Source organism: Aulonocara sp. 'chitande type north' Nkhata Bay, linkage group LG5 (genome assembly GCF_057382095.1).
Source record: "Aulonocara sp. 'chitande type north' Nkhata Bay isolate Kocher_YH1m ecotype deep benthic linkage group LG5, A_spYH_male_GT1.1, whole genome shotgun sequence".
Lineage (NCBI taxonomy): Eukaryota > Metazoa > Chordata > Actinopteri > Cichliformes > Cichlidae > Aulonocara > Aulonocara sp. 'chitande type north' Nkhata Bay.
Window position 1 is genome coordinate 38,416,693 of NC_141348.1, and position 245,313 is coordinate 38,662,005.

Here is a 245,313-nt window from a genome sequence, read left to right on the forward strand (position 1 = left end):
GAGTATTGTTGCTCACCATGTCCATCTCTTTATGACTACAGTGTAGCATCATGTGATCCAGCAGGACAGCGCACCGCATCCCAAAACCTAAGTAATCTGAAATCAGTTTCTTGAATATAAAATTGAATTCACTGCACTCAAACAACCTTCACAGTCACCAGGATCTCAATTCAGTAGAGCACCTTTTGGATGGGGTGGAACATTGTGGAATACTGACATGCTATCATGAACCAAAATCTCTGAGAAATGTTTTCAGCACCTTGTTGAATCTGTGCCATGAAGAATTAAGACAGTTCTGAAGGCAAAGGGTGGTACTAACAAATTGTACACAATAAAGTGTCCATGAATGTGAATGAGTGAATCTTGTCATTATAATAGCTTGTATTGGAGATTTTCTTTAGTCAAAATAAACAGTTCCTGACAGCTGAACTCTCCTTGTGACCCACCTTGCCTCGCAGGATGGCTTTGATGGCTATACGGGCTATGAGGTAGGACCAGATGATATGCAGCACTTGGAGGACCAGAAGTAAAACGTTGAAGAGCCACCAGGACGGATATGGCCCGACTATGGCCCAGCTCTCAAACATAGTAGAGTTCAGGACCCTGTTTGAAGGAGGAGATAAACAGGCGTATGTGTGAAGACTGGCTATGTTATAGTCCCAGAAATAGACCTGAAAATAAGCTTAAGCAGCACTCTTTAAACGAGTCTTACTTTAACATACAGAGTGGAATCCCGACCTGCAAGCCAAAGGCAGCGATGCAAGCGAGTAACACAGATCTACGGTAATGTCACTTGAGTGGTCTGTGAGGTCATGTCTTCCTTTACATCCACTTGAGTGACAACAGGTTGTCAACAGACCCACCTCCCCAGCACAGGTATAGATTTCAGCCCAGGTAGCTGCAGCGGCAACACTAGCTTTATCACTCATCCACACCAAGACACTGAATATAGCTGCTCAGGTTACTTTTGCCAGTGATAGGTTCCCTATTGTCTGTAGGACTGTCTCTCTTTCTGGAAGTTGAGCTGCAACATCCAGGTCTCTGCCGAGGAATAGCAGGCATCCAAACATGTCCCTAAATGTAAACACCAGCACTGATCTCAGTGTTCTGGGCCAGAGGTAAAGCCAGTGAATCTTTAAGACGTCCTGAAAAAGGATTCATCTGATCTAGAACAGTGCTGCTACCTGTTTCAGATTATAATTTTATTTAAACAGGAGCACATGGCATTTTTTTCTTTATTCTTAGGTCAGCAGCAATACATTTAAGCACTGCAGATTAAGTGCAGGCTGCGTGTTTCTGAGTGACAGCTGTTAGATATGTCACAGCCAATCAGGTGACAACAGATTATGCTCTTCTTCTTCTTTGTTTTTTAAATTTAAGAGCTGTTTAACATAACCTTCCCAATGCACAACAGGTAGATGAAAAGAAAAAAGCTAAAATCTATAACCACCTATAGCTATTCATTCTGACACTGCTGGTGTACTTACCATATTGGATATATAACAAGCCGTGTGATAAAGAATGCCACGCTAAAGACGATGAAGAGGAAGTCACACAAGCGCTGATACTTGGCATAGTTTGTCATTTTGGCCGCCTGTTGAAACACACACACAAAAGCAAAGAGCACAAATAAAGCATTATAATACGTTTTGTTCTGTATCACAGCACAGATAAGAAGAAGTTACCAAAAACAGAAGTTGGTTCCAGTTCATCTCCATTGTTTAGAGACCCAACTGGCGATAAGCAAAAAGTCTGGTAAGCAATAAATATCCTTAAATCCGTTGGGCATCTGTCTTCGCCTTTAGACAATAATTCTGATGGCAAAAGAGCCAAACGGGACAGGCAAAAATAAATAAATAAATAAATAAATATCCTTTGGGAAAAAACCAAGGCTGCTCAATTACCAATGGCAGTTGTATCTTACTCCCTTTACCATAATAAGTTTCTACGTGTCCTGACCATTTCATCGTAATTCCTGCTGCGTGTCATATGTGCTTTCAATTGACAGGAGCTCGCAGCTCATCTAAAATATTGCAGTTTGCATTATAAATTACATAAATATGTACACAGCCATTTCAGCTCAGAGTATTTTGGTATATATTTTGCATATCTTTATTTTTATTTTATTTTTTTAGTCTGCTTAGTATAGTTCCTTGTAATTGTTTATATTGCTTTTAAATGATTTATTCTATTCATCTATTTTATATGTGCATTTTTTCTGTTTGGCATCTGCTGTGACAGCAAAGGAATTATTTCTTTGTACAGGAAAATATATTTTACTGTGTATATGACAATAAAACTTTTAAATTCTGCCAGGACAGTGAAACCAAATCAGCAGCAGGTGGCGATTTGAAGAGCTTCCAGGGAATTAACATGTACAGGATGCAAAACAGCAAAGAAAAAAAAATGCTTACTGACACCAGCGTGAGTAACTGACCTCTAGCAGGAAGTCAGAGGCGTCGTGGACGCACAGTACGAGGCTCCCCACTCGCGCCATGTTGTTGACGTAAGAAAAGCTGATCAGGCTGACTGTAGCGAGGTGATGGATGAACATGATCAGGAAGTCCTAAAAAATAAGTAAAGAAAATAGGAAAGTCAGAGCACTATACAGAGCACTGTATATGCTCTATGACTGTTCTCCTGTGATGTGCATCTGTGTGCCTACCACTTCCATACTGAACTGTCTCAACTACCTTTGAATTCATTTTGTGCCTGCAGTAATGCCACACTTTGGCTGAACTACAGTCCCTCTGGCAACCCTTGAACTTCAGCCAATACATTTATTAGGTCAGTATTTGAAGCTGTATTTCATGTCTGTAAGCAGACTAAGTACCATAAGTTTAAATGTTTGCAACAAAGGCAAAACACATGATTATGCCGCATGTAATGTCCTCATGAATCAGAAACATAGTAAACAAATGTAAACACTAAAGGGGCAAACAGTCAAGCCATTGAATGTGGACCTATTACGCCCCTTTCTAACGCCCTATTTTTACCCTTAAACTGTACTAGAATAGTTCTGCACAATTATTGCCTCAAAATATTTCTTGTTCTTTGCATAGCAGGTTAGCCAGGCTGAGATGACCATATTAAAGTTTTCCTCTCCCACAGACACAAAAATCTAGAGAGAAGAAAGTCAAAATAAACACTAAAAGCAACCCAAAAACCTCAGTCATATTTTATATACGATGGAAAAGAAGGGCAGGAATAACATTAAGCTGTGATCGCCTATGAAAAATAATAGCAAATAAACAACTAAATGTCACTGCGCTGACAACTAAAATGCTTCAGGATGTCTGGCAAATTAACAGAACATAAATCACTCTACTTTCAGAAAAGGCCAGTTTGTCCAAAAGCAGCCGTCCTGAAAAAAAAATGCAACTTAACGACAAATCATTTAATGCCAAAAGCAATCTCCAAGATAAACTTCATTTCAATCATAGAACCAGCAGGTAACTCTTGCAGTGGTTGGTGTCAAAGTATTTGTCTGTAAACTGAAATAGAAGTTTCCAGGCCGGAGAGAGAAAAAAAAAAAAGCTTTGACGTCCACCGTAGTTTCCCAATCAACATACTGGCAAATTCCAGGCCTGCTGGCATAATGTCGCCTGAACTGAGTAATCAGGTTTGGCATTAGTGACGGCAGATGTGTTTGGTGCAGACCAAAGACAGCTTTTAACAAGAAACCTAATACCAACTGTGATACTGACGGTTTGTGGCTGCTTTGTTTCCTGAGAAAGCAGGTAGCTTGCAGTCACTGATTAAACTTTAAATTGTGAATCACATCAAATCTCATTATATTTCAAAAAGATAATGAAATAACAAACACAACAGAAGTGGTGGTGGTCGTTGTAGGGACTGAACAATAAAACTGAGGGGTTTGAAATGTGGAAGACACACAAGAAAACCCACAAAAATTTTTGTTCAATAATTTAGAGTGTTCTAGTCAGTAATTTACTGACTAGAAACAAGACCCCAATAATCGGACAATTCCCTCTGAGCAAGCACTTGGCGACAGTGGGGAAGAAAAACTCCCTTTTAACGGGGAGAAACTTCCGGCAGAACCAGGCTCAGTGAGGGACGGTCATCTGCCGCAACCGGTCCAGGGGTGTTTAAAATGACTCGATTGGATGTTAAATAAATTGGCTTGTTTGAATTGTTTGTTGTTAGCCAATTTAAGAGTCACTTTGATGCCAGCTAGTCAATGTCAAATTGTTGTTTTTAAAGGGGAAACACCCGCGACTCTCTGCGGGTGATGGCTAACCTCCGACCTATTAATGAGAAGAACCTTCTGATGCGACCTGCTGGCGCCGCTGCCGACATCAGATGTTCTTTAAAGGTTTCGATGATTCTTTGCTCACCTACTTCATGGTCGAGATTAAAGAGAATCGTGACACACTCGGGGTCCTTATACTCTTTAAGGAGAGATTTGTAAATGACCTTGTGTAAGGTTCTGAAGGACTTCGAGGAGGGCTGAAAATCGATATGGTGGACATCAGCCCAGATTTTCTTCAACAAACGGTTTGTAATTTCAGAAACTGTGTCATCTGTATACAGAACGCGTGCCTTTTTGAAAGCACGCCTGACAAGTTCTTCCACACAGACTTCAACTGAAAGCTGCTTCTGAGCTTTGATTTCAGAAGACTCTGGCTCAAGTTTCTGTGTGGACACTACAAAGTGTTTCTTGAAGATGGAGATGAAAAGTTTGTCAACTGTTGGCTCTCCTAATTTCAATAGAGTTAAGGTGTGTTTTGGGTTGGAGAGCGCTTCCTTGCAAAAGTCTTTGAAAATGACCTTTGCAAGATCTTGTAGGGCCTTTGGTGATAAAGTCAAATCTGCTGTTTTTATTTCAGAGCAGATTTGATGTAAAAGGTGCTGGTGGAGGGAGTCTGATGGGCAGGCTGTGGATTTTTTTGCAGCCTGGGAAAGGACAGCCTGAAGGACCGCGCTTATGAGCCCTTTTCTCTCTGCTTCACCTCGAGGTGACGCAGAGGGTTTCTGCTCCTCAGAAGCCACGGCTGCTTTTTCAGCCTCTGAGGCTTCTGTGTTTGCCATTTGTGAAGGTTCCACAGACAGCGAGGACTCCAGATTTTTCTCTGGTTGTTCTGTCTGTGGGACCTGCTGATTGTCCTGCTGGCTGCCTGACTGGGTGCACGTACAGTGTGCAAATCTCCCTAACAACACCTGGATCAGTTCTTTTATGAAGCCTTCTCTGGCTCCGTGATCTGACTCCGGGCAGAGCTGCACCATCTGAGCAGCCATGTGAGACATTAGCTGGACAGTGCAGTCATCTGGGCGACCAGCCAGCATGGATCGCACCTGCGACATGTTTAGGTTATCAAAAAAGCCATCTACGAGGGTACCCACAGTGGCTGCGTTAATGTCATCTGAATACATTTTCGTGTTAGTGTTTTCTCTTACTTCGTGTGTCTGGTTCCGATGCATGGACTCAACTGAATGACAGTACCTGTAGCAGCACCCCTATTTATAGGTTTTCGAGGTCTTTGTAATGATGTGCGTCCTGTGTTACTTCGGTAGCACATATACTAAAATTGGAACGATACAGAGAAGATTAGCATGGCCCCTGCGCAAGGATGACACGCAAATTTGTGACGTGACAGTATTTAGTTGCTTTGAAGTATGCCTATAAGCCCCGCCCACTTCTAAAAAGAATGCCTAGCAACAGCGTCACACAAACGCACCGGCCCTAGCCGCGTGGATGTGAAACGCGGGGAGAGATCACGTGGAGCCTGCACGTCCACTGCTGTCACCGACACGGAATACTTTTAAAACCCTTCCGTTATAGTTTGTGCTGTCACCAGGCTGTCCGTGATGGCGGGTAAGCGACGGGAACGTAAATGTGCGTGTAGCTTCACTCGGCTAGCAGAGTGGTCACGTTAAAGCGAGCTATACGTGAAAGTTTTCAGCCGTGTGGATTTTTAAAATACTTTGTGATTGCTGTCATTCAGCGCAGCTGTTCAGCTCTTTGAAATGCAGATGAAAATAACGCGTTTTTCTCACGGTGGAGCTCACGTTTTTTTAAGCACAGCACCGGAAATGACTTCAGATACCCACGTGTGCCACTACATATATATTATTTATATGATTTGTTTCTGGTTTGTGAATTGAACTTAAGATCAGATGTGATGGAGTTGGAGATGGAGACACTTGTCGAAACCGGAAATGCTGAGACTCTCAAAGCCCTGTACGTATTTCCTGATATATTCTCTTATCTGCAGGTATCTAAAAAAGGCTCTCCCTTGAGCTTCAAAGTCTCTGTGCTGCTGCAACATGTTTTGCATTTAGATGGTACTGTAAGGTTGAAGTGCTTCGGTGGTGATAGTTTTGGAATATGTATCATTTGCGTCAGTTGGATTTGGTGACTGTACTGCAGAAGCTAAATGCCATACCAAATGTTCTTTTCCAGTATTACTGCTTAGTACTGCTTGACTACTAAAAAGAGACAAATGAGATGTTTTTGTACATTAACAGCTAAAAGTTGTCATTTTTCATAAATAAAATGGAAATGCGTATTTCATGTCTCAATGCGTTGCTTTGTGGTTTGTTTGTTTCCAAAAAATGAAGAAAAAAAGCAAGAAAACAGAGTTAATGGGGGAATAATGATCAGGGGTGAAGAACACAAGACTTGTATGTTCGCGGATGATGTTCTTCTTTTTATTACAAATCCTGAATCTAGTTTGTTCCAATTGATGACCTTACTAAAAGCCTACAATCACTACTCTGGCTATAAACTAAATATTCAAAAAACTCAATCCCTTACGTTCAATTATACACCTCGACCGGAAACTGTAAAGAAATTCAGCTTCAAATGGGACTCTACCACAATAAAATACTTGGGAGTAAACCTAATGAAAGACATGTCTCAACAAAGAGATCAAATCTGACCTAACTCGGTGGTCTCTCCTCCCATTGGATATGAGTAATAGAATAGAAATAATTAAAATGAACGTTCTGCCTCGAATCCTCTCTCTCTTCCAGTCACTACCCCAAAAACAATTTGACGAGTGGGACGGATGGATCTCACGGTTCATCTGGAACGGCAGACGACCGAGGGTCCAGTACAAAACGCTGCAACTAAAAAAAGAGAAGGGAGGGAGAGCTTTGCCGTGCTTACAAGATTACTACTACGCCGCACAACTGAAGCCCCTGGTAAACTGGTGCTCCCCAAACTATGAAGCTAAATGGAAAAATATGGAAATTACACAATTAGACTTCCCACTACAGTCACTTTTAGGAAATAAGAACCAAGCTGAAAAATTTTATAAAGATTTGAACCATTTGACCCGGTTCACCCTGAAACTATGGTTCAGGGTAGTGGGGAAACTACAAATAGAAAAACAGGCTAGGACCTTGAATTGGATAGCTTATGACCCGGAGTTTGTGCCTGCCAGGCTGGATGGGACCTTTAAACAGTGGTCTCTGAGAGGAATTACTTCTTTTTGTTCACTAGCAACAAATGGGGGATTCCAAAGCTATGAAACCATCTCAGATACATACGGACTGGCAAAGCATGACTTCTTTAGATACTTGCAGGTTAGAGACTATTACAACAAGACGTTACTACCACATGTCCATGCTGTTGATCCCTGCATACACTCCCATTAGGAGAAGAGCCCCCCCAGTCACAAAAACTGTGAAAACCTGGCCAGAAGGTGCATCACATCAGCTGCAGGACTGTTTTGAAAACACGGACTGGAGCGTGTTCGAACATCAGGACCTTGAAGAGCACACAACATCAGTGCTCTCATATATTAACTTCTGTGTCAACAGTGTCACTGTGGACAAACGTCTCCGGGTGTATTCCAACCAGAAACCCTGGATGACTAAAGAGGTCCAGGTCCTGCTGAAGCAACGTGACGCCGCTTTTAGATCCAGTGATGGTATGCAGTACAGTGCAGCCAGATCTCAGTTGAAAAGAGGCATCGCGACTAATGCTAAAGCAGAAAACATGCATCTGACAGTCAGGTCGTCTGGGCTTTAGCAGCAGACTGCAGGGGTTGAGAGACAGATGCACCGATAGTCTGTTAAACCTCAGTTAGCATTTGTGTGTCAGATACCATTAGCATACAGTGCTAACATCTCCTGCCTGTGGGACATTAAACTGTTATCGCAGATTGTTCTGACAGGCCCTAAAACCTTTAATCTGTAAAGTCCCTTTTACCTGTTTGGAAAATCCTTTAATGTAAATATTCACACAATATTTTTCTTACACAAAGCAAAAATAGAGCGAAGGATGAAAAAAATCTGGCGGTGAAGCAATCACCTGAGTAGAAGCAAATATGGTTAATTAAATTAACAGGTTAGGAAATTTGGAAGCTGCTTAATTAAAACACTTGCCAGGCATTTGTTGCATAGAAAGAAAAAAAAAAATTAAGACATTAAAGGAAAGCGCCAACAGCTGTAACAAACAACCTCTCATACGCTTCTGTGGAACTTCTATCCTTCTAACAGACTTAGGCCCGCTATAGCCTGCAATCACATGACAGTGGGCGCCCTGGTGCTGAAAATGCAAGGAATCCAGACTGAGCAGCATCGGCTTCACCCTTCCCCCTCCCAAAACAATATAACACATGTGACTGTAAGTCACATGTGTTATATTGTTTTTTGTTTTGGTTTTTCGGTTAATAAATCAAAGTCAAAATTAAGGTTTAATGTTATGTGCATAGATGTGAAAAACCCTGCATCACATACACACCCATTCTCATTTTCTCTGCCAAATAAGGAACAAAAGACTTATTGACCAATGTTTAACGGAAAGTTGCAGCTGTGGAGTATCTGTTGCGATTTGATCTAGCAAACACGTGATCAGTGTTCCCCTCACCTTCCTTTTAATGTCGGTAAACTGGGAGAACATGAGCGACCAGTAGAAGGCCAGTTCTGTCACATAGTAGTGATAAAGACCTGGAGTCATGGCCTAAGGGAAGAGAGAGAGAGAGAGAAAGCAGGAGGAAGGTTTGAATGACTTTCACTTATTTTAAAGTGCCGGTTTTAAAACTCTCCTAGAGACCGACACGCTGTCACCACTTGTTGGAGTGTTGCAAAACATCGCAGTGCACAACGTGATCTTTGCCTAGTGAATCAGAATGATGTCATAATGTTGCAATATTGCATGAGGCTGTGCTTTCCAGTGAACCGCTTCCTGCCAGTCATAGTGCAAACCAAAATTTTTGTATTTTGTCATTATTTCTTATCTTTCTTGTTTTGAGCTTACATATTCCACTTATTTATTCTTTTAACTTGTTCAGCTTCATTATTAATCGTTTTACTTACTGCTTCATGAAGGCTGTCTGTTAGGGGAGCATTACTTGGAAGTTCAGAAAAAGGTAACTCAATTTAATCAAAGCACTTTTGATGGGATCTGACTCAAAGTCAATATCTCAATGCAGATTTGCCTGATTAGACAGGTTGCGATAACAAACTTAAACCACATTTTCTGCACATTTTTTATTTTATCATAGTAACTTTACAACAGTGTTTCGGTTATTTTTATGAGAGTTAACTAAAAATTCTTCTCATATTAAAAACTACAATTCAATGCTAGATTTAGTTTATTAAAATAAATTTGGTGGTGACTGATAAATTGTGTTACAAACATGTGTGATAAAAGTACCTGAGAAGTAAAGCATAAAAAAAGTGTCACGCATTCAATTTCTTGTATTTGATGTTGTTCAATAAAAGCCTGACGCACATATGATATGATAAAAAGTGTATGACAAATGTCCTTCACTTTTCTTAAATGACAATCAACACATCAGTGCCTGTAAAACTTGTGAGGTTCATTCAGTACATTTAAAATATTTCAGAATTTTTTAAAAATCAGGCCAGCCAACAAGAACAGAAGATTATAGTATAGCATCCTTCCTGTTAAAAGGGAGTTTTTCCTTCCCACTGTTGCCAAAGTGCTTGCTCATAGGGGATCATATGATTGTTATTCTCTGTATGTATTATTGTAGGGTCTACCTTACAATATAAAGTGCCTTGAGGCGACTGTTGTTGTGATTTGGTGCTGTATAAATAAAACTGAATTGAACTGAATTACTATTAGCTTTAATCTCAGCATAATATAGGGCTATCAACAGGAAAGCAATGTCTGTGAGCTATAAATAGTAGTCAGGCTGGTTTTTATGACACATTATTGTGTACCGAAGATCAGGAAGTGAAGTAAGAACAAACAGATACTGATAATGCTTCTGCAGTGACAGTCGGACAGGGGAAAAAAAAAGTCAACATTAGCTACTTATCTGCACATGGCTTTCTGTGCATCAGTTTATTTAGTACAGCTTTTCACAGAACACTGAGTACAGTCCAATCACCAAGAAATCAATAGTTTATTCTTCATTTGGTTGCTTCAATTTGGGAATGACTGTTATGGTTAACACTGCTTGTTTAATGGACTTTAAGGAATTATTAGAGATACAACATACCTGGTAGGGGTAACCGTACCAACAATGCCGTGTATCCCACATCCAAGGGGACTAAAAATAAGTAAAGACAAAAGCACATTATTTAACCAAACATTGCCAATACCATTAAATACACCGACTTCTAACAAATATCAAATAACATTGGTAACAAAACTATTGTCACAGTATCAAAGCTTCATTTGTGGGTGCGCTCACCTGCCACAGAAACTGGAACCCATATGTAAATATACACAAATAAAATGTAAATCTCCACCTAGAAGTAGGAGAAGAAATTGACCATTTTAACCAAAAACCACAGAACAACAAGTGTAAAATAATGCTGAGAATTAGAGTGCATGGTCTCTACTCCTACTCCAGCGTAAACTAATCCAAGTCAAAACAAGAAAAAGACCTTGAAGGACCAGGCAAATAAAAAGATCTTATCAAATAACCACATTTAAAAAACAAACAAACAAACAAATAAACTACCGGGACATACGCACACCATCACACGTCATCAACACAAAAACAAATCCACAGTTTACTTGAGCCTGCAGAGAGGTTAAAGGTGAGCACAATAGGAGTTAACCTACATGCTCTCGCAGAACTTAGTGTGTGTACTGGGTTTGTCTTGGTTCCTGCGGTGTCTGAACCAACGCTGGACCTTTCGCACCTCCCAGTCCAGCTGCTTGGACAGGCCATCCAGATGGCGAGAGTCTGGATTCTGTCATGAGAACAAAGACAAAATAAATAAACTGGAAACCCGAGGGAAATAAAATATGCTTGGTTATTTTAGAAATCCAGCCTGTGTATTATTGCTTTGTTAATAAACAACAATTTGAGGTTAAAATTTTGAGACTTCTTATCAAACTGAGATCATATAAAGTTATTAGATATTTAAAAAGTTGTCAGAAGTTGTAAGACCTAGTAGGGAAAAGTTGCTATATGATCAGGTGGAGTTTAACTGCACCGATCGACAGTTCTGCACTGTCTGCCTGTGGTGTTATTTACAGAAAGGGAAACAAAAATGCTGGAGAAATATTTCCGCTTAACTGCATCTGATGACAGACAGGTATTGTATTGGCTTTGTTGAGTGTACAATAAAATTGTCACTATTGGAATTTACATCATGATAGCACATAATTTGCGAACATATGGTATAGAAAAAAAAAGCTGATCATTTTAACATGTTTTCCAACTACGCATGAAATAGTTACAACAGCAACCGTTTCTTTAATTCCAGGATTGGGCAATTAATTTTTCCAACAGGTTACAAGAGAAACTGCGACTATTGTGTAAGGGCCACAGCAATAAGGTTACAAAGAAATAAAAGTGATATAGATCAGAGTTACTTCTCAGCGTACCTACTAAATCGTATGTGCTTACTATAAGACCTTTTAAGTTCCAATCTCGAGTGCAAACATTCTTTCTTTTCGCATAAGCACTTATATCAAAACTACGACCTTTTCTTATTTTCATTTATTTGGGTGAAAATAACCAATTAGTGATGACAAAAAAAAAAAATGTAAGAATAAGAATAAAATTCTAACATAAGCACAGTCTAAACAGAGCTTTTAATGAATCAACACTAAATGAATAAACAGAGTAAAAGCTGATGTTTATGTCAGCAGTTTCTTTGGGCAGAATACCAGTAGCAATCACATGCGAGAAAAGAGGATTTTTCTGAAGTCTTTAACACACCCCACCACACAGAAATGCCATAAAACCAGGCAAACATGACTGTATTATGTCAGCCTTCGAGTTAAATCTTAATTCAGTGGATTTTGTGTCTCGAGGCACTTTTAATATTAACACAAGTGCCGTGTTCGTCTTGATTTGACAGATAACATGAATGAACTCAGGCATAATATCAAAGAGCACTGATGCTTGTGCACCAAAATGTTTAATAGAGTGAAATAAGTCATGCAAACCTTTGTGATGGATGTAAACACTTTTTCCAGCACTGCATTGGGCTGAGCTCTTCTTCCAGCACCCTGATGAATGTGGAGACTTCGGGCACAGGGACCGGCAATAAATCTGTGACAGCGATGAGAGATGGAAAGTCACTTTCTGTTGCTAAGGCATGCACACAAGCTATTTCAGATGAGACATACATGGCCAATTCTGGCAGGATTTTTAAGTATCTCTCAATCCTTTGTCAGGCAGCATCTTTCTTCGTGGTTTAATACGGAGAAACACAGTATGTAATCTGTGAAATTTGTACATTTTCTTTTTCAAGTAAGAGTTTCAGTCTAGAGTGTCTTTGTTGTAGACAGCAAGTTTGGCAAACATACAATGCACAGCAGTCAGGCATCGATTTATTTGGGTCAGCTTGTTTTCCCCACATACAGCTTCAGGTCCACGGTAGGTTTGAATATATTCAAAAATAATTTACAAACAAATTCTCTATTTAGCCCACGCAGACTCTGGGATGGGCATTCTGAGCCTGTGTGATCCCTGCCTGCAGATCTGTTCTGCATTATGACTCAACTGGCACTTTTAGCGAGGAAAGAAACCACAAATGTCTGTCTAAATGCTAAAGACATGCTGTGGCTCAACAGGCAAGGCAAACAGTTCACAGTGTCATATGCTGAGAGCAGGTTTAAATGTATTACTGCCTGTAATCACAAACAATTTCACAGGCCACTTGTTTTTTTATGCTGGCTGATTACTGTTCTGTGCAGGCTGTAATATGCAGATTATCCATTAGAGCGTGACAGATACATGCTGTAAGGTGATACCTACCTATGGTAGTATATTGGTATCAACCTACAGGTTTTATCATTTGTGCAGACATGCTCATCCTGCAAGTGTAACCAGGCCCCCAGCGGCCTGTTCTACTGTGGGAATTTTGTGGGTGCAGATGGGCTAAAGACAGGTCCGGTGATAGCAAACGAGGAGTGACAGAGAGTGATATGAGTGCGGTGAGCACCTCAGCAATCCGGAAACAAAGGCACCTGTAGGCAATTGATAATCATTCCACAAGTTACGCTACAAAACCCTGAGTTTTACTTCTGTTAGAGAGACCTTGATGTCTGAACGCTCTCTTTTTTAATCATCTTGGCTCAAGTTGTAAACAGTAAATGAGTTTGGACTTTTATAACCTGAACATTTTAACTGTTGCCATCTTGGTGGAGGGGTGGCCAGTGACTGAAACTACAAACTCATCACAAAAGTGTTTCCAGAGGTGAGAAGTCCTTTTTCCCCACAGCCTTCTATAGGAATGGAAGACTTTTTGCAGTGGCCTGCATCACCCCTGTGGTCCTCACTTTATTTTTCAGATCCTGAAGCTACGTCCCTTTTTTTTTTTTTTTTTTAAATACCGTCTATGTGGTAGACCAATCATTCATCTCTCAACCACGCTGCGCATGATTCGGTGCTTTCCCCACAGGAAACATCCTGCATTACTTTCTTATCCTGCTCCTCCTCTCTGTAGTGAGAGCTGTGCTTACTGCACTTCCATTGTTCTGACTTGTCACACAGTATGTGGTATGGCAGGTGGACAGTGCTACACTCACCTAGTGCAACTTTAAATCAACAGCTGCACAGTCTAGTAGCCGCAAAGGTCAAATTCTGATACTTGTCCAGATTGTGCAGCAGAAACAATGGCCTTAAACTATGTGTTTAAACTGTATTACTGACGAGCTTAAATCTAGACTGCTACAAATTACACCAGAACAATCCTGTGATTTGCAAACATGGATTTTCTTCTGTAATACAGAAAAAAGGAAGCAAAAAACATTCCACTGAAGACAATGTAGCAGTGAGTGTGTTGCCAGTGTCATTTCCTAAGCTGCTTCTTCTGGCCTACACGTAGTGATGTTACAAGCTTATGTAAGGAAGCTTCAGATTCAAATCTCTATGTACATAAGCATATTCATGTATTTATTGTACGAGAGCTGTGAGTCACTTCAGCCTGTTGTTAAGGAGACAATTAACGACTACAGCCGGTGCCCTAGTGTAGCTGCACAAAAACACAAGATACAGTTCATGCCAGTGGTATTCTGTAAATCATCACAGTGTCACAAAGTCTGAAATATCATGTCCCACAAACACAACTTTAAGATACTGCGGTTTGAGGTAAACTGCTGAACTTTCCTTCGAGTAAACTTAGAGTATTGAAGGAGGTTTGGAAAAAATGTAGTCAGTAAGCGATAAAAGAAAGTTTAAATATTTGTTTTGGTATAACTTTAATACTCTAGATTTATTTCACAAGACTCTGGTATTTTTTTTCCAGGAAGATATTGTATTACTAACCCTATAAACTGTGCACATGGAGCAAATGAGAAACATGAATAAAAGCTTAAACACGAGTCACATGCACTGATTTTCCAGAGCATCCCATTTTCTGGGGAGATGGTCACTGGGGAAGCAATCGCACATGATGCAGTAGTATTTAATATTAGCTCCAGAAGTTCTGGACACGACTGTGTCCTCCCACTGTTACTTTGGCAATGATTCTGTTACCCTATCAATGAGATTGACATTCTTGTCTTTAAAAATTAAAAAAAAATAAAAAAATTTATAAATAAAAATGAAACTGAGTGAATGGGGCTCAGAAACAGGTAAACTTGACAAATTTAAGCCAATTTCCTTCTTTTAGAAAATATTTTAAAAATGGGATCTATTACTTTTTCTCATTGTCTGTCAAATATTTCAAATAGATGGACATATTAAACATGGCCAAAATTTCAAATAAAGAGGTCAGCATATGTGCAAAGCCAAAAGCTCTAAAAGCTGTCACTTAGAAAGTTTTCTTCTACTGCTGGGTCTTTATGATGTCAGTGAGAGGGCATCTTAGATCATCTCACAGAACTGTTGCGTTTATGGGTGGCTGCCAATCAGAAAACAGCTGGCTTAAAGATGTGGTTTAGGTGGGTCTGAATGACTGTTTTTTTCCTAAAGAAAATGTGAGTTTGCCTGCTTTTATTTAACAAAATGTAACGTTTTTAAATTAATAAACTTGTGAGGTCGCCAGAAAAAGTTTTAGAGTAACTGCTTTAAAGGGAGGCAAGAAAGTTAACATGTTTTGTTTCAGACAGGATAACCTGAGGAACTGCTCTAAGATCAAGAGTAAGATATATAGGGATTATTTTGAACTTTTAATCATGCAAAGCTACCTCAAGAGAGTCTAAGAACAAAAATGTAGAGCAGGATAGTGGCATGCTAGGTAAATATAATCAGACACTTGCAATATCATTTGTTATTTATGTAAATAAAAATAACTGAGTTTATGCTGCTGTATATCACTGTTGATCGTTATGTTGCAGAGGTGTACAGACTTTCATGCATGCATACATCAATATGGGGTTAGGGTTACCCTAACCTCCTGCCCATTTGACCAATTAAGATCCAGGATTTATAATGCTTTATAATTCGATATGCACTCAGGTCTTATCTTTACTCTATCCAGTATGCAAGAAGGTTTAGGTTTGATAATATAGATCCGTTAAGATTAAAACATAAATCTCTGGTATACAAATAGGTTTTGTAAGTCCAAGTTTAGCAATAGCAAACCAGACTGAATTGCAGTAAAATCCTCTACATGTTTAAACTTCTATTGTGCTGGTGGTGTACAGAGTGGTGGGAAACTGCAATTCATCACAAAATAGCCTGAGTGCCTTTGTGTTGCTTTATGAGTAACGCAAAAGAGAGAAGAAAAAGTTCTCACAAATCTAAAAATCAATGTCTTTTGTCTAACATGAAACCACTCAAGCTTCTAGTCCTCCCTGTTTTTTTGTCTCCTTCCCCGTAAGAAAGACAATTACCTCTCAGTACTTTGTTCTCCTTGTGCTAAAAATCACAAGAGCAATGACAAGTATGCCGTTTCAAGGTAGCTTGGTTATATAACTTATACAACATCATACAAAGTAGACAGTGTATTTAACCCCTCTTCATAAAGTTCAAAGAAAATAAAGACATATTTTAGAGCCACATGTGGCTCTATAATAAAAATAAAAATAGGTGGTTTTAAATGTCATTTGAGTTTCGCTTCACAAACTGAACATAATACTGAGAGTGAACTGGAGTGGCATGATGACTGTAACATACTGGTGCAAAAGAAAAAAACTAAATCCAAAGTACACCTACTTCTGCAGAGAAGTTTGATAGAGGAGTTCCATGTGGCACGATGTTGTTAAACATTACTCAAGGCAGTCCATGTTTTACAGTGCACCGTGAGCATAAAACACTTTACAAGTAAAGGCAACATGCAAGGATCAGTGTTTGGCATTTTGATCAAATAAAAGCTCAGAGGTTGCACGGTGCTGAATGCGACAAAGTGTGCAGCTCTTAACTGACGCCAGAGTTAAGTGCCTACATTAGCTCTCTTGCAATCTCTATTAAATGGCTGCACACTCAAAACGCGAGTTGACGTGTCACAGACACAAGCAACAACCACAAGGTTGTTCTGGGCGCAACTGGTCCTTAAATTTATGATAAAGGAAAGCATGAATTAACAAATATTCATTCAAGTCTGAGCCTGCAGAGCTGGTCGTCAGACAACGGCAGTGGGAGAGGAAAGCAGCAACATGTGTAAGCTAACCTATTTATGTTAAATGTCAAAACATGCCTGTTTCTTCTCAGAAACTGACGACCTAACCAACACAAGGCCTGTTACCAGGAGACAGGCTTGGTGTGGTCTCTGTACTGAACAGCTGTGAAGGGAAGAGCACTGATCTACGTACCACCTTGACGCTGGTAAACCTTCCAGTGCCAGAGCGGAGGCTGAAGCACAGGCTAATTATAGCAGAGTATTCGACGCAATTGTGGCCTTCATTTGAATTGATTTTACAGCATGTGTTTTGAAACACAAATGACTTAACATGGAAGCATGACTCTGGGAAGAGACAAGGTTAGATTATGTAGTCAGGACATTGAACTCTCAACAAGGAGACGAACAGAGAATATAGAATAACAGAGTTTATGAGGACACAGACCAAAGGTACCGCAGCAGATTAGGAAACCAGGTTTGGCTAATTATTATCCTATATACATCTCAGGTTGTAGTTTTGACACTGTTAACAACTCATGACATGGCCTACAATGGCTTGCACACGCAAAACTGCCTGCCTGCTCACATCTAGAAAATAAGCTCCAGTGGCAAAACGATGATTACGATCGAACAAGAATGAACTGGTCCAGAACGGGGGTGGGGGGGCTGTTACTGGGTTAGTCAGAGTGAGGCACTGCCTGGAGGCAAAAGACAAATCCTGCAAATAATGTCATGAGTGAACCTAGCTTTTCGAGGACAAAGGCATATGCTTTGAAGACAGTAACAGTAGAAGGTGAAATGTAAGATTTTGATACGTTATCTAATCGTTAGAGGATGTTATCAAATAATATTGTCTGATAAAACAGTAGGACTTATACATGCTGGAACAAGAACGAGGTTTATTACCACAGATCCTGAGGGGTTTCTGATGCTAATCTATAAAGTGTTAAAAGAAAAAACAAAACACAATTTGTAGCTTAAGTTAGATCAGTTTTAAATTCTGAGATCTGAAATTAACTATGGCACCATGCTTTGTTCTAAGATCCACCTACACAGAGCTAAATTTGCTAAGACTTCCACCTATTATTTCCCTCTTTTGCATGGCAACAACAGCTAAGGTGATTGGGTTTATTAGTATTTTGAGCTATCCAGCGCATGCTGAAATAACAATCATAACGTAAGCCTACTGGCGTGTCGTTTTTTTGGTTGGATTAGGCTGAGTAACTCCTTGAAATGATAAGAAAAATTGAGCCTACTCTCCAACAGTGACATAAGTGTACTGAACCTGTGTGTGAACCATGTGTGAGTGCAGTGCTGTGCATGCGACAAGCTTTATTTCCTTTAGCAGAGTAGGAACTAAAGCTGTGATGTGCTTTTTTTCCCCTTCTGATTAATAAATGAATGAGACAGTCACGCAGTAAATGCTCTCTGATAACATCACCTTGCACGAGGCTGTCGGAGGACACCTTCTCATCAGAGAGGGCCTGAGTAGCAGCTTTGGCACCTGAGACAGGTGGCTCAGTGCCATGTGCTTCTTATCGAACAGCTCAGCAGCTCCCCTTCACCACCTCCAATATCTGATTGCTCCTTATTTACAGGCACTTGACTACGTCAAAATTTAACCAGCCAAAGTTGAACACTTTGTTTCGAGATGTCCCTCGAAGTGTAAAGTGTAAACTCACCCCTGAGTAGCAATAGTACTTACCTAATACTAACAGAAATAGCTCATATTATAATCGTCCGTCTGTCCTGGCTGTCCTGTTAAGAAGATTCCCTTCTTTCCTGTGTGTTTCTATATGTCATGTGCACCAGCAGAGGTGTAGTTCTTGGCGTCAGCATCTGTTTGTTGTTTGTTGTGACGCTACCTGCATTTTCCCCCAAAGAACCAAGGTTTAAGTTTTTCAAGAGAAAGTTTTACCCTTAAAATAATCTCTCTGCTAGGGGTAGCAGTACTGGTTTGAGTTACAGGAACTTGCATAATATTGTGTAGCATTGATACACATTGACTATTCAAAGTTTTTGCCTACACATATCAGGGCGAAGCAGCCCCAGAGCCTGGACGCTGGTGTTCATTTTTGCAAAGGCGATGTTCAGAGGGAATTTCAGACCGTCATGCTTTTGATGTCAGGGGACAGATTTGCTTAATCTTCCCGGGGCTTAGGCCTGCTGTAAAAACACATGGATGAACTCTTAACCTTGTGGAAATTTCTTGAGAAATACGGGTCCTTTAAATTACCTAAAGACAATCATCTGAATAAAACTTACAGAATGATACAATTAAAGTTTTTTGTTCAATCTTTTAAGATTATTTAAGGTTTTTTTATTTTATTTTGCGCATTATCCTTTAATATACAACGCTTGTCTTGTGGTTCTGTGTCACAAAAGAACTGGCACTGTTCATTTATTGAGCAAATAAAAGCAGCAGCATGTGCAACAGCTGACCAAAAGAAACTAGGGATGCATGACGTAGTGCAAGGTTCTGGACAAACACATCCAGAAACAATTGCCTGCTTTCAGCGCTTCCTGTGAACACCTGATATTTTGAGGTGGTTCATTATTGGTGCAAAACCAAAAACTGCACATATATTTAAGCCGGGGTGTTTAATTTGACTTTTGCAATTCAATTACAAATTTTACTTCGAATTATAACATAATTGGGATGAAAAGATTACTTTTGTGTAAAATAACAGAACAATCATGTTGAACGATTAATGTCTTTCCAAAGTAATTGTGATTATTGCTTTTATCATAATTGAGCAGACCTACATACACTATGAAAAAAAAACAAAAAAAACTTTGTGGCAAATTTCTGTTGTCCAAAGAGGTTAAAACTCCAGCATATTTGAACAACTTTTTTGTTCCATAAACCTTTTTTTTTAACAAAGCATCTATATACAAGTAATGTTTTACATAAAATAGGTTAATTATAGAGGTTAGCACATGTGCCTCAGACATGAAAGTTGCCCAGTTTCTGACTGGGAGGAGACACCAATCCAGCCTCAGGGGGTCACATGCTAGTACACCACTGGTCCCAAGCCCAGATAAATGGGAGGGTTGTGTCAGGAAGGGCATCTGGCACAAAAATCTGTGCCAAATCAAACATGCAGATCCATCTGCTGTGGTGACCCCCTGGGAAATAAGGGAGCACTCGAAAGTAACCTCTAGGATTAGAGCAGAAAAAGGACAAACAAGCAGTCATACATGTTCACATACATATGCAACACCGAGGCCAAACAGCTGTTCCATATACTGTGTACAAGCACTGTGAGCTTTATCCTCTTCTCCCTGCACAGTGAAAGTAGGAGAAGCGCTGCCAGAAACATGTTATCCCACACCGACCAGATAACTGTACAGTTTCTTTGTTCATTACTTCCTCAGAAATATCAAAGTACTAGATCACACCTGTGATATTTCTCCACAAGCTGACATCCTACATCTTCTACATTGAGAGAAACAGGATTTTTATTTTTTAAATGAAGAAATGAAATAACACAAGTGTTAAATAATCCTAGCTAATGAGTTTCTAAAACATGAATTTAGGGCTTTATCTGAGCTCAGCTTCATGCCATTTCACTGAAGCAATGCACTACGCACACCTCCACGACTGGTTTGTCAAGCTTGAAAAACTGATAAGCAGACAAAACCTTTCCCAACACATCGACTTCTAAACAAACCCTTCATCAAAACTTTCAATCAAACAACAAGTTGACATTTGTGAAACCGCCCTATCAGGTCAGTCCGTAGCACAGCTCAAAACTGACTCTGTGGTTTTCCTGTTATCACTCAGGTCTGTCAGCCATTGTGGCGGCAACTCAGGTGGGAAACCAGTGACTGATTCATTTTCTTTACAAGGTCTGGAAAGAGTTTTTCAAATTTAATCTTCAACATCCCCTCTATCGCTCATTTTCCAGACAGACAGGCTAAATCACACAGAAACGGTTGAAATTAAGGAACTGAGATCTTCTAAAGAGGTCGGTACATTTATGCCCCACCTGTAACAGCCAACACCTGCCATGGAAATGCCACATGCTATCTTTTAAAAAACAATAAATAAATCACAATTAAAGCAGTAAACCTGCACTTGAGGAAGAAGATCAGATATCTCAAGACAAGAATATCTCAACTATAAAAACAAATAATGAAACTCATTGTTGTGCAGTGACAGAGTCAAATGCCTTCAAGACATTTAGTTGTGTGGCAGGGCCTGCAGCTGGCTACTATCCAAAGGTACGAAACACTGCGTGTCCCTTCTTCAATTATGCAGAATGAACAAAAGCACAACCCAACCGTTTTACGGATGGCTCCTAATCATATACTATGTGACGAGAGGATGTGCCGGTTTGATATGAAGTAGCGGACTAGCAGTGCGATAGCTACATATTCTTCTTTACCCCCACAAGACAACTAAAAACGCACACTCTGATTACTAAACAAGCTTCACCTGAGATGTTATTTTTGACAAGGGAGTGTTCCGGCAAAATCACCATTAGTAAACTCCCCACCGTGTTAGCCTTCTTTGATCATGTTTAACCTTAAATTTGAAGTGAAAAAGGACAAGAAACTACAAAATAAAAATGCAGTTGAGACAGCAGTTTGGAGGCTGAGTCACTGACTATAACGAAATGGCTGTTTGGCGTGAGAAAAGTTGGGAACCCGTGATTTAAAGAGAGTGGTCCTCCCACTGCTAGCTTACACATCTTCCTGCTGATGGGCACAGCATCCGTTAAAATTAACTTTTGGAGATTCCCCCTCTCCCCCTTTTAAAGAAGAAATAACGCCATGAGCGGTAAATACGAACCTTTCAAAGAGTATCCTTACGACGAAAATTCCCAAAGCTAGCGGTAAGGCGGTAAACAAGTGTCCGGCTTTAGGATACTCCACCCCGGGAGCTGGGTTCTCCAGATCCGCCCAGGTTACGTTGTGAGGGAGCCAGAACCTCTCGTTCCAAAACCAGGCTGAAAGACCAGCCATATTTTCCCGCGTCCCTGTGCCCGCGCGGTTTGGAGCAAAGTATTTCTTGGCTCAAAGAAAAGATGTGTGAAACTTGTTGGATGCCTGCTCTGCCCCCCCACCGGGCTACTTCTGTATGCCGACTGCCACACTCAACTTTACCGCAAAAGTGATAAAATTACCGCAAAACTAGCTACGCTTCCGGTGGGGGGTTTTCAGAATAAGATTCATGACTACATAACGGTATAACATTTCACGTAAGAAAGCGTTAAAAATATCGTTCACTCATTTAAATTATTTGTCACTCGTCTTTTTTTCTTTTCTTTTTTTAATTAATATTTGACTAAGTTAGAATTGTGGCCATAATAATTTTGTTACTTCCTTGTATAGCTGGGGATTGCTAACTTTATATTTTTAAAGGCAAACTATGAAGCGATCCTCACATCTGAACATTAACTGTTTTCACTTATTAAATAGAAAGACAGACAGGAATTAAGACTGTCTTTTCATTAGTGACCTTTTTAATTTTGAGAGTTAAGAGTGGAGGTATGCTCTGGAGAGAAGAAAATCAAAGTTAGTAGAAGCAAGACAGAATACATGTGAAGCTTCAAGGAGCACAGGTAGTGAAGTATACTACACTTAATACATTAATGACACATTCTATGATTTATGGTTAGGAGAAGGTGACACTGACAAAAAGATGGGAGGTAACAGAGCTGAAAATGTTCACATTTTTGTTGGGAAATTAGAAATGAGTATATCAGAGGAACAGCTATGGTTAAAAGGTTTTGCAGATAATGCTAGAGAGATTAGGCTGAGATCGTTTGGACATGTGCAGAGGACGGATAGTGAATATAATGGAGAAAATATGTTGAAGATTAAGCTGCCAGATAGGAGGTTCGTGGATTCAGTGAAGGAGGATGTGCAGAGGCTTGGTGTGACAGAAGAGACAGGAATTACGATTTTTTTCCCCCTCCTCTCATTAGTGACATTTTAAATTTGCTGGCATAAACCACTCACTTAATTTCAAATGCAGGTTCCTGGATTTTATCTCTAACTTGACTCATATTGCTTGCCGAGCAGAATTGAGGAAGTGAAGCAAGTCCCTCCTCCCTCGCTGAAGGGATGGGCACATGTGTGTGAACGCATGGCATTCGTATCCTTTCACTTTAATTTCTAGAGCCTGACTTTAAGACGCACAGCTGCATATCAGAGTTGTGCTCATACAACTTGTGAGGTTTAACAGCTCCTTCTCAGGAATCCCTGTTTTTGGTTATCTCAACTGGTAGCGCCTCACGGATAGTTTAGAAAAAGCCACCAGATTAAGCGATGAGTTTGTGATTGATGCGATTGCTCTCCCAAGTGGTCAGTGGGTGTATTGCAACTATAAATTCTCAAGCAACTTTATGCAACATCTTAGCCAGAAATTCATTGTAAAACCCTCGTGTCTGTTTATTAAAATAAAACAAAATGTTAAAATGACACACATTTTTGGGATTTCCACTGCAGTACAATGGTATGGTATTGTCTTGTTCTGCAGAGTATGAGGTGGCTGTAGCCCCGTCTAATTATAGATGACCATTTGCTCCTTTGGAGAGAGTTATTATTAGATATCTCACAGGCCAGTTGACTCAATAACTATGCAAGGGATTTCAGCTAGGGAGTCCAGTTTTAAAGAAGTGCCTCATGATGTAACTTTACAGTCCACTCACATAAATGAGCGACACAGCTGAAAAACATTTAAAACCAAACATATTTCTGTGATCAAAAGGCTTGTATGGATAGGACTGTTGCTTCTGTGTGTTTAATTAGAAAACAGAAGTATGCAGATTTTCATTTCAAGGCCAGAGCAAACAGGCTGCCACTGACTAACAGGGACTGAAAATTGATGGGATATATTGGCATATGGAGATGGACATATGGCTTTGTTGCACCTCCAGGGATATTTGCGACTTAATTAAGTGGGGGAAATAACAAGGGCATTAATGACTGCACTGAATAAATTACAGAAAATTCAGGAATCTATTTGGAACAATGGAGCTATCACATATGGGGGCTGTGGCTGAAACCAGGACGTGGCCTTGGAGAAAGGTTGAGGCAGACGTGCTAGGAAATGGTAAAGGTGAAGAGTTTAGAGTGGCAGCCAGACTGAGCTCAGGTCAGATTACAGTGGGGCACTTCCTGAGTGTATGCGTGTGTCCTGCAGGCATGCACCACCACGTTCAAAAGAAAACATAAATAGGCACAAAAATAAAACAAGATCAATATTTTATTTCAAAATAGATTTTGTATTGTAAGCAGTTATATTTTAGGAAGCCCACATGATGAAACAGTGGGACAGGTTATGTTTTTTTCCCCCTTCAGTGCTTCACAAAACAAGGGCACTTTTACACAAGGTATTATGTAACATTTCATAACAGTCAGGTCATGGTTTGTGTGTCGTAAAGGAGAACAATTCAAATTCTCAAAACTTTTAAGACTTAAAAGATTTGTGCGGCAATCAGTAAAGACAGACATGGAAACCAAATGCATGCCTCTGTCAGTAACAACAGCAGGTCAACACATGTGGCTCAGGCAGGTGGAAGGCAAGTCTGCTCCACTTTTTCTATTCTCTGTTTGAGACTAAAACATGAGTCAGGACTACCTGTCCCCCTTTAATGTCCTTGGTGATAGTGTAATTGTAGTGTGAAAGTTTGTCCAAACTTCTATCCCGTCATCAGTCCCTCAAATGTGCTCCGGGTGGTTTTGCAAGCACTTGATGAACTCTGAGACTGGGTGGCCATTGAAGCAGATCTGATAAACGGCAGTGAAAAGAGGAAACCTGCAAGGGCAAATGGAGATTATTAAGGAAATAGTTCCACATTCACATTCTTGCCAGAGTTAGATGAAAAGACTGATATCAATCTCGTGTCTAGAGTAAATATGAAGCAGTAACTTTAAACAAACAAGCTCATTAGTGAGCTTCAGAGGTGCTGACATGTGAATTTGCTTATTTTTGGAAAGAGCCATTTATATTCATTAATCTAAAAGCTGGTGCCAGCAACTTCACTGTGTACTTGTTTGTATGGCACCACTTTCTTCTTGAGTATCCAACTCAAACATATGCCAAACAGGTAAGTATCACTCATTGCAAAAAGGTAAAATACAATACTGATAATAATAAAACACAAGAGAGACTTACTTCTCCACCATGTTTTTCTGTTTCAAGACCTGGTGGACCTCAGTTGCTGTTGCTGGGCCCTGAAGCTTCTGACCATTCAGCAGCTCGTTCTCCAACTGCTCGATGGTCTACAAGGAGAGACAACGAGCGCCACATTATTATCATTTTAATAACAAGAGAGGAAGACTGACATGGGAGAGACACGAGCTGTTTCGTACTTTGCCCGTTTTGGCAAATGCCTCTCCAATCTTTCGGTTGCGTCCACCATAGCAGGTTGTGATGAGGTCGGCGATGCCACAGCTCTCCAGGAAGGTGGCAGGTGAGACGGGGCAGTTAGTGCAGAAAACCTTGGCAAAGGAGATCATCTCCATCAGGCCGAGACGAATCACTGCTGCCTTGGTGTTGTCTCCAAATCCCAGGCCATCACAGAAGCCTGCTCCTACTGCCACGATGTTCTGCAGTGATGATGAAGTTATATATATGAATGTGAAGAATCTTTACTGTGTAGATATAGATGGAAGTGGACTTTTTTAACAAACACTGTCTTTTCTATACAGTAAATACACAGATTCATTTAGATTTAGCTCTGCTGCTTTGGATGCATATGCACAGTGCATATATCTATCTATCTATCTAGATAGATAGATAGATAGATAGATAGATAGATAGATAGATAGATAGATAGATAGATAGATAGATAGATAGATAGATAGATAGATAGATAGATAGATAGATAGATAGATAGATAGATAGATAGATAGATAGATAGATAGATAGATAGATAGATAGATAGATAGATAGATAGATAGATAGATAGATATGTTTAAACATTTAGCTTGGTGAGGATGAAACACCTTGAGTGCGCCACAGATCTCAACAACATCAGACTCCTCCACCACAGTCACGCGGAAGTTGGTGGTATGCATCAGCTCCTTCAGCAACAACCCATGTTCTTTGTCCTTGCACCCTGAAATTACACACAAATAATCTCAATCTGTTCCCATATTACGTTTAATAATATTATTTATCAAAGAAATAAACTCCATACCAATGGTTGTTTCACAGAACTTCTCATCAGCGACCTCATTGGCAATGTTTGCACCCATGAGGACTGTCATTGTGATGCCCAGTTTCCCTCGGATAACCTCTGAGATCAGCTTCAGACCTTCTGGACTGGCATCGACACCCTAAGGTAACCAGTTATGTTAAAATCCCCTCACTTATTTGTAAAATATTTCTCAGGCTTTAACGCACTGTGTTTTGAAAAAAAAAATCTTAGGATGATGTTACCTTGATAAGAGACATTCCTATCGCATCCTTTTTTATGTGATCTTTGATGGTGTCACACACTCGCACAATAAACTGGTGAGGGACCACGAAGATCAGGATGTCAGCTCCTTTCACAGACTCAGCCAAGTCTGGAACAGCCAGCTAATGAAAGAGAGAAGTCAGAGTAAGACCTGGGATCAGCAAAGGGATAAAACACGGTGTATATGCCATCTTCTGGACTCAATAAACAGTCCTAGAGGGAGAAAGAGTGCTGTCAGACTCACCACATTGGGAGGCAACTTGTGACCGGGCAGATATTTCACATTTTCATGGTCTGTGTTGATGATTTCTGTGAGCTTGCGACCGTTCACCGTCTCCTCAAACACCCACATGTTCACTGTGGTGTCAAACTTGTCATACTTGGCTGCATTGGCTCCCACAATCTTGGCAATGGCAGAGCCCCTGTGGACATGGTGACACAGGAAATCATTCTGCTGCCACAAATCTGGCTGGATGAATGTACCAGTTGCAAAAAACTGTTCTCAGTTTTCTTATGTGAAATGTAAAAAACAAATGTAAACAGATTTCTGTGCTCCCAGAGTGATTGAAGGAGAAAAGGTTGAACAAAAGGTTATTGACTATTTGGTTTAGCAGATACTTCTTTGATTTCAAGATGTTCAGATCTTCTTAGGTCAACTGTTGCTTATATCTGGAAGCTTAAACACTGAAACCACCTACACAAAGATCAGTTTTTAGGAATTACAGTAAAATCTCAGTGGCAAACTTAATATTGTCAGTCACTTAAAGACATAAAGAAACCCTCTCTCACTGGCAGATGGACCTCTATTAGTGTATAAAAGGTGAATGTATGTGTTTTAAATAGCTTTAAAATGCTCTTCTAGGCTAGAAAAAATCCAGGTGAAATATATATTTTAAAAAATAAACAAAACAACAACAACAAAAAACAAACAACATTAGAAGGACCTAATTCAATTTCATTTTATATATAAGCTCAGCATAACTGAAGTTAAGAGCTAGGAGAACTCCCTTTAATGATCATATTTCAGATGTCACAGTTGACCTTTTAGGCTACTATGAGATACTGGTCAGGGCCATACTTAGGTACTTCACTAAAACACAGCACCTTTCCTGCACTGCACCTTAGAGCTCAGAGGTTGTGTATTTTTTTGACCACATTCATTTTACATTAATATTTAGGTATTATTTAGGTTTAGGGCAAAGCTGAAATGCTTCCCATCTAACAGCTTTGCCTTTAAAATATAGGTAACCAGTTAATGCATCACTAATAATAAGTATGTATAGAAACAGTCGGGGTCCATTCTGCTGCATTTTGTAAAAACTTTGATACAAACCTATAAAAGCAGCCAACAAGTTTAATCGTAATATAGTATTACAGTATTAAATCTCCATTTGCACTATTTGCCTATTTGCACTACTATGCCTCCTTACTTGAATATTGTATATTGTATATTGCATAGCTTTTTTTTTTTTTTGTTATACGTAAAATTGTATTGTATTTATTTAAATTTTTACTTTTTAATTATTTTATTTGCATTTTTTAATCACTAGGGTTTGAGAGTAACGAAATTTCTATTCTCTGTATGTCCTGTACATGTGGCAGAATTGACAAATAAAGTTGACTTGAATTGACTACATACTGCTTCCACCACTAAAATGCCACACTGGCTGAGAGACAGCAATGCCCCATCAGTGCTGACTCAGCACTAATGTTGCAGAATAATGAAAAGGGAATCTTCAGTAAAGATTTTCTCAGGATATCAAAGGTCATCATATTCAAAGAAAAAAAGAATCCACTCTCCAGTCCTGCAAAACAGCAGGAAATTATGAATCATTTATCCACTCTCAGAGGCTAAAGTTGCCTCCTGGCCTCCAAGTTTACCAACTTTAGACCGCCTTCACAAAAGGTCCCACTGTGGGTGTAATCTTACAAACCCCCAAAAATAAAAATACCGATATGTTGATTGGAATTTACTTATTTATGCGCACCATCAACAGACCTCCACCCCACTTAACTCTAAACTGAAAGGATTCCTAAGGTGCACAACGTGATCTAAAGTCCTTTACTCACCAGTTACCAGAGCCAATCACACAGACCTTCTTCTTTGTTGCCATCATGTACTTGATTTTCAACTCTAAGCTGCAGCTGCTGCGAAGACACACTGAAGCCGGGGCGCACTGTATTTATACCGGACACACAGCTGAGGCGCAAGCACACCCTCTCCTGATGGTTGGTCTGCTCTGTTGCCTCACAGGAACAAACTTTTCCACACCGCGCAACAGGATAGTCGGACGGTTTTTTTTTTCCCAATTGAAAGCAGGCACTCACAAACTTAAGCATACAAGGAATTTTACCTAATCAATTTACACGATTCAATCAATAGAATCTGCGCATTTTAAACCGATTGGGCTCCAGACCAGCGGTCCCCAAACCCCGGGCCTCGGACCGGTACCGGTCCGTGAGTCGTTTGGTACCGGGCCGCGAGAGTTGAGGCTCAGGTGTGAAATGTATAGTTTTCAGGGTTTTTATCGGTTTTATCGTTTACTCGGCTTTCCTTGGTTTTCACGTGCGTTATGAATAAATCTTTTTTTTTCGGTACCGGTACTAGTTTTATTTTGTTGTATTTATCCGCGACACCTTAAAGGCCGGTCCGTGAAAATATTGTCGGGCATAAACCGGTCCGTGGCGCAAAAAAGGTTGGAGACCGCTGCTCCAGACAATCAAAGCTGCTGATTACATCGACTGACACAATCAGCAAACTTCTGTAATCCATTTAAAAATCAAAACTCAAACGTCGGTGAAGAAGCTAATCACATTTATGCTACTCAAGTATTTCTGTGCACTCTGGGATAGACTTTCTACAAAAAAAAAAGAAGCAGCAGCTTGAGTTTAGTTAATTTAGTTTGTATGGAGCCGAATCAGGAGCCACCCTATGACTCTAAGACTAAATTAAGAAAACCCCAATAATCAAATGAGCCCCTATGAGCAACCGCTTGGCGACAGTGGGAAGAAAGAAACCTCCATAAGAACCAGGCTCTGGGACTGAGTCCATTTGGGAATCAGGAGTAAAAGAAGAGAAAAAGTACAACACCAGTACGTTCTGGAAATACAACACTTATTTTAAAAGTATGCAACATTAAAACTAGGGTTGCCAAGTCCACTTCACATTTCATATTCAAGTCCTTACACTAAACAAATCCCCCTGTGCACTTTTCAGGCAGCTTCATTAGTTCACAAAGGATAAAGCAATGTCTTCATTATTAATGCAAAACAAAGGGGGGTGGGATGTTTTCTGTTTGAGGACCATTAATCATCTCAGGACCCCTTTAGACTGTTTTCTTAAATAGCCCTAGAGAGGGGTGTAAGCCCTGGCAGAGAAATCATTAAACTACCCAAGTGTACATTTGTTGAATACAGCTCAGCTTCCACCAGCTGCAAGCTAAATCCTCTCTATGCATCAGTATTAACAATATTAATGCACTACATGCCACAAAGGCACGCACTGACTCAGTGACGCGTTTCTTTCAGAGACCACAGGGAGACTTTGTGGAATATTTACTGGTTTGGTTTTGCATGATGATAAACTTTGTGGCTGAAATAACAAATTATACTGTGTGGTGTGTAATAGCAAGCTTTAAATGCAACCCGATGCTGATCCACACAGGAATATGAAACCACATGATAAGGGGGGGGGAATCACAGACAAAGAAGACATTCTACATAATCCTTTATTATAACATAAGAACATACAGAAAAATAGGTTTGGTCCATGAAAAAGTCTGCAGATTCACAATTCTACAGTCCCACCCCCCAGTGTTGTTTTACACCCCAGAGGTGCCCCGATGCTTGTTTCAAATCGTGTACCTGCCCAAACCTTTATTAGTGTATTCTTGGAATTCATTATTAAAATGCACATACGCAAACATTTTCAGCCAGGACACTCATTTTAACCTCATACAGGGAAACGACCATTAAACCCACAGAAACCAGGTCTTCAGTCAATGTGTGAAGAAGCTCCGGCTCCTCAAATCTGCTCCACCACATATGTTTTATGACTTCTCTGCTCAGAATTAAAATACACTAAACTAAAAACGCAGGCGTTTTAACTCTTCCCAACTTGCAGGCGACGTGAATCTGACTGCATGTCTCCCTGCAGAGCAGTGCTCCGTAAAGCGTCACTGCTGTCTTTACTTTGTTGCGGAGAGCTAAACCACTGGGCTTGGAGAGCGAGGGCCAATTAATAATATACTGGTTTGACTATCTGAGCATAGACAAAGACTTAAGAAAAAGATCAGCCAGGATAAGTAATACAGGTTTACTTCACATCCATCTTCAGTTTTTTCTGCTCAGTATTTACAAAACTTTAATGACTAGAGGTACTCATACTAGCTACTTCAATGATAATCTGTACTAGCTAACAAGACAAGTACGGATATAATACATATTTTTAAAACAAGGATCACTGATAGTAACAAAAAGGAGGAAAAATAAACGTCAAAACAAATGGCACCTTTAACAAATAAAAACGCTTTCCAACAACAATGTATAATCTGCTGTGATTGACTGAGCTTTAAAATGTCTCAAAAGACTGCCACAAACTGTGAAAAATAACCAATGGCAACTTAAAACAAGGTGACGTATGAACAGCCAATGTGTAGCAAAAAAGCCCAATTGATTACAAACACAATCACAATCAATATTTAACTAAACGGGCAAGCATCCGGGGGCCAGGCTTGGAGTTGAAAGTGTAAATTTACTTTCCAAAAACGGGAACAAAGAGCCACGCCAGACTCGACACATTCCGGCTGATTTAAGATTATTTTTTTGTTCCAGGGACAATACATTTAAAGTTGCGAGGTACAGTCTGACTTCTGCTTTTCATCTGTGTACAATCTACGTTTTTTGTGAGGACACAGTGTGTCAAAATGAAAGGAATGCTTCTAGCTAAGGCTAAGACATGAAAAAAAAATCAAACTTCAATTAAAGACACTTTTGCTCAAGAGCTCTCGGTGCGAGGAGGAGAAAAATCTGTCATTAAAAGAAAAAAGATAAAGCAGAAACCAAACTTGGGGGGGGGTGAAGATAAAGGAAAATTGACATCCTAGAAAATGCTGAGGCCATCTTTTATCTATCTCTCTCTCTATGTTTGTCAGTTTAAATGTCCCACGCACACACATTAGTTGTCTCCACCAGCAAAACATGTCTTCTCATTTCCTGCTGCATGTGACGACTTTCTTTAGGTGTTTCTGATGCCGAGCGCCTGCTCCAGCTCCTGCCGCCTCTGCTGGACCTAAAAGATGTTTTCACAGAGAGATGATTTAATCAGCAGAAGTCAGCATTAAAAAGCAGATAAAAAAAAATAACAGGGGTATGCATGGGCTCAAAGTGCATCCAATAGTGCTGGTAGATATTTAGCAAGTCACGAGTAAGATGTTCTTCATCGTAGATCAAAGTTTGCTAATAGTGACTGGAGCCAAGGGGGCTGAGGTGGGAAGTGATACTATATTAAATGTATTTAAATACTCTGGGAATATTATGAATAAGAGGAGTCATCTTACAGTCTACCATCCTGAGATAACATTAGCAGAGCAAACCTGGCTGAACTGAAAAAGCATCAAACACCGGACACACTGCTACTTTATAGATGCAGACAGATTGCCACCATCATGTCGTCAGTCTGAACTGTCTTTGACAATGAACAGAAGTCGAGCGGACTCAACTCAACTGGCTGCCAGCTGGTTGTACTCTGGTTATATCCCCATAGAGCAGGAAGGTTGCTGAGTGCAACTGTAATAAATAAATGTAGTGAAATGTGAATTTATGTTTATGAAGATGGCAACAAATATGAGATTTTCAACAATTTATCACAGTAACAGACTGAATGTAATTGCCATATCGGCCATATTCAATCACAGACTGATGGACTGAGTCTTATGGCGACATTTAAGGTAGTTTTAAGTAGGGCTGTTCGATATAACGATATATATCGGATGACGATATAAAAACGTCTATCGTTTCATTTTACGCTATCGTTTGTTTTGTGGTGTCACAAAATAAACTGTTTACGGCAATGTATTATTCATCGTTTTGATCGTCACTGTAGTGGCTATATTAATTTCTTAAGTTCTCTCTTTCTCTTATATTTTATATAACCACACTACGGACGGACAAGCGCTTGTTTTTATGCGTTGTGGTTACCAACAACGACGGTAACACCATCACGTGTCTGCTTGCTTATGTACCACATAAACCTTTCACAATAAAGCTCAAGATCCTGTTGAGACTTTTCAAAATAAACTAAATCATGTGAAAGAGCAGATTATTTACGGATGAGAAGTAAAAAAGAGCCGCCAGGTGCTAAAAAATAAACCTTAGACTCAAACGTTAGAACAGGCTGTTCCCCGCAGCACGCCGTGTAATAAATACTCACAAAGAAAACGGCGGCCGTTACAACTTATGTCTTAAAATGTATAGTTTCATGCATCGGTTAAAACACTCGACTCCAGGTACATGACGTCCAGCTGGAAAGACTTCCCGCAAGACGAGCTGCCCGAGATTCACAGAATTTACAGAAAATGTTACATTTTTGTGATTTATATCGTTAGCGGACGATAGAATTCTTATATCGGGTGGGATGATTTTGGGTCATATCGCACAGCCCTAGTTTTTAATGACGTTGGTAACTACTTTGCAGCAAAGAAAAAAAAAGCTGTGCGATATAAATTTTCTTATTAGATAAATACAGATAGCTTAATTTTGAGGTTAGGTGATAAATCACAATATGTGTTATTGAAATACTCAGCATATCGCAAAAGAACGTTAAAATCACAATAATATTGCATTGTGAGTGAAGTATTGTGATAATATAGCGTGGGGCGTCTGGTGATTCCCACTTCTATTGGCCTGTAACAACAATTTCAGAAAAGGCTCTAGAAATAGTGAAATGTTTTCCTTTAGCTCTTATAAAAATACAATTATGTATAAACTAAGAAAGCATTTAAGACATGATTGTTGACTTCTGTGCAAACCCAGATGGATCAGCCTAAATATGTTATCTAAAAACAAATATTACTGATGTCTATAACTTGATATGAAAACATTCTGCTGTGTATCTAAATAGAAAACTCCAAAATGACATCCTATCAGTTATTTACGTGGATGACTTGTTGCACCATGGCAGATTCCACTGAGACATTTTTGAAAACAATGATAAGCCGAGTACGACATATTGAAGTAATAAAAATTAATCATCTGAAAACCACAAACTTCTCTATAAAAGCTAAATTCCTTGGTACGATCTCTTTGCTAAAATAAAACAAAGAAGAAAAGAAAACTGAGTTACCTTGGAGTAGAAGTAACGGCAGACGGCCTCCTGAGCCCACGGCTGGTAGTAAAACTCTGCTCTTCGCTCCTCTTCTGGGTTTCCTACCACATCTGTCATGGTCTGTTAACAGAAAGAGATATTATTGTATCAACCTCCATCTAAACTAGTGCACCAGCTGATAAATTAAAGGGCACAGGGTCTCCGCAAGGCCAACTGGGGATTTGCTTTGAGAGCAGCTACTGAGCTTCAGACTGAATTTGTTCAATTTTACAGTGATCCGACTGAGCAAACACTGCAGGTGGGTGACAGCTGGTCAAGCAGTTAACCGGCTCGCTCACAGAAAGATGGGGGCGAGCATGCATGCAGTCAAACGTTATTAAATGTTTCACGCTCTATTTTGACTCTGCTACACCTGATTGAGCAGCATGGGGTTTGTGTGCATGATCTGAGGTTTCGAGCAATGCACGACGTAAACTCAAGTCAAAGGATCAAATACTGTTAAACTCTAATACCTCCAAATCTGTGGATTGCCAATTTACAAATATGGCACAGAGCACTTTATGACAAAAAAAATCATGCATGTCAAGTGGCTTTCATTTAATTATCTGGTCATCTGTTATTGTCTACTTGTGTGATATTTTGACCTCAGAAGGTGTCTTTTTTTCCCACCTTCTACTTCTGTTTGTTATTCCTGCCATTTCTTTTCTGTCTACAAATAACATGCCCATAATCTGCTTAAAGCTTTGCATTTAAATAAATTTTACAGGAAGTCGGGTCACTTATTTATTTTTACATAAATCTAATCACAAAACAGCCTAAGGAAAAGAAATGGACCCCTGTTCTACAACAGGAAAAAATAAAATGAAAGAAAAGAATCTGTTGCGTTATGTACAGTGTAGGCAGAAATAAAAATAGTGAAATCTGACTGTGGTGGAACAGAATGACAAAATCTGGTAGAGGAAAGCAATGAGTCACATCTTTCTACTTGTGATGCTGTGCATCTTTCTGCTGCGTTGCATTCTTATCTTTTTTAAGGTTGTCAGTGGAGAAACTGGTGCTGCTGCTCTGTCCTCTTTCTGATCCGTAAGGGGTTTATTTCTGAACGGCTGTGTGGTAAAAAGGATTACTCAGCACTTACTCATCTGAGCGAACCTCAACTCCACATTTAGATATAAACTTTAGGCGGTTCAAAATGTTTTTCTTATTCTTACACACATCCTACACAGCCAATCACAGTGATGTGTGTTGGGAGGAGGATTTGATGACATGGTACATCTACTGATGCCTGCTGTGACTAGAGATAATAAAAAAAGCTCAATGCTACTTTAAGATCCTCTCTTAAAGTAGCAGGACAGACACACTCACCTTGAGGTCTCTGCACTGGGACTGCAGCCAGTCATTGATAAAGCCCTGAGGATCCCTGGCAAAACTCAACATGAACTCCCTCTGGGTCTTCAGCTGGTTAATGGTCTCAATGGTTTCATGGATCTGAGAAGAATCAAGCACAAAACAGAAAGCCTGTCATGTTAAAAGACTTGATGTAGCTAACTAAATTAACAGGTGTTTAGTATTCCTCAGATCAAAACGATTACACCAGGGACATCCCTTTATAAATCTTTTATTGCACCATAAATTATACGAGCGGTTTTAAAACCTCTAATTACACTGATATATCTTTCCTATCATTTTCTCTGACACCTATGTAGGCAATAAAGTTACACACACACACACACACACACACACACACACACACACACACACACACACACACACACACACACACACACACACACACACACACACACACACACACACACACACACACACACACACAAAACGTGTCACAAAACAAAGGCGGACATCCATCCATCAATCTACACATGTATATGTATACATATACATGTGCGTATTCATAAGAGTCACCAGACTTGTGTATTTGATGCTGTTAACATATACAGCACACATATACATACATATATGCTTCAATATAATGCTAAACAACTTAACTTGGAATGAATGAATCAATTAAACAGGGTTAAAAAAAAATAACACTAATGTAGTCGACTAAACTAAAAGTAAGAAAACACTGAAAGTCCATATTAAGCACCTAAATCCTGAAATTACACTGTCTGTACAAATATAAGAGCCATTTCAAACCATATTCCTCGAAAATCAGATTGTATTGTGGTACTCTGGGCCACACAGAATATTGCACATTACACACACACACAATGACAGATTACTTTGCAGATAGTGGCTAATGCTCCTGTCAACAGGCAGAATGTGGTAATACATTTTTCCATTCGAGTGGTAATATGTTGTTTATAGAGCCTGCATACAGCCGTTCCTTTTCTAGATAAAAGAGTTGCAGATCTGTGCTGATTGGTGTGGCAGTTTTCTGTCCTCAAACCCAACATTTAAGAGGTTTACATTAATAAAATATGAATAATTTATTTAACTAACAAGTATTTCTGGTGCCAGCTAGTGAAGCCAGCTACTTTTAATCATCCAGTCACGAGCATCCCTAAAAAATATGGATATAACCTTGGCCTGTAATTAAAAGGTACTGTAGTCTCTAACCAGCAAAAGTGAACATGCACAGGGTAATCAAAGGGGAAATAGTTGCATCAGAGTGCACTCATCAACCGGCTCTCTTTTGGGGATTCAAGCCTCAGATCTCCATTATTTCTGCTATAAAAACAAGACCCCAGATGTGACCCTGGATTCCTTTTGGAATTTAAAAGAGACCAATTTGTCAGGATGGGGAGGTGAGTGACTGCAGGAGGGGGTCCTGAGAATCTCTGCCTTTAAAGTGAATCACAATTATCTCAGCTCATAGAAGACTTGCCTTACCTATGAGACCATTATTCTGTTCAATTTTTTCTTCCATGATACAAGGACCTATTTCCGCCTAAGCAGCACTCTTTCCGTGTATAAAAAACAAAAAACATAGACATTAAAATGTGTTTTATTATTCACTGGCTACAAAGCCTGGCTATGTCTTGGCATAGGGAAATATTTCGAAAAGTTTTATTTTGGAAAACCTTAACAGAGGTGCTGGGAAAAAATACGAGCCCCATCTCTGGTTTATAAGATTCTCAGGCTTTCAAAATGCACTACAAATAGTTCAACAAGGCTAAGCTACAGGCTTTTTCTAATATTAGGCCAGCAGGAACAGGATGTATAACAGCAATCCTCACCAAACCCAAAAGAAAGTAACAAAATGAAAGGCGTCTGTATCCTGTAAACAATCTCTGTTGTTAGATTGTTGAGTTGCTTTAGAACAAAGACTCCACAGAGGGACGTCTTTTTGCTGAATGGCTTTGTGCCTTATCAATGTGATTACAGCCATCCCAGTCAAGGTAACGGGCGCTAGCAGGAGGTCAAGAGGACCTGATCGACCTCAAAACGGAGTAAGAAGCCAGTAATACACAGGCAGCAATTTAAGGGAGCAAATATGTGTGAAATTGCCCTCAGCGGGTTCACAAAATTGGAGACAATCAAAATGATAGTTTCAATCAAAGATTGCTTGGCTGTCTGTCTGTCTGTCTGTCTGTCTGTCTGTGTGTGTGTGTGTGTGTGTATATGTATATATATATATATATATATATATATATATATATATATAAACAAGCACATTCCCAGTTGTTTTAATCTTTTTAAATTTGCAAGATCTGCACATTAGAAAAACCTGCTCACTGCTTAGAAAAAAAAAAAATCAAAGAAAAAGAAAAAAAACTTCGCACACTTCTTTTTGAGCGAGTACACTTTTTTCCCTTCACTACAGAGGGAGGTGATTTAGTAGTTAAGTGATCAAAAGGCCACACAAAACTCTAGGAAACAGGAAACACTACTCCCACTCTGAAAACACAGCCCTGTCTAAAACTACCAGTAACATCCATAAAAAGAACAGCGAGTGACTGCTGGGTGAGGTATGTACCTTGTTGTCCAGCCCTGCTATTTCCTGCTGGCTGGCTGTGGAGAGAAGGAAGGAGTTCATCTGGGTCTTCAACGTGTCGTCCACCTCCACATCAATGTCATAGCAGGCAGTCTTCTTTTGGTCATTAGGATCCACACTATCAAAACAATACAGTTTACTGTGTACAGTATGTTTTTGTTTTTTTACAGTATGTGATTAAATCACATTAGCAACAAGTGATTAAATTATTCAACAACAGCAGCAATCCAAACCTAAAAAGGGTTAAAATTCTCATAGACAGTCTCATAGCTTTTTGAGCATTTAGTGCTCGCTGCTAATTAAGACAAGAAAAATAACTAGAAGAGAAACAATAACTGAGTCAAAGCATGGATCAGTGGACAAAATTCATCAGAACACTTCAGTCCAACAAAAAAATTAGATTTTTTCCCCATTTACTGACATACTGATAATGATTTTTGTAGAATCAAAACATACCTGATCAGATGGTTGATGATGATGGGCTCTGGGGGCATGAGAAGTGCATGCAAGCGCTGTGGGATCTCAGAAAACTTCATTCGCTGAGTCTCAAAGATCTGCAAAATGAAAGTATGAAATAAAGAATGTTTAGATAAACATGACTTCACTACTCTGCAGCATCCAGCAGAATACACTGGTTTGTTCACGTTAAGAATATGCCTGACAACCACATTTAAATTGCGTTAGAGCTTGATAATGCTTATTATGCACCCTGAAATTCTATCAGTTCAGTAGGAATAAATCATTAACCTTATAAAATCCTATGTTTATGTTGGTAGAGCAGAAAAAGCACCAAGAGACTGGACAGTGACCCAGATGGAGAGAATGTCTCCATAAAAGGATAGATAGAGAGAGGGGAAGGCGAGCTGTTCAACATCCACAGCAGGATCCAGAAAAACTGTGACACTGGTTGCTCTTTCCAGCTACCAGCTAATGTTCATCACATTTAAGAAATGGAGTGGGCCGCCTTTTGGTGAAACTCAAGTAACAAAATGTACCACTTCGACATGTCCGATGTGTGAAAAAAGCAACTGCGCTCACCTGCTGCAAGTATTTGTCACAGTTGATGAACTCCCGCTCATGTGGGTCCTGGAGTTTGTGGGTCTTCACGTACTGCCACAGGGCCTGAATGATGACGGGTCTGGTCTGGGTGTGGATACCCAACATACGGGCCAGTCGGGGGTCCAGCTTGAACTGAGGGGGCTGTGCGGCACACAGAAAGACGAAAAGGTGAGTGAATTCATGAAGAAATGTTTCAAGATCACTCGCTGAGAACAGAGTCTGTTTACCTGGTAATCAAGCATGAGAAGGACGGTGCAACGAACACCCACATCACCTGGCCTCTTCACCTGGAAACCATCGGTCTCCTGGGTTGTCGCAGTCCTATGCCACTGAAGTGATACAAGCAGCATTTAAGGAACAAGTAATTAGTTAAGTCTCCAAGTTAATATTGTTCATTAATATCAGTTGATCTTATTTAAACGCACAGTATTATTCACAACTTCTGATGTTGGAGAAGCAAAACAAGAAAAATAACAAAGGATGCAGTGTCATGAAGTATTGTGAGATCACAGAAGTGGTCTACTTTAAGCGACTTATGCATAAACTATGGTCATGTCCAAGGAAATATATTATTGTGTTGTTTACATTACATTTAGTCACATATATTCACCCTAAATCAGTTCTAATTAAGTAGCTACCATTATCTACCATCAACCTAACTTCACTTCGGAGCAGTTAGTACACTTATACTCGTTGAAACTAAGAATATATTTATAATTCAGTCATTGGTTAGCTCTGTCATGTGTTTGTAACACTCAGTTTAACAGTGTGCTGATACCAGTATTTTAAAACTTATCAGTACAAAAATCTTCCATATTATACTTTAAATTACTCTAAGAACTATAAAAAGATATTCAACAAAAACATGATTAGAAAAGTAATGAACATTGATACTTTCAGATGTGATAAAAAAAACCATCTTACTTCCACAAGGTGATTATCTGGACCATATAGATCTTTGTCCAGCTCGATCACCAAGGACTTGAAGAATGAGGAGAACTTTCTTTTCTGTTTCGTGGCTTCATACTTTGACACGGCTGTCTGCAAACAAAATTAAATACCACGTTAAGTAAGCTGCCTGTGATATTAGGCTGAAATATTTTTAATGAAAAATTAAAGATAAAGAAATAACACTGAAGCTGTTTAACAGTCTTAGGTCAGTGTAACCGAACAAGACCATCATAATCTTAATAGTTTGATGGTAATTTTTTGACCCTACTGTGGAAAATAAAAACTACTTTTTACTTTATCCCAATACAGCAAACCAGCTAAGCCACACCTAACTGGGCAGCCACAAATAATTACTATAAACTGAACAAATTTGATAAGCTTACATCTTCCAGCAGACGCCCCTCGACACGTAGCTCCCATGATGCAACTGTGCCCTCTCCATCCTCAGCATCAGGCTTTGCTGGGTTGAAGGTGTTGGAGATAAAAATCCTTAGCTTTCTCTTTTGCTGAAAACAATAATAGAAAAGAAACTTTAAATTTGTGTCTCATCAGTTAATCAACACTGACTTTATAGCTACACTGAGTCTGGACCCATTATAGCCATTTTCTGGACTGCATTATTTTCTCCCTTCATACAAGTAAAATATGTATTTATATATAGAGATCTCTATAAATTGTCTATAAAAATATAATATAGTATAAAAACATATAAATATCTATAAATTATCGCTATAAATACTTCAGAGTACACACTGACATTAAACTGGACTCTGTTTAAAAGCACCACTGCTCCGTAGAGGAAGGACGAGGGCAGTCCCTTCTCTGAGGCGGCTGAGGTCTTTTAACATCTGTTGGACAATGCTCAGGATTTTCTACAAGTCTGTTGTGGCCAGTGTCATCCCCTATGCTGCTGCATGCTGGCACAGCAGGTTGAGGGTCACAGATGCCAACAGACTGAATAAAAGGAAAACTTGGGATGTAGCTGGACTCTCTAAAGGTTGTGTCGGAAAGGCGGATGTTGTCCAAGATAAGAACAACGCTGGACAATTTCTCCCACCCACTCCATGACGTGCTCACCTTGCTCCATCTAAAGCACAGTATACGCTGCAATAGTTGCACACCCTTAATATCACATCCTCTACAGAGCAAATTAAAGTTAATATGATAAGAAGGGCACTGCAATGTCAACCATATATATTTAATTTTGGGTAATGTGCTAGGATATTTATGATTAGAGCTATTTTGTTATATTTTGTAACTTTGTAATATTTTGAATGATTTAATTTACTTTACTTAGTTACTGTTTTTACTGTCTTGGAGCAACTGTGACCACATAATTTCCTCTGAAATTAATAAAGTATTCTGATTCTGATAGAGGTCCTTTGTAGAGCCCTTTTATGTCCTCTTCCTTTAAAGACACTGATTTAGAGGTGGCTTTCTTCAGATTAGCTGCTCCTCAAACGGTAGATTTTGGTGTGTGTGTGTCATATGCTCACATGTGAGGAACATAACAGGGATTATCAGAAGGATTAACAGTAGAGAAAACGTTGAAGCCAAGTATTTAGAGCAGACTGAAACCTTAGCCAAATCAAACATTAGCTCCATCTGCCTCGTCGGCCACTTGTGGATAAGGTTTGCTTTAATTTACACAAAATATGTGTGTTAACATCACAATATTCAGAAATCTTTTCATCAAGTGCTACAACAGTCAATAAAACCATTAGGCAGCGTCATCATCTGAACAAAAACAGTGTGGTGCAGAAGATCAAGGGAAAGTAAGCAGCAATCTGTAAAATGTAGACATTTGTTCTGACTAACCCTTCACTGACTGACATCACTCTTAAATGACCAGTTAAAGGTAACATGGAACACCTGTGATGAGCTTGACTGAAATATACCTTAATTGGCCTCTTGAGGGCCTCCTGAATGTCCAGCCTCTTGCGCATGATGGTCTGGTCCAGCTTCCTCTCAAAAGCCAGCAGATCCATGTAAGCCTGAGACTCTGGGACCAGTTCCCTGATCTAGGAGACAAAGGATACTAGTGACTACAGGTGTCTTTAGAATAATCTTTAATAATCACTTATTATTGGCCAGGACTGAGATCACAATTATTGAGTATTAGAACTCAAAATCATTTAAATAGACAGTGGATTCATTAAACTTGTAAAAAGAAAACTTTTTATTCAGGCAGATATCCTTGAACTTTAATGATAGTAAAAGAAAAGAAAAAATAGTGAGTGACAATATGTGCTGAAATCAAAAACAAGAATTTGTTTTAACCCTTGGAAGCATCAATCGTAATTGAAATTAAAATCTGTAACCTGTACTTCTTTTTCCATCTGTCAGTCTAAGAAAACCCAGTTTCTCAGTTGTTCATACTCTCCCTGATTCCAGTCTGAATGTGTACGTGTCCACAGGGTCTGTGAGCCACGGGTGACCACATATCTGCTGCCTGCTCTGCTAGCTTTACATGCTGGGTCTATTTCTGCTGAAAATGAATCTCAAGCTTGACAGATCAAGAGAAGGAGAGAGAAATCTCTCTTCAGAAAAACCAAGATATTGCAGCAGACATTTTACTATCACACCACTAACTACATTTAAATAAAGTGCAAGAATAGATCAAATACAACAGCCAGCCTTACTTCCATATGGTGTTCTCTTATGAATGCTACTCTGTTCAGCTGTAAAATATATATGAATAAATGAAAAGGATATCACAAGACTGCAACTTTAAATTATAATATCCTATGAGAAAACAATGTTGATGTGCGATTTAATATAAGATTAAAAGGATATAATAGAACTCTTTTCTTGACAAATTTATGATTGACATCCACACACTGGAGAACACCATGAGTGCCTAAAATTGGGGTTCAACGTAACTAATGACCTGATGGCCCAAGGCTCCAAAAAGAGTGTCTCAGGCAAGCTGACTTGCCAGCTCTTGGCCCATTTGAGTCAGCGACATGTCATCAATCATAGTTATGAGTTCACCTCAAAAGCAAACTGGCTGAAGTGAATCTTCACTAACAACTACTTTTCCCCCTGCAGTCAGTATATTCACATTAGTGGGATCATATGAGGTCAGTACTATAAATCAGTTATTCTTAGCAACTCTGAAAACCAGCAGAAATGCGAGGGCTTGACGGTGAGCGTTTCACTTGGATTTGTGACTTAAAACAGAAATGTGCTGATTATTAAATGTATCACATGATTCAGGATAAATGGTAAATGGAATGGCTCTTATACAGTGCTTTTCTACTCTGAGTACTCATAGCACTTCATACAACTTGCCTCATTCATATTTTCTATGCTTTTTCTACCTAAGTGCTTTCACACACATTCATCGATGAGCAACTTGAGGTTACAATCTTGCCCCAGGACATTTGACATGCAGAGATCGAACCACCAACCTTCCGATTAGTAGCTGACCTAGTCTACCTCCTGAACTACAACCTCCATTTTCATGATACAAGATAAGTAGATCATTTCTTTATCACAGCTGAAGTTTATGTCCACCCTGCAGCCTATTTTCACATTTCACACACAGGGAGATGAAAGACAGGGAGATCAGGTGGAGTGAGAGAAGAAATACTTCTAGAGTTAATAGCGATTTTGTTCATTACTGTCATCACAAAACCTTTGGAGGTCCCCATTTTGCATTGTACAGTGCTAAAATCTTTAGTAAATTGCCCAAGCACTTATAGTTAGCACTCTCTAAATCCCAGCATTTTAACCAGGGCACTTTAAAGACCAACTGTCCTTTGTTTGGAGCCACTTAAATTAAAGTTCACATGGACTGCCAGATGTAGCATAATCAAAGCTGGAATTAATGGATTGTTCATGCACTGTGGTTTGATTAATACTCACCCTCTGAGGTAGAATTTTATCAGCCATCTTCTTCTTCTTTGTGCTGTGAAAATAAATCATCGAAACAATAGGCGTTTGAGTGCAAGTCAGAGCAGTTTTGTGTGTCTTTACAAAAAGACAAGGAAGTCAGTCAAATTCTTCAGTCTGTGGGACACATTTTCCAGGTACCATGTTCATATACACTTGCACACATACAAAGACACAAAATAATAGTCCCCTAAAGAGAGGGCTGCAATAATTGTGATAAAAAAAAAGCATGCTGAGTAGGCAGCGAGTGGGGACTTACTGCTGGTTGCGGTTCTGTTGTTGCTGAACCTGCTGAATCTGTTGAGGAGCCGGCCTCTTACGAGACGGATCCATCACACCTGGCATGCCAGGACGGGACACGGGGCTGTTGCCGTATCCCGGAGGGCCCATAGCTGGTCCCTGAGGGGTCATGCGACTGGAAGGAGGCATGCCTGGTCTCTGCATAGAAAATAAGGCCATGATCACACAAAAAGGCCGTTGAAATTTGTAATTCTTTACATGTAGAACGTGTAGAAAAGATACATTTTGCAGATTTTAAACAAGACACCTTAGCCTTTATTTTAAGGTGTGTTAAGAAATAAATCTGTGGACCAACATGTCTTACAAGTTTTCTATGAATTGTCACAACAAGTATTTGAGGTAAAATTCCATTTTTCTTATGCTCAAGTGATCAGTTTCTGCAGCTACTATACTGGGAACTGATTGGTAATTCCTAATTTTGCCTTTTTGCCTCTCTCTCCTTATCTTTTCTTTCTTATTTCCATTATTTTTACACTAATGTATATGTGTATCTATATATATATGTGTGTGTGTATCTATCCGCACACACACGCACGCACGCACACACACACACACACACACACACACACACACACACACACACACACACACACACACACACACACACACACACACACACACACACTTTAATCCCCAAGCATAAATTCTGGGAGGTGGTTTGTGTAATAATGTATTTGACTTCAGACTGTGTTGGTATGAGGAAAGAACACAACTTGAAATAAACGATAAAAAAAAAAATCTTTTACTGCAGCCATCAAATGTGTATAAATTGTTCCTGAATAACTTACAAACAGCAATCCTCTCAAAGGTCCCCGATCGACACATAAATGCTCACAACAATCCAACACTTTCCTACCGACCTTGTGGTCCAACATGGCAAATTGTGCTTCAAGTGGCAATTTAACCCCATGACTATCTGTGACTATGTAGCCCTGGCCCCACCCATGCACACAAAAATTGAATGTTTGCAGCTACAGTGGCAGAGACGCAGTTCACGGGTGTAGCAATAAAACAACTCTGAGCCTTGCTTATTAAAAAAAGAGGGAAAAAAGGGGGGGAAAAAATCTGTTTCAGGTGAAAATAACATCTGAGCTGTTGTGTAGCTAATTCTCAAAAGTGAAAAGTGCACAAATTAGGATCAATGTTTGTGAAGACTTGAAGACAAAAGCACATCAAAGTTTTCTACCGTTCCATTTCAGTCCTTATTGATCCGAGAATACATTTGTAGTGTTTAAAATAAAATGCAAAACTGACACAGTGGGAAAACGTCAATGTAAATTTGCAAACAAAACATTTGCAGCACATCTGCTGATGTAAATATATTCTAGAAAATTACAAATCCCACAACACACAAAAAACTCAACACTACCACTCTGAGACACAGCCCACATACTTTTATATCTGATGCTTCATATTAGCAGTATCAGCAAATTTATGCATGCCTTTCATTAAAGTAAATAGACAAAAATCACCACAGTCAACTCACCAAACCATGTGCTAAGAACTCAAACAGGCGACTTCTTGTATTTGACTGCATGAATGCAGGCGAGAGCAGCAGATAAGTGACAAATCACTGATAGCAGCTTTTCCTCCAGCAGTCAGTCCAACAAATGTGACAGATGAAGGCAAAACACACTCTCTCTTCATCGCATGGTGAACAGTGAAAGAGAGGAAGAGTGAAGGACATTGACTTCTCAACAATACAGGCCAGATGAATGGGCTCTGCCTTTTCCACAGTGTGGTGTAGGCAGATTGGGGAAACATGCCGATCATTTAGTACTTTTTACACTATACATCAGCGCAACCTTGGCTTGCCTGAGAACAAGTGGAAATCTGCAGTATTCAGAGTATGAAGTCTCTTTTGACTATGGTGTGAAAGGCTGCCAAGGACGTTGGAAGGGAAAAAAATATGTGACAACCATTTACTGAGCTGTCTTTCTGGTTGGTAGTAGCTAAGAAGCAAACACTTCAGCTGTGGATCAGTGATAAATGACTCATCTTTATGTCTTGATTTTAATACAATTCTCTTATCTTAAGACACAACATATTAGCCGGAGATGACTCAATCCAATGCAATATCGGGGGAATAAACCCAGGACTACAGATCAGGATATGAAAATTTATACTCTGATACTAAATATGAATGCAAGAGCATACATGGGATAATAAGACCAAGAAACCAAAGAGTTCTGATCAAATATCATAGTAACGGAGCATGCACGCAGTATATTGCTGGAGCACACAATCAGCTTTAATGTCCATTCATTTGAAAACATTTAGGATCGGAAGTCCTGATTACTGAAAATGTTTGCTTCTTGGTCATTTTCTTGAGACCCCACTGTGCAGAACGACGTGTTGCAGGATGTGAAAGCAAATGAAAGATTTCCGTTTCTTCAGCCAAAGGGAGCTCACCTTTAAATCTCAGTAGTCACTCATGGACCTTGATTCTGTTACATAAGAACTAGAAGGAGAATTTGGCAGCATCTTCTGCCTTGCAGTTAAACTTCTGAAATGATCAGTATCTCCATATTAATATAGTGTGGGATTTCAAGATAGAAAATGAGCTGCTGTCATTTTAACTGCTTAAACATTTTTTCTTTCATTTTCTGTGCATCTGTGAGCTGTGCATCTCTATATGTATTAAAGGGAGGTTTTTAAAAATTATATTCCAGGGATTTCCACCCTCGACATACAGAAATATTCGGCAACCTAATCAACATCACCGTCTGGAGTTGAAACAAGTTGGTCTTTATCAAACTATTTTGTGGTTCAGAGTCAGGCAACTGTGAAGGTGCACTTTGCATTCACCTTCACAGTTCCCCATATTCATTCTTCTCCCATTACAGTCAGAGTCGGTCATATTAGCCTCAAAACTATTTTACAATATTTTAGGGAAAATTGCAATTATATTTACAACAATACAGGGGGAAAAAACAATGTTGTATTGGTGACTGTAGCTTGCAAGCAGCAACATTTAATAGTGCAAACAAAGTGAAGGACGTTTTCCAAGCTGCCGTCACTGATACCGCTGACTGACATAAGACAGGCTGGTAAATAAATTACAGTATTACCAAGGCAACCAGAGCCTGAAACATCCACTTTAGACCAAACGCAAGCAACACAGCAAATGTGGATGGGATTCTGGAAATGTTTAATCTGACAGGAAGTACACTAAAAATTGTGTTTTTTTTCTTCTCCCCGAGACCAAAACATCAAGTTTCCTAACTAATAGAATCAAATGAGTATGAGGACCCACCTATGCAAAAGTGATATAAATCAAAATATTATCACAATATCTTGAAATACACAAATCTTAAAGCAAACAAACAAGATAACTAGTGGCTGAGAGTGAATGCACCACGGTTTTATTGTGTATTCATTGTGACAATTTGTAGAAACTGCCTCCTTTGGACATCTGTTTAATGCTATCTATTTTACTGCATAATTACTCTGAGTATCTCTGCAATTTAGGGGATCATAGACTACTGTTAAATCATGTTTAATATGTGTGTATCACCAGCAGGTCCGTAAGTACATTTTCGACTATTTCGACAAGTGTTTGCGAGGCAACTTTCCCCTTTCTGAGACAGACAAACAACAAACCAGTTACTGTACATCCAGTTTGTTGATGCTATACTGGCAAATAAGATTACATTTACCAGTGCTGCTGGTGGACAATGTTAATGTGTTTTCAAATCAATTCTGCACTGTGTAAATGTTAATAGATAGTGTCAATTATTATATTTCAAATGTGAGAAACGACTGCAGATTAATCTTGTAATTATTATTATTATTAATTGTGACCAATCGACTAACCGCTGTAATCTGATTTGAAGATCAGAAAATATCAGCTTATAAGACTCAAAATTAACAACTAAACATCCTTCCAGCAGTTTAGATGTGTAGTGAGTTCATGCTGAGATCCCAGCGTTTCTTGGTACTTGGTGTACTTTGCGGCAGACCAGTGGGCTCACTAAACAGACTTTACAAGTTGTAAACACCAACTTCGACGAGACAAACTGCACCAGCTAAACACAGAGTGAAGTCTGCTACTGACTGGCACCTCTCCTTAATCATCGTTTCTGTATGTTGTAAATTTACATTGACACAAACTAATATTGATGCAGCCGATTCATTCAAAACTAGGCTCGACTTATAACAACTTCTGAGTTCAAACCGAGCCTGAACTTCACAAACTACAACTCCTAAAACTTAAGGGATGGTTTAATTGTTAGGTTTACCAACTACACGGTGCACATTTTGGGTCTTTTTGATAAGAAAACTGGTCGAAATACAGTTAACAGTTAGCAGGGTTAGCAGGCTAAGCTAACTGGATGCTGCGATTAGCTAGCTAACCTTAATGTTAGCGGGCGGGAGGGTTAGCAAATTCAAACAACAAACAAACTCTGATGGTCATCCTGAGCGACTGGTGAAATATTTCAAGTACATCACCAATTTTGAACCGGGCTGCTAGCTAGTATGAGCTGTGGCCTACGCTGGTGAAGGGGGTTAATGCTAGCCACTAGGGACAAAGCAAGCGGAGCGAGGCTTTGTTCTAGCGGACTCGCTAACGCGTCAGCAGCAAAGATAGAGCGATATCTTACCGGGTACCCAGGCCCGGGCATCGGTGAGCGGTACATGTGGTTCTGCGCGGCAGCTGATGGTCCCATTCTTCCAGAAGGTGTTCCTGGTCCCATGCCTGGTCCTGCACCCGGTACCGGTGGTCCAGGTCCCATTGCTCCACCACCACCCGTCGGTGCCGACTGAAACCCCCCTCTGGCCGCCATCTCCTCTCTGAATGTCGCCGCCGGTGTAGGCGCGGAGCTACCGCGAGAGCGAGAACGAGTGTTGGGATGGACGTCACAGGTTCAAGACGCCCCCCTCTGTTTGTTGGTGCTACTGCAGCAAAATTAGGGCTGGTGACGATGATGGCGGAATAGGTCCTCGTTAAACGTTCCAAAAGTGCAGTGAATATACTCCATTACAGGAAAAAGTTCTTTAAAAAATACTAGTTATGTAAAAGTTTCTAACTATAAACATAAACATGTGCTTAAGATATTAAGAGTACTCACTTCAGTTGTGCTATTACGCAAAATATAGTTTTTTTTAATGTTACATCTGTTAGAGTATAATTACTTAAAAAGCAGGATACGATTGACCAGGATATTAATGTTGTAGATGGATAGTTTTTTTTTTGCTACAACATGCTACAATTAATTGATATTTTAGTTAGGTAATGTGGTAATTCATTTTTAATTAACAAAGCCATGGGCAGTGCACAAAAGAGGTGAAGATGAGAGTGTAGCCAGGGTGGAGTGTGTGGAGACAAGTATCAGAGTGATTCGTGACAGAAGGATAGCAGCATGAGCCAATGGGAAAGCTTTTAAAATGGTATTAAGATTTGCTCTGATGTATGGTCTGGAGACTGTTGCAGTCACCGGGGTGGGCAAGTTTTTTAGAAATAAGGATTTAGGGTGGCTGTAGCTCAGGTAGCAGAGCAGGTCAGCCACTAATCAGAAGGTCGCTGGTTCGATCCCAGGTTGCCTCCTGGCTGCATGCCAAATATCCTTGGGCTGGTGGCGCCAGTGTCCAGCAGCCTCGCCTCTGTCAGTGCGCCCCAGGGCAGCTGTGGCTACAACGTAGCTTGCCAAATGCAGGCCATTTACCATTTTAGGAGAGACAGCTCAGGTTGAGACAAAGTTAGAGAGCCAAAGCTGTCATATGCAGTGGAAGGATAGTGGATAAATTGGACAAATAATGTTAAAGAAGGTGCTGCCAGGCACCTGTTCATCAAGGCCTTGGACTGTCTATGTGCACTCTGCCTGTTTTTTTGACCTCAGCAAGTTAATCTAGATTTTTGACTGACCTCTTTGTGTTTATCTTGTTAGCCTTCCTTGTGTTTTGCTTTGGTACTGACCGTACTAAGCTGCAAGTTTGTTTTACAGTCATGTAAAAGTGAAAGTTTTTACAGGTCTAAATACAGACATTAAAAACTAAATGCATCCTGTGACTCGATAGCTTTTAGATCTTTTTGCAGCAATAACTTAACAACATATTGTTGTGGAGAAAACTTGTCTTTAGAATTCTGCTTAAGTTCATTTAGACTTGCAGGCATTCTTTATGCACAGTTCCCACCACAGCATTTCAGTTGGATGTCTAAACTTCGACTAGCCTATTGCAGCAGCTTGAGTCTTTTCTTTTTCAGCCATTGTAGATTTGTTGGTGATCCAGTATCATTGTCCTTTTGGACAATGATTTCAACCAAACTTCAGCTGTTGAACAGATGACCTCACATCTGGCTCTAAAACACTTTGGTTCATGGTCGACTCAGTAACTCCAAGGCCCGTAAGTTTGTGCTTTGACGGTTGATGTGAGGTGTGTGAGCTGATACCCTGTGTTTGGTTTTTGCCAACGCAGTGTTGTGTATTATGGCCAGACAGCTCCACTTTGAACTTGTATGTCTAAAGGACATTGCTCCAGAAGTCATAATGCTTGCTCAGCCGCAAGTTTGCAATCCTAAGCCATGCTGCTATGTTTTTAGAGAGAAGAAGCGACTGTCTCCTTCCAGTCCTTCCAACCAAAATATAATTTTTCAGTCTTTATCTAGTTACACTGCCATGAAGTAGGAAATATCTGTTGAGTTTAATAAGTATCTCATGTTTTTGTGTTTTTTGAAATTTTCTAAGCACTGCACAATGTGATCTTTGGGTGACTTTGCTGGGATGTCCAATCCTGCGAAGATTGTGGGATAGTGTAAACACACACCTAAATGCTCCAGACCAGCAACCTGCCACAACCTCTGCTTTTATGGAGGTGCTCCCAATTGGTGATGATTTGTTGATTATCAATACCTGGCTGCCACTTACCTTTTTAATTCCTGGCTGCTAATATAATTTTAATGGAAACATTAAGCGTGTACTCATTTTTCACAGGAGTGCATAGACTCCTGTGAAAAATGTTCTTTTTCACAGAACTGTACCTGTCTGCCTCTGGCTCTGTAATTTGGCTCTATTTTTCTTTCACCGTAATTATCTCGAGTCCAAAGTGACACTTTTAAAAAAAATTTCCCCTCTAAATTAAAGTGCATATGAAATGATTGATAAATATAGGTGCTTGAAAAGATAAACCTTGTGTACCATTTTTGTACTTTGGCACTTGTTTAAAAGTAATTACTTTAACTTAATTTCACTGAACATGAAGGGAAATCACAGCCTTTTTTAAATTAAGAAAGGTTATAAATGAAATAAAACTAAATCCAAAAACATTATTGTGTTTGTGTGTTGCTCCCCCATTTTATTCTTTAATTAAACAAGTGCTAACTTGAAGTACGAAGCACAAGAAAAAATAGCATAAGTCAGTATCTGACAAGTAATCTTGAAATGAAAATGAAATGAAGATAATGAAACTGTTAATTAACTAAATTAACAGTGGAGCATTGGCACCTTTTATCATAATCTGATTGCATTTTCTTCTTTCAATCTTTGATAAATTATTGGCAATACGGGCTCAGTGACTATGAAAATTAGCCTTTTGCTTATCTCTCTTTTTTCAGAACTGTAATTAAAATTCATTGTCCCTCTAACCAAATGAATAAACTTAATTATATTCAGCGTCTGATATCTCTCCAGGCTGACTGGTGACTAAAAACCAGTTCTATGGATGCAATGTGCAGCAAACCAAAACAAACAACTCTGTCTGGGTTTGTAAAAGTTAAACAAAGGTTAACACTGTCTTGTTTGGTATGCCATCCAGTCAATCTGTCTGCCAGGGACTGCAAAATGGATTAAAACCAAACAAAACAGCATGTGAGGCCCTCGTAGAGAGACATTTGGAAGGAATATCCTGTCGTGACTGAGTGGTAGCCATTAAAAGGAAATGCTGGATGCTTTCAAAATAATGCAATAAGTAGTTTTTATTTATTAGTTAACGTCATCATTCATCATGCAAAGGGCAGTAGACTGCAATAAGAGAAGTACTTAGTGTGACCATCCAGGAATTTCAAAATGCTTTTCTATGATCTTGGAGAACTTGCTGATGTTCTTTGGTGGTCTCAAGACATATCAAGCTGATACTGCTGTGAAGTTGAAGATGGCTCTTTATCCTTTTGTCCATCATCCTACCAATTTCATTAAATGACTGACGCAAAAAATGAAACATTTCAAGATTTTAACATTTCCTTTTTTGTGCAGAATAACTAATGAAAAATCTAAAACTGTTTTGGTACATCATTACTGGCCTGGAAACAAATCAGTATGGACTATTAATCTTAAAATATTCAAGGACAAGACAGCAATAGTGTCCTTCACCACTGGGCCTCCCAAGTCTGACCTCAGAGTAGTTGACACAAGTGTCGTTGGCTCTGAAGCAGTGTAATGACAGTGGGCCTTTGGGTGAAGCAGGAAACATCTTGGGCTAGGCAGAAAAGAAAAATATGGCACATCACATCATGCCTTTAATGTGGGAGAAAAACAGATGTAATTTTAAGATATTTCTTAGGAAACTATTTTCAAATGTTTTTCAATGTCTTTTTTTGTGGACTAAATTCATCAGGCACAAATGAGTTAGAGTGGCTGGGTTTGAACCTCGGATAAAAGCATTGTGCTTTGAGTTTGTATGTTCTGAGGTCAGATTTTTCCTACCATCAAAAATAAATGAAATCTCTCAGAAATGTGCCCTTCACCAATGCTATTGGCCCTCTGTGACTTCCCACTGCTCTTAATATGGGGATCAATAAAGATGTTCTGAGTAACGTTGCCAAAAATGGCCTAAGAAATCCAAGACCAGAAACTCAGGTAGGTTAGATAAGTCTCTATAAAAAGGCCTTTATTTTACAAGGTTTAAGAGATTAAAAATACACCAATGTGTGCCAGCTTACACCTTGTTCAGGTGTAGAGATACAAAGATACAAATCTATCCATATCCTTTTTATGTGAGGGGTCTTTACACTTGACCTATTGAGTGTTAACTATAAGATTACAAATGAATAAAGGGTAAAAAGAGTGACGCATGTGGCGGTAATCACTAGGCTTGACTACAAAGTCTCTAAAAAATAAACAAACATAGCTAAAAAAAGTTGAACCCGCAGTCATGTTTGTTTGAATTTTCACTCTCGAACAGAGTTTAAAAAAATCCTGAAAAAACATCAGACACCACATTTTCTTTCATCGTAGGGTTTTATAAATTAGTAAATCGATTCCTTCCTTGTTTATTAGGTGATTAAATCACAACTGCAGAGACCTCATACTGGATGGTTTTTGAACTGAAACATGACATTCTTTGAATGCATTTTTTAGCATGTTTCATCAAAAGACATGGCCAGTATGAGGCTGCTGTACCTCTGAAGTGGTTTCTGTTTTGACAAGTAAACAACCAGTCAGAACCTTTAACGCACTGGATGTCAGCTGCTGAATCAAACACGTTCTTGTTTCCAGACTTTGATGTTATTGCACTTCCGCCCCAATTAGTATGGAGCTACAACAGTACAAAACATGGCAGCCCATCTGTTTGCATAGCCTGTCTGTGTTTGACTGGAGAGGAGTTGTGTGAGTGCAAACCAGAAAGGAGGGGGGATACATTATGATTTTTTTGGAACAAGGTGAAGAAAAATCCTCATTTATGGGACTCAGAAGCACCACATTGTGCTTCAAATATTCAAGGGGGTTTTACCTTCTGTGTGGGTAAGATAGCAGCTGATTAGGTTTATCCTTTAGAGGAGAGAGCAACTTTGATACCGAACAACAGAACAGGGGGTTAAACTTTTAACAGATGAATAGGCAAATCAGATGTACCGAGTCTGGAATCTTTGAGTGGTGAGAAACCTGACTGCATGGCAATTATTAATCCTCTTAACGAGCTGAATGTAAAGTGAAGCCCAGAGGAGCCGGCCGTGGCCTTATCTATGACAAACGGCTGAGCATCCTAATTGCACTGAGAGATCTGACAGGATAAATTTATACCAGAAACGTGACTCATCTGACGTGCAGGCAGGAGTGAGAGGATGAAACAAGTGGGAGTGCCAGCCCTTCTTTAAAAATTCATTTATTTCTGTACAGTATAGATCCAGAAATATAAAGCAGTTCACGGCACATGAATCATAAGTTCACAAGTGGCTGTATTTTAGGGCAATAAGGGTTAACTTTACCAGCAGCTTTCTGCAAATAAAGTATAATGCAATAAAATAGAAATACCCAAGCCAAGGTCACTTTTTTCATGCAATGCTGTTATTCTTTATATTTCTATTGGGCAGAAGTATTCAGAACATCTACCTTAATAAAAGTAATACAACAGAGTGCTAGAATACTATTCATACATGACGTCGAGGGAATTTACAGCCTTGGCAGAGGTATGTGGACTGCTTTTGTTGATTGAAATTATAATTTATTTCTCAAATACAATAAAACAGAAGTCTAAGGCAGTACGCAATTTAAGTACAAACCTGTGTATCATCATTTAATATAATATTTTAATAAGTGGACTTCTCCTTTTAGCCACTCGTGGTGAGTGGTTTCATAAGGTCTGTGCATAACATTTCACACTGTGAACAAGAAACCTGTGACAGTTTTACAGTGGTTAACACCATATCAGAGTAACAAAATTATCAAGTAAATAAATAGCTACGTATCAACAGTAACATTGTTCCTAGAATCTGCCAGAGCCAGTCACTATCTCTTCTTTTACCACTGGGAATACTTTGGACTTTAATTTCCACACCTGTTCCAAGTGTTCCTTCAACCTCTCCTACGTCATGCTTTGTCTTAGCTTGGATTGCCACATGAATCACAACTGCTGTCTTCTGTTCCCCCTCAACCAAAACTGTGTCTGGTTGGCTGGCCAGCAGCTGTCTGTCTGTCTGGAACATGAAATCCCAAAGGACCTTAGCCCTGTTGTTCTCAGCCACTTTCAAAGGTGTTTCCTACTGGGAATTGGGGACTTCTAATCCATGTGGCGCAGATGTTGCTGTACACTATTCCGGCTGCTCGGCTATGCCTCTCAGTAGGTGCTGTCCCAGCTTGAATCTTACATTCTGCTACTGTGTGTTGGATTGTCTGCCTGTCACTTAGGTCCTCTGAGCCTGGTGTTTCTTACAGCTTGATCTTGTACTGCCCCAGTCAGAGGATCTGTGCTGTCCTTTCGGTCACCTGTTTTCAGCCACTGTGTTTTTCTTAATGTAAGCCACTTGGTTTTCTAAGATATTTCCTTCCCCTCTTGCTCATCACCATCCGTCTTCAGCTGCCTAAGGCGCTCTGGTAGCAGTTCATCTTGGGGGGTCATCTTCCTGATGCATTTGTGAATGCTCCTTGTTTCATCCTGGATCATGGCTGTGATGCTTACTAATCCTCACACTCCCTTGCTTCATTGCTCACAAAGCTTTAGGGTGCTGGCCTTGGTCGGACCCCTGCTTTGTGAGGAGTTTTGTGTCTATCTCTCTCCTCAGGTGGCCATCTTATTATTGTGTACAAGCAGGATGAGTTTAGGACCCAGTGATTTTTAGTGTGTGTTTGTTTCATAAATGACAAAAGACAGCACGCCACATTGTGAAGCAGGAGTGTCATCTCCTTATTGATGGAGATGATAAGATGTGATAACGGGATTAAGCGGAAATTACCTCAGATTTAAAAAGATCTTGTGCGCGAGTGCATGTTCTGTGATATCAGAAGGCGAGATTAAACTGTCAGCTGTGGGTGAAAACATAAGCACAACAAGTCTCATTAAAATATAAGAACAAACAATAAAGGTTCCCTGCAAGAAAGCCGCCTGTACAGTAAATCACATCCAGCTGGTGATTATATGAGGGAGTTAAAGCCGTTTAAGAAGGACAGACAGTTTGGGGTAGATTCCATTACAGGAACAACTCTTATATATTGTCCACAGATTGGCTGTGTGTCAACCAACAAGGTGAAAGCAAGGAGGGAGCCATCATCTCAGATATTTCCACTTGCAAGTAAATGAGGGCACAAAGCCTGATGATTTAACCTCATTCATGGAGAAAAGAAGCCAAGATTTCAAACAACGCAGGAAATTAAACAATTAAACCACCAGATTGCAGGAAACTCTTGCTAATCCAGAATTTTTGGAAAGATTTTCAGTTTCTGAACTCCCGCTGATATTACCACCTCCCACACAGCCCCCACCTGCTTTGCCCTGGAGGCTTATTAGGATGCAGCAAGCATCTTCTGCAGGATTTCTGTCACTGGCAGGCAGTGCTCCTGTATTCTGACCCTCCCCGCAATCTACTGATTCGCAGGCTGTTGCTCACACAAAGACACAAATGCCAGCAGGAAATGAGCATCTTTTTTCTTAAAAAAACAAACTTGTTTGATTAATTTGTCTTGTTGGCAGGGCTAACAAAAAACAATAAAACCATCAGGGATAAAAGGCAAAATCATGTTTCAGACATTTAAAACAAGAAAAAAAATGTCATAATATATTGTAGGTGATACGAGCTTTAACACTTGTATATTAATGTGTGGTTACCAGCTGAGGTTTCTACTCTGAATAATAGAAAAAAATGAGTGCTTGCTCTCATTCGATGAACAATGCTGATATGCGGTTCTGCACTTAAAGAAATCATGAAAAAATTATAAAGCAAAAGTAAACTTCTCGTCCTCGACTAACCCCTGACGTCTCGTAGCAGTGGACCGAGCAGCCAAATGAGTACAGGACATGATTTCTGAGGCAGACCGTGGTTTAGGTGGTACTGGGCTCTAATATTCACAGAGTCATGCATCACCAAGCTGCTTTTCTAATATAACTGTGGCAGTTGGCAGCACCAGATGTACAGTAGAATACTGCTGGCTGACTGACAATCTTGATAAAACTTGTATCGGCTGTGCAGGATATTTCTCATCCATCCTTTTGTCATACAGCAGCTGAATCTGTAATCATATTTCAAGAGTACTGTGCTCCAAAATACCAGTGTTGTGGCTTGAAGCTGTTAAAATGCAGCACAAATGAATGGCTGCCGTAGATAAGCAATATCAGTCTTGCCCCCAAACTCTTTCATAATGCTGATTTAATTCCAAGAAAAATGTTGTATGAAGCAAAACACAAGATAACATGTCGATTGGGGAAATAGAGATAGCAAAATGCCTTGGATGGAGTGCAGAATGCTTAATCAGATTTTCTAAGTGCAGCTCATGATTAAAAAATGAACATTTAAACAGTAACTACAGCTGGAAAATACACTGCTTTGTTTCTGTTTGCCTGTTCAAGCAAAGGAACAAAGAAACAACTAAATTCAGTGAAGAAAACAAACAATTTTCCAAAACGATATCTGCATTTTATTTATGCTTTGATAACTAAATAGACCAGGCTATTACCTGGAAAATGGAGACAGGAAAATCAGGCGCTGCTGAGTGTTTTATATGAAAGAAAGAAACAATCAAAAACAGTCGGATCAACACGATATTAATAATATGACAATATATCAAGAAGAATAGTACGTTTTCTTTTACATCACCTCTACATACTGGCGGTATTGTGCTTTGATAAGACTTTTGCAACTAACACAGATACAGAAAAAAAAATGTAACAACCCCACACAAGGATTTTAGCAATCAATCATTAGGAAACAAAACAAAGAAACAAAGAACAGAAAAACCCTTCTCACTTCATCCCGTGGTCACATGTGAAAATGGAAAAGAAGTGAAAGAATGAAAAAACAAAACAAAATCATAAGAAATGAAATTAGGTGCAGCTCATCCATTTGTGCAATCAACAAAACACTCAACATACCTAATGTTGCAACACTGTCCCTTCACACACACAAACGCACACAGGAATATATGGCATGTATCATTGTCATGTTTCTGTAAATGAGGCAGACTTGGTAAATATAATGATTAAATGTATATAAGTCTATATATATATAAAAAAAAATCAATCAAAATTAGAAATGATATGAAAAAAAACATGCACTGGACAAATACAAGCATGCATTTACATGATGAGACCTGAAATCTTCACCAGTACATTAAATGGTAGATGATGCACCTCTACCACCGTCGCCACCTCCACTTACATCGCAACCCCCTGAAAGTATTTCCTGCACACGCAACTACACTCATTGTGAACAAAGATACATTCGCAAACAAAGTACACAGAGTCCAGCGGTTGTTTTATGAAGCACTGCAACAGTTCTAGATGTTGCTACATGTGGAGTAAGCAGTATGAATATTCGTCACACTAGCAAGCCGGTGTTGTGTGAAACCATCATGTGTTGCTGTGCTATATAAAGGCATGGGGGCTCTTTTTTCTGATCTACTGTCTATGGTGAGATAACTGTACATTTTCCCTTATTTATTTCTTTTTTTTTTGTCTTTTGAAAGAGAGGTCCATGTTGGCAAGGTTTCTCCATGAGCATCCTTTTCGGCAGTAATCCAGAGGAAAAACACAGAAGAGTGCTGCATGAAATGTTCTCCGGAAAAATTACAGATTTTTTTTTTTTTTTTAAACATTTAGGACTTCCTCTGACAAATTCTTTGTCACGATTGATTCGTCCATTTTCCTCAGTTTTCATGTAAAAAGTGCATCTGTTAGATTAGTATCAGTTCCTCACCCTCCCTGCGTTGGACAGTTGTCGTTGTATGGTGGCTTTGGTTGCATAACACGCACTTTCACCTGGGTTCTGCTCAGCAAGTGAAGTCTTCAAAGTTACCCTGGCCTGGATGATGAGGTAGCATATTGCCAGGATACGTTGATGGTGTACGCAGGTTCTCACAAGGAGCCTGAGAGAGAAATGGGATGAGAGAGGCAGACAGTCAAAAGGCAGGTAAGAGAAATGATCAGCAGAAGATATAGCATTGAGATCGAAGGAGCATAAATGTGCAAGAAAACCTAAATAAAAAGCTCATAAACACTTTCACAGGAAAACATGACATGAGCAACAATTCGGGCTGAGATGAGTGAGGAAATAAATTCTTCAGGAATACTTTGAAAAATGCTGAAAATAATGGTGAACAGAAAAGGAGAGGACTACAAAGTGAAGATCAGTTGTGGAGAATATCTTTCCCTTCTCTGTCTGAGGTCTGACTTACAATTAAAGTGAACTGGCTTCATTTACACTTGGAAATAAGTGAGCTGTCACACCTTCCAAAGCTTTAATTCCGGCCTGTCCCTGCTGGTGCTGTCCCCCAGCTTTGATTAAATTCCAGCCACTTTCCGCTCTCCTACTTCTCCCTCTCAATTTTCTCCCCCTCTCATCCCAATCACTTTTTCACTCTCTACCGTGTCTCTCAAGTCCCCCCACCCAAACTTCCTCCATCTCTATCTCTTCTCTCTCATTTGCTCGTCTTCCTACCACCACCCCACCACCTCCTTGATCTCGACTCCAGTTGAGAGCAGTGAAGACAAAGCAGAGAGTGTGCCCCTGTCAACGCAATGCCGTCTGACACAGTGAAAGTACTTAACAGCACACTACTGACATGGTGTTTCACATCATCCAGGCTCAGCACAGCTCCCCGGTCATTGTTTTTGCGGCCTTTGTGTTTCTTCTTCATGCACCGGCACACCTTGTATTTGATCACCTGAAAATAGACGAGCACACCTGTTACCAAAAAGTACTTTCTTGCTTCTGGTGAGCATCCAAGTGTTCTGTTTTTGGTTCATCATAGTTCAAACCCACATACTTGACTGGAATAGAAATGTGATTTATTTTATGTATCTATAAATATGCTTGCGCGGTGACCCTGCACATGAGCAGTAGCTGCTTTGCTCTGCCCATCTCTCTCTCTCTCACACACATTTCTAATCAAGGACTAACAGACACACACATAAAAACACTTAGTACTTCAGTTGTAAGAGAAGGGAGGAAGGAAGTGTGGAGCACAGAGTTACTCTAATGAGAGTGGACATAGACATCCTGACTAATCTAAAATATAATACATTCAAAATGTTAATGTATTCAGCGTTGCTACTGCTAAGATGTGAATGCCGTGCAGAAATGCAGAAATGGGCTGCAGGGTTGTGAGGGACAGAGCGTTCGTCATGCTCGCTAAAACACGTCCTTGTGCGCATGGTAACGCTGTGTGAAAAATGAAATTTTGCCAGCAAGTCATTCTATTTTGCTGGAGTAGCACAGATGACCATAAAAACACAATAGATATTCGTTTTTTACCTCATATAGATAGTCAATGAGTTCAAGAATGGTGAGGATGCTGGCCCCAATGAAGAGACCCATCTGACCACCAATATCACCTGCAAAGAAAAATAAGGAAGCAAAACTTGTACCTGAATACATTCACGAAACACAGGTCAGCTTTCACACACACTTTGCGTCTTTTTTTACATCTAAAAGGTGAGAAATGTAACAGCAAATATAGACGTTTGCAAATATGCAGTTAAAAAGATTAAAGAGACACTTTTGTGTCTCTTCTGGGACCTGAACACCTCATAAAAAATGCAAGCACTTGCGCTACTGTCATTTTAGATACAAAGCAACTGTCATGCTGCATACTGCACATTATCTTGACAGCCATTTCCTTACCCAGAAGGCCTGCCAATTCATAGGCTTTCTTTTGTTCGATGGTTTCGTAGTTCAGCGCTTCAAAGTAGATATCCAAAACCAGAATGTTATCACTGTTAACAGAAAGGGAAGCAGGCAGTTTTAATTCACATATTTAAAACTAACAGTTTACATTTCAAACACGTTTCTATCAGTGCATCTTCAGGCAGAGGAGGTGATTGGTGAGTCTGCCACTTCCTGCAGATAACAGAGAAGATGCGTTAAGTTGAGCAAATAACCTGTCACCACTTACTAATTTCCCCTATGTGGGTCTGCCCATTGAGGAATACAAGGGAAATGATGGTAGCTGTTTGATTTCATACTGTGTTAAAGTCTAAAACTCAGGACTTCAGCATAAAGAAGAAGAAAGGGGATTAGTTTAAAGGCCCAGGGGAAGACAGACTATTATTGTAATTCTTAAATATCCTCTCTCTGGGTGAAGTCAGACTTTACACCCCACTGGGGTTGGGATCAAAACCACAGCTTGACTTTGTAGTTACATGATTTTCAGTTTTATACCTTAAAATACAAGTCCTGCATTATAAGACAAGTGATAAGCTGCCAGTCCTAAGATCAACTCTGCTGAAGCCAAGGGCTCATTTTAAATGACTCGATGCAAATTGTAGCTGGTAACATGGTGTCAGTGCGCCCCAGGGTGGCTGTGGCTACAATGTAGCTTGCCATCACCAGTGTGTGAATGGGTGGATGACTGGATGTGTAAAGCGCTTTGGGGTTCTTAGGGACTAGTAAAGCGCTATATAAATACAGGCCATTTACCATTTAATGTGGAGAACATTTTAAAATTGCCTGAGATCTTATACTTCAGGTCACTCTGACTGCACTGACTTCTTTTTTTAAAGCCCATCAGCAGTACACACAATGAGAAACAGTCATCAAACACTTTGAGGTCAGTGGGTCTCAGCGTTTATTCACCTGCACACTGATAATTACAAATCAACAATGGCTGTGTTCCATTAAGTGTCCCTGAAAGCCAGCATGTGCAATAAAACGAGCCTAGACCTGGCTCACTCAAATTAATCACAGCCTTCAAGTCAAAGTACAAATGTCACAAAAAATCATTTTAATGAAGGTAAAACAAAATATCATGTTATTAAATATGAATGAGTTGGAGTTTTTCAGCCCAGCAGGTTTTTGACTCTGGATGAATTTCAAAAGCATCCATCAGCTTCTGGAAGCTGTGGGAACTCTGTTCTTTCTGTCAGCTCTTGCCAACATTTTACAGTAGAGTGGATGTAATCTGCTGTTCCCCCGTTGGAAACTAGTAAACTATGTGGGCCTTTATAAGAGGATGGTCAAGGTGGCTGATGTAACCCATGAGATTTTGATATGTGAATTGGCAAATTGGATATGTCATGCCCACGGCCGTGAGATTATTTTAATGCTTGGTTGTGCTTTTAAATTATCTGATTTATGATTGACATAAAAACTCTTTCTGAAATGTGAATTAAACCTTCAGACAGCCAGCCAACCATCACTGAGGTTGGGCTAAACCACTGTAACATTGACACTGCAGCACGAGTACTCACACTTAGCCACTTCAAATTTTTACTAATTACTTTTACTAAATAAATGTAATTATTTACCTTTATGTTTCAGTTTCAGCTGCACACAACACACCTCCCTCAATAGTTTATCCATTTCTTCTGTCCGTTCAGACTGCTCTGGTAAATCCTAATTTGTTCTAAATTTTAACTTTAACTTTTGTGCAATTATGTCTAAAATTTGGTGGAACGGTAACATTGTCCTCAACTCCTCAGATGACCTCCCAGACGAGGCGGCGCACTTACCACTAAATCACCGAGCCCCCAGTATCATGTAGAAACAATACTAAATCAATTGTCCTGCAATAACTGCACAGTGAAAATATTAATCAGAATCAGAATCAGAATCAGAATACTTTATTGATCCCTGGGGGAAATTATTTTTTGTTACAGTGCTCCATTTTAAACCAACATTAAGACAAGACAGACAAATAATAATATTTGGATTGTCCAAAATCAACAAATAACCTCACCATGCAACACATGTAGATATTCACTACATTAGGTACACCTGTTCAACTGCTCATTAACACTAATCAGACAATCACATGTGAGCAACTCAATGGATTGAGGTTTGTACACATGGTGAAGACGACCTGCTAACGTTCAAACTGAGCACCAGAATGAGGCAGAAAGGTGATTTAAGTGACTTTGAACGTGGCATGATTTTAGGTAGTAGATTAGCTGGTTTGAGTATTCCAGAAACTGCTGATCTATAAGGATTTTCTTGCACAAAAGAGAAAATATCCAGTGAGTGGCAGTTCTCTGGGTGAAAATGCCTTGTGGATGTAAGAGGCACAGGAGTGACCAGACTGCTTTGAGCTAGCAGGAAACAGTAATTCAAATTCAGTAAGTAATTATGATGAAGCTGAGGAGAGGCCAGCAAACTGATAGGAAGGCAACAGCGACTCAAATAACAACTGATTACAACTAAGGTAATGAATGCACAACCTGATGTTAGCAACATGTGCCCAATAAAGGGGCCAGTTAGTGAATATAAATGATGTAAACATGTTTTATAATCTAAAAACAGTCCCAGAGTCCCAGAGATGTGGATCTGATCACAATCAAATAAAATGTCAAAGTGTTATTTAAAAAAAAACAAAAAACAAAAACATAAATGCAAATATTTTTAGGCTAGGTGTAATTTGAACATTTACTACACATTCAGTTTTTCCCCAGATCCTAAAAAGACAATTTTTTCTACCTTTCACGATGTTCCAAATTTAGACATGAACAGCAATGATTGACAGGCCATATTTATTTATTATAAGATTATTTATTAAAAATTTTTTATTTTAAAACTTTATATCAGCGACTTTTACCACTGGTACTGCTTTAGCTCCTGATATATTCTCTGGGGTACAGATGCTGCAGGTTTTCAGTCACTGATCTTCTATCTTGTTATTGTTACTGACATTCTTGGGTACTTTTTCCTGATCTGTAGGCCGTCAGTATGGGTTGTCATGCTGAAGTTTCAGTGATGCCTCTTGGCTGTCACATGTTCCTGCTGCTTAGTGGGTTAACCTGAGACACATCTGATCACAGTTGCTGTCAAACAGTGGATTAAGCTACATGTCTACCTTTCTTTCTCTGTTTGTGGTTCCCAACAGAAAGACGACAGACAGTCCACTGTCACGGACTTCAGTTTCACATCACCAGAGACTAAGAAGCCGGAATACCAAAACAAAGCTAATGTGCATCAGTATGACACCACTTGGAAATTTGGCCAGTCAAAGAAATGAACTCGATGGATTCACTTGTGTCCACAGGGAATTTCTTTCTGAAGGGAGAAGTGAAAGGTTTTTAACAGCAGTCTGGCTACATATGGTGTAATTATCTTGCCTTCAACCGCTCTGCCGGGAGTGATAGATAAAAGATCCAACTATTATTGTACCCTCTCCTCATTTCCTTGAACTGCTTTTGATCTCTTCAGTACATTTGGCCAAGAAACACTCAATACTTGGTCGATTAATCAAGTTAAGCTCTGAATGTGAGTTCCTTGCTCTATTTTCTCCCCTCGATGAAAAAAAAATCCAAGTTTTAGAAAGTGAAAGGGTTACTACACTCACTGAGGAGCCTTTAAGGAAGTAAGTAAAAGAGAAAATCAACCCGAAACACATCGGTTCTGTTAGACAGAAAAGAGAGTGGGTCATTTAACTTGTTTAGTGGCAGTTTTCTTGTCCTTACGGGTAACTGATATCGGTGGCATGAACTTTTATCAAGAGATTTAAGATAAGATAAGATAAGATAACCTTTATTAGTCCCACACGTGGGAAATTTGTTTTGTCACAGCAGGAAGTGGACAGTGCAAAAGTTATGAGGCAAAAATTAGAATACATTTCTGATGTAAGTGTGCTTGTATTCTGAAGTGGCTTAATCTGTCTTAATCCCTCACAATCAGGACAGCAAGCTATGTTTCAGCCAGTACTGAATTGCTAAATGATGACAGAAAGGAAAATCCAGTGCACAAGTGAAAAAACACAGAACTCCAACCAAGTTGCGTTTGGTATATATTTTGTTTCACATGTTTAAAGAAATGAAGAAAAAAAACTCAGTTTGGCTCCTGAATGTTTTCACAGAGCTTTTCCATCCTCATCAAACACAAACAGCACATTTATAATCTACAACCGTACTGCTCATGAAAAGTAAAACAGTACTCCAGTGTAATCTAACAAGTCAACAAGTCAACTGAAGATGAAATCCATTTTCAATTCAATTCAATTCAATTCAATAAAACTTTATTGACCCCGAAAGAAATTGGGTTAAGGCTGCCGACCTTTTGCCAGCGCCATCTTACCCTTCCGACCATACATACATTACACAACATTTTCATTTTTTATATAATGACCCAGTGGCTGTACTTTCAGTAAAACTTTACTCCCTTTGGAAGAGTCCAATTTTTGCTATTAGGGGAAATATCTTTAATGCTGGCTTTTGCCAAGTCTGGGACAGAAGATAACAATTTTTGCAGGGTAAAATTACAGTATACACTTACTGAACACAGCCAATTTATTAGGTACACCTGTTCAACTGCCCATTAATATAGCTAACCGGTCAGCCAATAACAGCAGGCAAATGCAGCAACAGTGTGGGCCACAACCAAAGTATGCAGAGCATCTCTGAATGGAGAACACACCAAACTTTGAGGTGAGCTACAGCAGCAGAGGCCCACAGCGGGTGCCACTGCTGTAAGAACAGGAAACTGAACCTTCAATTGTTTTGAAGTCTCAAATTGTCATAGACAAAGTCATGAACATGTTTCTTTACACAGGATTTGGAAGGATGTTGCTTGAGAATAGCTCACTTAGGATCAGAATGAACAACATGAGAATACGGAGCCTCGTATCAATGGTTCAAGATGCTGGTGATGTAACAGTGTGTGGGGTATTTTCTTGCCACACGGGGCCCATTAGTGCCAAGTGAGCATCATTAGTTGACCGTGTCCAACCCTTTATCAGCACATTGTGTGCATCTTCTGATGGCTGCTTCCAGCAGAATAATGTGCAATGTTAAATTATTCTAAACTGTTTTTTGAACATGACAGTGAGTTCACTGTACTCAAATGGCCTCCACAGTCACCAGATCCCAATCCAATCGAGCACCTGATCTGGTGGAAACAGCCGTCCCCATCAAAGTCATTTCATTGCTACGCTTCTTTCTGGAGGTGTGTGCATTTGGAACTTCAAACTCAGGGCAAATACACTTCTGTGTCAACCAAAAGCCCATACAACACTTTTCAGTGGAAGAGCTCGAGTCAACTGTAAGTTAATGGGAACTTAACATTTGACGTAAACTACCTGAATTATTGAGCATGCCATTGGCACCTGTTTATAATTCATTTAACAGACATGAGTTTTTTGGGGGGCCAAGCTAACGCAGCTGCCACTTACCACCTGCCCCTTCTCTAATTTTTTTCGGGGGTGAGTTGATAACTGCTGCTACAACATTTTTGTAGTGTTTAAGCAGAGAATAGAAAATAAATAACTAGAAATGTAAAGTACTATCTATAACTAAATACATCTCTTATTTGCTGCAAGACATAAAAAAATATTCATGATAATGAGAAAATGACAGGAGCTGATGAATTGTGTCTACAGAATGCACTGCATGATGACAGTTTAACACACTGTGTAATATGATGAGTGATAATGACATTATAACTGCGCTAAAAATAAAATATAACAATGTTTAGCTTCTAAAATACACTGAAAAGACAAGATGAATGGCACTGATAACTTTAATTCATCGCTTCATTTATGTGAAGCTTCTTAGAGATTGGTTGCATCAAATAACATAAATGTGAAACACTGAATTAAAAGTGAAAATGCTCTGCAAACACAAACCCACCTTTGGTTATATAAAAGATTTTAAAAAATGTACTTACGCTATGTACTGCTCAGTTTTGTTATATTTCTTGGCAAGGTACTTGGCCGATGCTTTGCTGGGTATCTTGACAAAGGACAGCTCTTTACCATAACGTGTCAAGTTGCACGGCGTCTCACACACACAAAAGTCATTGTCTTTCTCGACAAGAAAGTCTGAAAAATGAAGTAGTCAGACAGAGCGAGAGAGAGAGAAGAAAGCCAGAGATAGAGATTTAAAGAGAGAAGACAAGGGGACAGACAGATTTATCGCCATCCCAGGATGACAAACAAAATATGAGTTGAATGAAAAGTGTCACAGGAATGTTGTGAAAAGATGCCGCGAGGAGCAACCCCACAGACCCTTATAAGAAATACAAAAGATATAAGCCACATCAAGACAGAGTCAGAGAGACAGTAACAGCCAGAGGCCAACACGTGAGACACGAGAGATTGCAAGTCAGTAAGAAAACAAGCAACAGACATGAAAGGACTGAAAGGTATCAGTTGATGGAAAGACAGGGGAGTGTGAAAAGGAGAGCCTCAGTGGCAGGCTTGAGGTTTACTCTTTGAGAATGGCTACTATCAGGCTGAAGGAACACTATTATCTGTTATCACCTCGGATCAGGAGTTCTGAACAGTGGGACATGCACACTGAAAAGTGCACATGCACACATACACACACGTGCATACACATACACATCATGCAAGCAGCATGCTGGTTTATCTCCTTACCCAAGGCAGGATCTGCACACTCCTTGTACTGCTCCGGGGTGCAGTATGGGGCATTTCCTAAGGATAGGCAAAAGAACACAATGTTCACAGTCTGACCAAAAATAAGGGGCGAGCAAGGGAAAAGGGGGTTTCGAGGAAGCACAAAAGGCAACGAGTCCAAGACTTATAATTAATGTTGTCTCAGAAATACTGCTGCCCTTATCACACCTGGATTTTTGCCATAAATTTTCAGCTCATCTTGTAATTGATTTCATTAACTTTTGCTGACTCTCATCACCACTTTCGGTCACCCCTTTCCCCATCCTTCTCTTTTTGGCAGTTGATCCATCTTTGTCAGTTTGTCAGGACAACACAAGGTAAGAAATGTCATTGCTGTAGAGGACATTATTACCCTGCTACAATTATTCACTGCTTTTTGGTCCAGAGATCGGAAAGATGAATAGCTGAAGAAGATGGGGAGGTTCCCTCTAGACTTCCAGTAATCAACTGAACAATCACTATAAGATAGAGACTAATCCTGATTATCACACAGGCAGATTGGCAGGCTGTCTATATGCAAACACGGGTCTCTCACAGGTAAGTGAGGGTTAACGGAGGCCAAAAGCAAATGTTTCCTCAGTGCCAAACTCCTTTTCAATTTGCCATCAGAGATGCCACACAGTGATTAAGTGTAGGCGGTAGACAGCAAATGCCAGCTGTAATCACTGTGCAAACAAAAGGAAAACAGTTGAGTTTTCCGATCCACTGGAGTGTGAAAATATCTGATTTTCAGCGTTTGCTGGAAAAAGTGTTTTGCTCCTCAAAAATCATTTTTGTCACTGCAGCATCAAACGAAAGTGTTTCCTGTGAGATTAGAATAACAGACTCTCGAGCACTTCACATCTTTATAAGTAGATATAGATATATTGATATCCAACTCAATTCAATTCAGTTTTATTTATAAAGTGCCAAATCACAACAACAGTTGCCTCACGTCGCTTTATATTGTAAGGTAAAGACCCTACAATAATGCGAAAGCAGTAAGGTGCCCCCTCTGGTTCTTACCGGGCATATGAACCATCCTACAGTTACAGTTATCCACCAAGTATCGTGTTTCACAGTCGATCCTGCAGGCCGTGATGCTGTAACTGCTGAAAAAGTCAGAATCCATCGGTGTGGATTTGCAGTCGCCCCATGGTGGAGGCAGGTATGTCAGCTGAAAGAGAGGCACAAACACGTCACACATGGCGATTGCTATCTGCTGAACATCCCCAGAGACTTATCAATACCTTGACCATATTTGAAGTAAAAAAAATTCACAATGCGAATGTGACCTGTTTTTTATAAAAATAATAAAACTCACAGTTTATGTTCATGGAAGTGGCAACAGAGTAAAAAGTAAACAAAAAGAACAACTACGCAGTCATTTGCAATTTCATCATATGCACGTTATTGCACGCTTATCCTCAATGCAGTTTTTCATGCCATATTTTCTCTCAATATGCTAAATTTGTTACTCTGTCGATATGAAAGGTCTTTACACACTGCATTTGGAACAGAATGTGAATCTTGTTCTTACTCCAGATTCGTGGACATGTGAGTTGTGGTTATTGAGCGTAGGAGCATTAATCCTACGCTTCTCCTATTCCTAGTCTCCCTCTGTGCTTTCATTGTGCTGCCCACTCTTCATGCAGGAACTGAATAGTATCAGCTGTTTAGTAGAGCTGATATGTCGTAAGAGTTTCACTCTAAGCAGTGTTGCTGCAGAACCAAATACCATATGCCCAGTATTTGAATCCACAAATGTTAGCTATGTCGCCTCTCAGCAGTCTGTGCAGTAAAACATGCAATCCGGTGGATTCGTGCAGTGGAGACTTTGCATTTCTTTGAACATCTGCACAGCAGTGCTGGATATGTAATTCTATAGTATTAGTATACAAGTATTTACATCTTTAAATAATTAAAAACTGCAGAAGCCACTCACAGATCATACTGTTATACAGTGAAGTGAATGTTGTGCATTCATAAACACATCTGTATTTGAAATACTTTTTTGCAGATATGCATATATTTTAATTAAATTTAATTTATCTGAGTAAACACAATAATCAAACTAAAGTAATTTTCTTGTATATAGGTTTTCAGAAAAAGTAAAAAAAAAAAAAAGAGCACATCAGAATTTTATTAAGTCCAATTTGGTGCATTAATATAGATGGATTTATGCAAATAACAGTCACAAACCCAGAGGTATTTAGTTTGCCATAAAATTAACAGTTAATACGGTTAATAAAAGTTGCTTATTAGTTTTTCAGTGCTTCAACCGAATCTTCCAAATACACCATAAACTAATTTCATGCCAGTTTGCATGCATCTGCCAGCTACAGGTCCTGTTGTCTTCTCTACAGGGGGGTTTAAAGTAGTTAAGTGCATACTTATCATGATGTACCAGGGCTTGGGGAACGAGCATGTCGAGGAAGTTGAAAATTTGTCTTTGGCAAAAATGGGCTGCCAGCACAACTACACAACAACATGAGAGCTTACTCATGAAATTGGACATAATTGGAATGGCTGACATCAAAGAGCAAGAGGAGGCAAGAGTAAACTTGAAGGAGAGATGAACTATGACACTCTCCTTATCCCAGTGAACAAAGGAACCACTGTGAGAAAAAGGAACCAAAGGCATATACAGACAGCACAATGATAAAATTTTGCAGATGCCTGCATGCACTGAACAAAAAAATATAAGATATCACCAAACCAAAACCAACCCATCCCCCAAATGTGGCTTTCTGGACAAAATTATGGAGACATGGGGTATTCATATTAATGGGCATCTAAACGCCAAAACTTTATTTGATTTAAATTTGGAAGATCTGTCTTCAAGATCATGTTCTTGTACACCTCTGTACCCATTGTACACATCTTCAGTGCTGAAAGAGTACAGCACAGACTTCACACTGTAGCAGCAGTCCTATCATGTCCTGTAGTAGCTATGCTTCTGCACTGTGCACTTGATCTTCTGTGCACTTGATCTTCTCCAGTGTGTCAAAACAGAAATCCTTCAACTTGATTTTCATTGTCTGCAGGTGGATGAAGACAGAGCAAGGCAAATCTGGTAAACAGGGGCAGGGTAGGTGTTGAACAAAGATGTCGTTGCCGTGGCCACAAGACTCCTGTGTTTTCAGTATGCTCTGAGGTTGTTTCTCATGAATGTCATTCTTACATGCTTACTTCTGTACTTCTACTGTAAATTCTATACAGCAGAAGTAGCAGTATATTTTGACTATCTTACAGCTGGGCACAAATTTTCAGTAGATAATCACATGAATGTTGAAAAAATTCCTGTCACAATCCTTCACACAAACTTTGTCTCAGTTATAAACAGAAGTTGATATTTGCGCTTTTCTTTCATGGTGCAACTGCAGAGTTTATAGTATAAGCAGTTTGACTTTTTTTCCTCTTCTCAGTCCCCTCACCACTCAACCAGCTGCGGTAGATAACTTGCTGATAGTTGCAGTTTTCTCTCTAATAATGTAGGGTGCTTGCCTTATGATATAAAGCGCCTTGAGGTGACTGCTCTGGTGAACTGGCGCTATATAAATAAAATGATCTATCTTCTAAAAATATGGGGAACGCATGCACAGACGCTTTAGTCAAAATTGGAGATTAGACAGCTGACTGGAAGTTGATAGATGTTGCCGCTGTCTGTTGCGGTTATGAAACAAACTCAAAAGCAGACTTTCATAAACAGCTGGGAGCAAAACACCAACTCAAGCCGCAGCTAACATTTCGTCAGAACTTACATTACATACATTATTGCCGAGTTTTATAAGCCTGACATATATCAGAGTCTATTTTTACTATGGTATGGGCTTTAACATAAAGTTAAATTTATAACTTTTATAACTATTTTTTTCTAACATTTTAATTTGTAACTGTGTAACTGATTTGTAAAAGTGGGGGAACTAACGACATTGGGACTGGGTCTTTTGCGCTTAGTTACTGTAGTGGCTATCTTTGTTTCTTCTTGGAGTTCTCTATTTCTCTTATATCTAAAATAAGAGTCTGGATGGACAAGAGGCTGTTTTACGCGTCGGTTTGTGCAACAACGACGGTAAAACCATCGTGTCGCTCCGCCATTCGCTTACTTTATTTCTCACAAACCTTTCACAACAAAAGCACCATATCCTTTTCAGGCTTTTCAAAATAAAACATGTAATAACTATAAATGGCGCTAACATTCCGGCCCCTAATTGTTACTGCTAAGGCATAACAATTACATATTAACACAATAAAGCGTCATTTAATATCAACACTCATAATCTAACTGGCTTAACCAAACATTATATGAAACATAAGTCATATGTGTTGAACATATATCTGTTACACATGAGGCTGATATTCAAACTGTTGCCTCCATTTCAAGCAACAAACATAACTTGTCGATAGGCCTCTCCAAAACGCTAGTTTTGGTTTTGACAAACACACGTCTGACAAGTCCATGTGAGTCTGGAACTGTTCTCTCAACCTTTCCCATTAACCAGGAACTTCTTGGTGCACTGTCATCAACTATGAGAACAACATCTCCTGGTCTCAGATTTCTCCTAGTCACTAACCACTTCTGTCTTTCTTGTAGAAGCGGCAAATACTCTTTAGTCCAACGCTTCCAAAAAATGTCTGACAGGTACTGCACCTGTCTCCACCTTTTTTTTTGCATACAAGTCCTCTCTTTGAAACAATCCAGGTGGCAGTACTGGCTGCCCTTTAAGAAGAAGTAGATGATTAGGTGTAAGTGCGTCTAAATCATTGGGGTCATTAGACGCTCTTGTTATTGGCCTGCCGTTGACAATTGCTTCAACTTCACATAGCAATGTCCACAAGCATTCATCATCCAGAGGTTGCTGCTTTAGGATCTGGTTAAGAATTCTTCTAACTGAGCGAATTTGTCTCTCCCAGATTCCTCCAAAATGTGACCCTGCTGGGGGGTTAAATATCCAGGTGATGCCCTTTTGCATGAGCATTTCTGAGATTTTTGAATGATTCCATCCCTTGATTGCTTCACGCATTTCCCTTTCTGCACCCACAAGGTTAGTGCCATTGTCTGATCTCATGACAGACACTTGACCTCGTCTTGCAATAAACCTCCTGAATGCATTTATGCAAGAATCAGTCTCAAGTGAGTGGGCAACTTCTATGTGTATTGCTCTAACAGCAAGACATGTAAACAATACACCATATCACTTAACTCTGCTGCGCCCATGCTTGACCTCAAAAGGTCCAAAATAGTCTACGCCCACATTTGTGAATGGAGGTTTGTCAGGAATCAGGCGATCTTGTGGCAAGTTTGCCATTCTTTGTTCACCAGGTTTCGCAGATGTCCTTCTACATGTTACACACTTTGACAGGATCTTTCTTATTGCTGAATCTGCCTGTGGAATCCAGAATCTTTCTCTCAGCCTGGATAATATGTAATTCCTTCCTCCATGGCCTGTTTCTTGGTGAATGTGTCTCAGAATCAAAGTAGAAACATGATGACCTTTAGGGAGAATCACTTGATGCTTAACATCGGCTGGTAGTGCAGACTCATGCAACCTACCGCCAACCCTTAAAACTCCATCCTGGACAAAAGGATCCAGCTTCACAATGTGACTGCTCCTTTTAAGCTTGTCACCTTTTTGAAGACTTGCAATTTCTTCTGCGAAGCTTTGATTTTGACAAAACTTAACAATCTCAGTTTCTCCCTTTGCAACATCTGCAGTGGTAAGTGAAGATCCCTTAATACATGTTTTGAACTGCTGCATTTGACCTGCAACCTTTTCAAATTTCCTTTTAGTGCTGTCACAGCCACTTGCTTGTGACATGAGAAGCTTCCGATGTGCACTTAACCTGCCAAGCAGCTGCTTGAATGTAAGTATCCAGGAAACTGCCTTTTTTAGACGGTACCAGTCTGAATAGTGAGAGATCAGTTTGTTCACTGGATTTTCATGTAATTTTGTAACATCCACACTCATCACCTCTTTGACTTCGACATCATTTTTTGGTATTTCTTTAATGTCCGGTGGAATTGGCCAGTTTTTCTTATCTTTTGTCAAAAACTCTGGCCCAGCAATCCAGTTTGAACACTTCATGAATGTCTCTGTGTTCATTCCTCTTGAAGCGTGGTCAGCAGGGTTTAATTCAGAGTTTACATACATCCACTGACTTGGTTTTGTGTTGTCTCTAATAAGTGACACTCTATTTGCTACAAATGTCTTAAATCTGATGTTCTCGCTGGAAATGTACTTTAAAACAGTGCTACTGTCAGACCAAAACACAGATTCTTCTTGTGGCATTTGAAGCTCCTTTCTCATGAGCTTGTCCATTTTTACAGCAACTGCAGCTGCTGTCAACTCCAGACGTGGAATTGTTATCTGCTTCAGAGGAGACACTCTGGACTTGCCCATAATGAATGAGCAGTGAGTTTCTCTTTTCTGATTTGTGATACAGAGGTAAGTAACGACTCCGTAACCTCTCTCACTGGCATCAGCGAAGTGGTGCAATTGTGTAGATATGACCACTCCAAATCCAGCAGGTTTCAAACACCTGTTGACGGTAAAGCCATGAAGTTTTGAAAGCTCTGAATGCCAAACTTGTGACCTTTGAGCCAGTTCAGCTGGGATTTCCTCATCCCATGAAATCTTCCTGCCACATAGCTCTCGTAGGATGATTTTTGCTGTCAGAATGACAGGAGACAAAAAACCCAATGGGTCATATATTGCACTTACAAATGAGAGGATGCCTCGCCTAGTCTTTGGCACAGGTTTTTCAGTTATCCTGATCTTGAATACATCTGTCTCTGTGCACCAGTTCACTCCTAGGACTCTTTCCTCTGGTAGTGCATCATGTCTCAAATCCAAATCTTTCATCTCTTTTGCCCTTTCCTTTTCAGGAATGGAAGCAAGGACAACTCTGCTGTTGCTCATCCACTTTGTTAAGTGAAATCCTCCACTCTCACACAATGCAGTCAGGTCCCTGACCATAGTACATGCCTCTGTTTCATCTGAAACTGACAGAAGACAATCATCTACATAAAAGTTGTTCAGAACAGCATTAACTGCTGCTAGTGGCATTTTTTCTTTAGCATCTTCTGCTGCCTTTTTTAGTGCATAGTTTGCACAGCTTGGGGAGGATGTTGCCCCAAACAAGTGCACCATCATTTTGTATTCTTGCAGAGGTTCATTCAAGTTCCCATTTGGCCACCAGAGAAAATGCAAAAGATCACTGTCCTCTGGAGGTACTCGCACCTGGTGATACATAGCTTCTATGTCTGACATCAAGGCAATGTGATCCCACCTAAACCTTGTTAGTACCCCAATCAGTGTGTTCGTTAGGTCTGGCCCTTGCAAGAGTTCTTCGTTCAGTGATTTCCCTTGAAAGGATGCTGCACAGTCAAAAACTACACGGAGTTTTCTTTTCTGAGGGTGGTACACCCCATGGTGTGGTATGTACCAAACTCTCTCATTTTCAGGGGTAGTCTTTGTGTTTGGTACCTGAACTGCGTAGCCTTTATTCAGCAAGTCAGACATGAAGCTCTGATACTCCTTGTGAAACTCTGTGTTTCTGATTAATTTTCTTTTCAGATTCTCTGCCCTCTGCATTACTGCACTGCGGTTGTTTGGCATTTTGACAGCTTTGTTTCTCAAAGGAAGACCTATGCTATAATGACCATTAATCCTTTCAGCTGTGCCATTGACAGAATCCATAAACATGATGTCTTCTCGTGACATTTCCTGTTTTTCCTCAGAAGCTTTCTCTGGAAAATCATAGTTGAGCTGTTGCATCAAAAGATTCTCAACATTAGTGACAGAGATGCGATTTACTGAAACACTCAGCTCTCTGTCAGAAGGAGTAGAGCAAGAATCTCTCTTGAGAGGGCCATTGATAACCCAACCCAGGACTGTTCGAACAGCATATGGACCGTTATCGTTACTATGAATAATCTCCCATGGTTCCATAGCCTTGTGCACATCACATCCTATCAAAAGTCCAATGTCTGCGTCTGAATGTGGGAACTTGATTTGCCGAAGATGTGGCCACCTTTTTAAATCATCCTGTGTAGGGATGTTCTCTCTAGACACTGAAATGTCTGCATGAGTGTAAATGTCAGGAAGATCTATATAGGTGTTCTCATTTAAACCACACACTTCTAATCCTGACAGGTGATAACTTGTCACCATCTTTTCTTGTCCCATTGTGCGAAGCATGAATTTTGTCTTCTTACCTTCTACACCCAGTTGTCTCATCAGTTTTTCTGAACAAAACGTGGCTTGGCTCCCATTGTCCATGAATGCATAAGTCTCAATCAACTTATTGCCTTTCTTCAACTTAACCCACACAGGAACGATCGATAACACATGAATGCCTTTTCCGGCCCCTGTGGCTCCACAAATTCTGCCTGAAGTGTGTGTTTCATCACTTGTTGTGGGAATGTCTGAGACATTTCTCTGGATGCAATCGTCTGCCTTACTGTCCTCCTCCTTTGTCCAATGAAGCATACTTGGATGTCTCTTAGAGCAGTACTCACACAATGATCTTTTCTTACAGTCCTTACTCAGATGACCTTGTGTCAGACATGCAAAGCACAGACCCTTTGCTTTAAGGAACTCTAGTCTTTCTTTGTAAGGCTGGTTTCTGACCCTTTGACATTCTGCCAGTGTATGGAGTTTTTCACAGTATATGCATGGTTTCTGGAAGGCATTGCTAGTGTGACAAGAAGCACTTTTATTAATTTCAGGTGACCTTTCATTTGCAGCTTGTGTTACACTTGTAGCAAATGTGCTTCCCCTTTGCCTGGATGATCTAGTCATTCTCACATTTGCAGATGACTTTGCTTTGTCTTCAGCATCCTTAATGTCACCATACAAAGGATCTGCAGCTATTTTTGCTTGTCTGTTTATGAATCTAACCAGATCTGAGAACTTTGCTCTCCTTCCACTTGTTTCTTGAATGTCAAAAGCAGAGACTCTCCACATTTCTCTCATTTTGTATGGCAGTTTAGAGACAATAACTCTGAGGTTCGTGGGGATCTCCATCTCTTGCAGTTGACTGATGTCTTGCATTGCATTGTTACAACCAGTGAGAAACAGTGAATAGCTATGAAGAGCCTTTGCATCATCTGTTTTGATTTGTGGCCAATTGAATGCTCTGTTCATGTAGGCAGTTGCAATTTTCAGTTCATTACCATAATGACAAAACAGCAACTTCCTTGCCTCACTGTAGCCTTGTTGAGGATTCATGTGCTGACAACTTCTTACCAAATCTCTGGGCTCACCTCCGGTGAACTGTTCAAGGTAATATAACCTGTCACTGTCACTGTCAGTTTTGTCATGAATTGTATGGTCAAAGGCTCTTGTAAATGGTATGAACTCAAGTGGATCACCACTAAAGATGGGAATGTCTCTTTGAGGCAAATGTGACAGTCTATGTTGTTTGACTAACATCTCAGTGATATCATTTTGTTTCAACATGACTTCACATAGATTCATTGGAATAACACTGGCATCAGTTTGGTGCAAGTCATCTTCTTGTTTTACACTGTGACTGTTTACCTTTGAATGCCCATCATGTTCACCTTGTACCTTTGGCTCTTGGAAGCTAAAGTGCTTAACAGCTGATTCACACTGTTCCACATCATTTTTACAGCTGTCATATTCACAGTCCTCTAACACTTTTATTTTGGCTGTAGAAGCAGCAATAGCTGTCTCGATCTCAAGCTGTTCTCTTCTTGCTTTTAACTTACATTCTTCAATGTCCAAGGCTTGTCTCTGTTTCAAGGATGCGGCTCGTGCGAGCAGAGCAGCGCGCTCTGCTTCTTCTTTCTGCCGTACAGATGATACCGAAGAAGCTCTGGACGATCTTGATGAGCGGCTACTGACTGAGCTTCTTCCAATGCTGGTACCTGATTTCTTTGCAGTTAGTCTAGCAGTCACTGACACGCTGTCATCTGGGCTCACGTCGTCGTGATGCTGATGTCTTGTTACGATGATCCATTTCTCAACTTCAGTCATAAACGCACTGAACTGCTCCTTTTTTGGGTTGAACCAGAGCATCTGGTCCACATTCCTTTCATCTTCTGGCAACAGCGACAGTACATCATCATTTGCCCGTAAGAATTCTTCATGCAGCTTTGAAAAGTTACTTAAATGTTCATCAACAATGTCAAGGCTTTCATTCTCTTTCATCAGTCTGCTAATTTTATTCATTTTTGAAGTTAATTGTGACAGCTTGGACCTTCTTGCGTTTATGTGCCTGCCGAGCTGTTCTTCCAAACCTCTTTCGGTGTACCTTTGCGCCCTCTTATGGCCGGTCCCGCTACTGCAGCTCTGTGCCCTAGGCCTGCAACCTTGCGGGTCTTTATCTGCCATCTCTGCTCCTTTTACACAACTTCTTATTCAACAAGTGTTCATGAAACAAAATGGTCTATGACACAAAGCTGAGGCTTTCGTAGTTAGTGTCATCTTCTTAAGACCAAAAACACTGTCACTGACTTATTTGTAAGAAGTTGTGAATCGCAATTGTTCAGTTTTGACACGACTTGTAGCTTAGCAGCATATCATAGTCCAAAACTTTATCCATGAAAGCTTATTTCTTCTTTTCTTAGATTCTTCATGCATACAGCTCTGTGCACTTAACTGACTTGCTGTATCAAACTTTGCACGATCTCATAGCGATGCAGTCGTCTTGCTCGGGAGCATGATGGTTTTACTTAATGTAGTGGCTATCTTTGTTTCTTCTTGGAGTTCTCTATTTCTCTTATATCTAAAATAAGAGTCTGGATGGACAAGAGGCTGTTTTACGCGTCGGTTTGTGCAACAACGACGGTAAAACCATCATGTCGCTCCGCCATTCGCTTACTTTATTTCTCACAAACCTTTCACAACAAAAGCACCATATCCTTTTCAGGCTTTTCAAAATAAAACATGTAATAACTATAAATGGCGCTAACAGTTACGTTTACGGACCTTTTGTTTGTTTTCACTATCCACTTCGCTCAATTTCTTATGTTCTTAAATGAACCGTGTAATTAAGGAGACTGGTGATGAAATGTTGAAAACGCCTGATGCTGAGCTGCTGCCTTATTTGCAGAGACAGCCTATATGTTTGTATGCAAGGTGGTAGGCAAGAGAGACAGAGACTGAAAGCAGGTGTCTCATACAAAAACCTTCATCTTTCTATGACACTAAAGTTTCAGGCATTCTTCAAAAAAAAGAAAACAATCATACCTTGTAGTGAGTTGAGCGACTCATAGAGATAAAGGGAAGAGGTGGATAGTGAAAGTCTTATGTGTGCCTATATCAATAGAGCACGCATTCAGGCTTGTGCTGAATTGATACGCCAATCTTGTTGGACTTAGAAAGAGCTTTGCCACGGCTTATGTGGGAAAGTGACCAAGGTGTGCATTCTAAAATGAAGCTGACAATTTCAGATGTCTTGAGATTGCTGAAAAGGAGTGAATGTCTGAAAGGGCTATAGAAAGTAGAAGACAACTGAAAAATGATCAGCAGAGCGTGTCGGTCAACATATTCAGGAGACTAATAAATAGACTAAAAAAGATCTAATCATGGTCTCTGCTCCCCAGGAGTAACGGAAATAATTCAGTTACAAAAAATAACTGAGATAATAATTGAAATGTTAAATGAAAAATTACTTAAAACCAAGCATAAATGAATCCTGTGCACATTTGAGTTAGCTTTAGACTACTGTTTATGTAGACAAAATAAACTAAATTCCCTCCGGAGGAATGCATTTTGTAATTTGCATGTTATATCACAACATTTGCCGTACTCATTTACATTTCATCTGCCTTAACTAACAGAAGAGAAAAATGTGATGCGTTAAATGAGGTAGGAAACTAGGAAAAAGAAGGCAGTATGTGTTTCTGTCTCATCAGTTCAATCAGTGCATCACTGAGTGCTCACATGGCAATAAATTAAAGGCCACTGTTGTGATTTAGGGACCAGCAGCTAACAATCTGTAGTGGGGGGGCACGAGGCAGCCACGGGTATCACAAACTGGAGTTGGTTACTAATAACACCAGGAGATGTTCAGCATGCACATACAATAGTCATAAGTAGTCACATACAGTGCAGTGCACTCAAGTAAAATAGACAGCGCGAACAAAAACCTAACCTAATCAGGAGAATATAATCATTCTTCTGATTATTTTAACATCAAGGGTACTTCGCAAAGTCAAGCTAAACTTAAAAACCATCAGAGCATAATAAAATGTGATAATCGATAATGGGCGTATCTGCATTTATTCACAGTCACGTGGATTACATCCCTTAAAGGAGTTCTTTAACTTGAAAATGGGTCTTTTATGTACATTGGTCTGCTATTTTGATTTCCCTGCATTTTCAAAAGCTCTTTTCAGACTTCTCAAACCACTCTGTGGCAACATTATTTCCCTTTGGTTAAACTCAGCAAAAGCTGCTGTAAGTGTGGACAAAAGTAAATCTGGCGTAAAAGATTTCAGGATATTTTCGTGTGCTGAGCAAACCTCGAAGTGGAAAACAAATCACGAGAGAAAGAGGTACAAAGCAGGGGTGACTGTGGACAGAAAAGGAGGCGCATGGAGAAATGCTGGGAGAATTATTTTGTATTTTTTTTACTTTGCATGTAAAGTAGAAGGATATTGCAGATTATTCTGTTGCCAGATCACGGTGAGTGACAGCTTGGCTGGCTGAAAAGTCCCCAACAGCTTTACACTACAGGACTGCTGAAACAGGAAGATGAATGAATGGGAGCAAACTGCATTAGATTAATGAAGACTGAGCCTGCCAGACAATGGGATAAATAAATAGAGACTGAAAGAGGGGAGAAAGGGGGAATGGAGAGATTGTAGAATCATATTAAAGAGAGGAGAATTGTATTAAAGGAATTGTAATGACTGTTGGCGAGGAAAAAAGTAATAGAGCTAGTGGGGAAATAGAGAAAAACAAAGAAGGACACTCTCCTGCAGACGCGACGTTCACAGCATGCAAAATCCTGCTGCAGCCTGCCGACACTGGGACGCACTTAGTAGTAGTGTGGATGTGGAAGGACCGAGATCAAATCTTCTTTCTCTCTCCATTTATTTTGCATGGTTCTGAACCATATTAGGGCCCAGACTATGTGATTTGTCTGACTGCATGCTTGCCATTGCACCCACAGAATTATTCACAGTTCAGAGGAATAACCTACATACACTTCATTTCACTCAACAAAACCGACTTCGACAAGCTGGGGGAAGTTTGTGTTCCTTAATATGTGTTAAGGCCCCGTGTGGGTAACTATTAGGACTGCGTGGAAAATCCAAGCCTTCCAAGAAGTGCACAGACTTGAACAGCCTGCTCAGGGCAGATCTTTCTGGCTAACAAATCAGCATTTCAAACTCCACCATATTAATGATGGAAAAATAAAAAGTAAGCATTCTTTGCTGATGAGTTTGTGGGAAACTTTGATCTGAAACATTCCCAGAAATGTTATTTAATGTTCTTAAAAAACATTTAAAAAAGAGAATAGCAGTTTTCCTCCAGCACAGCATAGTGCTGAAAGTGCATTGCTTACCTTGTGGGTCTTGTCATTTCAAATCCCTGTGGTCTGACAAAAACCTTGAGCAATACCAGAGCCATTTCCACTTCCCTGGATGCCTCAGTCACTGAGCCATGTGTGCAGTCTAACTTGGTGTCTGTTTTAATTTCTGTTCTTCCCAACAATCTAAATACTAGCAAGTTTTCAGTTCACAGAGTCTGAAATTCATTCATTTTAACCTCCCTCATTTGAAATTTAAGGTGTGAGTACAAGCTATTCAGTTCGTACTCACACCTTAAATTTCAAATGACTGACTGTCAGCAGGAAGTTCAGCAAAGCTATCAGTCTCACGAGTGACGAGGCAGACAAGGGCAGAGCCATCAGCAGTGCCTGAGAGGCTGCTGAAAGATCCTCCTGATGGTTTTGAATCAAAGAGAGTGAGCAGTAAAGTGCGAGTGCTACTGGGATGTGGGCCAGGGCTTGATCAACCCTAAAGGAGTAACCAGGGCAATGCAGGGATGTCTGATGTGGAAAGACATTAAACATCTTCAGTGACTAAAGACACAGTACTGATGATGTGGGCCAGCATGCAAAATCCCATTACACTAGATAAGTTGATTTCATGCTGACTAAGACACTTACACCACCTCCTCTTTGGAGGCACCATAAGCCCAAGCAATTGTATAAATACTGATTACCCCAATTTTACACATCTAAAGCCCTTTTTTCAGTGATATGCAAGACTTGCAGCTCCCATCAGTCTGCTGAAGTGACATGGGTTAGTTTTAATGTTGGTGCTCTAATAGCTGCATTTGCAGAAACCCAAGCCAGTGACGAGAGAGTCACACATTACGAGTGTGGTATTTTTGATAACTGCAAAAGATTTCTTGCACCTGTGTCAGTGAGCATTGACTCTAGTGATGAGTAACTACACTTTGGAACATTTACTTCCCTCTTCCACTGCCACTAGGAGCAGGGTCTCTCTCCCTGTCACACTCTGTGTCTGTATGTTTGTGCCGCTGAGACAGCATCTCTTGCTTAAAGGCTGCAAGAGAGATCTGTCATCTGATGTAGAACTACTGAAGACACATTAAAAAGATTGTAAAAATATTGTAAAGCTTATTAGAAAGCTAAAATGCAGAAAGAGTCATTAAGATAAATTATTATTACGCACATGCTATTTCTATTTAGGGCATTTGTCAGTGAGCAGAGCAACTCAAGAAGACACTGGAAAGACCTATGCAGACATAATATACTACTGTAATTTTATGCAGTTGAAATATAAGCCATGCTGAAAATGATATGAAAATGTCACAAAGTCCTAATAATAAGGGCACAGCAACCTTTATTGAATTGAAATTTTATTTTCGTTTTAACTTAGTCATAAAAGCTCAAAAGTCAAGATCCTGTCAGATGAATGGAACGGAGTGTATGTGTGAAAGGGCATTGTTTTCTGGAAAACGTGTGAAAACATAAATTTGCTTACGTTATGTCAGGACTGAAAAGTGAAGTTTGACAATAAAATATGTCTGAGGCTGTTAGAAATAGGTGACCTCAGTCCTCTGCTACTCATTTCCGCCTCAAGGCCACATTCTGGTAGAAAGCACCTGAATCTCATCATGAGAGCTTCAAGCTGCATTGTGGGTAATAAAGGCACCATGTTTCATGCTATATGAATGAAGTTCTAAATCATAGAAGTACTCTTTGCAGGGAGACTAGCAGCCTTTCCTGTAGGAGTAATTACTACTCTAAATTATTCAGGGATTTGAAAAGCAGAGTAATGTTTTCATCATTTTGAAAGTGCAACAGATTATTTTTCGCAGATAATGCCTCTTTATAACTGCAACAAATTATCCTCCAACATCTTGTTGACAAAACACGCTGCGATACAGTGTGTTATTGTAGTTTCAGCGTTCCACTTGTGCCATCTTTCCAAGGACGTACCCGTTGTTCCTGACAGGAGACAAACGTCTGAAACCCCGGCGCCACTCCGAAGCCCAGCTGGTCTATGAACGGCGGCTCATCTTGGGTGTGGATCTGAACTTTGATCCCTGCTTCAAACGATGTCTCATCTGTTGATAACAGAGATTACGACATTTACAATGAGGATGATGATTTGTATGCACAGACTGGCCTGCATGATCAAACCAGCAGCAATTGTTACTAATCAGATGGAGACAAAGCTCAGCTAACGAGTAAAAAAAAAAAAAGATGCTGAAAGTTAAAACAAAATGAGAAACGTAAAATTGTAGTCTCAGCTGAGCAGGAAAGAACTATCCCAGTGGAGTTATTAATTCGTAATTGCCATGATTTTCCATGGATGACAAATGCATTGTGGACTTTTAGGAGTTAATAATTGGAATGAGAAGTGACAGGATAAAGAAGGTGGACTTCCCAAATAGACCAGCTGATAACAATACACGCCCCGCAGGAGTCTTATGCACTACAAGGGCATACGAGAGTGAATGCATAAAATTAATAAATAATTGATGATGAGGATAAAACGAAAATCAATATAGCTGACAGCTTGTCTTGCTATAGCACTCTGCTGTATAGATTTTAAATGAACCAGATGGGCCTCTTTGATACTGAGATCAGGGAAACCTCACAGCGAGGTGGTGATTCAAACCTATACTTGTGCAAACATACTTTTGCAGAACCCTGGACCTGCTTATCGTGGCGATGGCAGGTTGGATTCAAGAGGTTTAGCTTCTTTGAGCGCCGGCTCGGGGATAAAGTAGGATGTCTGTTTCCTGCCGCCTTTTCTTTCCAGTTGTCACTTGCTATAATCGTCTAAGTGCTAGGCTTTCTCACTATTTTCAATTAAAGTGCTCTGAAATGTGGCTTGAATTGGCAAGAGAGCTTCGAAAAAGAGACACAGACTTTAACGGTTACACATTTCTTTTCTGATACACAAAGCCATTTTTTGCTGCTGCTGCAGCCTAGACGAATGCTTGAGGCTTAAAGCAGCATATATGTATATGTCATACCCAAGCTCCTGTTTGCATGAGTGCAAACAGGAGGACTTTAAGTAGTGGACATCTGTCTTCAGTACACAACTGAAGTAATAACAATTGGGTGAAAGTATGGAACAAAATGCGAGTATTATACGTTGCTTCATTATTGTTTCACTGCCTGTGCTTTCTTCTGAAATAATGCCAGGTATGTGATAATATGTCTCAGCACAGAAATCAATAACCAGGAGAGGCTCACAATAACCTTGTCAGTTTTTAGTATAAAAAATATATGTGTGTTTTCACAGCTGCCACCAGACACATTTTCAAATTACTTCAATTTATTTAACTTTTTCCTTATTAAAGCATATTGTTGCTCCCATTTCCTCCCACAGTCTGAAGATATGCAGATATAGTGAAGGTTAAGCTCCTAATTACCTCCATCAAAGATTTGTTTGACTGCTTCTTTATTTTTCTGTTTTTTAGTAGAATTGCTTGAAAAATTATGGATGGACGTGCATGATGGATTTACTAGAAGTGGGACTTGGCCCAACTTAGGCGTGATCAACTTTAAGGGCTGATATTAATCCAGTTCTTGGTTAAATTATTTTTTTTTAGAAGGATTCTTTACCATTGCCAAATCTGATATTCTGCATCATATCTTCACAATTACATATCAAATTTCAATGGATCTGGGTCCAGAAATTTAATTTATGTATAACGTAGAGGCAATTTCAGCCCTGTTTGAGCTTTGCAGTCTGACTGCTCTTGTTTACCTAGAGGTGTTAATATGAGTGTTCATATAAATTATACAGACACGTTCATACACGTATATTATCTGTAGATTGATATTGTATCCTGGGAGTAACCTTTCTCTAATTTATGAATTCTAGCATATGCTTCACCCCCTGACACCCTGAAAATGACAACTAAAGCGGTCCACAAAAACTGCTGGACACTTAAAAATATCACAATTTCACTGCAACAATAATTTTTAAATGTCAGTGGAAACTGTGTTTTCTATTCCCATTTCTCAAGCAAATTAAAATCAAGAGAAAAGAGAATTGCTTTGCTAAGATTTCAGTTTCAGTGGTTTTGTATTTAGTTTGTCACCCTTGTCTGGACATAAATGCTAGTCACCAATTAACTGTAGTAACAAAATTCTCTCCATTTTTCAGCCAGAAAAGCTTTCAAGGCTGACATTTTTCTCCATGACATCCCATAGGTGCTCTATGGGATTTAGGTCAGAGCTCTGGAGGGCTTTTCTCCTCTGATTTTCCCCTAGGTAAAATTATTCCATTGGGTAGCTGGTCATGCTGAAAGATCCACTCCAGTCCTTTTTTAACAAAGAAAAAAAGAAGAAAAAAGTCAAAACAAACAAAAAAGAAAAAACAAAATGATTTTTAAGAAGGTTTCTTACGTTTGCATCCGTGTTCCCCTGTACGCCTGATACACCCTGATTTTATCAAAGCAAGTTCAACTACACCTGTAAAATAATACACTTACATCCACTTTATCTTTTGCGCATTTTCTTAAACTAGTTTAATCCTACCTGTCTTATTGTTCAGTCACTCGCCCGCTTTACTTTTACTCACTAATCCTACGGCCTGTGAACTCAGGTGTATCTGATGATTCTTTTTGATCTCTAAAGCTGCTGTTTCTTTGTTACATGGTTCGATCAGCTGCTACACATTCTCTCCTTCTGGTACATTCCCTTTAAAAACATTTTTTTGACAATATACCAACTGTGAAGATTGAGTTTGTGCTGCTCTGCTGGCGTTCTTTGTGCAGACGACACTTGACCTGTTCTCCCTCCTTCTCCCGTTTCTCTCTCGTCTTTGCAGTGGACATGGGCCGCTAAGTTCAATAAATCAGAATTAGCTATTTCCACATTACTTAGGAGGCATGCTCTTGGATTCGGATCTGATTTATTTATTTTAGTAAAGAACACTGGCTTTAAAGTTGTGGTAAACTGTTTGGTTCAAACACCAGTGTGTCTAACATTTTATGGAATAATCATATGAAAGACATGGAGGGTGTTGTAGCTTTAATATCCATAAACCTTTTGATGCCACTCCACACATAAATGACTGTTATCCATAATTCCCATGATTCTGGGAGGTTTTTCACTGGTAGTTAGACACTAGCTTTTGTTCAACTTATATTTATATATTTTTTATACAGTTTGCTCCATAATGTGTGGGACAAACATGGTTTTGCTTCTCACCACCGCAATAGATTGTAAATCAAACAATCAATATGTGATCGAAGTGCAGACTTTCAGGTTTTTTCAGGTGATTTTACAAAATATTTGGCTACAAATATATAGTAATTACAACCATTTCTATACACAGGTCCCCATTTTCAGAGGTTCAAATTTAATTGGCCAATTGACAAGGGAGCATCCAGGTGACGCCTTCTCCCATGCTATTATATGACAAATAAAGCAGACATAATATTTGACGTTCATTTAAAAGTGTTTAATTGTATGTTATAGCTTTTCACTGTAATTTTACTGTGATTTTAAAATATGAGGCCCAAAGAGGACATCATTAGACCAAAAAATGCAAATAAACCTAACAGTGAGAGACAACAAAAACTTTAACAGTGGCCAAATCCACAATCTGGTGCACTGTTAAATAGAATAAATGCTCTGACCAGCTCAACACCAAAAGGCCCGAAAGACCACAGAAGACAGCTAAAGTGCACAAATTATTTCCACTTTTAAGAAAAACAACTTCACGACATCTAATCAAGTCAAGAACACTTTTGCGTCAGCAGGTGTATCACTTCATGACGCCTTCATGAATAGAAATACAATATAAAAATGTGCAAACCACTGATTACACTCAAGATCAAGATTAGACTGCCAAAAAAAGACATAAAGGAGCTTCGACAGCTCTGTAGAAGTGATGTCGAAGCTTCTACAGAAACTGTAGAAACTACAGTTAACTTGTACCAGAACCAGAAACAACTCATGATCCAAAGCATACCGCATCATCTGTCTAACGTGTTGGTATAACTTCCAGTGGAACCAGGCCACTAGTGTTTATTGACAATGTGACTTTTGATTGTAATAGCAGCACGAATTCTAAAGTGTACAGGGCTATACTTTCTGTTGAGGTTCAGCCAAATGCTGCAAAACTGATCAGACGGTGGTTCATGGTGCAAATGGATGACCCCAAGCAACCCAAGAGTTTCTTATAGTAAAGAAATGAGATACTGTTCAACGGTAAAGTCAGCCACCTGATCTCAACACAACAGAGCGTGCTTTTCCATTATTAAATACAAAACTGAATGAAGAAACAACAAGCACAAACAAGCAGCAACTGAATGTTATTTGCAGCAAAGGTCTGGTGGAGCAACTCAAGGGAGGAAACACAACATTTGGAGATGTCCATGAGTTCTACACTTCAGGCTGCAAACTTTCATCCAAATATTAACAAAGACTCTTTATATTTAAAATTGTAATGCGCTAATTTTGAACTGCTGAAGTATTAACATTAGGCATTGTGTATAAAAATCATTCTTGAACGGTTCATGCAAAATTTCTTTTCTCAAATAAAAGCATATAAAGTCAGCTGTGACGTTGTAACAAGGCAAAACCAGATACATTTCTTTGTCCCAAAAATTAACATCTTGATGTATTTGTTAATATTCATAATTTAGCTGTGTGAAAAAATCATGTGAATACTAATCATTATGCACAAACCCTTTGTTCATTCCATTGGTATAAAGTTGTAATTGTGAATAATCACCCATGCATTTCTCACAATAAATGTAATAGAGCTGTTGGTTCAATCTCTCATTCTTTTGTTTTAAGAAGTCTTGGGAAAGTTAATCCCACAGATCTTTCTTGCAGCAGAGAGCTCGACCTGTAGAAAACGCACAGTGGTATTATTGTTGACTGTATTCCACTTGGTTAGGGCCTGCTTTTGTGCATGCTACTATTCAGTTACTATTCAGTGCTTACTGGAGCACTTAATGGAATTGAGCCATCATATTTATGTTTCCTGTACTCTCCCTAGTCAAAATATCTGCCAAGATCTACTGGGCAGACCAGCACCTGGATTTTCCTCCACTGATGAATGTGTGTCTGAAATGAGAAGCCAAAATTGTAAAGCATTTTATTCGCTAAGGTAGAAAATCACTATGTACGTGAAGACGTTTTAGAGGTAAATTCTGCCTGTAATGCAGCTGTTCTGTCTTTTTCCTTCCGGTCCTGCATTGCTGAACACCTGAGAGGTGTATTTCTATTATGTAGAAACGCTCAAACACCCAGCAAATATGAAGTGAATAAAGAGCATATTTTAAACTATCAGCTGCACCTACTTATTATAATACCTATTTTGCCAAGCTTAAATCTTTTTTTGTTTATCAAGTAGAATGAAAGTATTGTTAGTGACCTATCTCACCTTATTATCTTCATTTAGTGGTTTGCAAGAGTGTCAAAAAAATCTTAGCTTAACATTTTTATTTACAGCTGCGAGGTATTTCCCTGCAAAAGAAAAACTTTCTCTATAGTAAAGTCTGCAAGGTAACTACAGATGACTTTTTTTCAACCCCCAAATCTGCATTACAGGATGCACATCATATCACTCATCTTTACTTGTGTCTGTAAGTGTGAAATAGTAGATTTTAAGTAACATAAATCCTTTGCCCCGGTGTGTGTTGGGAAGCTTTCCCAAACACCTGCTCCTGTTACTTCATTGCCCAGGGCATTTTTTGCCTGCCTTGTTTGCTGTTTTTGTCAACAACAGTTAGCATAAAGGTCCCTCGGTCTTCCACAGCATTTGTTGACTATATTTCCCAACCAATATATTTAACTCTAAAAAAACAAGCAAGCAGACAGCGTTAGATTCCTCACTGATTATTGATTTTGCCTACAACAAATTTTTGACCTCATTCTACATCTAACAAATGGGTATAACTCAATCAACTGCCAATTCATATCATTTGGAAATTAAGTTGAATTAAATTAAAAAATTAAATAATTACAAAAACAAAGAATTTGGATTACCAGCTAAACACTATGTTAAAAATAATGAAAGACTAACAGAATATTCCAAAGAATTAAAAGCATGTAGAGTGTATAATATTAAAGTGCATAATTATTACATCCTTTGATTTTCAGCACGCCTCTCGGAAAAGTCTTCAATTATTCAATAATCTTACATGAAAAGCATTTAATATTAATACAATTAAATCAGGACAGATCATGGCGTACTGCTCTAAGTTTCATGTTTAATAATGATCATGAGTATTGTGTTTCTGTGACCGCACTGGACTGTTCCTTTACGGTCGTTTCCCAGTGCCTATAAGATAATGATGCAAACACACAGCAGACTATGCTGGTGAATTAAAATCAGTTTTGCTTCACCTGAAGCAGCACTGAGGAGACGCAACTCTTCTGATGACGGCTCGACCCCGAATGGGAGAGCCCTCAGCCTTAATCGGTTATGTATAAGTCAAGTGCTTGTCTGATTCATGTGGGCTGACTATATGACTATTCATTCGGTTATATCACAATAAAACTTCCTGATCAGTATTCATCTGTCCTTATTCTGTATCTGGGAAACAGTGCGTCAATGCATTGCAGGTTCATCACTCATTATTAATCAAGATGTGTAAAACATTTCTAAAAGCGAATCAGAGGTTTTTGTTGTATGGATTTCTTAGATACACACCTGGATAAAATCCCTTTGCTAAATGTATTTTATTTGTCACAGTTACATATAGAAGACTTAGAGGGAATGCAATACAGCCTAGTCAAATCTTTACCTTAGAGGTTGGAAGAGAATCTCTGTGATAGTTATTTCCCCCCCTCTGGTGTTTCTCAGAGCACCGGCATTGAAAATAACTTTCTGTTTTCAGGTGATTCTGATGAATCTGTCTTTTTTAAATTAAAGTTCCCCTAACAGTGGTACAAGGTGAGAGCTTCAAAACTGGGGATAAAATGTCCTCAAGGTGAGCTTACCAGTCTCTCCCCAGACAGGCAAGTATTCATCCTGCTGGATATCCAACATCAGCTCCAGGCCATTGCCCATCCCACCCTTCGTCGTCACCTGCAGCGGTTTTCCATCTTTGCCTGAATTAAATGTGTAGCATTTCCCATAGCGCGTGAATATCTGAAATACACAGAGAAACAGAGTTTAGTTTTTATTATAAATAGCCACAAACCTTCAACCTTACACTCATTTCTGACCATGAAATAAAATCAGATTTTTCAGCTGCATGAATTTATTCTCGAGAAGTTGAAGCAAAGGTAACAGCACACGGGATTGTTTCAAAAGCAGCTGAAATGCACCTACTGCAGCCTGTTTTTGTTAGGCTGTCAGCTGCAGACCTCAGAGGTCTAAGTGCTGAGATGCTGTTGACAAAATGAGCCCTCGTCGCTCTCAGTACTGCATGATACAGTGTGTGCTCAAGTAAATATGACATGACTTATTTCAGAATGGGATAGTGTTGGCCTGAAAAGTCTCTCAGGCCAATGTACCAAAGTAAATCTTGCAAAAGGAAATAAAGATATTTTATATGTTGTTTTAGATAAAACAACAATTTCTTAGTGATGTGCGATACCACTGATTTCCTTTCCGATTCGATACCAAGTAAAATTCTGGGTGGTATCGACAATACTGATCCAATACCGATACTTTGTACAAAAAACTTATTTTATTTATTGTATCTTTTATTGTACTTCAAATTATAGCATCATAATGATTACTATGTTGTTATCACTTAATAATGCAGAATTCATCATATAGAAATATATTTGAACACCTTGCCTGCCTGCAGCACTAAAGGACTCTGTGAGAGACGTCTGTCTCGCCCTAGCAGCACCTATCCCTGTCCCTCTTCAGTTTGCCTTCAAAGGCGGAAGAGGAAGTAGTTCCTTCCAATGTAGACAATCCGAATGATATAGTTTCTTTCCACTGTGTTCCTGTTAATGATAAACTTCAAATTCACCCTAAATTACTAAAATATCGATATTTTAATGTGAGAATCGATTCTAGAGCATAAATGACTGGTATCGGAGGAATCGATATTTCAGTATCGATCCGCACATCACTACAATTTCTGTTATTTTAAAATTTAGAACAGTTTTATTATTCTGTTGGTTTTAACGAATTGAAAAGGTTAGTTGACTCAAATTTTCTGGTTAATGGAAAATTAAACATTTACAGCCAGCCAGTCAAAAAAGATGGATATAGTAAATGGTAAATGGCCTGTATTTATATAGTGCTTTACTAGTCCCCATGGACCCCAAAGCGCTTTACACAACCAGTCATCCACCCATTCACACACACATTCACACACTGGTGATGGCAAGCTACAGTGTAGCCACAGCCACCCTGGGGCGCACTGACAGAGGCGAGGCCGCCGGACACTGGCGCCACCGGGCCCTCTGACCACCACCAGTAGGCAACGGGTGAAGTGTCTCGCCCAAGGACACAACGACCGAGACTGTCCGAGCTGGGGCTCGAACCAGCAACCAGCAACCTTCCGATTACAAGGCGAACTCCCAACTCTTGAGCCACGATCACCCCACGATCATAGTCTCTAAGTGTGTGCTTTAAACTTTTTTTTACTAATAGGCAGCAAGAGGTTTGCCAAAAAGTCCCATAAGGACGGTTAGGAAGGTAGACTTTATGTTGTGTTTCACCTGAAGCAAGTTGGAGTTTTCAATTGGAATGCCCCTTCAAGATGGATTTCCTACTAGGAAAGTCAGAGAAGCCCCACCAACTACAACTTTTCTATCCAAGATGGCAGCAGTGAATGTAAACAGTAGCAAAACTGTAACACTTTTCTTCTGTACTGCCAGTGTTCTGTATTTGTGACTGAAATAAGCCATACACAGAGCACTGACTGCACTCTATCTGTTGTGGCCATTTTTGTTGAATGTTTATAAAATGCAATTTGTATTCATTTTTGTTTTTTCTTTAAAGGTGTAAGAATATACTGACCTAGTTTTGTTATGTAAATTTGTAATTAATTTTATTGGAGAAGCTTTTGGAAAGTGATTGGTTTATTAGCTTATGGACCCTCCCATTAATCAAGAGATTAAGAGCACCCTGGATGGGTGTGGTAGAGAGGTTTTTGTTTTTTGTTTGCCAAATGTCAGATGGGAAGACGGGAGGGTTAGAAAATGATTTTTTGACCACTTCTGAAGTTGTTAAAGCAAATTAAGTTAACTTTCGTTTAATTTTAAGTTTTAAGAAGTTAGTTGGCTGATTTCTGTTTATAATTTTCCACGAAATAAATGGCATATGATTTTTAAACAATGGAGTCAGAAGTGCGTTCTAAAACAAACCTCCCGTTGCCACCCACGGCCTTTTCTTGGACTTTTTTGGTGTTTGGAACGTAAAAGGCCGCGACACTATCAGTGAATGTGCTGCAGCAGTGTTTTTGACTGCAAGCAAAACAAAAAAACAGGCGATCTGCTGCATTGCTAGGAATAGATGAATAGATCTACTATCTTAGGGAGCAAAGCAATTTTTTTCCCTTGCTTTTCTGACCACTTTGACTGGAATGCATTCAACCTGGGAGTCGTGCCACCCTCCAAATCACAGATCCCTTGGTTAAAGGAACACTGGGTTAGGATCATTGTGACTGACAAGTCTTTAACATTGTTCCTCAGATTCTCAGTCAAGACCACCACTCACTTGTCACCTGAAGATGGTGATGGCTGACGTGCTCAGCACAAGGCTTGAAGTAATATGTATAAAATATATACATATAGCAGAGTTATTTGTCATAGTCCAAAATGTAAATATATTCATTTGACAAAGAGTTTTTGAAAAGCTAGATTCAGAATATATATGTTTTTGTTTGCAATTGAATGAAAAATACAGTCTTTTTCCCCCTGAATGGATTAAAAGCATCTAAAAAAAAAAGACATCTAGCAAACTCTTCTCTGCCACACAAAGAGATACAACACAGAGTTCAATGAACATGATGCAGTCAAAACAAACTACTTGCCCTCAAACTACATGCGAAGAGTTGATCCATGCAGTCGCATCTATTTAAAGAGGCACTATTGCGTGCAGCAATGAACTGCGACCTACTGGCAAAGACAAGACGGCTAGTGAACTAATGGATGTGTAATCCAATCATAAACATTAGGAAATGGAAAGCCATGGCTAGGATCCAAAATACAATCATCCCTTACTTTGTTGTCAAGCAACATGATTTTGAGCCTTGTATCAAAGCATGCTAGCTCTCAATTAAGTTCCTGTTAACCTTCAACATTTTGACATTCAAATGAGGAAGCAGTAGCAGCAAGGAAGGGAGGAGGTTTGGAGTCAAGTAATAAGAAGTGCGGAGAAATAATGAATGAAATAAATCTCTTTCCTTTGTCCTCGACTCTGGGCCCAAACACAGTTCTCACGGAAAACAGTCGAGATAAGAATTCAGTGTCAGGAAAAAGAGAATTTGCACGTTTTTTCATACTGAGGCTGCTTAAAAGTGTTGCTGCTTCCTTTCTTCTGAATGTATTGCATGGATCTTGGGAACAAATAAGAAAGCGTTCATTATATGGTGACGTGTGACTCAGACATTAGTGCTTCATGACAGATTATTCATATGTCACAAACACCAGATGCAGAGAGCTGAAAAGATTGGCGCCATGTCTCAAAGAGGAAAAGTTAGTGTAATGTAAATCCTGTTCACTGAAGTGTGTGGAATAAATGGAGCACAATCCACAATGGATTACCCCCTATGGGGTGGTTATATAGGCGCTTTTAAAACACAAAGTGATGAAATGTAATAAAAGGCCTTCTGATGGTCGGACACAATATGAGATGTGACCTTTCAAGTGCATAAGTGGAAAAAAAACTTAGTGAAAAGCAGAGCTCCTAACCGCTTTCTATGTGCTGAGACTCAGAAGCAGGATATCAATAAAATGCCCTAGAAATCCATCTTAGTCCTGGAGATGCCGCTGACCAAAATCTGATTACTATTTATCTTTTGACATGGAAAAGGCAGAAAACGCCTACTGAAAATATCTGAGTAAAACAATAGGTAAAAGGAAAAAAGCAGAAAAAAAAGAAATGCTTGCTTTATTATTGATAGAATTTAACTAACAGACCTGTCTACATCTAAACAAGCTACTGATTTGTTAGCACAATTTCTAAGTTTTCCCATTAAATCTCAATATGACTTTTTCTACTCTCTTCAGGAGACAAGTTTGAACAAAAGACGAGGCACTGCTGCTCCCCCTGAACAGAGAAAAGCATTTGGCAGATAGACATCAACAAAACAGCGATAAGATTGTTCCAATTGCAAGCACATTTACTTGTCATTGTGCATGTGCCCAAGCGTGCACACATATCTGCACGAGAATATGAATGACTACGCTCAAATTAGTGTGTACAGTATTTTCGTGCGTGTGTACTGTGCAGCCACCCCTTCTCACCATCTGTGTGTATGTGTTGGTAATGTGGTGACTGACTACAGGAGGCCTGTAGTCAGAGTTGCTGTGGTAACCAGGAGATTGTGCTCGCTGCTTTGAGTGAAGAGCAGCAGAAGTGGGTGCCAGTGATGACCTTGGGGAGTCAGGATCTTCATTGTGTTTCGTTTGAGCTGATGTTTGAGCTTAGTCAGAACATGCTTCTTCATGTCTGTCTCTCGCGCCTTGGTTTTTGCGTTAAGATTTCTCAAATGCGTCCTTACCGTTTAGCACGAGCTTCTTAATATTCTGGAAAAGTGCAACCTTTATACCTGAGGCAGAAACAAAATCCTGTTAATAATATTTAAAGATAAGCTTTAAATGAATTAATTCTAGATGTAGCGCAGGGATAAAGCTGGTAATTAATGACCCTGCACAGTGATCGTGAATGTTTGAAACTTGTTGCCGTTAACCTTTATTTGCTCCAATACATTTAGCATTAAGGAAGGTGAAACATTTGGATTGCCTAAGCAGCTTTTCCCTTGAAGGTAAATCCTGCGCCGCTTTTGGTTTTTGCTCCATTGAGCACTGTGCCCCATACATTGCATTTAAAGTGAGAACTGCCAGATCTTGTTAACTTGTAAACACAGAATACAAATATTTAAATCGATCCCACCTATGGGAGAAAACACTGAGAGAGACATCACTCTGTCTCGTTCACACATGGTGTTGAAATGTCACCGTCTTTCTCTTCGATAAATAATTCACAGAGAGACAGCCTGAGACTGTTGAGATGGCCCTCGGCTATCCTTCACATGACAATGTGAAAAGGATGCACAAGCTGTTCCCTAAAGTTGCCAGGGAACCACTTTCCTCCTCCTCCATTCATATCAAAATCAGAGCTGAGTACAACAAGTGTGTTATTTTATGACAGTTAGAAAAACACACACACCTAGGAACGATTATCTATGCTGAGCTTCACTCTGTGCAACGAACACAAGAATTAGCAAGTTTATAATGACGCATGGCAGTTTACTTTGCTTTATATGCTTTATATAATACAATTTAACACGACAGACAAAATGCACCACGCGTATAAATGAAGACTTCAAAATGAGCCCCAACAAAGACGGAATGTTTCACTTCTAAAATCTCTTAAAAACAACCTCCATATCGAGTTCTGCACAGCAGCAGATGAGAACCCACAGAATCTATTTATCGGACTTTGAAAAACAAGACAACTGTTTCCAAGGTCAAGAATGAGCTCAGCTTTTATTCAAGTCAGCCTAGAAGGGGAGCCCTAGAGGTGCTTAGGATCTAAATGGATCTTGCCAGGTTTTTGTTCTGTCACCTTTACAAATGGCAACTTTGCTCATTGCTCCCAATTTGTCTCTGACTAGTTAGAAGAAAACAGGTGTGGGTTAAAGTGGAACAACACAGAAAGTTTTCCAATTAGGAAGCATCAAAGTAACTCATTTTAAATAAAAAAAAAAAAGCCCATTTGCATGCCTTTTAGAATAATGATGCTATTGCTGGTGATGTTGTAGAAGGTGCAGGAATGAATATAAAAGCTGTTTTGGTCTAAGATCTTTTGGTTTATTGTCACTGCTTCCACTAGCATTCTCTCCAGACACAGCAGGGGTCTGTTATCAGAAAAAAAAAGATTGCTTTGTTTGATGCTGGGCAGGTACTGCACAAACACAAAAGAAACAACTAACTGGTAAACACAGTTGACCAAAGAAGAAAGTGGACGGAAACATGTCTCAGAATGAATCCTAATGTTACGCGATGTTGGCTGGAGATATAAAAAGGCCACTGTTTGCTAATAACTAACAGCTTGCTTACAAATTCATAAGGTGATAATGTGTAAATATTTTGTTTACTGCTTATATTGCTGCTCGCAAGTCATTAATTCATCGGTTAATGTTGACTTAACGTTTCACTGATGATCGGCAAACCAAATACACCTTTAAATACACAGACTTCCCAGTAAGATTTAAGAAAAACTGGGCAGGGAGTCATCAGTCAGTGGAGCGCGCAGGAGGTGCCCAGGCTGCCATCTCGTTCTTAGGTCAACTTCTTAAATAGAAATCAATGTCTGTGACCCACAAGTGAAGAGAGACAGGCCTGAGAATTAAGCATGTGTGTTGGTGAAGCACGGATAAAGACGAACGGAGGGAAGGATAGATTGCTGAGGCCAGTGGACCATATTTATAGAGCTTCAAGAGAGACCCAACATCGCAGGGGGTTCTTGCACAAAAGTCAATACATCCTCAAAGTCTATGTAGACAGACTCGCCTTCGTCCTCCACACCTCGCTTCTCAAGTGTGACTGACTCTATTGGTCTGACTCACGCTGACAGCTTGTCTTGCCTGCCCAGAAGCCAAGGAGATCATCATTGATTATCAGTGGAGTAGCACTTGCCCCCAAAACACAGACTTTGATATTATGCATATCTGTAAATTAAGTTGTTCTCGGTTAGACCCTACCCCACTTAATACAACATTAGAGATGATGTTATGAAGAAATGTGTTTGACTGTGATAACGTTTTTGTTTTTCTGGCTCTGTTGCTTTGTAAATTGGAGATGAAAAAAGCAGTTTTTGATGCATTATTTGTGGATATGGTTTGATGACACAGACTGAGGGCTGCCATCAAGGCAAGGAGTTTCAAATTATACATTTTCCTAAAAGATAAAATAATCCTTAGTCATCATGCCTGCTGCAAATAGCAGAGGAGCCTTCTTGACATCAAACTGTGTTTCTAACACCATAACAAAATCTATTTAACTGAAAACAAATTTGGGTAATGAGGTGGGAGAGAGAGCAGCACTTGGCTTTTACATTGTTCTCCACATGATGATGGAATGCAATCAATGGGGCTGCAGATTACCATTGAGGCCAACGTTAACTGCACTCTATCACTTTGTCAGTGAGTGTTGTAAAATGTTCCTAAATGAATCAAAAGTCTTCATTAGGGGCAGATTGGTCTAGAAGTGTATACACATTGATCCAGAAGTAATGGACGACAAAGAAGGGATCAATCCAGACCACGTGGCCAACACTGAAGGTTACTGGATTTTGCAAACATCTCCACTGAATTATTTTTTAAATCTTTTGCTATTGTTCCTGTGGAATTTACAAGAGAAATTCAGTAATTTATGAAAGTGACAGAAATATAAGTTTGTTTAAACAAGGGAGGCAGAAATGCAAATATAAAACCATCACTTCAAATCTTGTCAAGCCTGTTTAGGGGCATTAATGCAGAACTATTACGGAAATATATTTATGAATTCAGATACAGTCAGAATAATTACTGACCAGAAAAAGAGTGGGATGCTGCGTAAGTCCATATAAATATAACAGTGGCGTAGACGGATAGAGCTTAAGACGTGGAGAGAGGGAGAGTTAATTGAACTACTGGGGCACATCACCAAGCAACAGTGCGGAGGAATGCGTGTTGTGCATTCTTGTAATTGCGTGACTTCAAAGTGAATTAATTTCGTAGAGTGATACCTATTCTTGTGCCACATGTAAGATTCGATCAGACAATAAACATTTCACTCAGCCTAATAATCCCCAAACCTGCATCCATCTCTAAAAACGGCATCAACCTGTTGGGGAGGAGTGCGGTTCACTTATAAAAAAATAAAATAAAATAACTTTGGCAAAACACTCACAGTGCTAAAATTGCGAGGCCCGCAGAGCTCTCCCTGGTACCGACAATACAACAACATCTCCTCCAGTTGGTGTCCCAGCCGGTCCAGCAGCTGTCTCATGGACGGCTCGGACTCCCGGGGAGGAGGAAGGAAGTGGTTGAAGTCCAAAATCCGAGACAGCGGGGACCAGGGCGGCTCGCCCTCTGCGCTGTCGCCCCGCAAAGGGGTAAGCGCCTCTCTCGCAGCGGGGGAGACCTGCCCGTTCATCCCCAGAAGTCCCAGCCACTTCCCCGCGCTGAATATGTCAGTCTTCTTCATGCGCCGCGGCAGAAGGAGGTTCTGGTTACAAATGGTGACAGCGGGGAAAACGAGTCGCTTGGCGTACACCATGTGCGCCTTGGTGTACACGGGTGACGAGAGGAGGTACCGCACTCTGTTTGAGGACCAGGTGAAGAGCAGACCCAAGGCAGCCAGGAACGCCAGCAACCACGCGACTCTTCGGGGGTAGGAGCCGCTGAGGAAGATGTGTCTTAAGCCGTGCAAAGTGGTGTGTTTCAAGAAGAGCTTCCCGGCTTCGGCAAGAGAGCCCGGTCTGGGTTTCGATCCAGATGAGCCGCACTGGCACATTTTGGAGGAAGGCTGGTGCGCGCTTTCAACATCGGTCCCGCTGTGGTCACAGAGAATGCGCCTAAAATCGCCTCTGCGCTCTCCGATGGCTGCTGTTTGTCAGAGACTTTGAAGAGAGAGAGAGTGAAACGCACGCAGCTCCACTCAGTCTTTTCTGGCACTGAACAGCAGCTTGTGGCGGTGATGGGGGAGTATTTTGTCAGCCTCACAGCGCTCCCAGAGCTTGTCCGGGGGGGAGCGAAGTTATTCCGAATGATTTAGTGCGCTACTGTGCAGCAACAGGAGTCTAGGGGATTATTTCATCTAAATTACAAGCAGTTAGTCTCTGAGAAAAATCTGTAGAATTTCCCTCGAGACAATGGATTTAGTTAAAATCGCACTTACATGGTAAAACACATTCTTTCTGTCCGCCTCCCTATTTTAATTCTCACTTTTCCATCCTCTAACCTCACTTGTAACGCACACGGTTTGGAATATGCGCTGTTTGATGAATAAAATCACTGGCCTCAGTAGCTACAGACCATTTGTCTTCCTTTTCAAGCCCGTCATGCACACACAGAAGCACGCACACTCCTATAGGCGCGCACACACGCACCTTAATCCTACTGCCTTACAATATGTGTTCTACCTCAAAACTGAGCAGAGTACAGAGAGTAAGGCTCCAGAGACTGTATTCTCTTTCATTATTGTCCCACCAGTTGAATTTTAAACAAGGCAGATTCATAGTAAACGGAGACTTCTGTAACTTTTTTGTCTCTCACTCAGCTGTAAGTAAACAGGTTGACATTCTTGAATGTCATTTCTCTGAAGTGATTCGGTCAAAGATGAGAAGACAAAAAAAGGTCAAAGTGCTGCTGGTAAATGAATGGAAATCATGTTGCAAGTCTTCAAAGCATCTCCCGAAGTCCCAACAAGCCAAAGCAGCATTTAATGTTTTTTCTGACCCTGCAGTGCCCCAGTTTGACTGTGATGAGGGGAACCTGTTTCAAGCTAGAGCATGATGCTTGAATGCACCATTGACAAAGTGTTTTGCGAAAACAATCTCCCTCTCGGGGGTGCTGGTTAAGTGGTGGTTTATGCTTGGTTGATCACCATCACAGAGTGTTCCAACCCCAAGTAAAAGCTGGACACTGCAGGTCTGATTCAATCTGCGTGCTTCTTGTTGTAGACAGTGTGCATGTGTGTATTGCTCAGGCTACTGCGTGACTGCAAAGGAAACGGAGCTGAGAAGGAGACTGTGTGAATGACAGGAGAGAGAAAGCTTGAATGTGGAGTACTTGCCTTGTCACTCTATATGATCTAAGGAATAAATCAAGGTTTCTTGAAACTTTGGTAATTGCTGTGATCCGGGAACACAATGACCGGAAAGTCAGGGAATAACACGAGGCAAGACAATGAGATTGGAAAAGAGCCAACAGTTAAGGGCTATCTATCTATCTATCTATCTATCTATCTATCTATCTCACTTTTTTTGAAGAAGTAGAACGTTGTTGGTAATAATTCATCACTGCATGCTCAGAGTAGTGCAGACACAACAGTGGAAATGCTGTGTAGTGCGATATCTAAAAGACGGCTGCGTTTGAACCATGTAGAACCGATATTCTTAGACTGACTTTAGTTTTTGGTTTGGTTAAAACACACTCCTTTACAAACTCCTTAAGGCAAACATTCATTGGTTGATCGATATGCCAGGTTATGGCTATGGTTGTAATTTGTGTTGTAAGCTATAAATCATTAAACATTTGCTTGACTGTCTCCGGGAGATATAGGGAAACTAAGCAAGAGCTTCAAAAACTCTGTTTTCAGTACCTGAAAAGTACAAGAGATTCTGAAAGTCATTTACTCTGAGTAATGTTATACTTTGAAATATATACTCCCAACCAGTTGTGGCAGATGTATTATTGTTTACCTTTACCTTACAATGAAAAGTGCCTTGAGGCAACTGTTCCTGTGATTTGTTGGTATTTAAATAAAACTGTATTAAATTGAATTGAAAATGTAAACGATTTGTCCCGACTCTCACTCTGGTATCACATACACAGTGCTTTGACCAAACGTCCTGTGCGTTATGTAAATGTATAAAGAGCCTGTGAAATAAAGTGTAATAGTAGATTAAATTGTACAAAGTACATCTTAAATGTTAGTAAAAATACCAAAATGTCATGGTTAAGGAGTTTGTAAATGTACACATTTGCAACTTTTTCTTTAATATTATGACAATAAAGAGTCTGAGGCTACTGGTTTTGGGGAGAAAAGCCTCATATTAATAGTTTGTATTGTTTCTTCTCCCATGCACAACAAACTTTATCTCCATGCTACAGGGAAACAGGGCGAATGAGCAGCACAGTGGAGAAGAGACAGAGAGTTGCTCTGAGAGTTGAATCACTCTGTCTCTAAGCACAGATTAATTTCACTGTGTTATTGTCTGACGATTAATTTTATGTTTGTGTTTTCTGTTGCATATTGCTAAGGTAATTTTAATTAAATTACCACACAATATACCAGGCAGTATTCTGGCTTTGAAAAGCTACGTGCAGCATACAGAGTGGGATAAACAGGGAAGTTAAAGGGGCTCATAAGCTCATTTTGGCCCATTTCTGCCTCGCCACATGGGCACATTACTTCTTTCATAGGTGTACTTGATAGGGCTACAAAGCTTCCTTTATGTCTTTGTGACTGTGTTGAATGTCTGTCTACATTAGGGCATACTTTAGTGTACATGACAGAAAATTCACAAATGGCAAGGAAGAAAGGATGAAATCAGGCAACCACCAACCCTCACTCTATGTTTCCTGGATTCATTCAGGATCCCACCTGCTTACTCATAGTTTTTACTGTCATTCTCTCTTGTCGTTAATGCAGCACACGTGACTTCTAATGTCCCCTCAGAGGATAATCAGGCCTTCTACCGAGGAGATTACTTATGTTTTAACGAGTGAGGGTATCGCAGGGAATGGCTGCTCAAGTACGGGTACGTGGTGCCTTCTCAGTGAGATTCCACCACCACACGCAGTAGTCAGGAGTTACACTGAAGTGATCAAGATGTGCCTGAGTGAATGCAGTTGGCATGGCTGTAAAAGGAAATAAAGGACATAAAATCATTTTTTTCTGGTCCAGTCATGAACAGAAACATATTCAGGTTGAGCTTAAAAATAGAGGATGACTACAGATTATCTGTTACTTATATTAATAACATGGTGGGCGGCGCATCAGAACTCTCAGGAGAGGGATCCTGACACTTGTGGCATTTAACAGCATTTGTTCAACCCTGTTTCCCCAGTCAGCTCATCAAGAGAGACATATCGGAGGAGAGGCTCTGAGCAACAAACTAATCCGTCTGGGTGAAGGGATAATGATGTACTTGCTTGACACAGAAACACAATCCCAAAGCAAGTGTAACAACAACAACAGAATAACAAATGCATGCTGCTCTGAAGACGCTGTTAGACTTTCACTAATGAACCCATTATGAAACCAAACAGGGATATTTATCAGGAAACTCTGGCCACATATTATTGCTATTCATACTAAAGCATCTGTGACATGAACAAATATCCTAATGGACTGTTTGGTGTAAAACAAAAGAGAATATAAATTTATCACTGGACAAAAAGGGAGATACTGTCAAGACTGAATAAGAAGAAATCCCATAAAGAGCAGTTTCTTTGATTAGTATTGGCAAGAAAAATGCAGACTTTGCTGAAAGAATATCGATTTTATAGTTGTGAATACCCACACGGCAGAAGTTTAACTATAAAAATGCTGCTTTTTTATTGCTTCAAAAAAGAAAGAGTTCAGACACTTCAATACTCTTTTTAAAAGAAACACATGCACAACGTTACTCAGACAGCTCAACCACTTTTGTGATTGCGTATCTTTCTTCTTGTGAAGTCACAGGTCTGATAAACATAAATCTGATGCGGACCATTCTTAGCCAGTCGTGTACATTAATGGATGCTCTCTCGAGTTCAGACCTGTCAGCACCATTACACAGAAACAAAAAGGGGTGTAATTACAGGAACTGTCTCAGTCCACAAATGTCAGTATTCATTGCAAACTGGTGTCATGAATTTCCATCACAGCCTATTAGGCACCACAGATTATTAGTTGCTTGATGGGAGGGAGCTAATGTGAATAAGAATAATCAGTACATAGCTGTTCTTAGGATGGATTTTTGCTTTGACAGTTCCTCTAAATGAGAAAAAGAGTTCAGTTTCAATCAGTGAGGCCACTGAGGCAGCGAATGCTGAAAATCCAACTGGAGATGAATGAAAAGCCACTGACAAGCATGGAAACCTAATAGCTGTTACTTGACGTCACACCTTATCATTCACTTTAGCGAACCAGAGGGGATTACACCTTTTGACATGCAGTGTGTGACATGCTCAAGGCTGAAATGCATGATGTATTTTATTAGTGCCACGAACTCTGGTTGTCAAACCTATGGCGCAAATGAAGTTCATTAACATCAGAGTACTATGTTCTAGATATTTCTGACTTTTACTGCATTTATATACAGCTTTATACATATGCAAGTAATTTCATTTTTGTTTATGCACCACGACAGTGTTGAGGCGGAAATATGTTTTCAGAGCTGTCCGCTTGTCTCTATGCAGGAGGAGGATTACGATAAAACTACAAGGCTGATTATTAGAAACCTGGCAGAGAGGTGATGAATAAACACACCCTGTACTAAATATTTTCCAGATCAAAAGAGGGATCCCGGCCATTCTTTAACATTGCAAGAAAGAGCATTAACCCTGGCACTGGAGATGCCTTTTTATGAACCCAATTCTGAAAATATTGAGAAGCTGGGTGAAATGCGAATACAAACAGCAATGATTTGCAAATCTCATAATCCCATATTTTCTTTACAATAGGACGTTTAAATTGAGACATTTTACTATGCATAAAAACAGTAGCCTATTTGGTATTTTACATCAGCAGCATGTCTTATGAAAGTTGTGATGCACAACCAAAAGGCTAGAAAGTAAGTGGTATTGAATAGAAACAGCTGGGGGAACATATTGCAACTCCTTAGGTTAACTGAGAACGTGTCTGTAACCTTCTTTTTCTTCTTCTAAACTTCTTTTTCTTCTTATTCTTTTGGCTGCTCCCTCCTCAGTGTGGTGACCCCTAAACAAGCTGCACTGGAAAGCCTGTTTACAAAGCAGGAGATGAACACCTAATCTACGTCCATCTCACGCTTTCCCTAACTTCCTCTTCCATCACATCAACCCTCTGCATGTCCTCCTTTAGTAAATCCAGGAACCCCATCTGAGGTCTTCATTTTTTCTCCTGCCTGGAAGCTCCATCTTCAAGATATTTTGTTCAATATGTCCACAATCCCTTCTCTGCACGTGTCCAAAACATCTAACTTTGCCTCCAAATTGCTTAACCAGAGGTGACATACTTATTTCTAATCTAATTTAACCAACAGGTCACTGAAATGATTGGGTATAAATAGAGCATCTTAAAGAGGTAGAGTTTCTTGAAGTAAATACGGACTGAGATTCACCAATCTGCAAACAATTTGGGACAATTTCAGAACAATGTTTCTTTGAATAGATAACATCAAACGATTTGGAGAATCTGGAGAAATTTCTGTGTGCAAAGGACGAAGCTGAAAATCAACACTAGATGCCTGTGATCTTCAGGGACTTCAGGTGACGCTGCTTTAAAAACAAGTATGATTCTGTCATGGAAATCACTGCATGGGCTCGGGAACACTGCAAGAAATCACTGTCTGTGAACACAGTTTGCTGCAGGTTAAAGCTCTAAGAAGCAAAGAAGAAGTCACATGTGAATGTGAAGTAGCAACACCACCGTCTGCTCTGAGTCAAAGCTCATTTAAAATTGACTGAGGAAAAGTGAAACTTGTTCTGTGGTCAGACAAACTGAAACTTGAAAGTCTTTTGCAAAACATGGGTGCTGCCTCCTCAAAACTAAAGAGCTTGTTATCAGTGCTCAGTTCAAAAAGCCTGCATCTCTGACAGTATAGCGTTGCTTTATAGCCTATGGAATTGATAGCTTGTGCATCTGGAATCTCTATTGTGAACAAAATATGAGATTTGCAAATCACCGCTTTCTGTTTTTACTTACATTTTACACTGTCTCAACATTTTTGAAATCAGGGTTGTAGATATCACTGTTTTATTATTTTTTCAGAATCAGAATCAGAATCAAAGGGGTTTATTGCCAAATGTTGAGCAGGTTTACAACATTAGGAAATTGCTGCGGTGCTTCAGTGCAAACATAGTGTCATAAATAGCACTTAAATAGTGTCATAAATAGCACTTAAATAGACATGAAAAAATAAAAGTAGGGATAAGAATTAAAAGTGCTACGTAGAAAGATATGTGCATGAGCTATACATGAGATATATACATGAGAATAAGAATTAAGAGTGCTACGTAGAAAGATATATACATGAGTGCAGATAGATAGTGCATTTTTCTATGTATTTTCACTATTCTCTACTTTATAGCCACTTTGCATGTAAATATGACAATTTTCCAAGGTCACGTGTACTCTACATGCACAAGCACCAGTAATTAAGTAGGCGAATTTCGATTATGCACAGACACTGCAGATACTTGCATGCCGGCATGCAAAAAGGTTTCCTGCTCTGCAAACACTCCAGACTGGTGGTACATGTACACTGGTATATTTGTATTTAGCTAAATCTGTTTGTGGATTTATGGATATTGAGCGCATACATTTATCTGTATATCTTTTTGGAGTAATTTTGTCCATCTGTGTGGTTGATGGGCTATGTCGGAGAGTTCTGGAGACTGGGATGGGCTGGGAAAAGAGTAGGAGAAACAATCTGCAGCATAATGTAATACCGTCATATGCTCTATATCAAGTGAACTGTTATGCATCAACCTATAAACATATTTATATACATATATCCAGTTGCATTAGAGGAACTGTCTGTTGAATGAGTCTGTGCAGTGGAATTTCAGCTCCTAAGACTTTTCATTTATTTTTTCTTTGAAAAGTGAAAGGAGGAACATGAATATTGCATGTGTCATGTGGATGCTGGGGTAAATAAAGCTTTGGGGTCTACTGTGTGTCTGACCGCATGTGCCTGTGGCAGAAGGTGTGTTTGTGAGAACACTGGGGTGTTGAGGCCCTTGGCATTTAATCAAACTGTCATCCTGGGTCCAGGGTGGAGCTGACTAGCCAGGACTTAGACATGCGTAGAGTCAAACTTCTTGCAAAAAGACAAGGAAAATTTTCCAACCTTACTCCTTACCACTATTTCCTAAAGCACTTGAATGTTTAAATTCTGCTTGTATCATCACCTCTCATCTCCATTTCCCTCAGTGCTTAACAGCTCAACCTCATGTTTGTTTGCTAGGCCACAGATACACTGCATTTCTCTCTATCTTGTCATTCTCCACCATGTGTCTTTAAATTATAAGTCAACTCTTCTTGAACACACCTTTGTTCTTTCCTCCCCTCTCCTTCCTTCTCTCTCGCTGTGATCTCCATATTCTCTTTGCTTCTTTTGCTTGCTGCTGTCTCTTCTCTGTCTCCCGCTGGGAATATTCAGCACCAAGGCTTCAACAAGGGAACAGGCAAAAAAAACAAAACAAGATGAAGACAGAGAAAGAAGGAGGTGAAGGATAGAGAATAGGAAGAGAAAGGGGCTGGAGGCATGGGGAGCAGCAGCAGTCAGGGTCCTGTAGCTGCAGAGGCTGACAGAGGAGCAGGTGGTGATTTACAGAGACAATTTTGAGGATAATTGTGGACATGATCTGCTGTAAGGAACAAATGTCACAAAGGCCACTATTCCAATAGCTTCTCAATCTGTTCAGCTATGAGGTTGAATTAAATGCTGCATCATGTAAGTGCTGATTTACTATAAAAACAATGTGGGAAGTGAATGTTGAGAGTCAGTGGAAGTAGCTCAAGAGCTCCCTGCAAGCTTACAGAGAGCTTCAGGCAGCGACATTGAAATGATGCTGAGTATTGTGTGATGGTGTTAACAGCACTCTGAGCATAAAGAAGCATTGAGAAACACATTGTGTGAATGCTATGCATATGTCCTTCATTATAAAACTACAATAATAAATCAACTGCTCTGAACACACTAAAGGTAGTGTTAGAAAATAACTAAACATGGCTAATTCCTGTAATTGACATGAAGCAGCTGTATGGTGATTTACTACTGCAGTGCATTACAAAAGTCTTTGGCCACCACCCATTTCCCTAAGCTTTATATTGAAAGAGCCAGACTTCTTATTTTGAAAGTGGTCTGGAGCAATAGGTCTCCACATGTCCAGACTTTATAGAGATTTTTTTTAGACAAAGTTTGCTTTAGTCTCTGGCAGCTGCATGGTGTGCAGTGTGTCCTTAAAAATATGAGGAAACTGGACATGTAGAGGACAAAAAACCCCCCCAAAGTGATAGGTCTCCTACAGGAGTGGCTGTAGCTCAGGAAATGGAGAAGGTCACTCACTAATTGGAATGTTGGTGGTTCGATCCCACCTGCTTCGGTCTGCATGCTAAATATCCTTGAGCAAGATACTGAACCCAAGTTGCTTTGTGAGGCATCCATCTGAGCATGAATGTGTGTGAATGTTAAATAGAGAGCACTTACGTTAGAAAAGTATAGAAAAAAGTGCTCTGCTGATTGAGGTAAGTTGTTTAAAAGCACTTTGATTGCTTGGTTAGAATAGAAAAGCGCTATATAAGAACCAGTGCACTTACCATTTAGGTATCTAGGAACAGTATCTGAAAGTCGCGCTGTTAAGAAGCAGGACATGAGAGATGCATCGAGCCCTCCATCTACTGTTTAAAAGATGGCTGTCAAAATGCCATTCTTAAGGAAGGAAAACAGTGGAAAGACTCAAGTACACCAAATTATGCAAGAATTGGATTGAAAATCAGTGACAACAGGAGTGATGAATCCAGACTTGAGCTTTTTGGTTCAGATGCTTGTCAATATGTAAGGAGGAGGTCAGAGAAGCCACCTGTAAAGAATGGTGGAGGCTTTTGAACTGCATTGAAAGTCCTTAGCCTGAAGAACTATTGCTGAAAACGACATAAATAAATTACAAGAACTCTTGAGAGAGTTCAGGCTCTGTTGAAGAATAATAATATTGATGTCCAAGCCCGTTAGAATTGAACAAACTTTTTTTTTTTTAACCTTATTTTATATTCTATGTCTCCATGTATGTTTGCACATGTTTTAATCATTCAATGCAATTATTTTCCATTTTCTTAGCAAATTATTAAGAAATACGGGTTCCTAAGGATCTTTGCACAATAATTTACAATATGGCTCACATTTTGTGAAAAAGTAAAGTATATTGGTTGACTGGCAGAGTGAAAATAAAAATCTAAAAATTGTGAAGCTCATGAAAAACAATTTAACCTATGAAGCTACACAGTGTGGTTCTGGAGGAGCGTTCTAAAACACAGTACAACTGCACCAGTTCGATTTTGAGTTTTATGTATTTGTTGATTTTTTTTTTAATTTTTAAAATACTTTTTGCAGTGATGTCTCACTACCAAAATTTAATTTACAAATCACTGTAAACTTAGTGTTCATTTATATTAAAGTTTACATAATATATATTCAAACTGAAATATGTTTTAATACTTAAATTCTTATTATGAGGCCTGGTGTATACCATATTTCTTAAAGAAATGTAACCAATTCGTCACAGGATCCAAAAAATGTAAACATTTCTATTTCCTACTCCTCTCTCTGCTTTTCAGCCTTTTGCCACTCTACAAAGATGGAACTGTGTGTATACACACACACACACACACACACACACACACACACACACACACACACACACACATATATATATATATATATATATATGTTCATAAAACCACCAGAAATCATCTCTAATATGAGAGAGTTTAGAAATCACTACAATTAGTGCAAGCCATTAAAAGCCCTGGTTGTCATTTTGCACAGTGCCATGCCTTTGAGGTGTTGAGTTGGTAAACATTTTGCTACTTCAAACACTATAATAAATAAATAAATAAATACTTAAAAAATTAGTTTCCAGCTTTGGAACAGATGTTCAAATAATATGAATAGCAGGATTCTGGTTATGATTCATAGCGTAATCACTATTCGCCGGACAAACTGCCTTCAAAAGCCTCTTCTTTTATATTGTGTGACAGCACCACCATGTATAGCAGCAATCTGTCATGCATCAAGGCATTAATTTGCGAAACGATCTAAGAGTTATACTGTACAAGTATTGTGGGGAAGATTTATATTTACAGCAGCACATGAGGCAATAAGAGTATCCCTGCCTGCACTGGGAAACACAGGGTGACACAGCTAATTTATCTCAGCAGCATCATGACAGCTGGGCTGGGGAGAGTTTGGGAAAGGGGAAATGGTTCTGATGAATGACTTTCAGACTATGGCTGCTAGCTATAGCAAACAGTCTCCCAGTCCCCACAGGCCTGATGCCTCCGATTTGCTGCTCAGGGAGAAATGAATGAATGGCCCTTTGTGAAATAAATGGTCCCTTTCTGTTTGATATTTACAAATGAATCCTCCTTGGAAAACCTAATCCATCCATTTGTCTTATTAGTTGTAGATATGAGTTTCCTGTGCTACTGAAAACGAAGTGGTTGTAATAAATATGCAGAATTAGGGGCTAATTTAAGAAATGTATTATCCGAGTGGCTAGGGCTGATTGGGTGGGATCCAAGATTACACGTCGTTATTAAAGAAATTAACCCAAAAGAAGAGATCTTGGGGGAATATTGCTCATTTGCCTTTAGAATGAGGTGAAAAGATTGAAGCCGGTCTTTTAATTTAAGCAGTATGTGTCGGAGCTATTTCCTGGCAAACAACAGATGAGCAAAGTGACTGTGTGTAGCTGACTTACAACATTTGCTGTTCACATCAATTATCAACTAACACCCTCATGTATTTCTTCAAAATATTATCCCGGCTTTGATTTTTGCTTTTTTCAGCATCAGTTGACTCAAGAATCCGGGAGATCCTCGGGAGATATCGTGTCACATTCTACTAATCTTATTTCAATCCCTGTCCAGTTCAAGAATAGTCTTCAATCACAGGCCTATGGGCTACTATTAAGCAGCATATTCTGACAGATTGAAAACAAATAAACAACAGACTTCAGTGTCTTGCCTGATGTTCAATATGTGCATTTTTTTTTTTGTTCGGTGCAATAAAACACAGTATAACTTTTTAAACTGCGGGCAAGTGCAGTGTGTGTGCATGCCTTTGTTTTACCCTTTATGTCAGGGAGATGTCAGAAATGTAACAAATACGGGGCTAACGAAGAAGAGACCACTTTTGGTCTAACTGGCTGACAACTCCCAAAGAAAACAGACACGCATGCCTGCAAACACACTGGAAGATCGGCCAGAAAGGATAAAAAGGACAGTCCAAAGCTGCACGGTGGGCTGCACCTAAATGGATGTTTCATTTTGATTTCATTTTGGTCTGCAGTATAACGGCCCCTCTGAAGATACTGAACGTAATATGATGCCTTCAAAGAGAGTGTATGTATACTGTGTATGTGTGCAAAGAAGGTAGCAGACACACTAGCTAAGTGCTGGAATGATTTATTTGCTCTTTCCCCCTTAATAACTCCTGGTCTATAGCAGAACAATTACGACCTGATATAAACCTTTGAATAGAGAGGTGGGGATTAGAATGAACAAGGCACACATCCCCTCAGGCACCAGTAATTCTTTAACTGTTTGCTACTTCGATGGACCTTATTGCTGTTAAGATTTGCATCAGCTGTGGTTATTAGGTCTTGACAATGAATAATATAATCAGCCTGTATTGCTGTTGCATTGCCCAAATGCAACAGCAATACAGCTGCAGACACTGACTCATCTGATTCAAGGGTGAAACAACGACCATGCAATCAATAGACCTTCCACTAACATTAGCTCTGGACAGCCTGTTTACAATTTTGAGCTCATTTACATTGAAGGTAGTGCTGGTCTTGTCCAAAGTGTCTCACAGTGACTGAGTAGATATGTGTTTGGATTCTTTAAATAATAAAGTCTGCAAAGGACTGGATCTTTTGGTTGGTGGTATTGTGTTTGAGCAGCACAGGTGCTTCAACTTCAGTGTACAGGTTTTAATATTCCGCATTCAGATTGTATGTGGAATATTAAAGCCCGTTCTTTACATCACTGGGCCTACTTCTTTCCATGAAAAAACTTTAGCTGTGTGATTCAGACCAAGTGGGGATTAGTTACAAAATCTTTAGTAAGATTTGTTTTTCCCATTAGAGCTAGAAATTGGAGATAGAACAAACAAACTCTACTCTCTTAATTCAGACTGCTGAAGTCTCTTTTTTCTTTGATTGGTTGAGGATTTAAATTTTCATCCCTATTTCTCACAGAAGACATCTCTTTTTGGCCTGCTTGCTGGCGGATTGAAAATAATGATCATAACTCTTGAAAATTTTACAGAATAAATAGGAATCTAAGCACTGTATTGAGGCACAATTTAAAGCCAATTTTGTCCTTTCATCAATAGTTTCCACATTTTCATGGTAAAAAATAACTGCATGGCTAAACTCAAATTCTTTACTTGTTAGTGTTATTGGAATTGTGTTTATCGCAAGAAACTTTTGCAACATGCAGGCAGAATAATGTTCACAGAGGAGGTATTGATAGAAAAGTTTTTAAAAACATTTTTTGTAAGTTACATTTTTCATGTTATGGAATTTATTTAACATCAAATAGAATTATAATGTTGCTAAGACAAGTGAAAAAATATTTGCCAGACAAATATAGAAAATTGTCCTAGCCAAGTTGCTAGTTACACCCTTATGGCTCAGTAAAAATAGCACGGCAACCTCCTTACGATTAGGAAGAATCGCTGGTTGCCTGTTTTTTTGCAAATAGTTGTAGTGACCAACTGGTCGCCCAGAGGTTGAGGGTGTTGCTTGATCAACCTCTAAGTGCAGACTGACTGCGATCACTCTCAGATTGGTGAAGGGTTGTAAACAAGAGCAGTCTAATTTCTAACCACAGACAAATGCCCAATATGGCGCAAGCAATCTGAGCCAGCCTGCACAAATTAGTGGAACTTTGCTTTGCACATTGTGCCACCTTGCTTTGTAATGTGACTCAACGTCTTGCTAATTTGTTGTATTTTGGTTTCCCTTCTACATAAAAGCGAGGTTGTCAAGTGCCCATACTGTATGTCATTTTGCAGTTAATCCCTGTCCTTCAGCAATTACGTCACTATTTTTGAAGGAACTTCCAAATTTCTGTTCAAAATACATGAAATTGTGGTGGAACTCTGAAAGTAAGAAGATAATGTGAATTTAAAATGGCAATAAACTTGATCCCATTAAATCACAAAGTGACAGCACACTGACTCTGTCTTATTGGCATTTCATTAAGATTGCAACCAACTGTGAGTGGTTGCAGACCAGGTCCAAGTCTTCGAAGGAGCCATCTCAAAGACAATGAGATTGAAAGTTCATTGCACACTATCAGAATAATTTTGGTCAAGCCTAGAATGACTGTAGCATTTATAGTCTGTTAAATTGTTTGGGAAGCTGTCTTATCCCTTGTGGCCAAGAATTGATTTTTGTGCCTTTAAGTTCAGCAAGAAGTCCAATCGATGAAATGAAATCACATCGCGCAACATCTGTGTGACCAAGCCAGCATCAGCTGCTGATGGTGTGTCAGTACTGATATTCAATACAAAATAACAATATATAAATAAGTAAGTATAAAAAAGAAAAAGTCTTATATTTATTTCTCTTTCACACACACACACACACACACACACACACATACACAGAGATACATGCATATATTGACAAGCCATGCACACAAATCCATTAGATGTCCTGCTGATTCTACACTCTCAAACAAAGACCCACCCAGTTCCCACAGGAGCCCTGCTGACCACGACAGATGCAGTCATCTATGAAACCCTGAACAAGAGAGAAACTGAATACCAGTTTGGCACAGACATGTTCTAGCCTTCAGGCATCCTTCACCACTGCACACACAGCGCACACAAAACCTTTCAAAAATTTATTTCTTGTGCTATTCCCTGTACTTGAACCCAGATGAGAACAGATGAGAGTTTGCAATAGATAATTATCCTCCCAAATGTATTGGTGCGGCGCTGAAGGTTGGTCTCCACGTGTATATACACACAATAAGAGCAGAAGAAAAACAGTGAGAGAGTGAGTGTCAGAGAATGAAGGGAAACTGCCCTTAAATGAACACTACCTTTCTCCTCACAGCTCCTCTGACATTCACGCTGTCATTTAGAGCCAAACCTTTTATTTCAGCTCTGCTATAAATTATAGGGAATAATCCTGTAGGAAGCCATTAAGGCCCTCTCATCAGCCTAATTAGCTACTTGTAAGTGGCTATTGGCCCTGTATAGGACACTAGTCATATGTCTTATTCATATATAATTGCTCCAACAAGACTGCAGTTTCCCTCATTTTAACATCATTAGATATCATTTATCTTTGTCAGAGAGTAAAGTGAAAGTTCTCTCCTTTCATTTATTCCACTTTAATGATTAATTAGTTTTGTGTTATGAAGTGCTGGCTGATATTGAGGAGAGGTAGAGATGTGTCTGTCCGCTTTAAAGGACCCAGGCTTTATATTCCATTGGAGTCTTCCGAACAGGGAGTAAATGCTGCTGGACCTCCTGTCGCCAACTTCCAAAGAAGACGGATGAAAAATTTAATTAAAATTGGTGCATTTGAAAACACTGATCCATCACTCAGATAGAGAGAGATAGGACACAGTGACAGACTGTCATAGTGTTCCTCCTACTGGACTTTAGTCCTTAGTGTACAGAAACAGTGTGGCGTCTAAAAGGAGAAAGACAGTGAAAGGGAGAGAGACAGAGAATGAATGAGGGATGGGTATCTGCCAAGACTGTTAGTGCTGAACAAATCTCAGCTCATGTTTGATTTTGTAATATTTATTTTTTAATCCCTGCAACACACAAATAGAGTTTAATCCCTTAGGAAAATGGTGCTTTCAAAAATTGCAACCACTGTGTTTCCATTGGCAGCGGCTTTTTGCTTCTACACGAAGCTTAAAAGGGATAGCGGTCATTGCAGCTGAGTGACTCTGATGTTGTGCCGTAGTGGGAATCAAAGGGTTTTTAAAAGATGGAATTAAGCATATTTCTGAGTGATTTCTTGTAAAAAAGAAGAAAAAAGAAAAAAGGAGCAGCATGCTACATCTCAGGGCAAAGAACTACATAAAAGCCAGTTTAGGCTGTAAAATCATTGCATAACACTGCCCCCTTGTGATCACTGTTTGATTAAAATACTTTCCAGCAAAAGTGGGATCATTGGTGCTGGCATGCAGAATGAAATACTGTCTGAAAAGCCTTGAAAACAAAGTAGAAATAAGATGTATAAGAGCTGGAGTTTTAACAAACAAGATGATTAGACAGTTTTAAATGGGAAATATAATGAGATGTTTTTCAATGGTGAATTAGAAATGCAGCAAATTAAAATTTCTGTAACTCGCTTAAATTACAGCTGTGGAGGAAATAGGGCAACAGCTAATAACGGACAAAAACGAAAGATCAGACAGTCATCTGAGTTCAGCGTTTGCATAAATATTTAATAGCCTGGTGCCCTCACCTTATAGAAGGGATGAAGCATTTCAACAGCGCTTGCCTTTTCAAACTCAGAGAGTGTAATGACCACTTTCAGACTGAGCCTATTCTTGAGATTAATCAAAGTTGTTTTCATAACCTGGAATTTGAAATGCATTATTGTGGCTCAATTTGCTCACAACGTGTCTGCGTAGCAGGGAGAGAGAAACTGCTAAATTAACACTTGGATGCACTGCAGACACCGATGAGGCAGTGTTTGTTGGTCTGTTGCTCCAGTGCATGTATTTCAGCAGAACGTACTGCATGTGTAGCTACTAATGAAACAGTCAAGCTCCAAAAATTGCCCTTAACTTATAAATAAATAAACGTGTATATATAGATATAAAGAAAATATGGGTACATGTTAAAAAAGTTCAGCACATATTCAGTGCTGCGAGTGATATATTCAATAAGTCTTCATGGGTGGAACAAATGGCTACTATGCTTGTTATTTTTTTAACATAATTTGTTACCATCCCATTTATCACAGCATACGGTTTAAGATAATTACATCACACTTTCACTGATACAATCTCTTCCCAGCGGCTGCACGAGTTAAGTGTTGCACCATAACAAGTATTTACAGCTCAGAGCCAGATGGGGCGGCCAACTCTGCCATTTCATTTTCCTTCCTCTGGGAAAAAAATAAATAAGAAAGATTCCCCACAGTTTCTCTGCCTTGCTTTCTGTCTGTGGGATATTCAGACTGATGCTCTTGAGGAGACAAGAGAAGGGCGTAACCAGAGCCAGTGAGTGAGCATTCTGTTGACAATGCTGAGCTTGGGAGAAAGTCAAGCTGTATCTAATGGGCTCAGGTTGGAGCAGGAAGCAAGGATTTGGATCACTGCTCCGAGGGGATCTCACATTCTGCTCTGGGTCAGAAATGCCGCAACCTGAGCCATCTATCTGGTGGGGCAGTAGCCAAGCTTCGCTTTTGACCCAGCCCTTAGCTGGAGCTCATTACAGCACTGACGCATACATTCAGTTCAGATGCAAAAACACTTGAGAGAGATGGTGGACAGAAAGACAGAATGAGAGGGGGAATGGACGGAAAACCTCAGAGACTGAGACAGACAGAGAGCAATCAATCATTTCACCTCCTCTTCTCAGTTCTGTCTGCAAGGCCATTAGTGGCTGTTTAGGAGAAATAATAAACAAGGAGAAGCAGAGGTTCAGGGACCACTGATGCTGCCAAATGCCACATTACGCAAAATAAATACACTACTGGTTTGGTCTTCGGAAGAAAAGGAAAAAAAGAAATATATTAATGCTTCTAGTTAAGTGAGGTTTTTTTTGCTCTATTGATACAAACAGTGTCTGCCAGAAATACAGAGCTAACGCGTTAGTATTTATACCTCGTTCTTGATGTGTGATTTGCAAATGTAGAACTTCATTTTTTCTTTTCTGTTAACAACTTTTTTTTTTACTGCTTCACCATTTTTGCTCGACCGTTTCCCCCAGCTCCAACTTAGTGCTTTGATTGAGCATTAATATGCTAAGCATTTGATTCTGATATGTAGACCCAAAATGATGCAAACCATGCTAACTCACTTAAAGCTTGCTCACACACACACACACAAACACATGCACACACATTGGTTAAGTATCTTATGGGGATACTTTGCCTAACTGCTGGTTATAAAACCTGTCCGTGAACAGTCTCAAAGCAGCACAGCACATTATAAATTTTCAAAGCGTCTACTTTGGAAACTGAGTGACAAAACAATGAGCAAGCACTGGTTTATAATTGCTGCATAAAGCACGAGCTGAAGGAGCAATCAATGATTATATTAGTGGGAGGCTGGAAGACACAAGGGTTGAAGCTAAATTGACAATGGTTATAATTAGTCCTATTAGACGTGGCAGATAAATGATTACTTGTCACTTGTGTTAGTCAAATTTTCAACCTTAATGCTGCAACATGCAACAACATGCTTGTTATTGTCAAAAACAGTATACAAAGACAGCAGATATATATATATGTATATGCTGTATAAAACAACGTACACCCCTCATTGTTATCACTCACAATCTCACACAGCTTTCTGTAATTCACCCACATGTTATTAAGTGCTTTGATGCATTAATGTTATTGACCTGAAACGGCACGTCCAACTTTATTATCTAACTTCATTTCGCAACATACATAAGACCAGCTGACAACCAGTAAAGCACTTTCTCGTCTTCCTCTCAAGCACAACTGAAACAATGCTTACTTAAGGAGGAGTATGTAAGAATGGTTGAAAAATATAGTTTTATAAAACATTATTAATTGTTCAAAATAGATGTTTTAAATACTTTTCAAGATGACTGCTTTTAAAAGGACAACAGTGCTTCTTATTTGATTATAAGTCTGTTAAGTACTTAATGCTGTGATTGATGGTACTGATGGAACAGCCCATTTAATTTAAAGTAAGAAATAATGGGACGAAGAATGAGTTTCGAGCTACACTCAGGCAATAAAATCTGACATTGAATAAACCTGCTCATTGACTTCCTTTAATGCTAATAAAATGGCAGACTGCACTGCAGTTGCAGTACTTTGTTTTTTAGAAAGCGTATCAGTGGAGGATGACAGCTGGCTCTACTTCACTTCAAGGACAGTGGCCATAAAGGCCCTTCGTTTTCCATTTGCTATACTGACTCCTTGACCGGGGAACTTCTTCAAGTGTGGGAGGAGTAAGACACTGACTCCTGCTGCCTGTTTGTGTCAACATGCTCAGCATTTGCCCTCGTAGCGATGGAGAATTTATGACAAAAATACCTCTGTATGTTTACAAGGGAGGTATTATTTTCCTATTCTTCACCGTGGCAACAATTGTGTCTCACTGCGGGATCACTAATTTCCTCTTGATTGCACACACTGCACTTAAGAAACCCTAACTTACTATTCGCCCCTCCACGTGAGGCTTTTCCCTGATGTAATAAAACATTCTCATCCTTTTATTTATCAGCCTTTACCTCCACATCTTTACCATCCAAGATGGTAATTTTTACAACTGATGTGTGAGTTCTGGCTGACAGGATGAAGTCCTGTACAGCTCTCCACATCTGAAACAGATAATCCCACAATATCAGAGCTGGTGTCAAGGTTAATGTTGTGATACTCATAATAAAAGAACAAGACAAAACAAAACAAACAGTCCTGTTGATGCATCCATTTATTCTTCCTTTTCGAGCCAGTTTGCTTCTCTCTATCTTTTAATCTTCACTGTGACCAATAAATACATGTGTTTGTTACAGTTTGCATCAACAGTCATGTTTTTGGCTATAAAATCATATATCTGAGCAAAGAACTGCTAATGATTACTAATTTTCATGATGATTTGATTTGTATTTTCTCTGTTAGTGTCATACCCTTGTAACGACAAGCTGGCATGCTGTTCTTCAAACACTCTTTTTTTGTCCAACAGCTCAAAAACTCACCAATTTAATAAGAAACATCAGTAGGTGAATCCTTTTCACTTGAAAAATGAGTCACTGACTAATTAGTAAAAGCTGTACCTTTCAAACATTTTGTGTCCAAGAAACACCCAAAGGGCAAGCCAAAATTTCAAGGCACACCTGTGGTCACATCTGTGCAACAGAGCATCTCTGCCATCAGACATATCATCGGTTTTACACGAAAAGCAATCTGTTCCCTCCTACCCAGTGTTTCTAATTCTCCTCACTATCCATCAGGACGCTTAACTTGTCACGCTGTAATAACTGCACAAACATTTGAAGCAGAGTCTATTTTTTACATAATAGATTTTGCCTCTGAATTTGCACCAATCCCTAAGGCACAATATTGTTGAAGTATTTTAACAATTAATGATTAAAACAAGCTGCACATTAATGAAAACAAGAGGTTGAATAAAATAGGAAAAAAAACACATCGTAGAAATGCACTTACACATAAAGTAATCCCTCTCATGTAAGTCTAGTACATCCATTAGCAGTCCACACAGACCTATCCATAACTGCGCAAAGGTCAAGCAAATCAATACACCAATAGCTGAATAACGTCAACACTACTTGGCAATTCAGTATTCTACTTGTGTGCAACCACGAGAGAACAAAAAGGGCAGCAGCTACAAAACCAAAAATTCAGGGAATGCATGTCTAGCAAGACGTTTCCTCTGGGCAAAACAACGATGGCCCAAAGTGCCTCTTTAATTCATTAGCAACAGCTGTATGCCAAGTTTGCCACTTTAGGTAATAGGACTTGCTCATGTCTGCTCTTTTCAAAAAAATTTACAACAGACTTTCATTAAGACAGACGTGCTGACTTGGAAACTCCTTTTCATTTACAGCAGTGACTTGGGGTTTAAGTAGCTGAATCACCTCACTGCAATAAATAAACACTTTCCTCTGATTCAGTTATTTTCTACGATCTCCTCCTCCGTGATAACGCCTCTCCAGGCATAACAGTTTGGAGTGCTAGCTTTTAGTGGATGCTCCTATTTTATCAAAATAAACATTAACAGAAGGCTTTGATGAAACCCGGCAGTCTTTCTTATTTGCTTTTTGAGAATTCAGCATCCCTTGATACAATATTAACAATGAATCAGAAGTATCAAGTCAACCAGATACACATAGAGTACCTTGCAAATATATGGATAACATGAAGTACAAACTTGCACTGATTATTTCCAAGTCAGAATCTGACGGTTCCCAAAAAGATTAATATTTTGAAACTATTTAAAAAAAATCTTGCCTTGAGGGTCTTGGATTAAATTACCTCTGTGAAGCTGTCGGGGCCGCATTCTATACCTCTGAAGTTACACTCCAGTAGCATTTCCTCCATGCGATGTCGAGTGCGGTTGTAGAACTCATCCATACTGAAGCGAGAGCCCAGCGGGCGGTCTGGCTCTGGAGCCAGGGGAAATCCTGGTGCCATGCCTTCTTCAAAGCCCAGAAGAGGACCCATAAAGATCAGGTCACTGTAGCTCATTTGAGACTTTCGTATGAAGTTGTAGTTACATACAGTTACAGCGGGAAAGGTCATATTGTTTGCCACTTTTTCGTCAAGCATTGTAATATAATCATATTGGAAGTAGTATATAACCCTGTCAACTACTTGATACATGAAAGCAGACAGTGCTAAGGTGAAGACCAGTGCCCACAAACCCTGGCGAAAACCAAACTTACTGTCCTCTACAAACACGTGGTTAGCTCCGTGAAGCGAGCAATTGCCAAAAAAAGTGGCGAGGTCATCTACATCGCTAACATTATCCTCCTCATCAGTGCAATCATCTACCTGACTACACCTATCCAGGCATTCCTGTGAGTCTCCATCACTATAATGTTTCTTTACCCGCTTGTAGTGGTCGTCAAAACCATCGCTACCATATCCCCTGCTAGGTTCGTCATCAGCAGAAAAGGAGATGGTGCACATAATTCGGAGCGGCATGGTGAAAGCAGTGAATCAATAAAGCTGAAGCCAGAAGTCTAAGTCCTTAAAAAACTCCCAAAATACTGAAACAATGAAATGATTCAAGAAGAAAAGTATTCGTTATTTGGCTACTGATTCAAAAAACACTGAGCTAACAGGACAAATATGGTCCCAAAAGTCATAACAACTCCTGAATCAAAGCGAACAAACAATCTAGGCACTCTGGTTTCTGCCATCCACACCCATTCAGAGATGAAGTGAGATGCCTTGCTTGGGTTTGTCCTTTTGTCTTGGGGGCAGATCCAACCCTTAGACAATTTCGAAAGAGTGAAGAAAAAAGAGAAGAAGAAGAGGACGGAGGAGGCGGCTAAAGAAGGTGAAGCCACGAGAAGTATAGGACACAGAATACTCCCGCTGGGCCCGGCTACAGGTCACTGTGCTGGGGCAGAGTTTCACCATTTACAGGAAAAAAAAGGAAGTGTTGATGCAATGGGGGAGAGAAAATGTAAGAGCTAAAGCACTGAATAGGCTGATAAATTTTTGCTGATTGCACTGTTTGGACTGAACTCACTCATCCTCTGAAAATAAAATGATCTCAGCACGATTGTGTAATCAAACGGAAATAATACCTAGGTATTATAGATACAGTACAACTGGAGCTAAGCAAAGAGTCAGTCATTAGAATATGCAGTGCAGAGATCAGTGGGATTGCAGTAGGATTTGTGTTTGCGATGAGCTTTAAACCAAATCAAGATTTTAATAAAAGTAAAGAGAAAGGCACGATGCTGCTAATGTGTAAATGCTCCTTTAAGAACAATTTGAGTGAGAAGGTAGGCAGTTTACGTCTGATTCCAGCTCAAGAAATTAGCAAACACCAAGGAGAGAAGTCAAGGAATTTAATCAAGACTTCCATTTGCCCATTGTTATTTCAATCTAATGCCTCATTTTATCAACAGATCTTACTCAAATTACATACCCCCACATAGCTGCAAGCAGTTCTGTGGAAAGCAGATTAACTGAAAGCAAATATGTAGAAGTCGTGAAGAGAGAGCGAGAGAAAAAACATCTCAGATGGAGGCTCGCATTATTGAATATGGTGATAAATGCAGATTCCCAGAGGTGGTGTTGGTTGTGATATGAAAAGGAAGTGTATGAGACCGAGCCATCTGTATTGATCCACCTCCATTAGACAGCTGAGATTATTTTCAGAAACATGTTGGTGCCAGAAAATGAAATGGTAGATGCATTTAGGGGGATGACAACACACTTTACAATAAAAACCTACACCTAATGGTACCACAGGATACTTCAAAGGAATAGACACACTAAACCTCTAAAACCAATGCAAAACACATTACCTCAACTGATTCGTTGCGTAACGCCTTACCGTAATGTGCCAGTCTGATTTAATTGGAGGAAATGTAAATATCAAGTGAACAGTGTGGATAAGGAACAAGACTTCTGTGAAGACTGTCTAAAAAAAAACAACCCCCCCCCAAACTATTGATGATAAGAGAGCAAACCACAAAGAGTTGCAGCTTTATGCAGGAGGCTGCTTGACATAGCAGACCCTGATGGGCTGTGGTTCTTGAATATTTATTAATGATCACTAGATAGCCTCCGGTATCAAACCTGACCTAACAAGAAGGTCATGGAGCTCCCCCAGCTGAAGTCTCTGGGTATTCAGTGAAGTACTACTGCATGAATATTCACAAACACTAACGCCTTAGATTTGGAACGAAATGCTAAGTTGTGAAACTGTGGAGAAAATTAAATTGTGCAACAGCAGTGCAGTGACCCTTTGGATAAAATAAGTTGAGCCTTGTGTGCCAAAATATTTTAATTACTCAGTCTACATCAGTATAGCCACGCTGACAGAGTTACAATAAATCTGTGTTTGTTCTGGCGACTATGCTTTCCTCAAAATGGATACATCTTGATTGTCTGGCTCCATTTTTCACCATTTGTTTCTCCTTTTATGTCGTTTTATTCCTTCATGTTTGTGAAATCCACTAGAGGGCAACAGCAGCACATCTCATCCTGTAGATGTTCCTCAGGGCTGAAGGTGTCATCACAAAGCATCAGAAAACTCGATTGGCAACATTTTAAGAGCAAGAAGATACAAACTGTGAAGCCCAAAGTACTTTTTATTTATCTTTTACATTTTTAGATCGATGCCATTCCTTGGATTATCTGCTTTCTTTCTCTTTGTGAGATTTTAACTGGAATAGCTAAAATGTGACAACGCTCCAGCTAAATTTCTCTGAATGAATGAACGAACAGGTTCAGTGGTTGGCCAATATGTGGGGCCCAGTTGAAATCTGATTTAAAACCTTTGGGGCTTGTTATTTCACTGCTCCATCTCTCCACATTTCTTCTTGTCTCTTGTGCATTACATTTCTGAAATAATTCTTAAAAAGATACCCCTCATTCTGAGATTTTGTTTTTCTAACTTTAACTTTTCAGGGAAACCAACTCTATGTTTTCACAAATGAAAACAAAACATAAACATTTCCATACATTCTTGTGTCAGGTCAAAAGATGGCAGTGTTGAGGTGCGAGTGTTCGCTGTCACTGCTACAGTATACACCCCTGGGGTAGGATTTCAACAAGGCCGTGCATTTCACCATTGTCGGAGTGAGAAGAGCGCAGGGCAGATGAGAGGAGAGGTTTTAATGCTCCCTTTCAAGTTCCTCTCACCAGCTCCGCTTACAGCTAGGATCGACCTGGCGTTGCCATGGATACATCGTAGCCGTCAGCAAGAGAGGATGCACAAAGCCCATTACTCAGAACACGCATAGTCACACATGTACACACATGGACTCACACATGCAGAGAAACATGCCCGCTTTAAAAAAAAACACCCCAAAACAGAGAAAACATGAAGCAGTGAAAATATCCGCACTTTCGCTTTCCTTTACACACACACTCACACACTCGTTTTCATATCTTCGTGAGGACATCTAATTGACATAATGCTTTAATAGTCCTTTACCCTAACCTTAACCATCAAAACCTAACCTAACCATAACTTAATTGCAACACTGACACCAAAATCACATTTTGAGCCTCAAAAATGCCTTCAAACTCGTGGGGATGGGCATTTTGTCCACATAACTGACTGTAGGTCCCCACAAGTATAGCGTCATGCCAATTTTCTGTCCTCATAAAGATGTCTACACATGTACACACACACATATACACACACAAACTGACAGACTGAACTGATGTCTGATGAGTTCTGATAATTTATGTAAACCTTATTAATCTGACTTTAGTCAGGCTTTGAAGAGAGGAGGGGAAAGTCAAGATGACAAAATAAAGATATCACAAAAAAAGAGCTGACACACCAAAGCAACAGTATTACTTGCTCAGAGGCAGTGTTCAATCAATATCCAAGTATTCATATTCCTGCTTTATTGTCAGATTCAATGGATTCGGCATGCGGAGGAAAAACAAAGAACGAGTAAACAAGAACCGAGCTGGTCCATTCCCACAAGATGCTGGGGCAGAGTGACGCCAAGGCCAAAGGCAATGATGCTGTTCTCTATAACACAATATTCTGTCTTCACCTTTCAGCTGGGGGGACTGCTATCTGAAAGAGATAGTGTTATTCGAAGAAGCTCCTCTGCTCGGAGGAAACAATATGGAGAGAACAATGACCTATTTTTTTAAGGGAGCTGCTGTTGCCAAACAACACATTTCTCATTTATGAAAGTGCAGAGGTGGCTAAAAGTAACCTCATGACCTGTCATACAGTACGACTCATAATAGGAAAATCAGTTCTGTGATAGACGGAGCTTGACTCACAATAGGAGACAATGCAGTTTAGTCATGTTTACAGATAATGGCTTTTTTAAAAAGTCTCATGAGGCTAACACGTGTCCTGCCATCACTACCTATGATGGAAAACTCTAAAGATTCTTCCATTTCTTCATATTTTTCTTCCAAACGTCTTCCAGACTTTCTTGTATTATTTTTAAAGTGGTCTCGACCAACCGTTCTCAGGGGTTTCTAAGGTCTTTCAGAGTTTTTCTTTGGCAGCTTTTTCTCTCATTTTCAGTCCAGTTCTTGTGCCAGACTATTTTCAGAGGAACATTTTTTTGTTTGTTAATTCACTGAAGCACTGACCTATAAATCATTAAAGCATAAAAGTGCATCTAACTCAAGAGATGAACCAGTGTTGTGTCTATCCATTTCAATTGTGCCTTTGATACTTTGTTATCAGCAGCCTGTTGCAAAAAACAAATCTGTTGCTGTTTTTTTTGTTCAGTGTATGAAAAATTCCAGAGATATGAAATGACAGTTTGACAGGCATAAAAAAGTATTTTTGCATCTACAAGGTTATTACTAAAAAGCTACTGAAGCTTGAATGCTTGGCATATCTTAGCATGGTGTGACGTCTCTCCTGAAAAAAATCAGAGTACTAAAAAGTTTGAGCAAACTGGACACACAGCAATATATAAGAAGTGATAGACTTAAAGAACTATTTGCAGTTGTTGAACAGTATCTCAAAATAATTTTCTTGACACAGGACCTGAGAGATCATCCAGCCTTTTATCCAACACCTTAGCTACTGTTCAGCTAAGCCTCATCAGAAATGGTCGTAGCGGAAGGGTGTTGGTCAAAAAGCCATTCTTTCAGATGGCAAACAGGGAGAAAAGGCTGAGGTATGCAAAGTTACACAAGACCTGGTTTGAAAACCAGTGTAAAAACGCTTGATGGAGTGTTGAATGCAAATTTGACATTTTTGGTTCAAGTTGTCATCAGTATATACAGAGCAGATCAGGAAAGAGGTAGAGCAGTGAGTGTCTACAGCCTGTCTGTAAAACACAGTGGAGCCTCTGTGACAGTTTGAGACTTTATTCCACCCAGTGGTGTTTGAGAGCTTGTCGAAATTGATGGAATTACGAACACAATAAAGTGACATCAGATTTTGATTCACCATGTAATACCATCTGGTGGCAACAGCTTCATGTTTCAGCATGAAAATGATCCCAAACACACTGCTAATGCAGTAAAAGCATACCTGGATAGAAAAACACAGAGTGAAGCACCAAATACCTCCACATTACCGAGGCAGTGTGGGATCATCTTAACAGAGAAAGGAACAAAAGGGAGGCAGCCTCCATAGAAGAGCTCTGAATGTCCTTCAAAATGCCTGGAAAATTATTAATGAACAATACTTATAAAAATTACGAGAAAGCATCATGTGTTGGAGAATCAATGTGGTCGTACCAAATGCTGACTTTCAAGCCCATTATACAAACTGTGTTTTGTTGTATATACTGTGTTTCTGTGTATATCTGGACATGTTTCAACAACTCAGGGCACCTATTTCCAATTTTCCTAACACAATCTAAAGAAATGAGGAAGGACTCAAGAGCTTTACACAGCATTGTAAAATACACATACACATTTTGGGAAATGTGTATGTGTATCTTTGGGTGTCTGAAAGTGAGAGTGGACACAGTTTACTCACTACCTTCTGCTTTCAAGCGATGGCAAATCAGAAGAATGGTGACTTAAAGAAAGGTGGAATTAAAGGGAAAGGAGCTAAAATGGCTTGTTTTAATGAGTGGATTAAACGAGGCGAAGAACCAAGACCAAGTGTAGGACAAATACGGATTATTTTAACCTGTAAATCAAGCAAAGCCACACTAATTGAATTAATGATAAAAAATAGAGAGGTGAAACCAAGCATGCCAGGTCTACTTTAAGTAAAATAAATAAAATATATAGCAATAATAATCAAATATAGCGATTATGTGATTTGGCTACTACAGCAATAACTCAGAATAAATACACTGAAGGCACTAAGCGAGAAGATTAAAGCAGCCTTTGTAGGCAAAAGTCATAATGACACAATATTAATAGATAACAAGCCGTGTCTTTTAAACCTGACGTCATCTAAGAGCAGATTCGGGGAGGTTGTAGATTCACTGGTGGCCTCACAATCACGGGTGCTGACTAATGAGCTTTTATGAGACGAAATGTGGGGAGCTGCTGTTTTTCAGTTTACTGTGTGTTTGGTTTTTCCATCGACACGCAGGGCCAATCTCCCCCTTACAAAATCGTCAGTGTTTGAAAGTTGTTTTAGCATCAGGGAATTTTGTTACACCTGCATACCAGATTTTTTTTTTCTGATTCAGCACACCTCCACACCTTTCTATATGAAAACCATGAAAATCAGACACTGTAGTCATTGGACAAACTAACTGTTACACAATTATAGGTCACTGAATGTTTGCTTTGTAAAAAGGGTGTCTGTAACTGTTAGCATCTCTCTACTTCTGACCCAGTGTATTTTTCTGGCCTACAGAAACCTGTGGTATCACTGTCCCATCCTCCCACTCTCTTGTTCCCTTTTGTGACTCACAGTTAGGAAACAAGACCACACAGTAACCTACAATGTTTGTGCCTCAAAAGTTTAGAGCAGGTGGAGCAGTCTGGAAGAGTCTGCTGCCTACATTTGTGCATTACTGCGGCGTATAAGCTCACCCTGGGTGTACAGTAACGATACATATTGAAAGTGAATGCATTCGACTAAGGTGCAAAAGATCCCTGGTTTGAGACTGTGAGAAGGCACAAATCGCCTTTCTGATCCAACCCACTGTGCCAAATCAAATATGAGGATCATCCACGAATAGGTGAGCAGCTGAAAGAAGCTTATTGTTTTTTATCAGTACATATTCACCTGCCAGTACATATAGGAATCCATTTACACGAGCAAGTCTATTTCACTCTATGAAGTGAAGCAGGGAAAAAAGTGTAACATGGAAACTGGGGCTGCACACACAAGTCTGCAACAGCCATGATGAAGGTGGAACACAATTCAGTTGAAGTCGATGTATATAGCCTGTAACAGCCCACAGCCCACCTCACTTTCGACACAGCATCAGTGCCAACTAAAGCCTTCAAAGAGAGGTCCCTTCTGGGTCTGAGTTTTACTTTCTTCTGACTATTTCTCTTCCCCTTCACCCCTTCAATGCAGACAACAAAGGAAGGAAGAGGTTGCTGCTCAGTGGACAATCTGAAGAGGGCTTTCATTGTGATGCAGACCAAAATCAAAGACACCGGCAAATATTTGTTCATACGAGAGCGAGCTCCATGTGGCAGTGACGGCCCTGCATTTCAAGTGGTGTTGATATTTATGACATGCTTGAAATTCACACTAGGTAGTGGCGGGTATCTAATAATGATATGCAGCTGGCAGCAGCCAGGCTGCCAAGTACTTAAAGTGTGAAAAAAAGACTAGACTGAAATGGACACAGACAAAGCTAAATTGTTAAGGTCGAGCAATTAGCGCTGGATTGAAGCTGTATATGGATGCCAGATGGGATTTTAACAGGAGCAGACAGTTGGAATCAATAAAGACATCATATGTTTGCTTTTAAAATCAATGGAATTCATAGAAGCACCAGCCTGTTCAGATCAAAGTCGAGAGTACGAGAGCCTCCTTTTCCCTCTGGTTTTGATTGACATATCAAACGCAGCTGGGTCAGAGGGCAATAATTGTGGCTCGCTGATTGTCTTGCTCTCTTTTTTGTGGCACCAGGTTCCCTCTGAATGTGATTATCACTTTAGACTAACCCATTACCTCAGCGCTGAAGTCTCCTCTGTCTCCTGTTTCTCCTTTTCACCCATTTTGAGTCAGCCTGTGCTCGTTCTACCTCTGTTTGATTCATTCTGATTCTATCTCATCGCTCTCCTAGTTTTACCTTTCCCCGTCTGTGTCCCAGTGTTACAAAGATGAGTACCAGAGGGTAAGCAGGCTGCCTTTTAACACAAGAGCCAAGAGGCATGCAGTTATCAAGCAGAATGGTTTAAATATGTCACTTGGTGGCATTTTCATGAAGCAAATTCATCAGGGCAGACCCAGACTCACACAGCTTTGGGATCTCAAGGCTAATATCAGTGATTAGTCAGCCTGCGTTGAAGACCTCCATCTGCATCATTTCATAAGTACCAAAAAGTGCTTGTCAAACTCGCTCGGTATGCATGCATCGATTTAGTCCACACTAAAGCCTTTAAATAGCCAATAACGCTTATTTTTGAAGTCATCTTGCATGTATATCACATAAATATGCTGAGGTTGTGGTCTGAAAGTCTGGGGTATTTTCTCTGGCTCAGACATAATGTGTCCTTGTCTGTCTTGCCATTACTGCAGTCTGACACCAATGCAAATAATTCACAGGAATTATGTGACAATCATGACATTTGCTGTCTTGCTTCCTTCCCAGATACGCAGCATTACTTTTTTTCAAAGTCTGGGAAAAAAATGTTAAAAACATTCAGCTAGAAACTCGGTTGTTCAGTTCAGTTCAGTTCAGTTCATTTTTATTTCAAACATTTCAAACATGTGCCTTCACAATCATTACAAAATATCATTCCATTATTTGTTTGAAAAGGAGTAGGCTGAAGTATTTACTTATTTGTCCCTACCCCCTCAAGTTTTACCTCTCATTCATTTAATTTTTTTTTTGTCTTAAATTAAACAAACAACATATGAAACATATAAACATATGAAGTAAAACAAAACATAACATACATAAATCAAAAACAAGAAATTAGCAAGCCCCACCACAGTATAGTTTCTTTCATATGAAAAATACAGAATGTGTATATTTGCAGATACACAAGTTATGGAAAAACAACAAACCAAAACAAAACAAAAAAACAACCAAAAAAGAACCGCAACACCATTACCAGCAACATTACCATCCTGGGTTAACCCCGTTTTCTTCATTCTTATACTTATTTAAAATTAGGTTTTTATATTTTACTTTAAACTGTTTTATGTTTTGACTGTCTTTTATTTCTTCTGTTAGACTGTTCCATAATTTAACTCCTGCAATTGAGTTGTCAGCGAAAGATTTTCATTATGGTTGCTGAACAAATGTCATTAATTTCACACTGCTCTAAAATAAGACTTTAGTTGCTCAAAACTCAGTATGGATTGCGACTTAAATTTCCTTCAAGCGACACAGCATGAACACTCTTGGTTTTGCTCTGATTGAAAGGAGATGGTAGTGACTGAAGCCCTCAGAAACAGCAAGGAGTTAGCTTGGCAATATATTTTTTTTCTCAAAATAACTCTGTGAAGTTTTCCCCAGCAGATTTTTTGGAAGCCAATAAATTATGGAAAACTGCAAGTCTAACTCATTAATGCAGATTCACAGCTTTTCAAAAATGCAGCAATTTCAGCTCAAACTCGTGGCAAATTAGATATATTCGAATGTTATCATACATATTCAGTTTAACCTTTTCTTTCCTCTTTTTTTCCCCTTTCTGTGGCCATTAAGATAAGATAAGATAAAACTTTATTAATCCCTCAGGTGGGTTCCTCTGGGAAATTCGGTTTCCAAAAGCACAGCACCGACAGAATATTACTACAATAGCTGTCACCTACAGTTAGATCCATAAAATTGTTGGACAAAGACAAATCAAATAATCAATATGTGATTGAAATGCAGAGTTTGTTTGGGACTCAAAGTCATTTTGACACATAGTCCTGCATTTTCACAGGATTAAAAGTAACTGGACATAATTTTAAATACAAGGATTTAATACTTAGATGAGCATCATTGACTGTCAATTACTGCCTGAACCTATGGACATCACCAAATTAGATTTCCTCCATATTCACTGTGAAGAATGTATGATCGTCATTGCAGCATTTTGGTTCAATCTTATCAGAAAATGTAGCCCTGTGCTAACTATCACCAGTCACATGAGCAATAAACACTAGTGATCCAGTTCCACTGGCAACTTTACATGCCCCCATGCCAACATTGCCTCCATTATCTGTCTATTTGAAACAGAGCATAATGCGTTTTTTTATCATTGTGGTGAAAGCTAATCTTGGTTTCATCTGTCCAAATATTTTTTTCAGAACTATGCAGGGTCTTGTAGAATTTTAATCTGCCCTTCTTGTTCTTGAGTGTAACCTGTGGTTTGCACCTTATTTTACATTCATGAAGGCCTTGACTTGCCTTGACTGTAGACCTTAACAATAATGTGCCTACATCCCTGAGACTGGGTTCTTGACTCAACTGGATGCTGTGAAGTATCTAGTCTACTATCCAGTAATGAATTCTGTCATCTTTTGCAGTCTTTCAAGCCTTTTGGTTTTGCTGAGCTGGTCAGTGTATTCATTCTTTTTAACGATGACCGTGATAGTTGAATTTTAAACTCCCGACGTTTTTGCTATCTTGTTCATAGGTTTACTTATTTACACCTAAAGATATGCACTATTCTTTGGACTTTATATTTAAACTTACAGCAAAAACCTTAAAAAATACTAATTCAACACTGTGAATGGACTTCAGACATTTTATCTGCTTTGTTTGTTATGAAACAACAAGGTAGCTGGTCACAAAAGTGCTTGTCAGTCAATTGTCTAATTCATTTCAAGCCTCTGAAAATGGAGAACTGTGCATAAAAATGACTGTAATTCCTAAACAGTTAATGCCAAATCTTTGTAAAACCACTTAAATTATAACCGACAGCCTGCACTTCACTCAGATATTGACTGTTTGATTTAAATCCTTAACTACAAAAATTGTGTTGTTGTGACACAGAGTGTGAACTTTATGAGGTCATATTGAGTGCTTGGCAGATGGTGCAGGTAATTATTTGCACATGTTTCAGTTGTAATGCAAATGAAGTATGAAAAAACACAAGATTGGAAAACCAACAAGAACAATAAACATTGCAATTGAAAGAAAAAAATTCCACTAAATCTTTAGAAATTTCTTTTTGACTCTATCGCCACTGACTTTAATGATAACACAGTAACACCATTATGTCAGCTGCTAAAATTATCATTGTGTGAGTCAGAGTCAGAGCTCAGCAGTCAGCAGCTCGCACTGGCACTCAGTTTAATCACTCATGAGCTGGAACACACAATGCTGCTTTAACCAAGGCCAGAGAGCAAGCGAGGCAGGACACAGATATTGTGGGGCACATTAGTGTTCAACACATCAATGCATTTTTGAAAGCAAGCACATGCATGCTGTAAAAAAGCAGTGAGGGTTTTTTTCCCCTGTCAGCTTTCAGTCTCTCATACAGAGACGTGTGGAAACACACATGTAACAGCTACTCCAACACTGCCACAAAATGTGCAGCCAACAAACATTTTCTCCTTTTCCACTTCCATTCTGCCATAGATGATGGGCTGTCAACTGAGGCCAGATTCAGCTGTTGCAATCACACATGAATATCTCAGTGTAAGGACCCGGTGCATCTGTGTACCCAGTTTAGTATTCTGCACCTCTGGAGAGCAGGAGCAAGGTAGGGGAAACTGGTGGGGGGAAAAAGGGAAGGAGGGAGGCCTGTGGGGAGCAAAAGCAGTGTGAGGGAGGAGGTGGGAGCTAGATGCTTCAGCTTGGATCTATTTGTCATGTCAGATAATATGACAAGTGCTCCAAGGAGGAGTTTATAGTAACTAGATTATTGAGGGTACCTCAATTTATTTGCAAGACTTAGAGAGCCAACACTCACAGGAGCCTGACACACTCATCACCATTTAAAACAAGATTGGATTTTGTTCATTTGCTAACTGGATTATATTTTATCTTCTAGTAAAATGAAAAATTTGTCAAGGACGTGGATGGTTTGGCTAATTGGGGTAGCAACAACCACCGTTTTTGATCTCTGCAGTTCCACAAAGAGGTTGTTAAGCAGCCTTAGACCTGAAGGCTTTTATATTCTAACTCTCCCAGCTATCCATCCATCTATCAGGGCCATCACTAATCAGCATATTGCATTACAGGATCTACTATCTTTAAAACATAATGCCAGGTCCTAAATTTGCATGTCTTGCAGAAGGCATATCAATTTCCCTAAGCAGGTGGGTGGAAGGTTTGAGTCACATTTTAATCAACAAACCTCTGTGTCCTAATGAGGCTATCCCTGTACAGCTGTTTGTTCTTCTAAATCTAACTTCTAGGCATGCCTCAGACAAAGAACAGCATCATAAAATGGAAATATGGTGGCAAGTTGACAAGGGAATAGTTGTGCTTTAATTGCAGTTACATTCAGTATGAGAGGAAAACAGAAAAGAAATGCAGGGTAACTTGAGCAATTAAAAAACAATTAAAAAAGGTATTAAAAGAGTTAGGCTTGTTGCCAAGGATTCAGTTATTAAGAGAGAAACGTGTTACGCTTTCATTATATCCTTTACCATCAAAAAATTAAAGCATACACTGCTTACAGTGCCATATCCAAAGAGTGATCAAATATCTTCTGGAGGATGTCCAAAGAATTAATGTGATATTTAATACTTTACATTTACCCCCTCAGCCTTGTACATGGTGAAAAGATTAGAGAGCCATCAACTGGTGAAGATTAGTATCTGGACAGGTGCTGACAGGCGCTCACTATATGAGATTTCCCCATCCCAAATAAGGGCCTAGCGGCTGATTAGAAGGGGGCAAAATCAATACGCCCTTCTCGTTCCCATGCTCAGCTGGAGTACGAGGCACCGAAAGAGGGTCAATGATTTAGCGCACCTCTTGCCGAAGGAAATTAATAAACATGAGAGTGCAAGGTTGTGCTGTGGCATGTATGCCGTTTACATCAGAGAAGTGAGAATGATGGGAAAAGTTAATTCAGGCAGCTGAGACAGCTAACACTGAAAGATGGAAGGTCACTTCTATTTCATTATGGCAGAGTAATGTTTCTCCTCTTTGGTGTTGCTGCTCTCTTGCCATCTCACTCTCTCACTTTGCTGATGCATTTTAAAAATCATTTTTAATTTCTTTTAGCTCAAAGTGTTTGGCCACGACATGTTCAAACATGCACGTTTCTGTTCACACCGGCAGTCAGTGTTAGATAATATAAAAACAGACATAAAAAATACACGTGTGTGGATTTACATCAAATGGAGGGAAGAGAATAAAACTTTTAAAAAAAAGAAAGAAAAACAGTACTTTCAGAGTAAAGCCACATGACATCTACATCAACAAGGGGCAGTCATTAAACTATGTCCCGAGGAGCTGCAGTGACAGCCTCAAGTAGTTTGGTATTATACCTCCATGCCCAATTTACAAGCCAGATGATGTTTGCATCACAGTGGAGAAATTCCTCCGTGAAAACACAGCTTAGGGAAGAAAAGCATCCTCTGTTATCTTAGCGATAAGGACAGAGCTACTTGCATCTTCGTTATTACTTTCTTTTTCTAGTTTTTCTTCCGCCTCTAGAGTAAGCTCCTTATGCGGTATGTTTTTCTCCCACTGGATAAAGGATCTGAGAGCCGAAAATTGGTCATATTTTGTTTACGCTTTATTTCACCAATCTTACTGATTCAAGGCTTATGTAGATTTTGATTTACCCAACCAACCTCTATGTTAACAAGACTGTTTTTCAGTATGTCTCTGCACTATATTATTTATGTAAGGAAATAAACTTATTGTACTCCTCTGAACTTTAAGACACTTAAGGGGAATAAATCCTGCCTTTAAGGGATAGTGTCTCAGTCCTCTTTGATAAATGCTGCAGGCTGCTACCTGGCTGGATTAAATAAATTCAAAGAGGAAAAAAAGGACATACTGTATGGGGAGTCACAGTTCATTAGAGCTCTGTGCTGAGAAAGCTGAAAATTATAGAGAAGGTAGCTGCAGTGGGGCCCAAATATAAAGTCAACCAAATGAAAAACCCAAGCATCTTTTCCATCAAGAGGTGTAAAACCGGTGTTAACCACCAACTTTCAAGTGAATGACTCTGGGAAGCTACTTTGATGTAGTTGACGAGGAGCCAGTAATGAGGTGGTTGACTTTGCTCTCGCTGGAGCCTTATACCTCCCGAAACCTTTTCTCTGCTAATCAAATGACTGCAAGTCAGTATGCTGACAATGTGCTGATGTGTATGTGTAAATACTGTTGGGGGGTGACATCAGCCTCCTGCAAATGATCGAGTCAATTTCTGGGAAGATCTGAGTGATGTTATTTAGGAAATTGCCACTGCAGTATACTTAAGCCACTCATCTGTCACTAACCTGCTCCAGTTGAATTTCAGGAATAATGTTTTGCATGAATCAGTGCTTTAGCCCTCAAACAAACTGATTGTAAGTAAATTCTAGTTATTGTTCTAGAATTTATGGGATGACCAGATATGTTATATAACATAACAATCTTAAACAATCTTGAATAAAAATATAGGGAAGAATATATATATATATATATATATATATATATATATATATATATATATATATATATATATATATATATATTTTTTTTTTTTTTTTTTTTTTTTTTTTTTACCACTAATGATGCTGCTTGTCCAGTGCCCAGGCGCAAAGATTTAATGAATGTCCAAAATGAGAAACATATAAGCCAGGTATATCACTTCAAGTGCATTTTTTACCTACATTTTCTGCGTTCATAGTTCCATCTGTTTTGACAAGATCTCCAAAACGACTGGTTAAAATGTGGCCCCAAACCATGACAGAGGTGCCCAGTTAAGCCCAGTTCCTGTATAATTTACCTCAGCATTTTCTCTCTTTTCACTTCCTTAAGTGAAAAGAGGCATGCTTTTACTCAACCATTTCTGATGAGGTTTCAGGAATTAGTAGATGGATCACCTGAAAGGCTAGATGCATCGCTCAGGTACTGTGTCAAGTTTTTCCTGATTTTTTCTTTTCCTGTTTCTCAAGGACAAAACTTTTAGATACGGTTTATGTGCTGTAAAAAAGTTTTTGAGCCTGTCACTTCTTTGTTTTGTCTTCCACTTGTTCAATTCCTGCAGTTTTCTAAGGACATTTTGCACATCATGTTGAATTATGCCAGGTTTCTGGGTAACAGTTCTTTGAGAATCACCTTACTGATAGAAAAACACTATTTTATGCCTGTCAAAAGGTGTTGTTTCTGGGTTGTCTGTGTTAGATTTAACTAAAGAACGGGAAACAAATTATGTGTTTTTGTGACAAGCTGCTAGTAACAAAGTGCCTAAAGATACAATTTAAAAATATGTATTTTTTATTTGTCTATTGTGTGAAGTGGATCATCCCTTGAAAAGGCACCTAACTTTTTTCTTGAGTTAGGAGCCCTTTTTTGTTCAAATAATTTATAGGTTAGTTCTGCAACAAAATTTAGGTTTTAAAATATGACTTAATTTATTAAGGAACTAAACCTATCCAAATCTCACCCTATGTGAAAAAAGTAATTGCCTACTAAACCTAATAACTGGTTGTGCCACCCTTGGCAGCAATCAAGTGTTTGCAATAACTGGTGAACATCATTTCACATTGCTGTGGAGGAATTGTTTGCAATTACTTTTTCACACATGGCTAGGTAGGTTTGGATAGTTGTATTCCCTAAATAGCATCTTGTTTTATCTATCTGTCTGTCTATCTATCTTTTTAAAATTAAAATAAATACAATTCCACCAAATACTGATAAATTCCCTGCAGGCAATACTGTACTGAAAGCACCCAGCTTCTCGTCCCTTGCTGTTGTTTGACTAAAACAAGCAAAAACAAAAAAATAAAAGTTCTTCACTCCAGATAGTGAATTATAGTAAATAGCTGGCCAGGGTTATTTTCACCTTTGTCATAGTGACAGCATGACCAGTTCTTCCTTTTGGCACAGCTTTGTTAACCCAAACAGAAAGGCAAACACTTGCTAAGAACGGGAAGTTACTGTGCTCTTCACAGCTGCAGCTGACACTTATTAGTACTGTTTATTTTCACAAACAGCTAATCTACAATTTTCCTGAGTCTGTAGATGCCATAATTACATATTACAATTTTCATTTTCTGGCCAACTAACATGAAATTAACTAATGTATAATAGAAAAAAGAAGTATATACTTGGAATAGGAAAATATTTACTTACATACTCTTGTTGAATGTTTTTTTCACTTTATACTTTAGAGTTTCTTTAAAATAAACTGATATAATGTGCATCTTTCACCATTTTGGCACCCTTGACAGCATGACTGAATAAAAATGAGACACTGGAATGTGAAAAGGGGGCAAAACAGCACATTTGTTTTGATTTTAGACATCTTAATTTAAAACCAGAAAGTGCATGCACTGTAACTGAAATGTGCTTGAAACAAATGGTAGAAGAACAAAGGGTAAGAAGACAGATTGCAATGTTCTTTGTTACAGCTGCTCTCTGCTTATTTTTTTGACTCTGCTGTCAGTTTACATGGTATCAGATATGGGTCACATCCTGCAATAGACACAATCAGTCATCCAAAATAAAGCAAGCAAGAGCTGCAATTCAGAATCAAGCAGGAAAGACTATAGCATGAATGTGGTCTTAGTAACAAAGATGACTTCATGCTCTTAGCTTATGGTGCAATTGTGACAGTAAATGTTCTAAGTCATGTTCAAAATAACCAGTTAGAAATTCCTACCAGTCACAGAAGAGAGTTTATTGCTAATGAAAGTAAATTGTATCCCTGTGCTTTGAAGAAATGAGCAAGAAGGCTGTTAGTCTTTGCTGTTTTATTTAATCCTTGTCAAAACCACTATTAACCAGCAGACACCTTAAAGAACAAAACTTGTTTTTTCTTTTTTTCCAGCCTTAAAGTGGTGCCGTGAGAGGAACTGAAAGACTGTGATTAAACAGAAACACAGTAATTGATATTCCTTGCAGGACCCAAGGGCTCTGCCAAACAAGAGATGGGGGAAGACGGAGAAGAGGCGAAAAAAAAAACGGAAATGTATTACTCAACGTCAGTAATGACCATAAACATATAAATCACAGGGAACTGAGGCCGTTACTGAGAAAATGAATCAGGCTCTGCTTTGAGGGGGAAGGTTGAAGGGAGCACATGAGAGATGAATGCAGGGATGAAGGAACGGAAGAAGCGAGGAAATGAAGGGAAACTCGCAGACTCCAACAACCCTGCTCTGCAGGGTGTCCACTGGTGCTATATCACAACTCACTTACAATTACTCACATCCAGGCACAGTATTTTTTTTAATGACCAAAGCTTGATATATAAACCTTATAGGCACGCCACAATAGAACCCTATATGTTTTCATGACACTGCAGGACACACCTAAGATTTAAGAGCAGCCATCCGGACGAACAGTTCAACCTCAATCAGCTGGAGAGCAGCAAGTCGATCATGATTTCCTGGCTTAAAAAAGAGATCAATGGTGTTAATGACCAGTTTGACTTTGTCTCAATTCACATGAAAAAACAAGGACACATATAAGCAGGGCACCACTCTTACTCAGCATCTCTGGTGTTCTGTCAGTGTTAACAGTTACAACAAAGCAGAAAGACAATTATTGTTTGGACAGCTGATGACCATTCCCACAATTCATTTTAATTTCTCAATAGTTTTATTTTTTATCCAGTGTGATCAGCTTCAACTTGGTAAGGGTATGGACATTTTTTCAAGCAGCAGTTAAACTGAAACCGAAATTTAATGACACTCAGGTCTGCAGCGAAAGATATTTTCTGCTTTCAATCAATCTATTCTTTATCAATTAAGATCACAAATATTAAATACTACATAAAATAGAATGGTCCTTTTCACTAAACTAAATTATTGAATTTACTATTACAAACATGCTTGTTAAAATAATCCTTGATTCTAAATTGCCCATATGTGTGCGTGCGAGTGATTATCTGTCTCTGTGTGTCAACCTTGCAATAGACTGGAGGCCTGGTGTACCCCGCCTTTCACCCTGTGACAGCTGGGCCAAGTTCCAGCCCATCCCAGCTGTCAGAGGGTAAAAGTCCCTTCCCAACCCCCAAACCAAATTATATTCCACATAATTACGCATGTGCATTTTAATGGCACCATTTAAATACTGAAGTATTTTTTGAAATGTATGTATGCATGTTTATTATAGCAGTTTTAACCGAGTACTACTCATTACATTTTATTTTATTTTATTATTCATAATATTTTAATGCTTTAAATAATATGAATAGTTTTAAATTCACTGGCTGCTCATTGATTTGTCCAGTGAAGCTGAAATCCTTCAATATGTGCTGCAAAGTTTTCTGTCAGTGAAGAGAGCAGTGTCCTTTGCTGTGGTCTGCTGGGGGAGCACCATCAGGACTAGTGACATAAACAGACTGTATAAACTGGAAGGGAGGCTGGCTGAAAGCAGAACACTTCTGAAGCTGTGGTGGAAAGGAAGTCACAGACTGTGATCCATCATGGATAATCCTAACCACCCTCTGCACCAAGCATTGGGCAGGCAGCCACAAGGGTACATACATAAAATCTTTCACATCACAATCAATAACTCTTTATAATACTTTTAATATATCTTTAGAATACTTTTATTATTGCTTCAAAACAAAATTACAATAATGCTAACCTCCCTCGGTGCATAATATTCAAAGAGAGATAAATACTGACATGTACGAAAAGCATAGCATTTATGTTTTTATTATATTAGAAGTGGTAATTTTGTATAATTTTTAAAAAATACTTACATAAAAAGGGCAATAGGAGTCCTTTTTAATGATTTGAGTGCATCAGCAGCAGAATTAGACAGAATGTAAAATGATTGCACACTTTTAGAAAATGATTAAAAATATATAAATAAATCTACTTTCGCCTGCTCCCTTATTCGCAAAGGACGACCACAGCAGATAGCTCCGCATGTTTGGCAGGTTTTCACACCGGAAGCCTTTCCTGATGCAACCCCAACGGGATATGTGTCTCCCAGGAATCTTTCACTTGTTAGGCAGATGTGTAAACCACTACATTATGGAACCACATGAAATATATATGAATATATGCACATATCGGAAGGATGTATACAAAGAGCTTGGAAATGAGAATATTGCACTTTACTTCTGATAACAGTTACGAGGTATTTACAGACTGAAATACATATACATATATATCTGAGGGGTGTAAACATACAGCATTTAACAGAAGAATATTGCACATTGAGACTCCACATTATTTACAGACAGAGTTCATCAGTGTTACAGCTTTGGGGAAGAAGCTGTGTGTTCAGCCTCTTTGTCTGTGTGTAGATAGCTCTGAACCGCCTGTCTGATGGGAAGACCTCGAACAAATTGAGTCCAGCGGGAGTAGAGTCGCTGCGAGTTTAATAAATAAAGTATCACTACTGTTCTTATTATTTTATTTATTTTTGTATAATTAACATGTATTTCTTTCTCTATAGTGTTTTTCTTTTACACAACTCGGGGACAACGTCATAAGTTACTCTCATATGGAGCACACAGCCGATGACACGTTTATGCGAAGGTGCTGTCTGAACAGAGTGCACAGGTGGCAAAATACAGGATGCTCATGCTCACTGTGAATTCATTGGACTATTACATGTGCTATTCACACACGGGCACAAATTGGCAGAATCAGACATCATGCAGACTTTCTACTATAGGGAGCTGGCAGGTTAAAGACCGTTTAATGTCCGTTCCAAATGCATCAGACGTTTAAATTTTCACTGGTACCTTTATTGTGTAACGCTTAAAAAACTGTAATGCATGCATTAAAACAGCTTAAGATCATCCCGAAGTTGCCTTTATTCCTTTCTTCAACTATGTATCAGTAGTGAGTAATATATAGATGACACACACACACACACTTTCTGACACTGCCAACTGAAGACAGACACAACTCATGAAAATAAGTATGTCACAACAAACAGCAAATATGTTGCTTAGTGATGTGACACAGTGATCACTGGTATCTCAGAGCAGCTGCCATCTCAGATGAAAAATGCCAGCAGAACATGAAAACATTTGCTTCCGACTGAAGGTCTTTTTTTGATGTAGACAGGTGATGCGACGAATAGCAGACACCAATATTTTGTTTTTCGCAGTAGTGCTAAAGGAGTATTTCCAAACGATGAAGCAAAACAGCGATCAGCCTAAATAGACTGAATACAGAGTGGTGCAGTAAGCATTCCCTCTTAAGCTAAATGCCTAATTAGTTCATAGAGTGAACAAATTCACGTTGGGCTATGCTAACAACCTGAAGCACTACTTTAAGTACGAGCACCATGTTCTCCAGTAGCAACATTTAACCAGCTAAAAAGTCACGTATTTTTGTTGCTAAGGATGAGAGCTCAGTAATGATTATACTGAAATATCTGCTGCACCTGCAGAATTACACTCTTCAATTATTGCCACATAAATCTCATCCAACAAACTAAAAAAAGCTAGACAAGCAAAATTACTTAACTTTTATTTCAATTTATTTGTGCTGAGGTGAGGATACAACAACAACATTAAAGCTTTTTAGTTAACAAAGAGTTCTATAAAGAGTGCTTAACTTTCTTCTCACAATAAATATAGAAAGTACTGCATTGTTTGTGTCTCAGCCACCTAGTTCTATTTAATTAGATTGACTTTTTCCTCAGACTCTAATAAACAAAACTGAATCAAGCAGCTCTTCAGTCTCATATCTTTGCCAGAAGCCAGTTTTAGCCAGTAAATAAAAAATAAAATAAACAGACACAAGTACTAGATGAATTATCTCCATTTGTTATCTTTCTTTTTCTTTTTACTTGAGTATGCCAGTAGCAGTATAATACTTTAAAAAATTAACCCACTACATTAAGTCTCAAAGGGGCCAGCTTTTATAAACAAAGCTTGCCATTCTTGCCACTGGGTATAAGGCAAGCTGAAGTAAAACATCCTAGACACGATGGTTAAAAATATGGCTATTTTTCACAACACTGACACCATAATTTTATGTGGCCTTGATATATTGGACTTGACAGGAAAACAGAATTGAGCTGCAAGTATATTTTCCCACCAAGCCTTTAACAATTTAATCCAGGCTGTAGCTCTTCCTTGAGGAAATCTTTTGAAGAAATTATCTGGGAGGAATTCTGTTATTCTTTCATTTTGACTCTCTTGTGGACTTTTTTTTCTCCCCCCTCTCACTTCTCATTTGAGCATTTGTTCAAGTGCCTTTTTTCTTTCTCTTTTTCTCTTCCTGCCAAACACTTGCACTGCCAGCCTTCACAGCTGTTTCATTTTCTTCTCTCTTCACCTGCCGTTTTCTTTGGCTCGCCTCACACTCCTACCTCTAATTTGAACCACACCCCAGGGATGCAGCTCTCAAATGTGATTGAGAGCTGGCCATTCACTGCTGTTTTTTTTTTTCCTGTAGAGATTGTGTTCAGGTCTTTTCGTTTTCTCTGCATCTCTTGCAGTTGTTGTTTTTAAGAGAATGCCCCCTTTGGCTAAACATCCACATTAGCTGTCCTGTGGAGTAGTGCAACTGAACTACATCTACATCAATATCCTCCTGAGAAAAAAAAGTTTAGATACTTAGATTTCTAAAAAAATAAATAAAATTAAGTATTGTGCTTGAAAGAAACATGTTGCATTGTTTCATTGTTCAAAATTATTATTTATTTGATTTTTATTTCCTGTAGTGGTGTAATTTGGTGTAGTATAAGGTCTTGTTTGATAACAGAACTATGTGATGCAATGTAATGACTCCATTTCTGTACGGATTTTTGGTAAATAGTTTAGTTTTATTTTATTAATATTAAAAAAGCTAGATAACAGAAACAGATCTGATTAAATTAAAATAACAAATTACTAGCTTTAAAAACAACAACTCCATTCGGTGCTCCTAAAGCTTACTTAAACCTGGGCTGTTGTGTCACATCACCCATGACACTAAATGTCAGAGGGCTGAGTGAGGCAGGCAGGATTTTACTTAGAACTGTGGAAGTGGAGTCACACTTGGTGCTCTCGTGAGATGAGCTTGATGATGGTCAGTCATTAGAGCAAGAAGATTACAGCTCGGAGGAGGACATACCAATTTTTGTGGAGCCCGGGAAAGGGCAAAATGACAACACCCCTATGTTCAATATGTATAAGAAGTATTGTGTCAGCTAGCATTCTGAAGTTGTGAGATTTGGTTTCTCAAAAGCCACACAGGACACCGACTTGTGAAAGCAGATTTAGTCAGCCTTGGTGCATTCTGTTCAACAGTGTTTACTCTTTCCAGAGGGCTTTATTCTTTTCCGCCTTATCAGAGACATCAAGGTCATTTGTCACTCTGTTGGATCTTCAAGAATCTTTAAGTGACTATAAGTAGTAACCAGCAAAATCGGATGCTAGGTTATCTGAACCACAGAGGTGCTGAAGAATGTTTCGGTTCCAGAATGTTTTCAGTTTTAACGCTACCTTAAGAAATCAGGCCCTCTCGTTTGTGCGCTCTAAATGTTTGACATTCTTGTTAAATGATATAAAGAGAGTGGGAAACCCACCTAAACGTTTATTCTTGCTTTCTGTCAACATGCACAGTTTAATCTCGTTTGGTACTGAAACAATCTCATTAATCAATTAAGTGGGAAAGAAAAATCTGCTTTAATAATTCATTTATTACTCAAACACATGCTTATGAAATACATTTATTTTAATACATTTAGTTTCAACTCGTATTATGTGGCTTTAAATTCAGTCTGACTTTTTATGTCTTTAAAAAATGCCTTTGTGTTGTCACATGTTAAATCTTTAACGATTGATTGATTATTTTTCGGGAACATAAGGAACAGACTGTTTTTCAGAAGTGTGGACTCCTAGAATAATTAATATTTAAATATATTCAGCTCCAAACAAGCTGTCACTAAAGCTTATGAAGAAAAGTACCGTGTCTTTAACACATTAACACATTTAACGCATAACACACACCAAGAGGAGCTGCTTTTCCATAGAAACCAATGCCACAAAGCTTCTGGTACACAGTTTCTGTGCTAATGTTAATGCCAGAGAAGATCAGGACAGCAGGTTATTATTATATGCCTCAGCACTAAGTGACGCCGCTCTGTGACTTTATCTGATCTGTTGCTTCATGGCAGAGTTGCTGTGGTTGTTAAACACTTCCACTTTGCAACAATAACACTTATAGCTGGAATATCCAGGAGGGAAGAAATGTCACAAACTGACTTGTTGCTAAGTTGGCATCCTATTACACTACCACACTGAAACTCGATGAGGTCTTTCTTTCAAATATTGGGTCATTTGAAAAGACAAACTGCACAGATTGGTTGCTTGATTTTATTCACCTGTGGCAATGGTACCAGAGATTAACAGGTGTGGCCCAATACTTCCTTATAGCAGAAGTTACTGGTGGGGCTGAATTTTGTTAAAACAGGTGGCCAAAAGCTGAGTGTATCAAAGCATTTGAAACTTCAGCTACCTACAAGACATACCATTTTAAAATGGTAAGGTAATTTGTCTGTGTTGGGCTGTTCCAACAACATTCATGGTTAACAATATAGTTATTCTATCAATTATAATTTTATAAGGGACAACACAACCAGTCACACCAGTCACAGCAGCTCCACCCAGACCAATGTGGACGTGAAGCTCAATCTTTTATGATTTACAGCACAGTTAGACTAAAAAGGCTAGCAGGTGGATTTGTCAAAACAAACACTATGTAATCTAATGAAGAGTGTATGAATTGCAATTTATTTTAACAGGTGTTATATAGTAAATGGTTGTGACGGGCAGCAGCCAATTTGTGCTCGTTGGGTAAATCACACACTCCCATTAAAGCTTAAGGTGCTGAAATTAAATTTCACAATACATAAGACAGGCGTGTGACTCACCTTTTCATTATTTTGTACTACAAAACTGAATGTGCCGCTGAGTCATTCTCGAATATGATTCAGTCACCAAGCTGCTTCAACAATGGGCAGCACTTATCGTGTAAGTAAGACACTTTCTCCAGTCTGAAATACATTTCACAATTACAAATAATGTTTTATTAATTTGGGATTTGCCCATTGTGTTTCTACTCCACCGTGCATTAACCCTATTACGCAGCTAACGAAGAGAAATTCTGCTTCTAAATAAACCTCTCAGGCACCTCACTGGAATAAAACACAATCTCATTTCCACCTTTACATTGCTGTAATGATGGCTGTTACATTAGCCAGAGACAGATTCTCCAGATTGCTTTAGAAGGGTATGGAAATGAGTCTCCGTGCTACTTTACTCACTCTGTCTTTGATGTGTGATATCACAAACAGGTCTGCTTGTGTTTTATTACAGCTGGCACACAGATAGGGAACATAGGGGAGGGGGTGATGAAGGGGTATCTCCGGTGAAGTCTTTTCTGGGTTGCTGAGCACAGTCTAACCTATCTGATAAGCATTATGCTTTTATGCTTTCTTTTATGAATTCTCAGGAGGAAGCCTCATAGCATACTTCATCATGAATGTGCTATGGCAACGTGGCCTAAGGGCGCAAAGTTCCAACTTCTCAGAGGGAGATAAGTGACATTCAGCTATGTAAAAAAACTAATTGGGCTTAACCACTTTCTTTAAACCAGAATAGACTACACATGTTCGACCAGGGTAATAGCTCCATCACTTATTCTCATGAACAAAAGACTCCAGCAGGATAGCAGCCTTTTCATCCCATCAGTGATAGGTGTCGGTGGTGAAGCTGAGCGATGCCGAAAAGACAGATTTACTGTTCAGTGAAGGCCAATTAAACAGAGAAGAGTGACGCCCCCCTGCATGGCAGTGTAACACTTCACTTGTCCTGAGGTGCTTCACATTGCATTTCCTCATTTTCTATATGCCCAGAGTCACTACTGATTGCAACACTTAAGTGAAATACGTGTTGCTCTGGCGACCTTCGTAAATAAGAGAATCTGGGGTGAAAGCATCGGGGTGAGTGAAAAAGGGATATAGGAAGTACGTCAGAAAAAAAAAAAGAGGCTAGGAAAGAGCAACTAGAAGTGTGAAGTCAGAAGAAATACAACCAGTGTCGAAGAAAAATATAAATCAGGACCTTTTCTTGCTTACGTTAAAACAAAAGACGCCTATTTAGTTTATTTTGTATCCAATAATTTGACTTTTTTGGTCTTTTAAAGTGTAAGAAAGTGTTACTTTTAACCGAGGAAACAATTCATTTCTTGTGCATTTCTTAGTCTACAGACTAAATATACAACCTCAGGAGTATTCCTGAGAGCAAGACGAAGGCTCAAATCCTTTAGCCTGTATAAGCTTCTCTAAGCCCCAAACCTCCTATTTGGGCAGCTGCATTCTGTGCGTGAAAATGGCTTAGAGTGCTGTCAGGCTTGTAGGTTATGCAAACCACAGCACAGAATTATCTCTCTAAACACGGTGAGTGGAAATTCATTACCTTGGCCGTTGTGTCTCTTAACAGGAACTTCACAACTCAATTTAAGAGTACAATGGTGGGGAAATGTTGTGATTTAAAGTCTATATGGAAACAGGGCAGGACACGACGACCCAAACTAGTTACTTACTTTGCATAGTAAATTTGCTTAAAAGACTTAATGTTTTATGACAGTACAGAAAAGAAGGACAAATTGATGATCATATTTGAAAAAAAAGTAGTGACCCCCCCCCCAAATTAAATTAATGTATAATCAGTGAAGAAGTCTGTTAAACAATGAAACTGGCAAAGCTGCAGATTGTAGCCTGTTTAGCTGTACTGGGATCAGCAGGTAGACTAAGTACGTCCATTGTTTGAAGAGAGAACAAAACAAAAATGTGACTCAGAGACAATCCCTGCATTGTGTGCTTGGTTGTGCAGTAACATAAACTAGACACAGTGTTTTTAAGTTTGCTGCCTTAACAATGTCATCACTTATGGAAATATATCTTAATATTTATGTATTTTCCCTGAAAAAGCCCTTAAAACAGCAACTAACCAGTGTTAATTAATTGCCCTTGTATTTGCACAGCCCAGTACAAACATGTTTGTTAAATAACGGGTTGATTATTTTTTTAACAAATGTTTAGACAAGCTCCAATTAAAAAGATCCAATTAAATGTTAATCTCAAGACAAACTAAATTTCTGTTTTCTTTCAAGAATGATTAAACACATGGCTCAGATTCAAATAGTACATCTGAAAGTACTTTATGAAAATATGGTGTTTATTCTTTCATTACAAAATATAATATAAATTAGAATAAATTTAAAATTCAGAAATAGACGTGTAATGTCTTAAATTTTTGTTGACCTTTGCAAAGCCAACCATCACCATAATGTAACGCCTAATGCCTCCTATGAGCTTCAATCCTTCCCTGTCCGTAGCAATTCTGCATCAGCCTATAAACAAATCAGTCACTGCATATGCGCATTAGCATTTTGGTTGGTGTGCCTCTCTGGCTATATGTCATCCCCCTTTCACAACATGTGCAGCATCCAAGTAGTGGGAGCTGGTGTGACATGGGATAAAAGGGAACTGGTGTATGAACGAAGGAGGAGCAGCGATGGCGATAGATTCTGTGGGCGGCTTGTGTTGCACTGAGATACAGGGTGAGCAACAAGCAGACTCAGATGAAGGCTGACTCGTGCTACAGCGTATGATGCTCTGTCAGAATGTGATGCCAGTAAAATCGCATACGTTTAACACCACATGCTGCGGTGGGTTTTCTTCCTTTTACTGGATTAAAGAGAAGTCACCAATACCAATGTGTACAAGAGAATACGAGACAAAATTACTGTAAGTTAGTGCCATCTTTCACCTGTGTTTGCAAGCCTCAATAACAACACTAAGCACCTGTACTGAAGTCTTATGTAGAACCTTATAAAATACAATTTAACATTTGTCAGACTTCTACCATTCAACAATATTTTGGCATTAACATGAACAAAACAAGATCCTTTTTTCATTTAACACCTGACAGACAGGTTAGTTTGAATCTTAAAAGGGGCTCGACAGAAGGAAAAGGTCAAAATGTACTTTCGAGTCCACCGAAAGGGTAGCTACGTGAGTTTGTGTGGTTGGGAGAAAGGGTAGGGTAAAATAAATGAGGGAAGAAAAGGAAAGAAAAACAAATGAAAATGGAAAAGAGAGGTGTTGGAGTGTCGTATTGGTTGTTTCCTGCAATGGTGTGTGAATGTGATGTCTTGCTGGATCTCAAATGCTGTGTGTCTCTGTAATTTGCAGAGCTTTGCAGAGGAGATCAATGAAATGAGCAGTTGTAGCATCCAGTCATGCAGCAGTACACCACCTCCAGTTTGGCTGGTGACTGAGCCCTGTCTCCCAGTCAGCCACGATTGAAGTCCGCTGTGGCAGATCTGCTGCTAAAGGTCATTGTACTCATCAACTGCCCACTGCCTCCAAGTTTGATGGAGTGCAGTCTAAAGATCAAATGTCTGGTTGTTAGGCTTGCTGTTCCAACCTGTACACCCTCACACTTCTCGTTGGGTTGAAAATACAGCCTGAAAAGTGCTAAAATTGATTTTAGTTTGCAGTTATTCTGTGAGGCAATGGTTTTGATATATTATATGAAAGAGTGAAGTCAATTCTAAAAACAATCTGTTTAAAGGAGCAGAAATAAATTCAGGTAAAAGGTCTTTCTGTTGGTAGAAAGCTTCTGTGTGAAAGATAAACTTCCCACTAGATATTGTGCTGCTACTAAGATGACCGGTAAGTAATGGCAACCAGTTAAGGCGTCCACTAGAGAAGCTTTGGGGGACTGAATGCAACAGCATCTCCTTCATCATTTAATTTTTAATCTAAGAGAAAAGGAGCTTTACAGGGAGAGAGGAAAAAAGAACAGGGGCGTAAGAGAGGATAAGGCAGAGAGAAGCAAATGCCAACAGGTCAGTGGTGGACAGCCTCAGGCTGAGAGCCACAGACGCAGAGCTCATTAAAGACAGACTGGTTTTTCTGAACAGGGGGACAGTGTGGAGCGAGAGAAAACCCAATGGCACTGGTCTTTTCTGTGAGGAAGATGGATTGTAAGGGAAACAGACAAAAATAACAACAGACAAAGGAGAATGTGGAGCAGAGACACAAAGGCAGAAGGAAACAGTAGGATGAACACAATTTCCTTGTTCTCAAGAAGCTATGTAAGAGGACCTATGTTGTGTGTCACTGCAAGACATGAATCAGTGTGAGCTACAGACTTTTTCTCTGTGCATTCACTGAGTAGTCCACAGTCAACTACACTAGGACCTGTGCAGACTCTGCCAACTTTACAAGAAGCTCCTTCTTTCTCTTTTATGATGGGATAAATAAATATGCATATGTAAAAAACCCAGAAATAATATGAAAGGCTTTGAACAATAAAAAAAATACAAGGTTACAATGCAGAAGCCTAAAAAAGAAAAAGAAATAATTCTGTCACAGCAGCTTGAGTTAGTACAAAAAAAGCAGTCTATACATAAGCCTTTGTTGTCTCTTTATCTGATAGATATTTATTTCTTTGCAGTTTTTCTCTCATCAGTCTTTAGCCTTCTGAATTGTTCTCAACACCTTGTGAGGTGTGGACACATTTGCAGCAACAAGGACAGAATACTAGATGGAATTTGCAGGCTGTCAGGCATCCAGGTGAGCCTGTGAGGCCAACAGACATGCTGAAGGTTAAAGTGGTGATTTGAGTGAGAAAATGACTCCTTGCCCTTTGGTCCTCTGTCTCTTCATTGATTGCTACACCTTTTGAGTCACAATTGTTTAAATGAGGCTTTTTTCGCTAAGTTACACGTGGACAAGTGTGTTCGTAGTCTGCAGACAGCGCGCGTGCGTACACACACACACACACACACACATACAAGAGTAATGACAGGGACTAGAAAGAGAGAGCATATTTCTCCTGTATTGGCTTCCTGTTAAATCCAGAATTGAATTCAAAATTCTGCTCTTCGCATGCAAGGTCTTAAATAATCAGGCCCCATCTTATCTTAATGACCTTGTAGTACCATATCACCCCATTAGAGCACTTTGCTTTCGCTCTGCAGGCCTACTTGTTGTTCCTAGAGTATTTAAAAGTAGAATGGGAGGGAGAGCCTTCAGTTTTCAGGCCCCTCTTCTGTGGAACCAGCTTCCAGTTTGGATTCGGGAGACAGACACTATCGCTACTTTTAAGATCAGGCTTAAAACTTTCCTTTTTGCTAAAGCATATAATTAGGGCTGGACCAGGTGACCCTGAATCCTCCCTTAGTTATGCTGCAATACACGTAGGCTGCCAGGGGATTCCCATGATGCATTGAGTTTTTCCTTTTCAGCCACCTTTCTCACTCACTATGTGTTAATAGACCACTCTGCATTGAATCGTACCTGTTATTAAGCTCTGTCTGTCTTCCACAGCATGTCTTTATCCTGTTTTCCTTCTCTCGGCCCAACCAGTCGCAGCAGATGGCCCCGCCCCTCCCTGAGCCTGGTTCTGCCGGAGGTTTCTTCCTGTTACAAGGGAGTTTTTCCTTCCCACTATCGCCAATGTGCTTGCTCATAGGAGGTCATTTGATTGTTGGGTTTTTCTCTGTATCTATTATTGTAGGATCAACTGTACAATATAAAGCGCCTTGAGGTGACTGTTGCTGTGATTTGGCGCTATATAAATAAAATTGAATTGAATTGAACATACCCCACATCCCAGGGGTCTCCTTATTTCTCTTGTCACCAAGTGTTGGAGCACTGGACCTAAATTTAGAAGATGAAATAACTATCATGGCTTTCCCGGAAGACTGTCACTCTAATTGTGTGTTTTCTCCTCTGTCATTCATTATTGTGTGGCGGAGCTCAACTGTTGCTAATGAGAATGTCGGGAAATATTGCTTTTATCTCACACCAGAGGATGTGAGGACATTTTTTAATAATGACAAGTCTTTAGATAATGAGATGAGCATAAGAGACATAATGACAGTGGAGACGAAAACCATGCCCTGTGATATTCGCTTTTTACTGTGGAGAAATAAAAAGTACAAATTTACCCAGAAAAAATAAATAAGCTGAGAAGATGAAATCAATAAAAGTTAGAATGAAGCAGTATTATTCTTTTTTTCATTAAAATGTTACTGGTATGTTTGAGTTTGAAGAATAATAATGACGCTGCTAGACTGAACTGCAATTCAGTGTAGTAGCATCATTTCAGTCGAGTGTAAGGGCTATAAAATCTGTGCAGTGCACACCAACTCCAGTCTATGCTACAGCTGTAAGAAGTAGTTGTCTTTTCAGCAGCATTACTCCTGAAAATAAGCTGGCAGAACAATTATCCTATCATACAATAGTACACAGGTAAGATAATTAATATAATAATGATCTTATATTTTTAAAATAATCTTATAAATTGTATGATAATTAAATAAATACACTAGCGACATTTTTAACCTTGGATGAGAAGTGTGCAAAATTCAGTTAAATTCAATTCAGTTCAATCCATCCATTCTCTTCCACTTAACCTTAACAGGGTTTGGGTGGGTGGAGCCTATCCAGCTATCATAGGGCGACAGTACACTCTGGACAGGTTGTACTCACATTCACACCTATTTAATTCAACTCAATTCAACTTACATACACTAAGTCACAACAATAGTCAGCTCAAGGGGCTTGAATGCAAGGATGCAAACACAGTTTACAGATGAGGCTGGTGTTGACTGACACATTTAGGATGGCTGTGACTCAGGAAGTTGAGCTAATCGGAGGGTTGGTGGTTTGATCCCTAGTTTCTTCACTCTGCATACCAAAGTATCTCTGGGCAAGATACTGAACCCTGAGTTGCTTCAGATGCATTCGTCGGGGTGTAAATGCTCGTGAATGAATGAAAGATGTACATGTAGAAAAAAATGAATGTGTAAATGGGTTAATGTGAAATGTTGTTTACAGCACTAGGTGGAAAAGCGCTACATGAGAACCAGTCAATCTGAACATTTACATTTGTTACATTATATGGTTCACAAATAAAGCAAACCATAAATACTGAAACACCCCAGCTTAGTTTTATTGCTCAGACTGGTAAATAAAAATAAAACAAGAAAAACAGAAGCATAATTGAACAGAAGGCCAGAGAAGGTGTGATTATGTGAGACTGTCACATACAGCTGTGGTTATTTATAGCTTCAATATTATCAGTGATTCATGACATGTAACACTTTATGATTGTCAGCCTAAAAAATTTTTTTTTTTTCATAATTCAAGTATAAAATAACAATCAGAAGTAAAACATGGCTGTAAATGTATTAGCAAAACAAATAAATGTCTGTGCATTTGATTTGCATAAACACTGACATGTTTATAGGGACATTTCAAAGGTACCAACAAGGTTCTACATAGCACCAATATCAACAGAACACAAAACCTCTGTAATTTGAGTATTAAAATATATGAGAAGGAAATGAGCATACAGGACGTCTGGAGAGTGTTGCATTATAGGGCACGGTAAATAGGGATGGGTATTGATAAGATTTTAACGATTCCGATTCCATTTTCGATTCTGTTTAACGATTCGATTCTTTATCGATTCTCTTATCGATTCTTTTTTTTTTTTAAGAAAAGGAGAACACTAAGGTCGATTAGCTCAGAGCTTTGTTTTATATCTTCTCTTTGAACAAGATAGAAATTTAGGAGTAACATGGCCTTACAAACCCAACAGTGAGATCTTGAGAGATCCAGCCTACGGCTCTTCAATGGGGTGTCACAGGGTCCCCAGGAAAAAAAAATTGTAAATGTAAAATAATAAAATAAATATTCTTGTGAGACATATCACATATTGACGGGGTCGGGTTATGTTAAAAAGTATAAATTGTTATACTTTGTTCATTGGTTCAAAGGTACCCCACACTTCTTTTTTTGTTTGCTTGTTTGTTCTGGTGTATTTTTCATTTGAACTGTTACTCTGCCAGAGTACTCATATTTACAAGATGGCATTGAACGCCCCATTGGTGTATCAGGAAAACTATTTTGTACGTATGTTCCTTGAAGGGGATTGAAGTCGTTCTTTTTTCCACCGCAGCGAAGGGCTAGGAGTAGGAGAGGAGCTGCTGTATGTTTTTGTTATCGAATCGATCTGATTGTGAAATAAAGCATATGCAGTGAGAAAGCAACTCCAGGAGTCATCCCTGCCTTAAAGCTGCAACATTCTTCTGTAGCAATAACAAAGTATAACATAAATTGTTCTGTGGCAATTACACAAGAATATCCAGTAATGTCCCTGCCTACAATTAAACACATTCACTTACCAAAAATCGGGGGCATCTGCTGTGGCAAATGGGTGCAAGCCTTTGACCACAAACTGAGTCACTGCTCGGTGACATTAGTCTATCCTGGCCTGAAAGGAGACGCTACCGGTAGACTGCAGCGAGAACTGCCAGCGAGTGCCAGCCAGACTCTGTCTGTCTCTCTCATCATGGTCACCTACATGTACAGTAATGGCAGGTCTTGTAATAAGGCAGATTGCGCTAACATAATATGCACTGTTAGTTGATTATTTACCTGCCGCATTAACGGGAGAGGACGTGCAAACGTTAGCGCTGCTGCTGGGTTGAGAGTCACGAGTCCGGAGCGGAATTAAAAACGCGTGTCATCGCGTGTTTTGTGAGCAAATGCTTTTGCATATTCGTAGTGTTTCCTCCCTTAAATGAAATATCTACTTTGCAAGTTGCCCTGTTGTCATCGGTTCTCATAAAGTATAATCAAACTTTTGAGCGTTTGAGCCGCTTAGGCGCCATGTTTCCTGCCAGGTAAATGACGCTCCGCAACGTGGTGACGTCATTCGGGGCGACTGGAATCGATAAGGGAATCGTTTGCAAAAATGGCAAACGATTCCAAGGAATTGAAACAGTGGGAACCGGTTCTCAACAAGAACCGGTTTTCGATACCCATCCCTAACGGTAAACGAGCTGTCCATCAACAGAAGCAACAATATATGCTTTTAAAGGGATAGGGAAGCGAAATGAAGTGCACTTGAGAGGTTATATTAGCCTAAAAAGGTGATACCAATTGGAAATTTTCCACAGACCATCACGGATGCGTCATGCCCATGAAATCTCATATCATGCATGTCCTTCAGATATCCAAGCTATTGCCAGTATTGAGCAAGTGCTAATGTGAGCACATAATTATTATAATGCTTTACATTAGCTAATTTACCATCCCAATAGAAGATAGTAAATTTTATGGTGTGACTGTGCCCTGACATTAACTAATGTACATGATGCATTTAGTACATTTTAATCCTATCTTGAAGATAGGAAATGCATCTATCATTATTTTCAATTTCTATGTTAAGTCATTAGACTGAACTGAGTTCTAAAGTGAAGATAAGATAACCTTTACTAGTCCCACATGTGGGAAATTTGTTTTTTTTACAGCAGGAAGTGGACAGTGCAAAGTTACATAGCAAAAATAGAAAAACACTGGAATAGGATAAGAAATAGTTTAATCAGGACACACAAAGACATAACGCAGTCTCATTGTGGTTCATAATACAGTCACAACCATATTTGATTTTTTTGGATTTGAATGTCTTTTTTTAACCACACACTTCCAATTACTGTGTCTGTGGATGTGATTTTTCAGCCCCCGAAGAAATTTTTTTTAACCGGTTTGGAAGCAAATTTTTTTATTGCTCTAATCAGAGACCCAAACTTCATTTATACACAACTTAGTTAGCTTTAAAAAAAACTACTTGATTAGGTCACCACATTAAAACCACTTGGCTATGTGTAAAAACATCATGACTTAGTTTAAAATACAACTGTTTCTTTTTCTTTTAAGGACTATTTCATTTGTTGAGATGAGCATACATTCCTGCCTTATCTGGATAACTTAAATGCTGCTGGCATGAAGTATACTTCCTACTGAAATCATTATTTGTGTTCATGTGGTCACAAAGATAAAAACAAGATTAACAATTTATGACCATAAACTCGAATAGATTACTTTGTTGTGACATTTTTCTATGATATTGAGCTGGATGACAACACAGTATGTTACCATAACTTCGATAAAAGCAAGAAGTGTTAAACTGAATGTGAGAGTAATCTTTATGGGCATCTTTATCTGGTGTGCAAATACATAATATTCCAGGATGTGCTGGAGACCTCACTGGTGTAAGGGCTTGTGTGATCCAATCACATTGTCTCGGGTTATATAATATAAATTTCCTCATGTTCAGTAGACATTAGGGCTCAGAGTTGTTATCAGCAGGACCATAAGATGTTACCAGTGCATCTAGTCGGCCCATTAGGGTAAAGTGTCTGAGTAATTACATGAATATGTGCATAATCTGCTCTCCAGACATATTCAGTAAATAAGCTGAAAACTGTCAGGCCCCAACACATCAAGTAATGTTTTCGAACGCATGACTGACTGAAGTTTTCCATACATGCTGATTAACGTTGGGTGTACTTTTGGGTACATTTAGGTGTAGACGAGAAAAAAGTTAAGCTGTGCTTTCCACTTTAAACACTCTTTTCTCTTTAAAAAAAGAATACATCTAGGCTGTTTTCATTTCTATCCTTCTTGTGCATGTTAAAGAAGGAGACAAAGCATCTTTGGTGACACTGAAATTTCAGCATTTTAGATTCAGTCCTTTTCTTTTGACCTTGCAAATTTTCAGTAGTTCTCTGACGGTAACTTTTACAGCAAATGGCAGTTCATGCAAAGTACTTGCCTTTCAATAAATCATCAAACCATTAAACAAAATTAATACAGTCACTGAGAGCCAACAGCGCTATATATTTATATAACAGAGAAAAATAACCTGTAAATGGAGGGGAACCAAAACCCCTTGCAATGAAAAGCCTTACTAAAGTAATTAAATTTATCTTAAGGTAAGCTGCTGCAACAAATCAAACAGCATTACTCAGTGGCTTTTAAATTAAAATTAAATTTTGCTTTAAATGTTATTCATGCATGGTATCAACACCTGCTTATTCAATTCGGCATGTCACTGGCTCACTTCAATTTTCAATTATCTTAAAAAACAGAATGAATCATTCATCAGGAAGTGACACTATAAATCATATCCCAGCTCAGAGGAAACTCTTTTTGTCTCAAGACGTTGGGAGGTTTTACTTGATGAATTAAGAGGCATCTAATCAGTAGAGGCCATTGACTGAGCTATAAATCATTGTGTTGATTCAACACTGATCTTTGAAATAATAATAATAAAAATAAAACAAAAACTGAGACTTTCACTATGAATAATCTGTAACACAAACCTATGTGTGGGACACATTTTGTTTTCTTAAAGGCAGAAAGGTGACTCAGGATCATCATGGCTGAATTACCAACACCATGAAAAGTGAACATTTCATCCTTTTCAATCATTAGTACAAATTTTTGAGCACAAAATCTTATGGCATTATTCCAGTAGTTAAAGAGGTTTTCCAAAGCGGGCAAAAGCAATGGACTAAATGACTTATAATCCTTTCAAAACAAGGCTACGATTAAAGAAGAGTTCACAGTCATACGAGCACATATAAGGCTGCACTAAAATGCATTAAACAAAGCAAAACTCCAGTCACATTGATGGCATTACATGAAATCACTGGAGGTGCTGCAACGTCTCCTTTAAATACTTTTTAGTTTCTGAGAATTTTTTCTGGCAACCACCTTAAACCTCATGGCAGTACTAGAAGAAAAGCTGGTGCATCATCAAAGTTGTAAGGATTCAGCTGAGATCTATAAATGCCTTTGCCAAACACAACTCCAGCCATTATTGCTGAGCTAATACAGTTTAAACTGACAGATATTCATTTAAAAGATGCACATCTATAAAAAGCCTTATCACCGAAAGAGCTCGCTAAGTGCCGCTTTGTACATTAACTGATTATATATTCTAATGTAAAGCATTCAGCTCCTCGACCTAGCTTGGCCTTTAACAATAACAACGACATCAGAGTTTCTTGTTTAAAAACACTGGAAGAATCAACATCATAAAAAGCAGGGCAAAGACCCCCTGCTGAGAGTTATTTTTTCCCCCTGAAGCTGTAGCTGACAGTCTGACTGTGAGTGTACTCACAGTCAGTAGTAAATCATCTGGTGTCTGCCTCACTCAGAGAAACTCCAAGGTGTCTGACAGAGATTGTTTTAGTTCAAAGCTGCAATGCGCTACGTTGTCAATCATACCTATAATGCAATGCACTCACTACAATAAGTAATTGCTGAGATCAATTTCTTAAGGTAGTAGGGTGCCAACTGCAGTCTGTAGCCACAGTACATGAATAAGGGAAAAAACACACACACATGCATATGTCTGTGAAGATTCTCAGTCATCCAGGTCATCGTAGTCTAAGGAGCTTGAAAAGAAAAGCGTCTGGACTTCTTTAAGTCGCTTAAAGCAACTTAAAGACACACATGCATAGCTCAACAAAAAAAGAAAACAGGTTCTATAAGGAATTTATCAAGAAACAACATCAAACCATTTGAGACTTCCAGGCAGTTTTCCAGAGGACAAAAACCTGCCTGTCTGCTACTACAGGAGGGTGTCTGCCATATAAGGCAGTGTCCTTTTCCCCTCTACAGTAAAACATGTGTAAACAGTGCAAGTGATTCAAGAAGTCAATCATGACTTTAAGCTTATATGCCTACAGAAAATATTCTGCCTGCAAACTTGTGTGGAGGTCAAAACCAAAACAACACAACTTTGTTTCTTGTAATAAATAAGTAGTACTAACAGCATTAATTCATTCTTGTGCTCTCGTAAATAGCAGTGAATTCATGACACAGCAGTGAATATTTTATCATTGTTGCCATAAATCCAAACAGCAAGTAATATGAAAATACAATATTTAAGAAAAATAAACATACACACAGCCAGTGAAGCAACCTTATGAATCATCTTGTGTGTCTTGTAGCTTTTCTGAATTCATGCTTCAACCAGCAACCTTTAACCACAGCGCTGTGTGTTGGAGGTGGAGCAGGTCATCCCTTTAAGCCACATACTCATCCCCTGCCACTGCAATGTCTCAACCCAGTGTGATCTACAGCAGAGTATCCATGTCCAGCAATATTAGCGTAGCATCAGTGATATATAAGGGCCAAGCAGGGGCAGCCAGTGTGACGGTTTCAGCGAGGAACACATAAGAACACAGCAATAACAGCAGGGCTCTCTGACTGATTGGCGGGCTGACCCACTGCATTAAGCACTGATAGAAAAGTCATACTGACTTTCAGTGACACGTACTGACATAGAGATAGTTGGACTTTCTGACTGTCATACAAATGTGCTTAATAAATCACGAGGCAAAGGTGAACAGAACAATAGCATTTTAATGATTACTATCCACAACAATGCTATTATTATTATTATATTATTATCATTTGCCCCATGATGCAAAATAATAGACAAAATACTTGAGCCTGAATATAGCATCTGAGAGTCTTACCTCATCAGGCCTCAAAGACTCTCAGAAGTAGGTGAGAAATAGTGAAATAAAATAAAAATAAGTATTATACGTTCTTCCAGTAATTACCTATGAGTAAAACATCTACATCTTCCTTCTGATTCTTTACAGACTGGTAAACAGATGAATGCATGCTGGATACACTCATGTCTTAATTATGATAGTGGAGAAAAGATTTTTACATTCTATGTCGAGCAGGATATGAATTAATCAGTACTTATGATTAACTTTATCCTATTTTCCTACATTTTAGAAAAGAAATCGAAGCAACAAATCAAACAAACAACACATTCCTTGAAAGCACATTCAAAATGACATTTCATTAATTCTGTCAGCCACTTCTACACTTTTGCACATATTTCCAAGCACTCTTCTCTTGTTGGTTTTCTCTCATGTTTAGCATTTTATAAAACAACTTGTGGCTACTGCTTTTATAGTTTGAAGCCCCGAGTGAGCGGCATTAGCTGAAGACCCTCTTATATTAGCCAGCTGTTATCCCTATTAAATTAGGATCTCCCATAAGAAATTGAAACGTGTAAAAAACAAAAGAGATGCTCTAATGTTGAAATTACTTATAGATGTTCAATGTAGAAACACTAAATGACTGTGTTTAATCATCCATCCATCAGTTTTCTCCTGTCTATCCGGGTCTGGGTTGTAGGGGCAGCAGACTAAGCAGAGACACCATTCCCTCCCTCTCCCCGGCTACTTTAACTTGTTCTTCCAGGTGGAAACTAAGGCATTCCCTAGGCCAATAGAGGGATAGTATCTTTCCATCTTGCCCTGGGTCTGCTGGAAGCCCTCCTCCCTTTATGAGGCCTGAAACACCTTACCAAGAAGCTGGGGACCAACCTCAGCTGGTTCCTTTAATGTGGAGGAGCCATACCCAGAATGACCAAGCTCATCACCCTATCTCTGAGAGAGATCACCAGCCCCCAATGATTAAAGCTCATTTCCACCACCTGTATCCAGGTATTCATATTCGCATTCTTTCTGCTACTACAAACAGCTTGTGGCCATAAATAGATAGCTTCCCTTTTACACTCAGCTCTCCCTTGACTACAACGAACTGATGGAGCATCCACATTACTGCTGACACTATAGCAGTCTCTCAGGTGGTCTTCTTCTCCACTCTCCCCTCACTCGTGAACAAGAGCACAAGATATTCAAACTGCTTCACTTGGGCCTGCAACTCATTTTTGATGCAAAGTGGGCAATCCACCCTTTTCGAAAACCATAGTATTAAACATGAAGGTACTTTCATTCCCCCCACTTCACACTGGGCTAAAAATCACCCCACTGCAAACTAAAGGTGATTATCTGATAAAGCTAAAGCACGGCTCCTCCATTTGGATGTGCCTAGAAATTCTGTCCATAAAAGTTATGAACAGAAACTATGACAAATGACAGACCTGGTGGAGTCCAGCGCCGACTGGGAATGGATCAAGATTAATCCCTGAAATAGAGACCAAGGCAGACCAAAGAGACCCCACAGTGGCAACGTGATCCACGAGTGAAGGAAGCAGTCAAATGCCTTCTCCAGGAGAATGGAGAAAGCATTTTAGTTTCCTTTCCACCCCACTCAGACGTTACCAAGGAAGCTGTGAAGTGTGAAGCTGGAGCACACCTGGTCTCCATTGTTAAAAAGGGGAATTACTACCCAAATGTGCCAGTCAAGAGCCACTGTGTCTGATTTCCATGCGATCCCGTGGACTGAGAAACTTGGGGTGAATCTAATCCACCCAAGGGCCTGACCACTGAAGACCTTATTAATAACCTCGATGCCTCAGTCACAGTGATAGTCATCCCTATTCTTCTCCTGACACTGCTTCCTTTATGGAAGACATGATGGTGGGATTGAGGAGTTCCTCAAAATTACCCATCCACTGCCTGACTATGTCCTCAGTTGAAGACAGCAGCTGTTTAAAAGAAAAATAGTGAAGAAAAAGTAAATGGATCTGGTACATGAACATTTAATGCCTAAGCAGAATTTTGTTATGGCTTGGCTTGATAACACTTTGCCTTGAAGAAGTGTTTTTCGAATGCAATAGCGTGACTCAACAGCTGACTTAAAGATTATATATCATTACCGTAGCTACAGAGGAGCTATTAATGCCCCTCTACAGCTGGCCTTTACAAACAAATAAAAATCATCCATCCCCATCAAAAGCGTCTTTTTATAAGGTCTTTCTATGCTTGGCTATGAAATTTGTGTCACTTACACACTCTGAAGGCAAATGTGAATAGTTCCACTCAAAACCACAACATCATTTAATAACATAAATATTTCAGGGGCCAAGTCTGTTTGTTAGTATGAAATGTTTTGATGAAATACTTTATACTATAACAGAGAATTGAAGGTTAATTGAAACATGCCAGCCCCATTCCAAAATGACTTTGCTGTAGGGTTTTTAAGCCAAAGAAAAGGAATGTAATATAAGAGCATAGAAAAAATATTCTTCCCACATAAACAGTTGCTGAATGAATAAATGTGCTTTTAAAACAAACAAACCCCCTACACAGATTCACTATACAAATCTACCTTTGCCTCCTAAATGCAGAAAACCCCACCTAGGGAGAAGATGTTCAACAGATCTGCATGCAAGCTAGTTGGCCTCTAAATGAACAAAGCAAGGACATTTTATGATGCAAACTCAACTGCATGTAGGGTGAAGCTACTGATCATACTGTCCTCTGAGTGATTTTTTAATTAATTGATTTATTTTTTTAAAGTTACTCAGACTTTTTCCATTTTATATTCTGTGCTTATGAATATCTGGCATGCCAGCTGTGATGCTGTGCAGTCTGAGCAGATCAATAGTCTGATATTCCTAACACCTTTGGTCAAAAGATTTGTGATAAACTTAGTTTAATAGTATATTGTAATATTTTATGCAGCCGCCTGTTGCATAGTGATAATTAAATGATTAAAGATGATTTTGAGTCTTGGAAGTATTTGATATGTTGCTGGTACAAACTGTAGTCTTGAGGCTGCTCATCTTTGCTGCAGAACAGTCCGTACTGTCTCCATGTTCCTGCCATCTGTGGAGCCACACGTTTTTTTATGATATTATTAAACTGCATATATCTTGTAATATAGGACAGGGGTAAGAAATATAAGCCCTATAAGGGCTTTTAAAAAAATAACCTCATTGCAAAAATAATCTGCAATATGAAAGCAGGTCTATATTGTGTCAACCATCTGAATTAAAAATTGTAGAGCTGACTTTAAATACTTACTGTTTCCTATATAACAACATTCCATTCCACCAGAGGTAAAAAGAGAAAAAAAAAAAATAAATATATATATATATATATATATATATATATATATATATATATATATATAAAAAACTGGAAAAAAGTAATAATCTGTATAGTACTTTTAATAAATAGTTATGGCTGTAACTATATTTATCAACGTGTCAGAGCACTCCTTACATTGTGGTATAGCTTATCACCAGTTGTTTTCTAAAAACACAAGAAGGTCCATGCAAGAGATAGTTTATCAGTTTAGAAATGACATAGTAAATGGTCTGTAAATATACTGGGAAATTCTGAAGTTAAGAATACAAAAAGTGTTAAAAAATATTCAGCACTTCATAGTCTGTTTCATTAAGATTTCAAGGGGTTCTTAAGCTGAAGTGTACAGATAATAATAATTTATAGCTACTGTATAATTTTGACTAAAAGGCCTGTTTTGTACCTGTGTTCCTTTTTTTAAAAGGTAATTTTAAGTAATTTTTGTATAAACGTTCGTTTTTAAAAAGTGGATAAATGTGAAAGTACACATGCAATTCTGGTACTGGGAAAAGAAAAATTGGAAGAACTTTTATTTCATTGTTAAAAATCTTCTCAATTTTTACTCTATTTTGTGGTAATTCATTTAGACTCGGTTTCATTGTAAAGTATTTTTATTTATTTTTTTATGCTCTGTACAGGTTCACCTGTTCATTTATCTGCTTCTTTCCTCCCAGCAAGATAAGAGTTGTGCCAGAGGCTGTGGGTACACCACCATCTGCCACAAACAGGTTGGCAGGACTAAGGGCATTTTTTTGTGTGTGTGTATGTGTGGGTCACTGTTGGCTGCTATGAGTAATACTAATGAAAAAAAATAAACTTCTTCTTCAGTAACTTGTTTGTAGTTATGAACTGTATGTGCCTTCCCTTCCTGCTGCTGTCAGAGATGGAATGATGCAACATGCAGTGAAACTGTTCTGTATAAAGCATGCGTCAGAGCGTGTTTGTGTATGTGACCACTGGTAACACTTGTCTTTTTGGGACATGCACGTTTTTACATTGTCACAACATGGGTTTCTAGGTTTTAGGATAAAGGTCGGTGTTAGGTCCTGTAGGGTTAAGTTAAGTGTTCAGGAAATGAGTCACAATGTATTTAATGTCCTCTGAAGTGATGGAAACATGACTCTGAGTGTAAAAAGAGGGAAAGAAGCAGGGAGTGTGTTGCTACTGCTGTGACTGATGCGAGAGGCAGCGGTGCATCGGTTTCTCTGCACAGAGTAAACAATAATGAGAGAACAGCTAATGAAGGCTTGTGTTGGTGTGTGTGTTTCTAATAGTAGCATCAACTACATGTGCCAATGCATGACAGCATGTGCAAACTGCATCAGAATCTGCATGAGTATCAGGGGGATGGTAGATCCAGAGGAAGCACCAGAATCATCTTTCTTCACCATCTGTCCCTCTCTATTCATCTCCTTACTTTCTTCTGGTAACATTATCTGTCATTTCCAAAGCTGGAACTGTATCCACGAGTCACCTTTTCAACCACTTTCAATCATGCTAGGTACTATGGGCAACATAAAAAATATCTTCAATACACAAAATATGCAATTTTAAGTATGTTTTTTATAATCTTATAAGTATCAGATTGTTTTGGCTCATAGCATTACACGTTATACTTCTTCAGTTCTGCTCATTGAATTTAAAAATTGTTGACAATGATCTCAATTAAAGAAACAGGACTATTTAGCACAGGCCTGCACTGGGGACTCGATGCAGTATTTGCAGAAGTGCACAGCAGGTGGGAGTGGTCGGCCTAAAAATAAGCTGTGTTGACAACTCTTAAAGTCTTCATCACAAAGTGTTCTCACCATATTCCACTTCATCAACACAACTGAGCTCATCAATCTCACGAATTTTTCACTGACCAATCAAATTAAAGATGGGGCATGTTTTCTTGTCAACATTGTCAACAGTGATGAAGATGAAATGATCCTAGCCGTAAATGACAGCCCAGATATTTATGAATTAGCTTTGAATAAGTTGGGCTTTGTAACCTAACAATGACACTACATAGTAAATCAATGTTTTCTAATTATGTATGGGAGAACAGACACACACAGACACACACACGCACACTTTGAATACCTTAGTGAGGACATCTAATTGACACAATGCTTTCCAATGCTAGCCACTTACCCTACCCCTAACCATCAAAAATGAATGCCATGCCTAATCCTAACCCTGAGACTAACCTTAACCATAACCTAACCTGACACTAAAACCACAATTTGAGCCTCAAAAATGCCTCCAAACTTGTGGGGATGAGCATTTTTTCCCGTAAGTGACTGTTGGTCCCCACAAGTATAGCAGCATGCCAATTTACTGTCCTCACAAAGATGTCTAAACATGTACACACAAACACAAACACACACACTGGAACTTTACTGTTTGGGTGTGGATGGTCAGATCCAGTGTGGTGCGAATGTGAGTTGCCACACACACTGAGGGAGTGGGGCTGGAGTATAACACAGAAATTGCAGCAAAACTCCAGCAGGATTGAGTGGGAGTGGGAATAATACAATACTCCTGCACAGAATTCTGCTATGTTATTAAACAAAGGGCGGAAAGGTGAAGAAAAAATATAAGCTGCATGTTATCGCCATTGTTAGAGATGAAAATATCCATGGTTTTGCAGGACCTGACAACCATAACTCCCAAACTGTTGCCACTGATGTACCTGTTGTTTAGTAACATTCATAAAAGGAGCATGACAGTAGGGCTGCTCAATTAATCGAATTTTAATCACGATTACGATCTGGGCTTTCAACGATCATTAAAAATGACTGAGCCGATTATTAGCCCCTCCCTAATTTATCCGCGACACCTTAAAGGCCGGTCCGTGAAAATATTGTCGGGCATAAACTGGTCCGTGGCGCAAAAAAGGTTGGAGACCGCTGATTAAGAGGACCCGAGGGAAGCTCGGAAAGCTAAGCAGAAGTTATTTGGAGAGTGACTGCCGTTGGTTGAAAAGAGAGTTTAAAAAAAAAAAAAAACTTCAGTGGTGTTGCACACTATTTTATATTATTTTTTTAAAGTCATTGTTAACCCTTTAAAGCCGGTCAGAGCAGCACGCTCCGTTTTGCGTAACTATTTTTAAATCCCTGTAGAACCTGAACCGTGTAAGCTAGCGCAATAATTTGTTTTGCATATGAAACCGGAGGAGTTGTACTTACATCTGATGCCATCAGCTTGTCCTCGGTCACGGTTTCGTTCCACATATAGCTTTGCAAAAATTGCATAAAAAGCGCTTGCAGGAACAAAAACATAATATTCCAGAAACACGCTTTGCCGTTCCTATCAGCTGTTCGTAACACTTCCCACAGTGAAATGATGCACATGCTGTTTTCTTTGCAAATTTGCATCATAGGATTGTTTTTTGTTTTTCCTGCAGTATATAAAAATTGCTGTATCTCCAAAATAAAACTATGAAGACACTCAAAATAAATTTCCTGTTGTTGTAAACTATTTTTTGCAACTTTATTGTATTTAAAGTTTTGAGGGATAAGCCTCTTAAATTTCTCCAAGTAGAAATATATGTAAACAAAACAAAAGCGATTTTCAATTTTTTTTGTAGTTTATTGCACTTTTTTGCAATTTATGTAATTACTATGCACTTAATGCATACATATTATTAAAATATGGGCTATAACAGTTGTATTGATGTATAGCAACTTGAAATGCTCCCACAAATGGCACTACAGCATGTAAAAAAAAAAAAAAAAGCTCTGGTGGACTTGGTTCTATAGTAGGTCTTAAAGGGTTAAATAAACATCGTCAAATAATCGTGATCTCAATTTCAGTGAAAATAATCGTGATTATCATTTTTGCCATAATCGAGCAGCCCTACATGACAGACAGGAGAAGAGCTGTCGAACACATTCAAATATGAAGACAAACACAGAATGAGGATTATATAATTGTCGAAATGGAGAAGCACATCGGTCACTGTAACTAGCTCCTAGCACATATCAACCATTTTTCTAATCAAGCTGGAAAATAGTTTTTGAAATCTCCTGTTTAAATATACTCATCTTATATATGGTGCCTGTACAAATTAGGCATGTGGAGTTGTGGTCAGTGTCTGGTTAATTGATAACAAATCGGTGAAAGATGTAATATTTAAAATTATGGCTCCAAAACAAAGAAACAAATGTAACTGGGATTCTGGGTTTGGAAAATTGTTTAACTTGACACCCTCCATTTTGTTCAACTGTGTATGGACTATTAGTATAACTGGAGAGGTTAAAAAAAAAGAAATGCACTGCAGACTTGCTGGTATTTATGAAGCACACAGATATGTCGATGAATGACACGTCCTTTTGCCTTATCGATAAATTAATTGTCCGTCTTTATCTCTACTAAAACAAAACAGAGAACAATCACCTGACAATTTGAACTCTCTTCAACTCTGAGTGTAATTAAAAAAACATTTTAGATTTAAAACTACAGATAAAATTTTTTTTGTTGTTGTTGGTTCAAAAACCCAACTGCCTGGAGTAACATTACCATGACAACAAGTCTGGGGTCACCGGAAAGCTTGGCAATTCACAAGGGAAGAGAAATGGAGGAACAATACAATATACGCACTATACTTTATTTTATGATTTGCCCATGAAGGTCTGAATTACTGAAAAAAAAATGTTTTAGTCATGTCCAAACTTCCTTTTTCTGAAAAAAAATAAATAAAAAATTGACAGCCATGGTAGTAGGGATGGGTATCGTTTAGGTTTTATCCGATACCGGTGCCAAATCGGTACTTTTGAAACGGTGCCGGTGCTCAAACGGTGCTCAAACCGGTGCTTAAAGAATGGAGAACACAAAATTGGTCCAAAAACCTCTCATGTTCAGCTGTTTTTTGTAAAAATATAACAATGTTAGCCTTTTCTGCAGCTATGGGGCATATATGGTATCACTCTTGGCTGGAAGCAGTGCTTAAACAATGGAAAAAACACAAACTTTGTCCTAAACTTCTCATGTTTAACTGTTTTCCACTTTTTCTTTGGTCATTTTAGCCTTTTTAGCCAGGGTGAAGGGAGTATCTGCCATCAAACAAGAGGACAGCGGCATGTAGCTATGATGATGTTTGCTAGTTCACCTTACATGCATTAATGTAATAACGTGGTTAGCCTACTCAACGTAAATTAGCTACTCACGCAGAGAAGAACGGCTGCTGCCACCATTATCCGTCATCATTTCTGCTACACTGGCAGGGCTAGGGGCCAGGACTCTCCTCTTCGTGTTTTTGGGGGATGTTGCATAACAGGCACCACACCCGCAGTAGATGTGCTCGGTGTGAGGTCTCGCAGCAAGCTATCAAATACGGCGCATTTCTGGGCTTTTAAAAAAAACGCTATGCGTCGCCAGGTGTTTCATCGGATTTGAGGTGTTACCTCCTTTGACAGTATCACAGTATCAGCTTAAAGCACTTGTTGCAGGCTGCTGAGTTTGCATCTTTTGCTGTGAAGTACAGCCAGACTTTTGACCGCTTCGCCTTGGACATTTTTAATCTGTAGCTCTGCTCTAACAGAACGTACGTACCTGGCCCCGCCTACTATCCTGGGAAACGTAAAATGATTGGTTAGAATCTAAAGTGTATCACAGCTCAGGGAAAAAAAAGCACCGAAATAAAGCACCGAAATGTGCGCTGCTTTTCGGTCTGGTTACTACCGTTTATGTGATGGCACCGGACACCGGTACCCATCCCTACATGGTAGTTTAACATCTTGTCTCAGTGAATCAGGCTGCTGGATTTGACAAACACTGCAGCTTACTGGTTGCCCAACTGTCTAACTGACAAGAGGCCTGACTGAGTGTCTGTTTAAATGTCCTGATTTACTTGATGGCTGTATGGGTTTATAATAATTGGCTTTCCAAAATGGCCCTCTCTGGTGGTTGGCTGTACCGCCTGGCTGCATAGCTTTACAGATGAAATCAGAGTAAGAAAAAAAGCCCCACTAAGCTGAGCTGATCTGTGACCAAGTGACAAAATGTGATTTCTGCTGATAAGAGTCTGTATGTGTCTGTGTAAGATAAAGCTGCCCATGTTTTCCTTGTTGTTAGTGCTTTGCTCCCCTATCAATTCTGTTTCCCAACATAGAACGAAGGGAAAATGTCTTGCTAACAAGATGCCTGTAAACACTGGGGGAAAAACGCTAAATTCTGGTGCAATCTAGATTAATGGATAGACTGAAGAATAAGGAAATGTGTATCCTGTTCCAGCTAAATGGGGTTCGCGGCTCTTACTAGACTGAATAAGATTTAGAAATAAACTGTGTCGACAATGTGGTATGAAGTGGGAGCTATCCAACAGCACTATGCTCTGCTCTCCTCCCTGATCACTCAGGTAGTCATTGCTACTCCAAACATGTCTCAGCCCCCTCCTCCAAAACCGTTGCCTGCATTGGCTTTTTCACGGTAAATGTCGTTTTGAAGACCCTTGCCAGCATCTTCTATAAATAACCACCTGATCAACACAGCTGCCACTCATTCATTCAAGGACATTCGTATGTGAGGGGAGCCAAATGCCTCTCTGCCACAGCTATTTGGCATTATTCATGATGGCATTTCAATTAAAATAAGAGCAATGAGTGACGGTGGATGAGGGAATGAGTGGTATAACATGAATGGAGAGACTAATAAATGCAGTCATAAATCCCACTCGATGGCATTAAGTGATAGTGAGGCTTACAGAGAGGGGGGCTTCAAAGATTTTGGAGCGTTTTCAGGTGAACCACACAAAACAAAACTGAGCAGCACTTCTGTAATGTATTGACTGACATGCACACAAGAACAACCATGTGTCTAAAGATATGATCCCTTCTCTTCTAGGGCTGTTTTTCATTCTACAGAGTCTTCAGAAACAAGTAGGCCAATCAGCTCACATGAAAGCAGCTGACAGCTTTGCTGAGTCTGGACTTTCTCCAACATGAGCTTACAAAGAGCTTCTTACACTTTGTGAAGTGGTTTCTTCTACTTGATAGGAAGATTTGTTTTGTGAAACTGCATGTTTGCTTTAGATGTGACATGAATTTTTAACCACATCCATCACTGAAAGCAAAAAACAAAATAATACAAATAGACATATCACTGTAGGCATAACAGGGGCATAAACACAAAGGCAATAGGACAGCTTGGATTGTTCTAGGACTGCAAAGTATCTTTAAATGTTTTTTTTTCTTCACGGATGAAAGTTTCCTACATCAATAGAGTGATGAGATGTAGGGGAATTAGATTGAATGTGGATAAATAATTATTTCTGTTAGTGATCAGTAACTTTCCACTACAAAAAGGAGTAACATTTGGATGAAATTATTCATAGACTGAATTTCATCCAGAAAATAAAGGCACCGGGATACAAAGCATTTATTTCAGCATAGAAGGGTTTTGTTTTCCAGACATTTTCTTTGCATTCAGAAAATGCAACCTGTATTTGCCAAGAACATTTTGCCCTATGCCACATTTATTCTTCCACTGAATCTAGCTTAGTTATTTTGTACTTTTGCAATATGAGGTGCTTTGTGCAAAAAGTCATTGTAATGTGATTGGCAGGTATAGTTTTACCATGGTCACTATACACAAAGGAAATCAAATGCTAAATCAAAGATGAAATTACATCAATATTTAGCTTCTGACTTCTCTCTTTTCTGTTTATTTAACATCAGTCTCATAATATCTATCACATCAATGCCATAAGATGACAAAAGTCTGAGGAGATGGTATTGTAACTATGAAATGACAACACAGGCACGGCTTCTTCAAGACGGGCGCTTCGCTGCATTTATTGAACGCTGTGAAAACTACAAACATAAAACACAAAGGTTTTAAGCGCTTCAGTCTATCAAAAGTAACACTTGTGCTTTAACAACAAAAATTACCTCGTGGCTGCCTGCCACTTCGGAGGTCCTAGAAGAATAGCTTTACAGTCTTGTGCATTCTAAATTAAAACATAAAATAATAAGAACACCATACATTACAAATTTTCACAATATTACAATACAGTTATGGCAAATGACAAATACCTTGTACCGCTGGTAGACTAACCAGGCCTTTGCAGATAGCTCGCTGGACTCCTTAGCATGATTATTAAACGTGAGCTCACAGCCTATACTATCACGCCCAAACCTCGCGATAATAGCGGTGTAACAAAACTTGTTCTTTGTGACAAGATAAACACACCCTTACAATATTGACCACAGAAACGTACAAGCAAGAACATTTTAACTGCTGGAACCATCTATTAAACTTCTTTATACATAAGCCATTTCTGTGACACTTACAGGTATTGTTGCTCAAATTTGAGTTACAGCTTTCCCGGTTTTCTCGTGCAGCTTTGAAAACTTTCACTCACAGGTTACAGAACGACGGTCACAATCTGAGTCTTCTTTGAAAAGTGCTTCAAAAGACTTGGTACTGTCCTCACTAACTGTGTGTATGCATACAGATGGAGATGTATAGTTCAAATAGAACAATTTGATGTATTATTTTTTAACACTAACTATTTGACTTCCATGTTGACTGCAAATTGTACCAAGTGATGGGAAACCCTTGGGTTTCCTCAAGGCTACAGCTTTGCTGTGCCAAGGTTGTAGTCTTATCAAAGTATTACCTTTCAGTGAGGTCAGAGTTTAAGAGATACAACAAAACATTTGTCGCCACCTTTTCCACTTCAGTAATATATGCAGTCAGTGGCCTGAAACAACCTTGTTGTCAAAGCACACGAGTAATCGCTGACATCGTTCTTGTAGACATTTAAGTAAGCAGTATCGGCCTTGTTTACTTAAAAGCTCTTAGCCGCACAAGGTGTGCTGATAGGTTGTTGATGTTCCTGAGGTTGTGGCACACAGTTTAAGGGGATGTTTGTAAGTTTAAAAAGGTCACAAACACAGACAGGAAAAATAAATTCAATATGCCTGTAACAGCAGACAATGTCACTCTCAACAGAGTGTGAAAACAGGTACACACACACGCACACACAAATTTTTATACTAAGATAAAATTCAACTCGTGCTCTACTGAAGCAAAATCTACATAATGTGCTAATGGCAAATAATTATTATCACACAGCTCTCTGTTCTTTTATACAAAATAGATGTTTACGCATAGCTACAATATCTGGAGTGGATAAACCAAAATCCTGTTAGAAGGGAAAAAAAAACTGTATTTATATAAACAATCACTGGCCACTGAAAACTGTCTGAAACTGTCATGGTCGTTGTTGCCAGACAGGCTGATCTGCGTTTTGCAGAAACTGCTGAATAATTTCCCTGCACAACCATCTCTAAAGTTTACAGGGAATGATTCCAAAAAGAGAAAATATTGAGTAAGCGCCAGTATTCTGGGTGAAAATGCCTTGTTGATGTCAGAGGTTAGAGGAGGATGGCTAGACTGGTTCGAGCTGACAGGAAGGCAAGAATAATTCAAATAAACACTTCTTATCACCAAATGCAGAATAACATTTCTGAATGCACAACATGTTGAACCTTGAAGCAGATGGGCTACACCAGTAGAAAGCTATTCCTGTCAGCTAAAAGCAGGAAACCTAGGGTATGGTTTGAATGGTCTCGCCAAATCTAGACAACATAAGAATTAAAAAATGTTCCCTGGTGTGATGAAACTTGATTTCTGTTGCAATATTTGGATGGTAGGGCCAGAATGCATACACAACATGAAAAGCATCTGTTTTGTATCAGTGGTTTAGCCTGCTGGTATGGGGGAGAGTATCTTGGCCCACTTTAAGCACCTCAAAACCAAGATCATCATTTAACCATCACAGCCTACCTGAGGCTGTGGTGTATAGCTCATATCTCTCGGCTTATGTAGAATTTTGGATGTATTATTTTTGGTTCAGTGATGCCCAGACATTTACTAGAAGCTAAGTAAGTGACCTGATAAATGGTCTCAGCAGGATAGATCTGCACCTGTTCATTGCAATGGCCAATAGCAATGTATGAAGAAACTGAACCATGCAACAGTATAAGCAAGGTATCTCTTATCTATTTCTTGGTTACTACTTCTACGAGCAAACATTTGTCTTCAAATCTTCTAATCTTCCTGCGTTGTCAAAATTTTAAATAATATAAACTGTAACTTGATCTCTTTCTACATTAAAATTCCACATGCCTGCCTAAAAGTTTGGAGAAAATAACATGCTCTGGTAACAGACTGCTGGTATTTTGTCAGTTATTTGCCTCAAGAAAAGAACCACATAGTGGTAAATAAGAAAACACTGGCAACAGGTAAACGTCTTTCACAGTAACTTACAACTTAAAGCTTATCATAGCCTTGAAACAGTACAAGATGTATATCGAATTTGAGTTAAGAGGGTTCCAACTCTTAGCTTTTGTAGGAGTCATAAACAGTGCAGGGCCAGCATTGTTCGGAGAAGAGCTGATTGGTTAAAATAGTAAACAGTAAACTTCAGTGTCTATGAGGTGAAATTTCTTCTGCAGCCAAAAAATGTATTAGTATTGTTTACTGCTTCCACATCATCTCTGCATAATTCAAAACATTTTATCACATCTTCAATTCAAGGTTACCTGAAGGCAGGTTGGTATATAAAACATGTCATATAGCTTTATACTGTTTTCGCAAGTAAGAAAACCATAAACAACCTCTATTCATTTATTTATTTATTTTGCAAGACTGCATAACTCTAAGAGTATCAGGAGACAGCAAATGTCTAAAAAGCACTTGAAATTAGGAGTTATCTATTGCAGCTCCTAAAACATTAAACTCCTTTTCTCAAAAAGAGAATCCTTTCAGGAAGAGGGTTTCTTACAGCGGTGTCCTGTGACTGCTTGTGCTTTTTTCAAGGGTTTTTTTTTCTCACTTTTCTTCAACACACGAAACACTAGTCATGCATTTAATTGTTTGTGAAACTCCTGATAATTAACATTGAGCACAGACTTCAGGGTTACCTAACAAGCCAGTTAAAATCAGCTGAAACGTACCTCAGAGGCACAAGCCTCGATTAAAATGCTACATCTGTATTCAGCACAATGGTTTCATTCATTGTAATGGAACAATGTAATCTGGAGTGAGAGAAGTGAAAGACAAACACTATGGATATACACAAATTTATCTGCCAAGAAAGATCTATGAAGCACTGCCAGAAGGGATGTTGCTCCTAAAAAACTCTTCCTCCCTTGAGTCCCCTCCTCCGAGATAATGAGGCGTCTAGCAAAGACTGCCTCCAAACATAGCATTCTGGGAAATACGCCTACGCGAAAGGGGCTCATAGGTCAATTCACTTACAGAGCTGAACCACCCTGAGCGGATCCAGCAGAGGTGAGAGGGAGACATGGATGCATGTCTTTAAATGACTGCCTGCAGGGGATGTGGGACCAAAAACAAGCCAAGCTGAGATACAAGTGAAACACGTGGAGAACAGATGGGCAGGGGGAACTTAAGCTGCATAATACTTCAAGTGTGTATCAGTACACACACACACACACACACACACTAAGACACGCATACAAAACCACAGAGCTCACAATACGATTCCTAGCCACCCATTCAAATGGTGCAAACCTTAAAGCGCATCTCTTTTAACTTTTAAGAACCAGCAGTAGAGATTATCAGCAAGCAGAAATCCAGCAAAGTTAGTCTATCAAAGCTTCCTTTAAAGCCATGATTCTCAGTTAGTTTGCCAACTTTATGACTCCCTAATGGTTCTTCCAGCCCTCCTAAGAATCCACTTTCTTTTAATTCCACACTTTGCTTCACTGCTCATCTGTTTCGCAACTTTCCTCTGCACTACCTGATCCTCTTCAGCCTCTTGTGCTATTCCCCTCCCATCTCTCTTCTTAAGTTCTCCACAGAGGGCAGATCATTCATTACTTTGGCAGGAAACAATCTACCGAAGGTCTCATAATGAATCTATCAGAGGGTTACTTACACACACACACGCACAACGTGCAAACACACATGAATGCCAGAAAATCAGCTGGAATCAGCTCATCAGAATCACACTTCTCTTGACTGAAACAACCCCAGTTCAGTTTGTACACCATGTGTCTTCCAATTAAAACATCAGACCATTTCACTGTTACAAAGGCAGACTGTGAACACAGGCTGATAACGGGCCTCATATAGTCTCTCATAAAACTTGGGGAAAAGTAATTCTTCCACCCTTTCCCTCTTGCTCAATATTTACAACACCATTAATGTATGACAGCACTTTTTCTCCTGAAATGTCAGTTTGTGCTTGGTTGATACAGAGTTTCATAGTATTCAAAATGACACAAGACATAGTAGGCCCTTAATCAAATGTTACAGAAAAGCAATTCTCTCCAAGGTGACCTGGTTTGCTTTGCACCAAGTCACAGTAATGAGCATTTTGAAGCCATAGCAGAGACAGGTAACAATCGTTCGTCTCTATATCCATCATCAACACTGCATTTGCCATAGTCAGACAGTCAGCATATTGAAGAGAAGAAATGACAAAGGGAAGAAGAAAGAACTCACAAAAGTGAAAAAGAAACAGAGCATGGTAAATAATATCCACAAATACCTAATTATAGCATACAAAAACGCAAACATAAAAACTCATTTCACATTCTGCAATTTTCTGTTTTTTCATTTATTTGCAGTTGACAGGAAAGACGCCACCACTCTCATTCTGAAATGAGCCTGAGGTTGTTTACTGAGTAAACACAGACAGAGTGAATTCCCTGTCATAAAGAATAATAGTCATTAGTTAACAAAGAAATAACCTAATCACACTGAGCTGCATTCAAGCCCGTTTTGATAAATACAACACCAGGGCTAAACTGCTGCAGTGACGCCAGTGCAATAATCATGGAGAAGCTCTTACCCAGACAGCAGATGAACATGACCTGGAATCTTTGAGATCCATTTGTCTTTCCTGCCGCTCTCTTGCTCACTGCTGATTCCTTATTGAATAAATGTTAAGTCAACCTAGGCAGCAATGACACATTGCAGTCTACAAAACAGGCCCTTAATTGAAACCTATTTATCACTTAGGATAGCTACGTTGTGGAGGATTCGAAGAAGAGTAGGAAGCCACAAAATTGAAGCAAAAGCAGAACTGAATGAAACATGAGTGGTTGTTATAATAACAGCTTTCACTGCTCCGATTACAAGCGCGAGGTTTAATAACCATAATTTTTTTCTTTAATGAGAATAAATTGTAGTATAAATTACACATTCATTAACAATTAGTTCATTTTCTGTTATTTCTTTTTAAAGTTAGACACCTCGAATGTTACGGTTTTGACAAACGATTGTAGGTGTACTGAAAGATATGACTGACATGTACGAGGGAACAAGTTACATTAAAGGGAGGGAACATGTTGCTGGTTACGTGACTGTTTGTATGTACAATATGTGTGTGGGCCTGCAGGTGAGCTGTTATGTGTCTTGATGTGAGCATTTATGTATTCTCCTGAAGTATACCTTGTGACATGGACCTGGAGTGTAATTAATCAGACGAGCCAGGAAGCACATCAATCACTGCTGTCTGTGACATGGCCATAAAATGCAGCACACACACACACACACACACACACACACACACACACACACACACACACACACACACACACACACACACACACTGGGCAGTACTTCCCAGTAGGTTTCTAAGAACAGACCAAGCAGCCCAGGCATGAGTGCCTGCCTGTCCACCCATCATCTGTAGTACACATCAGTGTTTCAGGACTTACACTGCATAGTGAAAAATACAAGCTCCAAGTCTTGCTCTCTGTAAATGGTTTGAAAAAACAAAAACAAAAAACAAAACTAAAGATTTCCAGTGACCTTGTTAATTTACAACGTTAAGCTTGGGTGAATACAGATATATGCAGTTAGTTCAGTTCATTGTGCTTTACTGGCCTGGCGGATCTGATAAATATTTCAAAACAAAAAAACAAAATTGCAGATGTCCTCCTTTCATGCTACTTACAAAGCAGACACAATGTATTTATAAAATATCACCCTAAAAATATCCATAGTATCTAAGTACATGAATGTCCTGTCATGTTTAGTTCATGTCTTTTGTTGTAAAATATATACACGACATACGAAGTAACAAGCTAGCTCCCTGTGTCCTAATCAGAGCTCAGTAAGTAAGTGGCTGATTTTTTTATATAGTCGGATGCTAATAGGTTGTGCTTTAGCTCACAGTAATATCACAAAGACGATGAGTTCAGAGGCTCGCATGTTCTTTTCCAGGAACTATTTTTGCAGCGCAATACACACGTGAGGGTCATGTATAGCAATTTGACATGGAAAGTGTTTTCCAGCTGTGTATAGAGCACATTTTAACACGTGAATATCTGAGCAAAGCACCAGATAGGCTCTTTGTAGTTTCTTTCATTTCAGGGGTCACACTACTATTGATTGCTTACACTGTACAACACCAAGATCGTGTATATGCTTACTGTGCTTAAAATAATATAGAATATCTGTTTTTCTGTGGTCTTTGAACTTGAACTACAAGTTTTCTTTCTTTCTTATGTTCATCTTGCACTTCCCCCTACTGTGGAGCCTCGGCCCCCCAGCTGTCCCCGTAACTTTAATGTCCTTAAAATACTTGTAAAAACGAATTGTTTGTTTGTCCAAAATGAGCACATAGCGTTTGTTTTCTTAGAAGAGATAATGATACAATAAATAAATTTAAAGTGTTTTTGTGGACATTTTGTTGGATTTACATATAGGGAGTTTTCACATACTTCACAGAAGAGGTATGTGCCACCCATGTAAAATTTTCTAGATCCACCACTGCTAAGCTGTCTTCTTTGAAATTTCTGTAGCGTTTGTGTGTGTGCAGGGCTGTCAGAACACAGCTGTGTTAAGTTGAAGCACTGGGCTTTCTGTTAGCATTAGGCACTGTACATAGACCTGACAGATAAGAAAATGAAAAGCTGTTGCTATGCACCAGAGGCGGGAAGTAATGAAGTACAAATACTTTGTTACTGTATTAAAGTACAATCTTCGGGCATCTGTACCTTACTGGAATAGTTGTTTTTTTTTCTGAGAACTTTTTACTTTTACTCCCTAAATATTTAAACTAATATCTGTACTTTCTACTCCTTACATTTTATCAAACCGATTTAAGCCTTAACAGTAGCACATGAAAGGCAATCTTATTCGTTTATTAATCACCAGGGGATGTCGAATAAAAAGAGATCAAAGAGGCTCAGTGGTGTGCCATAGTCAGAGGTTATAGTGGGTTTTGTTTTCTTTTTTCTTCTGGCACAACACCAGAACGACTGGAGGTGTCCGTAAGTTGTGGTCACAGTACTTCAGCACAAATGAGGAGCGAACATGAAGGGAGGGACTTTTGTTAAGTGGTAGGTAATTCCAAATGCAATGTTTCTATCAGCTCAACAGACATCAGCAACAAACGCGCAAGTCCTCATGTTTTTAAACAATAACTTACAAAATTTTGTTGTACATGCTCAATGACAGTAAAAGGCTATTCAAAATAAGATACAGGGTCTGTACATGTGACATGTTTTTTCATATTGTGAAACATGCTGTAAAACAAACTGAGGTAGACAGTGTTATTTGCATGAGAAATACTCTGCAGTTTGTTTGCTGTACTGTGATGGCTTAAAGTAAAGGACTGTGTGAGTGGTGAACACTGGAAGTTTGGTATAAAGTTAGTAAATACAGAATGTTGTCAAGTTAGAGAATGGAAATTAGCCAGGACATCTCATGAAACATCTGCTCACATCTGGTTGAAGTCAGGTGTATAAATCCACAAAGAGCAGCACGTCAGCTCATCACAGCCTGTACATTCAGAAAATCTACTGGAGCTCTCAATAGAAATTATTGTGAGTTGTGCTTCTTCCCTCACATGCTGTAAGCCGCTTTAACATCTTTTGTACTAATTATAGCACAAATGGAGGATCTAGAGGCAAAGTCGCCCTATAGAATGTAGGCAACATTGTATACATTTCTTTTCATGTTCTACATAACTGATTCAAGCTCAATACATTTATTAAAATTACATTTTAGAATGAAATAAAATTTTTATTTGCATCTGCTGCGAATTAACCCTTATATTATTTTATTATTCCATTAATACTGTCATGGTCCTGGGTCGGTTCGACCCAGCATTTTGAGTTTCTTATGTTTTGGTTTATTTTTGCATTATGGATTATTTCTTATTCTCTGGTACTTTGATTATGATTATAAATATGTCTTATTCTTGATGAGGGATTAGTTCTTATGTTCATGGTATTTCTCGGGATTATGAGTTATATGCTGTTTACTTTGTGATACTGGGTTTATTATTGTATTAGTAGGTTTTGTTCAGTGACAAGTCCGCCTCTCTGTCTAGCCCCTGTCTTGGTAAAGAGTGGTTTCCTGTTTTATTGTGAAGGTCTGTGTCTTATGTTAGTGTGTCCAGCTTCGCTCTCCCTGTCTCGTTAACCCTGATCTCTCCCAGCTGTGTCTCCCTCCTGTCCTCCATTCCCTGATTACCTCCCTGTGTATATTAGCCCTGTGTTTGCCCTTGCTCAGTGTTGCGTCGTACCCTCAGATCCTGCCTGTGTGTTCCAGTTAGTGTTTTCATGTTTGGTTTCTGTTTTGTTTGGTGCTAGCAATAAAGCTGAGGTTTTCAGTTACATTTCCATCTCTGAGTCCTGCACTTGGGTCCACATCTCCACCTGCCCGCACACAGAGCCCTGACAAATACACCATAAGGTTCAGTTAGCATTGCACAAAAATAGCTCCAAAGAGCTACTTTTTACTTTTTATACATTTCAAGGCTGTAACTTTTTCACTTTTACTTGAGTAAAGAATTTGAATCATTACTTTATTTTCAACAGTAGTAAATGTATTTCTACTTAAGTACAGAATTTCTACTTTTGCCAACTCTGCTATGCACAAATACTGTGCACCGCAAGTTTAAAATTATAAGATAAGTAATATAACAAAATATGTGCCAGCCCAGTTGTTTGTCATTTAAAATACAGCTTAGACTGATAAACTGAGACATCATAGCCTTTTAACTGTATTCTAAAAGTAGTGTATTACACAATCTACATAATCACCCATCATTGTAGCAAAAAGTTCTCCTCTGGCTGAAGGCAGGAAGCCTTGCATTCTTACACAAAAAGAAGAGGTGTCAAAAGTAAACAAAAGTGCTTTTTTACTACTTGATACAAGTAGAATTACATATACTTGTGTTAAAATCACTCAGATAAATTCTGAAGTATAAATTCTTCTTTAATTAAAAGTTTTTTGTTTTTTTAAAAAGTACAGGATCTGAAATTCAAAGTATGAAATAAAAAAGTAGCTCTTTGACAGACAATACTGTCAATTCACCAAACTATGGTATATTAACCTGTTCATTCTGCACTAAACTGCATTTTATTTGACACAAAGTTAATATATTTCTGTATATTTTGCATCGTGTTTGACAATACGAAGAAAAAAAACTAACTTCTAACTAAAAAAAGAATGACATTATATGTAAACTTTACATTTCCAGTTTATTAAATGTCACTGAGCAATCCTTACCTTTAAATTATAACCTCTCCTCCTCTCCTGTCTTATCTTTCTTACATCTCTCTGCATCTCTGAGTGAAATTATCTTTTTTATTATTCTTATTATTCTTTCTGTCCCTGGGAACTACAGCAGACACACTGTGTAACAAGCTGCACACAATGCAACTGATAGAAATGATGCATTTGAAATGACCTGACAGTGTTACTCCCTTTATGCTCATTTTAAGATTTTTTTTTCACACAATAGTACAACTTGTAATTGTTTGCCACAAAAAGTCGTTTCAGGAAATACCTCGATTTGGTAACTAGGACATGAAATGAGAGCCATTAATAACATGAAATGGAAACAACTTGGCAGTAAACCTGTGGTCAATTTAGATTAGACTAACAATCTGGGGTATAAGAAGATGGAACATATATTGTGATAATCACACCACTAAGATTTTTAACCATTAACTACTAACACTGCGGTCACTCCCATATATTTCCACAGGACTGACATATTTAGAAGAAAAGACTGAATCAAATGATGATCTCCAAATTCTCTTGTTAGTAATTTTGCAGCTGTCAAGGTATAAAAACTCACACCTTTATCTTTTTATTGTATGGATTTTGTGCCGAGGTAATAACCAGTAAACATCCATCCAACTTCAATCTGTGGTCTTATCAGCCAGAATAACTACAGGCGTGCGGGGCCTTTAATGTCCAAATTTGCCAGCCTTCTTAGTGAGTCAATAAAGACCCTCCTTGGAGGTTTGCTCAGGCAGAGCCACTGGCATCCTGACATATTACTCCACCACTAACAGAGTCTCGGGAAAAGATTGGTGTTTCACAATAACCCAGTACTGGACTGTTGACAGACTTACTACAAGGTAACAGGGAACTGGTTTTATATTGCAAAAGTGCAATTTCTTGTAGGCTCTTACCACCTTTCCATCTCATAGAAAATATCTAAGCATATTCCTCAGGGCGTAAGTAAATAAAATTTAAGACTTTTGGGACCATTTTAACTGTCCTAACTATTATTATTAGATCAATAACTACTTAACTGAAGACCAAACTTTTAAAAGCAATACACATTAAGAGTAAAAACTAGTTTAACAGTACAGTAACAAATGTTATTGTTACTGTTTAAACAATATTCACTGTCCCACGTTTGCGCACATTTGACAGACAGGACATTTGCCTTCATAAGCATTTCAGGACACCTGTTATCATTAACCATGTTTATGTATATAAAAACTGCCTTAAATGGTTAGTATAACTGTATAGCACAGCCTTAATGATCCTTTCACATTGTGAAGAGGGAGTAAAAATAGCTACATTGTGTTGAAAACTGTCACTGATCTGACTTCTAAACATCTATACCTATCTAATAGAAGATTTAATGCTTTTTAAAGGTCCCACATTAGTAAATCTTTATTTTAATACTTTTTAAAGAACACACATTGTAGGAAGGTTGAAGTGTGGTGAGAAAAATGTAGCTACTCAGTACTGGTTACTATTATGTGCTTGTATTTTGCTGTTACTTAAGAAAAATAAAGAGAAGGAGAATCCAGTCATGTCACTTAAAGTCCTCAAGCCAGTAAAGTCCTCAAGCCAAGCATTTATGTATTTGTCTGCTGTATGAAGGGTGACTAATCCTCTTTTAGCCTTTGGAGAGGGCAAAGCTTTAATGATGGGTTTTGCAATTTCCTTCTCTTCACAAGCCCACAAGGGGCCTATGCTGCTGGTCCATCTATGAACGGTGAAAAACAGGGGTCAGGATTCAGGACCACTTCTGAATCTGTTGAAAGCTGACCGTTGTCTGCTTAGGAGGTTAATGGCAGGTAGCTGTTGAGTAGGCTATGAAAACAGATCTTTGGCTGTTTGGGACACAACTGGACTTTTTCCCCAGTAGAGTGAGTACGGAAGTCAGTGGCGTTATCTTTCTGATTGGTCAGCTATTGAAAGCACAACAAATAACTTGGATTGATTTAGTTTTTAGACCCACATCTAGCTAGTAAGTGTTATGCAGTTTTAGCTCAAACCATTTTTTACTTGACAAAAAGAAAAATGGACCAAATTGGAGCCCAAAAGCATGATGTGAAGATTCCTAGCATAATACAAGACCTAATTATAACTATTGTAGAAAATAGTCATGGTTGCTTCTAAGGATAAAATTTATACTAACTAAAGATTTATACTAACTCATACAGCAGCTTATCAGTGATAAACGCTGCTATACTATAATGATGTGGAATTTGGAGCAGTAAAAAGGATGCATCACAAACAGCAGCATAAAACAGCATTTGCAGTGCTCTATGAGAAGAGATTACAGTGGATTATTGCAACAGATGTAACTATAAACACCTTTGGTTTCTTATAGCTCTTGTAGCTGAACATGATCAGTGTGTCCAGCATCTGGTGTTCATATATCAAGTACCCACTGAACAGACACACAAACACACACAGGCAAGCTACTTGGAGAGACAGTGAAAGACACCAACAAGCTCAGATAAACAAACGTCAGAACACAAACATGACAGAGGACAAATGAGATACACTACATCGATACTTAAACACACACCCCCACCCCGCACACACAGAGAGGAGATGTCCTTCACGTAGGACCTCAGCAGGTGGAACGCCCCCTGACGTCTGCCAGCCATTCCCTCTGCAGTATCCTGTCTGGTCCCAGCACATCTGATTACCTCTGTCTGCCCCCATGTCCATCCCTATGTTCTTGGCTGATTTCTTTCAACCCCTCTGTATCTTTCCTTCTCTTTCTCCCCCTGTCCGCTTTCTCAGCCTGTAGCTAAATCTGTCTTTGCACCTGTCTGCTTGCTTCCCTCCAAGTCCTCTGTGCACAGTCAACGCTTCTTTACAAAAGATCCCACTGTTTAGCTATATGCAACAACTGGTACGATCCACTCCCGCTTGGGATTAAGCTGATAAATTTAAATTGCATGGTATGGTATAGATAGACATAATTGGAAAGATTAACTAGCGTGGCCCTCATTGTCATGCATGGCTAAAGATTCCATAGGACAACAGATTGTGTTTGTGTGTCACCCTTGCTGTCCATCTGTCTGCTTTAGTCCTGCTCCTTCTGTACATCTTTTCTCATCATTGTCATTTCTTTCCTTTCTGATCAGACAGTCTATGTTCCCGTCTCCCTGGCTAGATGACTGTCATTTCCTTCTGCCATATCTGTCTTTCTCACACACTGTCCCTATCTGTTAATAAGGCCATTAGTTGTCCAACATGTTGGCTGTCTCATCATCCGACTCGACAGCTCATGTAGCAGGAGACACAAAGTGAGGTGATATCCATGTCCTTTATACACTAACACAAATACAGACACATACAGTCACATATAATTTGCTAAAAATACTGATACACCAGTTTTCTAGCTTAGGTGGTGTCTATATATACAGGAACATTATTTATTGATTATATTCTTATATTATATAATTATAGTCTTTCTTATGACTCCTTACAAAATCATCTAGTGATTAATATAATAGCTAAGCTATTTCCTTGAGCAACTGACATGTTATACCAATTTCAGCATTAGTTGTTGTAACTTAGAACTCAGTCGTGCTACTAAGTTTGTTAAAAGATGTTTGCTGAAGTTAGAATAACATAAACTGCTTAAGGGCCTATTATCTCATGAATGGGGAGTACAAAATGACGTCACAGTTGCTGGCATGAGCTGCTCCTTGGTGTGTGTTCATCTGTTCGTGAACTTCACAGTTTTTGCAACCTGCATGTGTGGTGCAGTTGGTGCGCATGACGCAGCTGAGTTAAAGACAAGTTTGCAGTCGTGTCAGTTTTTTCCTGGCATTTCAATGTCTGTGCAAAGATTCTCAAAGATTCAAAGACTGTACTGGAGATGTTGCAACAGCTTGAAAAGATGAGACATTCTGGACAGAAATGATTCCAGTTCTGACTTCTTCTACATCTATGCCAGCTGTTATGTGAAGGTTTTCTCTGAGTGGAAACATCTGATAGAAGCTATTTCTCAGAAGAATTCTGCAGCACGTCTGGTCTACCCCTGATAATCGGGTGGTGACGTCACAGTTGGCTCACAGCAATACAAATGTAGCAACCCTAAAGTCACTTTTATGTCGACCTTGCCTGCAACTTGCTTAAGTAATTGATTAATTAAGCCACAGTATAATCTGAAGATGAAAAGTAAGGAAAAATACAAATAATAGTCTGAACTATATTTGGACAGCAAGGAAGGTTTAGTGTGAGGAATTTAATGTGCGGCAGACGGATTTAAAAAAATGCTCTAAAAAGGATTTATGTTTATGTTCTGTGTAAACTTGAATTAAACACAACAAAATCAAACAAAAAGCAACAACAAAAAAAGAAACCCCAAACTGCTGCCAAAACCCCATCATAGCGATGCTTTTCGTCTTCCCAGAAAATTGAAGTATCTTTATTTTTCTTCCAAAAAAATGTGAAGCACGTACGATTTTACAATTATTTAGTTTACATGTTTTTTTACTCATTACATAATCTAGTATTTTTTGTATTAATACCTTCACTAACTCTAATTGCAGGAGTAAAGAAGAACAAATCAAGAATAAAAATCGTTTTAAAGCAAAATCTTCAGAGTTCATTCTGGTTTCAATCTGTTAAACACTACACTTAAGAGCTAATTTACACAGAAATACGTGGTGTAGTGGGCCATACTGAGTATTGATTTTTACAGCAAATTCAGTTCATATTACTCAATATTAAATGCAGGTCTGGCGTTCAGCATGAAATAGCAAACATTCAAAAAGATGGGAGGTATGTTGACCTTCTTCCAAAGCTTCTGGCTCTCTCTTCTTTTGCTTAATGTTGCTTTTCCCGTATTTGTCAAGTGTCACTTTCTTCTCTGTGCTGTCTCATTGTCTTTTCTCTCTTATCCGTATGTCTTTTATTCCATCTTCCCTTTGTCATTTCATTCCATCACAATCTCCTCCCCTGTCCACCTAATCTCATCTCCTCACTAGCTCCCATCTTGCATTCTCTCTCTCTCTCCCTCTCTGCTGTCTTTCAAGTCAGTTATTCCAGGACAGTGAATGAGAGATGGGGGTCAGCCTGTTGATGCTGGTGTCAGTGAAATCTTATCGGCTGACTGCAGCTTTAGAAAGAGAATTCACCACAGAACACCTGTAATATTGCTTCTCCAACAACACATTCAAGAAAGTGAGAGATCAGCCTCAAATCTACATCTGTCACTTTCTGAAGATTTATGCAGTAGCCTGTTCACCTCTATCCATGACTTTTCATGGATAACAATTTAAATTTCCATGATTATATAGTCAACATCTAAAAGTCAAACATCCTGCTGGCTGGCATCATCTAACATGTGCCACATAATGTGTGTCCCATCACTAAAATACCAGCAGCCTAAATCTGTTATGGTCTTCTGCTGCTCTAGCCCTTCCACTATAACATTAAATATTGCAGACATTTAACAGTTTTAACACATTCATGCCAAACATTGTCCTCCAACCCCCATTTATAAAGATGTTCTACTTTCAGTGCTGTTAGTGCTTTGTTCTTTTGCACAAATGCCCACTCTCAGTGGTTTCTGTGAGTATAGTTCACATATGTCGCCTCAATAAAAGCTTATTGATTATCTTCCCTTTCCTTTCTGCCTCAGCTGTTTCAAATAATTTCACCAGTTTTAGCGATTTTGAAGCTCTAGGCAACATTACAATGTAATATTTACAAATAATTTATTGAGTTACTACTGTTGTGGCACATATGTAAATGTGTTAAATTCTCTCACTTTGGGGATGCTCATATTGATCCCTTTTTCATTTGGTAACCCTAACTCCTTCAACCAGCTGCACACAACAAACAAAGCCTCCAGTTCTGCTGTTAGTGTCATAAAATTTCCCATTGCAGTGCATGACTATAACATTGGTGTCCTTTTCAAGTTCATCTTCAGCAACTTAAGCACATATATTGTGCCTTTTGTGCATGCAGTAGGACAAACATTACGATTTAACACTGATTTATCGACATCAAAATGTCTCTGTTTTCTACCTTGTGCCACTGCTGACATAAACATAAATCGTGGTGTAAATCAACACTCCTCATTACAGGCTTTCTGTTTGTGTCCTGCAACAGTCTGTTTGCGGTCTCCTCCCACCATCATCTGGTTACTGTGGTTAACACTTCATGAAGGATACTTCTAAAAATATTTTACATGCAAAAATAAAACATTTTTTACTTCTTTTCAGCAGCCTGTCACTGGTGATTCCCCATCTGGCTGCTAACTGGCCTGCCTCAAATATTTTAACAGGAAGATATGCTAGAACAAGAGATCTTAAGCTTAAAGATTCCTCTCAGAACATGATAGTGTCATTCTTAGGAATGATCAAATAACTTGACTCATATGTGCACTATAACCACAAGTTACTTTGTGTTTCAAGCTGCAAGAAATGTCAAAATGCAATGAATTGTCTGTTATTTAGATATTTGGACTACTTGGACATGCTTTAAGGATGAACACATACACTCCCTTTTCACTTTATTAGTTACATCTTACTAGTGCTGGGTCAGACTGTCTTTTGCCTTCAACACTGCCTTAATTCTCAGTGACACAGATTGAACAAAGTTCTGGAAATATTCCTGAGATTTTGGTCCATATCGACATGACAGCATCACATAGTTGATGCAGATTTGACAGCTGCATATCCCAAGAGGTGCCCTCTTGGATTGAGTACAATGTCATATTCAAGCAATCAGTTTGTGATGATTTGAGCCTCGTGATGTGGTGCACTATCCTGCTGGAAGCAGCCATCAGAAGCTGGGTACACCGTTATCAGAAAGGAATCTATATGATCAACAACACTACTCAGATAGTTTGTGATTTTTAAATGATGCTCAGATGGAAGCAAAATATCCCCCAGACAATTACACCACCAGCAGCCTGAACCATTGATGCAAGGCAGGATTGATCCATTATTTCATGTCATTATTACCAAATTCTGATCCTCCCACAAGAATGCTGCAGAAAACATTGCTTACAATACAAAATATCTCTAATTTTTTATTGTCCAAATTTGGCAAACCTGTGTCAATTGTAATCAGTTTTCTGTATATAGGCAAGAGAAGTGGCCTTAGTAAGCCACTCTGCTTTAAAATTCAACAAGTCGTGCACTCAGTCAACCAAGGTATGCCCTTCTGGGTTGGTATGTTGATTAATATGGTTGATTATTGTTGCCTTTCTATCAGTTTGAAGCATTCTCCTCTGACCTCTTGCATTAACAATCCTGAGAACTGCTGCTTACCTGCACTTTTCTGGACCATTGTATATAAACACTAGAGACTGTTGAATGGGAAAATCACAGCAACCATACCACATTCACTTAATCACCCTTCTCCTCCATTCTGATGCTTGGGTTGAACTTCAGCAGGTCATCTTGAACTTCAGCATGCCAAAACGCACTGAGTTGATTCCATGTTTCTGATTAGAAATTTGGATTACAGAGCAGCTGAATAATGCACTTAATGTATGAGTTAGTGTGAGTGATCTTGGGAAATAAAACTAAATAGAAATGCAGCTGCAAATACAGATTACTAATAAAAAAAAGATTTTCAAAAGAGATATATTTTTTATCTAATGTATTTTTATCAGTTGGACAAGTACACACAGCAATAGTTACACAATCGTGTTACTTAAACATCCTCTACAGAGAAAATAACAAAGTACAGTATAATAAGAAGGGCACCTCAGTAGTTATAATTAGAGCTATTTGTATCTATTAGATCTATTTTTCTTTAGATAACTTTGAAATATATTGTAATATTTAATTTAGTTTAGTTAGTTACTGTTCTAACTGTCTTGGAGCAACTATGATCACATCATTTCCTCAGGGATTTATGACCTATTATGATTATGATTCTATTTCTTCAGGTTCAGTAGATTAATTAAAATGTTTCTCATTTAAAATAAAGTTAAAAAGTGCATATCTGCCATCACTAAATTCTGTGGTTGTTTCCATTTTGTTTTCATATCAAAAGCAAGTCTGCAGCATAGTTCAGCTGACAGCTTCCATACTGCCCTCAACTAACACAATTAAACAAGCAGGAACGTGTTTGTTTGTACTACACCAGACAAGTTTGGAGCTTCGTTTTAATTAGATGTTTGCATTACTGAAGAGGGTTACCTAACACAGTTGTAACTGCATTTTCAAAGTTCCACTTTTGCTTTCCTATTTGCTTTGAACACATAATGCAAATGCTTTATCAAAGGAGTTCAAACTCAAAGCTTCCTAAACTTTAAAAAAAAAGAGAGAAAATGCAACAAAAGACTTTTAGCTAGGATTAAATGTGAGCAGTGATATTTTTAATGAGGTAAACACATAGCCTCCAAGTTGCCTTTGGCTTTTTAATTCTCAATCTAAGCTTATCATCACTACCGGTAGCTACTTTAAAAACATACTCAGACCACATGGTTTTGGATCTTTGCCACCCTGGTTTAGGTAGGAACATATTTAGACAAGTAAAACAAACTCTTTAAGATTCAGATTTAAGACACTGTGTATTGTCAAATTTTCCATTAAGAGAAAATTAACTCTCTTTCTCTATAAGTGGCCCCAGCGCCACAGTTCCTTGGAGAGCAGAACCGAACAGGTTCAAATAGTCCCACTGCTGCTCGAGTCCTGCTGTTATTACAGTGACACATTTTAATGGTGATATTTTCTAGGCATTATCCTTTTATCCTGTCTGTCCCATAGCAGGACATTCTTCATCAAAATAGTCCCTTGTTCTCTGTGTCTCTTTAAACATTCCCTCTCTCTATTTTGATCTCAAGCTTCCCTTTCTCCTCTCTCTTCGACATCTCTCCAGAGACAAGCGACAGACTGTAATGGAATTTTTCTGTCGTCAATCTACAGAGAGGTGATGCATGGCTCCAATTTCCCTAGCTGGAGCAAACCTGCACAGCCGAATCACTGCTGGATCTGGTGATGGTGCAAGGATGGCCTTGAGACCCCAGAGATATAGTACAGGTAAGAACTACAATGTGAGCGAGAAAAGATAAAAAGGAAAGAAAGAACATATTAGAAGAGGGAGAGAAGAGAAAGCAAAGAAGTGAATAAAAGGAACAGTCTGAAGGACGCTGAAAGAGAAAGACGCGCTAATATGCCGCATAAATCAAAACAATGCCACAAAAAAAATGTGTGAACTGTCTCACTCCCCCACATACCCCACAGCTCACATAAAAGCATAAAGGCAAACACACGCAGAGGAACACTTTCTCATCAAAGTCTAAGCAAGACATGCTTTCTATTATCAGCACCGCTGAGCCAGTGGCGCATTGAGTTTATACCTGTTCCTCACTTTGTTTTCTTCTGGCTTTACAATTACCCCTCTCGCCCACAAAACTTAACTCCACCAGGCAAGAAAAAGGCCTCAATTTAATGGACCAGCAGCTTGTGAGCCAAGATTAACACTAAACTGGACATAGAAATAACAAAACAACTGTTTAAAGAGTGTGGGAGTAAAAGAGCAAGGGAGGAACGAGGAGGTGAAGTGGATTGGCCACCTGTGGGTTACTATTACCTCTACTAACAGAGAGACCCTTTATTAGCCTGTCACTGTGACTGATTGACCAAACTTCTTAGAAGCGTATACTCCTCTGTACTCAGAACAACACTTAACACGGCACCGACCACTAAAGAGTCAAGGCAGAATTCCCCAGAAACAGTCATAGACAAGACCATCTGAAGGGCATGCTGAGTTAGAGGCAACATCTCCAGATTTTTTAATAGTTTCATTCCCTTCTCTTTTCACGTTTGGATGATATCTGGTGAAGTGTGTTGTAACAAATAGGTCAAGACATTGGGTCACAGTGACAAGCTGCAAAAGAGCAAGTCCCTAACAGAGGACAATAATTTGAACAGCACAATGTCTGGAGGCCCGTGATTCCACAAAAAAGATTTGAAATTCACAAGAAAACTAAACATTTTTCTTGGAGTGCTTGAAGAGCAATTTTCATGAGCAAAAAGTGCCTGAGGAAGGAAAAAGACACACATAGTGGGGAGGGAGAGTGAAAGAATCTGTAAGGAGGGTAGAGGTAACAAGCCTGAGGAAAACATGGTGGAAATTATTCATGAATTAAACTGACACAAACTTAACTGGGACATTCAGGATTTCAAATAACCAATCCATTATGTATAGGGTTGTTGGAAAGACACCTCCCAGGATGGAGTAGGCAGTTCTACTCACTAAGCACAAATTGAAATTATACTCCCTACAGTAAAAAATAGTGGACCAGTGTTTCCCTCCCTATGATGCTAATACGGTAGAAAACTACAAAGCAATATCCTCCATTCTCTGTTGGGCAATAGTGGACCATTAATTTGTAGGAAGGTGTCCTTCTTAATTTTAAGAGCACCAATTTATTACACTTGAGGTTATGCAAGGTCTGTCTACTTATTGCCAAACATTCAAGGGGAAAGTAAAATGGACGCATTACACTGTTAACATCGTTTGAGTAGCCAGTCTGTCCACTAAAAGAGGGAGTGCTCTACAGCTATACTACTTTATTAGTTCCCTGGCACTAATGTTAGTTATCCTAATTTCTATTAAGCCAGTGTTAAGTGTGTCTCTCTAACAAGAATGTCTTGATTTCCCTTTGAGTCTAAGTTTTAAATGAAATAAATGACAGAAGCCGTTGTTTGTCACTGCCTTACAAAATGAACCGATTGAGGATTTTCTGCTCTGGCAAACCTGTCTCCTTGATTTCTGCACCTCTAATTTGTTTCTTCTGAAATGTTTTATAATTAATCTCAGTGTGCTCAGTGTCCCGTATTTTCTCTAGTGTTTGGAAAAACATCCCTCTCAATTTCCCATTCTGTGCTAGGCTGACCCACTGCCACTAACAGCGTCTCTCTCCTCCTCTCTCTGTGTTTTGTGAGTGTGTGTGTGTGTCTTACAGTAGAAGTAGAGACAGGTGTGTTGGAACTAGAGAAGCTCCCCAGCAGCTGCACTTTATTCAGCCATCAAGTCTCTTCAAATAACCAGCCCTGCCAGTTTCACTCTGCCAGAATGTGGTTTCTACTACGACTCAGTGTAACAGCGTTTGAGTTGCTTGCTCTTTGCTACTTAGCATTCTGACGTACCTTTTTCTTTTTCAGTCCCTTCTACTCCCGCACCTGTCTCCAGCTTCAAGCTGATCAGCTATCCCTGCTACCAGCCATTATCCATAAATTTAAAGACTACAAATCCTGCATGTTGTAATTAACTAATTAATTAATTAACTTGCTCCCTTCAAGTACTAGTTAGAACCTCATTATAACTATAGAGTGATATAACAGGATCTGGAAAAACTGCAAATATACAAGTCAATGTTGACATGACAGCCTGCAGATTCTCCAGATCTGTCAGCTTGACCTTCATTCAGCAACACTATTTTGAAAGTAATGTAAGCAGTCTTTGTTGTTATGGCCTAATGAGTGCCACAAAATATCCTTGATCATTGCTGTAAGACCAGCAGCCCTAATCAGGCATAGTCTTCTGCAGCAGTCACGCGTCCACTACAAAGTTCAACACTCTGTGCCATCAGAAATGCTCTCCAACATTGTAATAACATATCTGAAAAACTATGACATCCAATGTAGATAAACAAGTTTGGTTCACTATATCTGCCTTCAGAACTGTTGCTAACAGTTTTTTTTCCTGTGCATCATGCTCCGCCATCTGACATCCTTCTCATTGATGTCTTTTAGATCTTTGCTTGGCTTCCCAAAAGCATCTTAAAGCTAAGATCAATGCGAAATCCAATTTACAAGCACTCTTAAGCTAAAGAGTCAAGACGCTCTAAAAACACGTGTTAGGAGGGTACATTTACGCCAGAGATGGATATTGCTAAGTTTTTACTGATACTAGTGAATTTATAAATCCTGTTTTAAGGTCAAATTGTTCAGTGAATTCTTTATTTATTCCCTCTTGCAACTTTTTCCTTAAGGACGAATCTGAACACATTATGGAAACAGAGTAGAAAAAAGTCTTTCAGAAATCATTAGTGCAAAAGCTCCACCTCCATTTTCAGTACACCAATACGCCAGCACTGACAAACAGGATGAACTCATTCTCAAATCCCATTTTCAATCCACTCAGTGTAAATTATTCTGAAATGAGTTACTCATCCACACAAGCACCTTTTCAGAAACAATACCCATCCATATGTACAGTGGGTATGCCTCCTCTGCACAGAGGCATTTATAGCATGAGAAAATACAGAATGTACCTGTACACTTGCCAACACAGTCAGTCATGCCTTTAATTATTTATCCATTATCCATGTATGTCTTTTTGATTTTGTTTTAGGAGAGATTTGTGCAGCTGATAGCTGAAGCAGTAAATTTATAGTGCCTAAGTTTGAGTTCCTGACTGTTCAGACTCAAACGCCATCCCAGAGCTTTCAATCTAAAACAAGGTCAGCTATTATTAATTATTAATAATATTAATAATCTCCTCTGTCTATGTTGTATACACCCTGGTCTCTTCCCCCATTGCTTTTTTCCTCCTTTGAATCCTTTCTCACCATCATCTAATTTCCACAGGGATGTTGTTGTTGTTGTTGTGGTGGTGGTGGTGCTGATGGTCGCTAAGCAACAGCAGGACTGTTGAATGAAACTAATCATTATATGTTGAGGAGGCAAAAACAAAAGAGCACAAATCTCTTGACCAGCATGAGCAGAGGTGGCAAAGCTTAAAAATGCACCAGCTATCGTCCACACAAGAGTGACAAACAAGAATGGAAAAATAGACTTTTTGTGCTTCTCCTACTCTGTCAGGTATTTAGTAAAATGCCATTTAAACTGTAAAATGCATAATATTTTTGTTTTGATTGTTTTTGCTTTGATTACTTGCACAAATAGTGTGTATGGCCAGCAGATGCAGATCATTAAGCAGAAGCACTGAACCGCATAACCTTGGGGGTAATTCAAACAGTAGCAATGTTTGACACAAATTTCACTTTTGTTTTCTTCCATTAGTTGATGGTGTTGCTCCTGCCTGTTTTTGCTATTCCATACAAGAGTTAGACCACCCCAGCCACAAGCAGAAATCTGGATCTGTCTAGGTTACATCTGCTATCCTCAGCGTCCTTGACCTGTTATGAGACAACCCAGTATTATGGCAAAACGTGAAGTAGTTGCATTACCAGCAGAGGGAGATCATATATTCAAAGCAGGGGTCTCAAACTGGTGGCCCAGGGGCCACTTGCAGCCCACGTCACCCCTACTTGCGACAATGTTAAGATAAGTTTTTAAAAAAAAATTATTTCGTTAAATACGAACAATATTATAGCAGTAGTGCTGCCCCGGGTCAGCAGATCATCAGCTATCCGTCATTTATATTTAGCAACATTTAACCAAACTTTAAAAAGTTCAGTTTAAACCTAAATTGACCAGTATGACAAGAAGTACTTGAAATGCTGACTTATTTTATTAGTACAGATGTGCTTTCATCTCAGTTGTCATTCTTTTTTTTCTTTTTTTTAAAGCTTATTAGAGGTTTTTAGAGGCATTTCGGTAAAGATTATCTTTTTGGCAGATGATCCTGTATTACTGTCCAAACAATTCCCTGTGGGGCTCTTCAGATGATCAGGTATTTGTCAGATCTAATATTTTCATTCACAGACAGAAATCTATTCCATTCCTCTTATCCCAAATTATGTGTTGTATTTGCACACCCATAGACACACCTTTGTTTCCTCTTTATCAAAGCTTCAATTGAGTGAGCAACACAAGATATCGGAATGTATTCTATTCCTCAATGGTTTCTAAATTTAAGAATTCACCATACTTGAGTGCCCACATATACAGACAGACAGACACACAAACATCTACATAAACTCCAAGAATTCATCCTATTTTGCAACTGTAAGTGAAAAGTAATGTTTGAAAAAGTCTTCTCTTGGTCACGAGCAAGGTCAGTTTAAAACTCAAACTTTTTTTGTCCTCGCTAGAGAATAAAGGAAGTTTCGAAACTCAGCCTGCAGCAAGAGTAGACATGCAAGTTTTCAATAAGACCAGACTTACAATGACCGGCGCCGCATACCTGCATGTGCAAAAACAAAAAAATACACAGACAGGCAAGCACGCATGCTTAGTAGTGGCCATCTGGCCCCTGATGGTTCGTCTGGATATATTCCCCAGTTTCAGTGTTCAGCACCTCCTTCTCTTTTGCATCCCTCTTTCAAGTTTTAATAAGATAACTTTCACCATTTCCCCCGCTCACATTATTTATTAATTTTTTTCTTTTATATTTAATCTCTGCCGTCGGGACACTAGTTCAGTCTGTCAAGTGAGACTGAGTGAAGGAAAGAAAGAGAGAGAGACAGACAGACAGAAGAGAGGGGCTCAGTGATCCCTGTCCTGTGCAATCTTCTGCGCTTTAATGAAGTCCAATCTGTGAACACACTGTGGTTGCATACCCTAAGGCAATCATCGCCTGTCTGCGACACAGAGGAACACATAATAAGGGAACAGCTCGACTGGTGGAAGGATTGAGAAAGCCTGATGCCTTTGAAACATACCATGAAAGAAAGTCGACTTGTTTCATATTCTTTTGTGTGATCAAACAGAGTACGTCTTAAAGGTGAGAACTCGCTCCGAGTTCAACACAAACGAAGGCTGGTAGTTATTCGCTATCTAATGGTTCATCTGCTGTAGGTGAGTGATTTAAGGTGTGCTACAATTTCGCACACAAAACCGTATGTAGAGCTTCCACACGACTCACTGGAGGCCTGGTGAATTGTTATGCAGCGTCCCCTTCATTCCAAAGGTTTAACCTCCGGGGCAGAAAATCCCCATAGACACCGTTTCAAAATTAAACCCTTAAACTTTATAACAGAAGTAAACATGTTTGGTACAAGAAGCAGTTTGGGGCTCTATAGCTCCCTTTGTGATTCCTTGTTAATCAAGGAATTTACTTGTACTTTCTTTCTTTACATATACACATGCATACATGTGTATATATATATATACATATATATATACATATATATATATATATATATATATGCATATATATATGTATATATATATATATATCCTTCTCCTATCGCACTTGGGGCTATGTACCCAATCTCGGGTGGGGGTGATGATATCTCCCCCCTGACCTGGCGTCCTGACTCCTCCTTGCCGTAGCATTTGTGTTGTACCTCGTCAATCTCTAGCTGTGAGAGCAGTCCCTTCTTTCGAATGTTGGAACACTGAGCTACTAGTTGTTTCGCCGTCATTGTGGATGTTGGGTATCGAAGAATCCATAGGTCCCTCATCCTATTCATGTAGCCCCTTCCGCCGGGGTTACTTGCGTAGTAGCATTCCAACAACGCCCTGTTTTCGTCCCTTGCCCACCGATGCCTTCTTGTTCCAGTAGCCCACTTTTCGTCAGGGTGCCCTGGTTCCTCAACACCTGACGCGGACCTTGTTGATCCGGGCGACGTCCGAGCCGGCATGCCTTCATATTTATCTGCAGAGGGTCAGGCAAGTCCTGAGGAGTCAGCTGAATGGTAAGAACAAGATCCGGGCCATCAACACGTACGCCCTGCCCGTGATCAGGTACCCTGCTGGGGTAATAGGCTGGCCAAAGGAGGAGATAGAAGCCACTGACATAAAGACAAGAAAGCTCCTTACCATGCATGGAGGGTTTCACCCCAAGTCCAGCACCCTGAGGCTGTACGCTAAGCGGAAGGAAGGGGGCCGGGGACTGGTGAGTGTCAGCACCACAGTCCAGGATGAGACAAGGAACATCCAAGAATACATTGGGAAGATGGCCCCAACTGACCGAGTGCTCAGTGAATACCTCAGGCAGCAGAAACCCAAGAAAGAGGAGGGAGACGAGGAACCATCATGGAAGGACAGGCCCCTGCACGGTATGTACCACCGGCAGATAGAGGAGGTGGCTGATATCCAGAAATCCTACCAGTGGCTGGACAAAGCTGGACTGAAAGACAGCACAGAGGCACTAATCATGGCAGCACAAGAACAAGCTCTGAGTACAAGATCCATAGAGGCTGGGGTCTATCACACCAGGCAAGACCCCAGGTGCAGGCTGTGTAAAGATGCCCCAGAGACAATCCAGCACATAACAGCAGGGTGCAAGATGCTAGCAGGCAAGGCATACATGGAACGCCATAACCAAGTGGCCGGCATAGTGTACAGGAACATCTGTGCCGAGTATAACCTAGAAGTCCCGAGGTCAAAATGGGAGATGCCCCCAAGGGTGGTGGAGAATGACCGAGCTAAGATCCTGTGGGACTTCCAGATACAGACGGACAAAATGGTGGTGGCTAACCAACCGGACATAGTGGTGGTAGACAAACAGAAGAAGACGGCCGTAGTGATCGATGTAGCGGTTCCGAATGACAGCAATATCAGGAAGAAGGAACACGAGAAGCTGGAGAAATACCAAGGGCTCAGAGAAGAGCTCGAGAGGATGTGGAGGGTGAAGGTAACGGTGGTCCCCGTGGTAATCGGAGCACTAGGTGCGGTGACTCCCAAGCTAGGCGAGTGGCTCCAGCAGATCCCGGGAATAACATCGGAGATCTCTGTCCAGAAGAGCGCAGTCCTGGGAACAGCTAAGATACTGCGCAGGACCCTCAAGCTCCCAGGCCTCTGGTAGAGGACCCGAGCTTGAAGGATAAACCGCCCGCAGGGGCGCGCTGGGTGTTTTTTTTATATATATATATATATATATATATATATATATATATATGTGTATATATATGTATATGTATATATATGTATATGTGTATATATATATATATTAGGGGTGCAACGATATTCGTATCGATATTGAACCGTTCGATACAGTGCTTTCGGTTCGGTACGCATATGTATCGAACAATACAACATTTGTAATTTATTTTATCAATTTTCCTTCTGACGATGCTGTCTGTGTTGAGCGCTCAGTGAATCTGTGTTCGACTACTCCGCCTAGGCTGCACTGTCGAGCGCAGATCCACTGAGCGCTCAACACAGACAGCATAGTCAGAAGGAAGAGCGCAGGGCAAGCTAGCGAGACAGAAGTTAAGCTCTACTTGCAACAGGCAAATTGAACCTCATTCAGATCTGGCGTTTGGAATTATTTTGGTTTTCATGTGACGTATGACCCTGAAGGTAAGCGAGTCATGGACTAAAGTAAAACAGTATGTTGGATGTGCCATGCAATGCTCAATTACATTGGTGTGAACTAGTGTGTTAGCGCAGTTAGCTCGTTAACGTGTTGGCCGTCTAGCCCCATGCACGGAGCGATCGGCGGTAGCTCGTTAACGGAGATTTGCCGTGTTGTGGCGTTAAGGTCATTTCAACGAGATTAACCTGAAAGCCTCAGTTCTACCTTTGTAGTTGTGGTTTAATGTTTTTATAGCCAGAAGACACATCGCAGCACAGCAAGCAATGTTAATTTCCACATCATTTCATTAAAAATGCTCCAAAATGCTACAACCATGCTTGTGATGTGAAGTTCAAAGAGCTGTAGCACCCACTGGTAAAAAAAAGAAAGAAAAAAAAACACCCTTTATAATAAAAAAACTTGATGTATATATATATATATATATATATATATATATATATATATATATATACATATATATATATATATATGTATATATATATATATACACATACATACATATATACATACATATATACACATACATACATATATACATACATATATATACATACATATATATATATATATATATATATATATACATACATATATATACATACATATATATACATATATATATATATATATATATATATATATATATATATGTATATATACATATATATACATATATATATATATATATATATATATATATATATATGTATATATATACATATATGTATATATATATGTATATATATACATACACATACATACATATATACATACATATATATACATACATACATATATATACATACATACATATATATACATACATACATACATATATACATACATACATACATATATACATATATATACATACATATATATACATACATATATATACATACATATATATATATATATATATATACATATATATACATATACATATATATACATATACATATACATACATATACATATATATACATATATATACATATATATATATATATATATATATATATATATATACATCAAGTTTTTTTTATTATAAAGGGTGTTTTTTTTTCTTTCTTTTTTTTACCAGTGGGTGCTACAGCTCTTTGAACTTCACATCACAAGCATGGTTGTAGCATTTTGGAGCATTTTTAATGAAATGATGTGGAAATTAACATTGCTTGCTGTGCTGCGATGTGTCTTCTGGCTATAAAAACATTAAACCACAACTACAAAGGTAGAACTGAGGCTTGTCCACAGATGAGAAGGCTGTGTCACAGACACTAATAGGTAGAAATAGAAAAATATAAATCAATATTTTATTATTAATAAAGGTCAGGGTACTTGATTTTTGTAATAATATGCTTGAGCTTTAAAAAGTGTCCTGTCCTTCCCAAAGGTAACGTTCATTTATTTTGGTGCCATGAATCCAAAAAAAGGTTTGACTCAATTTAATGGACTCCTTTAACAGTCTTTGCAATTTCACCATTATAAGTGATATAACTAAGAGCTGCATTGACACTTTGCACTGTGTGATCAACACATATTATGAATTACATGTTGAAGTATTGGAGAAAGATAGTTCCAAAATCAAATGTAATGTAACAATGACTTATGAAATATGTGGAGCAATGAAGGAGCTGACATTGAAAAATCTTGTCTTATCGGCTTTTGTTAAAGCCTGCAGTACTTAATTAAAAGATACAGTCAGTGTGTCACTTACAGTGCTGAGCTTAAATCTTGAGCCCCCACCCCCCAGTGATTTGTTGTCACTTGCAAAGAAAATAGAGTTTATACTATTCAAATGAGCTTAAAAGTTAATATTTGGTATGACTGCCTTTATTTTTCACCACAGCCTGAACTTTCTTGTAATTTATTTAAGTTTTCTTCAGGAAAAGTTCTCCAGGCTCCTTGAAGGGCATTCAAAGCTCTTCTTTCAATTTTTCTGCCTTTTATCCCATTCTCTGTCAAATTCATCACACATTACTTCAGTAATGTTGAGGTCTGGGCTCTGGGGAGACCAATCCATGACTGATAGTGCTCCATTGCATTTGTTATTATTATTTTTTTATTCAGGTATGCTTTGCCTGTATTGGCAGTGTTTTTGGGATCGCTGTCCTGCTGAAAAATTAAGCAGTTGGCAGTCAGATTCTTTCCCGATGGGTACGGAGATGAATAAATATCTCACTGTACTTTACTGTGTTCATAAGTCCATCAATTTTGACAAGAAACCAAACACCACTGGCTGAAATGTAGGCCAAACTACACCAGATCTCCGACATGGTTTACAGACACGCACTATTGTCCTAACATTTTCTCTATGGAGAGAAATTTGCCTCAAAAGTGTTACGAACGCCCATGATATGATAGGAAATAGGAAAAATAGAAATAGAAAATAGGATTTCAAAATGTATACAGTGATTTGTGTGTAACTTTTAAGAACTCACAAATGCATGCTCTAATCCACACACAAGTGCAAACCAATTTGACCACACAAATGCATTCATCCAAACAAGAATAAATAGTAATTACTTATGACGAATTTATTAGACGAATCAGATAATTTTGTCTTTCAAAAACCTTTCTGTGTGTAAAAATGTCTATAACTATACATACAAACCCTCTCTAACAAAACCTTAAATTTGTTGCACCAGTTGCCTGATACGCACAGATAACTTTGCATGCCCACGTGGGGTTTGGAGACAAATTTTACACTCCAAACTCCGCACAGATCCACAAATGTAAAGGTCCCAGTATAAAAATGGGATATCTGAGCTTTCACGCTAGCCCACTATTATCAGAGAAGATTACCAAAGTGTTATCCCACATTACCTGAATCATATCTATATTCAAAATATACAGAGATTAGTTAGCGTATACTCACACTAGAGCTGGGCGATAGAACGATAACGATATGTATCGTGATATAACTTTTACTCGATAGAGAAATTAAGCTATCGCGATAGACTTCGCCGCTCTTGTCCTCTTTAAAAAAAAAAAAAAAAAAGGTCAGCCAATCCAAATTAAGTAGCGCAGAGCCGAACCAATCACAGCCGCAGCGTCACGTCGCGTGACTTGTTACGTACAGCACAAGTGCCAAGCCACACGTGTGTTTGTTTGGGAAGCAGCCAGCGCGTAATGGAGGAAATGAGTGTGCCGACTAGAAAAATCAACCGAGCGTGACCGAAGAGAAAACAGATGATGGTTGCAATGCCGGAGAGATTGTCGAACGGAAGAGCCATAGAAGTTCCGTAGTGTGAAGGTATTTCGGCTATTTCAAGTCTGACAAAAAACAGAGTAGCGTGCACTGTAAATTGTGCCGAAAGCAAGTCTGGAAATACAATAAACTGGTGCATGCGTCACACTGTGCGCCACGTTATTGTTTCGGTGAAATGAATTTCTACAATACTGTTACTGTTAATTCTACTCTCTGCAGTGTTTAAATGCTTACATATACACACAGTTACTGTCCCTCCACACATACGACTCGGTTCTGCTTCTGTGCCCCAGCTTTGTTTACTTTTTCCCACCGAGGCTTCTAGACTTCTGATTGGCCAACATTTCTGCACGGTTAGGAATCTAGCGCCACCTGCTGCTTTGGCATGTTCATAGCAGCGTTTTCCTTCATTTCTGCCTTTATGTGTGGACGGGATTATTTTTAAAACGAAAACGGAAAATCTCCGTTTTCAAAAATACCCGTGTACGTGTGGACGTAGCCTCAGTCTCTGACTGGAAGCGCTAATTCGTCATTCGGCTTTTGTCAGACTAAAGTAACTGTTAAAACTGTTTGAAAAGCTAAGCTATACAACAAGGAGAGATTGAGAATTTCCTTTTAGCTCTCAGTTTATTTGATATTGACAAAAGTTAGTCAGTTTTGTCTGTTCTTCTGTAAAACAAACTAAGATTTATTTTTAGAATTAATATTTTGTTTCTAAGTGGAATTGACAATTTAGTCTGTTTCGTTTGTTCTATTTTGAAACTTAAACGCTTTAGCGGCTGCCTTTTGTGTAGTTTGCAATATTTGCCTTTATTTATCTGAAAAAGTCTCATGTTCCTTAAGTACATCTACCCTGTTGAACTTATTATGGGAAATAAATATTTAAATAAAAACAAGCTGCTGATTATTTCACATTTTACTTGTGAGCAACGGCACATTTAAATCTTACAAATATAGTTATTTGGCTTATATCGTGATAGATATCGTTATCGCCTGAAATGAAAAAAACATATCGTGATATGAAAAAATCTCATATCGCCCAGCTCTAACTCACACCAGAGGATGATCCACAATGATGTACAACCACGGTGTTCCCTCTCCAGCTGTGCACTGACTTTTCACAACAGGCTACAGCTTAGTGTCTATAAAAAGTATGGTTAAAAGTATGTTTTACTATGCTCGCTTTGTTTTAAAAAACAAACAAACAAACAAAACAAAAAATCAATTTATCCAGCTTACATTTGTGGATCTGTGTGGAGCTGACAGTGTAAAATTTGTCTCAAAAGTCCAAATTGGCATGCAACGTGATCTGTGCATATCAGGCGACAGGTTCACATGCATGTAACGTTTTGTAAGTGAGCCAGAGGGATGTTACGCATAGTTTTAGACATGTTTGTGCACAGAAAGGTTTTTGAAAGGTAAAGTTCTCTCTGATTCGTGAAGCTGGACTTCTTTTTTCTCATCCACTTGTCCAATTTCCTAATTTCTTTCCCTCAATTGTACACCATGCCAAGATATGCCTTTTTGGCTAATAGCTCTTTAGGAATCACCTTGTTGTTGATAAAACAATTTTATTCCTGTCAAACGGTCTCATGGTTATTATTTTTTTGTAGATTAATCTAAAAAAAAAGGTACAAATTAATTGCAAAAGGCTGCTAGTAGAATCGATTTTAATTTGGGTTTTTTTTTGCCAAGTTACTTATCCGTAGACAGAACTGGTTTATACCTTAGGTGCCTTTTTATTGGTTGAATGATTCATAAGTCAGTGTTAAGTAGCATTGCTAAAAAACAACACCAACAAAAAGAACATTCCTCCTGAAAATGGTCAGGTCCTAGCATTGCTCAAGACCACATTAAGAAATGACATCACGGTCTTGCTCCTTGGAAGAAAAATTCTAAGAAATGAAAAGTGACACAAGACTTTTGCTAAGTACTGTATGTCAAACACATTTCTTTTTCACTTCATTTCATTGTCCTTTTATCACATGTCTTATCCTTTTAGCCATAAACCTGGTATACTTCACACACTGACAATTATGAAAATATACCTTCATATCTTATATCAAAACTAAATGAAGAGCAGGTTTAAAAGCATGTGACTATATACTAACCCAACCCAGCAATACTGACTCTTTCATATACCAATAAGAGAGATTAATGCATTCATGATTTATTTCAAATAAGTTTTCACTCTCCCCACTTCCCCCAAAGTATTTCCTTTTAGCTCTGCTATGGAAGTTCCTCTATTTCTCACAGTATCTTTAAATATTCTGCACAGGACATATTAGTTTGTTAAAGTCAGTGCAGAGAGGTGTAGAGAGCAGTAATATGTGCAGAGTACATAACAGCTACATTTCTCCTAATCAAGAACTATGGCGCAGTCATGAGATAATTTGCTTTCTTAGTTTGTCTAATAAAAAAATAATCACATGATGAGCCTCAACTCTTATTTTGTGTTCCATATAAAGCTACAAGGGGCAACATAAACACTGTAAACACCGTAGCGACCTGCATGAGCACCGTAATTGTGAGAATTTTAGCATGCTGACATTAGCATTTAGCTCAATGCTGTGCAAAATCACAGCTTTACAAATGTTTACACAGGGAGATTTAGAAATGGAAATGTGAATAGTACAATGCTTTAAAAAATGATACAGAAGACAATGCTTGAGAAAATCTGAAATACTGAAAAACCTAGCTCCTTTATGCCTCCTACATTATGTGAATATTAATCCATATTTTTTTCAGCTGACAGCTTACCCAGATTTCATCAGCCTATTCAAAGTATGTTTACCCTCCCACTAAACACACAATACACCAAGTCACAAGAAGAGCTGCTGTCAATATTTACCATCTTTTGCTGGAGAATGTCAATATTCTTTTTAAATGAAATGATTTTAATTAGGAATGACATAGAATGAGCTTACACAATAATACAGTGTGATATTTCTGCACTTATGGAAAAAACGTGCACATGTGCTCAGTACTTATAGAGCTGAAAAAACCCGAAACACTACATGTAAGGCAAGAACATCTGTGTTTTTGTGTACGTGTATATGTACACAGGCTGGGCCTCTGTCTGAATGAATGAAAAAATAAGCATATTCAGACTATGATAGGTATCAACAGTGTGATCTCACCATAGTCTTATAGTCTTCTGGGATATATTTGGCTTTGTGCAAAGACAGAGGAAGCCAGATTCACAAACACACATACGCACACACACACCATCTGGAGAAATGCCCGTGAGCATCCATCCATGCAACATCACTATCTCGAATGGGATATTTTTCAAAGATAATTTCAATGATCTAAAATGCAATTAGTGGTAATAGCATCTTACATGACAAATTATTTCTCTAACATTCACTTAATATAAAACCTAACCTGCAGCCTTTTTGGTGTCAAACAACCCTCATTACAGTTAATACATAGGAAGTGCACATGAGATTTGATGTAATGCTCTCGTGCCTTTATCATACCCCATGTCTCTTTACAGAATTAAAACAAAACAAGAACGGGTATAAAAAATGTGAAGAATGATAACAACACTCAGAGAGCAGCAGATTGGAGAAGTGTAAAAAGACAGAAGCAGTGGTGGGAGAAGTTCCCTGACATTTCTCTAGTATTTGCTGCCTTTGGGACTTTTAAAAGGAAAGAGGGATATTTCACTTGCACTCACTCAAAGGAAGCAGTTTGCCACTTTTTCTCCAATACTAGGTCACTTCAGTTACCAAAAGCCAACCAGTTACAAATCTTTCTTCCATAATAAGGCAAAAAAGACAGAAAATAGAAATCGCAATTCAGATAGGAAGAATTTTCACACTACTTTTACTTCACGTTCAAGGTTAAACTGTGTTTATTTTAGGTTAACTGTTTAGAAGTTGTGTCAGAATGTCTGTTAAAATTCTGTCACTGGTTAATAGTCTGTAAAGGAGTCCCCATATTTTCTATGCATATTGAGTATGCATAGAAAATTACATGTTTGAAGACAACTGCTTAGGCATTTACCCCTTCAATCACAGGCTTTTATTATGCACACTGTATTTTACATTCTATTTGTTGTTATCATTGTACAGTGGTCCCTCGCTATAACGTGGTTCACCTTTTACCGTCTCGCTATTTCGCAGATTCTTTTTGCATGTCAATCAATCTCGTGCCGCATCTCCTATCAGTACAGAACACATTCAGCTTGTCAAGTTTACATAAATCTTTGATCGCTAGCAGTGTGACTCTGAAGTGCTGTACCATATGTTTGTAGGTTTTCTCCCCAACAAACACAACACTGTCGACAAAACGTTTTGCACCGTCAAAGGCACCTGCGGGTGCCTTTGGTTTAATTCTATAATACTGGACTTATTTTTCTATGAAGGTTTGAACTTTGAGAGTGTTTAAACATGAGAGAAGAGTGTGAAAAAGTTCATGCATGTGTAGTGAGGGGTTTTACAGCCTTAAAACATCTATAATAATTGTAAAAAATAATGTTGGCTACTTCGTGGATTTCACCTATCGCGGGTTATTTTTAGAACGTAACTCCCGCGATAAACGAGGGACCACTGTATAACAGGCAACAGCATAATATAGTATCGGCTTTAATGCTACCTAAACAGATACAGAGTTTTACAGAGAACAGCACACGACTAAAAATAAATAAAAGATAGAGTATGTGTTATGTGTTATGTGCAAGACACAAGGGAACAAGTACTCTCATCATTCTCTGGTGGAAGATGAGTTGTTGAATTTTATTCCCATTTTTAGATATCAATGGACATGTCATGGGTGTCAAGATACTCCTTTCCTTCTTCTTTCCTTTAGAGCCGAGCGGCAAAACGGAATAGATCGCCCCACCTATGTAGTGAAAATATTGTCAACCTGGGAAAAAAAGAATGTATATTTTCCCCATAAAGAACATTTATATTGGAACCATTTTAACCAGGCTAATCCTTTTGCGGGCGACTGAAATGAATGATAAATTGAAATCCATAACAGTGTGGAAAATCAGCTTGACGCTGCTTTTTATATCTGCCTTTCCATGTTATACATGACTCAGCTGTTGAGTTACACTGTAGCTCTTAAACACACTTCAGATTCAAATGCAATTTAAAAAAAAACTTCTAATACAACTCATGTTCTTTATGTATCACTCTTGTCCATAAACAATATGCTCGCTGTGGTATTCTGAAATATGATGCCCGAGCAATTTCACACCTCAGAAAGAAAGCTGCAGGATGTTAACAGCAATGTTAGATGTTGTTGAAGATATAGCCACAATTATTAAAAATCATCAACACAAGCAATTTAGTTTACAACACAACTAACCAATCTAATCAAATGTGTTAATACAAGCATGTCGGGCATATAGCCTTGGAAAATGTTGATATGCTGATATGGTGTCAGTCTCCAAAACCTCTTTGAAAACCTTTACCCATTCTAAGTGAGTGGGAATGTGTGGGAGGGAAGCGTTTTCTCATGCTGACCTCTGAGAGTTTGCTGACACAACCCTCAGAGGGTGAATACCAAATGCTCTTGCTGCAGGCAATGCTCTATAGGTTCACGTCCTCCAAAGCCCATTTCCTGCCTCCTTTACCCCCTGCATCTTCCCCTGCCGCTCGTGTTCACTGTAACACAAAGACGACGGGATTTTAGCCACAGGATAAGGCCTGGTTGGCAAACAGCAGCCAAAGCTTGACCACTGTGCTGCTTTTCTTAATGCATGCTTTACCATTTTAAGTGGCCAAGTCGATGTGTTTGGCAGTACTCCAGGTTCACAACGTGGCACAAGCCAAATAACCTCTTAAGGCTGATCCCTTTGCTACGTTGTTGCATCTGTGTTGTTTCGCTGTACAGGCTGTGGGTGTGACAGTGGCTGAGAAGTGATGAGGGGGGACATCCACAGCAACCCCCCAGGGCTCATGCTGAAGCTTTATCTTTGCCTAAGGCAGGCCAGTTCAGCTGAGAGGACGTACTCGAGGAGCCAAATGAAATAAATCACTGGATATTGGCTTTGGCTTTACAGACATAGCCAGGGCTTGGTACAAGTGTGCCTGTCTGAAAAGGTCAGTGGTGCAAATGCTTTGGCTGGAGGGGGCTAACACAACTTGTCCTCCTACTACTTTGAAGACCTGAGGATCAAAAGGCCACGGTTACATCACAGTTTACTAGCACCACACGAAGTGACTATCTGTTTGACTGTGTGTGTTTGTGTGTGTGATGATGAGTAGGCATCTGAGTGTCTGAAATGTAATCCCAGCAATGTGGGCGTAGACTAGAGGTTTGAGACAGGCATTACAGCATATTTTTATTCAGTGCCAAGCTATATTACCATCCACTTGCTGTCATTACAATAAAGAGGTACAAAAATAAACGACAACCTGAACAAGCTGTGTGTAATGAAACCCTCCTCAGAAACACTACAGGGTAAAGTTTCCGTTTTTGAAGGAAGAAATCCTAAATCCAGCCTAAAGCCGGATCAAGTGGCTTCGCCTCAGTTCTTCCTGAAATGTGTTCTATTCTCAGAGGGTCAAACTCTCTTCCACAAGTTTGGGAATTAGATGGTTTAAGTCATCCTCAGGGCCAAATTATCAGTTCTTACACCTGACCAGCAGTAACCACAGGCTAATAGGCAGAACTTTTTTATACCGAGACAAGAGCAATGGAAAGAAAATGACCAGAGAACAGGAATGTGTACAGGTTGGATGGTTCATGCAGTAGAAATGCTGCCAGAGGACAAAAATGAGAAGGATGCCTTCTTAATCTCCCTTTAGCCCTTCCTTGGATCTCACAACATGATCTGGAATGATATGATGATATGAAAATTGAGGATTATTATGTGAACCACATAATGTATAACAGCCATATCGTGATGCTTGTGCAAACCCAGCTACACAAACTAAAGAAGTGTCATATACAACAACCAAGGATGGGAGGGGAGAGGAGAGGATGAAAGCAGTGCACGAGGTGAAAAAGACACACATCAGGAGTAGAAGATGACCTAGGACCTCACAACTATCTCTTTTGCATCTCAATCACGCTGTTACATGAATATCAAAGCAGAGCTCTTGATGGACAACCAGGATGAAAATTAAAGATAGAGGGAGATCTGTGCAGTAATGATGAGGGAGGAAAAGGGGAAAATAATTGCAGATGCATCATTTTTGAAGATCAAGAGAGAGAGAGAGAGAGAGATGAACAACCTTCTGGCTGCTTCACCAGACCAATGTAAGCAGTCTTTACAGGGTATCTGGGGACAGACACATGCAAATAAACTTTTCATCTATTGCATGTTCTGTTTAGGATGTTTCTTCAGCAGTACATATTTAAACAGGAAGCATGTTCACTGATAAACATGATCCAAATGTGATAGATGAGCTGCTTCTTAGCCTTTTTTAAATCTAACTTGAAAAGTCAAACATTTAGACAACAAAAAACATAAACACCTTGCCCTTTGTAGGCACCTCTACTCGACTAATTGTGTTTAGTGCCTTCCTCTAAGATGTCTCAGTGGTAGATGATCACTTAAAGGAACGTGTTCTCTTGCCATGGGTTTCTAAGCCAGACAGTCGATCTCACTAGTGACCACAGCCTTATTATATTCACCTCTTGGCTACCACTGCCTCATTATATCTGTTAGAGAATGAAAATCCCCGCTGAAACCAACAGACTTCTCCTCGGGGAGTCATTTCATCAAAGCTCATCTGAAGTTAAATATCAATGACTGCATGTTGGAATGCACATAGAGAGATGAAAATCCACTTACACCAGTAATAACAGCATTAAATTAGTGATGGTATGAGAGAGATGTCATTTCAGTCCACCTTACTCCACTGCACCGTCCTTGTGTGACCCATCATCCCTTTAATAGTAAAACCAGCCTCATCATTCTCTTTTTTGTAAGAAAAGGATGAATAAAAACGAGAGCAAAGGGCCAGTAAATATTCTCATAAATGAGATTTGATTTTGCTCTCCCCTCCTTCATTCTTCCCCGTTAATTAACATTAACTTCTTCTCCCTTTTCTTCTTATTCCTATCTCACAGTCTCAGCTCCGTCTGGCCCGTGTGACACAAAAGGACACCATAAAAAGTCCTTAGTGTTCGCACCAGTGCGCACGAAGATCATATCGGGCCGCACCATAAAGAAAGGCACCAGCACCAGGCTGTCGCTCTCGTAGCACCACAGCCCAATGCAATTATCAGTCAGCGGTGATAATAGAACTCATAGGGAGGTGTAATGGCTTTTAGATTTGCACCTCATCATCATCGTCATCACAGCCAGAGCTCGGGCAAGCTAAATGCATTACCATTCCCTACTATATCTATATAGACTATACATATATACCCTACTGTAAGAACACTGTTTCTCCCTTTATCTTTGCCATTTTCCATCTCATCCTACATGTTTTTTGATAAACATTTGAACAACTACAAGTTACTGTGCAACACACAGCACACACACAGAAATTATCGTTCTACTTCTTTCTAATACAGACAGCGCTTACGCTGATACGATCGTCCAGATTGAATGCAAAGTCTTAAGAGTGGTTTGTTGATAAATGCTGAAAACATGGAAAATAAATGATACTGTATGCAAAAAGCTGACCTCGGAGCAGAGTAGTGAATGAAAACATTCATACAATAGGCTTGTATTGTTTGCTCATTATTTGTTCATTTGCAACACAGTCTATTAACTGTAATGTGGAAAACAAAAAAAAAGCCTGTTTTTTTTTGTGCCCAAGCAAAAATCATAATCCTTCCTTTCTTTGGAGGGATTATGATTTATGTTGGGGCTTTCAGTTTTACCATTTGATGGAAATTGTGTATACAAATTGCATGTATACCACATCCAAATTGTGCTTTAATACTTATTCAGTATTCGGTACAAAAATAAAAAAGGGTTGGTTATATATCCGATACGATTCTCTCTTACAAAAAACAAAAACAAATGAATGAAGAAAGCAGTATATATAGTATATAATTGAAAATTCCTTTGCTTTTTTACCTTTAATGGCTCCAAAACCAATGGAACGCTCACTGGAAAACAGTGTAAATTTAAAACCATCACAATTTCATGTAATAACCTGCTGTGAGAAAGCAGTGGTATTCCTGCAATGCAAAGGATAAAAAGGTGAAACACAAACAAAAAGTGATGGGAACAGCCTTAAAAATGAAGGTTTGCACATATAAAAGTCCATTTTCAGCAGAAAATCCAACTAACTGCCTGGCAAGTGCCCGGTCCTCCTAAACTGCATTCTACAGACTACACATGTTTGTAATGTGTCGCAGCATATCTTCCTCATCCATGCACTTGGTTTCCTAATGTTGTCTTTTCAATCAACCAATTATGACTACCATTAGCTCGGAAAGATGAGCCTGTGTAGAAACTGGGGAGAAGCTTTTCACATGGGGAAGTTTAAGAATGAATCCATTTCAATTCAAACTAAGATCTATCCCTGAACCTAGCCAAGTAGTATTTGTGCTTAACACAACGTAAACAAACAGTCAAAACCCAAATCACTAAAGTCTTATTGATTCCATCAACCCACCTGCCTCTTTCTGTAGGCTTTCTGTCTTGAACTAAAAAGAGTATGGTAGAAGGGAAAGTGATTTTGTCTTACAGAACCTGAGAAAGACATTTAGTAGACTGTGATTTTTAAGCTACAGCAGGGTTGGCTGTAAGTGGAGAACAGCTAAAGGAGTATGAACTTTAGGGTGAATAGGACTTCACAGCCAGAAAGTGCAACAGAAAGTGCAAGTACATTATGAAAGAGTGGAAGGAGCAGAAAGACAGGAGGGGAAGGAAATGGAGCGACAAAAAAGAAAATGGATAAGGATTTAAAATCGGATGAAAAGAGGAAAGAATAGTGGGAGCAGAAAATGGAGGAAGGTGAAGAAGCAAATGGACAGGAGGAAGGAACGTAATCAAAAGTGAGCAGAGGGGCAAGAAATCTGAAAAAAGGAAAGAACTGATACAAGTGAATTTATCACCCCAAGGAGCAGAGGATAAGAAGAGTAAAAAGAAAAGACAGCATAAAATAAAGACAGGGAGAGAGAGAAGATGAATAAAGGAATATCATAAGCCATAAAAGAAGAGGTGGTCGTTGTGGGAAATGTCACTGATTTTGTTTTATTAACCACTAGCCACAAATATAGTAACTGTGAGAATATTTTTTGTTTCATTTCACACAGGAAGCATGTCTCACACGCATCTGCTATGTGTGATATGAACGTTGATCAATACAGGTGTCTACAACACCAGTGTGCCTGCTTAACACTGCACCTGATCAGCACCTCCTGTGTAGAAACACAGATGGAGCCACAGCGATTCCCTGCTAAACATGCGGCTTACACCACATTTACTGTGTTGACGCTATGTAAGCGGGGAGGCGTGTTTAGACTGGATACAAGACACAACTGGCCCAAGAGCTGCATTAAATAGAGTCAATTAAGGCAGACGTATAGGTGGACTCCAGTTATTCTTCTTTGGTGTTCTGGTGTGTGATTATCATCATTTTTTGTATTAGAAGTTTAGGTTACAATTTAGCACTACATTATTTTTAAAAGCTGTGGAAAGAAAACACAACACCATTATTTTGATGTGAGGAAGAAAATAAACCAAAGGCTGAAGGTTTTGCTTAGGAACTGAACTGCATCAACTCTTGTGAAGTCAGCTTTTGCACTTTTTGCTGCATGTCAGTGGTGCTAACCTCCAAAGTATACTGGCTATAAGGAGCCTCAACATCTAAACGATTTGTATGCCATCATTTATGCCAAATGACTGATTTTAACAGTGATTTAGTACCTTGGCCCAGAGAGATCAAAAGCCGCAGCTTCAGAAAACACAAGCAAATAGAACAATGCTGCAAAACCACACAACCACAAGGAAGTTGAATAAAACACAATGGAAAATAAGTAAAAGCTCACTTATTTTTTTAGGGACAGATCAGCTGCAGAAGGGACACAGTAAGAGTAAACAGCTAATAGCAAACATGTATCTACAGTATTATATAAATTATGTGAATAAAATATGAATTACCTTGGATCTTTTTCTCCCTCACAACACCGATGAATCCTCCACTTCTCTTAAGCTCAGTTGCAATCCTTCACATGTTTCGGTATCTGTCAGCTGGTCCATCATTTTATCATCTCCCCAAAAACACATTTATTCTGTTTTTTATACTTTTGCAGCATTTTTCTTTTTGCTGGTGTTTTCCTACTTTGCACTGCATTTGACTTCTCAGGCCCAGCACAGTTTAGAGTGAAACATAATCTCAATCATTGGTTTTGTTCATTTTTGTGCCTCACTTTAAATATTTTGATGTTTCTGTAATATGTTGGGGAACCAGGACTCACTGTTGACAAGTAGGGTACTTCATGCACTTCAGGACATTTTATGAATGACTGACAAAATAGAATTTGATGAATGCTACTGCACTGCAGCAGCAGACCTATTGGCAGGGAATACATGTAGAACCCATGGCTGAACAGCTGACTGGGAACCACCTAACAATTCAAGCTACTATCAAAGCTGGAGCATCCATGACTACATCAGGAATACGCCCCCATCCCCAAGATGAGTTACTCCAGGATTACCTCAGGCAGCTGAAGACAGATGGTGATAAGAAGGAAGTACTGTGGAAGACCAAAGGCCCGACATGCTTCTGTATAATACAAGAACATCTGTGCTGCATATGGATTATAAGTCCCCGATGTCCCCTCTGTTGCAAGAAGAAAAAAATGTTGCAGCTTCATGTAAGGCCTTGCTTTTTCACATCATAAAGTCTTCCTTTATGTCAGAGAGCATGTAAGCGATGCAGCTGTGTTGCTAGTAAATATCCAAACTGCTAAGCTGCGGTCGTATCTCAGCTGGAGAGGCTGGATTCTAATTACAGGACTGTGGGGTAAATCTGGTCCCGGGTGGCTAATGTTGCAAGGCTCTTGGCTCAAGCAGCAAAGAAAAAGGCAACCCTGGGGGATGAGGGATGGGTTAGCTATAGTTTTATGCGAGTGTAACTCTTTGGGCATACAAGGGGCCAGATAAATTAATACTTCACTGCAGGATTGGGTTACAGGCTTTATTGTGTTACAGACACAACAATAGACATTGCATTGACATGCATTCTTTGTGTTATGGTGTAAAACTTGTTATGTAATCACAGGAGTTTGGTGTCATTATTATCAAACAGATTACATTGACTGTGCTGTCATATCCTAACACTGTCTAAATACAAGCACACAGGCACACGCAGACAGACACTTGGATGTGTTCGGCTGTCAGCTTGTTTGAACTGACCTATCGGGAAACCTATTTCCTCCAGCTAACCGATCGACAAATTACATGTAAAGTATACCAAGAACACTTCTATTAGAATGGATGACTGCATTCTTTAGCCCCAGAAACTTCATCACCTGCTCAAACACAACTTGATTAACAACAAAAGTGTAAGAGGATTCAATGAAATGTAATACCAACCACTTTGTCAAAGCTGCAATTTACCATCTATGTACCCACTTATCAGCCGCCAGCGTTCAATACACAGAAGAAAGAAACATGACATTGGTTCCAATCCAAATCTTGTGTCAATTAGCTAACCTCTAAATGCATCATTCATTTTCAACAATCTTGTTTTCATCTACCAGATGAGCTGTTTAATTGCCTATTATGGTGTCTTTGCAGAGAAGTGGGAACTCGTATTTCCCCCATGTGTGTTGGGTGAGGTGATATTGATGTGCGTGTTCGGTGTCAGAGTGCTGGATCACATTTTCCTTAACTGACGCTTAATAGTTGCAGCAGACACAAAGATATACATGACACCCAAGTGTACCATAAAGTCTAAAACATGCCTTCTTTAGTAAGGACACAAGTCAGGGCCTGATGCAAAGATGACTTCTGTTTCACCGAAACAGTTTGTTATAATAGGAATAATATTTAAAAGACTTTTTCAATGTGAGGAAAAACAGTTCATGGCAGGATTAAGTTTCTCAGTCCTAATGTTTTAAAGGCTCCTCTGGTGAATAGCTAGAATATTAAGGTGTAAAATTGTCTGATTTTAGTGATGAGGTGCTTGAGCGAAAATAATAAAGCACAATTTAATTTTAGTCTACATATAATCTGCACCCAAACAGGGAGCATTCATTTTTTCCCTCTGCTGTCTGAATGATCTATACATTTTGCCACTTAGTTTTCGATGCTGCATCGACATTGATTATTGCTGAAAAAGCATTACTGCCTTTTCTGACACTTAGGGAAGTTTATCCATTAGCTCTTAAAAGCACAAGCAATGATATGAGCAATTTATCAAAAATGTCTTGTGCGCAACAACAATGACAACAACTTTATCGCAATCTACAAAATACTGAATGGCAACCTTTATTTGAGACTGTATCAAACCTAAAACCTTATGCTTCATCCACATTTAAAGTGAAGCTACCTATTCTGCTTGTATAGTACTCTAAATGTATTACCTATCACTTCATACGTCAGTCCTCTCCTTTGTTATTTGATAAATTACTCACCTTAAAGTTGAGATTAATTTAAGTGGACTCCCGCTAACTTTGAGTCACAGGCAGTTATTTTGCCTGTCATCACACAGTCTCCACATTTGATAGACTTTACAGGGTTTCTGGTTGCTACATCCGTTTTAGTCTCTTGCCTATGTGTACATCCCTTTATAGAACAACTAACATTTTTTTTTAAATTGTGTTTATGCAGTATATCGTCTATCTGATTTTTTTAGTTGACTGTTAAGTTGTTCTTTTTCTACACTAATGTGTGACCTCCAACTTTTATTCACTATTCTCTAACAAAGCCCATTATGCTTTCCCTAATCCCACAACTCTGTCCCTTAAAGGGGAGTGGGACACAAACCACAGTAACTGCTGGAAATTTACTTTAAGTAAATCCACCACATCCCTTAAATTCCTCTGCAAAGTCGTGGCTGTAATTCTTAGTAAATATAAGAATATCGCACCTCTTACACTGGAAGAAAGGTTTGTCAGTCTACATGTCAAATAAAAAAAGACAGAAGCATTTACAAAAAGGATATACAGTGTGAGCAGTATTTGTTGAGCCATATGATAAAAATTTGTTGTTGGTTTGTTGGAGTGCAGCTCAACACGACCCCTGGCATCTTTTGACAACACACGTCTGTTTTTCAATCATCCTGTCAAATCCTTCTTCTCTCCTTTTGATAATATAAAACTCTACTTAGCATTTCTTTCTCTTCTGTCTTTTTATATGCAAATCTTTTCTGAAGAGACGCATCACACAGCTCTACCGAATCCTAGATTTCCTGAAATATCCATTTTTTTATAAAATAAAATGAGAAAGACTGCACAGTTTTGTTTTGCTTATTATTAATATTTTTTTAATGTTTCAAGATTCCTTAATTCATCCATCACACAGTATATGTGACCAATATATGTGATGCAGTTTAACTATTCTTTCTGAAGCCGTCGGACCAGCTAATGGTAAAGTTAACTTTAGTTAACTCAGTTTAGAAGCATAACGGAGGCAAATCAAGATAATGCTCATATCTAACAATTCTGTCGAGAATTGTGGGTCACTCTGCCACTTTCAACCAAGTTTAGGTATTGCGAATTGATACTTATCATTTCTTTACCAGTGCTGTGCAAGGTCATAGCTGAATTCAGTCTGGAGATGTCTCCTACACTAAATGCTAAACGAAGTGCTTAGAGTGTTTGGAGTCAGTGAGTGAACACCTGGGAGAGGATATTGATTTTAGCAACATTTGACATTTCTTCACTATACTGCGCAAAAGCAAAGAGGTGTTTACTTCTGTGAAACACCTCTTGTGAAATTGTATTATAAACATTTTATAACACCATTTCTTTCTTGAAAATCCCTGTATTCCCATGATACAACATTTATTAGAACTTATAGTGCACTTAGTAAAATAAAGACAATATTCAGCAGTGTGGAAGGAAAAGAACAAGCTTTCATAGCGACTGAATTGTGTACATCGCTTTAAAAAAAACTATCATAGTTATGAGATAAAAATAGAAAATCTATTTGAACCCTTACTCGGGGCAAAAATATGTGCTTTAAAATGGTCTGAGGGTGATGACATCCTGCCATCACTGATGACATTCTCAATATAAATGAAAAAACCTTTTCATCATCCTGTTCAGCTTGTTTCTTTTTCCTGTTTCCATCTTTCTCCGTGCTTACAGCCTTACTGTTATTTTACTGATGGCCACTGAGAGGATTTTGGTTTTAGTGTCTTCATTCAGTGTCGCCTATGGAAGTGGGAATGGTTTCCCAGAAGAGAAGGAATTGTTTCACAGTAGCTGTTTTACAGGAATTTTTTTTTGAAATATTATTAAAATTACTTTCATAATTTTCTCACCTGTGCAGTAGTCATTCCTTTATTTACTGCCTCAATTCTCTTACCTTCTCTTATCCGTATGTAATGTCTTGCCAAGACAGAACGGACAACCAAAAATAAATAAATTGTAACGTGATTTATACTCCGCAATCACGTTGGGAAACAGCAAAGCTTCTCTTGCCTCAGCTAATAATAGTCACTTAGACAAGCACTCGTATTGTCTGGTAAAGTGATGGATGCCCATGCATGAAGTGTGTTTCAAACATAAGTGAGAATGTTTTTTGATGCTTTTGTTTATTCAGCTTATCTTTAATTTCTTCAAATTTTACAAGCACACAATTATGGATGTTCTTTTAGTTGTGTAAACATGAAAAAAAGTTAGACTACCTGGATGAATTAAACACTGGCTGAACAAATACTTTATGCGTATTTATTTTTCATCTCTATTAATTTTGATAAAGCTTACATTTAGCCAGCTGCAGAGCAGTTTATTTAATTTACAAAGAGACTGAGAGCGAGGGGGTTGCAGCTTTCTCTCAGGGTTGCAGCCCCCAGGCAGCGGCTAGTGATGTTCTAACATCTTTGAACTGCTACCTGTTGTTGTTTTTTAATAAAACTGGGGATAATACCTTTTACCAACTAAGATTTTTGGCACCAATTAAGGGCAAGGGCAGGAGTGTTTAAACGTCTAATCAACTAGTCGCACATATCCGTGTTAGCAGTTTACATTGATTGAACCTTCAGATTCACACTGCTGACACATATTCAAGTAGTAGGGACTCATTTGGGCTGTATAAAGGCTCTTTTCTTTTAATAAGAAAAACATAATGTGCACATAACATCCTTGGTTTCACCCCAAGCAACACTAAAGTCGAGGCAGATATTATCACAAATATTGCCAGGAAATGAAACCTTTTGGTAAGACTTTACACTACTTATTGTTAATAAATTCATAGCTATTCATGCGTTAGGTAGTAGTTCTGTTGTTTTTTTACAGTTCAAAAATGATGCATTAATTTAACTCAATATTTAGTTTTGACTTTACTTGTTATTTACGTTCACTTTAGATTAGTGCTTTCAGCGTTAATCTCGTTAAAACGACGTTAACTCCATAACCGCATTAACCCGAGTTAACGCGGATCGCCCCATGTTAGAGCTGCACGGCGTCAACGCGTTAACGCGGTTAGCTCATTAATGCCTTAGCGCTGTGCAGCCCCTCACACGGGGCGATCCATGTTAACTCGCTAATGGAAATTTGCCACGTTAATGCAGTTAACACTTCCCACGACAGCACGACTTTATATAGCTGTTTGGTTATTTTCAGATATTTTTTTTAGAACTAGAATACCATTAATAATTAACAAACACATAATTCCATATATTAAATGTTACTTTTGCTGATGTAACCTAAGAAGCTACTTGAGGTAGCTCAGCACCAAATTATTGATCATTTTGTACGTGAAGAGTAGTGTTTTAAATTGAATATGGTACTTAACTGGCAGCCAGTGCAAGCCAGCAAGAACAGGAGTGATGGAGGAAAAATTTCCTGCTACCCGTCAAAAGGTGTGCTGCCGCATTCTGGACAGTCTGCAATTTAAGAAGAAGGGAGAAGGAAATGCCAATGTAAAGAGAGTTGCAGTAGTCCAACCTGGAAGTCACGAATACGTGAATAAGTTTCTCCAAGTCTTTATGCGGAATATAGCACTTAGCCTTTGAAATGAGGCGCAGCTGATGAAAACTACGGCAGACACTTGCTTGTCAAATTTAAACGAGCTATCCAGTAATATGCCCAGGTTACTGGCATAATCAGAAGGGGAGCAGAGCAGCACACAATTGGTCGCGGGGGATTTTACTATCGAACACCACGATCTCCTTTTTTTTTTTTCGTTCAGGACAAGAGAATTACTCTTGAACCAATCTTTAACCTCACGCATGTATTCGCGAAAATAATGAAAAGACATAGCAAGATCATCAGTAATCTCAAACTAAATCTGTATATTATCAGCATACCAATGAAAGGCAATATTATACTTCTCAAAAATTGCTCCAAGAGGGAGCAGATATAATGAGAAGAGAATAGGGCCTAATCCTTGAGGCACACCACAGCGTACAGGTACCGAGGAAGACGAGAAGTTGCCCAAATTAACCGAGATAAAAGACGCTAATAATAAACATTCATTTTCATTAGACACACTGCCTATGATATGCATCATAAACTCTTGACTAGTGAACAATATAAATTATTAACTTTCTTGCCACCATTAAAATAACAGTTAATTCAGGAAACTGGATTATCAATTTACAAACTTTCTATTGTCTATGGCCATTATAAAGTGTTACCAACCTTTTCCCAGTAATAGACAAGAACAGGATGTTGACGAAGAAGACTCAGGAGCCACTGTCAGTTACCATCTTCCCTAATGTTCTTCTCAGCCTCATTGCTCAATGAACCTATAAAGTTCATTAAGACCAGATTAACTGCAAAAACGGATGCCTTTTGGTAGGCCACATTTTAATACATATCACTAATGGGCAAGCAGAGCCCACTTGGACCAAAAGACAGGCAGTAATTGTAAGGCCAGTCCAGACTGTGACAGCGCATAGTAATGGCTGTTTACTGCTACTCTCTTCACTCCTGCAAAATGTGTGAGGTCTTGTCCCTTCCTGAGTATCTGAGGCCCATTTCAAGTTAGAGTGCATAGACTAGTGGCACTCCTACTGAGAGCTTTTGGAATATACATTCATGTTATGATGCATATGAGGACACACACATTGTATATTCACATGTTCACTAAGATGTAATCAAGCATGCTCTTTGAGAGTGGATGAGATAAAGACCAGATCAGTGTGTTTGATGGGAACAACAGCCCACATCTTTTTTCAGTGCTTTTTAGGGCTAAATAAAATGCTATTAAATAAAACACTCAAAATGGGATTTTTGGTGCGCAGTTTTCTACAGTTTAGCTATAGTAGATCTATACCTACACCTTTAAATGAATAGATGTATATTAAAAAATATCAAACTGCCTACAAGATCATTTCTGGACAGATAACATAATCATGGATTGGATAAACTCCCACACTCACACGCAGGTGGGAAGACCATCGTTGCCCTTCTCTTCAACTAGGCAAACCTTAGCTTTCAACTTCCAGTTGGCTGAACATAATCTGGAGGATGAAGTCATGCACAACGGTGTTAAGTGGCTGCTTTTTATTTCTTCAACACATGAAGTGAAGCTCTGCTTCCTGACTAAAGCCTTTGAACCAGAAAAGAGGCTGTCTCCTTACTGTGTATTAAGGATAAGGTACTGTTACACACAGACATGTGTATCACAGTACAATCAAAATAATACAAAAAAAGATGTGATCCTCTAAGCCTCTGTACCAACCAACCATTTCTGACAGCCTGTTTGACAAAGCGATTTTCCTAGATGTGACTCCATCAGAGTTCTGAATTGAAAAATTAAGGCTTTTGTGTGATCTAATAAAGGCCTAAGTCTTATTAGTAATGCCAAGTGAAAAGGTGATGACTATCAAGGGAATCTGTTCACTCTTAAGTACAGTACTTATCTAAGTCAGCTTCTTAAGGAGACCTGGAGCCCACTGCAGGTGCCAGAGCTTAAAAGGTAGAACAACTCTGGACAAGCTGCCAGGTGTGTTCTGTAGGATTACATGGGGGAAATGTTTTGTTAACCCTATCCTCACTATTAACAAAATATTCCAAAAATCATTTTCTTTCACATCATAGAATAGTGTTAAAAGTTACTCTAAGTTATACAACTGAATAATAACTTCTTTTTTTTCATACCAGAGTAGCTTTACTGACACACACTGACATTTTGAATCAAAATCATGTACGCTATTTGTGCTTAACCAAGGGTTGCTGTGTACCTGGAGCATAACAAATTCTAACAAATAGAGAATACAAATAGAGTCTTTTTGAAGATGTGTAAAACAAAAAATATAACATATTGCCAAAATACAATTTCCATGGATCTACTTTGTGCACAATTGCTATCATTATACTGCATCCAGTATTTGAAAGTCCTTTTTTCAAGGAACAGTGTTTTTATATGGAAAAACTAATCACAGCACTGCAATATTAAAAACTGCAGTAATCAAATCAATATCCCATTTTGGCAATGGTGCTAATATTCAAGTGAGACTGTACTATATAAGCAGCGCTACTGTAATCCAGTTTCAGTTTAAAAAATGTAAATTGCTCATGGCTCATGGCAAATATGACATATACAGTTAGCTCCATCACTTTTTGGGCAAACACCCAGTTTTGTTGTAGTTTTTGCCTTTGTATTTCAACGCAGATGATTTAAATCAGTCAATGTTAAAGTGCAGGCTTTCAGTTTTAATTAATAAGGTTTAAGAAAGATTCACATGAGGTATTTAGGAATTACAGCAATTTATATCCAAAGTCCCCCATTTTTAGAGGCTCAAAATGAAACAAAAAACAATGGACTAATGAGAAAGTGGACACCTGGTCCCTTTTTATTTTACAATAGCTTAAGTAGATGTAACATCTAAAGTTGATTCAAAGTGTATATTTAAATAAAAGCTCAAAGAGTGCAAGTGAGGGCGAGCATCTTTAAGGTGAAAAAATGAATCAGTCAGAGATATATAAAAAAAAACTATGAATCTAACTGTGAAAAACAGTCTTCTATGTGCCGATACATCACTTCAAAAGCAACAGCTTGTCTTTAGATTCCACGATTCATAAAGGGGCTAAAACCCTCCAGACAAGAACAGTAAGAAGCCTTATTTATCTGGTAGTCCAATCAAGTAAGGTGGCCTTTTAAAATTGAGAGTTCTGACCTTTCATTACGGACACATTTACCGGCCAATCACACAACATAGAAAGAAAACTTATAGGAAACTTTGGTTAGACGCTAGACATTGGATTAGTGTTCACAACTTCACTGAAATGCTGGGAACGCTAAAATAAAATCACACATACAAATTCCTTTGTAGTAAACACCCATTAATCAGTTTTATTTATGAGGTTTGTGAGGGTTCATCAAGTAAAAATCTGTTTGTTCTTTGTTTTTTAATGCATTGAAATAACTCAATTAATTAATTCAAGGTCACTGAAAGAAAGTAAGCAACATTGTCATTAATAATCATTTAGTGAGTTCATCAGTGCTCATTAGTCTGTTTTGAGGTGAGCGTGCTTTTTTCCCTTTTGGTATTTTGATAGAGAATTAGAACAGGGCCAACAGAAACTACCCATAAGGTTACATTTAAAGAGTGAGATAATGCTTGTATGCCATATGTTTTTAGGCAGTGCCATCCTCTCTCCAATACAGCATTCCTCTTTCCTTCCATAAACAATAATCTCTGTACTTATCAGTCCAGCTGGTTGCTCCTTGGGTAAGCACGAACATAAACTCAGTGACAGAATAAGGGTACAGCAGCAGTATTTTAACAGGGTCCACTCTGCTGTCACCTCTTGTCTACTGATTTGTAACCTAGGCCTGGCACATTCATTGTAACTGTCAGTTTGGCTTGAGAACAGAATTACTGTTCTATATTAAGAGGGAAATGCTGCAGAAGCCACAGTTAGCACACTACACAAGCACAATTTCTAGCCTGTATGACAAAAGCAGCCCTTAAAATATGTGTGGGCCACACTCCTTCAGTGCGGCCCAATATATAGATAACCTTACAATAAAGCCAAAGGACTGACCAGGCCCTTCAAACCCCTAGACCCTGCAGTTTATCTAACTCAAAGAATCTGCTGCTAGAAAAGAAGATGTCAAGATTTTTTATTTTATTTTGTTGTTGTTACAATGGTCAGTATTAGGGAAGGTGGTATTAATGTAGTGGCTGATTGGTATATTTAAAAGCAGAGGCAGACCTGCTCTAGTTTAGTAAATTACAAACTAGCAACTTTTTGATAAGTGCACAACCTAAAGAGATAAAAAAAAAAAGTATGAACTTTGCTTTTGGGAAGTTTAAAAAACAGAGTTGCAGGTCAGCAGAAGCTGTATTGCAGGGGCTCTCAAAGCTGGATATTTAATTTGGAATTTTTACTGAGTGTGACCTGTTCAGATGCACACATACACACACCGAACCTCACACCCACGTACACATATATTTAATACTGAATAGAGCCATAAATTAGATGGACTGCATGAATATGCTGGCTGCACCTTTCTGCGGTCGGCACACTGAGAACTGGGCTGGTGGGAAGTGTACACTCAGCAATCTGTAAGTGATTTCTGATGCTTTTAACTTCTCTCAGCAATCCTTACTGTTGGTTAAAAAAATTCATCACTGGGGAATAGTGAGATAAAGAGGGTAAGCTTAGGAAACTTGACTTAAAAAGAGATAATGACTGACAGAAACCTTCAGATGAAAGATGTCAGAAAAGAAAAATGCAGGATGCAGCACCAAAGTTGGAGGGGTTCAAGTGCATGTGTGCTGATGTCTGTTATATCAATTAGACAATGTTGTTGACCAAAAAGATTTTAAAAAAACACATTCTAACAGCATACAGATGAGGATGGGGGGGGAAAAAGTGCTCTCATCTTAATCTTAAACTTTAAGATCCTGCAGGCAGACGCTGAATACTGAAATACTACTGGATGGCATGCAGGTTTCCTGATGAATCTCTGATCCAGCAGCAATAAACCCATGCCCTCTGAAACACCGAGTCAGTGTCTTCACTCCGCTTGACATTCTTCACTTTAAAACTGTTCCAAATGGGAAGGGCAGCTTTTTATTTTTATTTAAATATTTAGCCATAATAATAGATTTTGTATTAAGTTAAAATTGTTTTTAACATTGCTTTTCATCAATGCATATACAGGGTGGGCCATTTATATGGATACACCGTAATAACATGGGAATGGTTGGTGATATTAAAGTCCTGTTTGTGGCACATTAGTATATGTGAGGGGGAAAACTCCTCAAGATGGGTGGTGACCATGGTAGCCATGTAGAAGTCGGCCATCTTGGATACAACTTTTGTTTTTTCAATAGGAAGAAGGCCATGTGACACATCAAACTTATTGGTAATGTCACAAGAAAAACAATGGTGTGCTTGGTTTCAACATAACTTTATTCTTTCATGAGTTATTTACAAGTTTCTCTTTGTTCACAGCCATTGCGATGTCGAAGAGGTTAACACGTGAGGAGCGGATCGAAATTGTGTTGATATCTGGTGAACGCAGTAACCGGGTCATTGCAGCAGATTTCAATGCAAGACACCCTACGAGACCACCCATCTCCCATGCTACAGTTAGCAAACTGCTTGCTAAGTTTCGTGAAACTGGTTCAGTGTTGGATTTGCCAAAATGTGGACGCAAGAAAACTGCCACTAATGAAGAAACATCAGTGGCTGTCCTAGCTTCATTCAGCAAGAGCCCACAGCGTAGCACTCGCCGCATGTCACTGGAGAGTGGCATTAGTCGAACATCCCTTCGGCGGATATTAGCTACTCACAAATGGCACCCTTACAAACTCCAGCTACTGCAGCATCTCAACAAGGATGACCCAGATCGGCGCATAGAATTTGCAGAATGGGCAAAACGAAAACTGGAACAGAACCCTCAGTTCACGCAGAAGATTTTGTTCAGTGATGAGGCAAACTTTTATGTGAATGGTGAAGTTAACAAACAAAACCACCGCTATTGGTCTGACACTAACCCACATTGGATGGATCCATCCAAGAAGTGGTTTGGTGTGGTATATGGGGTACAACAATAGTGGGTCCATTCTTCATCAATGGAAACCTCAAGGCCACTGGATATTTGAAATTGCTACATGATGATGTGTTTCCCTCTCTATGCACTGAAGCTGGCACGTTCCCTGAGTTTTTCCGGCAAGATGGTGCACCACCACATTATGGGTGCCAGGTCCGAGCATTCCTAGATGAACAGTTTCCTGGAAAGTGGATTGGTCGTCGTGGGCCAGTTGAATGGCCCCCAAGGTCTCCCGATCTGACCCCCTTAGACTTTTATCTTTGGGGTCATCTGAAGGCAATTGTCTATGGTGTGAAGATACGAGATGTGCAGCACCTGAAACTATGGATACTGGATGCCTATGCTGGCATTTCTCCTGCGGTGTTGCTATCAGTGTGTGAAGAGTGGGAGAAGAGGGTTGTATTGACACTCCAACACAATGGGCAGCACACTGAACACATTTTATAAGTGGTGAGAAACTTGTAAATAACTCATGAAAGAATAAAGTTACGTTGTAACCAAGCACACCATTGTTTTTCTTGTGACATTACCAATAAGTTTGATGTGTCACATGGCCCTCTTCCTATTGAAAAAACAAAAGTTGTATCCAAGATGGCCGACTTCTACATGGCTACCATGGTCACCACCCATCTTGAGGAGTTTGCCCCCTCACATATACTAATGTGCCACAAACAGGACTTTAATATCACCAACCATTCCCATGTTATTACGCTGTATCCATATAAATGGCCCACCCTGTATATATTTATATATGGTTGTGTTAGAAAAAACTAAAGAATAAAAGTCTTTACAAAACATGGATAACAATGTGAAAATTTTAATCTTACAATGTTTTTTTTTTAAGTTGAGAACTTGCTCTTTATCTACAAATAAAAATGTTTATGGTATCTAGATGTAGTACCTGGGAAATTTAACTGACTGTTGTCCTATTTCTAGATCATTTCTGAATCTTTGTTTCTTACCTGTCTTTTCCCTCAGTTACTGGCAGATGAAAAAGAGGCCAGTTTTCATAATGGCCTATTTTTAAAAGGTTGCAACTCTGAAATTTATAACCAAAAACTAGAAAATCATGCAATAAACAAAAGATGAGCTGTTGCCTTCAGGATGTGGTGGGTGAACAGAAAACAATAAGGACACACAGAGGTTGTCTGATTGTTGAGTGACATGCCTGCATTTCAGAAATAAATCAAAAGCCTCTTTTATTAATTCATTCATAACTTTGATTTACCGGCTGACTCACTGACTAACTGGGACATCTTCGACATGTGAGTTCAGGTGCTGCAAACACTTCAAAATGAGAGCTTCATAACACTTTTGAGGGAGAAAATCACAGATGTATTCAACAAAGACAAGTAAGTAGGTCTTATCAGTATAATGATGCTTTTTTCCTAGTGTATAATGAAGCCCTTTTCATGGAGCAAATACATGACTGTTCCATGATCTTCTCTGCCACTGACTTGAAGGGACCATCTTCCCACCAAACCAAAAGGAAGACTTACATAAAATAAAATAAAATAAAATAAAATAGAATTAAGTGAGTCACAAATAATTTAAACATAAATCATTATTTAAAAGATTTGGCTGATCCTGTCACACCCCTTCAAAATGGGTATCTGCTCTGCTCCACGTGTAAACTGGGGGCCCGGAGTCTTTCCCAGCTGACATAGGGCAAGAGGTGGCTACACCCTGGAGAGGTCACCAGCCTGTCAGCACAGGGCCAACATAGAGAGACAGACAACCTTTCATACTCCCACTGACATCTTAAGCCAGTTTAGAATCACCAGTTAACCAAACCCGACAGACCTACTGTTTTTGAAAATTAAGAGGAAAATCAACAAGGGAAAAATGTAAAAAACAAAAAAACCAAGCATAAAAAAAGTAGTTTTGGTTAGTAAAATTTAAATATTTTTATAGTTAGTTCTCTGACTGTCCAATGTACTCAGTCATCTGAAAAAGAAAGTTTTCAAAGTACTTAATGCAGTACCATGAAAAAATAAGTAGACCCCATAAGTAGACAGTATGTTATGCAATTGCATAACATACTGTTAATGATGACTGTATGCTGTGATTTTTGTACCAGCCCCAGAATAAAACAGGAAAGAGCAAGCCCAGTGTCCCTTCTGCACTGCCAATATAAGGGGACGTCCAAGAGTTGATTCTGTTCATCTGGACGTAGCATCAAGATGCATCAAGAAATATAAGGGGACCCATCAATCAAACCCTGAGGTGGACTCCTTAGCACTTACACTTGCTAACCAGACTTGCTAGCTTTAGTTGACAACCCCACCTCCTTGTACAAGGTCAATTCTGGCTCCAAAACCCCAGACGACAGCTAAAATGTTGACGTTGTGATACCAACATGATGCTTCACAGACCAATGGGCACTTTCATCATTCACAATGCATTACTGCCTTCCTTCTCATTGTTAGTCACAGTTTCAGGTAAATCAACAAGTTTCATATATATTATTAATCTGATTCACTTCTGAATATGTTAAATATTTTTTTGTCATCCTAAAATATCTGTATCCAAGACACTACTGCAGTAAGCTGTAGGCCATTAACCTTCTATTGAAGATAAAAGAGCCCACCAGCTTTTTTTCTATAATCATGTTCCGTTACTGTGTCTTTTTATCAGAAGTAGTCCTCGAAGCTCATTATCACAGACTATTGATTAGCAATATATAAACTCTCAACTCCAGGTGCAACGGCAAACCACTTGAAGATCTAATTGCAAGATTACCTCAACATCAATAAAAGAGTATAAGAATCGAGCTGAAGTGGCATAGACCTGGCTTCACATATGTACCCACCTACATGCTTACAAACAAAAAATACTAAAAGGTCTACAATGACTGAATTTTTTTTAACACAACTAGTATTTTTTTTTTAGTCCACTGACTTAAAAAATACTGATCTCAAAGGAAGTCGACGGGTTAGGGAATTTACCCAAGAGACAAGAGAAGGAAAAAAATAATCAAGACATTGGCTGGTAAGATGAAAACTCTGTCCCAGCGGGACCCTGGTGGTGTTCAAACTGCTTTTTCACTCCATCCCTAGACACTGAAACACAAGGCGATAGCTGTACCCTGTCATCTCTGAAAGAAAGAAACCTGTCTGTCTCTCACTATCTGAAGTAACATATCTGATAATACAGCAAAGACAAAAGGTACATCATGCTATTGCAGAAAATGGCACATATTCTGTTTCGCAGTCATCAATCAGCTACTGTAATTATCAGAATCAATTTTAAATGCCAAAACCATTAATCATGTTTTCCAGTAATGAATTCAAAAGCAATAATGATGAATACAATTTGCCAAATCTACCAATGCAGACTGTAACAGGTTTCCCATGAAATATTAATAAATTATAAAATGATGGTAAAGAGAAAAAGACAAGGAAAAAAAACAGTCAGCCCCACTAATATTACTCTGGATGGTAATTAGCTGACTAATGCAGCAGTGTGCCACCTGTCAGTGCTAGGTGAATAATCACTCAGCCTGTCAGCACAATCTGAACCGAATATTCACTCTCTGTGCACTGAAGTACTGCAAAAGCTTTACACACATGCAGGCGAAAGATCTAAGCATAGAGTTAAGGAACACCCTGTTTTACATTCAGCTAGTGCGCTCTGGCTCCTGGTCTGTCACGGTGGGTATACTTCTCCCTGGCAGCCCAGCGCCACAAACCAAGAGCCAAACATAGACTCTTCCATTGACACACACACATATTCCAGTTTCCTGCCCCCTCTTTCCTCTCATTCCAAAGCTTTGCACAGTCATCAGATGCTTCTGATCTGAACCAAACTGTTTATAATCGATTCTTTAAAGGATAAGTTCTTTCCATCTCTTTCTTCCATTCTTTCACTCTCTCCCCCACTGCGTAGCTTGCCCACCCGACTCATTATTAAAAATAATTTTGTAACGCTAGGAGCACTGGCAGGTCACATGGAATAAATGGATTCTCAGATCTCTCCATGCTTTGGAGTTGGCTTAATCTGTTTCCCTCCTCTTTTTCACCTTTTGTCCACAGAGTACCTCACGCAGTAGGAGCCTAAATTGTCAAAAAAAGTCCTTCTTTGTGTAATTAAAATGACAAAAAAGAGGTCAGATGAAAGGAGTATGTGTGTATGTATGTGTGCTGGGGGCAGGGCACATGCTTAGCCTTCTCTAAAGCCCTTTGAAAGGAAATCTATTTCTTCCATGCCCCGCTGGAAAGGCCAACATAACATAAGCAATGGAGGAAGCCATGTTAGGTGGAATTTGCTATTCTGGGTCATCACTATGACATCTTAGCTTTATACAATATTACTCAGAAAGCAGTTAAAATGTAACTTACCAATAATTTGCCATTTTTGTTGGATGTTTGACAACATAATGCACATTCAAGTTTAAAAATGAAAAGAGTGAGCGAGGTGCTCGGAGAGATCGGGATCAAATATTGTGAATTGACACATTGTAAAATTTAATTTGACTTGAGAAGTGAGGACAGTAAATCACCATGAATCTAAAAGCCATCAAAGGAGAGCCAGTAGCTTTTTACATTCAAAGAGGAGATTTTTACATTAGGCATTCATTCATTACTCAGCAAAAACCTAATTGATCCATGTCTCTGAGTTCTAGGGTAATAGCAAATTGATTGATTTAGCCTCAGGAGGAAAAATGTGGGAATCGTCTGGCCAAAAAGAACAGCAGAATCATCGGCTTTGAGCTGATGGATAAGACTGGAATAACAATGAATAAAGCGTGGTGGATCAAAGGTGAGATGTGTCAAAAACAGTTTATGAGGAATGGCAGATTAAAGCACCGCTGAAATTCTGCTATTATAGATGCCAGTTACCTAAAAAGACTTGCAGTCTCAACAGTATTCAAATTTAAAAGATTATCTAATTAAACTGGATTACATAACTAATAAAGCTAAGGAATTAGATGCCTTAAGCTAGCCCCAACTCTAAACCGACTCAGGATTAGCAGTATATTTTATGTTCATGGTTGAAGAATGAAATACAACCCTTGTAACACAAGTAATGGAACTTCAGCCTAAGAAGGGACATGCTCATTGCTTGTGTGGAGTACTTAATATAGATTAGAAGGAGGAACGACTACAGCCACCAATAATTCTTGCCATTTCTGTTTGTGAAGAGCAACAATATTTAAAAAAAAAAAAAAAGACTTAACAAGCCCCACCTATCCTTTAGATTGCTGTTTGCGTAAATCCAATCCATCGGCGGGCGTCTCTGAGGTTTTCTGTATTGATTACACCTCATTAGCCACACGTCTCCGTCCCACCAAGGGTGGACTCTGGGGGTCAATGGACAGCTGAAATGGAGCCAACAGCTCAATAGAATGACCATGGCAATTATGCAAGAGTCTGGGTTACACAAAAGTGGGTTCTCAGCTAGAAGATTTGCAGTAAATGAAGTGTGATCTGTCAGTAATTTAAGCTAAAATGACTGAAATGATCTTGAAAAACTCCATAACTTAGAATTTAACACAAATATCACCTCACAAATATTTCAGAGTACTTAGGGTTTTTTTTTTTTTGCTTATCTGACACAACACTGCAATGTGACATAACTTAACCACAGTTGCATGAAGGATCTTTTCTAAAAGATTTTCTCTTGAGAGGCAAGTGCCGGCTAGGCACTATTGAAGTACTGTAATATTGTGTGTCTGTGGGTTGTTTTTTTTTTTAAAGTCTGACATGTTTTCTCAGTATTAAATATCCAAAAATGTACTTCAACTCAAAAATTAATCCTTACACAGCAAATTCAAAAGTGTTAAATTTTTTGGTGTTAATAGTCTCCTTGCAAAAGTAGAGTTAATTTTACTCTAAGCAGAGTCACATTCTTTTAATGTAACTCTGAGGTGTAAAATGATAGTAGTTAAAATCGAGTGTTAAAAATGAGTGTTTCTCTGTCAAATCTGGAGGTGTTACAATGGAAACATTAACTCTTGACCTCTTAACTCTGAACTCCTAGAGGGGCTATGACACCAACAGAGTAAATTCACAGACTCCGCCCCCAGCACGGCTCCAATCGAAGCTGAAGTGAAGCCGTTTCAGAACATTTTGCTCTACATATTTGAGTTGTTTGCCATGCTTGGTAAGTCATTTTTTCAAAGATTGTTTCAATTGTTATTAGCTTTTACTTCTGTGGCTCTTTGGAGTTGAGACAAAGCTGTGTGAAAGGCATTAGCCATGTTGCTCGCTGATAGCATAATATTCTGTTTTAGCTAGCTGAAAGGTATTGTTTGCGGGCAAATACCACAGCACTGAAAAAAAGCTTGCATGTGAATTTTCAGTCAAATCTTTGGTCAAATACACCTAAAACAATGTCTAGAATGTGAAATGTTGGTATAATGGTGCTACTTGAAGCCTGAAAACGATCGCCCATAAAAATAAAAACACGAGCAAACAGCAGTAGCAGACGTCCTGACTCGATTCTACGTTAGCATAGATCCCTCCAGAGTTTTGTGCACACGGTTTAGGTAAAAATGAAAAAGGTTGAGGTTTTACATTTAGTTCAGTATTACCTGTTGCCTGTGTCCTTGTCTTTTGGGAAAATACTTTACACAAGTAATGGCTCAAAGAGGATTCCTTTTTTTTTTTTTTTTTTTTTTTTACTGTGCTGCAATTGTTTACTGGATTATTTGTGCCATTAATTAGTGTCAACTAATTTTTATTCAATCTCCACACAGGATATGCTTGTGAAGATGGAATATGGGGGAGAGCAGAAGTGCGTTGAAGTTCCACAAAGTGATGAATGAAGGACATGCATATTGTATTGAAGAAATAAGTGATGAGATGCTGTTATTTGCATTTACCATGTCAGACCTTTTGATAAACAAAATTCTAATGAAAGTGAGAACATGTATACTGTTACGTCTTTCAGAAAATGTTTTGAAATTGTGGTGCACAGTTCAGAATAAATGTTTTTCAAAAACCATTGCATCTTTTTAGTAAATGTTTATTTCCAAAAGAAATTTCTAGAAGTTCAGAACAGTAAAATTCCTGCTTTTTAGAATGAATTAGAAGATAACTCTTACGTAGTTAAACTAAAATACTCTTTGAGAGTTAATATATAAACTCTTAACACCAAGTGTTAAATTATCAACTCCAGACAGATTTGGTGTTTAACACTAAATCAGAGTTAACGTACCAACTCTCCAAAAAGAGTTAAATTAACACTCTCTGGTGTGGACCCATATAGACACTTTAATAGTGTTGAAATCAAATCCGACAGTGTTAATTTGGACATGCTGGATTTGCTGTGTAGAGCTGAGATCATCAGATCATCCTCAGATCTCTTACACTGACAGTCAACACCACGTACGGGCAGACTGTGCTGTTAATAGTATTAAATGATAGTCCTCTTGTTTTTACACATTTTCGCAAATGAAAGTTTTTTTTTTTTTACATGCACCATGCTCACACAGTGTAATTGTATAATTTTTGTTAATAAAAACATTTTTGAAATAATTTATTTTATTTCTTTATTTAGAGGCTGTAGGCTCCGTGGTGTGGTGGTTTATTTCCTTACGATTTCCTATGTGAAAGTTCCCCAGTTCAAGATTGGTAGGAGACACAAACCAAGTCTTGGAGTGTCACATGACTGGATAAATGGGAAGGTTGTGTCAGGAAGCATATCCAAGCTAAAAATCTAATTTGCACATCCATCCACTATAGTGACTGCCTGAAAGTACTGTTGTGTTTGGAATCTGCACTACTGTAAAAATTTAAATTTAAAGTATTTAGCAACCCCTCATTTGTTTATGTATTACTTCTTATGTATTATTTGGAAAATCTGAAATACAGTATACAGGGCAAAATCAGGATTTGTACACTTCTAATGAGTTTGAAAGTCGGTATGACCAAAACAGCCTAAACTCTCTTAAGATTTCTTGTAATTTCTTTAAGAAATCTTCAGGAATAGTTTTCCTGGCTATTCAAAGCGCTTCTTTCTGTTCTCTGTCAAGACGGTCCCCCAATGCTTCAGTAATTTTGAGGTCTGGGCTTCGGAGAGACCATTCCATGAGCTATAGTGTTCCATTGTGTGTTTTTTATCCAGGTATGCTTTCATTGCACTGGCAAAGTGTTTGGGATCATTACCATGATCAAAAATGAAGCTGTTGCCAGTCGGACACTTTCCAGATACAGTGTAACCCGACTTATGAATACCCCATGTCACGAAAAATTCAAGTTACGAAGGCACTGAACGGCAATATTTCTGCCCGTGTTACGGCAAAATGCCCGTGTAACGAAATCCGCTGGCTCTGATTGGCTGAGCCTACAATGCCCACAATGCCTTCCGAATCATGTGACAACCCCTTGGCTTCCGTACTTGCGCTTCGCTGTTCCACTTGAACGACGTATTGTTGTTCTAGTTAGCAATTAGCCTATAGCCTATCGTTCAGCATCGCCTCGTTCAAAAGGCGCGATGGGTGCTTTGATTTACGAAAGACCCTCGGGAACGGATTAATTTCGTAAGTTGGGGTTCCACTGTACTATAACATGAATGTATAAACTTTCCAGGATATAGCATGAATGTACTCTACTACTGAACATATTCTTCTACATGCATGAGTCCATTCATTTTGAGAAGATCCTAAAAACCAATGGCTGGCTAGACCGAAAGCATGACAGAGCCTCACTCGTGTTTTATTTATGTCTGTAGACACTGACTGTTGTGTCTCTTTCCTAACTTTTAAAATTTAAATTCATGCGTAAGTCACGTGTAATTTGGCATACCTTGGCCAAACCATACCTGTTTCTCTTAATTAATTCGTCAGCCTTCCACTGAAACCATTTCTGATGAGGTTAATCAATTAAAGGCCCAGGTGCATCTCTCAGATCCAATGTCAGGCCTTTGTTGATTTTTATCTTTGTAACATGGTTTTCAGATTTTGTTTATCTGCAGTAGATATTTGTTTTTTATGCCTTTCACTTCTTTGCCCTCAACTTATTCAGTTTCCTCAGATATTTTAAGGTTACACTGCATACCATGCCAAGATATGTCAGGTTATCAGCTAACAGTTCATTGTGTAAACTTAGTCAGTTTTTATAGATTCAGCTAAAGAAATGGAGGTAAAAATGTGTGTTTTGTATCAGGCAGCCTAAAGACTATTTAAAACCAGGTCTTTGTTAAGTTGTCTGTAATATGCAGACAACACCATTTTTCCCTTAAATTAGACGCCTTTTTATGCTTGAAAAATTTATTGTTCAGTTTAAAGTCACTTAAACAAGGAACAATGGTCAGGTACAAGGATTAGACCGAAAATGAGTGAAAAAGTAGCCAATGTCCAAAGTAAAGCTTTGAAGTCTGAAAAGTCTGAATAATTTGTTTAAGACCACTTTAAAAAATAAAGCCTGGCTCCTTGGAAGCAAAATATAAGGCACTGAGGGTCTGCTCAACATTTTTGAGGAACACTACTGTGTATTAAAAGGGTAGAAGCTAATGTATTAAGAACTACTATGACAACTTGATAACTAATCAAAATCTTTTTATTTATAACCAAAGATCTGTTCAAAGATAGCTCTTCATTTATGACTATCATGACCTCATTTATTTATAATATTTTCTGTCCTTCTCGACTCAAAAAAATACAAGTGGAAAGGAAGGACAGGTGCCATATTTAATTGTGTTTTGGAAAACAAACGGGGAGCTGTAAAAGACATACAATGGAGTAAGGGTGGGTTTTGATTATCGATTTATCGAATAAAATGCTTGGATAACGTGATATAGATTCATTAAAATCCTGAATCGATTTTTTAATATAAATTTATTTTGCCTATCAAAAGAAAAAAGAAGAGAAAAGAAAGGAGAAAAATTTTTTTTTTTTATTTTGCCCAAAATGCCAGAATCTCAGGTTAAACCTCACAAAATTTCGACAACCACCAAACAGCTAAAACAGTAAGTGAGAGCAGGAACACGGATTCTGCACAAAGACGTAAGCACAAAGCGCGGACCCGTGGATCAGAATTAGTGAGATGTCGCCTTTCTCACCCGACGGCACGGACACGATCGGGTAAAGCTGTTAGTTTGATCTCTCTCCAAACAATATTGACCGAATCAGCAGCGAAAGAAGATCCAAACTACGCTTCACATAAACATCGTCATGGATTCCCTCTTACTTTTGCTTTTTTGCGTCCACCACGATAAAAATCACACTTCATGCACAGCTCTCTCTCTCTCTCTCTCTCTCGCTTTCTCTGTATACTTCAAGAACAGTTTCCCATCTAAAAATCTGTTTTCTGCATTATTCGCTTGCTTGTTACGCACAAGACTACCGTTGTTTACAGCGCTGTCGGCCACTGTTTTTTTCCCTTTTACTTACTTCCGAAAAGAAAACCTAATTTCTGCCGTTCAATGGGCTACTGGACAAATTTTAACTTTTAAAATTATGCAAAATGCAAAACGCTTAGCCATGTCTGTACTAAAACCGCTGTCACTTCAGAGGTAATGTTCATATGTTGATTAAAAGTTTTCTTTCGTTTTTGATGTACTGCAGAATATTTTTATAAAATTCCAGGCCAGGAAAATCACCTTCATGTTTATCTTCAGCTACTTTGACACAAAGACATCTGCTGTGATGCTCACACCTTTGATAAAGTCTCGCAAGTGTCAGCTTCCCTTTTATAGATACAAAAATATGTAAATGTACTGATATGAATTATAATATTTCTGACTGTCAAAGGCAAAATTTCCCAGATTCAAACTGAATTGATTGAATCGATTCGGGACCTTGTGAATCGGAATCGAATCGATTCTAGAAATCAGTGACGATACCCAGCCCTACAATGGCGCTCTGCAGTTTCCAAGAGGTTAAAATGAGCACAAGCCTGTGTGTACCAATAGTACTTCTATTGCTGCTCCTGCTGTGGCAGCTGTTGTTTTGTGTCTTTGAGCCTCTCCGCAGTACTCGACCATTATGTTTAGTTTTATCCCAAGGACTTTGTTGTTACCTGGGCCTCAGTTTCTGTTTATCTGGCTCTTTTTCTCTCGTTCTTTCTTCTTCCTATTTTTTCTCTCATGTAATGTCTGTCTCTCTCTTACACTTTCTGTCAGCCCTCAAGCTTCAGTTTTGAGTTTTGATAGCAAAGTTATGAGCCTGTCAAAGTTCTCCCTGGTGACTGAAGTTGGATGTGGGTGTCTTAAAGAGTTCAAAATTGAATAACTTAGAGGTTGTGACATTGCCGATCAACATATTATCTGTAGGGAATTCCACTGGGATGCAGTAAGACAAACTGTATGCTTGGTAGTTTTGCTCTTAAAATGCCGTACATTGTATCAAAGTAAAAATAGAAGTAAGATGGCACATGCAATCCATAGTGTTCGTGCAATATCAGTTGTCTTACTGTAGTGTATTATAGCCATTCAATATATTTTGGATGGTTTTAGCTTTAGTGTCCTTGTTGTAGGTGAAATGCAAAGGCCGCCTCTCTAGGGAGCGATCGCATACTTTCGAAATCCATTTATCGCACCTTCAATTAAAAACAAACCCATAAACTATCAAATTATGGTCTTTGTATTTTGCTCCCTTTTTATGGTTTTATATTATCTCATGCAGCTACGGTTCAGAGGCCGTAGGCCATCAATTGATATTCATTTTCATGTGAAATTTTCTTCTTTAATATCATCTGAGCTAAACCATCTGCATTCCAAGTTGGCAGATGTTTTTCTGAAGGACAAAGTTGCAGCAGTGAAACATGATACGAGATAATTAGTCACTAATTTTTAATATTTCTAGCAGCAATATTTAAAAATTATATTGTACTGGATCCCACAGGGTATTTGGTATTTGGATAATGACACCAGTGACTTTTGACAAGGACACAATACTTCTGACTGGATAATGTTGGACTCAACACCTGAACCTTAACTGAAAAACAACATGAAATAAATTCTGATACACTAAAGAACTCTAATATGTTCAAGTTTCTGGATCTATGAGAAAATCTGACTGTACTACACTGCAGATTCTTTTGGAAAAAGCTGCCTTACGTACTACTGTTGTTTATCTACCATTTTTGTCAGCAAACTGCTCCCACAGTAGGTAGCAGTGATCTTTTATCTCTGGCTATCTTCAACACCCAGGGACTACCTAGTGAGCCACACTGCCTGTGCTAGCTAGAAAACAACCAGAAGCTGCCAACAGCGTTAATCACAGCTTTAATGCTTCCATACTCTGGGATTTGGAGGTGGAGGCTGGTGAGACTGGTTACCTTACCCTTTCCTAACACGCTGAAGCTTCTTTCCACACCATTAGTGCTCTCTGCTGAGCTGTTCTATCCAGGTCTACAACCGTACAAATGTACAGCAGAGCGCTGTGAAGTACCATCTGCTATAAGCGCAACTAACTACAGTAAATGTGAACACATCAGCACATTAGAGCAGCCACACCATGTGAGCATGCAGCCCACCTCTCAACTACATGGTTTTATAGCACTTGGGGGAAAAACACATTAAAAATTCCACAATAAAGAAACACTGGAGGACAAAGAATGTAAGAGTTGGACTGAGGGCTGATTTTACTAAGCTTAATCATGGCTTCTTTCCAACACATTCTGAGGATGTATTAGATCGCTTTCAAGACAGGATTCTCAGGCGATATCAATTTATTAATACAGTGTCATCCTCACTTGCCACCTGCATGAGCATCTGTTGGATAGTTGTTCTTTTAAGACTAGTTCCTACTCCTACAGTAGGCTGCCACTGTTTGTAATGTGCAAAATTTGTATGTATGTGTCTTATTGTGTGTGTGTGTGTGTGTTCTTTGCAACTGTCATCCCACCACATTTCTTCTTGCTCAAGCTGCATTGTCTCTACCTACAATCCTTTGGTGCTCTTTTTCTCTTATTCTTATTCTCAATCAGTTAAGGCCCTGATATTGTCAAATTTTCATGGCATAATTTAAAATCTGCTTCTTTCATTTACGGTAACCACTGTCAGAGGTACTCGGATAACAACATGGGAACCTATCGCTAGTTTGATGACTTAGCCTCTGCGGGCAATAACCAATTTTTCTAGCCTTCTGGTATAGTCAGCGGGTACATTGTTTACAAATGGAGACAACCCTAAAAAAGCTGAATAAAAGTGCAATTGCTTATTATATTTTTCACAAAATCGTTGATGATTTGGAAATTATGTTACAGCTCCGCTTTTGTCTATACACTGATTCTTTTAACTACAGCTTATCATGTGCACTGTCAATAGACCTCAGACTGCAAGTGAAGTCTAAACAGAACAGTACACAGGATCTGTCTACACATAATCACATTTTTCACACTTATAAAATCAGCTAACTGTGGGTAAGTTGTCACTAAAAACTACAAATGTCTTAAGAAATATCGATCAGCTCTTAAGTTCTGTTAGACCGTACTGTGGCACAGACAGCACTGGTAAATGTCAGTGCACTTATAAGCTCTGTTTCCAGCTGGAATAGGCAGATATTGTCGGGCAAAAAAGTTTTGAAAAACAGTGCAGTACGAAACTATAAAATAAGCAAAAAAAATCAAATTAATATTAAACAAAAGACACAAATGTCTTCTTTCTACATTTTAGCATTCTTCAGCAAGTGAAAGAGACAGTGTCATAGCCTTAAACTTCATAGTGTTGGCAAAACTTTTATTGTATTACCAGAATTTAGTGAGATTGACAGCTGTAGTGTGAGAATCAGTTATTATATTATAGCGCTCAGCTAAACTTCACGGCACAGTAAACTATATAAAGGCCCATTTTGTATCACTAGCATGATTAGATGACCCATAGGTCTCAGCTGATTCTGTTTACGTGCGCAACTCACCACTTTGAAGTCTTCAGCTGCACATTCCTCCCCTCTATATGAGCAGGAAAGCAGCATGTCCTTAATGTCGTGGCCTGTCCGGTCATAAAATTCACGCATGTTGAAAGGCCGAGGCTTATAGCTGTCAAAGTCCGCTCTCTCCTTTAGGATTTGCAGGACATTTTCCTCCACCAGGTGTGGGTCCCGAATCTCATACCTGGACAGAAAGATTCTACACTTAGTCAACATTGATCACAAAATACACACATGTGCACAACTAACACACAAGTCTAATGTACTTAGGTTTTGCAAATTCAATATCACAAAAAGGATTTTGCCTCATTAAATTAAAAAAAAAGTAACATTTTAGGTTGTTCTTTTTCTCTATAAGAATTCTTTTTTCAAACTGCTTACCTTGAGCTTACAAAATCCACTTTGTCAGATTGTAATATTAAACATCCTGTTATTCCTTATTTTCTCACTCAAAGTATTAAATGCAGTTAAGGTTGTTAAAGAAGCAAGACACAACCTTAGTTGTACCTCTGTCACATCTAAAAAGATGGATTTTAAGAATTTTGCAGGTACACACGTTTTTCTGGCAGAAGAAACATTAATAACACAGATGCAGCAACAAGTGGATATCTACCGTCCACCTTAAAAAAAGGTGTACATACATGTCAGCATCATCAGAAGAGCAGCTAGAAAGCTCTCACAATATCATCTTAGTTTTATGAAACTGACAGCTTAACTGTGGCATACCAGTCTCCATGGAGTGCAGGAAAGCAGCTCATTATTTACAGGATGGGAATATTTCATTTCAGACAATTACTTTAATCGGTCTGTTAAACAATTAGGGTTATATGTGGTGGCAGAGCGATCATGTAGAAAACAATGTTCAGAATGCTGCCTTCAGGCTGATGATCCTCCACACCTACTATTTAGTGTAAATAAATAAATCTTCATCTGCTGCAATTTTTTTCAAAGTGAAAAATGGATCAATTTTACCATGTTCCACCTCTCATTTCCCCTGCAAACAAATAAGAAAAAACATGACAAAGAAGCAGTAATTTGCGTGCATCAATGCACACAGAAATGAAACAGAAGAAAAACACTGTGGAAATCATTTATGCTATGCCTTAATTTGACAGCTACCATCAACCTCTAGTGCCTGCTCACAGTCATTCACTGATACAACGTAACCTCAATTAAACAGTATGGCCCCGCGCAGCGAAAAAGTGGCCCATTGATGACCCCTGTTGAGCAATGGGCCATCAGTGGTACAAGCATCTAAATTATAGAGCGCTAAAATTAAGCACTACTGACAGCCACTTGTGAGATCATTGTTGTAGGACACTGAGAGTGAAGAGGACAGCTTCTGTTTTTTCAAAATTGAATTACTGCAAAATACTAAGGTAGGGTCCTGAATTCATATGTGATGTTGAGCAGAAGCAGTAATATCATGACCAGGTTCATATATTGTTTTATTGTAAGAATTTTGGACAACTCGTTTTGCACTAGCAAACATGAATAAGCTGAAGAAGTGAAAACCAGAGATGGAGAAAGACAAAGGCATACCCTTCTCTTCCTGTGCCTGACAGTAAATCTGTGAATGACTTTGTGGACACTGACGACAGAGTTGTTTGTCATGAGCATGGGCACTATTTCAAACCATAATTGGTGGTAAAGCTTAATGGATTTTTTAAAAATTCCACAAGGTCAAGCTTTGTCTATGATAATGAACAAGATTTTGTCGCTTGATGATGGGAATAACATAAGCTGATCCATGAATAAAAAAATGAAATGTTACATTACTTCTTTGGGAGCACTGCGTTAATATTCAGCTGGAGATGTATTTTTGATTTATGCCCAAACCAAATGTAATATGTTTCACTGTTGCTACAGTGCTTTTTCCTGGTAGAGACTAAATGAAAAAGATTTTCACAACATGAGGTGGTATGCGCTGTAATTTAAAATGAGGGTTGTTCTCCTGCTCATAACACCGAACAGAGACGGTCATGCTTCGTGTTGAATGGAGTTCACAGCGCTTTGACAGACAATATCGGGACTATTATTCTGCTCAAGATTTAAAATGAATGCCAAGTGATACAGTTTTAAAATTCAACATCGGAACATCAGAGATCTTTTTTAACATTAACAAATCAACCAGGATTAACTCTAGCTGATTATAACTTCTTCTTTTTTATCGCTACAGTTTAAATTTTCAACGAGAATAGCAGCTGCTGGTTGCTATTTATCTTTTAAATCAGAGTTTTTTCCACAATTTGAATAAAAAGCAGTAACTGGTATGACACAACAGCCAAAAAACAAGACAGTTAAGCACTATCTTTGATACAGATTATAAATTAAAGATAGTGGATCTATGTGGTACTTATTTTCTAGTATAGTTCACTTTTCATTAATTTACTACAGGCCAAAAGAGTGTTGCGTACAATTAAACGGTTATACTGTAAGTAATAAGGGGTGTTAGAGAAAAACATGTTCATATCATTTCAGAGTGAAGCTAATGCATAATTTTTTTTTCCAGAAATAAGTTATTCAAACAATAAAAGGATAAAATTGAAAACCAGAGGATTAGTGATGTAGTAGCTCATCTGGCTCCTGATTCTTCACAGTTTACAGGTTACTGCTTTTTGAAAAGTACTGAAACTGAAAGAAAGTGATACATTTTTATACTGTTTCTTTTTAAGAAGGAGCCCTTCTTGGTTTCAAAATGTTTGATGTGTTCTTTGGAAGGCATATAATGAACTCCAAGGTGCATCCTGGAGCATATTGCCACACTGCAATTTTTCAAAATAAGGAAACATGTTTACCTAAATGTTAAAAAGCGAAGCAGTCCAAAGAGAAAAGAAGCATGACTGCTCAAGCAAAAAAGAGCAGGAAAATTTCACGACTGAGAAACCCCCAGAAACAATAGTAGTGGAGGAGGAAACCAGGAAAACCACACTTTTCCCAAATGTTAACACAATACTCTGGCTACAGTAATCAAGGCTTTGAATGCCGTTTCCTGTACGGCATCAAAGTTGTCATTAAAAAAGAATAATAGAGCAAAAGTAAGAGAAGGAGGTAGAGAACAATGAAAACCTGCTATATAAAGTCAAGATGAGAAACTTGCTAAAAGAATTGGACAAACTGTGGTGGTTACTCCAAGAAATAAGTGTCACCTAGTAAGGATACAAACCTTTCTCTGTGAATGTGGTTTTAATATTTTCAGTATTTAAAATGGAAGTATGATTACTACTGTCTATGTATTACTTGTTTCAGACGTGAGTTTAAAATTAGAGGACAGAGTGGTACTAATATCATAAATATCTGTCAGTGGAGCCATTTACAAATTGTCATGTTTTTAGTAATGTTGGTCCCTAAAAGCACTCTGACAATCACAACTCCAGTACTCTTGCCCACATGGGAACTACATCACAACACTGTCACACTCTATTCTAACAAGAAGCTAGCCTGTTGTGGTACATTCTGGACTTAATTGAATTGTATCCTGAGCCACTGTTTTATAAGAAACACAAAGCTGCCAGGAGAGCACTTAAGACGCTGCGCTCACATCCCCGAGTCAGGAGGCTTTAGTTGAAGCGCATACAATCACAATAATATGGGTAGATTTTTAATATTGCCCTGCCACTGCTCCCTAAAGCAATCACTGCAAACTCTCTACGTCTGGGAGGGGGAGACTAAATTGGATTATGGGCCACAAGCACTTTAATTTTCTTGTGGGGACTAAAACGAATGAAGGACCATCTGCAACACTTTGCCACCTCATGAGAAGAGAGAGCAAATATAAGCAGCCACTGATTTTAAGAGTGGACTTTCACAGTAAGACTGTGGTCACAAGGCGGTACTCTCTCTCTTTCTCACACGCACACAAACAAAAGCAAAAGCACTACATTTGTTTTGATGTTAATACCTCGGGCTGTGTGACACAACAATGAACACATCTTGACATAATCTCAGGTAATTATCCAATTAGCGTTAATTGAACTCATACACTAACAAGGATTGGATTGTTTGTGCAGTGCCCTTGAAAATGAATATGTGCCATGTTTCCTGGTGGCTGAGTTTGGATAATCATATCTTCATGATGGTGCACCTGCGATTCAGTTATTCTTCCAATTTGGCCAAGGTCACAGAAATGCAAACAAAGGATGCCACGAGGCACAGAAAACCCAAACAAATATCTATTGTATTGATGAGAAATACACAAACAAGCCAAAGACGAAAATATGGTAAAAACATGCAAAAATTTCTGTGTCTCCACAGTTGTAATATTCTCTGCGGTAAACAGCCACAGTACACTATAAATGCAAATGAACCCAGATTTGAAAAATCAGCTTTTTCCGGTCGATGACCTGGCCTCCCAGTGTCCCCATCCGTGCACTTTTTTTACACCACTTAAATCTGTAATACGGCCATGATCTTGCTGAGACAGATAAGGCAGTCAAAGTTATGGAGCATTACATTTCACATGTAGCTCGTGGGAATTGAGAGCATGTTTGCAAGCTCAGGAAACATGTTTAATCTCGGGCTCTGTGTAAGCAGAAGACGTGCTTCTCTGGTTTTCGTGAGCTGATCTAACACTTCTTGGCAGCACAAACCACATAACCAACACCTCTTTGAAATGACCTTTCTTTTGCTAATTATCATTTAATTGCCTTTGCAACATAATAAAAATAAAACTGAGCAATTTACTTCTAATGTTCTGCACGGCTAACTGTAACTCCAACCTGAGAAAATACAATACGAAAGTGATTTATTTATTTATTTATTTTTTGGTGGGTGGCTGCTTGGAAACTGCTGGAGTCGAGTAAGTTAAGGTGAAATTTCTAGCAGCTCAGCTTCAAACTTCAGTGTCTAAGAAAGCCTGGCATCACTGCAAGGGTAGATATTGCCTACTCCTTCTTCCTGAGACAGTGATAGACACCGACCCACAAACACAGCATTTTGTTTGTATTCTGTCATTTTCTGTCCAAACCTACCACCTGTCTGGTGGTATCAGAAGGCTTACCACTGAAAAATCTTCTGTTCAATCAATGTTTAGTGTAAAATCTGTGCGTCCAAGATGTTCCTAATTTATTTGTTTTCCTCCACATTCTTTAGCACTCTAACCGCTTTGAAACCTGATTTAAAAATCATTTTAAAAACTGTCCCCTGTCCTCATTTTAAAAAAAAAAGAAAAGTAAAATGAATGCCGTTCCTACCCCAACCCTGATCCCAGGCCAAGCTAACTGAGAGGGCAAGGAAAAGGGAGAGGGAGATGACAGTGTTAATCAGTGGCACAACTCTGTAGCTTAACAAACAGCACTAATTACACGGGGATAAAGACTTGTTCATCACACAGCTTACGAGACACAAGTTAATTGCCTCTCCTTGTAGTCCCCTCCCTCCATCAAAAGTCAACTCATCCCAAAGTCACTTGGAGCAAGTAAGGTTGCTTTAATGTTCTGCTTCCTATATCTTCTTTTATTTTTTTTAGGTGCACCTTTTTAAAGAAAATCTGGCTACACCTGCAATAACAAATCAGAGAGATGGAAACCTGCACTGATATCCTAATGGTCTACTATTCCAGCTGACACTACAAACAACCCGGAAACAAATCTCGGAATCTATACCATACAAAGCATGCAAAATACATCCGCAAGACAGTGAATCTATTGGCATCCTGTAAAGTTATAACCCAAATATGGATGTATATATGAGGGTCACAGAAAAATGATATCCAGTATGAAAACAGAGAATTGGATTTATGTCATTCCAGCATGTACAGCATGCACAGTTGTACGCGTTGCCTCAGGCTGCAACACTTTGTGAATCAATAAGCTAAAAATAAAATTAAAAATGAATTCAAGATGATATTGAGACATGTTTGTGTGTATTACATATTTTATGTTTGCGTAAGTGCAGTAAACAATGTCTATGCATCTGTGTGTCCATGTGTGCATGTGTGTCCATCTGTTTTTCCGAAAGACTAAATGATCAAAGCACAGCAGAAAGCAACAAGTGTAAAGGGAGGGGATGGCAGTTGTGAATCATGCACGTCTCTCAACACTTTGTCAGCGGGGGTTTAAAAATCTTCTCCTCTACTTATCCAATATTTATATTAGCATGTTTATATTTGCCTTTATTAAACACTTAGAAACAGCTTATCTATTATCTGTTACTTGGAGGATTCTCAGCATCTATGTTAAGGTGTGCTCATTCTCACTATCAGCATATTTTAACAGGTGGATGTTAATGGTTGTTGTTCCATTGCTTTTCACAGCTATGGTAGCATGTGTGCAATATGGATTTCAGTAGACAGTAGATCTGTAATGTCACTACATTTTCATCCTTAGCCTTTAACCTCACTTTCTTACTTACGTGCGTTATACTACAATCTTTAGCTCTCAGAGCTCTGGAAGGTTTTGCATGCTTTGTCAGTGAAGTCTGGATTTCCTCCAGTAGCCTAATAGCAACAGCCAAAGACAGGTGGTAAAACTCTGCCCCGCTCTTCCATGTGACATAAGACCTCAGCTAAAACAATGCAGACTACACCTAAGCTCCAAAGTTAAATGCCAACTCAAACATTGCTGTTGCTGGGCTGCAAAGCGTAAAACCTGCTTCCACACACAGACTGTCTATAGAAGACATGCAGATATTTAGTGGTGTGGTCAAATGATTTTTAAGTGCTCACAGATATTTTTTTAAGTTTCATGATAACTGCACTAGAATGTGACAACAACAAAAATTTAGTGTTATAGCTAAATGCTGGGGGCACAATCAGATCCTGAATCATCATGTGATAAATCCACACAGATGTGCACCCCTGCAGCCACTGCATTTGTCATACACTAGGCTACATAATACTTGGGGTGCAGGTGAGGTGTGGTTTTAGTGCTTATATAAAATCACCAGTAAGCCAGCCTACACACAGGCAGGTATTGTAAATGGCTTCTGGACGTACACACCTGCCGTTGAGCAAGGCAAGGAACTCCCCAGCGTGGTACAGGTCGTTCCGTGTCACCCCGCTGAAACGGAAGGAGTTGAGGTTGCAGAAGGTTACCGAAGGGAATATTATCAGTGAAGCCGCCACTTCATCCAACTTGGTGACATGGGGGTACTCGAAGTAGAACTGCACCCGATCCACGCACACCATCACCAGCACACCCACGGAGGCCAAGAAAAACAAAATCCACAGGGTGCGCTTGATATACATCCGCTTGTAAGTGAACATGTGCGAGATGCCATGCAGTGTGGATCTGGCGGCGAAAACTTCAATGGGAGCCGGCCGCCTGTAGTCCATGTCCTCTGAGTCCGCTTTAAGATCCATTATGTCCCCGAGATGAGTTTAGATGAATGATGGGTGTGAGGTCGCAAAAAGAGCAAAGTGGCTTTGTAGATAAGCAGATGCTTTATTAATGAGGAGGAGGTTAGTGGCCGCAAGTTCACGCCCTTCTACGCATGTATTTCTCATGCAGTCTGTGTGAGATGTTGCGTCACTGACAGCCGGCAAAATTGCTCGACATTTAGAGCATTTTACAATCCTCAAAATACAAAGTTCTTAACTGAAAACACCTGTAAAAAGTGAATGTGGGAGAAGCATGCGTTGTATGCTGCTTCGTTTGGGGTCACAGTTCCATAATAATAATAATAATAATAATAATAATAATGACGATGAAAGCGCGCATGGAAAGATGCCAGCGCTGTTCTCTCCTGCACACTTCTGTAAAATTATCGAGTTGATATCTGGCTTCCAAGCTTAGCACAAACAGCAGAAATAGTGTGCAGCTCTGCGGGAACAGATCACGGTTGAAAAGGTAGAAAATAAACCACTACGAAGAAGACAAGGAATTAGAAAATAAAAGCGGTTCAGAGAACAGACCGGCTACATGGCTCTCGCGTCTCTTCTTCCCGAGCAAATCCCAACACGCGTGGAATAACAATCAGCCGCTGATTTCTCGCCTGTTAACGTTTTAAGAGCGGTCGTCGGGTGTCCTGGGTTTTCCACGGGATAAACAGCTGCATCACAGAGGAGCTGGCTCTGTCTGATAGCTGCCTCGGTGCGCCTCTGCTTGCTCGCTTGCATCCATTCCCTCCTCCGAACTGCGTCCACAACAATGCAATGATAATGACTCTGATTTTTTTTTCTTTTCCTGAAATGATATGTCCGTGAGTAAGAAGGTTCTAGGAAAATACTATTTTCCGTGAATTCAGGAAAAAATTACCTTAGACCAGTAGCGGTTTCCCAGATCAATTAAATTCGCCCCAAACAGGAGAGAGCAAGGATAGGATGGCATGTGTTTTACACCGGGTGACGGAGTCCAGCGTCGGCGGCACTCCAGCAGTGCCTAACCCATACTTTACCCAAAGCCACTGTAGCCTACAGAACATACAGCTTTACCCTCAACTTAAAATTGGTAGTTTAGTTAAAGTTTAGTTACATTTTTGGGTAAAATTACTTAGCCTGCTTTAGCTAAACTACCAAGAAAACAATGAGCTAGCCTACTAAAGGAAAGAGAATTTTTAGTTATCCTAAAGGCCTAAACAAACACTTTAAAAGATAAATGACCTAAGCAGAAAATCATTACCTTTGCACCAGACTTGTTGTGTGAATTATTCTAATTTACTTACTGTTTTATTCTTTGTTACTATAATACAGGATTAGGTCAACTTTTAAAGTGTAGATGGTATATATAAGATGGACATACACCCACCGCCCATTTTGTTAGGTAAAGCTTTTCAACTGCTAGTTTACAAATATCTAATTAACCAATGTGCTCAAGACCTCAAAGTGAGCATTAGAAAATAAAGAAAGGTGATTTAGTCACTTAAAATGTGACGTGATTGTTGGGTAGTTGCACGTTCTCAGCAAGGCTGGAAAATACAGGATTGGAAAAACTGTTCAGGCTGGTGATGGTGTTACAGTGCAACCTGGTATCACGGCAAAGCGTGTAATGGACTTGCTGTTTCCATTTCACACTTTACACACACGTGAAACAGACACACATTTTAGCCGCCTTACTTAATCATTTCCGGCATGAGGACCCTGGACTGTACTTCATACGTTTTTTGCTCACTACTGACTTCTTGACTTTAAATATATTATATCCCCCTGCTGGTAATGCAATGTCTGCATGTGAAATGGACACGGTGGACCCGCGTGCCTATTACATGTTTTGCAGTGAAACTGAGTTGTGTGATGAGTTGGGGGATATTTTTGTGGCACACTTTGGATCTCTTAGTGTCCATTGAACATCCTTTGAACACAACAGTTTACCCTAGTATTGTTGTTTGCCAGGTCCATCCCTTTATGACCACAGTGTACCCATCTTCCAGCAGGATACTGTACCATGTGCTAAATCTCAAATCATTTTAAACTTTCTTAAACATGTGACTAGATGTGTAGTTGACAAATTTGCAACAACTGTGTGATGCTATCAAGGCAGTACAGACTAAAATCTCTGAGGAATACCTTTTTGAATTTGTGACAAGAAGAACTGTTCTGAAGGAAAAATGGATTCAACACACTACAAACAAGACATACTTAATGCAGTGGCTGGTGTGACTATACAACTTCCAAGTCTGAGAAAGTAAGCCAATGAAAATTTGCCCTAAACCTGCGTTCTTGGTGCAGTAATGGCCAGTGGTAGTGAGAGTGGGCAGTGGGCAATTTCTCTGGCTGTTTAAAGATATTCAGTTGTATAGACATCACTGGGAAAATGAACCTCAGCTGCCTTAATCTGTTACCTCAGTAAAAATGTTCTTAATGAGAATAAGAGCTCAATCAGTAGCTGCAAGTCATATTAAATAGAAAATGACTGGTGCTATTTTGTAAATATATGGCACCCATTACCGTTAAATAGGAGGATATTACAGGGGACACCTTACCATGTAACCATGTGATTAATGAGCTGCTCACTACAAGGGATGTTGAAACTCATATGCCAAGCTTTATAATGGGCACTTTCATCCTTTGTATAGGTCTTTATAATACTATACTTTAGTTGGAATGCATTTTTAGCATAGTCATAGAATTACCTTTAATTATCAACATAAAATAAAATTCCCAATTATGTTTTCATCTTCTTTTGTAGCATGTAAAACTTTTTGATTTGTAAAGGATTCCTAAAAGTGGTACTTCTCACAGTAACACTGCAGTTTTCCATAAAGGTTTTTTAAGTATAGAGGACAGAGTTCCGAAAGATGTGTTTGCTTTTACCCATAGTGGAAGTCTCTGTTTACCATAATGGAATTTTGTTGTCTTGTTTATTGATGTCCTTTATTCAGACAAGTCCTTTTACATTCATTGCTTAATGGTAAGAAAGAACTGGGATTAGATTAAAAAAAAAAAAAAAAAATATATATATATATATATATATATATATATATATATATATATATATATATATATATATGTGTATATATATGTGTATATATATATATATATATATATATTCAGCTGGACTGAAAGACAGCACAGAGGCACTAATCATGGCAGCACAAGAACAAGCTCTGAGTACAAGATCCATAGAGGCTGGGGTCTATCACACCAGGCAAGACCCCAGGTGCAGGCTGTGTAAAGATGCCCCAGAGACAATCCAGCACATAACAGCAGGGTGCAAGATGCTAGCAGGCAAGGCATACATGGAACGCCATAACCAAGTGGCCGGCATAGTGTACAGGAACATCTGTGCCGAGTATAACCTGGAAGTCCCGAGGTCAAAATGGGAGATGCCCCCAAGGGTGGTGGAGAATGACCGAGCTAAGATCCTGTGGGACTTCCAGATACAGACGGACAAAATGGTGGTGGCTAACCAACCGGACATAGTGGTGGTAGACAAACAGAAGAAGACGGCCGTAGTGATCGATGTAGCGGTTCCGAATGACAGCAATATCAGGAAGAAGGAACACGAGAAGCTGGAGAAATACCAAGGGCTCAGAGAAGAGCTCGAGAGGATGTGGAGGGTGAAGGTAACGGTGGTCCCCGTGGTAATCGGAGCACTAGGTGCGGTGACTCCCAAGCTAGGCGAGTGGCTCCAGCAGATCCCGGGAATAACATCGGAGATCTCTGTCCAGAAGAGCGCAGTCCTGGGAACAGCTAAGATACTG

At 39.0% G+C, this 245,313-nt stretch overlaps 4 protein-coding genes and 1 non-coding gene across 9 annotated transcripts in view; 1 reads left to right on the forward strand and 4 right to left on the reverse strand.

The window, feature by feature from the left end:
* cers5 (ceramide synthase 5) overlaps positions 1-22,043 on the reverse strand; it is a 25,244-nt gene extending 3,201 nt beyond the window's left edge. The window contains exons 1-9 of one of the 2 annotated variants that reach the window (XM_086293436.1): positions 21,713-22,041; positions 12,353-12,458; positions 11,015-11,145; positions 10,638-10,695; positions 10,443-10,493; positions 8,840-8,932; positions 2,438-2,566; positions 1,488-1,594; positions 447-603 (exon numbers count right to left, since the gene is read on the reverse strand). In XM_086293436.1, coding sequence (XP_086149562.1) covers positions 447-603; positions 1,488-1,594; positions 2,438-2,566; positions 8,840-8,932; positions 10,443-10,493; positions 10,638-10,695; positions 11,015-11,145; positions 12,353-12,458; positions 21,713-21,885 — 1,005 coding nt within the window. In that variant the 5' untranslated portion in view covers positions 21,886-22,041. Of the gene's footprint in view, positions 1-446; positions 604-1,487; positions 1,595-2,437; positions 2,567-8,839; positions 8,933-10,442; positions 10,494-10,637; positions 10,696-11,014; positions 11,146-12,352; positions 12,459-21,712 lie in introns of both variants that reach the window. The other variant, XM_086293437.1, reaches the window with a different exon arrangement.
* On the forward strand, positions 5,521-5,626 carry LOC147331251 (U6 spliceosomal RNA). Its single transcript, XR_015129390.1, has one exon. It is a non-coding gene; the product is annotated as a U6 spliceosomal RNA (small nuclear RNA).
* A 2,080-nt stretch (positions 22,044-24,123) lies between the features above and the next one.
* On the reverse strand, positions 24,124-28,535 carry LOC147331252 (glycerol-3-phosphate dehydrogenase [NAD(+)], cytoplasmic-like). Its single transcript, XM_086293438.1, has 8 exons — positions 28,404-28,535; positions 26,578-26,755; positions 26,315-26,455; positions 26,073-26,211; positions 25,879-25,991; positions 25,243-25,479; positions 25,046-25,152; positions 24,124-24,685 (listed from the first exon to the last, which is right to left on the reverse strand). Exons 1-8 carry the CDS (start codon positions 28,448-28,450, stop codon positions 24,589-24,591), a joined length of 1,059 nt encoding a protein of 352 aa, XP_086149564.1. The 5' UTR covers positions 28,451-28,535; the 3' UTR covers positions 24,124-24,588.
* Positions 28,536-30,043: 1,508 nt separating this feature from the next.
* smarcd1 (SWI/SNF related BAF chromatin remodeling complex subunit D1) lies at positions 30,044-48,647 on the reverse strand. Of its 2 annotated transcripts, XM_086293444.1 has the most exons (14): positions 48,427-48,647; positions 43,782-43,960; positions 43,496-43,538; positions 41,524-41,646; positions 40,009-40,131; positions 39,599-39,715; positions 38,902-39,003; positions 38,654-38,815; positions 38,072-38,169; positions 37,598-37,733; positions 35,023-35,145; positions 33,676-33,777; positions 31,556-31,623; positions 30,044-31,514 (listed from the first exon to the last, which is right to left on the reverse strand). In XM_086293444.1, exons 1-13 carry the CDS (start codon positions 48,607-48,609, stop codon positions 31,570-31,572), a joined length of 1,545 nt encoding a protein of 514 aa, XP_086149570.1. In that variant the 5' UTR covers positions 48,610-48,647; the 3' UTR covers positions 30,044-31,514; positions 31,556-31,569. The 2 variants fall into 2 exon arrangements, with proteins under 2 accessions (XP_086149570.1, XP_086149569.1); XM_086293443.1 differs by having other exon boundaries at positions 30,044-31,623; positions 48,427-48,646.
* An 8,156-nt stretch (positions 48,648-56,803) lies between these two features.
* asic1b (acid-sensing (proton-gated) ion channel 1b) lies at positions 56,804-242,509 on the reverse strand. Of its 3 annotated transcripts, XM_086293447.1 has the most exons (11): positions 241,173-242,509; positions 234,223-234,418; positions 89,446-89,596; positions 82,459-82,586; positions 68,029-68,179; positions 66,985-67,041; positions 66,273-66,426; positions 60,306-60,397; positions 59,937-60,016; positions 59,245-59,346; positions 56,808-58,548 (listed from the first exon to the last, which is right to left on the reverse strand). In XM_086293447.1, the coding sequence occupies exons 1-11, from the start codon at positions 241,532-241,534 to the stop codon at positions 58,453-58,455; spliced, it is 1,569 nt and encodes a 522-aa protein (XP_086149573.1). In that variant the 5' UTR covers positions 241,535-242,509; the 3' UTR covers positions 56,808-58,452. The 3 variants fall into 3 exon arrangements, with proteins under 3 accessions (XP_086149571.1, XP_086149573.1, XP_086149572.1); XM_086293445.1 differs by lacking the exons at positions 234,223-234,418; positions 241,173-242,509 and adding an exon at positions 118,506-119,354 and having other exon boundaries at positions 56,804-58,548; XM_086293446.1 differs by lacking the exons at positions 234,223-234,418; positions 241,173-242,509 and adding an exon at positions 97,534-98,390.
* Positions 242,510-245,313: the final 2,804 nt, after the last annotated feature.

Excerpts from the sequence above, each read along its gene's own strand:
- smarcd1 (XM_086293444.1), bottom strand. The coding sequence starts at position 48,609 with ATGGCGGCCAGAGGGGGGTTTCAGTCGGCACCGACGGGTGGTGGTGGA. Across the intron at positions 39,004-39,598 it reads CAGATAATCACCTTGTGGAA|TGGCATAGGACTGCGACAAC; the intron begins GTAAGATGGTTT and ends GTATCACTTCAG. Across the intron at positions 35,146-37,597 it reads TAGCAGGGCTGGACAACAAG|ATCCATGAAACCATTGAGAC; the intron begins GTACATACCTCA and ends GATTCTTCTCAG.
- asic1b (XM_086293445.1), bottom strand. The coding sequence starts at position 119,177 with ATGCCGCTCCGAATTATGTGCACCATCTCCTTTTCTGCTGATGACGAA. Across the intron at positions 82,587-89,445 it reads GCCTGTCTGGGGAGAGACTG|ATGAGACATCGTTTGAAGCA; the intron begins GTAAGCTCACCT and ends TGTTATCAACAG. Across the intron at positions 58,549-59,244 it reads TGGATGATGTGAAACACCAT|GCTCCTTGTGAGAACCTGCG; the intron begins GTCAGTAGTGTG and ends TTTCTCTCTCAG.
- LOC147331252 (XM_086293438.1), bottom strand. The coding sequence starts at position 28,450 with ATGATGGCAACAAAGAAGAAGGTCTGTGTGATTGGCTCTGGTAACTG. Across the intron at positions 25,153-25,242 it reads CATTTGCCAAAACGGGCAAA|ACCATCGAGCAGTTGGAGAA; the intron begins GTACGAAACAGC and ends CTCTCCTTGTAG. Across the intron at positions 24,686-25,045 it reads CAGAAAAACATGGTGGAGAA|GTTTCCTCTTTTCACTGCCG; the intron begins GTAAGTCTCTCT and ends TTGCCCTTGCAG.